The sequence below is a fragment of the Phacochoerus africanus genome, chromosome 5 (assembly GCF_016906955.1).
Source record: "Phacochoerus africanus isolate WHEZ1 chromosome 5, ROS_Pafr_v1, whole genome shotgun sequence".
In the NCBI taxonomy this organism is placed as follows: Eukaryota; Metazoa; Chordata; class Mammalia; order Artiodactyla; family Suidae; genus Phacochoerus; species Phacochoerus africanus.
This window is the reverse complement of record NC_062548.1, coordinates 33,913,400-34,201,757: the sequence shown is the minus strand read 5'-3', so window position 1 is coordinate 34,201,757 and position 288,358 is coordinate 33,913,400. Positions and strand designations below refer to the sequence as shown.

Below are 288,358 nucleotides of genomic sequence, written 5' to 3'. Positions count from 1 at the left end.
TTGAGGAGTAGGTTCCGGCATCAGGTCTGGCTGGATTCAGGTTCAGATGACGTCAGCAGGATCTGTTCTTCAGCTCTGCTTTTGTTCAGTGCTGTCTTCATTCTCAGCCAGGCTTCCCTGGAAGAGTAGGATGGCTGTGGCCCTTCTCGAGGCTGCCCGTCTCCAGAGGAAAATGCAAGGCATCTTCATCCTAGCCTTCCCAGCGGAAGTCCTGAGATTCATTGTGATTTGACCTGACCTAGGTCTCATGTTGGCGGGGAGTTATGGGCTTGGCACCAGGCAGTATTACCAATAGCTACACATACTCCAAGTACTCAGTTTCTACCGCAGGAGACCAGGCTCTGGAGCTCAAGTGCCTGACTTCCAATCCCGTCTTACCAGCTGTGTGACCTGGAGCAAAGATCTGTAATCTCTTCATCCATAGAACAGAGATACTAATGGTCCCTACCTTGTAGGGATTGTAGAGAGATTAAATGAGTTTTTACAAAGCACTTAGAATAGTGTCTGGAATGATCTGGCCAAGTGCCGAATCCATGGTGGTGCTTATTGTTACTATGGTGATTTGACTTTGTCTCATTGCTTGATGTTTATTCACAGTTATTCCAGATCTTCCCATCCCCACTGGTCCACCTTTCAAGCATCATCCCCACCACCACCACCACCACCACGAGTGCACTTCAGTGCAAAGCCCCACCAACCCTGGAACACATGATCCCCATCATAAAGCCATCCATGCAGAGAGAGGGTCCTCTGAAGTCATGGCTCGGGGTCTGAGACCCTGGGCATCCCTGTGCTTGGCAAAATGGGGGAAACCAAGAAGAGATCCCGGCACTCAGTCCCTTTCCTCAGGGAGTGTGCAGTCTCAAAGAGCAGAACACTCTGTCAAATACAGCCTGAACCAGGACCCATTCCCCGAGGGAACTGCCAAGCTCCCAGCCAGGGTGCTTATAGAGCCCCATCCTTCCTCTGCAACTTCTCCTGGGTTATGATGTGAAGGAGCGTTGAGAAAAAGCGATGAAGAAGACAGAATCAGGCCGAATCCCAATATCTGACTCATCTGCTTCCCCCGCAGCCCCGGACCACACTGACAAAGAAAGAGGGCAACCCTTCCCTGCGTAGTACCAGCAGGGTAACTCGAGAACACCCATTTAAGCGCGTCTGTCCCTGTGAAAAGGACCTTTCAGTGACACTGAGCTGAGCGTATCCCGCTCTATTTATAGGCACTGTTTGTTTAATTTGAGTCCAGTCTCTAAGAATAAATAATGAACTCATCCTGGGGGCAAGCCAGAGCCTACAACTCTGAGACAACCGTAAATCCCTTTCCCTTTCCTCCTGGTTCTGGAAGGGATTCTGTAGTTCAAAGGTGAGCCATTTTTGCTTGCTGGGTTGGGGTGGGCTGGAGACCCAGGCGTGCCTGGAAGTTTGGATTTACGGCGGTTGTTCATAAGGGTTCAGAGGTGTTTTTTTTGATGTTTGATTTTGGATTGGCGACTGGAGAACAGGTCTTGGACCTCTCTCTTGCCCTCAAAGCGGGGACCAAAACCAAATAGTCGAGCCGTTGGTGAGTTAAACTTCAGATACAAAGAGACGCATTTGGATTCAGATAGCCCTCAGGAAGGAAGATGTGATGATGCTGAGGAAAAATCCCTCTCTGTATCCTCCTAACCCAATAGCGGAGACTGAGGCCCGGCTCTCTCTAAGGTACAGTACCATTCCTGGGTTGGGGTTATTTTTTTCAGAGTGTGTGATGACAACCAGGAGCCATAACTTCAAGTATATAACCGCGAAGCGTAGTGCCCAACAGTCCCAAGGAGCACAGTCCTCAAGAAAACTCATTTCGTTTGCAATCCAAGCTGACCCCATGCTGACCTGTTGGTTTAGCGACTCCTGGAAACAGACCCACTGGGTCCAAAGGGGGACCCTGGGTTCTGGATCAGGATGTTTGCATATTGTACCATCCCCCCATATCCCCTTTCCAGGAATTTATCCTAAGACAGTAACCAAGCTTCTCCGGGAAGTGTCCATTCATGTGTGTATTCTCCCAATATCTGTGGAGCCTCCTCTCTGTGCCAGATACTATTCTAGGCACAGGAGACGCCTTGATGAAGATGACAAGGCAGTCAGGTGATGATAAGGTCGGATTTACATTGGGAAAAAAAAAAAATGCAACCTCTTTGCTCTCTTGCAGCTGAGTCAGGCTGGCTGGGAGGTGTCTTCCCAGCAGACAACTGAGCGCCATTCATTTATCCCTTCTTCCATTCAAAAAGTATGTGTGAGGCATGCGCTCCATGTTAGAATGCCTAGACACGGTAGTGAGCCAAAGAGATCTATCCTTGCGCTTAAGAAGTCTGGGCTCTGGGGGGAAAATAGATCTTTATCAAATAATCACCTAAATGTAGATATTGTTACCAATGTTGGTGAGTTCTATAGAGCCACATTCAGAGTGCCATGTGCGAGCCTAAGAGTGAGACCAACCTGGCTGGCTGAACAGAGAATCAGCAATGGCTAAGAATCCCTGAGCTGCCCACTCAGTAACAAAAGGACTGATGTCTCCCTGCAGGAGGTGTGTTTTTGGGTTTCCGTGAGTGGCGTTGGGTCGCTTGGCTGTCTTGAGGACCATCATAGGGCAGTAGGTCTCAGTAGCCTTGGGGAGAGTTTGTGTCCAGGGAGAGCATGGGCGTTCCTTCTGAGTCATCAGCTCACTGAGTGTTGACATTGACTTATGGGTCTGCAATGGACGTGGTGCAATATTTTTCTCATAGGACACTCTTCTCAGTCTGCCTTGTTGGGTCAAGGAGTAAACAATACCATCGTGACATGTTGTTTTCATGCTTTTACTTGCGAATGGTAGTCTCGCCACCGTATTCAGAGATCTGAATAGAAAGGTGACCCCAGGTCCCCCTCTGCAGTTTCATGCCTTCAAATGCTCACGTACACTGGCTTTGGAAAGGGAATTCCTCAAAGAAGCAGTCAATGCTCCCAGGTATCTTTCTGGACTAGTTTGGGTGCAATTTTGAGCAAATCCTTTCATCAGAGAGTTCTTTATTTGAAAAAAAATATTGTTGTATGTCATCACTTTTATGCCCAGTGCTTTGGTAGGTACCAAGTTAAAACCAAGAAAAAAAACAAAACAAACACTTCCTGCCCTGTGGAAGTTTCCAAAGCCATTCAGAAAAGAATTTTCATTCATTGAGCCAAAAATATTTCTTGAGTACCTTCCAATGTGCCAGACCCAAAAGGTACATACATCTGGAGTTCCCGCTATGGCTCAGGGGTAATGAACCTGACTAGTATTCATGAGGATGCAGGTTCCATCCCTGACCCTGCTCAGTGGTTTAAGTATTCAGTGTTGCTGTGAGCTGCAGTGTAGGTCGCAGACGTGGCTCAGATCTGGCATTGCTGTGGCTGTGGTGTAGGCTGGCAGTTGCAGCTCCAATTCAACCGCTAGCCTGGGAACTTCCCTATTCCACAGGGTACAGCCCTAAACAAGAAAAAAGAAAGAAGAAAGAAGGTATACACATCAACAGGACTGGCCAGCTCTGGCTTTGTGGTGCTTACAGTCCAGTGAAGGGAGAGAGATACTTAAAACACCAAGGAACAGGAGAGTTTCCAATGGTTTTACATGCAAGGCTGGTCAGAGAAGACCTCTCAGGAGGTGTGGCATTTGATTAGAGCCCAGAATGGTGGGACAGAGTCAACTGTGAAAAGATCTTCCAGATGGAGGGAAAGAACCAACAGGAAGGCTCTGCCACTCAAGGGTGATGGCTTTGTTTAAGGATATGGCTGAAGGTGTGTCAGGGGGGTGAGGGATGGGTAAGCCAGGGTGTAGAGGGTGAGTTTTACTTTGAATGCAGAGGGAGCATTCAGCAGGTAAACCCATGCATTTCAGCCTGTACTCACCTGTCCACCCGGGGGAGATTCTGTTGCCTCAGTGAAATTGTTAAAGTGACAGACGTGGAAATCTTAGAGCTCGGAACCCCAGATAAATCTATAGATGGAAAGAGAAGAAATTAATTTTGGCCTATTATTTCTGGATAAGAAAGAACAATCACCCCTAATCTTCAAGGCTTTCCGGGATATAGGAGAGAATGAAAATATAAAGTGAATAAACCACGAAACTGTCCCTCTTGTTGTTCAGCATCCATACCATCACTCTGCGGGGCAAAATGCCTGAAATCTCCTTTGGGACATTATTGCTTTCCCGTTCCTGGCGATCTGGTTTCACTCAATCTAATCAGTGCATTTTTCACATCCTGCTCCCACACCCAAGTGATTGGCTCTGGATGAGCACAGAACCCAGACAGAGCCTACAAAACACAAGAAGACATTTTTTGGGATCTTCTGGCAAAAAGACATTTCCTCTCTCTTCCTTGGGAGCACCAGTTTGTGGATGTGAGGTCTAGACCACTCTGACCCCAGAAGAAGACTCTGGAATTGCTACAGAGGTTGTGGAGGTGCACAGAATGGTGACTAAGGAGGAAGCCAACACCACGGAAGGTAGAGGCAAGAGGAGAGAACTGAGCCTTTGTGATGGCATTGAGCCCCTGGATCAAGCCTCACCTGAAGCCTGAACTATTGCTGGACTTTTTAGTGGCCTAAGCCAAATAGATGTTCTTTATTATATAACCCATTTTAAATAAGGATTTCTGCTTCTTGCAACATAAAGAGCTCATATGATGCAAACCTTAGAATAGATACCCAACAGTGCCAAGGGCCTCCTCTGCACCCCGGGCCTCTAGGAGGAAGTGGGCCTGTTCCAGAACCCAAATAAAAGGCCTCACCTCCCACTTCTCTATTTCAGGGTTTCCATGCCTCCCGTCGCCATAGCACTGTGACTCTCTTGGAGAGGCAGAGGAACAGAGGGGGAGAAGGGGCCTGTTTCTAGGCTGTGCTGCCACGTTTAATGGCTGGGGAGGGTGGGGGGCTGGGGAGAGGGGTGGCTCCACGCTTGACATTTTCGGATAGAGATAACAGGGTAAAAATAAACCCCCAAGCGCCTGTAGCAGCGCTCGCTTCTCTGCTTCACAGTTCTTATCTCTCCCTGCTTTGGGGACAGAAAGGTTCCTTTCAGGTCACCACAGGGCTCACCTCCCTCCAGCCCTGCGTGGGGAGGAGGAAGTGTAGGTGGTTGGCTTGCATCTGTCCACGCCTGCCCATCCACCTCTGGTCAGTCTAGCCATTCCCTTCTTCCTGCAGCCTCGCTTTTTATTTGGCAAATAATCTTTCACATCTTTGCCCACATGTGAAATGCCTGCTGGGGGGGGGGGGGTCGGGGAGGGGGGATGAGGGAGGCTGGGGACCCCCGATCTCCATTTTCCGGGTGAGAAAAACAGTGAGGCTGGGAAAGACGAAATGCCCAAAGTCACCCAGCTTATGAGTAAAGGGGTTCTGATCAAAAGCCAGGGACTCTTCTGCCTGTCAGCGACCAGTACGGCCACATCAGCTGGGTACCACATGAGCAAGAGCATTCACATCCCTGTGACATCAGCATCATCAAGTGCTGCCCGATGGCACCACCCCCTCGGTCCCCTCCCAGTCACATGTTCTCAAAGTTTTGTACCTTCCAGTGAGCGGTCTCCTGTTTACTGTGGAGGGGTGGCTGGGACCACAGTTTTGAGGACTAAGCCTCGACTTGCCGCTAAGGGTCACAGAAGCTCCCCAAGCCTCAAGCTTATTATCTATAAAATGGTGATAAAAGCATTTGTTTGCACTCGGACTGTTAAATCAGCCACTGCATGCAATATCCTCAGCCTGGGTCATCTACACAATGATCTGAAATTTGGAGCTTCTTGGTACAATGACAGCTTTTCCCATGCCGGTGTTTGTGTATAGTGACAATGCCACTCACCCACGTCAGTAGAACAGGTCATTTGAGTTCTTATTCTCTCAGTGGCCAAGGATTGCACGAGCCATTTCATCAGTTAAGACTCTTGTGGTTGCAAGTGACCGAAACTCTGATCCTAACCCAATTACATGAAAGGGGAATTTATTGGCTCAGCGGGGAGCTCCAAAGGCGGCCAAGGGTAGAGGCTAGCTTCAGGCACAGCTGGATCCAGGGATGGAAACGATATCATCAGGATCAGGTTTCTTCTTCTTTTCCAGTTGCTCTTCTCTGCTCCCTCGCTGTTTGCTCCCTCCTCGTGGTGGCAGAAATGGCTGTAAGCGCTCCCCTCTCATCTCAGGATGAAGGCCAGCAGGAAGGAACTAGCCCCAGCATTCATAGTAAAAATCTCTATGTATCTCACTGCTCATCTCTGAACTCATCCATCATTGTGCCCAGAGAAGTGAATTGCCCAGACTCAGGCCCTGTTAGCATGCCAGCCCAGAGCCAGGAGTGAGTCTACTCCTCTCAAACCCCAGCTCTGAGAGGACAGGGAAGTGGCCTCCAAAGGGGAATCAGGTGCCTGGCAACCGCCCACACTTTACAGCCCAAAGTGGACACTGATGAGTGGACGTCTGTAATCCCAGGGAGCAAAACAGACCACAGCGGGGCTGCAAAGCCAGGCTGACTGGCTCCAACCAAAATTAAAAGCTCTCATCGGAGGCTCTCTCAGTGCCAGCTGCCTGCCCAACTGGACCAGCCTGACCTCAAACAGGATCCTTCCCTGAGCCCAACCCGCAACCTGCCTGCCAGGCGCAAAGCCAGCAGCATCCTAGAAGGAAGGCTGACAGCCCTGGGGCCTTTCCAAAGGCCTCCATCATTAAGGCACTGGATCCTTGTTCCACCTTGATTGTGATGTACTGTTTATTTGTTTTTCCTCTAAACAGGAACCAGTCATAAATGCAAAGCCCCCTTGATGGTACCCCCCAAATAAACACAATGAAAAGTGACACTGTTATTAAACTGCAGCCAGGTTGCTCTCCTGAGCGGAAGCTTTAGGCCTGCTGTTGAAAGGAAGGTTAGCAAGTGTCAGGAGGCACTAAGGACCCGGGCAGCACCAATTTGAGACTTAACGAAATTAAGACAATTAAATCAGAAAGGAAATCACTTTCCACCAGGTGATTTCAGGGCGCTCTTCATCTTCCTTGCCTTGCACCTCAAACTCTCACTTTGGAAGGTAGGGTGAATATGGGTCAGTCTGCATCCCAAAGGCACAGAAGAGTCCCCTCTCTCCCACCCCCCACCCCCACCCCTGCAGCAGAGATGGAAAGAAATGGATGAGAGGGAGAACAATTGTAAAAAAAATATAATGGTGGTCATTATGTATGCATTTCCAGTGGGAGATTCTGGGAATTATTCCTAAAAGTCTGGAAAGAATTTCTTCTTTTGATCTTGACTCTGAGCCAGAGAAAATCAAATTAAGAGAAAAAAGCAACAAAGAATTCTCTGGGGGGGTGGGTAAGAGCAGGATTGGGGCTGTCCATAGGGCCCTGGGGAAAAGAAAGGCGGGGGCGGTCCCCAGACACCTTCCTGTCCCGCTGTTGGCAGCCAAGGAGGAGGAGCAGCTGGGAGGAGAAGGAGGCGGTGTCTCCACACCTTCCAGAGAGCTGGAGAATGTTCCCCAGTCTCCGTGGCTTTTCCCACTGCGCACGTGGCCGCCAGCTCTCCCCGTGGCCCTGACTTTCAGATCCCGACTCTCAGAGCCGCCACAACAGACCAGCCAGTGTGGGCGTGTGGGGGAGGTTTTAAAAAAAAAAAAAAAAAAATCCTCCCTTAGAGGCAGCGGGAGAAAAGCTCCTGCCACTTCCCTAAATCTTCCGCGGTTGCTAAGCAGCCCGCCTCCGCCCCTCTCCACCTCCGCCGACTCTGCGCCTTTGTCTCGCCCCACCCTCCACCCCCAAAGCGGCGCGGTAGCAGGCTGTTCTCCGCCTCCCTGCCCCGCTCGGAAATGAGACCACAGCCCCTGAGCGTCCCCTGGCTCCGAGGGCCACGGCCGCGGACGGCGCGCAGCCTGCGTCCGACCTCCTCTGCAGGTTGTGCTGTTAAAGCCGGGCCAGAAAGACCACGATGGCCCCTCCCCTTTCCCGCCCCCCCCCTCCTTGTCCCTCCCTCCCTCACGCCTGCCTTCCTTTCTCCCTTCCATCCCTTCTTTTTCTCTTTTCCCTCCTGCCCTTCCTCACTCCCTTCCTCTTTCCAACACCATGTGTCATGGTCCCACAAGGAGCTTGGCGGGGGACAAAGACACCGGCAGCTGGAACCAGCGGGAAACACTTGGAGTCTATCAAGCGACCCCGTGGGCAGCTTCAGGCATCCATCAGCGGTGGGCCCCCTGAAAGCATCTCTTTGCCTCCACACGTTGGTCAGGGCTGTAGGGTTTTCCCGAGGCTGTCACTGGAGCAGCCAAAGAGGGAACTGGCAGCAGCCTCTCCCGACATCCCTTGCACGCTCTTCTCCCGGAGACCTTCTGCCTCCGCCCGGCCCTCTCTCTCGGATCCTCTTCCGACCGCCTGCCTCCCTCCTCCGGCTCCTGCTCTCACGCCCTGACGCCCACATCCTCGCGCCCCTCTCCCCTGTCTGGTTTTGTGCCTTGCGGGGTATTGCTCTTCTGGTTTGTGCCTTCAAACTTGCAGGAAGTTTCATCCACTCCTTCCCATACTCATACCGCCACCCCGGCTCAGGAAAGGGCCGTCCAATATGCCAGACCCAGCCCAGTGTGTGTGTGCAGTTTGTGTGTGTGCGCGCAGGCGCAAAACAACACTCCAATATCTTTTGGGCTTGGTTAAAGTAATAAAGACACACAAATGGTAACCCTCAATTTTAATAAATTAGCAGTTCCCCCTGATGGGGAGTGGGGGGGGTATGATTTTGAGGAAGGGGTATACACGGAGGTGGGGGTAGAGGAGGGCTGCACCAGGGTGACCTATCCTGGTTTGCCCAGGACTGAGGGGGTCCCAGGACTCAGAACTTTGAGGGCTAAAACCAGGAAAATCTGGGCAGGTGGGGATAACTTAGGCACTCTAGGCTCTGCTGCATCTATAATGCTTTATCTTTTAAGGATGAGTGGTCAGGGAGTTCCCATCGTGGCTCAGTGGTTAATGAATCCAACTAGGAACCATGAGGTTGCAGGTTCAGTCCCTGGCCTTGCTCAGTGGGTTAAGAATCTGGCGTTGCCGTGAGCTGTGGTGTGGGTCGCAGACACAGCTTGGATCCCGCGTTGCTAGGGCTGTGGTGTAGGCAGATGGCTCCAGCTCTGATTAGACCCCAGCCTGGGAATCTCCATATGCCGCGAGTGCGGCCCTAGAAAAGGTAAAAAGACCAAAAAAAAAGAAAAGAAAAGGATGAGTGGTCGGTACCCAGAACTTTGCTATATTATTACTGTACCTTTTTGTAAACTTAGACCATCTCACTGGGGAGAGAGAGAGAGCGAGAGGATCATGTCTCCAGAGAAATATGTGTCTGGAAGCATCCGAGAAAGTGACTGATTGCATGGGGAGATCAGAAGAGACTTGAAAGAGGTACTAGTCAAATTAAAGTTGGAAATAAAAGTGAGAATTTCAGGGAGTTCCCATTGTGGCTCAGCAGTAACAAACCGACTCGTATCCATGAGGACACAGGTTTGATCCCTGACCTCACTCAGTGGCATTGCTGTGAGCTGTGGTGTAGATCACAGACGTGGCTTGGATCCCACATTGCGGTGGCTGTGGTGTAGACAGGCAGCGACAGCTCCAGTTGGAGCTGGGAACTTCCCTATGCCATGGGTGCGGCCCTAAAAAGTGCGCGCGTGTGCGCACGCGCGCGCGCGCGCACGCACGCACGCACGCACGCACACACACACACAAGTGACACTTCCTCCTGCACTTACTGCATAGTTTGGAGTTCTTGTCCGGCCCCTCTGACTACCTTGCTGAATTGCAGGCTCCAGGAGAGCAGGAATTGGATGTGATGGCTAATTTTATATGTCAACTTGCCTGGGCCATGGGGTGCCCAGACATCCAGTCAAACCCCTTGGGGTGTGTCTGTGCGGATGTTTCTAGATGAGGTTAACTTTGGCATCAGGAGACGGAATAAAGCAGATTACCCTCCCCAGGGTGGGAGGGCCTCATGCTATCCATTGAAGCCTCGAATGGAATAAAAGGGTTAAGAAAGAATCCTTTCCTCCCTTCCTAAATGTCCTGGAGCTGGGGCATCCGTCTTCTCTTGGCCTGACTCAGACGTGAACTTACACCTTCAGCTCTCCTGGCCTCCAGCTTGCTGATGGCAGATCTTGAACTTCTCAGCCTCCAACATTGCATGAGCCAGTTCCCTATGATAAGTCTCCGACTTTCTAGCCTCTTAGTTCTCTTCACTCCGAATTTTTCTGGAGAACCCAGGCTAATACACTGGGTCTCGTTATCTTTCTACCCTAGTACCTGGCCCAGATCCATGGTGCACGGTAGGTGCTCTGTATATACCTGCTGAATGAGGCTGCAGAGGCGCAGATGGTGGAAGCTGCATGGGGAGTGGACCTGTGTTGGTACCTGGCTTGTCTAGTGAGCAGAGAGATTGGTGTGGCCAGTGGAGGGGGGGGGGCTGAGGGGAGGAAGGAAATGGGGCGGGGGGAGCAGGCAAGCAGTCAGGTCATGTCACCTCGTGCCCTGAAGCCTTTCCCTGGAGACTAGTGGGGGACACTCAAGACCATGCAGGTACCAGGCAGGTAGTGAGATGAGGAAGGAGGCTGGCTGGACGACAGTAGGGAATGATGGCGGCTGTTCCCAAGGATCACCTGCCTGGGGAAGTGCTGTGCTGAGCTCCCGACAGCTCTACTTATGCAGGAATTTGGACTTGATGTCTCAGGAAAAGCTGCAAAAGCCAGCTTTTCATGCAAAACTTCCAAATTTAAAAGAAAGAAAGAAAGAAAGAAAGAAAGAAAGAAAGAAAGAAAGAAAGAAAGAAAGAAAGAAAGAAGAAGAGGAAGGAAGGAAGGAAGGAAGGAAGGAAGGAAGGAAGGAAGGAAGGAAGGAAGGAAGAAAGGAAATGAAAAAGAAAGAAACACTCAGTGCAGGCCAAGCAAAAACGCTTCTGGAGGCCCCCAGTCATGGAGGGAGCCAGGCAGGGCTTTTAAGGCAGGCCTGTGACACAGCCCCCTTCGTGTTATAGGTAGATGGCTTTGGCCGCTGGGTGGAATTTGGACAGGAGGAAGGCCATGGCTGTGAGCAACTCCCAAGAGACATACGTAAAAGGCTTGGTGGCAGCCCTGGCCCTTGGCTTCTGGAAGGCCTGCACCTGGGTGGGAGAACAGCCCAGCTGGACCCCAGGAAAATGACCGCGGGTGGGGAGAATGAATTGTCACTTTTCCCTCATTTCCCAAAGCCACCCATCCCCTTCCATCCTGGCTGGCTGTCGGCCAGGAAGACCAGAGGTTAATAAGGGTCAGTCACTGGACAGATGAGCTCCCAAAGGAGAAGCTACAGCCATGCAGCATTTTTCCAGCTAAGTCGTGACCCCAGGGAGTCACAGTGGGGTGATCGCAGGTCAGCCGGAAGGCAAGCAACAGGGCCTGTGCTCTGACCAGTGTGGGTGCTGTTTGGAGGGTGACCAGGGCACCACCCACTGGGCCCCCACGGGATCCTGCCACCCTGCTCTCCGCATCAGCCACAGACCTTGGATGGTGTAGAGACCCAAGCCAGGCACAGAGGCTTCAGCCTTCCCCAAACCAACCAGCCCAGTCCCAGGGCTCAAGGGAATGGCCCCCTGCCAGGACTCTGCCCTGGTTTGAAGTGCCCCAAGGTCTGAGACGGCACTTCCCAGGTTCAGTTCAGTGACCAGAATTACCTCCATGGGAGCATGTCCCTGTCAACTCCCATACGAAGCCAGAGTGAGCGGCCAGCCTCGTCAGCCCCCAGCACAGGCCCTGTCCCATCCATCCGCCTGGCTCTCAGGCCCCCTTTCTAAGGCCCCACTGTCCCCTCAGGGCCTGGGCTGCCTCTGCTGGGGGTAGGGGGAGGCTGAGAAGCTTGGATTTTACCTGCCAAGGGTCTGAACCAAGAAGAGCTGAGAGAGCCCACCCAGCCAGGTGGGGGAAGGTTCCAGACAGATACATACACACCATTGTCCCTTCCCTCAGCCCCCAGGGCCTGGCCCTGCTCTGGGAGTTTCCAGGAGAGGGTGCACAACAGTTGGGATTACAGAGAGAATGACAGCGAATGGAGAATGACAGAGCCGGCTTATTTACATGCTTTTTCGTATCATTAAGAGCAGTGCAGGGAACTCTCTTCGCAGGTCTTTGCGAAGCTGAAGCCATGAGGAGGAGAGAAAGGAAGCATGGCTCCCCTACAGTTTGTTTGTTTTTGCTGTTTAGGGCCGCATCTGTGGCATGTGGAAGTTGCCAGGTTAGGGGTCGGAATCAGAGCTGCAGCTGCCGCCCTACACCACAGCCCCAGCAACACCAGATCCGAGCCACATCTGTGACCTACACCAAAGCTCCCAGCAACGCCATATTCTTAACCTACTGAGTGAGGCCAGGGATGGAACCTGCATCCTCATGGATACTAGTCGGATTCCTAACCTGCTTCGCCAGCTTTGAGGAGTAGCTGGTATTTTTCCTATTTGGCAGATGGGGAAGTTAAGCTCAGAGAGGTTAAGTAATTGGCTAAGGTCGGCAGAGTGGAGATTCAAACCAGGGGCTAACTGGCCACAAGGTCCAGCTCTTTCCTGCAGAACTCCAGCCAGGAAGCTCCAGAGATGGTACCCTGTTTGACTCTATTCAGGATACAGCTACTGCGTGGAAGGAACCCCCAGGGACCCAGCTCTTTTTGGTCCAGTCCCATGCTCCCCTAGTCTGGGACTCCAGAGGCCAGCCTCCCTGCCTCCCTGCCTTGAACACACATGGCCATCTTCCAAAATGCTGGACAATGTCTATGAAAAATGTGCACAAACCACTGAAGCAAACAGAAAAGATGTATGGAAAAATACCCATAAGGGGGAGTTCTCATTGTAGCTCAGTGAGTTAAGAACCCGACTAGTATCCATGGGGATGAGGCCTCGATCAGTGGGTTAAGGGTCTGGCATTGCTGTGAGCTGTGGTGAGGGTAACACTCTCAGCTGGGATCCCGCGTTGTTGTGGCTGTGGTGTAGGCCAGAGGCTATAGCTCTGATTCGACCCCTAGCCTGGGAATTTCCATATTCGGCTCTAAACAAACAAACAAACAAACACCAGAAGGCCCAATTGCCAAGCTTAAGAAGTCAGTGTCACAAATAGAACTGAAATACCCTATGTCTCCCTCCATACCCACTACCCATCCCCTCCCTGGCTTGCAACTGCCATCCATTTGTGTGTTTCTCATTCATGCTGTCCTTTGTTTTCGCTGCATTTGCACATGTTCCTAAAGAAAGAGTGTTGTTTGCATGTGCCTGTGTTTTTATAAATAAATGATAGCATGTTACATGTCTCCATCTGCAACTCTGCTTTTGTAAACAGCTCTATTGATACCATACATCTCTTCCATTTATGAGTGCAATTCAATGTGTTCATGTACAGACTTTTTCGTATATTCACAGGTTGTGTGTCCATCACCACAATCAATATTAGAACATTTTCATTGTCTCAAAAACAAAACAGTGCCACCCTCTTAACACTCACCTCCGTCTCCGCCCACCCCCCCCCCCGCCCCCGCAGACCTTGGCAACCCCTTATCTCCTTTCTGTCTCTGTAGATTTGCCCTTTCTGGACATTCCGTATATGGAATAGCGTAAGTGAAATCACTGGCCTTTTGCGGCTGACCTCTTTCCCTTCACCTAATGTTTTCAAGTCTCCTCTACATTGTAGCATGAATCAGTGCTTCATGGTTGAGAAATCATATTCCGTTGGATGGATATGCCACATTTTATTGATTCATCTATCAGCGGAGGGACCGTTGGGTGGTTCCACCATTTGGGTGACTATTAGGAATACTTTTGCTAGGAACATTCATGTATATATTTTTGTGTGGACATGTTTTCATTTCTCTTCCATCCGTCTAGGAGTGGAATTGCTGAGTCATGTGGTAACTCTATGCCTAACATTTTGAGAAAGTTCCAAATTGTTTTCAAAAGGTGCTGAATCCCTTTGCATTCCCATCAGCAATGGATGAGCTTTCCAGTTTCTCTATATCCTCACCAGCACTTGTTGTCATTTTTTTATTAAAGTCATCCTTGTGGATGTGAGGTGGCATCTCATTGTGCTTTTTCATGTATTTGGCTTTTTAGGGCATCTGAAAGTTTCCAGGCTAGGGGTTGAATCAGAGCTATAGCTGCCAGCCTACGCCACAGCCACAGCAACGCAGGATCTAAGCTGCATCTGTGACCTACACCACAGCTCACAGCAACACCAGATCCTTAACCCCACTGAGGGAGGCCAGGGATCAAACCTGCGTCCTCATGGATGCTAGTCAGATTCCTTAAGCACTGAGCCACACCGGGAACTCCTCATTGTGCTTTTGATTTGCATGTCCTTGGTATCGACCGATATTGTGCATCTTTCCATATGTTTACTGGCCATTTGTTTACCTTCTTGGGAGAAATATCTCTTCAGATCCTTTGACCAATTTGTATATTGGCTTTCTTGTCTTTTAACTATTGAGTTGTAATAGTTCTCTATATATTCATTAGATACACAATTTACAAAAACTTTCTCCCATTCTTTGGATTGTCTTTACTTTTTTTCGAATTATTTATTTATTTATTTAAAACGAAAATATATTTGATCTACGATGTTGTGCTAATTTCTGCTGTACAGCAAAGTGACCCAGTCATACATACATATACAGTTCCTTTCTTATATTATCTGCCATCGAACTCTATCCCAAGAGACTAGATATGCTTTCCTGTGCTATGCAGTTGGATCTGATTGTTCATCCATTCTTTTTTTTTTTTTTAGGACTGTACTTGTGGCATATGGAGGTTCCCAGGCTAGGGGTCAACTCAGAGCTGTAGCTGCCAGCCTATACCACAGCTACAGCAACACGGGATCCGAGCCGTGTCTGCAACCTACACCACAGCTCACGGCAATGCCAGATCCGTAACCCACTGAGCGAGGCCAGGGATTGAGGCCGCAACTTCATGGATGCTAGTCAGATTCATTAACCACTAAGCCACAATGAGAACTCCCTGCTTATCCATTCTTAATGTAATAGTTTGCACCTACTAACCCCAAACTCCCCATCCATCCCACTCCCTCCCTCCTCCCCTTTGGCAACCACAAGTGTGTTCTCTAGGTCTGTGAGTCTGTTTCTATTTTGTAGATTGGTTCATTTATGCCACGTTTTATTTTGTTTTATTTTGTGGCCACCCCAAGGCATATGGAGCTCCCAGGCCAAGGTTCAGATCCCAACCACCACCACAAACTAAGCTGCAGCTGCGGTAATGTGGGATCCTCAACCTGCTGTTTCAGGCCAGGGAGCAAACCTGCTTCCCAGCGCTCCCAAGACACTGCCGATCCTGTTGCATCACAGCAGGAGCCCCTGTGCCATGTTTTAGATTCCACACACAGATGATATCATATGGTATTTGTCATTCTCTTTATACCTTACTTCAGTTAGTATGAGAATCTCCAGTTGCTTCCATGTTGCTGCAAATAACATGATTTAGTTCTTTTTTATGGCTGAGAAGTATTCCATTGTATATATATGTACCACATCCTCTTAATCCATTCATCTGTCAATGGATATTTTGGTTGTTTCCATGTCTTGGCTATTATGAACGGTGCTGCTCTGAACATAGGGGTGTGTGTATCTTTTTGAATTACAGTTTTGTCTAGATATGTATCCAGGAGTGGGATTGCTGGATCATACGGTAGTTTCTATATTCAGTTTTCTGAAGAACCACCACACTGTTCTCCACTGTGGTTGTACCAATCTACATTCCCACCAACAGTATAGGAGGGTTCCCTTTTCTCCACTCCCTCTCCAGCATTTGATATTTGTAGATTTATTAATGATGGCTATTCTGACCGGTGTGAAGTGGTAGTTTTAATTTGCATTTTTCTAATAATTAATGATGTTGAGCCTTTTCTCATGTGCCTACTGGCCATCCATATGTCTTCTTTGGAGAAATATCTATTTAGGTCTTCTGTCCATTTTTTGATTGGGTCGTTTTGTTGTTGTTGAACTGTAAGAGTTGTTTGTATGTTTTGGAGATTAAGCCCTGGTTGGTCATATAACTATTTTCTCCCATTCTGTAGGTTGTCTTTTCATGTTTTTGTTTTTGTTTTTATAGTTTTCTTGGCTGTGCAAATGCTTTTACATTTGATTAGATCCCATTTGTTTATTTTTGTTTTTGTTTCTATTGCCTTGGGAGACTGACCTAAGAGAACATTTGTGCAGTTTATGCATCTTGACAAGATTAAATCTTGCAATCTATGAATGTGGAATGTCTTTCCACTTATTTAGGTTTTCTTTAATTTTTTTTTTTTTTGGAGTTTTTCAGTTCAAAAGTCTTGTGCTTCCTTGGTTAAATTTATTCCTAAGTACTTATTCTTTTTTATGCTATCATAGATAAAACTGCTTTCCCTTAATTTCATTCTCAGTTTGCTCATTGTCAACATATAGAAGGAATAGAACTACTTTTTGTCTATTGCTCTTTTATCCCATAACCCCACTGAACTTATCTAGTGATCCAAATAGTTTGGGTTTTTTGTTTGTTTGTTTTGCTTTTTGCTTTTGGTGGATCCCTCCGGCTCTTCTATGTGCAAGATTATGTCATCTGTAAATAAAGATAGTTTTACTTCTCCCTTTCCAATCTGGATGCTTTTTTTTTTCCCCCTTTCTTTCCTGAATAATTGTCCTGGCTAGTAATTCCAGTACAATGTTGAGGGGAAGAGGCAAGAGCAGGCAGCTTTGTCTTGTTCCTGATCTTAGGGGGAAGTATTCAGCTTGTCACTCTTAAATGTGATGTTAGCTCTGGGTTTTTCTGCAGATGCCCTTTGTCTGGCTGAGGAAGTTCCCATCAATTCCTATTTTATTGAGTGTTTTTATTGCAAAGCATGTCATTTGCTTTTCTCTCTCAATATTGTTGGCGAAATGTATACCATAGTTTGTAATGCCTACTTTTGCTAAGGATTTTGTGGAGGCGTACATGTCACTCACCTCCCTTAATTACTTCTTCCTTATCTCTCTCACCCCTACCCCAGCACCCCTGCCACACCTCATTCCCCCCAGGCAAACTCTCTCATTCTTACCCACTTAATCATCAACGAGCTTTCAGAAACAAAACCCGAAATTCTTCTCGTTCTCATCCATCCGCAGACAAGTATAGGAAATGGGGGCGTTCCAGAGAAGAATCTCTTCCTCTGCTTGATGACAGAAGAGTACATCACCAGAGTAAATCCTCCCTGAAGGAGGATGCATTTGAGCCTACCTTAGAAGGATGGGTAGGACAATGCCAAGGAATACGTTTGCGCAAAGTTGTCCCAGGTTGTACCCTGCCATAAATGAAACTGAATGTTGGAGTTCCCACTGTGGCACAGTGGAAATGATTTCGACTAGGAACCATGAGGTTGCAGGTTCCATCCCTGGCCTCCCTCAGTGGGTTAAGGATCTGGTGTTGCCACGAGCTGTGGTGTAGGTGGCAGACAAGGCTCAGACCCTGCATTGCTATAGCTCTAATTTTACAGCCCAAAAAAATAAAAAAAGAAGAAGAAACTGAATGTTACCCCTAATAATGTCCAGGTAGTTTAGACTTAGTTTTTATGGCCAAGATCTTCTACTCGTATGAAAATTGCATGGATTGAGTCTATAGACTCACTATGATTTCTGGTCTTCGGAGTTGTCCTGCTCAATATGGTACCCACCAGCCAACATGACTATTTTAGTGTAAGTTAATTAAAATTAAATAGCGTTATAAGTTCAGTTCCATGTGTGCACTAGGTCTCTTTCAGGTGAGCAATAGCCACATGTAGTTCGAGGTTATCAGAATGGACAGCACAGCTATGGGACATTTCCGTCATCATTTCAGGAAGGTCTTTTGGACAGTATTGCTCTAGTCCTGGAGAGGGAGAAGATGGCCTAGGAGCTTGAGCCAGACATGTGAGCCCTGGGTGTAAGGTAAAGGCAGCCAGGCTTGGACGTCAGTATGCTGGGTGCCAGTCCTGGCTCTGCCACTTCCCAATTCTTTGGAAAAATCACTTCTCCTCTATGGTTTTTCCATTGCCAAAAAAATGAAATTGTTGGCCAATGTAGTCCTAGGAGCCCATCCAATGATTTATAGATTCTGTGGTTGTTTAGCCAGAAAGAGATCTACGAAGCTGTTTCTTCCAGATGTGGAGAAAAGAGCCTTGACCCTGGAGAGAAAGTAGCTGGTTCTGGTGCTACTCAGCTGTCCCGTCAGGGGCAAGTCACCTACCCTGCCTGAACCCCACTGCTGCATCTGGGAAGAGGGGGTACCGTGGAGAGAATGAATGGAGAGAATGTAAAGGAAGGCACTTGGAGAAAATACCAGGCATCACAGGATGCCACTAGGCCAGATACAGCGGAAAAGTTACCATAAACAGCACTACATGAGTTTATTGGCTGCAAGATTCCTTTAATATTCTTATGTGCACTGGGAATCTCTAAGCATTTCCCAAATTGGTAGGGCCACAGATTTCCATTCGGTTTTTTTAATTTTCCCAAGAAATGCTCACAGGCATGAGTTCTGATTACACAGAACACACTTGGGAATCAGCCCTCAGAGGGATGGAGTGCTTTCAGGGGCCGCAGCTTGTCCTGATGGACCCAGAGCGGTCCTTGAACAGTGTAGGACCTAAGGAAGAATTTGAAAGATCAGGGTAGAGATTGCTTAGAGTGGGAGCAGCCACAGAAGAAAGCCAGAGAAGGGAGAGAAGAGGGCAGATCCGCAGGGAAGGTGCAGAGCGGCCCAGAGACGCTGGGGTTACTGAACGCAGATGCAAACCACAAGCCAGCCACTGACCTTGACATTGTCATATGCATCATCGCCCATCCTCAGAGAGGCAGGTGGTGTCATGCCCATTTCATAGATTAGAACATGAGGAAGTTCAGAGAGGTGAAGAAGCAATTTATACGCGTTTCAACACGTAGTCAGTAGGCAGCAGAGCTGGAATGTGAACCCAGGGTTATCTGAGTCCAAAGCCCCACACCCTAACCCTTCTGCCTCAGGGAGCCTAAAGTGTCACGGCCCTGGAGCCTTAATCCTGTAGCAAATGGGGTGCAATCTGCCTGCCCATTTGTAAACCTAGTATTGTCATCGTCTGGCTTTTCCCTTTTGAGGGCACTTCTTTACATGCAATGAGCTCAATGCATTCTCTTTCCCCAAGTCTCTCCAGCCTTCAAAGATGATTCAAGAGGCCCCCAAAGCAGAGCTAAAATCAGCCTTTCCTCCCTGTCACCTCCCACTCCTCACGCCCCTGGGAATTGCCAGCCTTCACGAGGCCAGCGTGAAGCCTGAGATGTTGGGAACGGTTTCTGAGAGCCCTTCGCCCGTATTCAGAGCCCTCTGAGGGAAGCCCAGAGGCACCAGCTGGTAGGGTGGGGGACTGGGCTCTCAGCCAGGGTGAGGGGGCGGGGAGGGGAGCAGTAATTCTGAGAATGGAGTCTGCCTGTTGGCGGACTGTGCAGTCTCCATCTTGGGGACTGGATATTGATCAATGGTGATCAGAAGCCATTGTACCAATTCGGGTTTTTTTGGGTTTTTTTTCACAGATTGAATTACTTAAGGGCACTGAAGCTTTGTCTGTGTGGTAATCAAGCCAAAAGAGCCAACAGAAACGCTCAGGGCATGTTGGCATTTAAAAACAGGATGGCAGGTTGGGGCCTTACAAAGACAAAAAGGGAAAACATTGTAACTACTGCGTCCTTGTGACTGTTTTTTGGCTGAACTTGAAAACAGGCGTCTTGGTTTGCAGTGAATTAGATTAACTCAGCTGCGATTACAGATGGGATCCCTTGCTCCAGCAATATCCAGCGTTGGCTGGCCATGTGTTGCAATCTTTGCCTTTAAATACAACCACATGTATGACATATTTTGTTTTCTCTTGGCCATTGGACTGGAAAACTATTAAGACAACATCTGCTTTGCTTTCCAATTGAATCAGGGGCAAAGAGCAGGCCTCGCTAGTGTCCTTGAGATTATGCCTGAGATATCGAGTTACAGCCGCTAACCACTTTCCCACTGCCTAAGAATCTGGTCCTGAACATGAGTTTTCCCCTGGAAACTCAGCTCTCCCTCGTCAAGGACCAAACTGCCTTCCCGTCTTGGCTCCGATTTGAAGCCCTCCCTCCCACCTCCCGTGCCTCTCCAATGCAAACAGATCTGTTTGTTTGGTTGGCTGGTGGTATTCAACTCAGTTTGAAATTGTTTTATTTGTTGTGTCCTCGTTTGTCTCCTCCACGAAAATATTCCCTTCCCTGTGTCTCTTCCTCTCACATCCCTGTTCCACTGGGGCCAAGAACTCTCAGCGGATAACTTGATAAATATTTGGTAAATAAGGAGTTCCTGCTGTGACGCAGCTGGTTAAGGAGCAGGCGTTGCCGCAGCTGTGGCATAGGTCACAGCTGTGGCTCAGACTTGATCCCTGGCCTGGGAACTTCCATATGCCACGAGTGTGGCTGGGAAAATAATAACAATAATAATAATAATAATAATACTGTTAAATAAATCATGGTGTTCCCCAGTCTAGGTGGAGAATGCTGTAAGAGTGAACTATTTTGTGAGAAAGCTATCGCCTTCAAAATCGTCATAGTCCCGCTGCTAACATCAAGAATCGAATTTAGGAGTTCCCTTCATGGCTCAGTGGAAACAAATCTGACTAGGATCCATGACAGGTTCAGTTCCTGGCCTTGCTCAGCAGGTTGAGAATCTGGCATTGCCGTGAGCTGTGGTGTAGGTGGAAGAGGCAGCTCAGATCCCGAATTGCTGTGGCTGTGGTGTAGACCGGCAGCTGCAGCTCTGATTTGACCCCTAGCCTGGGAACCTCCATATGCCAAGGGTGCGACCCTAAAAAAAGCAGAAAAAAGAATCGAATTTAGTGTTAATGTGGCTCTAACATCTCTTTTCTTCTTGCCGTCTCCCTCCCACCCACCCTACCATGCCCCCTGCCATACTGTATACCCACCCTGTTTTTATTTGACCAGAAAGAATATCTCTGGGTTCAGCACTAAAGACAGTTACCAAGATCATCTAGGATTTAATCACATTGGTTTTCTGAATGTTTCTTTTCTTTTTTCCCCCCTGAAATTGTAGTCCTGGCTCTTGATTTAGAGTAGGGATAGAAAATTTCCTTTTAAAAGAAATTTAAGCTTGAGGGTATTGTTTTAGAGAAAAATGTTTTAGAGAGAAAGTGCAGGTGGAATGAAGCCGAAGTTTTGAAGATGGTACCTGCGCGATCGCCGTTTGGGAATGAATGGAAGCGCAGATGCGTGAACACAGCCTGGGGGTGGGTCACCCGTGGGAACAGCCACTCGGGGTTCTGTCTGGCCAGGCCCCTGTGAAAGGCAGGTCGGCAAAGAGCATTTTATTTTCCTCACTTCCCAACCGTGTAGGTCTATGCCATTAAATCCCACCTCCTAACCTCCTCCCCTTCTTTTCCCAAGGCTTCCTTTGTTGTCCAGAAAGGGACCAGGAAAATAGGGGAGCTGGGACATTAGGCCGGAGAGGGGACAACCCTAGCCACTCCGGGTACTGGGAGGAAACAGCTAGAGCTATGATCTTAGCTGAATCCTGATGTGCAGGCAAATCATGTGCTTTTCTAGGAAGAAAGTTGCCATCATTCACCAGATTCGGTTTTTTGTTTTTGTTTTTGTTTTTTTTTTTTGGTCTTTTGTCTTTTTAGGGCTGCACCTGTGGCATGTGGAGGTTTCCAGGATAGAGGTCGAATCTGCCTACGCCACAGCCACAGCCACAGCCACTAACTCTGGTTCTGAGCCACGTTTGCAACCTACACCACTCATGGCAACGCTGGATCCTCAACCCAATGAGCGAGGCCAGGGATCGAACCTGCGTCCTCATGGAGGCTAGTCAGGCTCGTTAACCACTGAGCCACGATGGGAACTCCTTCATCAGGTTCTTCATGTGCCCCGAAAAGGTCTCAGACTATCATTCCAGAGGACCCACCAGGAATGAATCGTTGCTGGGGAGTCCTGACCCTTGGTTTTCTGCCACACACAGCTGGTCAGTTAATAATGCAGCAAGTTAATAATTAAAATGGGGATTACGTGATCCTAGAAGATGCAGACTTGCTCGTTCCCATCTGCATTTGCAGAACGCTGTCGCCATCAAAATCGGCTGGATTTCCCAGAGGGCTCTGTACTTACCTGTGTCCGAAGCACAGGGTCTGCTTCTTTGTCTGTGTCCACCCCAGTCTTTGAGCTTATGTGTTCAGGGACCAAGTTTGTCTGGTTCACCTTCCGCTTTCAGAATCCTTCGTATTCAGATGCCGCTAGTCCTGCTTCTCCCCTCTCCAATTGTTCCTATAATATTTCTTGTAAGCCACAGGGATCAGAGTGGGTAGACCCGCTGCTTCATTTATAAGCCAGGAGGCAAGAAATCTAGGGGGCTGTGTGATGTTAAGCAAGTTACTTCACTTCTCTGACTCATAGGAGTGTTGTTAAATTTAGATCAAATAAAGCAACAGATGTAAGAGCTCTATAGAAAGTTAGAAGAGTTAGAAGATGTAAAAGATCAACTTAGAGACCAGGATACAGGTCACCCTCATGACCAACAACCACTAGAAGTCCCTGGATTAAGGCTCCTCTCAAGTCAGAAGTCAGATGTAGAAATTGCAGTGTTTGCATTTTTTTTAAGGGCCACACCCACAGCACATGGAAGTTCCCAGGCTGGGGGTTGAATTGGAACTACAGTTGATGGTCTACACCACAGCCACAGCAATGCAGGATCTGAGCTGCATATGCAACCTACACCACAGCTCATGGCAACACAGGATCCTTCACCCACTGAGCAAGGCCAGGGATCGAACCCACATCCTCATGGATACTAGTTAGGTTCATTTCCACTGAGCCACAACAGGAACCCATTTTTCTAAGCATAGTAAATACCCTCTGCTGGGAACGATCCATGGTGGGTATGTGCGGTGGTTTTAACACTCCTTTTATATATGTAAACCACACTGCCCCCATTCCTAGTCCATGTGAGCAAAGTGGTATCGACTGGCTCCAGATGTGGTCATATGACTCAGAGTGGACCAATTAGATCCTTACATTCCCCCCCACCACCACCCCCGTGGTAAGCTCATGGTTCAGGTATGAGTATGTCATTTAGTTTGGACCAATGAGATGTAAATTCTTACAAAGGCTTTTGTAAGAATTTCTGAAATGCCACCATGCTCCTTTCAAATAGATTAAAACCTAACTCTACATGGGACTGAAGCTGCTGCAGACCTCTTGTTGGCAGGAAGAGAGAATTTGTCTGAAGATGGCCAGCTAGAAATGGAACAAGAGATAGAGAGGGACAGAGTTGTGATTTTATTACTTGAGTCCTTGAATCCAACTGCGCCTAAATCATTAAGCATCCATTTTTGATGACATGAGATGTAAGTTGTATTTTTTTTGTTTGAAGCCACTTGGGACTGAGATAATATCCTTGCCAAGAGCTGTTCCTCTCTTGATGTTGACTGTTTCCAACCTGTGGCCTCAAGTCCCATCTGAACCCGCTGACCCACTGAAAAGACTAATCTTCATTTTCATTTGTTTTGGCATGTTTTAGCACCACAAAAATGGTGAGAACCATCTATCGCATTTATTCATCAGTTTACAGTTTACGGAGGGTCTTCACAGGTGCTCTGCCATATAACTCTGTATTATCCACTTTATAGATAAGAAAACTTGAGGATCAGAGAAGTGAAGTGATTTTATGCCCAAGGCCACACAATTAATAGGTTGTATGTCATCTCCGGCCCAGGACTTCTGGTTCTCAAGAGTGTGTTCTTTCATATATACCCCTGGCAGATGATTAATGGATTCGAGGAGATGTGGGTAGTAACCCAATCATGAACAAGATGCTCTGTTCACTGTACCCTACATGCCCCTTCCTGCAGGTCCCCACAGCTCTAATCTTCTGTTTGTGATAGCAGATGCCTATAAGGACTGTCAGGAATAGCAAAGCAAACTTAGTGTTTCTTTGTCCCCAAGCTCAAGATACTCCCCTCTCAGACTCTGGGAAAACTGGCATCCTCAGCTGTTATGTTCTCTTTACTGTATCCTATTTTTCACCGCTGTGCATAGGTTCCTTTCCTGCTTCCTTTCCCACCTTTTCCCTGTATTTACTTAATCATCCTTCTTGTATTTGTCAGAGTTCTTGGTTGCAAACAACAGAATTTGGAGTTCCCATTGTGGTTCAGCAGGTTAAGAATCCAAAATAGTGTCCATGAGGATGCGGGTTCAAACCCTGGCCTCACTCAGTGGGTTAATGATCGGGTGTTGCCACAGGTTGCAGATGTGGCTCAAATCTGGTGTGGCTGTGGCTCTGGTGAAAGCCAGCAGCTGTACCTCCGATTTGACCCCTAGCCCGGGAACTTCCATATGCCGCAGGTGCAGCAGTAAAAAGAAAAAAGAAAAACAGAATTCATTTTAGCTACTTTGAAAAGAAGGGGAAATGTTAGATTGCAGTATGTAACTCACAGCCTCTTCAAGGAGACCAGATAATGGGGCTCGGAGCATATGTACATCTTAGTTTCATAGGAGTCTCGGAAAGGGGGTTTCTGGCTTGCGCTTTTAGAAGAGAATCTTGAGTTGGGAATTTTCCCAAACCTAGGAATTGTGTGTAAGAGGTCCAGCCCAAAGCACAAGAAATGGTACACTCCACTTCCTTCTTCTGCTAAGGTGTCACCATGACCCCTCCTCACAGTTAGGTGCTACTTCTGTGTTCCCACCGGACCTGCATCTACAGCTCTGATGGCACAGGGTTCTCACTGGTCACCTTCCCCAGGTCAAGGGCACCCTTTCTTCACACATTGATGCCATGCAGTTCACTCTGCCTGCACTGCCCTTCCACTCCTGGCCTCCGCCCTTCCACCTTTACACCTTGTTAACTCTGAGTTCTTCGCATCTCACCTCAAAAATGATATCCTCAGAAAAACGAATGCTCATTTCCATCCTGCGTTATACACCCCCTCAGTCCATTCACGCTACCACAGCAAAAATACCGTAGACTGTGTGGCTTAAACAACGCACATTTATTTCTCACCATCCTGAAGGCTGGGAAGTCCAAGTTCAAGGTGCCCACAGACGTGGTGTCTGGGAACCCACTTCCTGGTTTGTTGACGGCTGCCTTCTCACGGTGGCAGAAGAGGGTGAAGGAGCCCTCTGGGGTCACTGCGATAAGGGCACTAATCCCATTCACAAGAGCTCCACCCTCATGACCGAATCACCTCCCCCAAAGCTCTACCTCCTAATACCAGAACATTGGGGATGAGGTTTCAACATACGAATTTTGTGGGGATGCAGTCATCCCACAGCCTACTTTCATAGGATCTTGTCCTAGTAAATTTACTGCCTACTGATCATAGTTTGTGTGTTGTAGAAATTCTCTCCCCTACTGGACTCTAAATTCCAGAAGGGCAGAAAAACCCGGTGGTTTTGCTCATCTGCAGCCGCTCGCCTGGTGCGGGCACCCTGTAAATGGCTTGGATAGAATAACGAACAGGTGGGTGCCGTCGTCCTCAGTTAATGTCAGGATGTACTTCAGATTTCTGCCCAACAACAAATGATCACACAGTGCTTTCCTCTTAGAAGTGGTGCTAGTATATTGTTGAAATGAAATGAATCTGAGTGATAATGACGCCAGAAGAGCAGAGCATGTGCAAGTGGGATGGGGAGGCTGCCTTTCTTGCAGAAATGCAAAGAGGCAGTTACTTTTCCCCAGGCCTGGAAAGAAGCAGGAGCTGGCTGGTGGTGTAAGACACATACACCAGCGGGTCCTCTGGGGGGCACTGACCTCAGCTTTGCAGCATGAGGGGCTGCTGGCAGAGCCTCACGGGAGAGCTGAAAGGGGTGGGCAGGTGGGAGGTGGGGAAAGCTCTCCAGCTTTCCTCTCAGTGGTGGGGGGGGTGGGTACAGAGACTAGAAGGGAAGCTACTCCCCCTTTCTGAAACCCTGTTTTGGTTCAGCCCAACCAGGCTCCTTGGGATGCTCAAGCTTGGCTTTTTTGCAGAGTGTCTTCATTTGTGAGAACCGTAAATCCTTCCGTCTCTCCTTCTCCTCCCGCCCCCCCTTCCCAGCAGACAGGATGCCCAGGCCTCCTTTATCTTATGGATCTTCCTTTACCTTCCCTCTCCCTTTACCGCCAATGTTCTAGAAAGGGCCCACACCTGCCATCCACAGCCGACGCTCTCTTCAACCCCTGGCCATCCAGCTTCTGAGCCTTAGTCTGTGGAACTGTGACTCTGGCCCAGAATTACACAGAATCCTACATCAGTCACTCTTGCCTTTTTGGGTCCCTTTGGGAACTTGATGAAAGCTGTGACTTCCTTTCTCGTGAAAACACACTCTTGTATCCACATATAAATTTGTAAATAATCTCAGGAGTTCATGTACCTTCAAAACCCCACCCTTGATCTCTAGGATAATAATCTATTATTGAGCATGAAACCCAGAGGATTTTTTTTTCTTGCTCTTTCTTTCCTTTCTTTCCTTTCTTCTTTCTTTCTTTCTTTCTTTCTTTGGCCATGCCCTGTGGCATGCAAAACTTCCCAGACCATGGATTTAACCCATTGCCACAGCAGTGACAATGCCAGATCCTTAAACACTAGGCCACCAGGGAACTCCCAGAGGTGTTGTGTTTTGTTTTTTTTTTTCTTTTAAACCAGCTTTGGGGTTGAAGAACCCGGGTTCTAGAGTCAGACGGCTTGTTGTCGATCCCGGCTCCACCCTTTGCGGCTATGGGAACATGAGCCTCGCTGAGCCTCAGTTTCTCAATGATAAGATGGGGATAATAATATCTCCCTTTACAGGGTTGTGGTGAAACTTAAATGAGTTCTTTCAGTTCAGACGTTTAAAATAGTACTTGGTGCATATTAAATAGTCTCACGTTCATCATCATCAGGTTGCATCATTGTTTATTATTCTCACTGACCTCGTTAATTCCGGACCAAACATGGTTCCATAGCTGACTCACAGATATACCTTGCAGGCTCTACATTAATCTTTAAAAAGTGAATTCGGAGTTCCTGTCATGGCTCAGCAGAAATAAATCCGACTAGGAACCATGAGGTTTTGGGTTCGATCCCTGGCCTCACTCAATGGATTAAGGATCCGGCGTTGCCATGAGCTGTGGTGTAGGTCACAGACACAGCTTGGATCTGGTGTTGATGTGGCTCTGGCGTAGGCCGGTGGCTACAGCTCCAATTAGACCCCTAACCTGGGAACCTCCATATGCTGCGGGTGCGGTCCTCAAAAGACAAAAAGACAAAAAAGTAATAATAATAAAAATAAGAATTCATTGACAACATTCAGAAATTAAGAATTTACACAAAAATCTGATTTTTTTTTTTTTTGGCTTCTCTTAGAAAGTCAGATCTGACAATCCTAGGTCCCCATTCCCCCCTGGCATCGTGGACTGGAGCCGAGTATCTGCAGGAGTTCTTCAGTTTTCCACACTCCCCACCCATCCCCAGCCCTGAACCCAAGACTCCAGAGCCCAGGATCATTGCACACACAGAGTCGTATTCCTTACGCTCAAGAAATCCTTCCTGTACCCAGGAAATTGAAAACCAGACCAAGGAAGTGGCGTGTTTTTTGAAAAGAAAGCATAAATCAATCTCTGTAAGCAAAGACAATCCTTAGGAGTTTTATGCTGAAAACACCCGCACTCACTTGCTGAACCGCCCAGCCCGGCGGGCATTTGCATTTTCCATCCCTGGTCCATGAGATGTGTCCCCACTGGCCATTGTTTCCTTCCTGTTCATGTTCTGTCCCCCACCAGCTTCCTTGTCACAGCCCCAAAGCACTTCTCTTTCCTCTCCTTCCCCGTGTGTGGGAATGACATAGGTTTTAGAGTGGAATAAACCTGGTTCAATCCTAACGCTTCTGAGCTTCCGGTTTGCGTCTATGGAAAGGGTACGGTATCAGGTTGCCTTATCGGGTGGTTTGAGAATTAACCAAGAGCATGTACATCCAGTCCTTGGCACGACGCCTGGCAAAGAGTGGTTGCTCAATAGTGCTAGTTCCTTTCCTCTGGTTAAAGGGGGAGCCTCTTCAAGGTTCTGTCCAGTCCTCCGGGTGTAGCAGTTACTGAACCAGATGAGGAAGTGACCTTGAACTGCACAAGTAGACCCCACTCGACCCAGACCACATGTATCTCCAACTCAACTTCCCTCAGCGAGATCCAAGAAAACCCACAGAAATTCCGGCCTCCCCACCCCAAGAGGACGTGAGATGAGCGCGGTGGAAGGAAGGAGACATTGGTCTCGACGGATTGCAGTCAAACTCTCACATTCTGGCAAAGTTTATCCACAGGAATAACCATGCGAGCTCCTTGCTAGGACCTCAGACGTGCCCGTGCAAGTGATGAACCCTGAAGCTTAACCTTAACGACCTTGATGACAGAGTCACCTCTGTCCATACCCGCTTCGATCTGGCCAAACGGGATTGACACCCACTGCCAAGACCCTGCTTGTGTTGGTCCATCATCCTGTCAAACACCCGTCTGCCATGAACACATCCTAATGTTTTTCAATGAATTCTCTTCCATCCTCTTCTATACCCTTAAAGAATCTCACCTTTTATGTCTCTTATTGATTATGGCAGAGGCGACTTTGTGTTTTAGTCTTCTGTTCATTCAGCACACGTTTGTTGAATGCCCATCATGTTTCAGCTATTGTTTGGACACTAGGGATACCCCCAAAGAAGCCAAGTCCTAGCATCCTTGGAGCTGATAGCCTAGTTGGGGTATACCTTATAAGCACCTTAAAATGCAAACAAAATCGTTTCAGAGAGTGATAGGGCCTTGGAGAGCCTGGCCATGGAATGACCAGGGGAAAGGAATGCTGCTTTAGCTGGATGGTATGAGAGGCCCCCCCCCTTTTTTTTTTATCTTATTTTAGGGCCACACCTTTTTTTTTGTTTGTTTGTTTGTTTTAATTGTAGGGCCACATCTGCGGCATATGGAAGTTCCCAGGCTAGGGGTCAAATTGGAGCTGTAGTTGCCGGCCTAGATCACAGCCACAGCAACGCAGGATCTGAGCCATGTCTGCAATCTACACCACAGCTCATGGCAACGCCAGATCCTCAACCCACTGAGCGAGGCCAGGGATCAAACCTGCGTCCTCATGGATGCTAATCAGATTCATTTCCGCTGAGCCACAATGGGAACTCCATGAGAGGCCTTTTTGATGAGCTGACCCTGGATAATGAGAGGAAGCCTGCCCCAAGAAGAGCTGAGGGAAAGGCATTCTGGGCCTAAGGAACAGCAAGCGCAAAGGCAACAAGGTAGAATACTGGCTCTGGATAAATTATATTGGGGGGCATTCTCATTCCTGTCTCCAATGAGCCTTTAGTCCCTGCACAGCATACAGGATCCCCCAACTTTTGTCTCCTACCTAGATCTTTCCTTCAGAGCAGGATCCTTTTCTGTTTGGAAGTTCTGGACTCTGCTTCAAAACATGCCTCTTTTGCAATTCCTGTTGCTGCTCAGCGGGTTAAGAACCCAACATAGTGTCCATGAGGATGTGGGTTCAGTCCCTGGCCTCATTCAGTGGGTTAAGGATCCAGGGTTGCCACAAGCTGTGGCAAAGGTTGCAGATGGAGCGTCTGTGTTGCTGTGGCCCGAGCATAGGTGGCAGCTGCATCTCCGATCTGACCCCTAGCCCAGGAACTTTCATATGCCATGCGTGTGGCCTTAAAAGAAAAAAAAAAATGCATGTTTCATGTTCTGGAGCAGGAAAAGCCTCTGGTTGCGTGTTAATTAGTGATAGGCTGCTAATGTATTACTTCATCTCAGATTGTGTCTGTGCTTCTCAACAAAACTTCGGATGGAAAACAAATGCCTTGATTTCAAAATGTGCCTCTGACAGCAGGTATGTCGGTCAATGTGGCAGGTCAGTAGAAGAGATATTTTTAGACATGGGTGAGTGCTCAGGCCCTGCAAACCACCTGAGGTGTGGTGACACCAATATTGGTGTGTTATTTTTCTGTTGCTCCTCTAACATATTTCGAAGATTTTAGTTGCTTAAAACAACATCTATTGGAATTTCTATTGTGGCTCAGCAGTAATTAACTGGACTAGTGGCCATGAGGATGTGGGTTTGATCCCTGGCCTCAGTCAGTGGGTTAAGGATCCGGCGATGCTGTGCGCTGTGGTGTAGTTTGCAGACCTGGCTTGGAGCTAGCATTGCTATGGCTGTGGCATAGCCAGCAGCTACAGCTCCGATTGGACTCCTAGCCTGGGAACCTCCATATGCCACCATGGGTGCAGCCCTAAAAAAAAGTCTATGTATTATGCCATGGTTCCAAGTATAGAGTGACTCAGTGTGTCTTTTGCTTAGAGTCTCACCAAGGTGTCAGCAGGACTGGATTCCTCTCTGGGATGAATCCATTCTAGTTCATTCAGCTTGTTTGCTGAATTCAGTTCCCCAATGGTTGTGGGACTGAGGTTCCTATCTCCAGCTGGGGGTTGTTCTTTGCAACTGGAGGCTGCCAGTGTGTGTTCCTTTCCAGGTGGCCCCCTCAAGCCACAGTGGGATGACCCCCTCTCATGCTTTGAATCTCCACAACTTCTTCTGCTGCATCTCTTTGCCTCCAACCAGAGAAAATTCTCTGCATCTAGGGACTTTTAAAGTCATGTAGTTATATTGGGCCCCTTGGGAAAATCCAGACTCTTCTCCCTATTTCAAGGTCTATAACCTTAGTCACAGCTGCAAAGTCCCTTTGGGCATGTAGTGGAAACTCGTCGTAAGTTCCAGGGGTTATGTTGTGGACATCTTTGGGGGCCATACTGTCCCCCACGCTGGGCAAGGAGGCAGAGGAGTGGGATTTGCACCCTGGCTCTGACACTGACTGTGGCTCTGAGCACACCTGTTCATCCCCCGAGTTCCAGCTTCTACCTCTGTAGGGAAGGGATGAGAGCCAAGGCTTAACCCTATCCTCCTCCCATTTTACTGTTTCAGTTTAAAGAAAACTACACGCGCAAAAGCACTTCATCACCGCAGCATACATTTATGAGTTGTTGTTATTATGGTTCCTATATTGCGTGGCACTATGGTGGCTCTGATGCGTGCTCTCTGCCACCTCCAGTAGTTCTCCAGCAGGATGGAGCAGCTTCAACAGAGGGGGTTAACCATCTGGGCTCTGGAGCCATCTTGCTTGTACTTAAATCCTGGTCCCTATTTACCCCATGCACCTGCCTCTTTGGTGTAGGGTGGAGCCGTGGCTGTGCCCTGTACCACAGCTCACCCCACGAACCCGGCCAAGTTTTTTTTTTTTTTTTGGTCTTTTTGTCTTTTTTTTTGTCTTTTGTCTTTTGTTGTTGTTGTTGTTGTTGCTATTTCTTGGGCCGCTCCCACGGCATATGGAGGTTCCCAGGCTAGGGGTTGAATCAGAGCTGTAGCCACCGGCCTACGCCAGAGCCACAGCAACGCGGGATCCGAGCCGTGTCTGCAACCTACACCACAGCTCACGGCAACGCCGGATCGTTAACCCACTGAGCAAGGGCAGGGACCGAACCCGCAACCCCATGGTTCCTAGTCGGATTCGTTAACCACTGCGCCATGACGGGAACTCCCCGGCCAAGTTTTTAAGCTGCATGCTTTGGTTTCACCACCTGTAAAACGGAGAAAGAGTAACATCTGCCCCATGTGGTAATTAAAACAAAGAAATGAGTTCATAGATACAAAGTGCTTGGAACAGGGCCCGACACAGTGGCCGCCGCTGTCATCACCATCATCAGCAACCACATCCCCACATCCTTCACAGCTTTTGTACCATTTGCAAGCATCATCTTTGTCTGTGTGGTTGCTCAGTGTATATTACTCACACTGGATTTAAGATCCATAAGTGCTATTATGTTGAGGGGAGTTGATCCTGCAGGATTTTTAGTTACGTAAGTCATCCAGAATGCGTTTCGTACACAAGTGGAAACAGTGAGGATAAAGCGAGTGTCTCCTTTGAAAAATATATGTCTTCCTGGTCCCTTCTGTCCTCCCCAGAGAGAGGTGGCCCAAAGTCTGACAGTATCAAATGTTGCTGTGGGTGTGAAAAATGGCAATGCCCAGACATTGTAAATTGATATAGTCGCTGTGGAGGGTAGCCTGGCAGTGGGCATTAAAATTAAAAATGAACATTTCTCATGCCTCAGCAGTTTCACTTCTCAGAAGACACCTTAGAGCCGCATTGGCACATACACCAAGGGAGCCCCAGAGAAGGATGCTCATGGCTGCATCCTTCCTAATAGCCAAACTGGGACAACCTAGGCCTTCATCAAAAGAGGAATGGTGAGGAGCTCCCCTCGTGGCACAGTGGAAACGAATCCAAGTAGGAACCACCAGGTTGTGGGTTTGATCCCTGGTCCCGCTAAGCCGGTTAAGGATCTGGCGTTGCTGTGAGCTGTGGTGTAGGTCGCAGATGAGGCTCGGATCCCACGTTGCTGTGGCTGTGGCTGTGGTGTAGGCCGGCAGCTGCAGCTCCAACTAGACCCCTAGCCTGGGAACCTCCATATGCCATGGGTTCAGCCCTAAAAAGACAGAAAGATTTAAAAAAAGGGGGGGGGGAATGGTGAAATAAAACAGCATCTTCTGAGAGGTGGTGCAAGAAATAAATGCAGAACTTCGAACTCTCTATTATCAAATTTCATATTTTTATTTGTACTTTACTTTTTTTTTCTATTTATGGCCACGCCTGAGGCATATGGAAGGTCCCAGGCTAGGGGTTGAATTGGAGCTTCTGCTGCCAGCCTACACCACAGCCATGGCGAAATGGATACAAAACACATCTGTGACATACACCTTAGCTTGCGACAATGCCTGATCCTTAACCCACTGAGCAGGGATCAAACCTGCATTCTCACAGACACTACGTCAAGTTCTTAACCGACCGAGCCACAAAGGAACTCCTGTACTTTACATATTTTAATAATAACAAACTTGCTATGAGTCAATCTTATTTACTCATTTAATTTTCACAACTTTATGAGGTGGGTACTATTATTATCTCTATTTTATAAATGAGGAAAGTGACACGCACAGAAATTAAGTAACTCCGCCAAGGTTGCCCAGTGGACCTAAAATTTGAATCCAGGCATCTGACTCCCAAATAAGTGGGGTTAATCACTATGCTAAACAGCTTTTCTTTTTTGTAGCATATATAATATATTGACATAATAACTCATGTCTTAATGCGTAAAAAAAAAAAAGCAACATGCAGCAACTGAGGATTGTTTAAAGTTCAAAACTTTCTGGGTTCTTGATCACAGAACTTTCAAGATAGCTATAGAAGAGTATATAGCCATGAAAAGGACAAAGTAGGTCTTTATGGTCTAGTTTTGTCTCTCACTCTGTGTGTGTGTGTGTGTGTGTGTGTGTGTGTGTCTTTTTAGGGCCACATCCATGGCATATGGAGGTTCCCAGGCTAGGGGTCAAATCAGAGCTACATCTGCCAGCCTACACCACAGCCACAGCAACATGTGATCTGAGCCACGTCTGCCACCTACACCGCAGCTCATGGCAACACCAGATCCTTAACCCACTGAGCAAGGCCGGGGATCAAACCCGCATCCTCATGGATGCTAGTCAGGTTTGCTATCCCTGAGCCATGATGGGAACTCCCAGTTTTGTCTTGTTTGCGTGCACTTCTCTGGTGCTTACCAAGGTGTCTTAACATGGTAAGAACTGGTCAGGTACCAGGGAATGAAGGATTCGGCTTCGTGCCGTGTCTGTCCTAGCCTGACTCCGAAGGTGGGGAAGGGGAGCCCAGACCTAGGTCTTTGTATTCCTTGCTCCCTGTCCCCAGGCCTGTGTCCCCAGGTCCTCGCTGGACAGGTGCAGGGAGGCTCAGGTTTCTTGGAGCATGGAGACAAGATCTTCAAGGCGAAGTGACAGAGCAGGGGAGTCCTGGGACAGCAATAAGGTACTTAAAAAAAAACTTCTAGATCAACTAATTGAGCACAACAAGGTTACCGAATGTAAGGTCAACACACAGAAAGACATGTATGAGTCTCTTACTAGCAATGACAGCAATGAACCATTTGAGTCCAAAATTTAAAATACAGTGCCTTTTACAATTGCTCCAAAAGATCAAATAATAAAACACATTGTTATAAACCCCCAAAATGTACAGAAATTGTGTGCTAATAGTTTTTAAATAGTGATGAAAGACATGCAGAAAGACCTAAATAAATGGAGAGATATAACCTGTTCATGGATTGAAAGACTCAGCATAGCATGGATGTCAGTTCTCCCCAAATTGATGTATAGGTTGAAAACATGTCTTATCAGAATCCCAGCAGTGTTTTTCCTAGATATAGACAATATGATTCTAAAATTTACATGGAAAGGCAAAGGAACCAGACTAGCAATATTCGAGAAGACTCTAAAACAACATTGAAAAAGGAGGAGAAAGTGGGAGGTTATGGGCTTACTCTGATGTCAGGGCTTATATAAACTAATTGAAATTATGTGGTATCAGCAGGGAAGAGACATAAGGATAAAAGAATCGGAACAGAGAACTAAGACGTAGACCCAAACAAGAACCAGCTGATTTTTGACCAAGATGCCAAAACAGTTGGCCATCCAGGAGTTCCCGCTGAGGTGCAGTGGTTTAAGGACTTTGTGTTGCTTCGGCTATGGCATAGTTTGCAGCTGCGGCTCAGATTGGATCCCTGGTCTGGGAACTTCCACATGCCATGAGTGGAACCAAACAACAACAACAAACAATTGGCCATCCAGAAGTAAAACATGATCTTCCATCCAAGTTCCCTATCTTGTAAAAAATTAACTCAAAACGGACCCTCGGTTTAAATATAAAGCAGGAAACTATAACACTTGCAAGAAAATATAGGAGAAAATCTTCATGATCTAGGGTTAGCCAAAGAGTTCCATACGTATTAAGAGAGAAAATATTAAGTTGGACCTTATCAAATTTGAAACTTCATTTTATGAAAGAACCAGTTATGAAAATGAAAACAGTCACAGATGGTGAGAAAATATTTGCCAATTTTTGGATCCAGAATGGATAAAGGACTTGGACTCAGAATAGATGGAAGACTTGGATCCAGATTATATAAGAAACTTTAACGACTCAACAGCAAAAAAAAAAAGAGAGAGAGACAGAAAAATTCAATTAGAAAATGGGCAAAAGATGTGAAGAGACATTTCACTAAAGAGGAAATATAGATGGCAAATAATCACATAAAAAGATGAAAAATATGCAGCCATTAGAGAAATGCAAAGTAAAGCTACAGTGAAATATAACTACACACCTATTAGAAAGGCTCAAGTTAAAGAAAAATTGACATACCAAGTGCTGATGATAATGTGGAGCCCTGGCTCTCTCCCCCTTTGCTGGTAGGAATGTAAAATCTAAAATGGTATGATGGGAGTTCCCGTAATGGTTCAGTGGTTAACATATCCTACTAGGAACCATGACGTTGCGGGTTCGATCCCTGGCTTCACTCAGTGGGTTAATGATCTGGCGTTGCCGTAAGCTCTGGTGTAGGTCACAGACGTGTGTTTCTGTGGCTCTGGCCATAGGCTGGTGGCTACAGCTCTGATTAGACCCCTAGCCTGCAAAATAAAAAAATAAATAAAATAAATAAAATGGTATGATGACTCTAAAAAAAGAGTTTGGAAGGAGTTCCCTTTGGGGCTCAGCAATTAACAAACCCAAATAGGATCCATGAGGATGTGGATTTGATTCCTGGCCTCAATCAGTAGGTTGAGTATCTGCCATTGCCATGAGCTGTGGTGTAGGTCGAAGACGCGGCTCAGGTCCTGCGTTGCTGTGGCCGTGATGAAGGCCTGCAGCTGTAGCTGTGATCTGACCCCTAGCGTGGGAACTTCCATGTGCTGCAAGTGGGGCCCTAAAAAGCCCCTCCCCCCAAAAAAATCTGGCAATTTCTTAGAGTTAAACATGTACTTAGCATAGGACTCAGCAATTGCACTTCCACACATTTAAAACATAAGAACCACACAAAAACCTGTACATGACTGTTCACAGCAACTTTTGAAAAAAATTTTGACATATAGTTGATTGACAATGTTGTGTTAATTTCTACTGCCCAATAAGGTGACTCATATATATATATATATATATATATATATATATATATATATGCACACACATATATATGTGTATATAAATATGCTTTTCTTATTCTTTTCCATTGTGGTTTATCATAGGATTTTGAATATAGTCCCTTGTGCTCTGGGTGGGACCTTGTTGTTTCTCCATCCTGTATATAAAAGCTTGTCTCCGCTAATCCCAAACTCTCAATCCCTCCCTCCCCCAGCCCCTTTCCCCTTGGCAGCTACAAGTCTGTTCCCTGCATCTGTGAGTTGTTTTTGTTTCATGGGTATGTTGATTTGTGTCGTATTTTATTTTATTTATTTTTGTCTTTTTGTCTTTTTAGGGCTGCACCCACGGCATATGGAGGTTCCCAGGCTAGGGGTCAAATGGGAGCTGTAGCTGCCAGCCTACACCACAGCCACAGCAACGAGGGATCTGAGACGCGTCTGTGACCTACACCACAGCTCATGGCAACACCAGATCATTAACTCACTGAGCGAAGCCAGGGATCGAACCTGCAACCTCATGGTTATTAGTTGGGTTTGTTAACCACTGAGCCACAATGGGAACTCCCCTGTGTTGTATTTTAGATTCCACATACAAGTGATATCATGTGGTATTTGTTTTTCTCTTTCTGATGGACTTAGTATGATAATCTCTAGTCGAATCCATGTTGCTGCAGATGGCATTATTTTAATTCTTCTTTAGGGCTGAGTAGTATTCCATTGTGTGTGTGTGTGTGTGTGTGTGTGTGTGTGTGTGTGTGTGTGTATCACATCTTTATCCATTTAAGTTGTTTCCAGGTGCTGGCTATTGTAAATAATGCTGTGTTCATAGCAGCTCTATTTGTAATTACCCCGAATAGAAACAACCCAATGTCCTTCAACAAGCAAATGGATCAGCCAAGCACTACTCAGCCACAACAGCGAATTCATTATGGATTCATCCAACAATTTGGGTGGATCTCAAGGGTGTTATGTGGAGGGAAAAAACAGACCAGTTTCAAAAGGTTACATACCATGTGATTCCATACAAACGATATCTTGAAATGACAACTTGATAGAGACGGAGAACAGATCAGTGGTTGCCGGAGTTTAGGGTTGGGGAGAGTCTAACTGTAAAGGGGCCGCAAAACAGAGTTTCTTTGTGGTGACTGAACAATTCTTTATCCTGACTGTGGTGGTGGTTACATAAAGCTATAAATGTGTTAAAATTTATACTAAAAATTTTTTAATGAACGATGACCTGCAGAAATCTGTTACGTCCCGTAGTTTAGTTTCCCATTTCATTTCATAAGTTTCTGTAGTTTACTGTTGTGCCATTGTCAGGTTCTGGGTTTTGAAAATGTACCCTGGTTATGTAAGGTGTTAAGCCCTGGAGAAAGCAGGGGGAAGGTATATGAGAACTCTGCATTATTTTTGTAGCTTCGTTGGAATCTAAAATTATTTCTAAGTTAAAAACTTAAAAAAAAACATTAAAGGGGCTTATTTATAAAAGTCTGGGCAGTATACAGCCGTAAAAAACAACAAAGTACCTTTATGGAGCCTTCCTGGCTTATCTACAGTCATCTCCCCAGCGCGTACCACAATGCATAGCAAATCGCGAGCAACGAGGGACTGGGGAGTAAATGCACACTCTCCGTGCCATGTCTGTCCTCATCTGACTCTGAAGGTAGGAGAAAGGAGCCCAGACCTTCATGCTCTATACTTCCCCTCCCCCAGGTCCCGGGATCCTGGCTGGGCAGGTGCAGGGAGGCTCGGGTTTCCTGGAGCCCGAGATGGGTGTCTGTGAGGCTGAGTGGCAGAGCTGGGGATTCTTGGAAACGCCACAAGCAGATGGGCAGAGGGCACCAGGGCCGAACCAGGTTTCGGGCAGAACCCCATCTTCCCAGGGTTCCTTTCTGGCCATTTGCTTGGGCGGATGGCCCCGGACAGAAGGAGCCCCTTTTCTGGCCTAAGATTGGGCTTTGGGCTGCTCTGAACGGCCTGCCTGCAGCTCTGTGAATTGTACTGCTCTGCTTGGAGCCTCTTAGGCTTGGGTTTCAATCCCCAATGCAGCTTCCTAGTTGGGTCATCTTTTTTTTTTTTTCTTTTTCTTTTTCTTTTTAGGGCCACACCTGCAGCCCTACCTGGAAGTTCCCAGGCTAGGGGTCAAATCAGAGCTTCAGCTGCCAGCCTGCACCACAGCCACAGCAACACTGGCTCCGAGCCGCATTTGTGACCTACACCACAGCTCAAGGCAACACCAGATCCTTAACCCACTCACTGAGCAAGGCCAGGGATTGAACCTGCATCTTCATGGACACTGTGTTGGGTTCTTAATCCCATGAGCCACAACAGGAACTCCTACTTGGATGATCTTGAAACGGGTCACCATCTCATTGAGCCTCAGTATTGCCATCTGTAAACCAGAAATAATATCCCCTTACCTTGCCAAACCCTTGCGTGGGTATCAAGATTGTTCAGGTCAGGGACTGAGAGCTGGGTAGGTTATCCGTGTTCAAGGGAGATGATGCCTTCACCTTCTTCTTTGTAAGGTGCATCGGCGCCAACGGAGAGGGTGGGTACTCCTGCATTCTAGGTGGGTTTCTGGGAAGGTTTGTTTTTCCCACTGATCCACTGCACTGACTTCTCTCCGTACCTGGCTTCAGGTAAGTTAAACCAAACATATAGGGCAACCTCAAAGGGATGAAGGAGCCTTTCAGGGCAGGGGTGTGGACAGGGCTTTGGTGAAGGTGCCAGGATGCTGTTTGCAGGGGATGGATCAGGCTCCTTGGATTCATATCCCAGCTCTACTCTTTATCGACCTTCAGGCACCATATTTAAGGTCATAGAATCTCAGTTTCCCCATTTGAACATCAGGACAAAGGCCCCCAACTCAGAGGTTTGCGTGAGCATTACAGATTTTAAAAGAGGAGTTCCTGTGGTGGCACAGCAGGTGAAGAATCTGACATAGAATCCAGGAGGATGCAGGTTCAATCCCTGACCTCACTCAGTGGGTTAAGGATCCAGCATTGCCACAAGCTGCAGCATAGTTTGCAGATTTGGCTCAGATGCAGTATTGCCAGGGCTGTGGTATAGGCCAGCAGCTGTAGCTCTGAAGCTCTGATTTGACCCCAAGCCCAGGGAATTCCCATATGCAGGTGTGGCCCTAAAAAGAAATAAGAATAAGAATTTTCAAATAAGCAAAAAAAAAAAGGGAGAGGGGAGCTCCCATTGTGGCTTAGTGGTTACGAAACCCAGCTAGCATCCATGAGGATGCACGTTTGATCCCTGGCCTCACTCAGTGGGTTAAGGATCAAGCGTGGCCGTGAGCTGCGGTGTAAGTTGCAGACACAGCTTGTATCTCGCATTGCTGTGGCTGTGGTGTAGGCCAGCAGCTATAGCTCTGATTCGACCCCTAGCCTGGGAACTTCCATATGCCACAGGTGTGGCCCTAAAAAGCAAAACAAAACAAAACAAAACAAAAAAACTAAGAAAAATAAAATAATAAATAAATATTTTAAAAGAAAAAAATACTGGATGCAAAGCACTTAGCACCATGCCCTGCAGCTGAGGGTTCTCAGTAAGTGACAAGGATGATCATGGCTGATCGTCTCCTTTGTCCGCATTCTTACTGCTCACGCTCATGCAGGGAAAGCCGTTACAGAAGTTGCAGATGCCTGGAGCTATTGAATTGCATCCTTTTCCACCCCTGTGGCTGTCACGAGGAGTCAATGTCTAGCCATCGCTCCAGAGCCAAGGCCACTGCCCCCGTGTCCTGTCCCCTAAGCAGCCTCCTAGGGGACAGGAGGCTATTATCTGGGTTACCTGCAGCCTCACCCAACTCACTCCCCGGAAACTGGGCCCCAGCGTTCTGGGCCAGATAACATCCCCTGTGTCCTCAGATGCCCTGAGCATCAGTGAGTAGACGCCTGGGCCTGGGAGGGGAGGGCCAGTAGTGAAAGCCCGCCTGTGATTGGTCAGCAGGCTCTCAGCGGGCACACTGAGGAGGGGAACTCATTGTTCTGGGGGGCAGGCTTCTGCTGCCCTTTGCAGGGCTGCTGATGTCCCCTCTGGCCTCGCTGGCTGGCCCTCCCAAAAGATACGGGTCTTAGGAGACGGCAGAGCTTCAGAAAGAATTCAGTCCATGGAGTCCCCATCATGGCTCAGCAGTTAGCGAACCAGACTAGCATCCATGAGGACATGGGTTTGATCCCTGGCCTTGCTCAGTGGGTTAAGGATCTGGCGTTGCCATGAGCTGTGGTGCAGGTCGAAGATTCAGCTCGGATCCCACACTGCTGTTGTTCTGGTGTAGGCAGGCGGCTAAAGCTCCGATTGGACCCCTAGCCTAGGAACTTCCTTATGACATGGGTGTGGCCCTAAAATGACAAAAAAAAAAAAAAAGCAAGAAAGGAAGGAAGGAAGGAGGAAGAAAGGAAGAAAAGAGAAAGAAAGAAAGAAAGAAAGAAAGAAAGAAAGAAAGAAAGAAAGAAAGAAAGAAAGAAAGAAAGGAAGGAAGGAAGGAAGGAAGGAAGGAAGGAAGGAAGGAAGGAAGGAAGGAAGGAAGGAAGGAAGGAAGGAAGGAAGGAAGGAAGGAGGAAAGAAAAGAGAAAGCCTTCAGTCCAAAGCTCTTATTTTCTCATGAGGGAACTGAGGTCCATAGAGGGCGGATGACGTCCAGCACAGGCAGGAGAAAAAAGCTCCCAAAACCTGGTTTCCCAGCTCACGGCTAGAGCTCTCCCCACTCCCCAGGTTGCTACAGAGTCAGAGACAACAGGGTTCAGCCCCAGACTCCCCCGCTTGTTCACTGGGAAAGGCAAAGCTGCTGTGGACATCACTCTGTGCCTTCGTATTACCACCTGTGAAATGGGATCGTAACATGAACCTCACAGGATGGCTTTGAGGATGAAAGAGGATGGGAAAGACACATGGCTAGAGCATGGTAGTCAGTGAATGCATGTGGATATTAAGTTGACCTCTGTTGCTTTCCGTGTGCCAGACACTGTTCAGATGCCATGCACGTATCCGCTCACTTCATCCTCCCGACAGGCAGGTGCTGGTTCAATGTCACCCTACAGCAGAGGAAGTGGAGGCACCGACTCACCGAGGAACTCCCATGCCACTGGGGATTCGAGCTGATTACTTAGGTTATAGCATAGTGTGCAGCCGACCTTGGCTCTTCAGTAAAAGGGTGAGACTTAGAGGCTGGGCATCGTGGTGGTAGAACCAGGAACCAGACCATTTTGACCAGGAGACTCCCCAGGCATGGTTCTCAATGAAGGGCCTTGGGAATAGGTGTGTGGGGTCTGGTTGCCATGACAACAGAGCCTGCAACAGGAGGGGCCCAGAGATTGGAAATGTCCAGCAGGAAAGAGGCAAAGGATTGTCCTGCTCCAAATGCCAGTACTTCCCCAAAGGAGAGACCTGTTGATGTTACTCAAAACATCCAGGCTGTCTTTGAGGACAGACCCCAGGGCAAGCCTTCGATGAGGCGAGTCACTTGAGGTGGGGCATCTAAGGGGCCTGCAGGATGGGGCAAGGCACCTGGGGCCCTGGGCCTCTCTCTGGGTCACCTAGGGAAAAAAATACAACGAAGAAAGATCAGGTTTAGATGAAGTCAGTGCTTCCCAATCTTTTGTATATGGAACAACATTCATTGCTTCAATAGTTACATTTTTTTTTTATGGTCCCTTTAGTGCCACAACCACAGCATATGGAAGTTCCCAAGCTAGGGGTCGAATAGGAGCAGCAGCTGCTGGCCTGCACCACATCCTCAGCAATGCTGGATCTGAGCCATGTCTGCAACCTACACTGCAGCTCCGGGCAGCGCCAGACCCTTAACCCAACTGAGCAGGGCCAGGGACTGAACCCGAGTCCTCATGGATACTAGTCAGGTTCGTTACTGCCAAGCCATGACAGGAACTCCCATTAGTTACATCTTTTAACACGTACTAGAAAAATAACGGGCACATCAGATTCACAATTCAATGGATGTTATATTTACGATGAGTGTAAAGGAAGTAGTTAAGTTTGTTTTGAAGCAGATAGAAAATGTTCAGTAACAAGGCCAGCGTGGGTTTGCAAAAATCAGGAAGGTTATTGGAGAATGATGGACAATAGGGAACCTCTGGACCCGGGGTGCCCCCCAGCAGCCATTGCGTTCCTAAAATGGGCATCAAAAACCATGATGGGGCACAAAGTGATTAAAAAGGGAAATTCACTGCTACTGAAGTGACAGATGAGGGGATGGAGGAGAGGGTGCCCCATATCCCCTTTCTCTGTTGTGCGGCTGTGAGCTCAGGTCTGTGTTGGTATCAGCAGGGGGTCCTACCCTCGCCCCCTCCCCACCAGAACCTGCCAGGGAGAGAGGGACCAGGCCTGGGCCCTGCCACTGCTCTTTGTCATTCAGGCCATATTATCTTAGTTTCTAAGGGCTGCTGTGGCAAAGTGCCACCAGCTGGGTAACTTCAACAACAGAAATTTGCGGTCTCACTATCTGGAGGCTGTAAATCCAAGGCCAAGGTGGTGGCAGGCTTGCTTCCTTCTGATCCTGGGAGGGGCAGCTGTCCCAGGCCTCTCTCCACGTCTGGTCTACATCCTCAGCTTGTAGAGGGTGCTCTTCCTGCGTCTTCACATCGTCCCCTCTCCATGTGTGTCTGTCTCTGTGTCCAAATTCCCGCTTTTCGTGAGGACACCAGTGTCAGCAGATTCAGGTCCTCTGTAATCAGGGTCGACCGCATCTCACCTTGACCATCAGCAAAGACTGTTTCCAAACAGTCACCTTCACAGGTCCTGGGGTGAGGAACTCAATGTCTTTGGAAGCGAATCAATTTGACCCGTACCTAATCTGTTTCAAGGAGGGGAAGGGAGGTTCCCCACCAACCCAAGCCTCCCTGCCCTGGCTCCAGGCCCTCTGCAGTCTCTGTGCGGTCTGCCCTGCCTTGGCTTCCAGGAAGGGTAGGTTCCCTCCATCAGTGGAGACAGAAGTACGGTCCCAGGGTTTGCTCTCCCAAACCCCAGAGGAGTCAAAACTGCCGGAGGATGTTCCATTATACCCCAAACAGCTGTGGCAGCCCCTGCATTGAACTTGACCTCGCAGAGAACACGTTCAAGTGTGCTTCTCCCCAGCCTGCGTGATATTCCCCTTCCTAGAAACCGGCTTGAGGTACTGAGGAGCTATGTCACCGCAAGCGGGACACAGTCAGCAGGTGGCAGGTCCCCAGGTAGGAATCTTCTGATCCCCAAATCTGCTTTCACGCCAACTAATTTGTCCACAGCATCCTTTCTGCCTTTTTCTCTTGGGAATTCAGTGACCACCCCCCCCCCTTTTTTTTTTTTTGCTCTTTTTAGGGCTGCATCCGCAGCATATGGAAGTTCCCAGGCTAGGGGTAGAATCCGAGCTGCAGCTGCTGGCCTATACCACAGCTACAGCAATGCCAGATCCAAGCCATTTCTGCAACCTACGGATTGTCCGGCAACACTGGATCCTTAACCCACTGAGCAAGGCCAGGGATCGAACCCACAACGTCATGGGTCCTAGTTGGATTTGTTTCCTCTGCACCACGATGGGAACTCCCTCAATGACTTTTTAAAGAGGCATTTTATATAATCTTGGTGCAAAATGCAGCACTGCCTCCTGCCTCTTGAGGGCTGTGGAGCAGTAGTCATGCTGCTGTAACTATTATTACCGCACTAATATGCTTAGATCAGGTTACTGAAATGTACAGCAGACACTTTTCTAAATGTTCATCATATATTAAAGCTCAGCGACTCCATGACACAGGCACTATCACTTCCCCACTTTCCTGATGAGAAAACTGAGGCTCTATGATAATCGCCTGAGGACACACAGCACTGGAATCTGGACTCATGGACTGCACCCTCCTCTCCTTGTCACAGCCTCCCACATAAGTGCCTGTTGACAGAAGGGCCTAAATGCGTTTGCTTACCACCCAGTCTTTTGCTATCATCATACTGCTATGAATTTCCTCGTACTTGTGTGATTTCTGCATGCAGGTGAATATATCTTTTAGAGAAATGCCTCAGAGTGGAATTGGTGGGTCCCAGGGTCTATGTATGTATTTATTTTATTTTTACTCTGATTCTGTGCCTCTCCTATTAGTGAGCAGAGAAGCAGCCAGGCTATAAACTAACTCTGCCTTGATCACTGATTCTTCGTTTGTTTTTTTTTTAGGGCCGCACCCGCAGCATATGGAATTTCCCAGACTAGGGGTCTGATGGGAGCTGTAGCCGCCGGCCTATACCACAGCCGCAGCAATATGGGATCTGAACCACATCTGCGACCTACACCACAGCTCATGGCATCGACGGATCCTTAACCCACTGAGCAAGGCTAGGGATCGAGCCCCCAACCTCATGGTTCCTAGTCGGATTCGTTTCTGCCGCACCACGATAACTCCATGATCACCGCTTCTTATTCAAGGTGATATAACAAATATGTATTGTACCATTCCTGGGCAGAGAAAGGATGGGTCCTTTTTTTTTCTCTTTTCTTTTAATGGTCACACCGGTGGCACATGGAAGTGCCTGAGCCACGGATTGAATTTGAGTCACAGCTTCAGTTGCGGCAATGCTGGATCCTTTAACTGATTGCGCCGGGCCATGGATTGAACCCACACCTCTGCAGCCACTGCAGTTGGATTCTTAACCCACTATGCCATGGCAGGAACTCCAAAAGGATGAGTCTTGAATGCTATCCTCACAGTCTAGCAGGGGTCACAGACCAATCCTTAGGTAACTGGTTCCTGCACTACCTACATCTGTCATAGTCCAGGGTTTCACAGGTCTGGGTCAGAGTCTGGCCTGGGATGGAACCCCAGTTCCACTGTGCATGCTCCTGAAACATGAGGACTTTATAATACACCTTCACCACTGCTAGCACCCTGACACTCGGGGCCAGCCCCCACCCCAACCTCCAAACACTCTCTAGTCTGAGTAGCAGCTGCCTCCTTTTTATTATCCCTGCCGAGCCCAGAGACGTTAACAATTTTGTCAAGGTTACGATGCCAGATTGTCTCTCGCTCTCTCTTTTTTTTTCCTGGAGACTCCAGAAATCTGGCTTTTTTATATGAAGTGTTCTGACTTTTTAATGTTAGCAACTAATTAGGATTAAAAACAAAAAAGCAACAAAAACCCACTGTTGAGGCCAAATTAAACCCATCTGCAGACCAGATGTGGCTGGTGGGCCACCCGTTTGCTTTGGAGTCAGGCAGGCATGGCCTTGCGTCCCAGCTCTGCCACTCAGGAGATCCGTGACCACATCATCATTGGAAGCCTGGGCGTCCTCCTCTGCCAAAGGACATAATAATCCCCACTTAGCGTGATGGAGTTTGAGTGATGGATGATCCGGGTAAGGAACCTGACTCATCACTGGCTCCCCATAGGTGGTAGATCATTGCTATCATGAGGGCAATGACCTTAAATGAAGTCAGGGCGGTGGTAGGTGGAGATGCTCAAGGGAAGCTAATCCCATGTTGAGCTTGTCAGGTTTTGGCTGCTGGGGAGACACCCAGATGGAGTTGTCCAGAGGCAACTGGAAATGTGTACAGAGGAGGGAGATTTTCGTGCGTGGGAGGGGTTCTTCTCTTAAGAGTGTCTCTTTCCATTGAGGTGAGACCTTCTTTTTTTTACTCTTTATAATTGTGTGAAATCTGAAAGTTCCCAGCCTTCTGGTCACCACCTTCATGTTGGATGCTTTGAAGGCTTGTCGTCATCGTTTCCTGGAAAATAACACAACCCTTTGTCTGGTTGCTCTTCTTTTCTATTTGTTTAGAGAGGGTTGGTTGGTTGGTTGTTTTTTGTTTGTTTGTTTGTTTGGCCACGCCTACAGCATGGAGAAGTTACTGGACTGGGGATCGAACCTGCGCCATAGCATGGTAATGCAAGATCTTTCACCACTAGGTCCCAAGGGAACTCCAACCGCCTGCTCTTCTGATGGGAGTTGAACCTGGGAGGAGAAAGTCAAACCAGGGCTGGTTCTTAGAGGGAAATGGCAGCACATGAGGCAGAGGCACTAGCATGGTTGGGTTCTGGTGAGAGCTCTCTTTGGCTTGTGGGTGCCCATCATGTGTCTTCACGTGGTTGTTTCTCTGTGTGCTTTGGTGTCCTAACCTTCTTATAAAGACACCACTCATATTGGATGGGGGCCCACCCTAATGACCTCATCTTAACTTCATTACCTCCTTAAAAACCCCATCACATGTGGTCACTTGCTGAGGTGTTGAGGGTGAGGACTTCAGTACATGAATTTGTGGAGGGGGCCCAATCCAGCCTATAACAGACTAGATCAGTGCTTCCCAAAGTATGGCCTCCTGCTGCTGGTGGAACTGACTTCACATCAAAAGCAGAAATAAGCCTTAAAGAACAATCAGTTCTTAAAGAAAATGTGGTACATATATATGATAGAATACTACTCAGCCATAAAAAAGAACGAAATAATGCATTTGCAGCAAATGGGTGCAACTGAAGATTATCATATTAAGTGAAATAAGCCAGAATGACAAATACCATATGATCTCACTTGTATGTGGAACCTAAAATAGGACACAATTGAACCTATCTATGAACAGAAACAGACTCGTAGACATCGAGAGCACACTTGTGGTTGCCAAGGGGGAGGGGTTGGGAGAGGGAAGGAGTGAGCGGTTGGAATCAGCAGATGTAAACTATTATACATAGAATGTATAAACAATAAGGTCCAACTGTCTAGCACAGGAACTATATTCAGTCTCCTATGATAAACCGTAATGGAAAAAAATATTTTTAAAAATAACGTATATATGTGTAACTGAGTCACTTAGCTAATAGCAGAAATTAGCACATTGTAAATCAGCTATAATTCAATTTAAAAAAAAAGGACAATCAATCCTTTTGATTACTTGAGGAAGGAGGTTCAGCACTAATGTGCCTTGAATACCTTTTTGACACTAAGCAGAGCACATGGAAAGCAGGTCTCAGGCACAGAGCCATGGGCAGGCAACTCTATCTGTCTTAGTTGCCTATAGCTGTGTAACAAACTACCCTGAAACTTCTTGGGTTGAAACAATTCACATGTAGTGCACCACAGTTTCTATGTGTCGGGAATTCAGAAACAACCTCGGTGGGTAGTTCTGGTTCAAAGTTTCTCATGAGGTGCTGTCATCCAAAGGGGTGCCTGGGACTGTGGATATACATCTTGAAGGTGCATCAACTTAGTGCTGGTTGTTGGAGGGAAACCTCAGTTCCTCGTCATGTGGCTGCTTGATCCTCCTCATATCGCGGCAGCTGGCATCCTCCAGGATGAGCGATGGAGAAAACGAGAGGGCAAGGAGGAATTCACAGTGTCCTCTATGTTCTAGCTTCAGAAGTCATGCACTGTCATTCCCACAGTCTCCTATGGAGAGATGGTGGAATGAACAGGGCACAGGCCAACCCTATTCATTTAGGAAGAAACCACACCAGGGCAGTTACACGAGGTAAGGATCCCTGAGGGCCAGCTCAGAGACTGACGCAATAGAAACTAGTAAGAGTTTTATTTTCTGGGTAACCGTTTTTCCGGTTCCCTCATCTGTATTTGTACACAGAGAAAATATATATTAATATGCATACTCATTGAATTTACATGACTGATATTCTATATTTAAATATATAATCTACTTTTTTCCCCATTCAAGTCTATGTTTTTGAGATCCATCTATGTGGCTCTAAATGGATCTGGTTCAGAGTTCCCGTTGTGGCTCAGCAGGGTAAGCACCTGACATAGTATCCATGAGGATGCACGTTCTAGCCCTGACCTTGCTCAGTGAGATAAGGATCTGGCATTGCAGCAAGCTGTGGCGTAAGTCATAGCTACGACTCGGATCCAGTGTTGCCTTGGCTGTGGCATAGGCCTTTAGCTACAGCTCCAATTCGACCCCTAGCCTGGGAACTTCCATATGCAACAGGTGCAGCTGTTTAAAAAAAAAAAAAAAAGATCTGGTTCATGCCATTAAATTATCTGGTGCCTTTTTTATTTATCCACCCCCCCCACACACACACAGATTTCAATGGCCATTTAGATTATTTCCAATTTTCTGCTTTTATAACAACAATGACTGAAACATCTTCATTTATGTCCTAGGAAAGATCGCAAGAAGAGAAATTGCTGAGGTATAGAATACATGTATTTTATTTATTTTATTTATTTTTTTATTTTTTGTCTTTTTGTCTTTTCAGGGCCACACCTGCGGCATATGGAGGTTCCCAGGCTAGAGGTCAAGTCGGAGCTGTTGCTGCCGGCCTAAACCACAGCCACAGCCACGCCAGATCCTAGCCTCATCTGTGACCCACACCACAGCTCACGGCAAGGCCGGATCCTTAACCCACTGAGCAAGGCCAGGGATTGAACCCACAACCTCATGGTTCCTAGTCGGGTTCGTTTCCGCTGTGCCACGACGGGAACTCCTATTTCATTTTTTAAAATGATAGTTGATTTACAATGTTGCGCCAATTTCTTTTTTATTTTTATATAAAGAAAGTATAGTTGAGAATATGAGTATTTTATATTTTGCTGACTGAGGCCAATTGCCCTTTGTAATAGTTATCCTATTCACACTCCCCCACAAAATAGTACCCATTTCTCCACTATATCAGTAACCCTTGATGTTGTCAGACATTTACCTTTTTGCCAACCTGATGGGTAGAGAAATGGTTATCTCAATGTTTTAACTGCGATAGGAAACACATACCATAAAAGTTACTATCTTAAGGAGTTCCCGTCATGGCTCCATGTTTACAAGGCCGACCAGTATCCATGAGGATGCAGGTTCAATCCCTGGCCTCGCTCAGTGGGTTAAGGATCCAGCGTTGCTGTGAGCTGTGGTGTAGTTTGCAGAAACACACCGCGTTGGTCTTTTGTGATTGACTTATTCACTTAGCAAAAGTTCTCACGTTTTACCCATGTTGCAGCATGGGACAGGTTTTCCTTCTTTTTCGAGGCTAATATTCCACTGTATGAGATATACTCATTTTTCTTTATCCATGCATCTGAAGATGGATATTTGGGTGGCTTCCACCTCTTGGCTATTGTGAATATGCTTCTGTGAACACGAGTGTACACATACCTCCTTTTTAATTCTTTCAGACACATACCCAGAAGTGGGATTGCTGGATCTTGTGGCAATTTTATTTGTCATTTTTGGAGGAGCCTCCGTTCTCTTCCCCAGAGTGGGCCACGCTGCTTTCCATTCCCACCAGCAGTGCACAAGCATTCTGACTTCTCCCCAGCTTCACCCATACATGTTATTTTTCTGTGTTTTGTTTGGGTTTTTTTTTTTTGGATGGTGACCATTCAACATTTTAATCTTTTACCTCCTTGAGCAGAGAGAGGTTGGACAATTTACATAATTGCACTTGAACAATGAGACGTTGCAGAGATTGAGTCACTTGCCATAAAGCGCAGGGCTGGTCAGGGGGGCCGACGAGCCAGCACCCAGCACCCAGCACCCAGGGTCGTGTGGCCCACACTCCCGCATGCTTTCCGCTGCGTGACCCGGCCTTTAAACTTGCAGTGCTTCTTTAAGAAAAGAGAGGAGCAGGGCAGAGCAGTGCTCGCTTCTGCATGCCTGCCTGTTAGGCCTCTGACAAGTGGGGCATCCACAGAGCGGTATTGTTCTTGGATCCGCAGGCCAAGCGGCGTTCCCTGCAGCCAGGAGGAAGCGGTTCTAAGCTAATACCCTGGACGGGAAGTGTGTGCCCAGAAGATTAGCTCCATTGTGTGCAGCTGGACCCTTTCCACCGACTTTGTTTATGGGACAGATTGTTTTGGTGAAGTTGTTTGCTCCGGTGAGGCTCTAAGCTCCTGAGGCCCGCTGGCCGCACAGAGGCCACATTTACCGGTAGCCCGGAGCGTGGCCCGGAAAGGCCCAGAAAGGTACGGGTCCCCTGGGGCACTGCTGGAGTCTGTCTGGGGCTTCCTTGAAAAGTAAAAATGTGGCCCTGTTTTATCTTATTTTATGTTCATTTATTTTATTTTCATTGATCTTCCTTTTAAAATTGTGCTTATTTTATTTTACTTTATCTTTTTATTTTGCCTATTTTATTTCACTTTATCTTTTATCTTACTTATTTTATTTCACTTTATCTTACTTTTATTTCACTTATTTTATTTCACTTTATCTTACTTATATTTTGCTTATTTTACTCTCTTTTTACTTTTATTTTACTCATTTTATTTACTTTGTTTCACTTTACTTTTATTTATTTTACTTTCTTTTATTTTAGTTATTTTACTTATTTTGTTTCGCTGTATGTTTTATTTATTTTACTTTCTTTTAGTTTGCTTATTTTATTTCACTTTATCTTCCTTTGATTTTACTTATTTGATTTTGCTTTATTTGCTTTATTTTATTTATTTCATTCCATATTCTTTTAAACACTGGCTGTGTAACAGGGTGGTGGACTTTTCTTCCCTCTTGGCTCATGTTTTATGTCCCTGTCTGCCTCCCGTGTCAGCTCACCTCTGCACACTTCCACATGTGTTGGGATTTTGAGGATTTGTTCCCCCCACTTCTTTCTGCCAGAAGCATCACGCACCTAATAGCCCACGCTCCCTTGCACCCATTTGTTCCAAATCAGGGAGCAGATGGCGCCGTGGGGTGCGTGGTTCACACTCCTTGCTGAGGCCACTCGGCAGCTTTCCTCGGGTGGTCTGAGAGCACACAGGGGGTCTGGCATGTGGTGCAGATGCCAGCTGCTAACATGTGCTCCCTCTTCATTGTTCCATCTTCCAACCCACCCAGCCAGCCACCCACCGAGCCAGACGTGGGCGGGGGGGGATGGGAGAATTACCCCGAGCTTCCCTTCTGTTCCCAGACCTCAAGCATTTAGGCCAGGCACCCTGGCAGAGAAGGATGCGGAAATAAGGAGGAGATAGAAAGCTTCTTAGCTTCCCCAAGCCTCAACTGTCTTATCTGAAAAATGGCATGACGTGGCCACCCTGGCTCCCAAGGTTATTGAGAGTCAAGGACATGGGCAGCTAAAGCACCTAGTTCTTTGTAGGTACTTGGGAGACACTCAATAAATGGTTCCTGTTATTTCCTGAGTGCCCGCTTTGGGCCAGACCCTGTGCTGGGGACACGGGAAGATGGAACGAGTCAGAACCTCGTCTCTAAGAACTCACCTTCAAGGGGGAGAACCACAGGAAACAGACTAGTACATACGGTTCAGTGACAGAGAGGAGCACAGATTAGGCACCTCAGCCAGGCTAGGGCTATCAGGGAAGTCTTCCTGGAGGAGGTAACATCTAAACAGACTGAAGAGTGACTCCCTCTGCTATTTAGGGGATCCTGCCAAAGTGCGCCAGAGCCTCATATGATATCAGCTGATGGCCATGTCCAGTGGAAGGCCTTTCCTGTCATTCTAGGACTGGCTGATCTCCCCTCTGTGTGTGTGGGTTTTGTTTTTGTTTTTGTTTTTGTTTTTTTTTTTAGGGCTACATCCAAGGCATATGGAAGTTCCCAGGCTAGGGGTCAAATCAGAGCTGCAGCTGCCGGCCTACACCACGGGCACAGCAATGTGGGATCCAAGCCACATGTGTGACAATACCACCGCTCACAGAAATGCTAGATCCTTAACCCACTGATTGAGGCCAGGGATCGAACCCATGACCTCATGGATATTAGTCAGGTTAATTACTGCTGAGACACAACGGGAACGCCCTGACCTCCTCTCTTGAACTCCCTCAATTCTGAGCTGGAAAAGGAAATGTACTCTTAACTATTTCTTCTCTCCTATGCACATGAATGAATGTCCCCACTCTTTAACAGAAAGGTTTCCATGACTCCCAGTCTCCAGCAAAAACTTTAATCATCCTTCACTCATTCATTTGTTCAGCTAATCAAACTACTAAGTCTCAGTCAACACCAGTTGGTGACAAGATGAGGAACTCAGGTCCAGGTCCATTCAAATGTCTGTTACTGTCTGTTCCTTCCCTGTCACTGAGCTGCCATCCAGGTCCCAGAAGCTCCACGCCCCACTCCTGGCAGCATCCATGGCAGGACAAGGGATGGAAGGGCGGGTGAGTGTTGACGTCCCGTGTCTGGAGTGTGACCCTTGTCATACTCCTTCCTGGCTCTGACCCTCATTTTATCCTCATCCTTCTGGGAAGTGGCATCTTATTCCCATCCCCCTGATCACTGTTCCAGAAGGTCGTGATTGTTGGGTTTATCACTGGTGGATTCCTACCTAGATGGTTGGCGGTTGGCTCGGACCACTGACAGCACCTGGCCAGCCCTACCTCAGCTCTGCCTGGTGCAGAATTTCCCTCTAGGGCCTGGCTGCCACACCCATGTGCCCCTGGTCATCTCTAGTCTCCTCGTATCTCTTGGTCTCAGAGCCTTTTCACCCCTCCCACAGCAACTCCTACGAATCTCACCCACAAGAAGGGTCAGCTCTTTTCTTAATCCCTCTACGGGGTATGTGGAACCATCTTCCTCTGCGTAACCATAGTGTATACGGTTGGTTTTGGTTTTTTTTGGTTTTTTTTCTTTTTTTTTTTTTGCTTTTTAGGGCCACACCTGCAGCATATGGAAGTTCCCAGGCTGGGGGTTGAATCAGAGCTACAGCTGCTGGCCTACACCACAGCTCACGGCAACACCAGATCCTTAATGCACTGAGTGAGGCCAGGGATCGAACACACATCCTCATGGATACTAGTCGGATTCATTTCCACTGCATCACAATGGGAATTCCTGTACCAATTTTATTTTAATATTGTCTCTTCTCAGAATCCCAGGCAGGAAATGGGAAATGGTGCAAAACTTCTCTGCTTTTGGCTTGTCTCACACCCTCTCTGACAATCCTCTCCTAGGTGTCCTGCCTAGATGGACACCCCAACATAGCTGGCTGCTTCCCCGCCTCTCTCCCCCTTCTATATGCTCCACTCCACTGGGCTGGAAGGGGTTAACCCTAGGAGTGGGGAGGAAGGTGGGTTGAGAAAGGAAGCCAGCTGACAGCTTAGGGAAGTTATGTAGGCAGCTATTTGAAAATCTCACCTGTTGTGCTACCTGCCGAGAATCTTGGGAGGATTAAATGGAAGATGTGTGTATGTGCTCTCCGTACACCTGGAAATGGATTTTTAAAAAAATACAGAGTGTAGGAGTTCCCCTTGGGGCTCAGCGGGTCAAGAACCCAACATAGTGTCCAGGCCTATGTTGGGTTTGATTCAGGTTTGATCCCTGGCCTCACTCAGTGGGTTAAGGATCCAGCGTAGCCACAAGCTCCGGCATAGGTCACAGATGTGGCTTGGATCCAACATTGCTGTGGCTGTGGCGTGAGCTGGCAACTGTAGCTCTGATGCAACCCCTAGCCTGGGAATATGCCACAGGTGCAGCTGTAAAAAGAAAAAAAAAATACAGAGTGTATAGATTCTAGAATAAAAATGTCGGGTTAACATTCTGCCTCCACCAGCTAGAAGCTGAGTAACATTTGGCAAATCTTTTAAACTCTTGGAACCTCAGTTTGCTCAACTGTAAAATGGGGCTCCCATTAACTTCTACCTCACTGACTTGTGAGAAGTAAATGAAAGAATGCCCTGTGTTTGTTAGGATGTGTCTTTGAGTGCTAATAAAAATTGGGTGCCAGAGTTCCCTGGTGGCCTGTCGATTAAGGATGGGGCATTGTCACTGCTGTGCCTCAGGCCACTCCTGCGGCACAACTCACTACTGTGGCATGGCATGGGTTCGATCCCTGGCCTGGGAACTTCTGCTTGCTGTGGGCACAGCCAAAATATATTGGGTGCGCATTTTAATTAGGTAGATGTGCCCTTGGGTGCCACCCTGAATAAGAAGGAGTGTTTTTGTTGATAAAGTCGAAGGAAATGGATGTTGGGTAGGTTCCTAGCAAATGACCTTGGCTGTGGTTAGTATTCCAGTATAGTGCCTAGTACGTATGTGGAAATGCTAATTAGTGGCAGTGATATTGGTCATGAACTACATCCATGGGATCCGATCAGGACTGGCAACTCCATGCATACAAGACAATTAGGGAAGAAAGACTGAGGTGTCCTTTGGACTCACTCAATTGTCACCGTTGCAGAGAAGGCACTGTTCATCCTTCCGCTGACACATCCCTCTATGCATGGCACAGAGTAGGTGTTTCATTGTTATTTCGTTGAGTTCAAGAATGGATGAATGAACCTCTTTGACGTGCCCTCCCCAACGCATGTTGAATCTCTGTCCCCATAACCTCCAACTGATCTCTGAGTGGCTTTAGTTGAACACCCGTGGCAAAGCCCAGCTCTGTTCTTCCCACGGTGCACAGCAGCAAAATCTCATATTAGATTTCATTTCCAGTATTTCTTGGCCTGAACGTTGGAATATGCCAGGCTTTATGCACCCTACCCCTTTGTGTGCCAGTGTCTATCTCCCTCGCCACCCCTTAAAGGTGCTAATCCAGCAGCTCATCGTAAATGGTGTGAGTTTCTTCCAACTGCCACGGTCATGTTTCTTAATCAATAGCCCAACTTGTCAGCACCAAGTAAACACAGCTTTGATTTGAAGAGGAGGATGCTACAGACACTACTGCAAAAGCACACGGAGAAGGAATCCTTTCTTCCAGATACTAATTAGTGCATTAAGTCAACAAATACTAGGACTACGTTGAGCAGTGACTGTGTGCCAGGTGCTGCTCTAAGCATGATACATGTAGGGACTCATTTAACCCTTCCAATCTTTCCAGCCATTGTGACTGTTCTTATTTTATATGTGAGGAAACTAGGGAGCCTCTGTTAATAGTTCTTTAAATGGATCCTGACTCAGGCACCCTGCCTAGGAGCTGAAGATGCAGCAATGAAGAGGAACAGACATGAATTCCTACTTAGAGTCTAGTAGAAGGATATGGACAAAAAAGAACACACCCCAGCGGAAACAGTAATTTCAAACACCATGTTTCCACTGGGGTGCTTTTGGCTTGCAAGTACCAAATAACCCAACACAGTGGTATAAACCTTAGGGGGTTATTTTTCTTCCTGGAAAAGATGGTTAGTGGATGCTGGTGCTGGTTCTATGGCTGAAGAACCCACTATTTGCATGGTCTTCCCCTCTTGGCGGAACAGCTCCAATTCCTGCCCCTGCGATGCAGCAGGAAGGTGGTGGTGGGGAAGTGCCTGCATCTCTCATTGGTCAGATCTGGGTCCCATGGCCACGTCCACCTGCAAGGTCACTAAGGAGAAGGATGTCGATGGTGAGAGTCAGGTCCTCCGACCAACAGTGTCTGACACAGAATGTGCTATGAAAGAAACCAACTGGGATCCTGGGGGAGGGGGCTTCTAGTCGGGGGAGGGGGCACCTGAACAGACATGACAAGGGGCCAGCCCTACCAAGATCTGAGGAAGTGGCAAAGCAGAGAGCCTCATTTGGAAATGAGTAGGGTGAGAGAGACATCCAGAATGGCTGGGACATGAGAATCTTGGGGAGTGAGACAAAACAGAAGGTGACAGGAAGACAGGCGTCAAGATCACGGGGATCTCCTAGGTCCTCTAAGGAGTTTGGATCTTACTCTGTGGGCGGTGGGAAGTTATTGGAGGCTTTGAATCAGGGAAGTGAAATGATCTGATTCATGTCTTTGGAAGAATTATTGGAGGAAGAACCGTGGTGAGAGTCATGAGGCTTAAGGAGACAATTCTAAAAGGTATAGATCCTTCTTGGGTTTACTCTCCCTGCCTCTTGGACCTCCTCCGCTCCCTTTTTATTCCACAGCAGCAGCTGGAGAGCTGGATTGTGTCCCCTCTGTGCCCCCCAGAACCTGGGTCAAGGCCATGAATGTGGCAGCCCTTGGCCAACCTCACTGGAGCTGAACTGGATGGAGGTGAGCTCCTCCCTCCAGGGTTCCCAAACTTTGGCCACTTGCACTCCACTCTTGTAATTTTTTGCTGGATTGGTGGCTCTTAACCAACTGAGTTTGCCTTCCAGGGGGCATGTGGCAATGTCTGGAGATAGTTTGGAGTGTCACAACCAGAAGAAGTGTGGGATTTGCTTCTGGTATCAAGTGGTCAAGAGACCAAGGATGCTGCTGAACTTTCTACACTGCACGGGTCAGCCCCCACATCGCAGCATGATCTGTCCCAAGTGCCTACAGTGCTGAGGTTGAGGAAACCTGGGCTAGATCTACATACCTAGTCCATTATTTTCTTAATCTTTCCCTTTACATTGGTCCACTTTTTTTTTACTTTCATAATGATTTTTGTTTTTCTCCATTATAGCTGGTTTACAGTGTTCTGTCAGTTTTCCACTGTACAGTAAGGTGACCCAGTTACACATACATGTATACATTCTTTCTTCTCACATTATCATGCTCCATCATAAGTGACTAGACATACTTCCCAGTACTACACAGCAGGATCTCATTACTAATCCACTCCAAAGGCAAAAGACTGCATCTATTAACCCCAAGCTCCCAGTCCATCCCACTCCCTCCCCCTCCCCCTTGGCAACCACAAGTCTGTTCTCCAAGTCCATGAGTTTCTTTTCTGTGGAAAGGTTCATTTGTGCCATATATTAGATTCCAGATATAAGTGATATCATATTATTTGTCTTTCTCTTTCTGACTTACTTCACTTAGTATGAGAGTCTCTAGTTCCATTCATGTTGCTGCAAATGACATTATTTTGTTCTTTTTTATGGCTGAGTAGTATTCCATTGTGTACCTATACCACATCTTCTTAATCCAATTATCTGTTGATGGACATTTAGGTTGTTTCCATGTCTTGGCTACTGTGAATAGTGCTGTAATGAACATGTGGGTGCATGTGTCTTTTTCAAGGAAAGTTTTGTCCAGATATATGCCCAAGAGTGGGATTGCTGGGTCATATGGTAGTTCTGTGCACAGTGTTCTAAGGTACCTCCATACTGTTTTCCACAGTGGTTGTACCAATTTACATTCCCATAAATTGGTTCACTTTTTAATTTTAAAAACTTTAGAGAAACCAGGTATAACTAGCATAAGTAAGAAGCAGTGTCACTTGCCATAAATAGAAGATAACTGGAAAGATGAATTCTCAAAAAACAAATATCGATTACATCCTAGCTAGACGTTTTTATTAGTCAAGGCTCTGAGTTTCCTTTTGTTAAAAAGGGAGTTTGGGGAGTTCCCATCATGGCTCAGTGATAACAAACCCAACTAGTACCATGAGGCTATGGGTTTGATCCCTGACCTCCCTCACTAGGTTAAGGATCCGGCGTTGCCATGAGCTGTGGTGTAGGTCACAGATGCAGCTTGGATTTGGTGTTGCTGTGATTGTGGCACAGGCTGGTCGGGCGGCTGCTCCGATTCGACCCCTAGCCTGAGAACCTCCATGTGCCAGGGGTGCAGCCTGAAAAGACAAAAAAAGGGGGGGGAGTTTTGCCAGGAGTTCCCACTGTGGGTTAGTGGGTTAAGAACCTGATGTAGTCTCCTCGAGGATATGGGTTCAATCCCTGGCCCTGCTCAGTGGGTTAAAGATCCAGCGTTACCATGAGCTGTGGTGTAGGTTGCAAAAGCGGCTTGAATCTGATGTTGGTGTGGCTGTGGGGTAGACCTCAGCTGCAACTCCGATTCAACCCCTAGACCGGGAACTTGCATACACCACAGGTGCGGCTATGAAAAGGAAAAAAAAAAGTGGGGAGTTTGCTCATTGTCATGAAAGTCTAAGAAAGACTGAGAAACTGTTTCAGATTAAATGAAAGTTTAGAGAAATAACAGATAAATGCATATAATCCTGGACTGAAGCGTGGATCTGAAAATCAAAATTACTGAAGTGATTTTATTGGGACAATTCACAAACTTTGAATATGGACCACATATTAGATACTGGCTTAGTGTAAATATTACATTTCCTGGATTTGGTAACTCTACTGGGACTATGTAAAGGAAAGGTGTTCTTAGGAGGTACACGAAATATTTAGGAAGATCATAATATTGGCAACTTATTCTCAAATGCTTTTTTCAAAAGTGTGTGTATGTGCATGATTGTATATATACATATCCACATATGTATGGATATATGTGCGTATGTATTTTGTAGGTTTGTGCGCACACACATACATACACACAGAGAGAATGCAGAAATGGCACAAAGGTAAGCAGTTGGTGAATCTGGATAAAGAGTATAAGAGAGTCTTTGCACTGTTCTTGCAACTTTTCTGTAGGTTTGGATTTTTGCAAAATTAAAATTAAAAGCCAGAAAACAAATGAAAAAATCTCTTCCAAGTGTCCCTCCAATATCAAAAAGCTCTCAAATTTTTTAAAAGTTCAGGAAGGCTTCAGTGTTGGTTGAACACTTCTATTTTTTTTTTTTTTACAAACTATTTAACAACGGTTACAATGTCTATCAAATGCGAAGAATGACATGTCCCATGCCGTCATATTTGTGTTGATGAGACAGCTGAACTGAGGTTAGGACGATGCTAGAATTGCTTTGTGTGGGCGTCCTAATGTTGTGATATTCGGTGTCTGTGGAGAGGTGGTTATTTATACAGAGCTTTGAGAGTCCGGTCCGGTCCATGGGCCTGAGGTCCAGATGCTCTTAGGATGTGCGGACTGGTAATAAAGAAAAAACATTGTCTTTCGAAAGGGATTAGCAGGTGTTAGCCAGGTGTTAACGACAGACGAATACCAGCAAGAGACCTTCTCAGCAGAAAGACTGACAACCAATTGGGAGAGAAGTGACTTTCTCACTCTGTGATTCAGGGTTTCAGCCCAGGGTCAGCCACCCCGTGGCCTCGGAGGCCCAGGCCCCCGTGCTTCCCTTGCGTGTTTCTCCCCATCCCGTGCAAGCCCAAGCTGTGAGACTGTTTTCTCAGCTGCAGAGTGGAGATAACACACTACAAGCCAGGTGCCAATTTGCGAGGGTCGCCCTGCCTGCTGAGGTCTCTAGACAATACTGACTTGACTCGCCACCCCCACGCACAGTCCAAGTCCTGGGGAGACACCAATGTCCTTGCAAAGATGTCATCGGATTCCTGGGCCCTTACACTCTCATTGTCACCTGCGCCTCCACTGCCTCCTGTCTCAGCAGACTTTTGCGGTCTTGTGGCAATTCCTTTGTCTTCACTCTGCAAGTGTTCAGTTCCCTGTTGTGATTTCCAGGGCACGCACACACACACACAAACATACCCAGACACAGACAGACACAAACATATACAGCTAGAGGTACACACACTCAGGAAGAAAGGCACATAAAAACAGACACATCCAAGCATAGACAGACACAACGATACACACAAACAAATGTTCACACACAGATGCACATCCAGACACTCACACCCAGACGCACACAGATGCATGCCCTCCCCCAACAGACAGGTCCACAGACATATACAAACTCACATGCAGACACACACCCAGACATTCATAGAGGCGCAGCCAGACACACATGCCTAGACACACCCAGGGCACACACAGATGCTCACCCCCACACACGCAGATAGACACACAGTCTCACACCCAGACATACACAGAGGCACTCCCAGACACACAGATGCACACAGATGCACTAGATCTGAGTGTGTGGTAGACTTTACAAGGGTTTTGGGGTCTGGAAGGAGTTTGCAATACAGACAACCGATAAATGAGTTTCAGGGTCATCCTTCCATGTCCTGGAAACATCCTTCTCTTTTTTTTCTTTTACCACCCCCTCCCCCCCTGCCAATATTCTTCTCCGCTTTAACCTTTTCAGAAAAAAGGTTATTGAAGTAGAGTTGATTTGCCATGTTGTGTTCATTTCTGCTGTACAGCAAAGTGATTCAATTTTATAGATTCTTTGGCACATACTCTCTTCCGTTATGGTTTATCACAGGCTATTGAATATAGTTCCCTGTGCCAGACAGTAGGACCCTGGTATTTATCCATCCTCTATATAGTAGTTTGCAACTGCTAACCCCAAACTCCCAGTCCTTCTCTCCTCATTCCCCCACCCCTGGCAACCCAAGTCGGTTCTCTGTGTCTGTGAGTCTGTTTCTGTCTTACAGATAGGTTCTTTGGGGTCATGTTTTAGCTTCCACATATAAGTGGATATCATATATGTCTTTATCTGACTTAATCCACTAAGTAGTATGGTAATTTCCCAGTTCATTCATGCTGCTGCAAATGGCATTATTTCATTTTTGATGACCAGGTAGTATTCCGTTGTGTATACATGTACCGCATCTTCTTATCCATTCATCGGCCTAGGGACATTTAGATTGTTTCCATGGCTTGGATATTGCAAATTCCACCTTTTCTTAAAAGAACAACTCTTTTCTTCTCAACTTCCCCATTTCAAGCTCTGCTCTGGACAGTCCCTCCCAAGTTTCTTCTCTCACAAACATGCTCTGCTGACGAAGAGGCCTTCCAATCTGGCCTCTTCCTCTCATATCAGGTTTCGTGAAGGAAAAGAGCAGCAAGGAGATTGATTTCCTCACTGACGTGAATTATGCCACATGTCCTCACACGACCAAAAACACCGGCATGGTGTCTTGGTCCCTCCTGGCTGCTATAACAACAATGCCATAAACTGGGTGATACATACACATTTAGTGCTCACCATTCCAAAGGCTGGTGGTCCAGGGATGATTCACCGGCAGATTCAGTGTCTGGTGACAGTCCACTTCCGGATTCATAGACACCGACTTCTAACCATGTCCTCACATACTGAGGGGCAAGGGAACACAAAGGGACCTCTATTCTAAGGGCACTAAGGGCACTAATCCCCTTCACAGGGGCTCCACCTCATCTCCAAAGGCCTCCACCTCCTAATATCATCATGTTGAGGATTAGGTTTCAACAGAAGAATTTGGGGGAGTGCATAAACGCTTAGAGCACAGCATATGATTACGCTCTGTCTGTTATTAAATTTATGGAGGTTCTGGCCTGGTGGTAGTGGTGATTTCATTTACCGCTGCTGCTGGTAGGGCCGTTGGCAGGACCACGTGAAACGCAGTGGTGGTTGTGGTGGTGACTGTGGGTTTAGGATTCTTTTCTTTTTTTTTTTGGTTGGCCACACTCAGGGCATATGGAAGTTTCCTGGCCAGGGACTGAATCTGAGCTGCCGCTGCAGCCTGCATCACAGTTGCAGCAATGCCAGATCCTTAACCCACAGTGCCAGGTGTGAACTCCTAGGATTCTTTTCTAAGTCAAATTAGAGCCTAATGTTCCTGGTAATTGGTGCCTCATCTCCTCAAACACAGCAAGCTCCCTTCTGGCTCAGGGTTTTGTCCACATTGTTCCCTCTGTTCTTCTCCATTTTTGATGCGTTTCTCTCCTTTTCATTCCTCGGGTCTTGGTGTCATCACCTTAGAAATGTTTTCCCATGATTTCCCTCATGCTCTTTATCACGGCTCACAGTTATCCTCATTTTCTTCTGTACTTTATGTCTGGTCTGTTCTCCTCCCCTAGAAAGTAAGCTCTCTGAGGCTGAGAACCATGTCCGAAGTTCGTCATGACATCCCCAGAGCCAGCATAGCACTTAGTATGCATGGGTGATTGCATGAAACACCCTACCTCAAACCTCCCCCAAGAAATGGATAACTCTTAAGGGCCTTACTTTTTTTTTTTAATTTAAAAAAATTTTTAAATTAACATATATTTGATTTACAGTGTTGTGCCAATTTCTGCTGTAAAACAGAATGACCCAAAGATATACATACACATTCCATTTCTTATATGATCTTCCATCATGGTCTATCCCAAGAGACTGGATATGGTTCCCTGTGCTACACAGCAGGACCTCATTGCTTATTGCATCTACTAACCCCAAACTCCCAGTCCACCCCACTCCCTTCCCCCTCCCCCTCAGCAACCACAGTCCATTCTCTATGTCTGTGAGTCTGTTTCGGCTTTGTAGGGAGGTTCATTTGTGCCATTTTAGTTTCCACATATAAGTGATATCACATGGTATTTGTCTTTTTCTTTCTGACTTACTTCACTTAATATGAGAATCTCTAGTTACATCTATGTTGCTGCAAATGGCATTATTTCATTTTTTTAATTATGGCATAGTAGTATTCCATTGTGTATATACCACACCTTCTTAATCCATTCATCTGTCGATGGACATTTAGGCTGTTTCCCTATCTTAGCTATTGCGAATAGTGCTGCAGTGAACAGAGGAGTGCATGTATCTGCCTGGATATATGAAGGGCCTTACTTCTTATATCAGGTTTTTGTTTGTTTGTTTGTTTGGTCTTTTGCCATTTCTTGGGCCGTTCTCATGGCATATGGAGGTTCCCAGGCTAGGGGTTGAATTGGAGCTGTAGCCACCGGCCTACGCCAGAGCCACAGCAACAGGGGATCTGAGCCACGTCTGCGACCTACACAACAGCTCCCGGCAATGCCAGATTGTTAATCCACTGAGCAAGACCAGGGATCGAACCCGCACCTCATGGTTCCTAGTCGAATTCGTTAACCACTGAGCCACAGCAGGAAACTTCCTTATATCGGTTTTAGAATGGACTGTTACAGGTTTGCTTCTAGAAAACCCTATCAGTAATAACTAGGTAAATTCAGCACCTCGTTTTTACAAACGTTTTCTTTAGACTTACAAAAAAAGTTGCAAACACAGCAAATAGTCCCTTACAACCCTTCACCCAGGCTCTCCTGATGTTAGCATCTTTTATAAGTATAGTACAGTTGTGGAAACTAAAAAAATTAACCTCGGTACAATATAATTAACCCATAGGCTTTGTTCAGATTTCACCAGTTTTTCCTTCTAACATAATTTTTCTGTCCAGGGTCTCACATTGCATTTGGTCATCACGTCTCCTCGATGTCCTCCAACCTGTGACATTCCTCAGTCTTTCCTTGTCTCTTATGCCTTTGATATTTAAAAAAAAAATTAGAAAAAATTGATCAAGTATTTTGTAGAATCCCTCAATTTGGGGTGTGTGTGTGTGTGTGTGTGTGATCAAGTATTTTGAATCAAGTAAATTGATCAAGTATTTTGTAGAATCCCTCAATTTGGGGGGGGGGGTGTGTATCTTCTCCTAATGTAACAGGTGCTATGGGTTCTAAGGAAGGATACACAGAGGGAAGTGTCCTTCTCATCAAATCGTGTCAGAAATCCATAAAAACCATGACTTATTACTAGTGACGTCACTCTCAACTACTTGATTACTGTGGTGGCTGCTGGCTTTCTTCATGGTCAAGGTACTTCTTTTTCCTTCATCATTAATACATATTTTGGGGGATAAACTTTGAGACCATTCTGTTATTCCTCACACTTTTGCCCACCTCAATTTTAATGTCCATCTGTGAATTTTACCTGAGGCAGTTCTTACTGTGGTGTTCCAATGGTGACTTTTTATTTCTCTCATTCCTTCTACATTTATTAATTAGAATTCTTTTTTAAGGTAAGACTCCATTCCTTCTTCTTTCCTTCCTTGCATCAACATGGACTCATGGGTATTTATTTTATTCTACGGCTTATAATCTAATACTATTATTATTTTGTTGCTCTATTTGTTCCAGCTTTGACCATTGGGAGATATTTTAGTTGACTTCTATATCCTTTCAGTAAGCCCCCAAACTTTTTGGAGTAATTTCCTATTTTCTGGCACTACATGGTGTTCCAGGCTTATCTTGTGTTTTCCATGCCCCAACTTTGGAATCAACCACCTTCTCCAAGGAGCCCTGGTTCCTTTTATTGAAGATGGTTGTTTAGAAACCAAGATCTGAGTGGTAAGTGTGCTCATTGCCACTGGGGAATTCTTGCTTCTAGGTTTTCTCAGGGTTCAGACCTTGGAAATATATTATATATAATCCATGCATATACACATTTTTCTATATCTATCTACCTATTTATCTTTTTTTAAAATTTTAGTTCATATAGATGCTACTGATTTCAGTTTCATTGCTGTAAGCTGAATAAAAGCTTCCCTCTTTATTTGTAATTCTCCTGATTGTAACTTAATTTGTTTTTTAATTGGAGAGCTTGATAAATTGTGAAAAATGTTCCCTTCTCATCCCTGCCCTTTTCCTTTCTCTCCTGGAAGTGGCTGACATAAGAGTGCAACATTGATTTCTAGATGTTGCCATCATAAGCTAAACAAAAGAGAACCTAATAACATTCACGGTCCTTCTTAGTGCCAAAAAAGCACTAACTACAGACTTTATCAGCAATGGGGTGCATGAGGGTCAGCTCCGACTCTGGAATGTGAGCTCATTGTTCCTGCCAATGAGTCAGTAGAGATGGGAACGCAAATTTATTCAAGCAGTCGTGTATCAAAATGGTTCTGAAAAAAAAAAAAGTTTTGCCTTTTTTCTGCTCCAGCTCTCTGGAGAAAACTCTTACCCGGATCACTGCTCTTGCTCCTAGAAGCACCTTGCCTCTGACTGGCTGCCTTCTTACAGCTTCTTGGATTTCTGCCCTCAGCCCCTCCGAACACACATGCTGTCCTCTTTCCCTCTGACTTCCCATCTTTATTTCCATTTTCACAGACGTTTTGAATTTTCACCTAAAAGCAAATCCCAGCAGAAAGCATTCATGCCTGGGTCTTCAGAACCTTCTCCATCAGAGAAGCCAACTTTACATTTTTAAGATTTTGTTGTCTGAGGTTTGGTTTTCCTCTTCCGTTCCCTGTTCCTGTAACACTTAGGGTGTGGGGGAATGTTCTGTTTTTCCGTCCTTTCATAACAGCTTGGAGTTGTTCAGCATAAAACCTCAAGGAATTCTTGCAGAAAGCCCATGTTTTTGCCCTCCACCCTTCAAATATGTGGAAGATAAGTAAGGAAGAGCAAAAGTGGCTCATTCTGATGGCATATGGAGAACTTTTTATTTGAAACTCAAAAGCCTGACTCTTTTAGCTCCCTTGAAAAGAAAAAAAAAATAAGCCTGTTGGAGGTATGATTCCTTTTGGTGCTATTACCAACAATTCCAGTAGCCTAGAGGCCTATTGCAGCCCTAAGAAGAAAAAAGGAAAAAAAAAAAAATGAACCCAGAATGAACCCAGAGGGGCAATGATGTCAAGTCAGCGAGCGAGGGAGCTTGGGAGAGCCCATGTTTTCTTAGCTGTATTCAGGAAGCCCAGATGGAAAGGTCTTTTGCAGCCACAACTTCCTGGGGTAGCTTCCTGGGGGTACCAGGGAAGCTAAATCATCATAGGCACTGAACCATCAATGAGACAATGAAGAAATGCTTTTGAGAATTCCAGGAATACCATCCGTTCTTGGAAGGAATGCTTAGGAAAGTCACTTAGGGCTGGCGGGAAGGGAGGAGGACATGGTGAGTAATAATATTAACAATAATAGCCATGGGGGTATGCTAAGCCATCGTAATAGTAATAAGAAGGGGATGATGGCAACAGTGATAAGAGCGCGAGATTGGCTGGAATTTAATTCAGTTCTTCCTTATGAGCCAAGCGCTATGCATCCATTTATTGTGCACATTTTACCCCATTGAATTCTCACAACTGTGTGAGGCAGGTACTGTCACTGATCCCGTTTTTCATCTAAGAAACTGAGGCTCGCAGGGTGTTAGGCATGGGGCTTGCAGTCACAGAGCTACAAAGTGGCAGAGGCTGGATTAGCGTCCCCGAAACTGCTTTCTGAAATACTTCACTATGTGGTCTTCTTGGGAGAGTCCACCTTGTACTCTGAAGGACGTTGGTTTTGCTGAGTGAGGTGTACAGGTGGCTGTGGCTGATGCTTTAGCACCAGCGCCCATGATGCTAGTTAGGTGGCCTAGGGAAAGGAAGCAAAGGGCCCTCCCTTCACAGGCAGCACTCTAATGGTCCATTGGTGGGACCACACTGTTGGGGGTGGCCAAGGACCATCCAGAGAGGGGCTCATCAAACTGTGTATCCCAAGATTTGGCCAGTGTTTGGAGGCAGTGCGGCAGGAAGGGAAGAAAGTGTACCAGGCAGAGGGACCAGCAGGAGCTAAATCATGGAGGCGTGAAATCACACAGTGTGGGCTGAGAACCACAAGGAGTTTGGTGTGCCTAGAAGCGAGAGTTCTTGGTAGAAGGGGAGACAAGAAGGAGCCTTGCATGAACCAGCTACCCCCAGGGTTTTATTTTTTTTATTTCTATATTTTTTGTTTTTTTATTATTTTTTTTAGGGCCTCACCCATGGCATATGGGGGTTCCCAGGCTAGGGACCGAATCAGGAGCTGTAGCCACCCGCCTATGCCACAGCCACAGCAATGCCAGATCTGAGCCAATCTGCCATCGACACCTCGGCTCATGGCAACACAGGATCTTTAACCCACTGAGCAAGGCCAGGGATCGAACCTGCATCCTCATGGATGCTAATCAGATTTGTTGCTGCTCAGCCATGACAGGAACACCTAACCCAGTGCTTTAAAAAGCAGGCTTTAGAAACAGGAGAACCTGGGCATGAACTCCAGTTCAGCCGTGTACTAGCTGTGTGACCATAGGCGATGTTTTAGAACTTTTCTGAGTTTCAATTTTCATACTTGGAAAAGAGTCAGATAAAGCCATATATGTTAGGATCAGCAAGGGGAGAGCCCAAATGCTGATCTTGGATTCCACCATTGATGAATGGATTTGCCAGGATGCACATCTACTTTCTGTTACACATACAGCTTAATGGTTCAGAAAACTGCTCCATGGTCTTACTTAATCACACAGATTTCAGGTCACTAAACCATATTTGCATTGTGATTTTTCTCTCTGCACATGTCATCCCCAGGCTATGGGGCCCTCCAGGGTAAGGACCTGTCCCTCTCTATCATCATATGGTGGGTCAATAGTAATGCAAGGGTCTCAGGTTTGCCGAGGCATCAGAATCACTGGGGAGTCCCGGGAAGCTGCAGGGGGCTGCACCCCATCTCAGCACATTGCACCAGAATCTAAAGGACTGCTGCCTGAGCTTGCTCTTTTGTCTGTCTGGGGTTTGACCATAGCAGAAAAGTGTTTCTTGAGTGAGTAAATGAGTAAATGACCATACTGTCTGTATGACTCAGGATGGGCTGATACATACAATGATACCCATCAACTCCCAACAATAAAGGGTTGGTTCTCACTCACGTTATATGTCCATGATGGATTCTCTGCTCTATAGAGCAGCAACCAGAAGTGACACATACTCCCTCCATTCACACTCCTTTGCTGGGAGTAGTCACGTGACCCCACCCACGTGGCCCAGAAAGTGGGTTCCAGCGTGTGCCCAGAAGGTGGGGAACCAGAGGTCATGGGTGAACCAGAGATGACTGCCAGATTCTGTGAAGCTGGTATCCTTAACTTCATTTCAAAGTGCGACTTAAGAAGCTTGGTCAAGACCAGATAGCAAATACGGAGTTGGACTTGAGCTCTTTTCCTATTTTTTTTTTTTTTCCTGGCTCAAAGCCATATATATTTTTTCTTTTTTCTTTTTTAATGTAATGAGGCTGGTTGGTGCCTGGCATTAAACTTAGTGGTTAAAAGCCTGAGCTCTGGATTGCCTCCAGACCTTCAACTCTGCCACTTACCAGATGTGTGAGCTGGGCAAGTCACATCACCACTTTGCACCCATCAAGGAGACAGTCAAGGATGGGAAGCGCAACGAAAGGATGTGTTTTCAAATGAAGTGTTTGGGACCAGGTGGGGCTTACCTGAGTGGGATTGATATTGGGTGGGGGTGAAGGAGGTTGGTGTCAAAGGTTGCCTAGGATTTGGGGCGGCTCCTGACACACCCAGGAAAGATGCATGCCTGTTCCCCATAAGTTGCTTCTTCCCTCCCTGTACCAGTGCGCTTGTTTGGACTGCAAAGAACAGAGAAGCCGGCTCAAGCTGATTTAAACCACGTGCATTAGCTTGGAGAAGGGGATGGCCAGGGCCATGTAAGTCTGGGGACAGTCTAGCGGCTTGGTGATGTAGTCAAGGACCCCAAATCTTTTGGTTCTCCACTTTGCTGCACAGACCCTACCTTATCCCACAGTTATGGAAGAAACCATGGATGGCAGAAAGTTCCCCTCGACGCTGCCCCCCAGTAAGTTTCTCCCCAGTCTCATTGGCTCCAACTGGCTTTGGCCTGTGGGAGGTCAGCATTCTGGGTAGAAATGCTACCTGATTTATGCTGAAAGGGGAGCGTGATACAAGATGTTAGGGATTCCACAGAATCATTGGGAAGGCTGGAGAGAAGAAAATGAGGCTAAGCTTCTAGGAAAAATGCCCTAAACCACACTGCAGGCCTGGCCCCATCAGCTAACCACCACCCTGCCTGAGTTTGCTGTCACCACAACCACCGCTGCCGTCAGCATCCGTGCGGTTTCTCCATCAGGAGCTCAAGCCTGCAACTGCCATCCCAAAGCTGGTCACTTGAGCCACTGGTCACATCCACAGAACTGAGGTTCACAACTGGATTCAGTCTCATGCAGCACATCTGGCTGGCAAAGCCCAAATCATACCCCTTGTCCTAGTCGCAAGGGAAGCAGGAGATTTGCAACCTGATTTCTGCACTGGGGTGATGGGACGTATAATGTGAGATTTCCTCAAAGACAGATTGGCTAGAGGTACGACAGCTGTGTCATGACAGCCTGCCCATCCTTGACCAAGCACTGGTGGGGCAGAGGGGGCAGGAGTCCATAATGAGCGTGGATGGGACAATGGGGAAGGATAGGTATGTGGAGACCAATTGCATTGTCTCATCTGCCTCCAGCAGGGTTCCCTCCCCTCCACGGTCCCCACCTGCTCAGGGTGTGTACATGCCTGAGAATTTTTTTATTTAATGTCCCCAGTCCACTATGCTCTCCCACCTTCCTACTCTCACCAATTCCTTGCTGATCCACCCTGGCCCTATCTTCCCAGGGCTCTCCACCCTCCTCCTTGCCCAGTTCACGCCACCAGTACATCCTCCAGAGCTCAAGTTCAAGGCAAGTTCTTTCCTACCTTCCAGCTAGCTTTTTTTTTTTCTTTGTCAGTTGCTCTTTCTCTTCCTCCCCCTCTTCTCCTCTTCCCTCTCCTCTCTTTTTCTCCTCCTCCCCCTCCCGTTTTTCTCCTCCTCCTCTTCCTCCCCCTCCTCCTCCTTCTTCCCCTCCTCCCCCTTCTCCTCCTTTGCCACATCTGTGGCACGTGGAAGTTCCTGGGCCGGGGATTGAACCCTAGCCACTGCAGTGACAACACCTGATTCTTAACCTGCTGAGCCACAGGAGCACCCCTGTTTTCCTTTTTCATTCCATTTATCACATTTTAAACATTTATTGGTTCAATTACTTCATTTACACCTCTTTTCTAGGCCATCATGTGATAAGAGCATGGACTCTGTCTTCCTCACAGCTACTAACACAGTAATTGACACTTAAGGGCTTAAGTTTTTATTGAATCAAAGAGCATTAAACAAATCCCATTATACGTATTTATAAAATTCCTCTCCGATCAAAGATTTTAATAGTACTTTTTGGAAACCACAAGTTAAATCCTTAGAGGTGTACCTATTAGAATCACCCTGATTTTTGGGTCCATCTATAATGCTCTTAGTGGATCCTGTTATATCACCCCTGCCCTGTAAGGATCACTACTACCACAGTGAGCTGTTGCCATTGGTGGGAACATGTGACATGCCTTTTATCAGGGTAGGAACTAACTTGGGGGTACCATGGCCTGAGTGTGGTGGCAGCTTCAGTTCTTATGAAAACTTTCCCTGTGACGTCACAGTAATTATATTCACCCCGACCTCACCAAAATTCTCTTAACAGGTTTCAGCTTAGTTAAAAATTTTTTTTCTTTTAGTTTTTTGCCAACAACTTAAAAATATTCGGGTGGTTTTTTCCTATATAAGAGGAACCTATTATAAAACCTTTCTATTCCTGCCAATCTGCCAGGAAACTGGGAAGAGAGAGCACATTAGAGCTTCAGGAGAGTCTGGTGTCTTTCTCTGCTCAGAAGCAAGTGCAGGGGTTTTGTCCACTAAAGAGCAGTGGATTGAGGAGTTCCCGTCGTGACTCAGCAGGTTATGAACCACCTAGAGGATGTGGGTTCAATTCCTGGCCTCGCTCAATGCCTTAAGGGTCTGGCATAGCTGTAAGCTTCAGCATGGGTCACAGATGCGGCTCGGATCCTGTGTCTCTGTAGCTGTGGTGTAGGCTCCAGCTGCAGCTCTGATTCGACCCCTAGCCTGGCAACTTCCATGTGCTGCAGGTGTGGCCCTCAAAAAAAACAAAACAAAACAAAACAAAAAACAGTAGATTGTTTCCAGTGCACTAGGAACTAATTTTATTTTCCACACCTGAGCAGATAAGGTCACAACCTCCACGTCGATTTGGAATTGATATTGGGAGATGGAGAGAAAATCAAAGAACTCAGACGTGTCACCAGTATAATAATAGCTATAATTTACTAAGAGCTTCGTCTGTACAAGGCACTTTTCTCCATGCTTCACATAGTGTTACTGGGTTCATCCTCCCAATAACCTATGTATATCCTTATTTTATTTTATTTTATTTTATTGCTTTTTTAGGGCTGCACCCACAGTATACAGAGGTTCCCAGGCTAGGAGTCGAGTCAGAGCTATAGCTGCCGTCCTACACCACAGCCACAGCAACGCCAGACCTGAACTGCCTCTGCATCCTACCCCACAGCTCACAGCAATGCCAGATCCTCAACCCAGTGGGCAATGCCAGGAATCAAACCCACGTCCTCATAGATACTCGTCAGATTTGTTTCTGCCATGCCAGGGAACTCCTGTATATCCTTATTTTAGATGAGACCATCAAGGCACAGTCCACCCAGAGAAGATATGGTATCCTAGAGTCTTGACCTCAGGCGATTTCTAGGTTTTCTGCTTCATGAAGACACAGGCTTTTGAGGCAGGCCTTTCTGTCACTGAGGCCAACGTTTGTAGGTCTGGAACAGACTGACCTGGTGGGACCCCAGCCCTCTCACTTACCACCTATGTGTACCCTTGGCTGGGCAACTTCTTTCCCCTCTTAAGCCCTTGGGTTCCCCATCTGCAAAGTGGGAACAACCATACCTCCTCCCAAGAGGATTATTGGGAGGAGTAAATAAGCTAATGAATGGACAGCACCTGGAGCAGAGCTTGATACCTTGGACCTGCCCATCAAATGTAATTTCCCCTCCTCTCTCACTTCCTCCATTGGGGGGGTTAGGTGATGTTTGCACTTGCAGGGCACCCATAACCCCTGGCCCGTAGGAAGTGGCATTATTTCTGGAGAGAGTGGACAGGCTTGCAGGGTAGGCAGGCCAACGTTTGCTGAGATGGATGTGACTGTCACGTGGGTTGGGCAAGCCCAGGCAGACTCTGATGCAAGATAAAGGAATAGCTAGAATCCCTCAAGGCTTTCGATTTCACAGCAGCTGGTTGGCCCAGAGATGCTGGCTCATGGGACTTGAGTGCAAGGCAGTACTGGGATCTGGGCTCACACCCAGGTTCAAACCCATCTTACTGTGGAGACTTAGGCCAATTTCTTCATCTCCTTGAATCTCTATTTTCCTATGACTTAACTTCGAAGAATATTGGTAGCGACCTTGAAATAAATGCTAGCCCCTCTTTATTATTAAAAAAAAAAGTAATTATATGTTAAGATTTTACCCCTAGCAAGAAGTCTCATCTTGCTCTGTGCCCCCTAATATAACGTACCTTCTGGATCTATGTCCTGTATCCCATGCCACCATGCTCTCTACCATCAAAATGCCACCAGTCTAAAGAGGAGACAAACGAAAATAAATAGATCGTTTTCCGGGCCTTGTGCAGGTCTGGCACATGGAGGCCTTAGGAAGTTCCCGTCATGAGGGAGAAGCATGTTCCTGACAGCCCTTTTAGCAGCGCCTCCTCTTACCTGGTGGAATCTCGGGAGGAAAGCAAAGAAGGGCTGAGATTTAGCGCCCTCAGCGGAAGAAGGAACAGGGACAGGGCCTGGGGATTGTCGTGGAGGCAGGAAAGCTGGGCTTTGGCTTGGTCGTCAGACAACCTTGGATGCCAATTCCAGGCTATGTGACCTGGAGGTAATTCCTAACCTGGCCAAGCCTCTATTTTATTCTCTATGGAATGAAGAGGATGGTAATACCAACTTCTTGAGGGCTCTTGTGAGGACTCAGGAGTTGTAAACGTACTGGGCACCCAGGAAGCCCTCCGATACTGGCTGCTAGGATTATTGTTGTCACAGCGGTCAGAGCCTTTGGAAAGGCTCGCAGGTCCAGGGCACCGGGCGCGCGCATGCGCAAGCTCACCAGGCCGGCCAGGTGAGAGGAAGGCGGCCGACCCGCACCTGCTGTTAACCCTTCGCCGTCACGGCGGTGGGCGGAACGGTTACAAGGATTGGAGCTCAGGGTCGCGGGGTCGGATAGGCCTAACGCTGAGGCAAGAGGGTAGCTTCTGGGAGCGCGCCGAACCGGTTCTAGGCCGGGGTCCGCGCGCGCTGAGGAGAGGGCGGGGAAGCGCGGAGGGGAGCGAAGTCTCGCGAGATCGCGCGCGGCGGCTGTAGCGGCGGCGGTGGCGGCGGCGGCGGCCCGGGAGGTGAGCTGCGGGCAGCGGCGGCGGCGGCGGCGGCGGCGGCTGCTGTTGGGGGTTGAGGAGTGGGCGAGAGCGGCGGAGGCCGAGGACCGGGCGGGGGAGCCAGCCGGGAGGGCGGCCCCGCGTCCTGGACGGCCGCCCCAGCCTGCCCCGCGGCTGCAGCGGAGCCGCCCGGTCCGCGCCGTCCCGGGACTCGCGCGGGCGGGGCGGGGCGGCCGGGTCGGGGCCGCGGGGCCGCCGGGGCCAGTCCCGCTCGCAGCCAGTCTCCGCACGCGGCTGGGACTGCGGGTCGCGCTTCGGTGTCCCCCGGCGGCGGGTTGGCGCCGAGGACGCGGTGCTGCTAGCCGGGGCAACACCGTGTATTGAGCCTTAACCGTCTGCCCTCACTTAACTTAGGTGGTTCTGCTCCGTGGCTGCACGGAGAGTTGAAGCGCCCAGCCCAGAGTGCAGAATCGGGGTCCAAACCCAGGCACACCGACTTCACCGCCCCGCCCGGTCCTTGCCTCCCATCCTCCCCACCCCCACTCGCAGGGTTTTAGGGCTCGAGTTCTCCTCGGGTCCCTATTCGGCTGCAGAGGGCGTGTCTGGGTACCCCCTCCCCCCCCCCCCCAGTTGAATGCAGCACGGTATAAGAATTTATTGGGAGAGAGTCCTTGGCTTTTGTCGATTTCGCAAAAGGTCCCTGCTCCCGAAATTGTCAAGAACTTTTGTTTGGCCGAGCGTGGGGGCAGAAGTGGGCTTGGAGCAGTGGTGTGTGCTGGGAATGGGGTGTCAGAGCGAATTAAAGTGCAATATTGGAGCCCAGGGCTTGCTTGAGGCAGAGGAAACTTTTTTAGCTTGTTTTTTGTTAAGCACGTGATTCCATTTTTTGGAGCAGTGGTGGTCAACTTTGTCAGAACCAAGGCCTCTCCCTTTGCAGCAAGCGTTTGTAAAGCCCCCTATACAGCTCTGAAATGAAATTCATCTGTACTGTAACCTACCTCCCTACCTAATTGAAAATCAGTGTGCTGCTCCAATTTAAATGTAAGGGAGGAATTAAAGGAGAACAATATGACGTGCCTTGTCTATGCCCATCTCATTAGTATGCACTGCTGTGCTTGAAGACAGTGTGGACTGGGGTGGTTGTACCTGCTTCTAATGAAAAAGTTTGCATTGAAGAGGTAAAAAATATCGAAGAGCCACACCATATAGGAAAAGGAAAGATCAGAGATACAGATATGGGGCTGGAGGACACCTGAGTGTTGGGATAACCTATTTGTGATCAGGAAGAGCGAACCAGGCCTAGGTTGAATTAGGAATAACATGCCAAGGTAAAGTACAGACTGTCTCAATCAACCTATAAATAATATTACTATAACCCCGCCATGAATGCTGTATTTGATGCCAGGCTACCTTGTAGGGAGTCTTTGGTGCCACAAGCCCTGAGGTATTGCTGCTTGGAGGCACCACTCTGGATTCCTACCACTTATCCCTTATAACAATGAATAAAATATTAGCTAGATTAAAGTTTTTTTGATTCGGTGCTGGTGTCTTCATCGTTTAGATATGTTCAGCATTATGGCCCTGCAGTACATGGTGTGAGGTAATAGTCACTCATTTTCAGACATTTGATATCATTCAGTCTCAACTTCCCTCACTTTAGGTACCTTCTCCTGAACTACTGGGTTTTGTTCATAATTTCTTGTAAAAACTATTCAGTATTATGTTCTAAAATAATGCCAGTTGATGGTGATTAATCTGGCCGGGCATTCACAAGATTCTCAGGACCAGGACAAATCTTTGCCCATCTAGCCCGTGCATTGTGAGGTCAAGCATCCTGACCCTCAAACACTAAATACCAGTGGTGTCCCCCAGTCACTTTGATAACTAAACGCATCTTTTAGAGTACAGGTCTAGCTCCCTAGAGATCCACTCTAAAGACGTCTCTGTGGTCTACTCAGTTATAACTGGGCAAAAGGAGGGGCAGAATTTAACTGACACAGTTTTTGTTGGAAAAAATTTTCCCTCTTCTTTCTTTCTGATAACTATATTAGAGAAGTTGGTTAGTGCATATTTTACAAAGATGAAAATTAAAATGACCTATAATCACACAATCCTCAGTCCTCCTGATACTCATTAGAAATTCTTGTCATGTGAAACTCTTTTAGTCTGGCTGCAATGGGAAAAATGCAAATTGAGTTAAGAAAATTCATCCAGGACTATTATATAGCTACGGTGTAACATTATCAATTTCTTCAACTCTTGTTAAATCTACCAAGGAAGTTTATTTTTCCTTTTTGTTAAATAGTTTCTTTGCTCTAAGATGTTTATTTATTGTTCACTGCTTGTTACTTTTGAAAGGTGCTATGGAAACAAACATTTAAGTAAAGGCTGTTGTCAAAATAGAAGGATATATTTTATACTGCCTAGAGATAAATACATGGAATACTTTTGGATTGGAAAATTATCTAAATTAAGAGTGATTGAGGAGTTCCGTGAAAACCTGACTAGTATCCTTGAGGACACAGGTTTGATCCCTGGCCCTGCTCAGTGGGTTAAGGATCTGGTGTTGCCATGAGCTGTGGTGTAGGTCATAGACTCTGCTCAGATCCTGCGTTGCTGTGGCTGTGGTGTAGGTCGGCAGCTACAGCTGCAATTCAACCCCTAGCCTGCCTCGGGCCACTGCCATAAAAAGACAAAAGACCAAAAAAAAAAAAAAAGAGTGATTGATTTTTATTACTTGGAGCAAGCAGTATCATGTTCCAGGTTAGAAGGAGGTCACTCCTTTTCCTTCCTTTTTAAATCACTGCTTTTTTAAAAAATTCACTTGTACAAAAGTGAACCAAGTGATATTGTGTGGATGTTGAAACTGTTCCAGGGTTTAGGTGTGGGGACAGATTGTGGATGGACATGCATAATTATGCATATATCTCTGAGATTTATAATTAAGCGGTTTCACTGATTTTTAAGATTCATATCTGAGGTGGAATTGTATCTTAAAATTGACATGTCATGGTTTCATTGGCAACTTTTCTTTCTTAGTGGTACATAAAATAAGAGAGTCTGAAAATGATGGCATCTTAGATGCAGTGAAATAGGGATATGGAGAAATTTCAGCACATTGATTAATGTTTAACACCAAAAACTTCATCCAAAGGATGACTTGCAAAATGAAGATACAGGCCAGGCCCTTCCATCTAAACTAGTTTCTTTACTTGGAAGATTCCTATAAAGACTTTTCCCCCGGAGTTCCCTTCATGGCTCGGTGGAAATGAATCTGACTGGTATTTCTGAGGATGCGGGTTCAATCCCTTGCCTTGCTGAGTGGGTTAAGGATCCGGCGTTGCCGTGAGCTGTGGTATAGGTTGCAGACGTGGCTTGAATCCCCAGTTGCTGTGGCTGTTTCCTAGGCCAGTGGCTACAGCTCTGATTCGATCCCTAGCCTGGGAAACTCCATATGCTGTGGATGGGGGGCCCTAAAAAGACGACAGTGCCAACAACAAGACTTTTCTCCTATGTAAAACGAATGGAGAATCAGTGTTTGTAAATATTAAGAACCATTTAAAAAAAACATTTAGAAAGAAACAAACTGCTTGGTGATTTTTCATGGAGAGCAGATGGTGTCATTAACGTGTTTGAAATAAAGTTAATCAGAAAGTATAACCAGGCAGATGTATGAATATGTTTTCTTTTTCTTTTTTTTTTTTCCTATTCTGGAAGGCTCATAGGTCCACTTATAAATGAAACTTGTCTCAAATGGGACATCCTTAAGTTGAATTTCAATGTTTCACTGATATTTGATAAAAAATATGTTCGAAAATGTTTATTCCGTGTTAAAGACAGAATTTATGTGTCAGGCTATATTGTGTATCTCAGCCAAGAAACTGGGAAGACTCGCTGCTACTAAGGACAGTTTTCATAGGAAGCTCAACCGCATGAAGACTGCAAACCCTCTTCTCCAGGCGGATTTGAGCTTTCTTTCTCAAAGTGCAGTCCCCAAATCAGCAACTCCCCAGCAGCCTCCTGGAGCTTGGTTGAAATGGATGTGCTGGGGCCCACCTCAGACCTACTGTGCCAGAATCTGCCCTTGTGTGTGTGTGTGTGTGTGTGTGTGTGTGTGTTTAGGGCTGCACCTGAGGCATATGGAGGTTCCCAGGCTAGGGGTCAGATTGGAGCTGTAGCCGCCAGCCTGCACCATTGCCACAGCAGCTCAGGATCCGAGCTGCGACTGTAACCTATACCACAACTCACAGCAATGCCGGATCCTTAACCTGCTGAGTGAGGCCAGGGATCAAACCTGCATCCTCATGGATACTAATCAGATTCATTTCTGCTGAGCTATGATGGGAACTCTCAGAATCTGCTTTTAAGGAGATTCTCCTCCAACTGGAGCTCGAGGACAAGTAAGAAGCCCTGGGCCTGTTCACTGGCTGTTGGTCTTGAGTGTGTATTATAGGAATTGCTCCCTATCACTCTCCAAGGTTCTGGTTCAGTAGGCTTGGGTTGGGGCTTGAGAATTTGTATTTTTATCAGGTCCTCAGGTGATGCTGATTCTACTGGTCTGGGGACCATACGGTGAGAACCATTAGGCTAAAGCATCCTTCTTGGTGCACTTGCCCATTCTCTCTCCTTGATTCCTTGTCCCCTATGTAGCCTTCTTATAGATTATTACAATCATGTGCTTTAGCTTGAAGAAAAAATTACCTTGTCTTCTATGAGTTTTAGTGGTGGCCACACTAAACTTGTTAATATCCAATTTCAGGGAAAAATTCTTTTATTTTTAAAAATTGAAGTACGGTTGATTTACAGTGTTTCAGGTGTACAGCAAAGTGATTCAGTTATTTATATATATATATGTGTGTGTATGTATTCCTTTTCAGATTCTTTTCCATTATAGCTTATTACAAGATATTGAATATAGTTCCCTGTACTATACAGTTGGTCCTTGTCGTTTTTTATATATATATATATATATTCTATATATATGTATATTCTCTCTATATATATTTTCTCTCTATACTCTATATATTCTCTCTCTAAATAGAGAATATATATAGAGAGAATATATATACATATTCTCTCTCTCTATACATAGAATATATATATATTCTATCTATCTATAGCAGTGTGTATCCCAAATTCCTAGTTTAGGAAAAAATTCTTCTTTAATGTATGTCAGATTTTTGACTCCAGGTGATAAATAGTTTTCTTTTTCTTCATCTTGTGAGTTATACTTCCTAACACTTTAAAATTATTTTTGTATATGTAAAATATTCATATGGTTCAAAACCTAAAATGGCATATTTTGAGGAGTCTTAATTCCCAACTCTGTCCTGGTCTAACCTGCCCCCTCACCCATAGATAATTTTTTGTGTTTCCTGTAGATATCTATGTGTCTTTGTGCAGGTATAAGCAAATAGCCATTGCTCTATATACCCCCTCCTTTTTAGATGAAATTAAGTAAGCTCTGTAACTTTTTCTGAGCCCAACTTTTCTTCAGTTAGTGTATGTTTGGTATCTTTCCACACTAGTATATAGAAAACATTTATTTAACAGATGCAGAAGAGACCATTGTGTAGCCTGTGCCATAGTTTGCTGAAGTAGCCCCCAGTGATGGATGCTTGAGTGTTTTCCAGTCTCTTGCAGTCATGGCCTGTGGTGAATAACCTGGTACACATGTCATTTCATATATGTGAGGTGTATCTGAGGGATATCTTTCCACAAGTAGGTTTGCTGGGTCGGTCAGGAATGCATTTATAGTTTTGATAAATGCTTCCGTCCTTCAGGGTTATACCATTTTGAATTCCTGCAAGTAGTGCATTAGAGTACCTGCTTCTTTATAGCGTCTCCCAGTAGACTGTTTACCAATCTTTGGGTTTGTGTCAGTGTGATAGGTAAGAAATAACTCATTGTAGTTATTTGCTATGGCTCAGCGGTAAGGAATCCGACCAGCATCCATGAGGACTTGGATTTGATCCTGGTCAGTGGGTTAAGGATCTGGCGTTGCCGTGGGCTGCAGATGCAGCTTGGATCTGGCATGGCTGTGGTGTAGGCTGGCAGCTGCAGCTCCAGTTGGACCCCTAGCCTGGGAACTTCCTTATGCTGTGGGCGTGGCCCTAAAAAAGACAAAAAACAAAACAAGCAAAAACCCCAAAACATTGTAGCTTTAACGTGCATTACTTTGTGAGTGAGGCTGAGCATCTTAGGGTTAAAGGTTATTTCTGTTTCTTTTTCTGTGACCTGCTTATGACCTCTGCACAGTTTTCTTTGGGATTGCTTTTTTCTTGTCAATTTCTAGGAATTTATAAATTAGATTAGCCCTTTGTGATGTGAGTTGCAGTTTCCTCAAGTTTGTCATTTGTTGTTGTTGTTTTTTTAATTTACTGTCATGTACTTTGGTATAGAGAAGGCTTTAAAGTTTTATCTTTAAGTTTTAATTAATATTTTACAGGGATTTTGAGTCACAGAAAAGCCTTCAAGAATTAGGAATTTGCCCTTTTTTTTTTTTTTTTTGTATCGTAGGGCTGCACGCATGGCATATGGAGGTTCCCAGGCTAGGGGTCTAATAAGAGCTGTAGTTGCTGGCTTACACCACAGCTCACGGCAGCGCCGAATCCTTAACCCACTGAGCAAGGCCAGGGATTGAATCCGCAACCTCATGCTTCCTAGTCGGATTCGTTTCCGCTGAGCTATGACAGGATCTTCTCTTTTAGTACTTTTATGTTTTCATTTTTACACTGAAATCTTTGATCCATTGAGAATTTATTTCAGTGTTCAGGGATGATATATAAATTTAACTTTTTTCATTTGGCTACCAGTTATCTTTACTCGTTTCAGAATAAAGTATACCTTTGTTATATTCTGAGTCTCTAGGTGTGTTGGGGTGCATCTCTGGACTTTGTTCTGTTCCATTAAGTCTCTCTATTCCTGCACAAGTACACATTATTGGTTTTATAAAATGTCTTAATGCCTTGTAAAACTAGTTTCTCCTGTTGTCCTTCATTTTCCTGGCAATTCTTGCTTGTTTATTTTTCCATGTGAACTTTAGAATCATTTGTCAGTTCCAGAAAAAAACACTTACATTGAGATCATGTTAAATTTATAAACTAACATAGGGAGAATTGATATCCTTCTGATATTGAATTGCCTATCCCAGGCCATTGTGTATTTTTTCCTTTGTTTGGTTTTATTCCTGAATCCTTCTGGAGCATTTTCAAGTTTTTCTCATATAGGTTTTGCTCATTTCTTTTAAAATGTACATTTTACAACCAGTAAAAACAAACAAGCAAAAACAAAACATCCTGGCTTTGTAAGAATGTCAGGAGAATTAGAATGTGAAAGTCATCACTTAGTGCTGTTTCTACCACCATCACTCCCAGCACCCACATGGATTGAGGTTGCTGTTCTCTTTTTCTTTCCCCTCCTACTATAAAAGAGAAGAAAAAGAAACCATGAAGAAAAATAATAAACGATATCAGAGTTGATGTTAAGAAGAGTAAGCCGTGATTCACCCGGAGCAGGATAATCAATGCACTTGAGAAGACAGAACAGTGTTACCTGTTCGAGGCCCCTCCTGCCTTACTTTCTACACTGCTCACGGCCCTGTGGGGGGCACTCCAACCATGGAGCTACTCAGCATCCCCCAGAGGCCGTGTATTTCCTGTAACACCATCCCTTCCACCCAGAATATTCTGCTCCCTAATTATGCCAGTTCAGATACGCACTGCCCCGCGCCCAGGTGGAAACAGTATCCGTCTCCTCTGTCGCTTGTCTGTCCTGTAGCTTGGACCCCGATAGACTCCACATTGTGAGGAGGGAAACTGTTGGTCACGTCCGCCAAAGAGTGCAAACTACCTGGCAAAGAATAGACACTCAGTTTCAAATACACGAATGAATAATTGACTTTGATCTTTCTTTTGCCTTATAAGTCTGGGTAATTCTTCGGTCACCTAGCACGTTGTAAGCCCCTGGAAGATAAGGATTATGCAATAGTCATGGTGGGGATGAGGGTGGTGGTGGTGAGAGCCAAATGGATTTATTGTGTAAGAGCATGTTAGTAATAAATGAAATCTTGACATTCGTCAAACATTTATTATGTTCCAGGAACTGGTTTAAAGTCCCCCATTGTGGATTATCTCACATAATGCTCAGCCATCCTGTGACTTGGATCCTGCTGTGATGCACACAGATGTAGGGATTTGCTCAGGATCAGACAAGTTAGGACGTGGTATTGCTGGGACTCATGCAGATGTTCTGAGTCTAGCAACCTAGTTTTTCATCTGCTGCAGTGTGGAATAGTCATGTGTAGGTGCTCAGACAATTTAGGAAAAGTTAAGTAATTACACATGCAACTGCCCGTTTTCCTTTCCAGTCGTCCCATTTTAACGACTTCTATTTTATTCTTTTTGATTGTTCTTAGGCTTCATATTCTCCAGGAGGCTTTCTCTGACTACTCCTCCTGGCATGTAGGAAATGTTCAGTAAAAAGTAACTGTAACTTTTTTTTCCCTCCCAGGTTCACAGTAAAGGTGCTAAGCCAGAGAATGTGAGACAGCAAAAAAATTAAATATTTTTACTAAGGTAAGTTTTATATGATTTAATTCTTTACAGAAAATGTCTCTTAAAAAAAAACAAAACCAAAAACCTCTTCCTAGCGTGCTTTTTTAGGATGTAAGAGGGAGATTGTTTTTGGAGTGTTTAAGTTCATACAACCTGGGGTTTTTAAGGGTTTTTAAGCTAGGAATGTGGGTTATTTGAACACAGTTATTTGGCTTCCTTACATTTTTGATGCTAATTGTTAAACTCCCCTTATTTCATTGTTTTAAAGCATGGTGCTGAGCAGCAGATACCACAGGTGAAAAACCACAAGCCGTTGGGTGGTTATGTAGGCTTGCACCATTCAGTGAAAATTTTGTTTTTAAAGTAGGGAGTTGAAGGGATTTGAGGCTACTTTGGGTGAGATTGTTAACACTTCATTTCCTTAAATGAAAATGTGTTGGTTTGTTTTCTTATTGTAAGAGTGAGAAATTTCCATCAGTATAGAACAGCTTAATGACAAAAGTAAACACCTAATTCCTGCCACCCAGAAATGACTGCCATTAATACTTTGGTGAACATACTTTTAGAAATTTATCTATGGATATAGCAGTGTTGACATAGAAATCTTGAAACAAATTAGTTTATACTATATATCTGGTGCTCTCTTTTTTGGCTTTTTAGGGCTGCACCCACGGCATATGGAAGTTCCCAGGCCAGGGGTCTAGTCAGAGCTGCAGCTGCCAGCCTACACCACAGCCACAGCAACCCAGGATCCGAGCCATGTCTGCGACCTACACCACAGCTCACGGGAATGCCGGATCCTTAACCCACTGATCGAGGCCAGGGATTGAACCTGCAACCTCATGGTTCCTAGTCGGATTGTCTCTGCTGCGCCATAACGGGAACTCCTGGTGGTCTTTTTTGAATGTAGTGTTTTGTAGATCTCTACACATGAATTGGAAAAGACCTGCATCATGGTACCTGCTCATTTGACTGACTCTAAAATAGTCTGTTGTTTAGAGGCGCCACACTGTATTGGGTCATTCCTTGGATGACCATTTAGGTTGCTTCCATTGGTTAATGATGCATTCATTGTTTATAATCAACCTTGTACTTACTGTATACGTGTTCATTTATCTTCTCACAAGTATAACTACCGGGTCAAAATGATATGTATTTTAAATGTTGATCCTTATGGCTAAACTGTCCCCTGTAAAGACCCCCTCCTCCACCAAAGTCCTTAAGAGTCCTGTTTTCCAAAGCTGTACCCACAGGGGTTTTTTTGTTTTTTGTTTTTGTTTTTGTTTTTTTCAGATAGGCAAGAAGTAGATTTATTAATATAGGAGGCTTGTGAGGGACATAAGCAGGCAGGCAAAGGGGCTTCCCCCATAGAGTTTTTTAGTCTTTGCCAATCTAATAGAAGAAAAAATGGTATCTTTTTCAAATAGCCGTTTTTGACTGGAGTAAACGTTTTATGTTTTAAAGACCTTTCCCTTTCCCATTCTTACCTGAGGAATGTCCGTATTGAGAACATACCTGTGTTTCTTGTGCGTGAGACATACTCTTGGACTTTAAATGTGATGAAAATATTAAACTCTGTGGAGTTTGTTTTTAGGTCTGTTGACCTGATTCACTCATTATGAATGTTTTAAAATTATTGGTAACTATCTTCAGTAGTGAAAGTTTTCCCTTATAGAAAGCAATACCTTTTTTTTGTCTTTTTTTTTTTTGCCATTTCTAGGGCTGCTCCCTTGGCACATGGAGGTTCCCAGGCTAGGGGTCTAATCGGAGCTGTAGCTGCCAGCCTACACCAGAGCCACAGCAACGTGGGATCCGAGCCACGTCTGCGACCTACACCACAGTTCACGCAACACCGGATCCTTAACCCACTGAACAAGGCCAGGGATGGAACCCACAACCTCACGGTTCCTAGTCAGTTAACCACTGAGCCACAACGGGAACTCCCAAAAGCAATACCTTTGTTTTTTTATTGTTGTGGAGCTTAGAGAAGCTTTCAAAACTAACTTAACATCTTTCAAACAGGAGCCCACTTGCAGAATAGCATACAGAATGTGATTTACACCCGTGGGTGATAATGCAGTATTAGTGACTTCTGTGAATATGCCTTCACATGTAAACCTGGGACTATTGATGTTAGTTAGGTCTCATCTGGCTGAAGGATTTTGCCAATTTCTGATATGAATGTGAGCTCTAATTTTATGTTTGTTTTATATTTTATTTCAGTTAAATAAGAGTTCCTTAAGGAAGGTCTCACATGAAACAGACACCAACTTAGTCGTTGACTTACTGTTTGTTCTTTGACTTAGTAAAAAAAATAAAAAAACAATTAAAATTCATCTCTTTTTCCTTGATATAAAATGCCGCCTCTTACAGCATAGATCGCCTTTCATGTGGGTACTTTTCTTTTCACTCCAAGTTAACATTGTCGAGCCTGGGACCGAGTGTTTTACTTACCAGCTTGTATCCAGCAACAGATAGGATATCTGGTGCAGACATGGCAGATGCCGACATCATTTTTGAAGGAATTAATGATGGGCAAATATCATCATTGTTCAGTTAGGATTAAGATGTAAATGAGAAGTGCCTTACATTTTCATTAAGAAATTTAATTTCTTGGAGAAGAAAACTGTAGTGACACTTGCTACCAGAATATTTTGTGATTTTTTTTTTTGGACTGTTGCTTGGGACTCTGTCCTGTTTCTTTTCAGAATCACATATACCACTGTGTTTTAAATCTGTGCTTTTGTTTATTTGTTTTTTGTTATTGCTGTAAAAGGCAAAGGAAGTGTCTGAAGTAGGTGAGGTACAAGATCTTACTAAAGAATCCTATTTATGTTTCATATTATAGGCATGGGAATACTTTTCCATTATGTTATTTGAGGACAAGGATAAATGCCCCCAAATACATTTCAAATTATATTGAATTATATTTTAATTTTATGTTTTAGCAGTTATTAAAAATAAAAGTAGAATAATAGATTGCCAGCAGTTAAGAAGAATGTATAAGTCTTTGCCCAGTATCCTGCCTATTAAGCTTTTCTGGCTCCTAACCGGTTTTTCACAGCCAAAATAAACAGAGAGGATGGAACAATTATCTAATAGATTCAAGCAATGTTGTGGACTCTTTCTTCATACATTTTGTTTCCACTGGAATATGGAATTCTAAAGAATGCATGAGCTAGTTTAAAATGGTATTTTAACAGCAGTTACTTGCTTGTAAAAATTTTTAAATGTGTTAAATAATCCTCTAGCAATTTTTATTTGTACTTTAATTTTCTTAGCACCTTTAATAAATAGCCTAAAGTTAAATCCATGCAGACATGAAAGGAAATTACTGAATTTTCTTTAGTAGGGTCTATTAGATTTCCTGGCCTTTACCCTCTGATATGTTATTGTGGCTAATGGTATGATCTTGTATTTGTTTTCTAAAACAACCACAGTTCTAAGTTCTTGTGCCTCTTTTCTGCAGTATATAGGACTTTGCCTCTATGGTAGCTTTCATTTCACGATGAGTCAATTTCTTTAATTGTGTGCTTTTAAACTCAAATTCTAAAAATACTCCTGGAAAGTGAGGGATTGCTAGTAGTAGTTTAAACTGGAGACCTAATTAAAATTAAGATTTTATCATTTATTTCTCCTCTTAACTGCATTTGTAAAAAAATTTTATACTGTATTTAAACAGACTTTAAGACATTCTTATGTATTTAATGGGTTGGATTTTGTACATTTGCAACAGTTTCTTCCTATTTTAGGCATAAAGCTTAAAAGTGTAGACTGCCAGTGTAAGTGGTTATTTGATTGGAAAGTTGGAGAGAGGAGAAGGTCTGTCTTCATATACAGGATTGGTGGTGGTAGAGTATTTAGATGAAGCTGGGTTCTGGTTTGGGGGGAGTGCAGAACTGCAGTAGGAGGGCAAAAAAATGTTAAGTGCTTATACGTGGTATGGCTAACAGCTCCCTAGCAAAGCCAGCACTCCAACCCTGCTTCTGTAGTATCCGTAATGAGTTGGTCTCTAAGAGCTTAAGGGGAGAGTTTTGGAAAGAGAGGTAGCAAACTGTAGCTTTGGGCCGTAATTTCCATCATAACTGTGGTGCTTAGTGAAACCCCTGGGGATAGATAGCAGCAGCCTCTGAATGTCCCATCCCCCTTGAGACTTTCCCTTCCTTGCTGACCCTGGAAGCTCTGCAGGTGTTGTGGCATGATGCAACTCTGTGAGGAGTTGGGCCGGGGGAGTCTGTCTGTCTGCTCCTGCAGAGTCTAGATGCGCTCCTTAATAGACTTCCGACAGGGGAGCGCAGCTTATTGCTGTGTACTGACAAGTAGGGAGTTCCTAGCAGGCTTTACCTTTGTGCCAGTTTGTTCAGAGAGGATGCCTAGTTCATGGTGAGGGTTATGTTTGTGTCTGTTAAACCCAGTAAGTTTTAAGCAGATTTGTCTATTCTAATGGAACAAAGTTTTCCAGTCTGAATGTTCTAGCAGCCGTCACTCAAACGTTAATTGCTGTCAGTGGGAAAGGATATCCTCCTACACCTTTTCTGGAGCACTTGAAACCATCCCACTTCCTTTTTTCTTTTGCCTTAAGAACTGATTACTGACACTAGGGAATTAGAATCAGATTGCATCAATCTTTATGGAAAGGTTACCAATTACTGTGCTGAAAATAGCATTTGTCTCTAATAGTAAGTGTTTCTCTTGGTGTGTCTTTCTCAGTTCATTGCTCTTAAATACCTCCTAGGTGAATGAATGCTTTGTGTCGAGCCCTGACTTAATACATTTAAGACAGACTTTAGTGATGGCTTTCTTGCTTTGGGTTCTGTGGGAGGGGGAGTAATTCACATGGAATCTTCGTAGGATCTTTTGGTTCCTTGAATGTCCCTGGGATAGAAAAAAGAATGGCTCATGTCAAGTACTTACACTATGCTGCAAGCTCCAGAATGAGTATTTGCATTGAAGAGTTGAGAGCAGGGAGGATTTTTATGGGGGGGGGATGTACATTTTGAGCACCAGGCTCTACCTTGAGGTTCTCTCATCTGGTTCTTGTGGCGACTCTGTGAGCCTAGATAAAGTCACCCCAGTTTTGGAGACGAGAAGGCCTCAGTTGGGAGATGTGTCCTTGGGCCCTCAGTTAGTATGTTAAAAAAGAAAGCCCCTAAACAATGACTTGAATCCAGATCTCTCCTTCTTGTGTACACCAGAGAGCCTTGCGGTTGTAAGAATGTTTCCATTACTGTGGGCAAGTGAAATGTGGGGTGGAATGAAGACACAGCTGCTTTATACCACCATCACCATCGTTCTTAAGCATCTTCTTTATTTCTAATGTTCTTCAACATTAACTGGTGAAGTTTCGGAGCCTGCCAGGGTGTCTGGCTCATTGTGTTCAATACAACATAGGCTTGTTTAATTTAGCAGCGCTCTGAGATGAAAGGTTCATGACGGCCAAGTACAAACAGACCTGCTGTGGGATGTTAATTCTGTTATACGGAGAGAATGCTTGTGTTTCCTTGCTCTCCGCTAATAAAGAAGCTGGCGCATTTTCTCATTAGTTAAGAAGGACTTTGACTTGTTTAAATCTGTGTAATCAGAGGGAAGTGAGCAGTTCTGATAAACATTTTTTCTTTGTGCAGTCTTTGGTTAGTTCCATTTCATACCTGCCAGCGAATTACAGTTTGTGGGCTCTCTTGTTCTTTCCTCTTTTTACTTTGGATTTGATTTATGGTTGGTTGCTATAGGGATTTGGTGGTAGGAAAACAAATCATTTTCCTTTGAAGAGACTGTGTTTTTTTTAAGACAGGTTATTTTGTAGCTGGCCAAGTGATTCAGTCAGCCCCACCCCCACCCCCTGCACAGAGGTGTCACTCTATGATTTTGTGCAGTCATTTTTTTCCCATAATAGCTCTATTGAGGTGTAATTCACATGCCATAAAGTTCACCTGATGAAGCATACAATTCTGTGGATTTTCGTATACTCACAGAATTGTGCACCGCTCCCCCCTGTCTAATTCCAGAACCCTTTCATCACTCCAAAGAGAATTCCCATCCCCAATAGCAGTCGCTTTCCATTATTCCCTCTCTTTAGCCCCTAGCAACCACCATTCTGCTTTCTATGTCTATGCATTTATTCACAGAAATGGAATCCTACCATATGTGTGATCTTTTGCATCTGAGTCCTTTCACTTAGCCTGTTTTTGAGGTTCAGTCATGTTGTAGCATGTGTTAGAATTCCTTCTTTTTTATTGCCAAATAATGCTCTATTGAGTGGACATACCACATTTTGTTTATTCATCCACCGAGGGCCATTTGGTTGCTTTCCCTGTTGGGGCTATTAAATGAATAGTGCTGCTGTGAACATTTATGCACAGGGTTTTGGGTGGACATCTGCTGTCACGTCCATGGATATATACCTAGAGTAGAATTGCTGGGTCTCATGGTGATGCTATATTTAGCTTGTTGAGGGACTGCCAAACTGTTTTCCCAAGTGGCTGTACTATTTTGCATTACCATCAGCAAGTTAGAGGATTCCACTTTCTTCACATCTTTGCCAGCATGTGTAATTACCCTGTTTTGTTTTGCTTTTCATAGTAGCCATTGCAGTGGGTGTAAAGGGTATCTCACGGTAGTTTTGATTTGCATTTCCCTCATGGCTAATGATGTTGAACATGGGTTTCTTGGCCATTCGTATATCTTTTTTAGAGAAATGTCTATTCAAATTCTTTCCTCATTTAAAAAATTGGATTGCCTTTTTATTGTTGAGTTATAATATTTCTTGTATATTCTAGATACACACACATGAGCACCCCCTCACATATATCCTTGTCAGATAATATGAATTGTAGAGTTTTTTTCCCCATTCTGTGGTTTGTCCATATTGATGCTGGAGCCACTGTCCAGCAGGGGGAGGGTGATGTGGCTCTTCTGGCCACTGTATTACGAATGCTGGATGTCAGGGCCAAGCCCGGAGACAGAGACTCATTAGGCTGCTCCCCTAGTCCAGTAAGAGTTGACGAGGACCTGAGCTGGGGCACTTGTGGCAGAGTTGGATAAGACAGGCCGGAGACGTGTAGGAGCTATTTGTCAGGAATCCTGGCTACAAGTAGCAAACTCCTTCTCAAAATAGCTTAAATTATAAGGGGATTCACTGGAAGGTTCCTGGAGAAGTTCATGAAAGGTATGAAATGCGGCACAAACCAGGGCAACCCCGGGCACTCCCGGGGTTAGAAGAGGTCGCTCATCACAGGGACTCTGGCTCCCATCGCTGGCCCCTCAGGCTTCCCCACAGGGCAGGGGCTGTCTTCATGCTCTGCAGCCAAGAGGAGGAAGGAGGTGCTCTCTCCCAGCTTCAGTTTTTAAGGTCCCAGGGGCTCTCTTGGCCTTAGGTTTTGTGCCTTCCCCAGGCACTGGGGTCACCATCACACTGGGAGTTCCCAGAAGAAGTGGGGGAAGGTGGTTCTGGGCGGAGCCAACCATGCACATCTACTCTGGGAACAGTGACTTTGAGAAGACTGAGGAGGACGGGGGGGGGATTAAGAATGCCTCCGCATTCGTGACGCTGGCGACCTGTGACGGCACTGTTTCCACCCAAGAATAGGGGTTCGGGGCCTAGCAGAGTGGAGGGCAGTGAGTAAACTGAGTTTAGTTTTGACCAGATGAGACATAGAACTAATCACAGTTTGTGTGTTGCATGTTTTTATGATCCTGTGATGGGTTTGGCTTTCTTCACAATTAGAAGAAACAGATGCTGTCTTGTTTTCTTTACTCTGAACCCTCCGGAGCCCAGCATACTATACTTGGCACATAGTAGGTAATCAGGAAATAGCTGCTTGAGTGCGTTCAGGCGAACATGAGTGCGGCAGCCGGATGGACAATTTGGATCTCAGGTGAAGGCAGGAAATAAGGATTTGGGAGTTAGTGGTACAAGGCTCCATAGTAGACAGGCTTTGTGAGGTGACCTTACTGGCAGAGGAACTGTTGTGAGCATTCACATGTTGTATAGACCCAGAGTTTTCATGTCCAGGTAAGAAAATTATGCCTTTTCCTTTTTTTTTTTTAAACCATTGCCCTACTTAGTTATTTAATGACAGTCCTGCTAATTATTTTTTAAAAATTTGCGATTAGAATTACATTTGCGTTAAGTAGGGAAATAAAGGTGATAAAAACAGAGATTCTGTTTCCTTTAAGAATAACTGACTCATAGGATGAAACCTTGGATATGATTTCAGATCCCTCCTGTAAACCCTCACAAAAGATGTTTATAAAACACTTGGAACAATACAGATTGTACTAAGAAAATGTGCTTTGATCAACTCTGGAGATACAAAGCAGGGAACTTAATAAATCAAGTCCTATTTGTGAATGGAAAGGACTGGAAGTTCACCTTAAAAGTAAGAATTCAGTTCATGTCACAACTTAAATTTTGTATTCTGAATAGCAGATGTTAATGTAGTTTCATTTTTTATATAAAAAATACAGTGAATTTCAGATTTCAGATGTTGGCATCTTGAAATCTGACTCCTGATTCCTATCTCTTAATAGCTATTGGAACACTAATCTAGAAATGGAATTTGACTTTGGTTTTTTACCCTTTAATTTTGAAGTGAGTGTGCTTCCAGGTCTCTTTTCCCTCTGTATTCAAGAAAACCAAACCACTGGTAGCTTGGACATGGCATCATTTTTATTATTTAAATATTAGAAAAATAGAGTTGTGTTTATCTGAAGCAATAGTATGTTGACACTTGGGAGAGGTGGTTTCTTTGGCTTTTGTGCTTCTTTCCTTCATTTTAAGGCATAAATACAAATGTATAACTTTTGTGGGCTAAACTCGCTCATCCTACCCCCCTTGCTATATGACAAAATGTTATAGTAAGTTGCATGTGTTTTAAATGCCTTTTTTGTTTATTGCCCATATTCTTTTCTTTTCTCCCTGCAGTAGAGATGTGAGCCATTTTAATTAATTTAATTTTTTTTTTTTTATCAAAGAACTTTCACTAAATTTGCTAGACTCCCAATGCAGGCAAGATGGCTTTCAGCAAATTGTAATTTAAAGGAGCACATCCAAGAATTCAAATTGAGTAGATTATAGAATCTCAGCTTTATAAATTAACTAAATTAATTAATATGTGTATTTAAAGTATAACATAGATAATTTTCTTTTGGTTTATAGATAAATGCTTGTTCTTTCAAATAGAGCTTTAACAAATGCCTAATAGCCTTTGTTGGCATCTTGTAGGAATCAGGACTCCTGATTCCTATCTCCTAATAGCCATTTAAGCCATCTCTTCATTCTGAATTTTACCGAAGCTGCTCAAAGACTGGGGAGGAGAGTGCATTTCAGATTTTAATGATAAGGTCAAAATTATGGGTTTGATTCCTGTAAAAATTAGTTAAGTAATACATGGAAAAATATCTGGCATGAGACCCCAGAACCCTGCAAATTGTATCCCTTTTGAAATAAGTTACAGAGCTGGAATTAAAGGATGTTAATTTCTGGAGGTACCCCCCCCCCCCCTTATCAGATCCTGGGAAAAAATAATTAAAATGCCTCTGATATAGTTTAGCTTATTCTGTATTTTGAGATGATCTTATTCTTCAAAAGGTAGTTAGCTTCCTTCTTTACTAATTAATTCTTTAGAGGTAGCATCATTCATGGATTTTTTTTTTTCTTGTTCCTTTTTAGAGCCACACCTGTGGCGCATGAAAGTTTCTAGGGTAGGGGTCCAATTGGAGTTGCAGCTGCTGGCCTACACCACAGCCACAGCAACGCCAGATCTCAGCCGCTTACTGCAACATACAGCACAGCTCACAGCAATGCTGGATCCTTTAACCTACTGAGTGAGGCCAGGGATCGAACTTGCATCTTCATGAATATCGGTTGGGTTCATTACCACTGAGCCACAGCAAGAACTCCGGTAGCATCAAATATGCAAGTTCACAGCCTTGATGTTAGAGCAGGAGTAAGCAGCTCTTATAGGTGGTGGGGAACAGTGGCCCAGGAGAAGGAAGCCTGAATCCCTATGTGTCTGGGCTCAGGCCTTGTCAGGGTCACTCACCCACCTAGAATGATAAGACTGTCCACATACACAGTATTTTCATGCACTAATTTTTGAATTTTTTTGATGACTGATACAGTTCATTAAGGAGCATTAAATAATGGTGTGGGGGGAAATACAAATATTTTATCTCTACCCAGATTTAGTCTAGTTAGGGAATTTTTTCTTTTCTTTTTTTTTTTTTTTTTTTTTTTTGTCCTTTAGGGCCCTACCTGTGACATATGGAGGTTCCCAGGCTAGGGGGTGAATTGGAGCTGTAGTCGCCAGCCTAGGCCACAGCCACAGCAACGCCAGATCTGACTGCGCCGGAACCTTAACCTGCTGAGTGAGGCCAGGGTTCAAACCGACAACTTCATGGTTCCTAGTCAGATTCATTTCTGCTGTGCCCTGACGGGAACTCCTAATTAGGAAAGATTTTGTCTGAGTTATGCAAAGTATAAAACAATTGAGGAGTTCCCATTGGGGCGCAGCGGAAATGAATCCAACTAGGAACTACGAGGTTGCAGGTTCAATCTCTGGCTTCGCTCATCTGGTGTTGCCATGAGCTGTGGTGTAGGACACAGACTCGGCTCGAATCTGGTGTTGCTGAGCCCCTGTCGTAGGCCGGCAGCAACAGCTCTGATTGGACCCCTAGCCTGGGAACCTCCATGTGCAATGGGTGCGGCTCTAAAAATACAAAAGACAAAAAAAAAAAACCCAAAAAACAAAAAACCCACAACAATTGAAACACACCTCTGATTAAGTGTGTGTAGAATTTGAGGCTAATGTATTATTGCCTAGCAGTTGTGAAGAATCTGTTAAGCGGTTCTAAGTAACACTCTGTTAAGCGGTTCTAAGTAACACGTAAGTATTCTGTATGTAAATAGACCGTTCTAAAGTGCTTCAACTGTGGTTTCTATAGTTTAAGTAGCTGACAAATCTTGAATAGTCTTTTTAATAGAAGAGAATGCAGAAGCTCTGCAACCAGTTTTTGCTGCTATGTTAGTAATGCCTGAATTTAAGTAAGTTTTATTCTCCACCTCAAAGATAGCAAAATGATGTGCAGAAATCCTATAAGGGTGGAAGCGTGTGGTTTGTTGGCTTCTTTTACAACTGTGTTACCTATGAAACCCCAGTGTATAAAACAGCCTAGCTTCAGAGGGCGGTGAAAGGCTGGGCTGGCTCCCCACAGGGGCTCCAGGAGCGCCAACTGAAGCCACTGTTCCAGGCTGTCATGAATGAAATGTCCAGTTTGGGGAGGAATGAATGATAAATTACTCATTTTTGTTTACTGTTTATTATAAATTTATACTGTATTATTTGCTTATATAAAAAAACTGATACGACTTTAAATCAGAATTGTCTTAAATGTGTAACACCGCTTTATGCCTGGTCAGAAGTACTCATTGCACTGCCAGCTGCTCTAAGGCAGCAGTCTTGTCTTACGACCGACCTTGCCTGACTTACCATAACAAAGGATACCCACAAGCCAGCCAGTGGGAGATAAATTGTCGAATGCACCTGGTCCTGTACATCTTAATAGGTTTCTCTTCCCCATTAAGATGTACAGTCTGATTAAAGTGAGTTCGAGAATATGAACACACCGAGAATAAACAAACTCCAAGTGCTCATGGTTGTGACAGTCCACGTTCTCAGACCTCGTGGTCCCATTTGGGGTCTGGCTTGGGAGACTTCATCCTTAAGGAGTTTAAGATTTCCTGTCTGTCGTTAGTCACGGGGAATAGCTCTGTGACCTTGGGCAGGTTCTTAAGGTCATCGTTACCACTCTACCTAGCTCTGAAATACCGCATCACAGGATTGTTGTGAAGGCGAGTAGAAATGTTGCTTCTGAAGCATTTAGCATGGAGCCCGGCATGTTAGGAATTCCCAGTAGATGTCAGGTGATGGAACAGTGCTTTCCTGCAGAAGGAGCTGTCGTAGGAGGTCAGCAATTGGCAGTGTGTGCATTGTGAAGAAACACAGATTGGGTCCTCAGCTTGAATGGAACTCCAACTGCAGCAGGTGTCATGTCACCATTTTAACTGAATCCTGGAGGCGAGATGGCAACGTTCCGAGAGGGGAACTTTATGTTAATGAACTATCAGCTGTCCAATGTCTCTACTTTCTGGACGCTTTCCCTACCTTTTTCCTAAGACAAAACCATTTTTATTTTTAAAAATCTGAAAAACAAAACCCAGAAGTTCACATGGCTGAATACTGTGATTTGGTTTTCATCTTTTGTTCTAGTGGTTAGTGCTTCTCTGTGGGAAGGAGAGTAGTCACAAACTGTGCTCGCAGAACCTGTGGTCTGGAATGCTGTGGTTAGTGAATATTTAGGAGATTAGCTGTGTTTAATGTGGATGTGAATTTGGGTGTGATGTTTTTGGAACGTGTGGCAGGAGATTTATGTCAGAATTCACTAAAAGCTTATCGTTTGGTAGAATTATTCCTTTGAGAACAGAAAACGTGACAGTTCAAAGGCAGCCTGAGAATTTTAGGAAAGGAATAACAATTTCTGGGGGAATCTGAAGCACAATATCATCAGCAGTTTTCCCTAACAAGGGATATTTATTGACTTTTTTGGTCCATGGTAATGAGTTCATTGGATTCTCTCATAGAAGAATCCTAAAAGAGAAGTATCATTGCAAGGGGAGAAAAATAGTATAGGTTTTCAAATAGATACCCATGTTAAGCTATAAAATATACTATGTACTGGTTGTGAGAGGCATACACCTATTCAGTTTTATTTGGGATGAGTAAAGAGTTTCAGCCCTTGGTCCAGTGAGCATGGGATTCTGTACAATCAACAATAGCGAGTGTGCTCTGATACCAACACGGAATTTACATAAAGCTGCCTGGTTGCTATTTTGTTATCAATCAGTCAGTCATTTCAGTCCACCCTTTTGAATCTGTCTACCTAAGTTTTTCACAACTTTTTATACCTCCAAGCTGGTAGGACCTCTTGGGGTGGACAGGCTCCGCTCTTTGGCTGTGTATGGAAGTACTTTTTTTTTTCTTTTTACATTTGTCCTGAATCCATGTAGCTTTCAAGTGATAACTTTGTTCTGGAACTTTAAGCCGCCAGTGTGCAGTCTTTAATCATCTTATCACTGGCATTTATTATTTTAACTTTGTATTAGAAGAATCATCCTATTTCCATTGATATTCTTTGGTTGTATTTTTTAAATGCAACAACTAAAACCTTACAAATTATTCTGAGACTCGATGCAGAAAGGCTTTGTTATTTGGTGCTGACCGTTCTGCATGAGATCCAACATGTACAGCAGTGCCAGACAGCGTACATGTGCAATAAATGTTTATTAGAATTAATGAATTGCCCTAGGGTGGCTTGTGGTTATAATATTTTCAATATTGAGTGACCAAGCATTCAATACTGGTAGTTTAGCTAAACATTTGGGCTTTGTTTGAGGCCAGTAAACAGACCACTGTGGAATCCAGGGAGACCAGTCTGTTCACTTTTCCATCCAGTAGTAATTTACTTTTACAGTTGTGTTTATATAGAGTAAAGGTCAAAAGAAAAGGTGTATTTGAGTCAGTTACATCAATTGCTTCACTCGTGAAAGATTTTCAGTATGTTAATGAAAAAAAGAAGGACAATTAAAAATGGTTATTTTAGGAGTTTTTGCCATGGCACAGTGGGTTAGGTCACCATGACTGCAGCAGCTCAGGTCACCGTGGAGGTGTGGGTTTGATCCCAGCCTGGCACAGTGGATTAAAGGATCTGGCTTTGCTACAAAGATGGCACAGGTGGCAGCTATGGCTCGGATTCAGTCCCTGGCCTAGAAATTTCCATATGTCATGGGTGCAGCCATAACATTAAAAAAAAAAAGGATATTATAAAATATAGGCAGTTGTTTTTTCCCCAGCTTTATTGAAGCATAATTGACCTGCAGTAAATGATACCTGCTTAAATTGTACAATTTAATCTGTTCTGACAAATGTATAGACCCTTAAAACCATTACCACAATAAGGATAATGAAAATGTCCCCCCTCCAAAGTTTCTTTGTACCCTTTGGTTAATCCTACCCTCATGCCTCTCCACCCCATCTCCAGGTAGCCACCCATCTGCTTTCTGTTGCTATGTATTAGTTTGCCTGTTCCACAGTTTTATAAGTGGATTTATATAGTATGTACTCTTTTTTTGGCTTGGCTTCTTTCATTCAGCACAGCTATTGTGAGATTCATCCATGTTGAGTGTGTCAATAGTTTATTCCTTTTTATTCCTGAGAAATATGGATACTCTACAATTTTTGTATATATTCACTGTTGATGGCTCTTTGGGTGTTTCCAGTACTGACTATTATAAATAAAACTGAACTGAACATTTATGCACAAGCCTCTGCATGGACATATGCTTTCTTTTCTCTTAGGCAAATACCTAGGAGTGGGATGGCTGGATCATATGGTAGGTGTATATTTAACTTTTTAAAAAGTGCCGAATTATCTTTCAAGTTGTGTGTCCTTTTGCATTTCTCACCGGCAGAGCATGAGAGTTCCAGTTGCTCCACATCTCTGTCAGCAGTCGGTATGGTCAGTCTTTTTAATTCTAGCCATTCTAATAAATGCATAGTGATGTCTCATTGTGCTTTTAATTTGCATTTTCCTAATGACTAATGTGTTGAGCATATTTTCATGTGCTTATTTGCCTTTTTTTCTGTGAAATATCAGCTCTTTTCCATTTTTCATTGTATTTTTGTTATTACTGAGTTTTGAGAGTTCTTTATATATTCTAGATATAGATTCTTTATCAGATGTATGATCTGCACATATTTTCTCCCAGTCCGACTTGTCTTTTAATTCTCCTAACAATTATCTTTCAAAGAGTAGAAATTCTTAATTTTGATGGAGTTCAATTTATCAGTTTGTCCTTTTATGCTTTGGGTATCATATTTGAGAAATCTTTACCTAATCCTAGGTCATAGAGATGATCTGTGTTTTCTTCTAGTAGATTCATAGTTTTAGGCTTTGCATTTAGGTATATGATCCATTTTGACTAAATTTTTGCATGTGATACAAGTTACGATCAGTGTCCATAATTTTTGCATATGTATATCTAGTTTTTCTAGCACCATTTGCTGAAATGCAGTGAAATGCCTTTGCACCATTGTAAAAAATCAGTTGTCCATATATGTGGGCATTTTTTGGTGTTTGTTTTGTTCCACTTATCGTTTGTCTATCTTTATGCTGCTACCATGCTGTTTTAATTACTGTAGCCTTAGACCAAGTCTTGCAATTTGGTAGTGTTAGTCCTCCAACTTTGTTCTTTTTTTTTCAAAATTGCTTTGGGTGTTCCAGGTCCTTTGCATATCCATATGAAGTTTACAATCAGCCTATCAATTTATACAAAACAGATTTTGTTTGGGGTTATATTGAATCTGTATATCAGTTTGTAGGAAATTGACTTCTGATAACATATTGAGTCTTCCAACCCATGAACATGTTTCACTTAGCAATGTTTTAAAGTACAATGTTTTAAAGATCTTGCACATCTTTTGCCAGATTTAGCCCTATTTCTTTTTTTTTTGGCCTCATTATAAGTGGTATTTTAAACAATTTCAATATAAATTGTTCATTACAATTTAGAAATACAGCTTTGTATATAGATATTATACCTTGCAACTTTGCTAAAACTCACTTATTCTAGTAACTTTATTTTTATAGAGTCAGTCAGATTTTCTATATAAATAATTTGGTCGTTTTGAATAAAAAACAATTTCATGTATTCCTTTCTAATCTAGATGCCTTATTTCTTTTTCTTATCCTTTTGCACTGAGCACAACCTTTAGTATAATATTGGATAGAAGTGGTGGGAGTGGATATCCTTGTTCCTCTTCTTAGAGGGAAATCATTTCAGTCTTTCACCATTAAGTGTGATGTTAGCTGTAGATTTTTTGTGGATTTACTTATCAGATTGAGGAAATTCTCTTCTAATTTTAGTTTGCTCAGAGTTTTTTTTTTTTTTTAAATTAGGAATGGATTTTGCTAGATATGTTTCTTCATTTATTGGGATGATCCTAGGCTTTTTATTTATTAGTTAATCTGCTAAATTACATTAAATATATTTCAAATGGTAAATTAGCCTTTGCATTCCTGGTTGTGATATATTACCCTATTTATATATCTTTGGATTTGATTGCTAAAATTTTGTTTGGAATTTTTGCATCTGTGTTCATGAGGGCCATAAAACCTTACAGTGTCTTTCTTTGCCTAACTCCAGGTATCAGGTTAATGCCAGCTTCATAGGATAAACTGGGAAGTATTTCCTCCTGTTCAATTTTCTGAAAGAATTGGTAATATTTTTACCTTAAATGTTGGTTAGAATTCACTAGTAAAGCCGTCTGAATCCAGAGTTTTCTTTAAGGGAAGATTTTTAACTACAAGTTTAATTTTTAAAATAGTCTAGGGCCAGGTTATCTGTTTTTTTTGAGTGGGTTTTGGTATTTTACATTTTTCAAAGAATTATCCATTTTATCTAAGTTGTTGAATTTATTGCCATAAAGTTTTTCATAATGGTACTTAATTATCTCATATCTGTAGAATATGTGGTGATATCACATATGTCACTCCATATATTGGTATGTAATGTGTCTGCTTGCTTTTTTTCCTGATTAGTCCATTTGGCGGTTTATCAAATTTATTTATTTTCTCACAGAACCAGCTTCTGGTGTCATTAATTTTTCTCTCTTTTAAAAAATTTCATTGATTTTCTGCTTTGATCCTCATTATTTTTTTCTTCTCCTTACTGTGTGTGTAGTATAATTTTAATTATTTTTCCTTCTGCTAATTTTTTCTAATTGTATACAACATAGTTCTTCTAAGGTCTTGATTTAAACCATTTCCTGGAGTTCCCCTTGTGGCTCAGCGGAAATGAATCTGGCTAGTATCCATGAAGATGCGGGTTTGATTTCCTGGCCTCACTCAGTGGGTTAAGGATCTGGCATTGCCATGAGCTGTGGTATAGATCGCTAGACATGGCTCAGATCTGCTGTGGCTGTGGTGTAGACCAGCAGCTGTAGCTCTGATTTGACCCCTAGCCTGGGGACTTCCATATGTCACCAGTGTGGCCCTAAAAAGCAAAAACAAAACAAAACAAAAAACCGAAAACACCCAAACTGTTTCCTACCCAAGATAAATGAGAATATTGAGGCTCAGCGAAGTTGAGACAACAGTTAAAATGCATAGCCCTATATCCATTTTCTTAGTGTCATAAATGCTGTGATAGCGACAAGGAAGAGTGCAGCATGACCATAAGAAGGGGGTTAGCCTGTAAAGAGTGGGTCACAGGACCTCTTTGCAGAATGTCATGTCTGAGGGATCTTATTCTGTTGAGGTCCAGGATAAATCCAGGAGGCCAAAACCAAAGTATGAGTTCCTAAAGTTTATTTTGCTTTGGTTGCGGATTTCCCCCTTGGTTGCTGTATTCTGAAAAATAAGTTAGAATATTCCACGAGTAACTGCATACAGCTAATGTTCCCTTGGGCTTAATTGGCAGATCTGCTTTTTATTTCTATGAAGACTGTTTGCGGTGGTCATGGTAACTGTGGTGGCAGGTGTTGCTGACAAGAGTGTGTTGAATAGGAGGAAAATCTGGGGGCGGAATATGAGGAGATGGTTACAAAGATTTATATCAGTATCTGACTGCAAACTTAGTTCATTTAGTAACAGGTATTTCTCTAACAAACTATTCCTTGTTTAACACATCGTAACTTCTTAAAGAGTATTTTTTTATCCTTAAAAAGCCTTAATTCCATAATTATTTTACAAATGGTGTGAGACCGGCACAATGTAATAACATCTCAGGGCCCATATTAGAAGGTTGAGTTCCTCTCCAATCTGAATCAAGGTGCTATATTTAGGGATTTTGAAAAATACATAACAGCTGTTTGCTGGGAGGCACTGGTAGGGCTTGGTGGTCAATTGTAGGGAAGAAACAAAAGGGAAAAAAGTAGAGGAGTTATTTTCAAACAGCCATGAGGGCCAAGAATTACGTGTATTATTTTATTTTCTCTTAAAAAAAAGGCAACATCAACCTGAGCCTTTTAAAAAAATTTTATGCTTGAAAGAGCAAACTACTTCTTTAACTGTTTGCTTTTCAAAATTACAAAAAATTCTCATGCCTTAATTTTGTAGAGAAGAAAATAGCAATGGGATTAATAAGCAGCTAGTCTGTCATAGTGTCAGGACCAGAACCCGGACTCCTGCATCAGGAAATCCAGCCCCTCCTTTACACTCTGTGTAACTGTGAGTTTAGCTTAATGATACTTTTCTTCTGGTTGTGGTTGAAATGAGAAAATGGGTGCATTATCATTGAAATGTTTAATACTGTTTTGGGTAAGGGAACCATTTTCCTCTTCTCAAGGACTCAAGGAAATAATTCAGGGTTACATGCAGATAAAAAGCTACTTAGAGTTTTTGTTTCCTGAAGTGATGCCACCTAATCCATTCCATCTACTTGGAGAAGGATCATTTTCTAATTGGACACATGCAACTGAATGTCCATGCGTTGGTAATTGCCCAAAGACCATCAGCTCTTTCAGAGTCAGAGATAGGCTTTTCAGTTTTGTTTGACCTCAGGCTTTGCAGCGACACGATCAGCGAACAATATATGCTAAACCAAGTGTTGCTCTCTCTTGCGTTCCAGATCTTGAAGTTTATATAATGTTCGCGTAGTTGGGGGGCATGGGTGCTCTCTCTTTCCTTCTCAGGACAGGCACTTTGGAATGTGCCTTTTCTTCTATTTGAGGACTTCCCGTTGAGTAAGAAGTCTTGGTGTAGAGGGATTATTTGCAAATCAGCTCCCCCTGCCTGGAATTCCCCTTCCTGCTCGCCTTCCTGTCCTTTCTCTGTCTTACTCTTGAAGATTTAGCTCCACTCCTTAGCTCCTCTCCATCCCTTTGCTGATCCTTCTGCCCAGTTGTGTTAAAGCTCCTCCCTCCCATGCTCCCTGCACACCTGCTCCCATCTAACCTCTTTACCACGCAGTGTTGGGATTGTTCTGCTTTCTTTTCTCTCCTTAACAAACCTTAAAGGCAGGGAATTGGTCCTGTCCCTGTCCCAGCACCCAGCCAAAGGCCTGATTAAAGGTGCTCGGGGAAGTTTTGTTGTATAGAAAGCCTTGAGTTTGGTGCATTACATTCTGAGAATGATAAGGCTATACTGTTTATCTAACAGAGGTATTTATTTCTTCGTCCGTATTCCAGTCTCTTCTTGTTTTTAGTTGGTTGGTTAGTTTGGGTTTTATTTTTTTGTTTTTTGGGTGTTTTGTTACTGTTTTTTTACTAAGGAAACATTTGAGCTACAAGAATGAGCTCAGGGGTTTTCTGAGTGTCATTGACACCCTAGTGCTCCATGCTTTTTAGATCCAGGGACTTTAGTGGAACCCTGGGATACATCCATGAATTCCCATTTCCACTGCTCCAGTTAGGAGAACGGAGTCTTAGAGTATGACGTAGCTGTGCTTTTACGCTGGGCACATACATAGGCCAGCTGGCTGCAGACACAGACTGCTTGTAATACCTTCACAAAGCCAATCCAGCAAAGCTGCAATAGATTAGGTGCTGAAATTGAAATTATTGAGGTTGAAAATAGTAGTAATTGGAAAGAGCCACTGGCTCTGCTTTCTTCTGTCCTGTGTGTGGAATAGTAGAGAGAATGAAGTGCTGCTGCCACTGATGGGGACGCTTAACTTCCCTGCAGAAATTCTCTCTGGTTTCCGAATGCTGAGGCCCAGAAGCCATGATGATTATTGGAAGAAAAAACAATGAAATCACATGATGATGTGACATATGTATTCATTTATAACCCAGGTAGTTGATGGGTGACAGTTTCTTTTAAAGGGTGTTCTTGAACCAGAGTCATTTGTCGGGGTGGGGGTGGGGATTACAGAAGGCAAATTACAAATGAATTTTGATATAGAACAGAGAGCTCTTGAACCAAAGTTGAGCCAGAAGGACTGAATATTGCTTGTTTTTGTTCGGTTGGGTTTTTTTTAAAAAAACTTACTTTATTGAATGAAAGATTCTTAAACTTTATAGTTTCTTTACAATTTTCAGAGGTTTTACCCACATTCAACATAATCCCATAATAGCCCTTTTTTCAGTCCCCTCCCTTCCCCCTTCCCTCTCTCCATTGGTAACCACTAGTTTGGTCTCTATAGCTGTGAGTCTGTTTCTGTTTTGTTTTATTCACTAGTTTGCTGTATTTTTAGTTCTACAAATAAGTGATATCATAAAGTATTTGTCTTTTTCTCTGTGACTTAGTTGACATAGCATAATGCCTCCCAAGTCCGTCCATGTTGCTGCAATGGCAAAATTTCATTCTTTTTTTTTTTTTTTGACTGGGCAGTATTCACTTGTGTGTGTGTGTATGTGTGTGTGTGTATACCACATCTTTATCCATTCATCTGGTGATGGATACTGAATATGGTCAGTTATTCAGAATGGAAGAAACCTATAAAGGCCTAATTTGTTTGAATTATCTGGGGCGAGGACATTTTCTCATTCTTTCCCTTTTCACCATTTCTCCGAGTTTCTAATAGAGACTTCAGAGAGCTCTGTGACATAGTCTCCTAACTTATTCCCGAAATTCATGTTCATCAGATGCAGCAGCACCCTGATGAGTGAGTGTGATGCGTGAAGCTCACAGAGTGGATTGATGTCTGTATTTTTCACTTGGCAGGACAGCATAATGAAGTTCTGTTAGTCTATTCAACTAGCTGAATTTTAGCTTTTAAATGTATCAGTAAATCTCAGAGTTCCTTGAAGTCTTCATTAAGTTATTGGCTTTGACACTTCTAAACCAAAGAGTATCCTATTTGTTGTAAATAATTAAAACTCATGTAAGTATTATTTTTGTTAATACATAAATATTTTGGGCAGTGAAGTTGGAGAAAGACAGGTTTTTAAATGTAAGCTTTGAGCGACTTAGGACATTTCAGTGAGATCTTTTCCTTTAAGATTTACTTAACACACGGATTTAGGCACCACAGTCCATTTTCCCTGGGTGGCCAACCCATTCACTGGGTAGCTTTCCCAGATGGGATGGGTGTTCACTGTCTATAGTCCATGGCTTCCATGTTGCAAAAGTTACAGCTGAGTGTAGTCAACCTAGCCTTGAGCGGAGGTGTGTTTACATTTCTACTTCGTTATCTTTTTAAGGACTTAGGTGGCTCAGTGGGTTAAGGATCTGGCATTGTCGCTGATGTGGCTCTGGTTACTGCTGTGGTGAGGGTTCAGCTCCTGGCCTGGCCTGGGACTTAGGGCTGTCAAGGTAGCAGCAGTGTTTTTTATTGATCATATCTCTAGGAGTGGAGGGAGCCCCTGGGAGGAAAGAGACCATCCTTTTTTTTTTTTTTTTTTTTTTTTAAGGGCTGCACCCGAGTAAATGGAGGTTCCCAGGCTAGGGGTCTCATCAGAGCTGTAGCTGCTGGCCTACACCACAGCCACAGACATAGCAATGCTAGATTCCAGCCGCTTCTGCGACTACACCACAGCTCACGTCAACGCTGGATCCTTAACCCACTGAGCAAGGCCAGGGATCAAACCTCATCCTCATGGATGCTAGTCAGATTAGTTAACTGCTGAGCCATGAGGGGAACTCCTATTTTTTTTTTTTTTTTAAGTAAGATGTGAACAAATGCCCAGACATTGAAATTTAATATTATGGAAATCAGCAAACTTTCAGAAAGTAAGCAGTGTGATTAAGAATGAAAAGTCAAAACAGTTTTTCTCCTTTGGGTTAAAATGACTGAGCTGGCAGAGGCCTGATGATTTAGGCCATGTTTTAATAGAGACCTTCAAATATATAAAATTGTCCACGATGTATTTTATAAAAAAGTCAGTTGTCAGAAAGGAGTGGTGTTCATTTCTTTAAAGATAAAATGTCACAATTTATATCTCTTGGTCTGTGGGAGTCTGAATACAGCTATGGCCTGATTAGATGTATTGTTCTTGATAGGTATTTTAGATTTGTGAAGTAATAAGATTCTTTCCTTTTGTTACTGGAAGTTGTAGTCTAGTTATGTTTGAAAAAATAAGTTTTGATTTATTTTTAGAGGTAAAGTTGGAGTGTTCTTAAGGAGAAAGGAAGTTACAGGGAGCTAAATGCTGTCATTCTGTCTCTTCATACTAAGAACAAAGGCAAATGATTTTGAAGTGTTTCAGTGAGTTGAACCTTAAGTTAGAGCTTGCCTTTCCCAGGATTATAAGAAGCACTTTGCCCAGTTGCTATGGAAACACATTTAAATTACTGAGTTGAAATGTATGATGTAGCTCTCTATACACATCTGCTATGAAAGGTGGATGTTGCAAACTAAGAATGTTAATGCTACTCCTACAACTATTTTGAGAACAAATATTGAGCATGCACTTGCTATGTGGAAGGTACTATGCAAGAGGCCTGGACTCTGGCTTCCCACATATGGAAAGACAAGATTCTCAACTTCTGGTAGCTCCGGTTCAGTGGAGAACTAGTCAACAGCCACATGGACCAGAGCAGCACCGTTGCTAGAATGCCGGTGTGTGTAAGGTGCAGCGGGAGGATTGTGGAAGGGAATGTTTGAGGTGACTTTAATGCTGGGTGGACTTTCCTGATAAGACAGGGAGGTGAGCCAAAGATGATGCTCCCACCAAAGGAACTGCCTGGATAGGGGCTAAGAGGTGGAGTTATTTTAAGAGTTTTTACAAAATCACCTATATAGGCCGGCCTGTGTATTTGCTTGTGTGGCCCAGTTACTTTTCAGGGGCGTCTAGACATAGCAACCAGAGAGAGAACAGAGGGTGCAGATAGCACGTAGACAGAACCAAAGATGCTTATCACTCAGGGAAAAAAACAAAAACTTTTCTGTGCGGTGGATCTGCCGGACACAAAAGGGGATGGTTGTGCATCCAGGGCTGCCACCTGGCTTCTCCTGTTTGCATCCAGGCAATTGAAATGTCATCATTTTGCAGGGCCACTGAAGAGCTCAACCACATATCTGTCATTTTTCTTTCAGGATGAAGGGATTTATTATATCCTTTCCTGATGGTAGTTTTTGATCAGATACAGGAATGAGCATTAAGCATAGACTAGGAGGTAGTGTAGTTGGGGAGCGGGGTGAACTTCGCAGAACACAGACGTCATGTTGGTCTCTAACTGCTCTCCAACAAAAAGTTCAAGAGCAAACTTTCTTGCACCATCTGTTCTGCTGGCAATGAGGGGTAAACACAGAGAGGAAAAGATGAGCAGCTTCTCACCTCACTGACCTTAGAGTCTTCTGGGCAGGTGAACAGACAAAGCTAAATGGATAAAGGTGGTGCCCATGGGGTGGCAGTTCCTGGAGAGGAAGGTGCAGAAAGGTGTGTGGCAAAGTGCATCAAGGAGAGGGCACAGAGGGGGACATTGGGAACTCCACAAGACACATGTCCTTTTGTTGTCTTCTCCAATTGTCTGATTCCAGGTAGGGACAGAGTTCACTGAGCTCTCCTTCCTAACATCTGCCACCACCGCCTCCAGCAGGTGCCTCTTTACTTCATGGGGTCCAGGCCACAGCAGTGAACTGCAGTGTTTTTCAGGTTGGAGCTCGCAGTGACTCCCGCTGCTCTGCCCTTGGCTTTCATCTCCTAGTTCAAGGCCGTTGCTTCTCTGAGTGCTGGTTTGGAAACAGGTGCTGTGAAGGGGAAGGACTGGGGTAGGTTAAAGAACATCCAGGGAACTCTAGTATCTATAGTGTTGCATGTCTGTTGCTGCTTCCCCCACAGTCCACGTGTCTGGCATTCTCTAACGCATCTGAGTCTTGAATGCTTGAAGTAAGACGGGACTATTCAGGAAGGAATACTGTGCGAATGGAAGGCTGAATGTCCTAATAAGCTTCAGTTCTTTTCACAGCCCTTGATAGGCAGTTCCTGAGAGCAGAATAGTAACATACTGACTTATGCCCGAGGAGGGGGGTGTCCTCTGAGCTGCTGAGCCGTGTACATATAGCTGTAGAAATCCGTGTGTGAGAGAGACAGCCATGGGAGCAAGTCCCCATGGGCGACCTAGCCACTTTCTAGACGTTTGGGAGATGACATTTAAGGCTTTATCCTGAGGAGCTTACTTCTTTCTCCCCGGATTCAAAATTCTGAACGGATTTTATTGTTATTTTTAAAGAGAATACTCTGTTATCTTTAGTTCAGTTAGAGTCTCAGAAGCTGTGTTTAATAACAAACTTGGTGTGTATATGTATGTGTGTTCATGTGTTTCAGTCGGAATAGTTTCACAATAGCAGTAGCATCAACTGTACCAACAAAGCAAACCTTCGTCCCATCATCTCTACCAGATGCTACAGGAGCTTGATATTTGGGACTTTTAAAGCCAAAAGTCTTAATATCTGTTGTTTACCACAGAAAGTGGGAACTCCTTATGGTAATCTGAAATATGTATAATCCACTTTAAACTTTGGACCACATCACTCTTTTATTAGTTTCTTTTTCTGTTCCTGGCTTGGCTTAAATATCAAAATTATTGGAAGAAATTGTTTTTAAAAGATTTGAAGGTTAACTGTCTAAAGGCTTAAATATAATTTCTTCATTGTTTCTTAGCAATTTCTATAAAAAATACAATATTATTTTCATACAGGAAGCTGAAAAAGCAGGCTGTTCTAAAGGAAGCTGTTGTGTAGTTCCTTCCTTTCTAAAATTTAAGCCGAATGCTTTTCCTCACTCCAAGTTCAAGGGCTTCGTTTACGTGCATGAAAATAAACTGAACAGCACCTGCTGCTTAGTCACAAAAGGAATATCTTGAAGCTGCTAAGCAAACAGATGTACTCAGTTTAAGCTTTTGAGATGCTCAAAGAGTGTGGCAAAAAAAATAAATTTCAAAATGCACAGTATGAGAAAATAAAGTTAGAAGAAAACATAAACCAAAGGGTCAAATTTGATACCTTGTGTACACTTTAATTGCACAACTGTCATCACTGCAGGGACTGGTACTTTGAAAATCTGTACTGGAAAACACAAAATTGTCAATATTTTCCCAAAGAATGACTTGGCAAATTTTATAGGTTTTTTGGTTTTTTTTAAGATTTGTTGTTGCAACTCTTTGGAATAGCCAGGGGAGAAGAAGCACACAATAAATCCTTCTGCTATAAAATTATTTAGCATTATCTGTTGATTTCAGTTAGTTCAAGAGAATTCACTCTAAATGTTGTTTTCACATGGACAGGTTGCTGAAGTCTGTTAGCTTATTAAAGTTCTTGACACCAAAAAAGAAATGAGAAAGCCAAGTTGTCCACATTTATTCAGTGTAAATAGTGCTTGGTTTCCATTAAACACTGGAAGCTCTGTTCATGCTAACTTCTGTCAAGGCTCAAAGTTCACTAGCAAATTACCTAGAAACTCCTATTTTACTAATTGCCTGAAAAAATATGTAGAAGGCTTGCTGGAAATATTATAGCAGCATTCTCTGAGCTGACTGTATGAAGAATACCAAACACAAATTCCAGTCTTCGCCAAGAAATCCTTCACGATTTCCACCACAGATGAGGCAAACAGCATCTGAAGTCCTGTCAGAGTTGGAGTAGGAGGGGAAGAGTCAATAGGGTTTGCCCTTTAATCTTAAAATCATTTTAATGATCCTTGGAGTAGGATTTGTGTCTTAGTTACAGTGCTGCCCTGAGACTTACTAGAAACTTCAAAACACGCCTGAGCTGGGCTCTCCTTATCTTCAGGAAGGTCCTGGGTGGAGGCAGTCCAGCAGCTTTGAAGCTCTGTTCCTTACGAGCTAGCTTTCCCGGACCAGTTGTGCAGAGGCCAAAACCGGGTGGCTGGTTCCACAGCACAGTTCTTGTCAGTGGAGGTGTGGCACCGAGGGCCTCAGTGGACAGATAGCAAGGGCTGTGGAAGAGGCAGCAGGGTGTCGTGGACGGAGCTCTGAAGGCAGAGAGGAGACAGGGGTCCAGGCCCAACTCTCTCCACGACTAGCTTTGCGACTTTGAACACGTCACTTCTTGGGGCCTCTGCTTCCTCATTTATAGAGCGAGGAAGCTCAATCCCATGATCTCAGAGGTCCCGATCACTTCCAGCCTCCAAGAAGGTCACCCGTGTAGCACCCTGTCTTCCATCTTGTGACAGTCACACCACCCCCTCCTCGAATTTAGGTTGAAATTGTTCTACAGTGTGTTGCCATGCACAAGGTTCTGTCATGTCCCTCCGGGAAATGTCTTCTTTCGTTTCCTTTCTGCTGCCTTAGTACCTCCACAGCTGACCAGGTTCCACCACACTGGCCTGTCTCCCTCCAGTCCCCATCTGCTTCCCCTTGCAAGGGCAAATCCCTCCTTTCCCACCCCACCCCACCCCATGCTGTGAGGCTTCATCTCTCTTCATTCCTACTTTCATCGTGAGCATTTTTCTTGTTCAGAAATCATCAACCTGACATTTTGGGGTAAGATACTCTGTAATCTTGTCCCACTCTATCCATCTAACTTTATTTTCTCACTTGCCAACACACCCTGCTGTGTAATGAGACCAGTGTTAGCATTGTTTTCATAAGCATACCCTTTCCTGCTTCTATAACTTGTTGCTTTTGTTTCTTTCATCTGGAATACTTTTTTCTCTTTATAACTTACATATTTAACAAGTTCAAGGGGCGGGAAAGGTGGGATATCTGAATAAAGCTTTGTAGATTGAGGATGGGTGTGGCACAGGGAGAGGTGAGTTAGCCACAGCACAAGGAAAGAACATTTGGGAGCCAGAAGGGAAGCACAAGTGGATGTAAATCACGCACAGATTTTGAGCCTTAGAGAAAGGAAGTTTTAAAGAAGCTCGCTCCCAGCAAGTGGCCTTTGCCCTCAATAAAATAGAAGCCAAGTTCATCTGCTCAGAGTGGTGGTGGGGAATGACGCTAGGGACTTGAAGAAAGTAGAAACCCACCACTTGCTGTGCATTACCGGAGGTGAATAAAAGGATTCACCGGGAAACCTTGAGAATCCAGTTGAAATGAATTAGCATGTGTGTATGAGGTGGGCTCATTTCAGTTTTTCTGAATTTGTTTGCAGTGCTTGGCTTTAGGGATCTAGACAGGAAGCCCCTGAGTAGGGCATTTAGGCGGAAGTGGCTGTATCCTTCCACCAGCAAGTGAGGGCCCCGGGGTGGGGGTGGGGGTGAGGGTCTCCCAGAGAAGAGCTCGGGGCCGCGTCGTGCATGTTCTCCGTCTGTCTGCTGTCCTCTCCTTCTTAGGCCTCTAAAACCCCTTTCCTCGCCTCCCACTCGCTTGAAGGCCTCCCTCCCATTCACTAGGCAGCAGCTGGAAGAGAAGGTCCTTGAGCTCTTCGGCTGCCCCGCTCCCTGCTTAGAAGTGTGACCCCCCGAGGAGGTTCTGGCTCAGGTCTGTGGGATGCCATCCTCTCACCTGCCTGAGCGCTCTGCTCGGTTGGCTCTTGGCGCCCCAACCCCCGTCCCCCTTTCGGTTTCCCCTGCTCAGGGGCAGGTGTGGCGTGGGGGTGGCGTGAGATTCCCCAGCGTTGAGTCTGCTGAGCAGGCACAAAGCGGAGGACAGAGCCGAGAGGGGAGACCGTCGCGGAACGAGGGGCCCTACAAAGGTGGTGGGGTCAGCGGTGTGGGGAGCTCAGGCGGTGAACAGATTGTTGGACCTAGAATTTGAAAGAAAGCGAGCTGGAAAGGTAGGAGGCGGTGGTGGGTGGGTAACTGCACTGCCGGAGGCTGCGTCCTGGTTTGGGACTCGGGGGCGGGGGGGGGGGGGGAGGCGAGGGGCTGGAGAAGGGGGGGCGTTGTTGGGTGACAGCCGCAGTAGTCGTGGCCGAGCCTTCTGGTAGGACCTTCAAACCCGAGGGACTCGCGGAGGAGAGAGAAGGAAGCCACAGGGACGGGCAGGGTGCTGCCTACCTCACCTCCAAGCCCAGCAGCACGAGGGTTGTGGGAGGGAGAAAGAGCACCGCGCCAAAGAGCCGCAGGGAAACCAGGTCTCCCGCTTCTGCTCTGAACCCCGCAGAGCTTCTTCGCTTAGCGTCGAAGCCTGCTGCTCTCTTCCCGTCTCACTCAGCGCGCTCTTGGTCTTTGGGTTCTCACCTCCGTCAGCGTTAGGTCAGTCGGGGTCTATCTCCTCCTCTGGGCGCTTCTGACACCCAGTTTGCCGTGGTGTCCTCTTGCCAAGCACTCGCACCCCTTTCTGTTTTCTCTACGGCATTTAGCACTATTGGGCAGTGCCTTTTTCACTTATTTGTATATTCCACGATGGCAGATATTTCTATATGGGGTATTGTATTTTATTTTTTAATACCGTTTTTTCCTCTGTACCTAGAACAACTTGGCAAAAGGCAGATCATTGGCGAAGAGTAGTTCAGTTTGTAGAATGGATGGATGGAGGGGTGATGCGACAGGTACAGGAAGCATGCCAAAGGAGGAAACGGATGTATTTATTCATAGGAGTTTGTTTCAGAACTCAGGTTCTGGGATGGATCTGGAATGTGATTGGTCTGGTGGGAGGCTGGAGAGAATGGAAGGTTCCCGCTGTTGAGGAAATGGAGTTGGGGGCCACTGGACATGATGGCAGAGATGACATAGAAAGGAGAACTACGAGCCAGGCCCAGTCCCTGAGGAATGCAGCAATGTCTGTGTGGTCAGTAGATGACTCCGAAAAGTTGGGGAGGATGTAGTTTTTTTTTAAAAAAGCATATCCATGAAGGTACTAAGTAGCAGTTGTGAAGTATTGTTGCCTTCTCTTCCATCAAGCTAGAGTCCCCCCCCACCCAGTTCTTGTGGATGCATGTCATCAAATGTGAGGTACTCTTGAAATTTTTTAAACCTCTTGAAATTTTTTTTTTTTTTAGGATAAAAAATATTACCCAGATAGTACTAAAAAGTGCTAACACTAGTTTTTCAAAGTCTCTTCCTCTGGCATGGGATAACAAGAGTCTATCAATAAAAATAGCTACTGTGGCTCATTCCTTTAGATCTTTGGGGGTCGAGTACTAGCATTTGCTTTTCAAACTGTCATAGGTTCAAAATATAGCATATGATTTATACTGATGTATTTGTGGTTGGAAACTTAGTGTTGCCAAAGTCTTCTCAGTTGACATCTGAATATCTCAATTATGTTTCTGGTAAATTTATTATTTTGAAATACCCTGCCAGACCTTAGTGCTTTACAAAGTTGGCAGCACATTGCCGATGACCTAATTTATTATTCAGACTCATTGTAAGTGTTCTAAATGTTTCAGTATAAACAGCTATTCAATTTATCCATTTGGAGTGCATTTTAGGTGTACTTTATTACATAGAAGCATTGTTTTCCTGTAGTCTAAATAAGCATAAAATAAATGTTTAAGTATTTTAGACCCCACTTCCCACATTTATTCTATTTTTAGGTGCAAAATACCTTCCAGAACATCAGAAAGTGTAGACCAGCATTCAGTAGGATTCTTCAGAGCAATAGCTTCTTTTGAGCCTACCCTTGAGGCTGCAGTCTGCCCTGCTGCCGCCGGCCCTGAGCTTCGCTGAGTTTTGCCTCCCACCCTCAGCTTTCAACCATTATTTCCTCCTATTCTCTGCTTTTCTCCACTTTGCTGGTTTGTTTCAGTTCAGTTTCTCTTTTTCTTTCTAAGTCTCTTAGATCAGTAATTTTTCATTATCCTTTAGGTCTTAGTGTCAGTGTCACTTGCTCAGAGAGGTCTTTCTAGGGTCTTCCTGCTACATGTGGTCCCTCTGCTGTGTATTGTCATCATGCTTTCCCATGATAACTTTTTACAGCTGATTGTAGTTACATGCTTCATGGCCGTGTGCCCTGGTAAAACCCATAACCTCTGAGGGGCCACGTCTGTCCCACAAACGCTGTTATCCCCAGCACCTAGAAGAGACCTATGTGCCGGGCTCGCAGAAACCTCTTCACAGGCCTGTGTGGAATGAGTGAATGAGGGTGATTTCCTCCTTGCCACTGCAGCTGTGGCCCGTGACCACTTGACACAACTATTTTCAGTACTGGACACAAGTGCAAAACAGCCAGGTCTCCGTCACCAAGAAAACGTCAGTCAGGTTTCTGATGTGTTCGTGGCTCTGCTAAGGGCAATTAGGAAGGTGACCTCACATTGCTTTCAACTCCTAGCTGACTTGACTTGGCATTCCTGCTAAGATGAGGATTTGGTTCTTGGTCCTTCTCTCTCTTCTGTGGCAATCCCAGGAGGAGGAATTAGGAAGTAAATAAATTTCTGTGACATATTTTTTTTAAGTTCTTTCCCCAAATCCCATTGCTGTGAGTCTGCTAGGATCACATTGCCAAGTTTCTAGGTTTTTTAAGGCAAAGTTCCATGAAATGAATCTTGTATATGTTATATATGTGGTATCTGGAAGTTTTATACTGTTGTTAGAAAAGTACTCTGAACAAGTAATAATTCAGTAACTCACTTTGCCTAATTTCATGTGCTTTGACAAAAGTTTTTTCAGTATCTTGTATAGGTCCACCAGACAGGTCCCTTATCTTAAACCCTTGGACCCAGCTGCATTTTGGAATACAGACTTCTTTGAATTTTAAAAAGTTGCTATTAAAAAAAGCATATTTAAAAATATGCTACCCGGTGAGGTCTGGGGCAGCATCTGGCAATCAAACATTAATCCTCTGCCTTGAAACATTCACATTAAATAGGATAAATGTACTATAAATAGCCTCAAGTCAGTTCAGGTTTTGGTTTTGCTGCCACATAATTTTGGTTAGGTTGGGCCACAGATGAATTACAGAAAATTTTAGCTGTTGGAATTGGAGGGCTTTGGAATTATTAGTTAGAGAACTGTCATAGATACACATCACAGCCTGTATGAGTATCTCTTGGATGCCTCCCTCCGTGCTCAGAACCACCCTGAGATTAAGCCAGGGCTCTGACCCCTGGGTCACAACAGCTCGCTCCTGCCCAGTTACCTCGCGGTTCATTCTCCGGGGTAATTGTCCTGAAACAAGTTTTGTTCATACCGCTCCTCTCTGTAAACCCTTTCAGTGGCTTCTTACTGCCCTAAAGATCAAGTTTGCATTTCATAACCCATCACACAGGCTCCAGGTGGTCTGGGCCCGTTACCTCCCCAGCCCTTTCATAGCCACTCCCTGTTTTTCCATCAAACATATATATATATATATATATATATATATATATATATTTTTTTTTTTTTTTTTCCTTCCATTCCATGGTCCCTTGCTTACTGGCTGTGCTTCTGTCTGGAAGCTCCTTTATCCTGCCTCCATCCTTCCATTCTGTACTAACTCATCTGTTTTCAGGTTTGGAATTAAATATCGCTTCCAAGGAAATCTTTCTGCCCCTGGTCCTAGATGAGATGCCTCCTCACCTTTGTGTGGAACACTGTGTGCTCCTGCTGCAGTGTGATGTAATTACATCGCTAATTTTCTGGAGCAGGTTTCTCAACATTTATTTTATTTTTGTAGTACATCTGTCTAAGACCTGATGTTTAATACTAGGCCTCTGACACTCCACCTGCTTGGCCTCTGGCCATCGTCCTTTGACATTTGTCCTGCTTTAGTAGTCAACTTCTAGACATGGTTCTAAGTACTTATACCAGGTTTCTCAACCTCGGCCGGATAATTCTTTGCTGGGGGCAGGGGGGCGCTGTCCTTGTAAGCATCATGTGGGATGTTTCGCATCATCCCTGGACTCTACCCACTAGCTACCAGTAGCACACCCTCTCCCCTCTGTCCCATTGTGACAGCCAAAAAATGTCTCCAGACATTGTTAAATGTCCCTTGGAGGACACAGTCACCTCCATTTGACCCACTGATTAGAAGGAAAGCTCATTGAGGCAGAGGCTGTGCCTGTGTGGGTCTTCATAACCTAGCTTGGCACACATAGGTCCACTTCTGTGTTGAATGGACTAAATGGGGATGCAGGAAGGGGATAGTTGGATGGAAGGACAAAGAGAACGGTGCGCTCTTTCATGGCAGGGGGTGCGAGGATATATAGCAACTCTGAGCTCCTGCAGAGCAGGCTGACTCTGTTCTGCCTCTTTGAATGACGACTTCTTTTGCCTTTTGGGCCATCCTCCAGGCATGTCTTTCCTGACTTAGAGCCATAGGCACAGATGTCCCGATGGCCCAGAAGCTTCTTGGAATCAGCCACGGAGCATTTATTAAAGCACTGTGAAAGTAGTGGGCACAGGCATGGGGGAGAAGCAGTCCCTGCCCTCAGTGCTTCAGGCTTGTGGGAAGCACACTGGGGCGGGGAGGTGGGGGGGTTGTCTCTGTCCAGAGGTCCTTCCACCCTGCCTGTCCTGGCATTTTCCTGTTGCTTCTACCCATTGTAGATTATATTAGGCCTTTCTATTATGTGGTTCTATGATAGCTATTCTTTCCCTTCTTAGTATTTCTCGCAATTTTTAATTATATAGGTTTTTTCCTATGTTTGTTTATATTTCTCTTTTTGAGACGAAACTCTATGGAGAAAGGAACAGCATATGTTTTGTTCATTTACGTTTCTGTAGCTCCTGGCACAGTAACTGGCACAGTGTAGGGATTCAGTACATAATTTAGTTAAAAATGAGAGTGTGTGTGGTAGGCCTTCCAAGAACTCTTATTCCATTGGAGGAGACAGTGTGTACTACAATGCCAGGTTCCTCACCAGAGGAGTGAGAAAGTATAGCGTTGGTTTGCGGGATAAGATGGGAGAATAAATTGGACTAGAAGTATCTGGGTTGACTTTATGGGAAAAAAATTAGAAAATATAGAAGACCAGGAAGGAAAGAAGAAAAGTTATCCATAGCCAGAGGCTCAATATTGGGAAGCAAGCATTTTGGTAAATTTCAGCCTCCGCTTTCTTTTTTCTCTTCTTTAAAATACAGGTTACTTCACACTTGGAAATATTTCATGAATACAGAAAAATATAGAGAACAAGATTATCTCTACACAGCTTAGTCACATCTAAACATTTGACTACCTTTGCTTTACATCAAAAGGTTAAAATGGTATAAAATAAAACATTGCACGTATATCTGTTGCTCTGTGTGTAGCCTCTCCAGTGCCACCTCCCCATCTTCCTTCTGCAGAAGAACCAGCATCCTGAAGTCAGTGTGTATCATTCCTGCTTCTATTACATGAATATTTATTAATAAACGGTGTATTAAGTTTATACAATATAGTATCATACAGTGTATATATTTCTGCAACTTGCTTTTTCACATAACATGATGTGTGAGATATATCCACCTAGACATGTGTAGCAGTAATTCTTCATTGTTGCCATCTTTCTAGGATTCTGCTATAGTTTATTGATTCTCTGTCAATGGAAGTTGTGGTTATTTTCATGCTTTGCTATTAAACAGTGTTGCTGTGAACGTGTCTTGTTGGGCATATGTAAGAGCTTCTCTAGAGCTGGTACCTAGAGGTAGACTTGCTGGGACATAGGTTGTGTCCCTCCTTGACCTGACTAGATGTTGTCAGGTCAGTCTCCAGAGTAGATGTACAAAGTTCCGCCCCTAACAGCACTGTCTGAGAGTTACTGTTGCTTTATATCCTTGCCAAGCTTTGGTACTGCCAGACTTAGAATTTTTTGCTGATTTGAAATAGTGCAGTACTTTGATTTCTGTTGTGTTTGAGCATCCTTTCTTATGTTTATTTCTTTGTTTCAGTTGCCTCTTGTGCGACTTGTGTGTTTCTCTTATGTATGTTTTTCTGTTGAGTTCCCCTCCCCCTTATATATTTTTAGTTCTTTATATATTCTGGCTGTTCATCTTTGTTGATATTTTTGCATTTCAAATATGTTCTCCCAGTGGCTTATCATTCCACTTTGTTTATGGTGTTCTTTGTCGTGTACAGGTTTTACATTTTTATCAAGTCATTTATTAGTCTGTTCATTTATGGTTGGTACTTTTTACACCATGTTTAGTAAATCCCTGTGTACTCTGAACACTTTGGGGGTCATAAAGAGATCCTGCCATAATTTTTCTTCTAAAAGTTTGTGTTCTCTTCAGCATGCACCTCATCCACATGGAATTTATGTGTGTGTGGGTGTGAGATAGGGAACAGTTTTCCATGTGAATAAACTCGTTGCACAAGCCAACATCTCTGATTGCATAGCCCATCTTCTCTCCCACGGATTTGTATTGCCCCTTGGTGTTATGTTCAGACTGCTCAGTGTGCACAGGCTCTGCTGCACCGGTCTAGAGGATATTCCTTGTCACCTCTACACTGTCTCAATTACTCTGCCTTTTTGTATTTGTTTATTGCCCATGGCCCTGTGGTCAGAACCTTGACTAGATGACTATGACTGGAATTTAGGATCTGGTGATAGAGCAGTGGGTGGTTGCACTAGGAAAGTAGGCGCATGTAATGCTGCAGAGGGTTTGAGGAGAACTTTCAGGGCACAGGCTAGATCTGCCTTGGGATCCCATGGGTCCCTGGGTACTGCCCGGGGGAACCTCAGTAGGGACGGGGACGGCCATCCTCCAGGAGCAGTCAGTGCTTTTTCACAGGGGGCTGAGGGTCTCAAAATGGTTTTATTTGTGCATTCTTCGCTGACTTGTAATCATGTTGTATGTTTTTTTCTGGAGACCTTTCTATTAACTGTTTTTTAAAATGTTACCTTCTTCAAACCTCACCAGATGCTTCAGACTTCTATTACATGAGAAAGCTTCAGGGAACTGGTTTTGTGACCATTCACTGCTTTGGTGTTACAGCCTTCATGTGAAAACTGGCTCTAGTATTGCCATTTTCTTTTTCAATTAAAGTAGCCTTTTTTTTTTTTTTTGAGCTTTCAGCTTTTTTTTTTCCCCCTTCTCTACTTTGTGCTGAATTGCATCAGAAAAAAGTGAATACTATTTTTAAATGCTCTTCTTTTGAAGAAAAGCTTCAATTTAAAATGTTTCTCAAAACTGCAGAGGGTGTCTGTCAACTGTGCTTGCTTCTACTAAAATGAGTACATGACCTTTTTTAGATTTTAGAGGACGAGAGCAATGTCATGATGCTCCAAATGTATGTTGCTGTAGTCCTTCTTTTGGTGACATTTGAACCCTTGTTAAGTAGAACTGAATTAGTAAGAATCAAACAGTTTAGAGAAAATTGGCAGAATAAAGGTCATTAAGCCCTTATGAAACCTCTGGTGCTTCTGTGATATTTGAAAAATAACTATTAAAAGAGATACAGAATGAGAAAAAAACCCAAAAACCCAAACCTGATTTTTTTTCCAAATTAGAAGAATCTTTATTTTCTTTGCAGACCGTAAAAGTACAACACAATCACTATAAAACATGCACACAACACCAAAGGGTGTAGAAAAGCCCTGCGCGGTTGAACTTTGTGCGATGATGGGAAGGTCGTGTTCTCTGCTGCCAGGACAGCAGCTGTGAATCACTTATGGCTCTTGAGCACTTGAACTGTGACTGGTGTGGACTGCAGAACTGAATTTTTAATTTTATTGAATTTTAACTAAATTTAAACACACACGTGGCGAGTGGCTACTGTGTGGAACACTCGGGCAATAGCCAGCTTGCATGTATTCTTCCTTGTCTGTCACCGAGTGCGCACTCTGCCCAGCCCTTCCAGAAAGACCATCTTTGCTTCATGGTCAGAATTCCTTTGGGGATAAATACATGGGGTGCCAGGTCCTTCTGGAATTCGAAAGGAAATCCTCATTCCTACTCGAAGCCAGTTTGCGTGTATTCTTTGCGCCCATGTATCTCTTGGTTTCCCTCTATCTGCCCCCTACCGATTTCTTCTCTGTCTTTGTCTCCTGCCCCATGTTTTCCTCTCAGCTTCTCTGTTTCTTTGGCACTCGGCCTGCCTTGCACACACACTCTCCCTGACACCCCTGGGCTGCAGGCTACATGCCACTCTCCTTACCCACCCCATTGTTTCTCTTGCTTGCGCTGTGTACACGTTACATATGCACACGATTGAATCTGTTCAGTAGCCACATTTTCCTACTTGATGTATATCACGGAGATTTCCCCTTTGCAGTTCATGTAGAGCTCTATGTGGTTATTTTCAGGTATAGTATAATCGCAGTGAAATGAGTGTACCAGTATTTATTTAACCTACTTAACTGATGGGCCATAGATTATTTTCAGTCTTTCTCTATAAAGATTTTAAAATGACTGCACTTCTCCTTGTTATATTTTTTCTTGTGTATTCTTTGAGTATTTGGCTGGTGTGCACGGGGTTGGGTTGTTCAAAACTGAGACAGCGGCCTTTTGCTTTGTGTTTTCGTCCCTGTTGGAATCCCATTAGCGGTTCGGATAAGGACCCTTCTCAAGCTGCTTGCTGCAGCCTCAGGGACCACTTGAGGCGGACAGTCCTCAGCAGCGCAGCGCGCTGAGGAGGAAGAGACTGGGGTCGTGTGTGGGGAGGCTCTGCGCGCTGCTCTCTGCCTCGAGAGTTGAGAGGTCGGCGGGGCAGCTGCCTGGCCCTGACCTCGGCGACGGCTGGGGAGCGGCAGCGCGGAGCGCACGCTCTGCCCAGCCCTTCCAGAAAGACCGTCTTTGCTTCATGGGCCGGGTTCCTTTGGGGATAAATACTTGGGGTTCCAGGTCCTTCTGGAATTCGAAAGGAAGTCTTAACTCCTTCTCGAAGTTCAGTGCCTGGCGAAGAGGACGGTTCGGTCGGTCCCCAGGGGCAGCTTGGAGGGGGCACCTCCAGAGTGGAGAGTCGAGGGCGGGGGAAGCGGACTCCCCCTGGCTAACACCGTGCGCTTCTCTCCAGTTGGCCCGGTTTTACCGCCTCTCCCAGAATTTTCGAAAAATACTCTGTTCCTCCTCATCTGAGTGAAACTCTTAAAATCTTTCTCTTCTTAGAATTATTCGATTAATGAAATTCCACACAGTCATTGCTTTTCTTCTTTGGCAAATGGATCTTGATGCACTAAATCTGTTTTAAGAGGTTTATAATGTGCTGAGGTCATTTCCAAGTGATGTTCCAAGGGATGATTAAAGATTTTTAATCTTTATCTGAAAAATATTTTTCTTAAGGACAATGATGTATTTATAGGAAATAATTAAAATAATGCTGCTTGACAAACAAAGGGCTTGCGGAACACAGAAATCTGAGCTCCTTCCCCTTGGTTAGTTTAGGTCACTTCCAGTACAGAAATTTTAACCCTAAATAATCACTTTCAAGGGCTAACTGAAAAATCCTAAACTTTTCCGGCTACTTTAGGAGAAAACTAAAGAGATAACCATGTTATAAGGGATGAAAAGTATGTAGACAGCTTTTATTTACTGATTATAAGAACTTCCCAAAGTTTTTTTTTAAATATAATCATTGAGATTAGTTTTGTTTTTCTTTTCAGAAAAAATTTGCGTGTGCGCGTGTGTATGTATATTGCCATGTTATATTGCCAAATAACTGGACAGCCAAAGCCTTTTAAATCTCAGATGTTAAGAGATTTAACAGTACTGTTAGAGAAATCAGTACAAAATGTGAATATTGATTTCAGCCTCTGTTACTTTTAGAGCTAGTCTGTGTTATGCCTTTGTTAGGGAAATTTAAAAACCCTGTTATCATTTACTCAGCAGAATTTGTGTGTGTGTGTGTCAGAACAGTTGGTAGGAATAAACTTTTTATTTGGAAGTATCATTAGAAAGTCAAGACAAGCTAGAAATGAGGTTTAGCATGAGGTTTTTACAAAATTCAGATAATAATTGCCACACTTCTTAGGTTATTTCACATAATGGGGGAACCAGGAACGTAGTAGACAAAATAATGATACCAATTGCTAATATTTATTGATGCTTATTATGTGCTCAGAGCTCTGCTCTGCACCACAAATCCACTCGCTTCTCTCCCTTTAATCCTGTGAAATGAGTACCTTTTTTACTCCAATTTTTAAGTAAAAAGTCTTAACAGCTTTGAAAACTTAAGTGGTTTCTCCAACAGCTGGAAAATTGCAGAGCCAGAATTTGAACCCAGGCAGCCTGACAACCAGGAGAAAGCTTTCACCACCCCAAGTCTGTGACAGGGTCTCTCATGAAATAGAGGCTGAATGCTCTGACAGTTAGGTGACTACATCAGCCAGGAAGCAGCTGGAACTAAAAACGAAAGCCAGTGGACAGTTATTGAACGCCTGCTCGGTGCCATGCAGGATTCCTCGCACTTGGCATGTATTGTCTCATTTAATTTGTACTCTGCAAGGGAGATGTCTACACCCATTTTACAAAGAGGTTTAGGGGAGTTAAATAACTCACCCATAGTTGTGCTTCATGTAACTCATAAAGTTGGGATAGTGTAGCGTAATGGATTAACATCAATTTAAGAAAAGATTTTTGTTAGTTGATGGCAAGGATTCCCTTTGTTCTCTTTAGTTCAATATTTTAATTGACTAAGATGACTATTCAAAAGGCAAACAAATTTCAGGTGACACAAAGTTGAGAGTATATATATATAGGAGGATGAGAGTTGAAGGATGGACCAATATTCAAAGAATTCTTTTTTTCATTTGTTTCCTTTTTACATTAATGTGTTCAAAGATTATAATTAGACAATACTAAAATCCGCTCCCACCTCTGCCAGCAGCCACTTCATTGCACCACCCCACTCACATTCACTCACGTTTGAAAGCAGCTCTACTGCTTTCTTATGTCTCATTCAGAGTTTCATTTTAGCAAAAATGAATATGTTTATAGTCTTCCTTTTTCTGCCTCACTGTTTCATTGACCAGTAAATTAGGTATCTTTCCATATCAGTATTACCTGGAGAGCTCCCTCGTTCTTAAATCTGTGTAGTATCATGTTGTATGAATGTACAATAATTTATTTAACCTATTTCCTACTGATCATGACTGGAATTGTTGCTATTAAAAATAGTTGGTTGCTATTAAAAATCATATTGCAACAAAATAAATGCTGGAGAGGGTGTGGAGAAAAGGGGAACCCTCCTGCACTGTTGGCTGAAGTGTAAGCTGGTACAACCACTATGAAGAACAGTATGGAGGTACCTTAGAAAACTATGCATAGAACTACCATATGATCCAGCAATCCCACTCTTGGGCATATATCCGGACAAAACTTTCCTTGAAAAAGACACATGCACCCGCATGTTCATTGCAGCACTATTCACAGTAGCCAAGACATAGAAACAACCCAAATGTCCATCAACAGATGATTGGATTAGGAAGATGTGGTATAGATACACAATGGAATACTCCTCAGCAGTAAAAAAGAATGAAATAATTGGAGTTCCCTTCATGGCTCAGTGGTTAAAAAATCCGACTAAGAACCACGAGGTTGAGGGTTCGATCCCTGACCTTGCTCAGTGGGTTAGGGATCTGGCGTTGCCGTGAGCTGTGGTGTAGGTTACAGATGCAGCTCGGATCCCGCGTTGCTGTGGCTCTGGTGTAGGCCAGCAGCTACAGCTCCGATTCGACCCCTAGCCTGGGAACCTCCATATGCTGTGGGAGCTGCCCAAGAAATGGCAACAAGACAAAAAAAAAAGAGAGAATGAAATAATGCCATTTGCAGCCATATGAATGGGACTAGAGACTCTCATAGTGAGTGAAGTAAGTCAGAAAGAGAAAGACAAATAATATGATATCACTTATATCTGGAATCTAATATATGGCACAAATGAATCTTTCCACAGAAAAGAAACTCATGGACTTGGAGAACAGACTTGTGGTTGCCAAGGGGGAGGGGGAGGGAGTGGGATGGACTGGGAGCTTGGGGTTAATAGATGCAGTCTTTTGCCTTTGGAGTGGATTAGTAATGAGATCCTGCTGTGTAGTACCGGGAGGTATGTCTAGTCACTTATGATGGAGCATGATAATGTGAGAAAAAAGAATGTATACATGTATGTGTAACTGGGTCACCTTACTGTACAGTGGAAAACTGACAGAACACTGTAAACCAGCTATAGTGGAAACAAATAAAAATAATTATATGTATATAAAATCATATCGCAACAAATCTTAAAATCATTGTTTTAAATTTATTTTTAATATATACATGGTAACAGGCACTGTTTTTGACCCACAGTTCTGATTTTTGACAAATATGTAGGGTTGTGTAACCACAATCATGATATAGAACAGTTCCACTCCCCCAAAACTCCCTTGGCTTCCCCTTTGTATCAGCCCCACTCCTGGCAGCCACTGATTTGTTCTCTGTACCTGTAGCCTTGGGTTTCCCACAGCATCCATGTACTGGATGGCTTCCAGCCCTTAGCTCAATGGATTTGAGATTCAGCCTTGTTGGTGCAGGTATTAGCACATCACCCCCTGTATTGCTCAGCATTCTATCAGAGGATGCACCCCGGGTTTTTTACTCCATTCAAACTGAAGGACATTTGGGTTATTTCCTGTTTTTGACAATTATGAATAAAGCTCCTATAAACACACACAGATTACAATACTTTTTGAAAAGCAACCTTTTTGAGGTTTTCACTTACATACTCTAAGATTCACTCAACTAAAAGTGTAAAATTTAATGGTTTTTGATAAGTTTACAGTTAGGCAACCATCACTACAATCACTTTTGCATTTCATCACGCCAAGAAGAAACCTCTTGCCCAGTTACAGTTAAGCTCTATTCCCACTTCCAACCCCAGAAAACCACTGATCTATTTTCTACCTCTACAGATTTGCTTTTTCTGGAAATTTCACATAAATGGAATCATACAGTATGTATTCTTTGGCAGCTGACTTCATTCACTTAGCATGTTGTTTTTCAGTTTTGTTCATGCTGTGTCAGTGTTTCTTTACCAAATGTGTTTCAGTGGCCAAATAATATTCCACTGGGATATACCACTAAATTAATTCAGTCACTAATTAATGGACATTCAAGTTGTTTATAGTGTTGAGCTATTGTGAATAATGCTGCTATGAACATTTGTTTGCAAATCTTTGTACGGATTTATGTTTTCATTTCTCTTGGCTAGATAATTAGAAGTGGAATTGCTGGATGAAGGTAAAATTATATTTAACACTTTAATACCAAATGGTTTTTCAAAGTAGGGATCTCATTTTATAGTCTCACCAGCAGTGTGTGAAGGTTCCTGTTTCTCCACATCCTTGCCAACACTTTTTAATGTCTTTCTTTTCTTTTTCTTTCTTTTTTTTTTTTTGATAGGCAAGAAACAGATTCAGACGCTTGTGAGAGATGCAAGTGGGCAGGCAAGGAGGCTCTGCTGTCTCTTTTTTTTTTTTTACCACAGCCAGTCTAGTGAGTGTAAAGTGGTATCTCGTGATTTTAATTGCATTTCCCTGGTGACTGATGATGAGCCTCTTTTTATGTGTTTGTCAGGCATTGTATATCTTCTTTCATGAAATGCTTATTTAGATCTTTCACTTGTTTTTAAATGTTTTTGTCCTTTTTTTAAAATTTTTTATTATGATTGATTTACAATGTTCTGTCAATTTCTGCTATACAGCGAAGTGACCCAGTCATACATATATATGTATATTCTTTTTCTCACATTATCTTCCAGTATGTTCCATCACAGGTGATTAGATATATACTTCCCTTTGCTATACAGCAGGATCTCATTGCTCATCCACTCCACATGCAACAGTTTTCATCTACTAACCCCAGACTCCCAATCCATCCCAATCCCTCCTCCTCCCCTGCCAAACATGAGTCTGTCCTACATGTCCATGATCTTTCCTATTTTGTTGATAGATCATTTGTGCCATATTTTAGACTCCATGTTTAAGTGATATCATATGGTGTCTGTCTTTCTCTTTCTGACTTCACTCAGTTTCTAGTTCCATCCATGTTGCTACAAATGGCATTATTTTGTTCTTTTTTATGGCTGAGTAATATTCCATTATACATGTATGTATGTACCACATCTTCTTAATCCATTCATCTGTCAATGTGCATTTAGGTTGTTTCCATGTCTTGGCTACTGTGAGTAGTGCTGCTATGAACATACAGGTGCATGCATCTTTTTCAATGAAAGTTTTGTCCAGATAGATGCCCAGGAGTGGGATTTCTGGGTCATATGGTAGTTGTATATTTAGTTTTCTGAGGTATTTCCATACTGTTTTCCATAGTAGTTGTACCAAGTTACATTCCCACCAAGAGTGTAGGAGGGGTCCCTTTTCTCCACACCCTGTCCAGCATTTGTTATTTGTTGACTCATTAATGATGGCTATTCTAACTGGTGTGAGGTGGTACCTCATGGTAGTTTTGCTTTGCATTTCTCTAATAATTAGTCATGTTGAGCATTTCTTCATGTGCCTGCTGGTCATCTGTATGTCTTCTTTGGAGAAATGTCTATTTAGGTCTTCTGCCCATTTTTAGTTGGATTGTTTGTTTTTTTTTGTTGTTGAGTTGTTCTTATATTTTGGAGATTAAACCTTTGTTGGTTGAGTCATTTGCAAAAATTTTCTCCCATTCTGTGGGTTATCTTTTTGTTAAATCACAGCAATATCTTGTTTGATCCACCCCCTAGAATAAAGACAGTAAAGATATAAGTAAACCAATGGGACCTAATTAAACTCAAAAGCTTCTGCATAGCAAAGGAAACCATTTTAAAAAATGAAAATGTCTTTTATTTTGAATTGTAAGCATCCTTTAAATTCTGGATATAAGCAGTTCCTTACCAGGTGTATGTTTTCCAAAATCCCATAGAATCTTTTTTTTTTTTTTTTTTAAAGCAATGTTGAGTAGTTTTTTTTAGTGAGTAAATGGTTCCCCTTTTGCTATATCCCTTTGGTCAATTTCTGGAGTTTTGAAAAAGTTATTTTTGGCAATTTTGTCATGTTTTATCATTGCCTTTGGGAAAGGATTTTCCGAGTTCTTTTCACTGCCCTTCTGGAAGTCCCACCTGCGGTTTCATTTTGGACGTGTAAATTCCCAGAAGATAAATTGCTAGGTCAAAGGGCTAGTGCATTTGTAAATTTAATAGATGTTGACAAATTTTTATCCATAAAAGTTGTACAGTTTTGTATTCCTTTAATTTATGAGTTAAGGTCCAGTCTTGCCAGTCTGTACTGTTAAACTTTGGGAATTCTGCCAATCAAAGTGCAAATGGTTTCTCTTGGTAGTTTTAATATTTTTTTCTTCATGAGGAGGATTGAGCATCTCACCATATTTTAAAGAACATTCCTTTTCTGTGAGCTTTATTTATATCTTTTGCTCATTTGAACTTTTTGATTATTGACCTTTTCCTTTTATGTTTATAGGAGCTTATTCCTTTGTATTATAAGTTGCAAATACAGATTTCCTGGTATCTCACTTTTGGACTTTATTTTCTTGGCAGGTAGAAGTTTATATGAATATACATATCAATCCATATGCATATATAACTATATCCATCTTTTTTTTTTCATGGCTTCAGGAGTTGAAGTGATAGAAAGGTCTTCCCCACTCCAAGGCTATGGAGGACCTCCTGTATTTTCTTACATAATCTTTATAGCCTCATGTTTTAACATTTTAAACCTCTGATTCATGAGTGATTTATCCTGGTGAACTGTGTTAAGTTTGGCTCTTTTTTATCCTCCCCAGTGGCTCCTCATTTATCTCAGTACCTTTCTTCAAAAAGTCCACCTTTCCAGCTCTAATTTGCAATTACAATGTTATTATATACTAATTTTCCATGCAGATGTATGTTATTTTTAGACATTCTCATCTGTGTCATTTGTCTTTCTCTCATTTCATGTACTAATACCATACTGAGTTATTGAGGTTTCGTAATGTATTTTAATATAGGCTAGGGCTAGTATAGCACTCTCCTCTTTTTCAGTGGTTTTCTAAACAACTTTTGCACGTTTTTTTTTTCCTTTTTTATAAGAGCTTTAGAATTAGCTTGTCCAGTTTCCCCACCCCACTTCCAAAGGGAAAATAATCCTTTCTGCATTTTTATTTCAGTTATTTCAGTTTTATAAGTTGAATTATGCAAAATAGACTTCATTATGACATTGAATCTTCCTCTCCAAGAATGACATACTCTTGTTCTTCAGGTTCTTTGGAGGTCTTCAGTAATGTTGTAACATTTTCCTTATAAAGATTTTATACATCCCTAGTTACATTTATTTCTAGATATTTTATCTTTTTGTTGCTATTGTTAATATATGTTTTTTTCTTTCATTGCCCTTCTGTTAATGATTGTTTAATAGATGATAAGTGAAGAGTTCCCATCGTGGCTCAGTGGTTAACGAATCTGACTAGGAACCATGAGGTTGCAGGTTTGATCCCTGGCCACACTCAGTGGGTTAAGGATCCAGCGTCGCCGTGAGCTATGGTGTAGGTCATAGATGTGGCTCAGATCTGGCGCTGCTGTGGCTGTGGTACAGACCAGCGGCTACAGCTCCGATTCAACCCCTAGCCTGGGAACCTCCATATGCCACGAGTGTGGCCCTAGAAAAGGCAGAGACAAAAAAAAAAAAAAAAAAAAAGATAAGTGAATGAAGCAATGGGCTGTATATAGCAAGATCTACTTTAATAGAGATAAACGTGAGGCCTTGACCTTGGATCAAAACAAAAAATCAGTTCAACAGGAAGAGGATGAGGAACATTGTAGTTAGAGGAACTGTTACAATAGTAGCTACTTGTATGCTTGCATTTAACCTTTACCATAATCCCATGAGTTGGGTACTGTGATCCCGGTTTATAAATGGAGAATTAAGCATTACTGAGGATGTACACTTTGCTCAGGGTCGTGTAACTTCTTAGTAATAATGCTGAATTTTGCCTCCATATCTGTCTAATTCTAAAACCTTCACTCGGAACTGATATCCTGTACAAAACCATTCCCCTGTGGAAAGGGATTTTATTCAAAGTTCACATGTATAAACTCATGGCAAATTAATAAAAGCCTCACCAGTGAGTGAAATCATCTTCCTGCATTTCTCAGCAGTTAGTTCACATACGCCTTCATTGGAGGACTGGACTCAGTTCTGGGTCTCATAATTAAGAAAGCATAGATAAACTGTCTTTTAACTAATACAAGCTAGCATGACCAGAATTGTGAAAAGTGAAACTATGGTTTAAAATAACATCGTCAAATGATGATAAGCTCACAGAAGACTGAGAATCCACTGTGTTTTTTTTTTTTTTTTTTTTTTTTTTTTTTTAGTATTTCCAGCCTTGGAAAATTAATTGGACTAACTCTTCATGATCCCAAGCATGGACTCTGGAATTTTAAGGAGTACATGTTGCCTAGAATAAATGTTTCAGTTACTATTGTTGTGTAGCACCTCACTCTAGAACTTAGTGGCTGCAACCCACAGCAGTTACTTATTATTTTCTATGACTTCTGTGGGTCAGGGATTTGAGGTGGGTTTGGCTGGGCAGTTCTGGTTGGTCTCTTGCTTGGTTGCACTCAGACACTGGCTGAAACTGCAGGGGCAAGGGCAGGTGGCTAAGGTAGTTGGGGGCTAGCCGTGCAGCTCTCTGTTGCTTCACATCATCTTGGGGCCTCTCCAGGTGTTCTTCATAGGCTAGTTTTGGCTTCCTCACAGTATAGCAGCCTGAGGGGTAGTCAGGTGGCTCACATGGCAGCTCGGCAGCCCCAAAGATGAATATCCCAAGAGACTTAGGCAGACTTATTATGACCTAATCTTGAAAGTCATGTAACTTCCCTTATGCTGTAGCACAGATGCCCAAATGCAAGCAGAGGAGGCTTAGAGCATCCCATCTTTTGATGAGAGTAATGCCAAAGTCACATTGTAAGGACATGCAGGATTGGAAATAGTGTCATGCCTTCCTTCTGAAAATCCAACCTACTGCACTGATGGTTTCCTTTCAGTGCAGGGAAGGGCCATGTGGTAGAATTCTCTGAGATGAAAAGGACCACCTGTGGAAGAGTGATCTGTTTGCATCGTTGGGTATGTTCAGAAAAAGGCTAAATGTCTGGAAGGTGTAGCGGTTCTGATATCTGAAGTGCTTTTGGTCCTCTTATACTCCAGTGTTGTAGAAATGGTCCCAGGAATGTTTAAGGTTAACTAATTTAAACATCATAATAAGTGTTTTTTGAAATTTATGAATACCACACATTGTAAGAATAATGTAGATACGGTGCATTAAAGTGTATGTTATCACTTTGTGAAAAATTTGTAACTTTAGGAATATTTATCCAAAGATCTTAAATCGGTAATTTCCACCTAAATAAAACTGAAAAAGAAGAACAAACTAAACCCAAGGCAAGCAGAAGGAAGGAAATAATGAAGATAAGAGCAGAAGTAAATAATACAGAAAATAAACAGTTGAGAAAAATCAATGAAACCAGAGGTTGATTCTTCGAATAGATCAAAAAAAGGACAAACTTTTAGCTAGACTAAGAAAAAAGAGAAAAGACTCAAATTATCAAAATTAGGAATGAAAGTGGGGACATTACTACTGACCTGACAGAAATAAAAAGAATTATAAAGGGATATTCTGAACAGTTACATGTCAACAAATTAGATAATATGAAATGAACCAATTTCTAGAATGATGCAAACTACCTAAACTGACTCAAGAAGAATTAGAAAATCTTAGTAGACCTATAGCAAATAAAGAAATAGAGTTAGTAATGATACAACATTCCAAAAAGAAAAGCCCAGGACCAGATGGCTTCACTGGTTTAAAGAAGAATTAACTCCAGTTCTTCACAAACTCTTCCGGAAAGTAGAAGACAAGGGAAAATTTAACTCATTCTTTGAGGCCAGTGTCACATTGATGCCAAAGCCAAACAACACATGAAAACCAGACTATATCACTTGTAAGGGAGTTCCCCGGTGGTCTGATGGTTAGGACTTGCACTTTCACTGCTGCAGCCCAGATTCAGTCCCTGGTCTGGCAATGGAGATCCCACATGAAGCCGCTGCAGGCTGCGTCCAAAAAATAAAAGCTATATCCCTTGTAAATAGAATGTAAAAATCCTAAACAAGATACTAGCAAACCAAATCTGGCAGCTTATAAAAAGGATCATATACCATGACCAAGTGGAATTCATCACAAGAACTCAAAATTGATTTAACATCCAAAAAAAAATCAATTAATGCAGTACACTATATTAACATAATAAAGACAGGGAACCCACTGATGTCTCAATAGATAAAGAAAAAAACGTTTGACAAAGTCCAGCACCTTCTCATGATAAAAACTCCTAACACACTAGGAATAAAAGAGAACTTTCCCAGCCTGGTAAAGGGGCACCTGCCAAACACCTACAGTCTGTGCCACCCTAATGGGTAATGGCTGAAAGCTTTTCCACTTGGATTAGTAACAAGAAAGGATATCCACTCTCGCCACTTCTCTTCCGCATTGTTCAGAGTGTCTAGCCAGAGACATTAGGCAAGAAAAGAAAGAAAAGACATCTAGATTAGAAAGGAAGTAAAACTGTTTTTTTAAAAAATGCCTGGAATAGGCAAATACATAGAAATGAGAAAGTAAACTAGTGGTACCAAGGGCTGGTGGGGGGGAGAGGGGAATGGGAAAGGACTCCTGATGGGGGTGGGATTTCTTTTAAATATGATGGAAATGTTCTGGAATTAGTGATGGTTGCACCCCTCATGACTCTATTAAAAATCACTGAATTGGGCACATTAAAATGGTAATTTTATGGTGTGTGAATTATATCTCAACAACAAATACTTATCCACAACTATTATAAAACTAATAAAAATTTCACAGCTGATTGAAATGGTGGTTCTATGATACATGCCAAAGTGCGTTTAATGGACAGAAGAATTCACAAATGTTTTGAAAGGACTGATACAATGAGGATTGATTGTTTCATATTTAATGACATCTAATTGTACTGTCTGCTACAGTGCTGTTAAAAAACTCTGCACACGAACTTTTATTTGGTATGTACTCTGACCTGTTGTCTCCAAGGACAGTGCCAACTCATTTTGCATAGAGTTAGTAATGAAGTAATTTCTAAGAAGTGATTCGTATTAATAGTATCCAGAGACCTTAAAGAGACCAAGGGCATTTGGGATGCCCTTGGCATCAGCATCCATTTTAAAATGTTTTGCGGTGGAACCTGTCTATCCACACTCCACTTGTCTGGCTTGCTGGTTCACCAGTCTTCTCCAGTCCCTTTGTCCCAGGACATACCGAATGGGCTTGGCTGGGAGGTGACACGGAAGTCTGGTAACGTTTCTGTTCTCACTAGTTAAGTTGTGTGCTAACCAGAAGTCAGCTGTGTTTGTTCCTAAGTGTGTTTATGCCAGTAGTAGTGGTAAGCCTAAGTATATAGTTTAAATATTGCGTAAACTGATAAATATGAATGCAAAAATGTTTAATGTGTGGAACCCCAATATCATGCTACTTAATACCATTGACTTGGGTGTAGGTGAGAAGCGGAAAAAAATTGTGTTCAAAATTGTAAAAATATAGACATTTCGTGCTCAAAATCCTATCCATCTTTGCTCCACTTTAAAGACACAGAAGCTGGACATCATAGACGGTGGTGGTTTGTGCCAAAGAGCCAACACATGCCCACAGAGAAGACCCTGACCTCGCGACAGGAGACGGGCAAGCAACTGACTGTGCGCTCTAACTTAACAGAAAGTGTCTTAGATTGGTGCCTGTCAGTTTTCGTGACTCCTCTATTTGAGTTTTTCAGTTTACCACCTGACTATCTGGCGTGGTCGCCTCAGAAAAGAGCATTTCTCTTCTGGTTAATTAAGTACCGAAGAACTCGGTTCTAAACTTGGGGGACTTGTGTAGAGGAGGACTCGGGGTCCCTGCTCTGTTGCTTAACTGGTCCGGATATCCTGGACAAGTAAATTCAACTTCATTTCTTTTCATGAGTTTTGCAATACTTTGCTTGATATCTTTGTTTAAATTTAAATTCTACTGATTTCTATTATCAAGAAGAGTAAAGAGCTAGAAAACAGCGAGACTGCCCTCCTTTTAGTGGCCCTCTCTCCATTTTCCCCTTCCCCTCTTCTCCCTTTTCCCTTTCACCTCCCCTTCCTGCCCTAGAGAACTTAGAGATAGGAGTACAGTATGTTTTTTATCTGTTAAATAAAACATTGGTTTAATCTGTTTATAAATATTTACTTCTTGGCATTTAAATCAAATGCTAATTTATGGCTCAGCAAGATTAGAGTTTGCTTTTACCCCAGTGTTTGATAAATATGGAAATCATCTCAGCTTAAAATTATTCCTCCAATCAATTTTTATTCTCTGAGAATCACATTTCGAATACACTTGGAAAATGCAATTGTTGAAGCTAAAAAGATTTGGGCTTTGGCAATTTTACTTGGGGAACAAATACAATTTTCTAGTTCTTTTTGTATAACAATGCAAAAAGCCACATGTGTTCTAAGCCTTTGCTAATTCAAAATTTTAGATGGACTGCAATGAATATTTCAGGAACCCTCTTTACTTAAATGTTAGCTGCAGTACTTCAGAATGCATCGCTTTGGAGACTGTTCAGTATGCATTTTGCTCCATGCTATGTTCATTTGAAACAAGTCTGCAGTAAACAAGTTAAAAAAAATAAATCGTCACATTGGCATTTTTAGAGCTATAAGAGCCGCTTTAGGCATAGAAGAGCAGTTATGTAACTTCTTCTATACAGTGTATTATCAGTATGTGGTATATTTATAGTACACTTTGCTATGTATTTAACGTCTACACATAAATCCAACTGGTGCAAATAAAAACTCATTATTTGAAAGAATTATGACCTAACGTCAAAAACATATCCTGTTTATGTGCAGCACATCTACAACGTAAGATTTCATTTTCTTCCGGTCTGGAGTTTAATTCCAGCTACTCCCTCAGTGTTTGCTAAAGTGAGCAGTAAAAGAAGGTGGTTTCCTTCATTTGCCCTGGAGCAGGTGTGTTGTGCTGGTCTCATTCAGCACGACTGTTGTGTCATAATTGCCTGATCAACAAGGTCCTTCCATCCAGGAGAGCAGGGGTTGTGAATGAGTCCTTGTGGAACCCCCAGTGCCCAGGGCAGTGCCCGATGCACTTGACCTACAGTGTGTGTGTAAAGAATTGTGCCGATGGAGCTTTCCACAGCTCCCTCTTCCGCACCGCTTCCTCCTCGCCCAACATCATCTGTCTCTCCCAATTATTTGCTCCAACTTTACTTGCGTTTTGGCACATATGTGTCATGTTATTGTAGAAGGAATATGAGCCCTGAAGTTGGAATCCTGACTTTGAGGCTAATCTCTCAATTTTATTTAATCTTTCCAAGCCTTGGTTTTCTCATCTGTAAAAGGGAAGTAATACTTAACCCACAGAGAGGTCATTAGAGCAAAATTAAGGAAGGCATGGAGTAAGCTTAGTGCCACATGGAGTGGTAATGTAATAGACTTTCCCTTTTCTTTCTTTTTCTTTTCTAAACTTTATTGGGGTATAGTTGACTTATGAAGTTGTGTTAGTTTCACGTGTACAGCAAAGTAAATCAGTTATACCTATATCTGTTCCTTTTCAGAATTTTTTCCTATGTAAGTTATTACATAATATTGAGTAGATTTCCCTGTGTTGTACAACAGGTCCTTGTTACTTATCTTTTTTATATATAGTCATGTGTATATGTCAGTCCCAACCTCCTAATTTATTCCCCTTGCCCTCTCTACGTTTCCCCTTGGTAACCATAAATTTGGTTTTGAAGTCTTTGAGTCTGTTTCTGTTTGTAAGTTCTTTTGTATCATTTTAAAAATTGGATTCCACATACTAGTGGTCTCCTGTGGTATTTGTCTTTCTCTTTATGACTTACCTCACTTAATGACTTGCTACACTTAATGTGATAATTCCTGGGTCCATCCATGTTACTGCAAATGGCATTATTCTTTTTTATGGCTGAATAATATTCCATGGAATATATATACCACATCTTCTTTACCCAGTCCTCTCTTGATGGACATTTAGGTTGCTTCCATGTTAAATAGTGCTGCAGTGAACATTGAGGTGCATGTATCTTTTTGAATTATGGTTTTCTCTGGATGTGTGCCCAGGAGTGGGATTGCTGGATCATATGGTAGTTCTCTTTTTAGTTTTTTAAGGAACCTTCATACTGTTCTCCATAGTGGTTGTACCATTTTACCTTCCCACCAACAGTGTAGGAGTGTTCCCTTTTCTCCATACCCTCTCCAGCATTTATTGTCTGGAGACTTTGTGATGCATCACTTTGCATTCTGACTCTGTGAAGTGATACCTCATTGTAGTTGTGATTTGCATTTTGGTGATAATTAGTGATGTTGAGAATCTTTTCATGGGCTTTTTGGCTGTCTGTCTTCTTTGGTTAGATCTTCTGACCATTTATTTATTTATTTATTTATTTATTTGATATAAAGGTGTGTAAGATGTTTGTGTATTTTGAAGGTTAATCCCTTGTCGACCACTTTATTTGCAAATATTCTCTCCCATTCTGTGGATTGTTTTTTCATTTTGTTTATGGTTTCCTTTATTGTGTGAAAGCTTTGAGGTTTGATTAGGTCTCATTTGTTTGTTTATTCTTATTAGGAAGTGGATCAGAACAGATTTTTACTGCAGTTTATGTCAAAGAGTGTCTGCCTATGTTTTCCTCTAGGAGATTTTTAGTATCCAGTCTTACATTTAGGTCTTTAATCCATTTTGAGTTTATTTTTACATATGATGTTGGAGAGTGTTTTTATTTTTATTTATTTTTTATTTTTTGTCTTTTTGCCATTTCTTGGGCAGCTTCTGCAGCATATGGAGATTCCCAGGCTAGGGGTCCAATTGGAGCTGTAGCCACCAGCCTATGCCAGAGCCACAGCAACGTGGGATCCGAGCCGCGTCTGCGACCTACACCACAGCTCACGGCAACGCCGCATCATTAACCCACTGAGCAAGGGCAGGGATGGAACCCACAACCTCATGGTTCCTAGTCAGATTCGTTAACCACTGTGCCACGACGGGAACTCCGAGACTGTTTTCAAATTTCATTCTTTCGCATGTGTCCAGTTTTCTACACACTGCTTATTGAAAAGCCTTTTTTTTTTTTCCCATTGTATATTCTTGCCTTTTTTGTCATAGATTGAGTATATGTGTGTGGATTTATTTCTGGGCTTTCTGTGCTGTTCCACTGATCTATATTTCTGTTTTTGTGCCAGTACCATATTGTTTTGATGATTTTAGCTTTGTAGTATAATCTGAACTCAGGGAGCTTGATTCCTTCACTTTTCTTTCTCAAGATTGCTTTGGCTAAAAGCAATCCTGAGGATACAAAACCAAGCAGGAGGCATAACTCTCCCAGACTTAGGACAGTACTACAGAGTTACAGTAATCAAGACAGTGTGATTCTGGTACAGAAGCAGACATACAGACAAATGGAACAGAATTGAGAGCCCAGAAATAAACCCAAATAAAACTTATGGTCAATCAATCTTTGACAAAGGAGGCAAGAAAAAAAATGGGAAAGTTTCTTCATCAAATGGTGCTGGGAAAATTGAAGAGAGGCATGAATATCAGTGAAACTAAAACACACCCTCACACCATCCACACAAATAAACTCAAAATGGCTCTGGGGTTCCTGTCATGGCTTGGCAGTTAGCAAACCTGAGTGGCATCCATGAGGATGTGGGTTCGATCCCTGACCTTGCTCAGTGGATTGGGGATCTGTCGTTGCTGTGAGCTGTGGTGTAAGTGGTAGATGCGGCTTGATCCCATGTTGCTGTGGCTCTGGTGTGGGCTGATGGCTGCAGCACTGATTTGACCCCTAGCCTGGGAACCTCCTTATGCCTCGGGTATGCCCCCACCTGCAAAAAAAAGACCAAAAAAAAAAAAAAGGCTCAAAGACTTAAACATAAGGCAAGACACCATAAAACTCCTAGAAGCGAACATAGGCAAAACATTCTCTGACATCAACAGTACAAGTATTTTCTTAGGTCAGTCTCCCAAGGCAATGGAAATAAAAACAAAAATAAACCGATGGGTCCTAATCAAACTTATAGGCTTTTGCACAGCAAAGGAAACCTTAAAAAAAAAAAATGAAAATTCAACCTAAGGAGTAGGAGGAAATAGTTGCAACTGAAGGAGGAAATGGAAATAGGGCTTAATCTCCAAGATATGCAAACAGCCCATACAGCTCAACAAGAAAAAACAACCCAAATGAAAAAGGGACAGAAGACCTAGTTAGACATTTCTCCAAAGAAGACATACACATGGCCAACAGGCACATGAAAAAATGCTCATATCACTAATTGGTAAGGAAATGCAAATCAAAACTGCAATGAGGTACCTCCTCACACCAGTCAGAATGGCCATCATTAATAAGACTATAGGAGTTCCCATTCTGCTCAGCAGTAACAAACCTGACTAGTATCCATGAGGACTTGGTTTGATCCCTAGCCCCGCTCAGTGGGTTAAGGATCTGGCATTGCCATGGGCTTTGGTGTAGGTTGTAGATGCAGCTTAGACCTGATGTTGCTGTGGCTATGGCATAGGATGGCAGCTGCAGCTCTGATTTGACCCCTAGCCTGGGAACTTCCACATGCTGTAGGGGCAGCCCTAAAAAGACCCCGCCGCTCCCCTCCAAAAAGACCGCAAATAGCAAATGCTGGAGAAAAGGGAACCTCCCTGCACTGTTGGTGGGAATGTAAATTATTGGTGCAACCACTATGGAAAACAGTATAGAGGTTTCTCAGGAAACTAAATATGCCAGGAATGCTACCAGGAGCAATCCCACTCCTGGGCATATATTCAGTCAAAACTTTCGTTCAAAAAGATAGATGTACTGCTATGTTCATTGCAGCGCTATTCACAACAGCCAAGACATGGAAACAATGAATGAGAACCTTGCTGGATAGAGTATTCTTAGTTGTAGATTCTTCCCTTTCCTTACCCTAAATATATCTTGCCACTCCCTTCTGGCTTGCAGAATTTCTGCTGAAAAATCAGGTGATATCCTTATGGGGGTTTCCTTGTATGTGGTTTGTTGCTTTTTTTCTTATTGCTTTTAATATTTTTTCTGTGTATGTAATTTTTGCCCCTTTGGTTAGTATGTGTCTTGCCATGTTTCTCCTTGGGTTTGTCCTCTATTGGATCTCTGTATTTCAACCTGAGTGAGTGTTTGCTTTCCCTTGTTTGAGAAGTATGGGCTGTAATCTCTTCAAACACTTTCTCTGGCCTTTTTTCTCTCTCTTCTCATTCTAGGACCCCTATGATGCAAATGTTGGTACATTTAATATTGTCGCAGAGGTATCTTATACTCGCCTCAATTCTTGTCATTCTTTTTTCTTTATTTTTTCTGTGATTTCTACCACTCTGTCTTCTACCTCGCTTATTTGTTCTTCTGCCTAAATTATCCTGCTTTAGATTCCTTCTAGTGTATTTTTCATTTTAGATGCTATGTTATTCATATTTGTTTGCTTGTTCTTTAATCTTCAATGTTGGTTATTCAGCGTGAGAATTTTTTTTTTTTTTAATGGCTGCACCCATGGCATATGAAAGTTCTCAGGCCAGGGACTGAATCCGAGAGCCATAGCTGTACCAACGCTGGCTCCTTTAACTCACTGCACCAAGACAGGGGTTGAACCCACATCTTGCAGCAACCCAAGTCATTGCAGTTGGATTCTTAACCCATGGCACCATAGCAGGAACTCTTCAGCATGAGATTTGTATCAGTAACATACCTTTGCCAGAATGATCTCTGTAAAATACAAATCTGATAATATCACTGTTTCTTAGGGTACACGTTTCTTCACGGTTGTGGTTTAACTCACTGTACAGCCTTGTCTTGCTTCTCCATGTCCAGTGTCTCTTTCTACACTGGCCTCATCAAACTTTTTGCTATTAGATGGTAGTTGTTGCTGCCACTCTACTGTTACTAATAAGAAAAACTTCTGTTCCTGTAAATTCCTATTCATTTTGGGAGACTTCCCTAACCTAAATACAATTAGACATTTAATTCCTTTAATTTCCACAGCATTTTGTATCTACTTATATGCTATTGTTTGTCACACATCCTGCAATAATTTGCTTCTGATCTCTCTTCCCCCTCATTGGGCAAATGATATGTCCTCTCTATAAAATGAGGGGGTTCCACTAGGTCAGTGATTCTCAACACTGGCTACATTAGAATCATTCAATCTGAGACAGTTTTGTTGAAAATCTCAGGGCAGCCTCCCTTGTACCCTCACTCATTAGGGATTTTTTTTTTTTAAGTTCTCTAAATGATTATCATATTGTGAGGTGGGTAGAGAAGCACATGCACTCTTAGATATAGATTCTAAGATTCCTTTCAGCTAAAATGTCCTGTTATTCTACCAACTTTGATAGTCTTTAAAAATATAAGCACATTCAAGCAATCAAAACAAAAATTACAAAAAATAGTGGAACAAAAATATTTTCTTGAATAAAAACATTGTCGTGAAATAATATTTGTGTAGAAACTTGCTTTTAGAACTCTTTTTTTTTTTTTTTTGGTTCTATCCTACTTATTAAGAGTGAATATGGACAGATTAGATAAAGTGTTCCTTTTAGCAGTTCTTTGCCCCCCAAATTATAAAACTGAGAAGTGAATGTTACTTATATAAAAATGTAAACAGACATGATCCTGAATTCTTCATGCCATTAAAAGATTTAGTTTAGAACATAATACAGATGCAGAAATAAAATATTTAGAAAATATTTTTGCAAGTGTAGTTGACAGCAATTTGTTTTTACATTCATACATAAATTTTGAGCTCTAATATTGTATGTTTAACAAATTGCCACCAAGAGCTTTGAAGGAGAATTGATAATGTAAAATAATCCAGGGTTTATACCACTAATTTACCCAACACAGTGACACAAAATTCTCTTTCTCAAAAGTGTATTTGGTATGAAAATTTCAATTTGTTTGATCATAGGACTTAATTAACAGTAAATACTTTTCTAATGTAGATGATTACTTTTTGTGTGTGGTCTACTGTGTCTTTGAACTTGAACTTCTTGATTCAGGTTTTTATCTTGTTTGAATTTAGAAATGTATTTTTACTGGCTACTAGCCAGCTGTTTTCGTCATGTCTGTAATTCAGGGAAGCTTTAAAGGGCAGGGAAAATAGTTTTGCTATTGCTAAAACGTTTTTCGTTGAGGCTATTTGGATATTCTACCTGTCTGCCTTTGGCTGACTAATAAGCTTCTGAAGTTTGACATTGATGTTCTTTGAACTCTTTTATTATTTAGAATTTTTATATAGCAGTGATTTTATACTGCTTTCTTTACGAATATTTCATGTGAATTAGTCATTATGAACAGTAAGGTACAGTGGAATGAGGTTTGACTTTGGACTTCACTTGGCTCAGAACAAATGTTAGACTAATATGGGCACCACTTTAGCCCAGTAGCCCAGCATCTTTTTATTTTACATTATTTTGTTTTGTTTTGTCTTGTTCTTTTGGTGCACCTGCAGCTTGCAGAGGTTCCCAGGTCAGGGATTGAACCCGTGCCACACTAGCAACCCAAGCCACAGCTCTGACGATGTCAGATCCTTAACTTGCTGGGTCAGCAGGGGATTCCCCCAGCATCTTTTTTTCTTTTTGGTTTTTAGGGCCGCACCCGTGGCACGTGGAGGTTCCCAGGCTAGCGGTTGAATCAGAGCTGTAGCCTCTGGCCTACGCCACAGCCACAGCAACACAGGATCCAAGCCCACGGCAATGCTGGATCCTTAACCCACTGAGCAAGGCCAGGGATCCAGCCTGCGTCCTCATGGATTTAGTCAGATCTCTTAACTGCTGAGCCACAACGGGAAGCCCCACAGCATTTTTTTAAAATATAAGCTCTTTATTGGTGTTATCTTGACTCTATTCAGAAAAAAAGATACGAGTGAATCAATAGACCAAATAACCTCGTTTCTTTCCATTTATTTTTTCTGTCTCTGGTGTAGTATATAACAATGAAATGGTTGGATTTTTGGGAGCAGGTGCCATATCCAAGGTTGCTCTTACTGGTGTTGTGCTGTGCTTTGACCTAGTGCTGGATAAATGTTGGATTAGTTTAATTTTGGAATGAAGTTATGTTACTGGGATGTGTCAGATATTAATTCCATATCCATTTGTTCTGTCAGTTCTAGACAGATTAATATTTTATCACAGTTTGTCTTATGAAAGCTGAATGATTGCTTGACTTCCATAGGTTATGACCCAATGAAAAAATTCATTACAGTACCATTTCTTTAATAACATCTCAATTAGAGACTATTGGACAGAGAGTGTTTATGTTTGATGTTGAATTTCAGTTTCAAAAGAAAATTATCAAGCGTTTCAGTAGATATTAGGTGACAGCTTGCAAATTTGATAGTAGAATTTCAGAATAGAAAGAGCCTGTACTCCATCAAAAATGTTCATGAATATTAAGTTAAAAAATTTTGAATACTTATCCTTTTCCTTTTGATACATTTTATAAAGAGTTTCTTAACTTATAATTTTCTTAATTTGGAGGAATGTGTGGGAGTTTAAGGTGAGCTTAATGTCAAGGAATAATAGGTTGAAAAAAAATTCTTCAATATGAAAAGCAGATAATAGCGCAGGAAAATATTTTAAAATCTTATGCCTAAAGGATCTTCCAAATCATTAGCACTAATGTTCAGAGTTTGTACATCTTGCCATTGTAAGGGCCTTATGGTACTTATCTTAGTATTAATTTGCTATGAACAGATTTTATTTTGTATTAATAAATGATTTGAAATGAAAATTCATAATTTTGAGAAAAAATCTAGGAATCATTTTAATATTCCATTGCAAAATAAGTCACTTTACATACAAATTCACCCGCCTAATGCATACATAGGTCTATTTTAATTGATGTTAATGTAGTCATTCTTGCCTTCCTGGGTGTCTTACATGACTTGTCTTCTTCTATCCATTTACTTCTGTCCTATTTATGTCTTCATGTTTAAAGCATGTTATCCATAGACATACATTTTTGGACTTTGGAAGAGCTCTATCAATCTCTTTCTTTTAATCATAGTGTTTAGTCCATTTACACTTAATATCATTATTGATAAGATTGGTTTTAGGTCTGCTATTTTACTGTTCATGTTTGTTTGTCCTATCTCTTTTTATATTTCTCTGTTCCTTCTTTTTAGGTTAATTGAGTATTTTTTGAATTCCTTTTTAGTATCCCTATTGGATTTTTAGCTAAAACCATGGTTTTTTTTTTTAATTGTTGTTCTAAGAATTATAAGATACAACCTTAACTTATCAATCTACTTCAAAATAAAATTGTACAACTTCCTTATAATACGTAGAAATATAAGTATATAAGAATATGATTACCCTTCCCTTATCCTTTATGCTGTAATTGTCATCTTACATCTACATACATTATAAGCCTCATAACACCGTTACCATTTTTAACTCTGAATGGTAATATTAAAGAAATCAAGAGGAAAATCTAATCTTTGGTATTTATCTGCATATTTACAATTTCTGATGCTTTTCATTCATAAGATCCAAGTTTTATGGGGTACCACTGCCCTTCAGCCTGAGGAAATTTTTTAGCATTTCTTGTAGTGTGTGTCTGCTGGCGATGATTTTGCTTTCATTATTAAAGGGTATTTTTGTCGGATATGAATAGTTGTGGAGACTCTGGATTCTGTAAAGTTCCCTCTTAAGAGTAATTTTTTTTATTTTAGCAGTTAACTCTGCTGAGCTCACTTCTGCAAACTGTCTTCCCATTCTTTTTGACTTAGCTGAGCTGTTGGGAGTCTGTCCTACATGTGTATAATTCAGGGTCAGCCAGAAACTTGGGCAGAGTTTATGCACAAAATTTAGATGCTCCTCCTTTGTGATTCTTTCCCTTCTGGGAACTGTAGAAAGAGTCAAGAAATAGACCCACATATACATGGTCAGTGGCTTGCAACAAAGGTACAAAGACAATTTAGTGGAGAAAAGATAACCTTTTCAACAAATGGTGCTGGAACAATCAGATATCCTTAAGCCAAAACCAAAAAACTTTGATTTGTAATCTCACAGCAGATACAAAAATTAACTCAAAGTGGATCACAGACTTAAATGTAAAACATTAAACTGTAAAATATCTAGAAGAAAACATAGGAGACCATCTTTGTGACTTTTGGTTAATCAAAGACTTCTTAGCTATAACACTAGCAACATGATCCATAAAAGAAAAAAACTGATAAAGTTAAAAACATCTTCTCTTTATAAAACATTATTAAGAACATAAAAAGATAAGCCAGAGACTGGGAGAAAATATAGGCATACCAAAAAGATATTGCAGGTTTGGTTTCAGACCACTGCCGTAAAGCAAATATTGCAATAAAGCAAGTCACACGGATTTTCTGGTTTCTCAGTGCATGTAGAAGATATGTTTACACCATACTGTAGGTCATTAGGTATGCGGTAGCATATGCCAAAAAGTAAAATTGCTAACCATCATCTGAGTCTTCAGTGAGTCACAATCTTTTTGTTGGTGGATGGTCTTGCCTTGATGTTAACAGCTGCTAACTGATCAGGGTGGTGGTTGCTGAAAGTTGGTGTGGATGTGGCAGTTTCTTAAAATAACACTGAAGTTAGCTGCATCAAATGACTCTTCCTTTCACGAACAGTTTCTCTGTAGTATACAATATTGTTTGGTAGCATTTTACTCTCCTCTCCGTAGAACATCTTTCAAAATTGGATTCAATCCTCTCAAACTCGGCCACTGCTTTATCGACTAATGTATGTAATATTCTAAATTTTCTGTTGTCATTTCAACAATTTTCACAACATTGTCACCAGGATTAAATTCCATGTCAAGAAACCATTCAAAAGAAACCACTTGGTTATCACAATATTGCAGCAATTCGGTTCCATCTTCAGGCTTCACTTCCAATTCTAGTTCTCTTGCTGTTTGCACCACATCTGCAATTACTTCTTCTGCTAAAGTCTTGAACCCCTCAAAGTCATTCATGAGGGTTGGAATTAACTTCTCTCACAGCTCTTTGTTTTTTGGGTTTTTTTTTTTTTTTTTTAAGTGTCATTATCTATGACATATGGAAGTTACCAGGCTAGGGGTTGAATTGGAGCTGCAATTGCCAGCCTACACCACAGCCACAGCAATACCAGATCCTTAACCCCTTGAGTAAGGCCAGGTATTGAACCCGCATCCTCATGGATGCTAGTCAGGTTCCTAACCTGCTGAGCCAAAATGGGATCTCCTTCCACAGTCCTCTGAATATTGATGTTTTGACCTCTTCTCATGAATCACAGATGTTGTTAATGGCATCTAAAGTAGTGAATCCTTTTTAAAATTATTTTTTTAATATAGTTGATTTTACAATGTTCTGTCAATTTCTGCTATACAGCAAAGTGACCCAGTCATATGTATGTATGTATGTGTGTATATATATATATATATATATATATATATATATATATGACTTCAATGCAATAGTTTTCTCTACTAACCCCAGACTTCCAGTCCATCCCACTCCCTCCCCATTCCCCTTGGCAATCACAAGTCTGTTCTCCATGTCCAAGAGTTTATTTTTTTTTTTCTGTAGACAGGTTCGTTTGTGCCATATATTAGATTCCAGATATAGGTGATATCATATGGTATTTGTCTTTTATCTTTCTGACTTATTTCACTTAGTGTGAGTCTCTAGTTCCATCCATGTTGCCGCAGATGGCTTTATTTTGTTCTTGTTTATGGCTGAGTAGTATTCCATTGTGTATATGTACCACATCTTCTTAATCCATTCATCAGTTGATGTGCATTTAGGTTGTTTCTATGTCTTGGCTATTGTGAATAGCGCTACAATGAAAATGGGGTGCATGTGTCTTTTTCAGTGAAAATTTTTGTGGGGTTCCCATTGTGGCTTGGTGGGTTGAGAACCTTTCTTTGAGCATCCATGAGGATTGTAGGTTCGCTCCTTGACAAGCTGCAGTGTAGGCTACAGATGTGGCTTGGATCCAGTGTTGCTGTAGCTGTTGTGTAGGCCTGTAGCTGCAGCTCAGATTTGACCCCTAGCCCAGGAACTTCTGTGTGCTGCAGATGCAACTATAAAAAGAAAAAAAAAAGTATTACCAAAATATGACACAGAGCCACAAAGTGAGCAAATGCTGTTGGGAAAATGGTGCTGATAGACTTGCCCTATGCAGGGTTGCCACAAGCCTTCAATTTTAAAGAAAATTCAATATCTGCAAAGTACAGTAAAATGAAGCACCAATAAAACAAATATAGGGATGCCATATTTGCAGATCATGTATCTGATAAAGAACTTTCATTCAGAATATATTGAGACCTCTCGAAACAATAATGAGAAAAAAAACAAACTAATTTTAAAAATCAACAAAAAGATTTGATCAGATACTTAACCGAGGATGATACATAAATAGCAACTAAGTGCATTAAAATATGCTCAACATCATTAGAGAAATACAAATTAAAACCACAAGGTACCATTGTACACCCATTAAAATAGCTAAAAACATTTAAATTGACCCTAATTAGCTATCAACAAGGATGTACAACAGCTAGAATTCTCATTCACTTTTGTAAGACTACCAAATGGTGCAGCCGCTTTGGAAGATAGTTTGTCAGTTTCTTTAAAATTTATACATGCAGCAGCTATATGATTCAATCATTTCATGCCTAGGTATTTAACCCAGAGAAGTGAAAGCATATATCCGTATAAATACTTGTATGAGAATGTTCATGGCATCTTTATTTGCAATAGTCAAAAACTAGAAACAACTCAAATGTCCATCAGTAGGCGAACGGATAAACAGTGATGTGGGATGCCACGAAGCAGGCGACATGGCAGGTGCGGTGCTGTTGCCTAATACAGACCATTGATCTTTGAGCTTAAAGCGTCCCCTAACAGTTTTCTTGTTGCCTGCTGCTTGGCCCCTAAGCCAGTGTCACGTATTTAGGGTTTTTATTGTGTCTTTGATACTTTTGTTACCAATTTCTGTATCAGTTAGAATGGGATAGGTTATGCTGTTACAATAAACAACCCCACATCTCAGTGGCTTAAAATAAAGTTTTGTCTCTTTGTCATGAACTATGTATCCATTGTGTGTTGGCTGAGAGTTATTCTCTGTTGGCACTCCCAGACCCAGGCTGATGGAGGAATCATTATCTAAAATACTGCTGTTTGCTGAGAATATTGACTTAATGTAAAAGTCATTTGATTTGTAGAAGTTGAGATTGATTTTCAAGCCAGATAGCTTTTTTATTTTCATCAGCATTAGTCTCATTTTAGGATGCATTAAAATCTTTTAAGTAGTGACACCAGTAACTAGCTTTCTTTCATCTATAGTATAAAAAATTACGCAAACTCTTTCAACTTTCATTTACCTAGTAAGCACTTTTTTAGTTGAGAGATATATTATTCCTGTGTACTGGACAAAGACTCTGAATCCACAGAGGGTAAATAAATTGGCAGTTGCCACACAGCAGTGAAACTGAACTAGAACCTGGGGTTTCTATTTTAATACTTTTGTGCAAATCAGAGAAAAATGTATGTACCACCTATTTACCCATTCTTTGTTTTGACAGTCTCTTTGACAGGCCACATCTAAGAGGTGTCTCGAACGCCCTGTTGCTGGTGACTGGAGCACAATGGATCACACAGGGGCGCTAGACGCAGAGGACGAACTGGGGCCTCTAGCCCATCTTGCTCCAAGTCCTCAAAGTGAAGCCGTTGCCCACGAACTGCAGGAGCTCTCCCTGCAGTCCAGTCAGCACCTGCCTCCTCTGAACGAAAGGAAGAATGGTGAGTTCTTCGCCTTAAAGACGTAGCTCTTGTGAGCCAAATGTATCCCTCTTTGATAGTAATTTTTTTTTTTGGTCGGTTCCATTGGGCTGTCTGGAGAGAACTTCAGAGGGGTGCTTGCTGGTTTTGAGTAACAGAACTTCACTTTCCACTCAATTTTTTCATTATTTCCCGAGAAAGTATCTTTGGTAGCAACGTTGTCTTTGGAAATAAGCATTAGGTTCAGCCATTTTAGCACAAGCAGAGATTTCATGCTAGGGTGGCATTGGAAAGTAGCTTCCAATTCTGATTCCAGGGAAGAGAGACAGTGGATTCAACTAGACTCTCCTCCCATGTTCCCCACCCCCAGTGTGTTGCACCTTAATTTCAGAATTGGCAAGGTCTGAGCTAGCTTAAGGACCTCTAAGAAAGCAAGGATTTCTTGTCTGAGTGTTTTTTATATTCATGAGTATAGGATATGGCCATATTCTCAGTAGTCTTCAGCGGGCTCATGCTTGTATACCACATGGATACTTTCTGTTCATTTGTTATCTGTTCAGGAGAACAGCATCTGTTCCTGATTAATCATAGAGGCATCCCAGAGTCTCTGGAAAACACAATACTATCAGTTTTTCACAAAAATGAATAGCAGTAGATGATTATGCTTATTTTTAATACTCAAAATATCAAAATTAACAAAGTGCTAAAACTTATACACACACCAAGCATACACAGTAAAGGTGCAGAATTAAGAATTTCAACTGGATTTGCGATGCTTTTCCACTCATGCTTTATGGTGAGTCTTACAGTCACAAACAAATCTAGTTTTTAAATTTGTTTTAAAAACCAAAAGAAATAAAACTTTTTCTGTGGAGCACTTCCTTTGTATCATGTTACTTAGATTTCTGGATTCTGTTTCCTGAGCTTTTTCAAATAATAGCCTTATCTTATTCCAGAAAGTGGATTGAGGACTTCTGCTCCTGTTCTCAGTTCTTTAGTATCCGTCTTTGGAGAGTGTCGTTGTTCTCCCTTCAAACAAAATAGCTGATACCTGTCCGGTGCTTGTTAGGCATGACCCTTGTCCAATTTGATTAGTATAAAGCAACATCTTGCTGGGGGCTGTCACAGCCTTCAGAAAGCTGTGGTTGGCTGGTGATGGCTTTAGAACCATCTGTCAATGACGAACCCAGCTTTATCTCAAACAGTGGCTGAGAGAGTATAACCACACGTATTAAACCATAACTGCGCTGATCAGATTTACACAGTGCTCTTGGACCAGTATAATATTCAAAGTATTACCCTCAAAAAAAAAAAAGTTGAACTGGTATAAAATTGCAATAATATACAGTTGCTCAAGGAAATGATCTTGAGCAGAGAAGGTCATATGTACTGGGAAAATTTATACTTTGTGGCAATTTTACTTGATATTGCTTGCAAGGATGTTCTTAGAGCTTGAAAGAATGTTCTCTTGAATATGAATGCCTGAACATAAAGTAAGCTCAAATACGAGGTAGTCTTCCCCTTATAAACTTGTAGAGGGAGGTAGATGAAATGGTAAACATTTTAATATTAATTACATGTACACAATTAAAATCATATACTGTGAAGCAATGCAATAATAGAGAAGGATTGTTTTATCCACACTCATATTTCATTAAACCATCTTGCCCAGACTCTTGCCTGTGAATCTCGGTGGTGTTTTATCATTAGCAGAGCCTCTCTCCTTTATCCATATAGCTCCCAAATCCAGGGCATATCTTCATTTCTGTCTTTCTTATTTGAATTACAGCAGTATTTGAGTACATGCATGATCTGACACTAAAGATTTTACGTCAAAACCACAAGTACCATTTGCAAAATAGTGAAGTTATTTTTTTTATTTTTATTTTTTTTAAGTATGTCTTATAATGTTACATTCGTAATCACTCATGTTTGGTTTGTGATTGGTTATAATGTTTTATGAAACTGTAATTTCTATTGTAGGATTTAACTTTTTTTTTTCTTTTTTTTTAGTAGGTGATGCATTTATCTGGCTTAAAATGTCAAGGGTACAAATGGGTGCACAGTGAAAAGTAGGTCACCCTCCCAGTCCTGTACCTTAGCTGCCTAGTTACCTCCCCAGAATTAACAACTCCTACTTGTGTCCTTTCTGAGAGAATAGTATTTTTTTCTTTCTTTTTTTCTTTTGTCTTTTTAGGGCCACACCCCCAGCATATGGAGGTTCCCAGGCTAGGGGTCAAATCAGAACTGCAGCTGCCGGTCTACACCACAGTTACAGTAACGCCAGATCCGAGCCACATCTGCACCTACACCACAGCTCAAAGCAGTGCCAGATCCTTAACCTCTTGAGCGAGACCATGGATCAAACCTACATCCTCATGGATGCTGTTTGGGTTCATTACTGCTGAGCCACGACAGGAACTCTTAGAATAGTATTTTTTTTGAAAGCAGTGTTTGTAAGTCTTCTTTGTCACAGCATCCAACACTTTTAAGGTATTATCTGGGAATAATTAATGTGTGTGGTCGTTTGCAAGGACGATAGCGTGCTGGTTGGAGAACTTAAGCTCTTGGGTCATTGCCCGCATTATCACAGAGTACACCAGCAAGATGCAGTAGATCCCCCTTTTATAAAACAGTTTAGAATTTTCATGCTTCTTTGCACATCTCTGAAGATTCGGCTTAATCATGTTTCCGTGACCACAGACGTAGCACAGGCCAGCCGTGAGTGGTACCCGGGAGGTGGAAAACAAGTATCTGCCATCTTGCTTCCCCTCTGGTAGCAGGCCTGTTTTATTTACTGGTAAATAGTCAGTGTGTTTTAGGCCCCTGTAAAGAGGACAGACGTGTTTGTTATTCCTTTTAAACGTTGATATCCTTAGTTACTGCAGTTTTTAGGTTCTTGAGCTTATAGTCCCATCATAAAAATTTTTTTTAGATTTTCCATCCCTTAAATGGATCACACGGAGTAGTCTGAGACATCTCTTGTTCTGTTCCAGTTGATCACTTACTAGAAAGAAAATAATTTATTTCTAAGTTTGTTACACACTAGAGACTACAAGGTGGCTCTTTGCATTGGATTCAGTACAGGTGCTAATACACTTGCAAACAGTCAGGTGAACTTTCCCTTGCTGTGGAACCCAGCCGAAGAAAACTGCTTGCCTTGTACCATAGAAAATAAGTGATATTTGTTCACAGCTGGTCTTTTCTCTGGGTTTTACTTTGAAAACATCACCACATGCCTCATTAGCCCGTTAGACTCGCTGTCGGTCCAGGCGTTTGTAAGCACACAAAGGTGTTGAGCATTTGTCTGGAGTCAAACCCTGTTCCTTAAAATGTGCCCGAGCTGGGATGGACTAATAAAATTGGTGAGAGAAAGAGCGGATATTTCTTTTTTTCTCTGGAGCAAAGAGCCAGACATAAAATTCTCACAGTGTCATAAATGGGAAAGAAAAAAATAAATGCTAAATAACCAAGAAAGACATGGAAGTGTGGGATTCTTGCTTTCACTCTCTCTAACTGGAGGTGATGGAAATGAATAACTTGGTGTAAAATCGTCTTGTCATTGCTGTATTGTTACCATGTTTAGGATATTGAATAATTAAAATAATTCTCAAAGTTATTAATTAACATTCTGATACATTTAGATAATTTCCTTTCCCACTTTCAGGTGTTACTGAAGAGTACTTTGAGAAGAGAAACATGTACTCCTCGAATATAATTTTCCTTAGTCAATTTCTAATATATTTTTTAAATTAGGCTCTAGGACTTATACTGCACACAATTAAATGTTTAAAAGTGAGCCGTGAACTTCCTGGCAGCTGCAGATGAAATTCTTGATTAATTGTGGCAGCTCTCATACATTTTGTTTGTGACAATTTCTTGAACCCTTCAAAATGAAAAAGAAACCGTATAAGCAGCTTAAGGGTGAGGTACTCTCTTTCGCAATGGACTTTATAAAGTCTCTTTTTGAATAGCATGTTTTGTTTCACAGTGTCAGCAAGCACCTGTAATCCTGTCTGCCTTCTTTCTTCTACTAGGGGTTTCTTATTTAGATAGTTCTGCTGTTCCTGAGAATTTAGTTTGCTTCAGTGCATTGCTGAACCACACCCGGTGTGTGTGTGGAGGGAGGGAGAGGGCTGGGCTTTCATTTACAGCCTCCCATTCGCAGCTGGTAGTGTCAGCACACTGACTGAAAAGAGTGCTTCAGTTATCACCGAGGGGGTGGATGAAGCTTACGGTTGCAAAAGTGTATCAGTAAGACCACAGGCCCCAGGTATAGCACCCCTGAAGGCTCATTTGGAGTTATTTATGCAATCTTTAAGTTGTGTCCTCTGGGAAAAATGCCCTTGGAGTGTCTGTCACCAGTTAACATCTCTGCTAAAAGTAAGCTTTAAAACATAGTCGTAATTAGCAGCGTAATCCATCATGAGACTTCATTAAACTTACAAAATGTTTACCTAAACCTTTTACAAGACTTTTCGAGAGTTATTAGAGTCGTAGAAGTACATTATTTCTTAAATAGATTGAGATAATTTTCATAAAACTAGAGTCCACCATGCAGTGTTTATTAGCACTGGACCAGTGAATAAACTGAAACTAATTTATTAAGAAAGAGACTTTCCTGTCTCTCAGCAGTTTTTTTAAAAAATAACATATTTAATATAAATGATTAGTTCATAAATATTACTCAACTATAACTGCCTAGCTACTTAGACCTTTTAAGGCTACTTGGAATTGAATAGTCCATTTATAATCAGACCTTATGCTGGGCGGAGAGACTTTGTTAAAATTAAGTCAGGGCTCTTTTTACTTATGTCTGCCACCTAACCCAAACACTGTGACCTCTTCTAGCTTAAAAGGAAGAGAAAGGATAGGTATGGGATGCCGGCTTTCTACCATAACTCTAAAAGGACCTGATAAATTACAGGGAGTGGACTGAAAAAAAGTGATCCATGATTTTTTTCCTTTTTTTATTTTAAGATATGAGTGATAAAGTACTATTGTGAACAAAAAGCAACAGGACAAATACGCTGGAATAACAAATGTACTGGAATTTTCTTTTTGGCTTATAGTTAAGAATTGCCTAGACTAAGTAGCAAATACTATACCCACTGTTTTTCTAACTCCTTTTAAATCCATCCCTACCGCTGGCTTCCTCACCTGCTGCCCTCACTAGTATTAACAGGACTCCAGTCGTCTCTGCTGACTCAGTCTGTGAGCTGGGGTAAGTCTCAGAAGCTCTCTGTGTCGCGGTTTGCCCATCGTACTCTCCGTATGGTAGCTTTCCGCCCATGTGTCTTTCTCTGGCTGCCCTTCCTCATCACATCGTGTGTTCTTATTCCTCATTGTCACTTTTGCCTTGCGCTATTCATTGGGCAGCAGAAACAGAAAGAATGGAAGATGACTTCCATCTCAGCTAACTGATGGAATTTTCCATAGATATGAATTAGTAATGTCGCTGTTTAACGCGTTCCTCACAGATGTATTATTAAACATACATGCCAGCTCGCTTCATTAGTCAGATGCTCCCTCCCCCATTTTTAAAAGGAAAGAGAAATTGACTCATTTTGTATTTCTAATATATCTAATTTAGAATATGCAGTATCTTTCTATTCATGGTTTTCAAGGGTTGGCAGGTATGTGTTAACATTTTTATAATTGGCAGATAAAAGACAATATTTTAGCTTTTTTTTTTTTTTTTTTTTGTAAGCCCAAATTATTCTTGTCCTTTTATGGTTGTTTATGCTGTTGTTTTCATTATCAAAAATGCTGATAGTTGGGTATCTGTTTCACCCAACTTAAATTTTTGATGTATGACCTCTATGTTTAGTAAAGCTATAATGAGAAAAGCAAAAAGTCTGATTCACAACTTGCTTTTGGTTCTTGTAGGCTAAGTTTTGAAACTGACAAATGTTGGAATTTGTCAGCCCTCCCTGCAGCTTTGAGGTTCATAGCTGCAAAACAGGAGAGGCTCTTTGACAGAATCCTTGTTCCCGACATAGCATTTAAGGATATCGATTAGAACGCCTGATCCAACAGCCGTCTCGTGTTAGATAAAAGTAAAGTTTGCCACATCGGAATGCTTAGCTTTCTCAAAGCATTGAAAGAAATCAGTATTACAAGAGTGGAAATGGGTGTACTTTTTGTTATTAGAAAACATTTATTAAATAATCATTGTATCTCCTACCCTAAATATTTCTTAGATTTATGTGTCTGGTACATTGATGGTAATTCAAAATGTAATCTGTTCTCATAAAATTGTTAGATACACAGATCTTTGAAAGTGATTCCTCAACTAAAGAAAATTAGTTTGGAAATGATTTGCCCAAATAACTGGGAGGAAGAAGAACCTGATTTTTAAGAAAGAGGGTGCAGAGTGAAGGCCTGAGCCCACTCCGCTGCCCTGGATGTGTGGTGTGAGGCCACACAGCCCGTGTCTTTCATCTCTAAGTAGGAGTCATGGACCTCTGAGGTTATTGGGTGCCTTAAATGAAATAAAGCCCTGATAGGAGCTACGTGTACATGACACAGCCTCAGTCCTCAGCACGTGCTGTAGGCACCCAGCATTGCGTGCTTGCTATAAAATACCACGGAAGAGGCGCAGGGGTTGGGCCTGCACAGTGGTTAAGGGCACACTCGAGCTGTCCTGGCGGGTTCCCCCATTGGGAGCTATGTGAACTTAGACAAATGAGTTATCCTCTCTTTGCCTCAGTTTCCTCCTCTGCAAAATGGGGGTCACACTAGAACCTGTTTTATAAGGTTGCTGTAGGGTTAAATGAATTAATCCAAGTCAGGTGCTTAGAACAATGTGGGCATATAATTAACCCTTTATAACTATTTGTTATTATCGTGTATATTTTGAGAATGCAATGTTTAAATTCGTACTAAGTGAATACAGTTTTTCAGGGTTCCGCCGTGGTGTTTTATACTTAGTGTTTCTTTCAGTAGTCCCAGTAATTTTTGCCCCCTCTTCCACAAGCATTTCTTTTTAAAAATGTCAGAATGACAAGCAGTTTTTTTAATGCCTGGCCGTGTTGCCTACGTGATATTCACGGAACACTTAGCGTAAGGGAGCTGCGAGGGCAGATGGAGTAGGCATGGGGTTCCCATGAAGTTTGTCCCTCTTGCGGGTACTGCCAGTTCCCACAATCCTAGCATTCCCTGGGCATCAGTCAGTGTCTACAAGGAATGATTTTCAAATATTAAAGCATGTGAAAAGACAAACAGGCCAAAACTCAGAGCTCTCTAGGGACTATGACCTCCAAAACAGACTCTGTTCTGACATTTTCACAGGCTGCTTGAAGGAATTCCAGCAGGGTCATTCCATTTGGTCAACTCCTAAACAAACCCTCTGTCATCAAGGACTGATTTATAGATTTTTCCTCCTTCTTATGTACTTGTTCTGAAGAGATTAAGATAGTAGATGCGGTTGCTGAGACTCTTTGGAGGCATCTGATGTGTATGATAAGTACTGTACAGAAGACTTGGTATTTTGAAGTATTAAAACATTTTGTTATGTTTAAAGAGATCTCTTGCTCTGAGTCGTCTTTTAAATTTTTCTTCTTTTTTGGTTTGATCCCAGGAAATCTATGTCACAATCACATGTCTAAATTAAAATTCTTTCATTTATGAACCCAATTATTTAACAAAGTGTTTGATTAAAATCAAGCGATCTTTTAAAAAACAAACATATATATTAAACATATAAATGTGTATATGATGACTTGTTTCATAGTGACCTTTGGAATATGTGAAAACAGAAACAGATCTAGTGTTGTAGACTATGAACTCTTGGTGTGATAGCAGTTGTTGAGATGATGCTCTCAGGTCATGGGGTGGGAGAACAGATCTATAAATTGTTTTTTTCAACTAATCTGAGCTCTCTTAAAATATTTTGTGTATTATTATACATTTATTTGTTAAAAAAAGAATATGGTGCCAAAAATAAATGAGAAGGGCAGAGCCCAAGAGAATTGGAGGCTGGACGACTCAAGGAAATGGGTAATTAGGATAATGGGGTTTAGAGTTGGCTTTAAAGGCTACAGCGGCATGGTTGTCCCAGTCTGAAGTCTGAGGGTGGCGTGTATGAAGTTCCGAGGTGAACAGCAGTCCACCTTTGAAGGATCAGGTTTGTTGGGCGATTCTGTGTGGTTTGTTTCCTTCTGCACATGTTTCTTTTCAGTAAGTTAATCTTTTGGATGAAGGTACAAAGTTTCAACTATTAAATAAAAGAGTCTTAACATCAACACATTTCTTATGATTTGATGTCTGATTCCGTCGTAGGCTTGTAATATGTTTTGCACAAATTTTAAAATAGGACACAGGAGATAAATTGATAGATGATCTCAACCAGGCCTCTTAAAATGAGCAGTAAAAAGAAAGCTCATTTTTATCATGTCCTAATAACCTGTCGGAAACCCAGGATGCTGTAGAGGTCTCCTTAGTAAAATGCAAATGAAAGTGAAGTAAAAAGTTGCTTCGTAATGGATCACAAATAGTTTTGAATGTACTAAAGAATTGCGTGGCTCTTTATTGAGGCGTAAAAAATATATGTGATGATAAGATACATATGTTTATAACATAATATTATATATATAATATATATACATATTTATATTATGTTTTCCTCAAGCCAAGAATTAAAAAGTGATCTTCTTAACTAGGCATGCTCTTAGAAAGTTTTGCTTTTCTAGTACATTTTTCTAATGTAGATTTTTCTCTCTCTCACTATTTTTGCTAGATAGTCTCTTTTTCAAAGAAATGAAATCTGGGTACATAACTTGCTAAGTAGTGGAAATCCCTAGTTGCATAATTGTGTGCTTGTTTATTTGTGCATAGAAGTGGAGTAGGTGCTTGCTTGGTTGCTGGACACTTTCTCAGCCCTCAGCAAACAGGTGCTGTATTACACCTTCAAAAATTTGAAGATTTTTATTGGGACGTCCACATATTTTAATTTTGGAGGATTTTCCAAATAAAGGAATTTTAACTCACACCGGTGAGATAAAGCTAGGTTTGAAAAGTTGAAATTTAATGGAATCTAAGAACTTAGTTTGAGTCCAGTGGCTTTAGACAGTACTTTGGTTTTTGTTTTCCTCACCTGTTACACTTAAAGTATTTAAAGTATACTCTCATAAAAATGTATACATTTCTTAAATGACCGTGAAGATTTTCTGTACCCTTGGTGGTGTCATGTTATATAAATTAGGTTAGGTCCACTTGGTTTTTTAGGATTGTTCCAGTCTTACGTAGCCCATGGTTTTCTTTTTAGTTGTTCGAGCAAATACTCAGAAAGATATACTGAAAACCCCAGCTACGATTGTGGATTTGTTTATGTCTCTTTTCAGTATTGTTTTTACTACATGTATTTTAGGGGCTCGTGATGAATTCACTTCTTTATGTTGGGAAATATCCTTCCATTCTTGGTAATGAACATTGCATGGTATATCCTTTCCTAGCTTTTACCTTTAACCCATCTGTACCTTTATATTTAAAGTACTTTTCTCATAGAGAACGTAGAGCTGGATTTTTCTTTTTTAGTCTAAGTCTCTGTCTTTCAGTTGCAATGTTTAGATTGTTTACATTTAAAGTAATTATTGATATACTTGGTAAATTAGTTTACCTTTTGCCATGTAACAAACTGCTTCACACCGTAGCATCTTAATACAGGACAGCCTTATTAACTGGGTACCTCTGCCTGTCAAGCCTGCAGTTGGGTATCAGGCAAGGCTCAGGTTTCATGGGGGAGGTTGAGCTGGGGAATGATCCACTTCTGACCATCAGTTGTTGTTGGCAAGATTTATGCCAAGATACCTTGAGGGCTGTTGGGCTGAGGGCCTCAGTTCCTTGCCACATGGGACTGTTCTTCATGGCAGCTTACTATGTCAAAGCCAGTGAAAGAAGAATGCCAGCAAGAAAAAGGTGATCATTTTTGGCAACATTCCCTCAGCACGGTCATATTCAATTGATTAGGAGCAAATTGCTGGAGTTCCCATCATGGCTTAGCGGTAATGAACCTGCCTAGTATCCATGAGGACGCGGGTTTAATCCCTGGCCTCACTCAGTGGGTCAAGGATCTGGCATTGCTCTGAGCTGTGGTGTAGGTCGCAGACATGGCTCAGATCCCACGTTGCCATGGCTGTGGTGCAGGCTGGCAGCTGCAGCTCAAATCAACCTCTAGCCTGGGAATCTCCATATGGCACAGGTGCAGCCCTAAAAAGCAAAAAAAAAAAAAAAAAAAGGCAAATTACTCAAGGGGAAAGGATTATACAAGCATAAACACCAGAAGTCTGGGATGATTGGTGGCTGTCTTAGAGGCAACCTGCCACAACTGAGTTTAAATCTAATATTTTGTTGTATGTTGTATTTGTCCAATCTGTTCTCTGATCCTTTATTCTTCTTTTCTTGCCTATTTATTTCAATTCTTTTCGTATTTTTCATTATTGTTTTTACATCTTATTAGCCATGCTTCATTTTTAGGGTGTTTACTGATCTTTTCTAATGCAGGTGTAATATGTTGCTAATTCTATCCAATAAAATGTTTAATTTAGTTTTTTTATCTTCAGAGCCTCCTTTTTGCATTGTCCGTTTCTCTTTTCATGATATTCACATTTTCCGTTAAATACTTGCATATAGTTATAATTGCTGTTAATACTTCTCTTTTTCCTGTCATTTCTGGGTTGTATTTTTTTTTTTTTAGGGACGTACACGCAGCATATGGAGGTTCCCAGGCTAGGGGTCTAATCGAAGCTACAGCTGCCAGCCTCCGCCAGGGCCACAGCAGTGCCAGATCCGAGCCGCGTCTGTGACCTACACCGCAGCTCACAGCAGCGCTGGATCCTTAACCCACTGAGCGAGGTCAGGGATTGGACCCACAACCTCATGGTTCCTAGTCGGATTCGTTTCCCCTGCACCACGACGGGAACTCCAGGGTTGTATTTTTATTGACACATCGTTCTCCTTTTATGAGACATTTTCCTGCCTCTTGGCAAGTAGTCTCATAATTTTTTATTGGATGTAACATCGTGGGTGTTACATTGCCGAGTTGGCCATGTTTCGCCTTTGCTTTCTTCGTCTAAAGAGTGTTGGGCTTTGGTTTGGGAAGAGTGTTGGATTTTTGGATCACCCACAAGGCCTTTTTAAAGCTTTGCTAGGAAAATCTGGTGCCTTAACTGCCAGGGCTTTGACCCTTTTGGAATTGGGCTGACACCCCACGAAGTGCACCGGGAGGACTTTGCAGGCAGGCTGCTTGGAGGTCATACATTCCCAACCTTGTGTGCGCTCTGGGGACTGTTCAGTTACAGTTTCCTGGTCGTTTCTTGCCCGGCCTTATGAAATTTTCTTTTGTAGACATGTAGCTTAGAACTCAGCGAAGACTCAGAGGCACTCTTACGCAAATTTCTGGAGCTCTTTGTCAGAAATCTGCACTGCAGCATCTGGCTGCCTCAGCTTCCCCAGGCTCTCGCCTGTCTCCGTTTAGCAAGCCTCACCAGCTCTGTTTGAGTTACTCCCATTCTAGAAGTTGCCTTCAGACAGAAAGCTAGGGCGTCATGGGGCTCCTCTCATTTATTCCCCTTCTCTCAGGGGTTACAGTCCTGTGTTGCCTGCTTCCCAGTGTAGGAAAGCAATTGTTTCATGTATTCTGCCCAGTCTTCTAGTTTCTTGTGGCAAGAGGTTGAGCATAGTCCTGCTGTTATTCCATGAGCACGGAAAACAGGAGTCTGGAGCTGGGATTTTAGCACAGGGGTCAGGGCTTTACCACTGCAACCCCTTTCCTCTCTGAGATCCGGTCACTTAGTTTCTGACTGGATTACAGCAGCAGTGTCCTTGAACTCTTGCATCTGCCCGAACACTCAGGCTTTGCTGAGAACACCAAGTTGCTCCCAGCCAGTTGGTCAGTGAATGAGTGAAATCAAACCTTTGGTTAAAGACAGATGGGTATGTTTGGTTCTCCTGGTAAGTGGCTTTCCAGCTTCTGCTCTTGTACAGAATGGTCGGCAAGATTGTCATAAAAGATAACTTGTTAGAACTTCTTAGGTCACTTGAAGCCAGTGACATAGTTATTTATTTGGTTCAAGAAATCATCTTTTTACACGCATCCCAGTGGTCATAGCAGCATTATTTACAATAGCCAGAATATGAGTTCCCTTGTGGCTCAGTGGGATAAGAATCTGGCATTGTCACTGCTGTGGCTCGGGTCATAGCTGTGGCACAGGTTTGATCCCTGGCCTGGGAACTTCCACATGCCATGGCTGTGGCAAAAAAAAAAAAAAAAAAAAAAAGCCAGAATATGGAAGCATCCTAAGTGCCCATCAGTAGATAAATGGATAAAGAAGATATGGGGGGGGGGGGTGAATACTACTCTGCTACAAAAAAGAGGAAATTTTGTCATTTGCAACAACATGGATACACCTGGAGGAGTGTATTATGCTTTAGTGAAATAAGTCAGAGAAGGACAGATCCTGTGTTATCACTTATATATGGAATCTAAAAGATAAAACCAACTAGTGAATATAACAAAAAAAGAAACAGACTCACAGATACATAGAACCAATTAGCAGTTGCCAGTGGGGAAAACGGAAGGGAGCAGGGGCAAGATAGGGGTAGGAGAGTAATACTGTGTATAAAATAAATAAGCTACAAGGGTATATTGTACATCATAGAGAATATAGCCAATATTTTATAATAACTATAAATGCAGTATAATCTATAAAAATTTTGAGTCACTATATTGTACACCTGAAACTAATATGATATTGTAAATCAACTACCTCAATTAAAAAAAATAGGTCATCGTTTTATTTTTTGGAGCCTCAAGGAGGAAAGGTTTCGCTGGTCAGCACAACTGATTTTATATTATTTTCTCTTTATAATATTAAAATGAAGGAAAATTCTTTTTGCCTCAGTATTTGAATTTGATTCAGTTTGGCAAGAGAATCTAGAAGAGATAGCTAAAAGTTCTATTTTTCTTCTCATGTATTAATGGGAATTTTCTTGTCAAGAATATCTAGGTTATATTAAGTGAAAAAGCAAAGAATAAAATTGCAGATTTGTCATGGACGCAGCTGGCCATTCTCTTTACATCCTCCCATCTTTCCTCTTCCTTCCAGAAAAGAAAACCCACACATAGGGGGAAAATGCTCTGGAATGAATTACATCAGCTTCACTTCCTTTCATTTCTACAGTTTGTGTTTTTCATAATGTACATATAATACTGTTATATCAATGAAGAAAAAAAAAGCCCTTATTTTAAAAAAAATGCTGTATAATGGGGACTATCAGAGTGATTTGGTAGCTTGTGATTATGTAAATATCGGAGGGATTCTACTTAGAGCCACCCAGACGTCCACTTGCATCTTTACAACACATCACAGATCCTCCTCCTTTGTTGACGAACAGAGCCTTAAAGAGAATTTATGTTGATCAAGAGTTTTATCATGGTGGTAAGTGGTGTGATAGAAAGAAAGTATAATATCACGGAGGTCATCTAGCGATCGTAGAAACACAATTTGATCAAAATCTCTGCAGTCTGGCTCCCCGAGGTCTGTCCTTCCTGCTTTACCCTTGGGCCCCCCTTGGGTCATACCGCCACCCTTGCTGCCCATCTGTGCCCTCGTGTGGCTGCCTCACAGTCACTGAGAAGCCACAGTGAGTTAGGGGACAAAGAACAGATGGGAGTCACTAGTGGTGGGCAGAGCGAATGAGGCGTCTGTGTCCAGGCTGGCCCCAGAGATCCAGAGGAGCCAGGCCTGGGGCAGGGGTGCAGCCCCAGTGAAGCGCTGTCAGGTTCTCACTCTTATTTGGCCCAGGCAACCTGTTGACAATAACAGGTAGAAACCAAGTAAATAAGATCATCCTGGATAAATGAAAGATAAAAACACTGTGTGTGTAACAATTAGAATCATCGATATAGACTCATATTGTGTACTTTAGAATGTATTTTTTATTGAATAAGTTTCATACATCCAATTCCATTTTTTTTGTCCAGAATGTTTGAAAACATAATTATTTGAATTAATGTGTTACATTGTTTAAATACAGAATCTTTTCCAATAGAACTTTTATTTTAAGCCAGACATTTTTTATAAGATGCTTTTCCCCACCTTTGCTCTTTAAGAATATAACGGTTTAAATTATTTTACACTTAAAATCTGACCTTCTTAGTACCCTGTGTCTTCTCAGTAAAACAAAATACTTTTTTTCTCACTCTCTTCTATGATATAACCAGTCCGTATACATATTTTTAATCCACCTGCAGCAAGACCTCTGTGCATTCTTCCATGTGTTTCTACACATCACTGGTCTTCCAGGACCATACATGGGCCTGGACCCCAAAATGGTAAACAGCCAAGTTAAAGTGCTAAATTCTGCCAGTAAAGAGAGGTTTTCTTCCCTAAATAGGTATAGACATTTACCTTATTAGGTAGGTTGTAATGATTCCCATTTTATGAGACTTTTAAACTGAGGGTCGGGGGATTAAATAATGCAAAGACAAGCATCTATTTCTAAAAAAAGAAAGTTGTAAAGATGGGGTTGGCTATAAGGTCTAGGGTTCTATAAAGTAATTTTTTTTTTGTCTTTTTGCTATTTTTTGGGCCGCTCCCGCGGCATATGGAGGTTCCCAGGCTAGGGGTTGAATCGGAGCTGTAGCCTACGCCAGAGCCACAGCAACGCGGGATCCGAGCCGCGTCTGCAACCTACACCACAGCTCACGGCAACGCCGGATCGTTAACCCACTGAGCAAGGGCAGGGACCGAACCCGCAACCTCATGGTTCCTAGTCGGATTCGTTAACCACTGCGCCACAACGGGAACTCCAAAATTTTTTTTATAAGGTAATCTTTTTTTTTTTTTTTTTTTTTTAGGTCTAGGGTTCTAAAGAGCAGTATTACAATAGGAAAGATAAGTTTTCTGTGGAGGATAGTTAAAAATAAAGGTATTTTGAATATAAACTATTGCTTTTTACCTTTTATATAGTTATAAAAAGTATACACATAACCACATATACAGCTAAAATTTTACATGTTAATGTTTTACTTGGGCAGAATAGTTTTACCCAAAGTGTTTGTTGAGTTAGAGACATTGTACAGTCGCCATCAAGCTTGTCAAATCTGTCAGGATTGCTTCCAGTTTGAACGTACCCAGCATGTACAGTCGATGCTGTATGAAGTTTGTTCATGTGGACATTCAAACAGGTAAAGAAAAACTCATGGGCCTGTTCAGTGCTCCCTTCTCCTGTCATGTTTCACTTTATCCTCTTCTCAGATGCTGCCAGGCAGGCTTGTGTCTCTCTTCATTCTAGCTTTAGAGTACCTTTGAGGGTACTCAGCTAAATGAATGAGGAAATTTAAAAAATTCTTCAAGTGGAAAATATCCACAGAGTCATTTTGTCCTTTGTCATATTTTAAACAAATGTATTTTAAGATTTGCTGGTAAAATTGAGAACCTAATAATAGATCATCCTCTTAGGGGCGATTTTTTTTTCATAATAAAGTGTCTGACATTTAAAGACTAAAATAAAAATCTTGTTCTGTGAATCATTTGTGTCTTTTCTATGGAAAAATATAAATGGACATTTTCTCTTCTGATTTCCTATAATATGGTAGCAATCTTTTTATGTATTCCTTTTAACTCCGAAACTTAGAGAAGTTTATTAACTTTTTATTTAAGAGCCATTGACTAGTAAGTTGTAGGCATGTCAAAACATGGCAGCATGCATCTTCTAAAAATAAATGCATTCTCCTTTATACCAAAAAAGTTTCCACCTTCACAAAAATTAATGGTGATAAGGTAGTATATAATATTCCACTGTCTAAATATACCAGTTTCTTTACCCATTCGCCTGTGTACAGACATCTCAGTTCCTTCCAAGTTTTGTTTGTTATGGAAAAACCTGCTTTAAACATTTGTGTGTAGGTTTTTGTGTGGATGTAAATTTTCAGCTCCTCTGGGCAAATACCAAGGAGCATGATTGCTGGATTATGTGGTAAGAGCATGTTTAGTTGTGTAAGAAACTATCCTCTAAAGTGGCTGTAGTATTTAATTTAATTTTATTTTAATTATTTTATTTTATTTTTCACAGCCACAGATGCAGCATGTGAACGTTCCTAGGGTAGGGGTCGAGTCAGAGCTGCAGCTGCTGGCCTACGCCACAACCACAACCACAGCCATGTCAGATATGAGCATCTCTGCAACCTACACCACCCCTTGCAGCAATGGCAGATCCTTAACATACTGAGCAGGGCCAGGGATTGAACCCACGCCCTCATGGATGCTAGTCAGCTTCATTTCTGCCGAGCCACAATGGGAACTCCATGGCTGTACTATTTTGTATTCACAGCCACTTCCTTTAAAAAACATCTTTCATGATTTTACATTTTTCTTATTTTGCAAAATAACCTTCGATTTGGATTTGTGCGTTTCGATCTTTGTGATCAGTCCAGATTAAACATTTTGGTGGGAGTGTTACACCGGTGGCATGGTGTCCTCGGTGAATTACATCAGGACGTGTGTGACCGTTTGTTCCATTATTGGTGATATCAGTTTGATCCCTTGGTTAAGGCGGTGTTTCCCCTCACCCCCTATTTCTCCTGTGTCCTCTTTGTAATTAATAAGTAACTCCTGTATACTTAATTGCAAAGTAACGGGGGGTGATGGCGTTTTGAGACTGGCTGTTACATTTCCCACCCATCTTTCACCCATGGTTTTAATGGTGATTCTTGCCTGAATAAATTATTACAAAGATAGTTAAAATTGATGTTTCTCCAATTTAAAAATTCCTTCTCTTTATTAGCTGGCATTCATTCTTCTGAAAAGAAGAACCTTCTTTTTTAGGAGACATATCACTTTGGACGCATAGGTTTATTTTTTTAAAAAAATCAGAAAAGTTCTATCCATTACTGTCATCATTTTTGATAGCCAAAGCTTTTAGGGTCTGAGAAGTTACTGGTTTCCTAATGCTGGCTGCATGGGTGTGTTCAGTTTATAAATACTCAGCAAATTGTACGTTACAATAGGTGCACTTTGTTGTATGTATGTTACATTAAAATTAAAAGTTAATAAAAATCTCAAATGTACTTCCAGTCTAATACCATAGGCTTTTTCCTCTCCTTCCTCCATTTTTTATGTATTTTTTTTTCTCCAAAATGAAAACCTTGATCCTGAAATAATCAGTCTACTTCCTCATTAACTCAGTCCTACAATACACAGACTATCTCAGGATTACACTCCCAATACTGCTGCTAACAACAAGCCTATTAAATTCAAAATTGCTCTGGAGTTTTGTCCGGAGACTGTCTTGCATTGAGGGTGTACAGTCCTGACTGCACTTAAGGATGTCTTGGATTCATTCCTTTCTTTGTTTTGTGATGTTACCAGTTTGACATATATAATTAGGTTCATTTGTTTCTGCTTGTATTCATTTTTAATGTGTTCCCAGTCCTCACTGATTTAGTTTCACTTTTTAAAATACGTGAAAAATTACCATGGTCCAAAGAACTATATAAAGAAGGATACTCAGAAAACAACTCATTCCCTTCTATTCTTCTCTCCTACTCACACTTATCCTTTTGCTTTTTTTATTATTATTCCTTGCATATTATTATTTATTGTTATTGAAGCAGGTAACAGATTCATAGTATACTGTTTTTTTATACTTTTGTATCATTTGGATAGATTTTCTTGAGACTGATCAGGCATGACCATTTTGAAAAGACTTCTTTTTTTTTTTTTTTTTCTTTTTTTCCGCTTTTTAGGGCTGTACCCACGGCACATGGAGGTTCCCAGGCTAGGGGGTCTAATTGGAGCTACAGCTGCCAGCCACAGCAACACCAGATCCCACCTGCATCTGCGACCTGCACCACAGCTCATGGCAACACCGGATCCCCAACCCACTGAGCGAGGCCAGGGGTCAAACCTGCAACCTCATGGTTCCTAGTCGGATTCGTTTCTGCTGCGCCACGACAGGAACTCCCTTGAAAAGACTTTATAAACAAGCTGCATGTTTACTTAATGAGCATATTTACTTTTCAGTAATTTTGTTTATTGAGGGGTAAAGACCATTTGAAAACCATTTTCCAAAGAGGTCACACATATTTATATTGTTCTTGGGGTGGGGGGTGGGGAACCTTTATCCTCTTTTCTCTTAGTTATTTTTGCTAGAAACCATAGGTAAGAAGGAGAAGGGACTGGGCACACGTGTTTTCCAATGGCTTCTTATGGTGCGTGCAGTGCACTTGGCGTGTTACTTGCATTTCCTTATTTAATCCTCCCAGCACTTGTGCCCGTTGGGCAAGAGTTGTCACTCCTGGTTTATATGTGAGGAACCTACCTCATTATTACCTTCTTCTTTGGAGGCTTCCCCCACGTTGCATGGCTAGAAATGGCAGATTGGGGTTTGTCTGAACCCAGATCTTTCTGACGCCAATGCAGGTACTGAGTTATAAACCTCTTTCCTGTTCTTAGGGTTAAATCATTATTAATTGAGATTTAGGATTGACTCCGTATGAAAAAGAAGAAAGCAGAAAAACTGAAGACAAAGAAAAATGGTATTTCCAATAATGTCTTCCTTTCTCTTTAAGTTTCATGTTTGAGATTTTAGCTCTTTTTTGCCGGCTAAAAAAGATCAGACTGATGCATGGTCTCTTGGTTTGAAACGTAATTTTCATGATGAATTACTGATCTTTTCTCCCAACACTGCGTTTCCTTTAAGAAAAGGTGTATCTACTATTAAGTAAGTTGCACGTTTCAATAATTTAAGTGCTTGACATGTGGCTCTAAAGTCTAGGCAGCACTGCCAGTTGAGGATAGGTCACATTACCGTGTATAAGGATTAATATAAGGTTTTTCCGAGAAACCACAGGAAAATGACTTCTGGTCTGTCCTACCTCCTCTGTCTTTGCTGCCCTGGGGAGTTGCAACAACCTGCTCATTGTCCCTGCTCCCTCCACACAGCTGCCGGCCGTCTTTCTCCTTCTTATGTGTAGGTGTAACAGCCTCACCCACCACTGAGTGACCCCACCTTGCCTCCAGGATAAAGTCCAGACACCGAATGGACCTTTCCGTCCTTCCATGGCCTAAACCGTGCCTCGCTCTCCAGTCTTCACTTGGGCTCCTGCGTGCGGACCGCCAGCCTTGCTGAGCCTCTAGCTCTTTCCTCTACGTCATGCACTCTTGGGACTCTGTTTTTGCACGTGTGCTTCATCTGCCTTCTTGTCACTGTCCTTGCCTTTCCCCTTGTCACCCCCCACAGCCCTGTTTGTGTGGCACCATCACAACACTCCTTCTTCTTGTACTGATGGCACCATAAAATGGCTTTCATCCCACTGGATGATTCAGAGGCAGCCGTGGTTAGTCACCGTGAACCACGAAACGGTTAACAGTCTTTCCCTTGAGTGTTAAACCTGAATTTGTGCGTCTTCTCAGTTCGGGTCCACTTTGTTATAGAAAACATTCAGTGTTCCCTGTTTTTTAGGTACTGTTTTGTCAATCTTCTCTGAATGTTTTGCTTGAAATGACATGAGGCATAGTTTTTGTGCAATTAGAGCCATGTGTTTCTATTTCTCCTTCCCCATAGTTGAAAGTAAAAAATAGAACATAATAACTTTGAAGGAAGAAATTGTGATAATATTTGCTTTCTCTGCAACACAGAGCAGCTGTTTCCAAGTGTGCATTTCAGTCTTATCACTTAAAAGTTAACAAGAATAGGATGACATGTTATTCTCTGATGGCAGAAATTAAAGGATACCTGGGGAGTTCCCATCGTGGCGCAGTGGTTAATGAATCCAACTAGGAACCATGAGGTTGCGGGTTCGATCCCTGGCCTTGCCTGGTGAGTTAAGGATCTGGCATTGCCGTGAGTTGTGGTGTAGGTTGCAGATGTGGCTCGGATCCCGTGTTGCTGTGGCTGTGGTGTAGGCCGGCGGCTACAGCTCTGACTTGACCCCTAGCCTGGGAACCTCCATATGCCATGGAGCGGCCCAAGAAATGGCAAAAAGACCCCCCCCCCCAAAAAAAAACCCTAAAAAATAAAAAAAATAAAGGACACCCTGGTTTTTTTTTGGGGGGGGGCAACATTTACTTTGAAAAAATTTAATGGTACTGAAAAGTCGAAAGAATTATACACAAAATGCCCACATAATAAATACCTACGTTCCATAATTAACATTTTTTGGCATTCCTGTTGTGGCACAGCGGAAACAAATCTGACTAGGAACCATGAGGATGCAGGTTCAATCCCTGGCCTCAGTCAGTGGGTTAAGGATCTGTTGTTGCCGTGAGCTGTGGTATAGGTCACAGACGTGGCTTGGATCCCGCACTGCTGTGGTGTAGGCCAGTGGCTATAGCTCCGATTAGACCCCTAGCCTGGGAACCTCCATATGCTGTGGGTGCAGCCCTAAAAAGACAAAAAAAAAAAAAAAAAGAAAGAAACATTTTTCTGCACTTGATTATAGATATATCCTCTATTCAGTTATCAATCGATCAAAATTTTCAAGTACGTAAAAAAAAAAAGTTGTGAACATGAGTATACTTCACCTCCAAACACTTCAGAGTGAGCATCGTTATGGAAGGTTCAGTAGTGGTTTATGTTTTCTAAGGCAAAATCCATGTACATGTGTGGGTGTAATAAAAAATACAAACCTAAAAGGTACACGAAGCAGATGCATTTTTGCAATTGGTCTTCACCTCAGCCCCTCAGAGACAAGAACTGACCTGGTTTAGTTCACCACCAATTACGTTTATCTTTTGGGGAGTTCTATATAAAAGGAATCGTACAGTCTGTGCTCTTTTGTGAAAGGCTTCTTGCACTTAGGAGTCACGGCGTGTATCATTACTCCATTCTCTTTTATTGCTTAGTAGCATACTGATGTGTGCCACCAGAGCTGTTCATCTCTCTTCCTTTGAGTGGACACCTGAGCTGTTTCCAGTTTGGGGCTATTATGATAAAGCTTCTGTGAATATTCTTGTACACATAATTCATTTCTTTAGTTATGTATGTGGCAGAGGAATTGCTGGATAGTTGTTTCGTTTATAAAAAGCTGCAGACTTTGCTCAAAAGTGGCTGTACATTTTGCATCCCCAAAGTGTGTGAGAGTTTTAATTGGGCCACATCCTCACCAACACTTGGCAAAGTTAGTCTTTTTTTTTTTTCTTCTTCTTCTGCTACCCTGTGGTACGTGGAGTTCCCAATCTGAGGCACAGCTGCAACCTCCGATGCAGCTGCAGCAATGCCAGAACCTTAACTTACGGGAGGCAGGCCAGGGATTGAACCTGCTTCGCAGGGCTCCAGAGATGCTGCCAGTCCCATTCCGTCACAGCAGGGACTCCAAATACTGGGGTTTTTGTTTTTGTTTTTGTTTTTTTGGTTTTTGGTTTTTGGGTTGGGTTTTTTTTTTTTTTTTTTGTCTTTTTAATGGCTGCATCTTCAGCATACGGAAGTTCCCAGGCTCAGGGTCTAATCAGAGCTGTAGCTGAGGCCTACACCACAACCACAGCAACACCGGATCGACGCTCCATCTGAGACCTGCACCAAAGCTTGTGGCAACGCCAGATCCTTAACCCACTGAGCGAGACCAGGGGATCCCCATGGAGACTAGTTGTTCTCTTAAGCCACTGTGCCACAATGGGAACTCCTCAAATACATGTTTTGCAAACATATTCTTCCAGTCTGTGGCTTACTTCTTCATTTAAATTGTCTTTTGATGAGCAAAAGTTTTAATTTTTGATGGAGTCTAATTTATTGTTTGGTTTTTTTTAATGATACTGCTTTCTGTGACCTAAGAAATCTTCGCCTACCCCCAAACCATGGAAGTATGCTCCTCTGTGTTCTTCTAAAGGCTTTACCATTTTGATTTTACAGTTTCATCTGCAGTGCACTTCAAATTGACTTTTGTGTCTGGTATGAAGTAGGGATTGAGATGCATATTTTTCCAGTGGATTTCTGGTTGTTTCAACAACGTTTGTTGGGAACTCTCCCTCTTCCACATTGGGAAGCTCTGGCATCTTTGTCTAAAATCCAGTGGTTGTTTAAGTGTGGATCTGTGCCTGGGCTCTCCATTCTGTACCACTGATCTGTTTCTTAATCCTTATGCCAGAAACACTGTCCTGATTACCATAGCTTTACAGTCAGTCTTGAAATTAGGTAAGGTAAATCCTCCAACTTTGTTCTCCTTTTCCAGTATTGCTCTGGATAGTCTTGTTCCTTTGCATTTCCATTTTTCTTTATTTGCGGGGGGGCGGGGTTGCGGGGGCTGCATCCATAGCATGTGCAAGTTCCTGGGCCAGGGATTGAACCCAAGCCACTGCAGTGACAACACTGGGCCCTGCTGGGCCACAAGAGAACCTCTCCATTTCTATTTTAGAATCAGCTTGTTTTTTTTAAAAACAAACAAACAAACAAAAAAAACCTAGCGGGAAGCATGATTGAGATTGTGTTGAATCTATAGATTAATTTGGGGTTAATTCCAGTCCGTCAGTATGATATCTCTCCATTTATAGAGACCTTCCTTTCTTTCAGCAAAATTTTTTTCATTTTTAGTGTCGAGTATAAATTTCTTTTTAACCATGTTGCCAATGAAATTGTTTCTCAAATTTCATTGTAGATACTCTGACTTTGTGACCTGAATATTGCTTTCTTTTCTCCTTTGCAGATGATTTTGTAGACTTCTAATAATCCTTTCTTACTTAACTAATTGCCATTGATACAGGAAGTCTGTATTAATTTATGTTTCTGTGAGGCATAAGTTGAGAAATCTCTTTGAAAGACTTCATTCTGCATCAGTTCAGATAAGAATTTATTTTGCCAAAACTGCTAGAAACTTCTAAGAGTAAGCTTTTTTGTGCCTTTATTTTGTGATCCCATACATGTGTGTGGATAATGAGATAATGAATATTTTAAAGAAAACAGCAATAAATAGGTGTCACTTTCCCTCGCTGTCAGTGGATGTATTTTGATCTAACTGGTTTTGTGGTTATCATCTCTTGATGTCGCGTATAATAAGTGTTGGACTGTGTCCTACGTACTTGGGCTGCAAAGGCGTAAAGCTATAGTCTCTTCTCTTAAGGAACAGTCCAACACTTAGTTCATTCCACAACCATCGGTAAGTGTTACTGGGTTGCGTTTGCAGTGGAAACAGATCAACCAAATATAAAGCAAACCAAGAAAGTTCCCCCCGCTCTGACTCATAACACTAGTACCAGGTTCTGGAAGTGAAGAGTCCTGCCTTGAGCCCCGGGGGATACTCATCTGTTGAGGCTCTGTGATGCTCAGGAAGTGCCCCGCTGCAGGAAATGTTCTGAAGGGTAACGAATCTTATTTTGAAAAGAACCGATGTGGGTGACTTTAATGTTATATTCTATGTTGCGTTTATTTAGTTGTACACAATTTGGTGTTTTATAGATCTCTATGTTCAAGAATTTGCCCTTTTATTTTGAGATTATTTCTAGAATATTCTGGTTCCTTAGTCTTTTTTTTCTTGGTTCGTTTGAAAATTGTGTGTAGCCTAATAAAAACAGTAGGAATGTACTTTATCAAGTTATTTTCCAAGGTTTCTTATCCTTCCTTATTAAATATTTTTATTATATGTGTGTATATAAAACATTTGTAATACATCTAGTAATCCCACTTCTCTCTTTATTTTTTGTTTATATTTGTATTCTGTTTATAAATAGTCTCTAATATTGGGACTTAAGAAATGTTTCTCCTTGACAATGCTTTAGGGAAATTCGCCCTGCTGTTTCCTATTTTTTTTCCTGTTTATCTTCCTTATTAGAAGTTCTCACACTTCTCTTTGAAACTTCCTAACTCCTCTTAACAAATAAGTAATGTTTTCTAAGGTTAAAAATATCTTCATGTTTCCAGAAATAGTATTTAAGGGAAAAATTTAAACCACAATGAACACCATACTCTGGAAGAGAAACCATGTGACCATCCATAAAAAAAAGCTGATATCAATTTTTATGAGAAGTGTTCTTTCTCATTGTTAGTCATGGTTTGTACTTCTCACTCTTGGTTTTGCATTTTCTTTGTTTTTATTTGGTGCAGCTTAGCTACTTAGCTTATTAGTAGCTCTTTTAAAAGATGGTCTGGGGATAGAGTTCCCATTGTGGCTCAGTGGTAAAAAACCCAACTAGTATCCATGAGGATGCAGGTTCCATCCCTGGCCTTGCTCAGTGGGTTAAGGATCAGGCATTGCTCTGAGCTGTGATGCAGGTCACAGATGCAGCTCAGATCAGGCATTGGTATAGGCTGGAAGCTGCAGCTCCGATTTGACCCCTAGCCTGGGAACTTCCATATGCTGCAGGTGCAGCCCTAAAAAAAGAAAAAAAAAAAAAGTCTGGGAAGTTCCTGTTGTGGCTCAGTGGGTTACGAACCCGACAAGTACCCATGAGGATGCAGGTTTGATCCCAGGCCTTGCTCAGTGGGTTACAGATCCAGCATTGCCATGACCCGCAGTGGAGGTTGCAAGCACAGCTGGGATCCCATGCTGCTGTGGCTGTGGCTGTGGCAGGCAGCTGCAGCTCTGATTTAAGCCCTAACCTGGGAACTTCCATATGCTGCACATGTGGCCCTAAAAAACAAAAGTTTGGTTATTTGTTCTAATAATGTCAGTAGTGTATACTTAGGGCAAATTTGTAAGAAAGAAGAGAAATAAAAATGTTAATACGGGAGTTCCCATCGTGGCGCAGCGGAAACAAATCCGACTAGGAACCATGAGGTTATGGGATCGATCCCTGGCCTCACTCAGTGGGTTAAGGATCTGGCGTTGCTGTGAGCTGTGGTGTAGGTTGCAGATGCGGCTTAGATCTGGCATTGCTGTGGCTCTGGTGTAGGCTTGTGGCTGTAGCTCTGATTCGACCCCTAGCCTGGGAATCTCCATATGCTACTAGTGTGGCCCTAAAAAAAAAAAAAAGAGACCAAAAAAAAAAGTTAATACCCTATTCCCACTACTGAGCTAGTCACTGTTAAATTTTTTAGTATCTCCTTCATCTTTCTGTGTAGGCTGTTTTGGTTTTAAAATGTTATTTCTATAAACATTTGTTGCACTTTTTTAAAAAATAATTTTTAATACTTTGTTTTATAAGCATCAACTTAATCATTGCATCTCTGCTTAAGTGACTGCATCAGTATAGTTCAGTTAACCAAGTCCTTACTCTTGGATACTTAAATTATTTTGGTTTTGGGGGGGGGGTTTGGGTCATAGATTAGAATTTTGTATGTAGTAATACACTACCACTTTTTGAAGTTGTTAAAATATATTTTAATTCCATTTAATAAAGTAGTATTTAGTTAGCTCATGTAACGTCTTCAGATGTATCTTGGCTGAGAGCGTGGAATGTGGGCATAGACAGCACTGAGTTTACGGATCCCAGCCATGTTTTGGCTTCTTTCCTCTATAAACTGGGATGGAAGTAGTATGGATGTACTTCTCTCTTAGGGTTGTTGAGGGAGTAAAATGAAGTGAAAATTTTTAGCATGGTGTCTTATGTACTCAGTAACTATCTATAGTAATTATTATTATTATTGAACTATCTCTATTTTATGCAAATAAGGAGTTAAAATGAAATTTAGTCACATTTATATATTATGCCTAAACTGTCATCTCTATTTGAGTGGCTTATCAAAATGCTTACATAGTAAATGAGAGAATTGCAATTTGTGAGATGATAAAAATCCTCTTGTAAATTAATTTTTTGCGATTAGAAATTCTGGAGTGCTTGTTCTTATATCACAGTCTCCTCATTAAAATGTTTTTACTCTAATTTCTCTTACTGGACTGCCTTACTGATACGTGACTTCGGGGTGGTGGCATAGTGTGTCGTCTGACTTTCCCTCAGACATTCAGACTGGGTGGAATTTGTGATATGTAGAAACTTTAAAAAAAAAAATCTTGTTAATTCTTTTCAAATGGCTTCATAATGTTTAAAAGAAATGTCAGGCATAACTTACTTGCCCCAAACACGGAGAATGACGATAGTGTGTGGTATATCAGAGTCATTTCCTAGAACAATATCAGAATCATATGAGGTAAGGAAATACCTCTTTTGCAAAGAGAATATAATGATTTGTTGCCAGGTCTGATGAAATAAATACTCATTTCTTTTCTATTTTAAATCTGTAGAAATGCTATAAGATTGTAATAAGTATTTTCTCAATGGTTGTCTTCTTTTTATAGAGATATGTATTTGCTTATCTAGAATTACAATACCTTAAAGTTTGAGTATCTGAATTACAGGCTGTTATAATGAAGAAACAATGTGGATTACCAATTCAAGATATTTTATTTTATTTTTATTTTTTTTTTGTCTTTTTGTTGTTGTTGTTGTTATTGTTGTTGCTATTTCTTGGGCCGCTCCTGCGGCATATGGAGGTTCCCAGGCTAGGGGTTGAATTGGAGCTGTAGCCACCGGCCTACGGCAGAGCCACAGCAACGCGGGATCCAAGCCGCGTCTGCAACCTACACCACAGCTCACGGCAACGCTGGATCGTTAACCCACTGAGCAAGGGCAGGGACCGAACCCGCAATCTCATGGTTCCTAGTCGGATTCGTTAACCACTGCGCCACGACGGGAACTCCCTCAAGATATTTTAATATAAAAAAAAATCTTGTTATGGTTTAGCTTTTTTCATCATAAATATAGTGCATAATAATTTTAGATCATTTTTTAAATTTGGAAGGATGAAAAGCAGAACATGTAAATAAACAATGAGTCCTACCACTCAGAGTATTTTGCTCTAATCTTTTTTAAAATTCACATCATTTTTAGAGAAACAAAATGGGGACTATGCTGAGCATACATTTTTATGGCCTCCTATTCTCCCCTCACCCTCATAGTGAACATTTTTCCATATTATTAAATATTCTCTGAAAATGAGATCATTTGCTACTTCTTTGGCTCACTATAAAAAGCCAATACATTTTTTAAAAAATTTGAAGCCATTATTTCAGTAGCTGTGCAATGTTTTCAGTATATATTTGCCATAATTTACTCACCCCTTGTCATTGAACATTTAAGATCATTTCCTGGGCTTTGCTGCTATGGTTAATGCTGAGATGAATAGCGTTGCACATAAGTCATTTTATTTCTATCCATATTCCAGAATATTTCTTTAGAATAAAGTCATAGATATTGAATTACAGGGTCAAAGTGTTTAGAACTCTTTCTGTGTATTCTAACATATTTCCAGGCACTTTCTAGAAATATGATACCAATTTATACATTTGTTGGCAGTGTTTGACAGTATTCAGAGCATTCTTATCTATTTGAAAAAACTTCGTCATGAAAATTTTTTAAAGTACAGTCACTGAAATGTACAGCTCTAAAACGTACAGTTGGATGAGTTTTCCTAAAACTCCATTATGAAATAATTTCTGACTTATAGGAAAGTTATAAAAAAAATAGTACAAATATTTCTGTATATCCTCCATCCGGATTCCCCAAATGTTAATGTCTTAGTTAAACTTGTCTTTTTTTTTTTGGTCTTTTTGTCTTTTTAGGGCCGTACCAGCGGCACATGGAGATTCCCAGGCTAGGGGTCAAATTGAAGCTGTAGCCGCCAGCCCATACCACAGGCACAGCAACACCAGATCCAAGCCACATCTGTACCTACACCACAGCTCACAACACCACCAGATCCTTAACCCACTGAGCAAGGCTAGAGATCAAATCTGCATCCTTGAGGATACTAATCAGATTCATTTCAGCTGAGCTACGATGGGAACTCCAGTTAAATTTGCTTTAGCGTGTACTTTCCATATCTATACATAATGGTTTTTTTCCTTGAACCTTTGAGAGTAAGTTGCAGACATGATGCCTTTTACCTCTAAACAGATGTATTTCCTAAAAATACGGATATTCTCTTATTTAACGATTATTTAATTCAGTAATTAACATTGATATAGCACAATTGACCAATCCCAGACCTTCAAATCATGCCATTAGTCCTAGTAGTATCCTTTATAGCAAAAGAAATAAAATGTTTTCCCTGTTTCATGATCCAGTCTAGGATCACATGTTGCAATTAACTGTCTGGGCTCAGTCTCCTTTAAAATGGAGTCTTTTCTGGAGTTCTCTTCCTGGCTCAGCGGAAACGAATCTGACTAGTAACGATGAGGTTGCGGGTTCGATCCCTGGCCTTGCTCAGTGGGTTAAGGATCCGGCGTTGCCATGAGCTATGGTGTAGGTTACAGATGCATCTTGGATCTGGTGTTGCTGTAGCCGTGGTGTAGGCTGGCAGCTACAGTTCCAATTCAACCCATAGCCTGGGAATTTCTATATGCTTCGGGTGGGGTCCTAAAAAAGGCAAAAAATAGAAATAAAATGGAGTATTTTCTGTATGTATACTCTTTCTTTTTTCATGTTTTATGACATTTTTGAGGAGTATAAGTCAATTATTATGGGAATAACACTCAGCTTGGGTTCATCTCTGGGCTCATCACCTTAGACCAGGTAGATCCCCTTTGGCAGGAAGATCACAGAAGTGATGTTGTGTCTTCTCAGCGGCACAGGCATCACCTGCAGTCCTAGTGCTGTCAGCCTCCGCACGCGATTGAGGCGCTGTCTTCCTTTTTTGTTTCACTGTGAAGTTACTCTTTTCCTCTTATTTTGTAATTGATAAGTACGTTATAAGATTTTTTGACATTATACAGTCTCTCATCAAACTCTCACCTGTACTAAACAGTTTTAGTATCCATTTCTAATTCTTGCCTAAAACAACTATTATGCTGGTAATTGCCAAGTGATTTTCTAATTTCATCATTCCTTACGTTTATTAGACAACATTCTGCTATAAAGACATCTCATGGATACAAAAGTTTTCCTTGTCGCGAGAACACTTAGGATTTACTCTCTGAACAGCTTTTATGTGTGTAACAGTCAGCAGTCACGTCGAGCATTGCATCCCGGTGCTTATTTGTCCTGCAGCTGAAGTTTGCTCCTCTAGGCTGCCTTCCTCCAGGCCCCCTGCCCCGCCGCACCCCATGCCTGAGGAGGCCCGTCCAAACTTTTTCTAAAAAGTTTGTTCGTTTCGGAAGTCTAATTGACCTAACAGTACTGTGTTAATTTCGGGTGCACAGCGTAGGGATAATCGTCTGTGGGCATACAGAGATGGCACGCAGTTCCTGACTCTGTTCCCCACTCGGCACAGTGCCGCCTCTGCCACCCATTTATTTGTGATGGGGACATTCTCCACCTTAATCTCCCTCACCTGTTTCTCTCATTCCCCACCCCCAACCCCTCTGGCACTTGTTCGCTCTCTGTATCTATGACTATGTTTCTGTTTTGTTGTATTGTGTTCATTTGTGTTGTCTTTCAGATTCCACAGATAATGAAGCCCTATAATATTTGTCTTTCTCTGACTAATTTCACTTAGCATAATACCCTCTAGGCCCATCCAAAATGCACAACTTCATTCTTTTATTGCTGAGTAATATTCCATTGTGTGTGTGTGTCTGCCTGTCTATTGATGGGCATTTAACTCGCTTCCATATCGTCATTTGTGTAAAGCTGCATTGAACCTAGGGGTGCATATATCTTTTTGAATTAGTGTTTTCATTTTCTTTGAAAAATACACAGGAGTGGAATTGCTGCATCGTATGGTAATTCTGTTTTTAAGTTTTTGAGGAGCCTCCATACCGTTTTCTGTAGTGGCTGCCCCAGTTTACATTTCCACCAGTCATGCGTAAGGGTTCCCTTTTCTTCCTGTTCTCACTAGCACTTGTTACTTGTTAGCTTTTTGATAATAGCCCTTCTGACAGATGTGAGGTGATATCTCATTGTGGTTTTGATTTGCATTTCCCTGATGTTAGCGATGTTGAATATCTTTTCATGTGTCTCTTGGGCACTGTATGTGTACTTTGGAAAAATGTCTGTTGAGCCCCTCCGCCCATTTTCAAATTAGATTATTTGTTTTTATGTTGAGTTGTATGAATTCTTTGTATTCTTGGACATTAACGCCTTATCAGATACATCATTTGCAAGAATCTTCTTCCATTCCGTAGGCAGCCTTTTCATTTTGTTGAAAGCTCCATTTTTTGTGTAAAAGCTTTTAGTTTGATGTAGTCCCATTTGTTTACTTTTGATCTTGTTGCCCTTGCCTGAGGAGACATCTCCAAAATATTGGTAAAACCCGTGTCAAAGAGTGGACTGCCTATGTTTTCTTCCAAAAGCTTTGTGATTTCAGATCTTAACATTTAAGTCTTTAATCCGTTTTAAGTTTATTTTTGCATATGGTATAAAAAGTAATCAAGTTTGATCATTTTGCGTGTAGCTTTCTTGTTTCCCCAGTACCTTTTTTTTCTTTTCTTTTCTTTTTTTTTTTTTTTGGTCTTTTTGGGGCCGCACCTGCGACATATGTAGGTTCCCAGGCTAGGGATGGAATCGGAGCTGTAGCCGCCGGCCTCCACCATAGCCACAGCAATGCCAGATTCAAGGTGTGTCTGCAACCTACACCACAGCTCACAGCAATGCTGAATCCTTAACCCACTGAGCAAGGTCAGGAATCAGACCTGCATCCTCATGGATGCTAGTCAGATTCATTCCCACTGAGTCACGACGGGAACTCCCCCAATACCATTTATTGAAGAGACGGTCTTTTCCCCATTCTATATTCTTGTCTCCTTTGTGGTAGCTTAATTGACCATATAAATGTGATTTGATTTCTAGGCTCTCTATTCTGTTCCATTGATTTATGTGTTGTTTTTGTGCCTGTACCATATTCTTTTGATTACTGTAATTTTTTAGTAGAGTTTGAAATCAGGGAGCATGATTCCTTTGCTTGTGTCTTTCTTTAAGATTGTTTTGTCCCTTCAAGTTGTGTTTCCATACAAATTTTAAAATTATTTGTTATAGTTCTGTGAAAAATGCCATTTTTATTTTGATAGGCATCACATTGAATCCATAGATTGCCTTGATAGTGTAGTCACTTCAACAATATTGATTTTTCTGTGAGTTCCCATTGTGGCTCAGTGGAAATGAATCTGACTCTAGTATCCATGACGAAGCAAGTTAGATCCCTGGCCTTTCTCAGTGGATTAAGGATTCAGCATTGCCGTGAGCTATGGTGTAGGTTGCTGATGTGGCTCAGATCTGGCATTGCTGTGGCTGTGGTGTAGGTTGACGGCTACAACTCGGATTCGACCCCTAGCCTGGGAACCTCCATATCCTGTGGGTGTGGCCCTAAAAAGCAAAAAAAACAAAAAAAAAAACCATTATTTTTTTAGTTCACAAGCATGGTACATCTATCTCTTTGTGTCATCTTCAGTTTCTTTCATTATCTTTCTGATTTTGTTATGTGTTCCTTCTATAGCCACTTTGTTGAGTTTTTGTCATGAATGAATGTTGAGTTTCGTCAGCGGGTATTTTTCTGCATCTGTTGAAATGATCATATGCTTTTTATTTTTCGTTCGTTAATGTGGTGTATCACAGTGATTTGTGAATATTGAACCATCTTTGCATCCCTGGGATAAATCCCACTTACTTGGTATATGATCCTTTTAATGTATTGTTAAATTCAGTTTGCTAATAATTTGTTGAGGATTTTTGCATCTATGTTCATCAATATTAGCCTGTAATTAATTCTGTGTGTGTGTTAGCTTTGTCTGGTTTTGGTATTGGGCTGATGCTGAACTGGTACAGTGAGTTCAGATGAATTCCTTCCTCTGTGATTTTTTTTTTTTTTTTTTGTAATAGCTTGGAGAGAATAGTTATTAACTCCTCTTTAAATGTTTGGTGGAATTCACCAGTGAAACCATCTGGTTCTGGGCTTCTGTTTTGGGGAGTTTATTACTACTGATTCTTTCCATTCCTGATAATTGGTTTCTTCATATTTTCCTTTACTTCCAGATTCAGTCTTGGGAGATTGTATATTTATAGGAATATACACATTTCTTCTAGGTTTTCCTTCTTATTGGCATATAGTAATCTCTTACGATCCTTTGTATATCTGTGGTGTCAGTTATAATTTCTCCTTTTTCATTTCTGATTTATATTGATTTGTGTCCTCTCTTCCTTCAAATGAACTAGATAAAGGTTTATCAATTTTGTCAATTTTGTTTATCTTTTCTAAGAACCAGCTCCTAGCTTCACTAACTTTTTTTTCCATTGATTTAGGTTTGGGTTTCTTTTTTTTTTTTTTTTTTTGTCATTTATTTCTGCTCTGATCTTTATGATTTCTTCTACTCACTTTGTGTTTTGTTTGTTCTTCTTTCTTCTGGTTCCTTTAGGTGTAAGGTTTGGATGTGTATTTGAGATTTTTCTTGTTTTCTCAGGCAGGTTTGTATTACTATAAAATTCCCTCCAGGAACTGCTTTTGCTGCATCCTGCAGATTTTGGATTGTTGTGTTTTCATTCATTTCCAGGTATTATTTTATTTCCTCTTTATTGATCTAGTGACCCACTAGTTGTTTAGTAGCATATTGTTTAGCTTTCATGTATTTGTGTTTTTATAGTCTCTTAATGGTCGATTTCTAATCTCACAGTGTTGTGGTCATAAAAGATACTTGATATTATTTCAATTTTCTTAAATTTAACAGGTCTTGTTTTTGTGCCCTCGGATGTGATCTATCCTGGAGAATGTACCATGTACACCTGAAAAGAATGTGTATTCTACTGCTTTTGGATGAAATGTTCTATATATATCTATTAAGTCCATTTGTCTAATGTGTCTTTTAGGCCAGTGTTTCTTTATTGATATTTTGTCTTATGATCTTTCCATTGATGTAAGTGAGGTATTAAAGTCTCCTACTATTACTGTGTTACTGTCAGTTTCTCCCTTTATCTTTGCTAATATTTGTCTTACGTATTTGGGCGCTCCTATTTTGGGTGCATATAATTTTACAATTGTTACGTATTCTTGGATTGATCCTTTGATCATTATGTAACGTCCTTTTTTATCTCTCATTGGCATCTTTGTTTCAAAGTCTAAATTTTTCTGATATAAGTATTGCTACTCTAACTGTATTTTCATTTCCATTTCCATGGAATACTTTTTTCCATCCCCTTACTTTCAGTCTGTGTGTGTCTTTAGATCTGTATTTTTACAAAATACACTTGGGTTCATTTATTGTGTTTGTATTCAATTTTGGGTGTTGCATATTTCTTTATTTTTGAGTATATGATACATTAACAAGCTTCTAAAAGTCAAAACTATACCAGAAATGATGTTCTCAGTAAAGTGTTGCTGCCTGCCTCTCTTCCCATCTCCTTCCAGTCTGCTACTCCTTTCCACCCTATTTCCATACCCACTGAAGTCAATTCATCTCATTAGTTTCTAGTTTACTCTTCTTCAACCCCTCCGCCACTGAAGCAGTTGTAAGTGTATTTTATTGTTCCTGCTTCTCTTTTACACAAGAAGTAACATTGATACTGTTCTGTAGTTTGCTTCCCCCCCACCTCCTCACCTAATGTATTCTGAAGACCTTCTCCAGTCAGTTCATGGAGTTATTCCTTAGTCCTTTTTACAGCTGTGAAGTATTCTGTGGTGTGGATGTGCCATAGTTTTTCAAACAGTCTCCTGTGTGTGGGCATTTAAGTCGTTTCAAGTATTTTGCAGTAACACACAGTGCTGTAGTAAATAACTCTGGGCATATACCATTTTATCATTTTGGAGGTGTATCCTTCCAGTGAATTCCTGGATGTGGAATTGCTGGGTCAAGAGGTAATTGCATTTGTAGTTTTGTTAGATTTTGCCAAATTCCTCTTTCAAAGGGCTGTTGCAGGGTGCGTTTCAATTAGCGTTGTATAAGAATGTTTGTTTCCCCCACAAGCACACCACCAGAATATATTGTCAAACTTTTTTCCCTGTTGGTATTTTGATGTAATTTTAATTGCATATCTATAATTATGATTAAGGTTGAACATCTTTTCATAAGTGTAAAGGCCATTTCAGAATCTGTTTTTTGGAGGAGAGTGTGAATTATTTATTCATTCTCTGTCAGGATTTTAAACTTTTAAATTTTTTTTAAAGAGTTATTTATGAATTGAGGAGATGAGCCCTTCCCATCAGAGTTTTTGTTTTGTTTTTAATGCACCCAAAATTTATCATTCTTTTTTTTTTATTGCATTTGGGTATAGGATCATAGTTAGAAAACTTTATGACCATGGATTCCATCAATACTAGAGTCCTCATATAATTTGATTATTTTTAAATGATTTTATCCCTGATGTACTTGGAGTTTATTTTTATCTATTAAGGCTCTTTCTCCCTCCCTGTATGGCACTTTTTTTCGTATGTTTTCTGGTTTACCTTGGGTGTTATTTTTTCCGTATGAACTTAAGTATCAACTTATTTAACTCCATTAAGAAGCCTCTTGAGGAGTTCCCGTCGTGGCTCAGTGGTAATGGACCCGACTATTATCCATGAGGATGCAGGTTCGATCCCTGGCATTGCTCAGTGGGTTAAGGATCCAGCATTGTCGTGAGCTGTGGTATAGGTTACAGATGCAACTTGGACCTGGTGTTGCTGTGGCTGTGGTATAGGCCAGTGGCTGCAGCTCCAAATGGACCTCCAGCCTGGGAACTTCCATATGCCATGGGTGCAGCCCTAAAAAGACACACACACAAAAAAAACCCTGTTGAAATTTTTATTGAAATTGCATTAAATCTGTACATTAACTTAGAGAAAATCAGCACTTTTTATGATGTGCTATTATCCTATCCAAGAATAAGTACTATCTTTCTATCAAGCCTGTTTTGTGTTTTTTTTAGGAGTTTTGCACATATCTTGTTTACTCTTTTTTTTTTTTTTTGTCTTTTTGCCATTTCTTGGGCCGCTGCTGCAGCATATGGAAGTTCCCAGGCTAGGGGTCTAATCAGAGCTGTAGCCACCAGCCTACACCAGAGCCATAGCAACGCAGTGTCCGAGCGGAATCTGCAACCTTCACCACAGCTCATGGCAATGCCGGATCCTTAACCCAATGAGCAAGGCCAGGGATCGAACCCACAACCTCATGGTTCTAGTTGGATTCGTTAACCACTGAGCCACGACAGGAACTCCTAAGTTTACTTTTAAGTTTCTGTCTTTTTGCTTTTTTTCATGGAGTTTTCTCTGCTATTATAGTCTTTAACTGCTTATTTGTGTATTTAAAAGCTATTTGTTTCTGTATGTATTTGATTTATCCTGCTTAAAATTTGTCAGGTTTCCTAAATCAGTAAATATATGTATTTCATCAGATTGGGGGAATTTTCAGGCATTCTCTTTGCAAAGATGTTTTCAGCCTTGTTCTGTCTCTGCCCTCCTGGAACTCTAGCTACACATAGCCTTATGATGTATGTCATCCTATGGGCCCACTAGGGCTCTGTTATTGGGTTGTTTTTTTTTTTTAATCTTTTTTCTTAGGCACATAGTTTATTTTCATTCTTTCATTTTTGTTGATATAATGGTTTATGGACTTGAATTTTTCTCAGATCATCGCTTTAAATATATGCCATAGATTCTGATTATACCCCAAAACACTCTTTTTTAAAAAAATTCTTTTATTTCAGTTTGTATTTTTCTTTTCTTCTGTGAGTTAATAGATGTTATTAATTTCCACGTAGACAAGCCTTTTTAGTTTTTTATTTTATTAGTAATTTCTAGTGTTAGTTTTTTATTTTATTAGTAATTTCTAGTGTTACATTACATTGATATCAGTGTGTTTATAATATTTTTTATTTTATTAAATTCACTGGAGTTTTCTTTGTGACCTAATATGATTGTTTGTTGCATAAGCCGTGTTTTTTGAGACAGCGTCTTCTGTCTCAGGGTGTGAAGGTCACTATAGAGCAATAGGTCTCATTGATCGTGCCGTTTTGGTTTTACGTATCCTTACTTATTTTTTTGTCTGCCCATCCGTCTTGCACTGAGAGTGGCATTTACAGTCTCCTGTTATTTGTGTGCTTCGGTCTACGCCACTGTGCTTCTCCTGGCCTGTTTGTTTTCTAAGGGTAGTTCTGTTGTTTTGTCCATAGTCACAAACTGTCATATCCTCATCCATCACGGCTTTTCGCATTAAGCATGTCCTTCTTTGTCGCATGAAATGTTTTTTGCTGGCATTTTTTTTTTTTTTCCCTGTTCAGGGTCACTACCCCCTTCACGGGCCTCATCTGTAGCACACACCAGTCCACCAGAGTCCTACAGACCCTCTGCCACCACTCGCATCATACCAGCACACACATGAGAAGTCACTCTGTTATTACATATGGCCCCGTTTTATTTTATTTATTTTAATGGGATTTGGGGGGTTTTGTTTTTGTTTTAAGAGTCTTTAGATCAGTTCTGCTGCTCAGTTGTTTTCAGAGTTTAGATGCCGAGGTACATAATCTTCTGTGACATTAAAGTTTTGTAAATAGTAGAGACTCTTTCAAGTTACCATATCACATCAAACAATTTGTCTGTTTCCAAAAGTGCCATTGTCTTTTTTTTTAAAGCAACAAAAGGAAATTTTTCATTAGAAGTTATTGAAGTATAACTGAAGTATGTACAATAAATTGCACATATTTAAGGTATTCAACCTAAAGAATTGTGATAGCACCATAATCAAAATAACATTTTCATCACCCTGAAAAATTTCCTCGTGGCCCTTTGTAATCATTCTTCTTTCCGCCACACAGTCTCCAGGCAACCACTGATCTGCTTTTTGTCACTCTAGATTAGTTTGCATTTTCTAGAATTCTTTATAAATGGAATCACACATACATGTTCCCTTTTTTTTTGTCTGGCATCTTTTATTCAGCATAATTATTTTGAGATTTATCCATGTTATAGTATGTTATTACTTTTTATTGCTGATTAGTATTCCATTTTATGGATACACCAAAACTTATTCATTTACCTGTGTATAGATGGTTATTTGCAGTTTCTAGCTGTTAAAAATAAAGCTGCCGATAAAGTTCTATTCGTGAAACCATAGTTTCTTCAAAAGATAAGCATCACCTCCTATATGACCAAGCCTTTATTCAAAAGGAGTGTAACTGTCTATGTAAAGATTTATACAAAAATGTTCACGACAGAACGATTCATAGTAGCTCAAAACTGAAATGGGAAGGAGCCAACTAGTGTTATGTGCAGCCACATGGATCACTCGCAGAATCATTCTGCTTAGTGAGTGAATTCAGACACAAAAGACTCCATATTGTATGATTTCATTGACTTGCAATTTTGGGAAAGGCCAACTATTCTGTAGTGATAGAAAGCAGATCGGGGATTACCTGAGGCTGAGGATGTCCTGCAAAGCAGCAGGAAACTCTCGGGAATGATGAAAATGTTGTGGACCTCAAGTGGGGCCGTGGTCTCACAGGTGTCTACCTCCATCCAAACTCCCCAAATTGTACACTCTGAGCGAATGTACCTTACTGTCTTTATACCTCAGTAATCTTGATTTTTAAATGTCTGTCAGACCCTATGATGACAACAAAAAAGTAGCAGGTCGTTTCCTGTAAGGAAGATGCTTACCATCTACTGTGGACTACGAATGTAAGAACTTCATTACAGATGAAGGAAATGCAGGTCCAGCTTTTGAAAATTGTAATTGAATAAGATGGGGAAGGGATATCAGGAGTGTGAAGAATATCCACACGAGTTGAGAGAAAGCAGAGGAGCTGTGAAAGGCACCCCTTTCCGCGGTGGAGTGCCCTCTGCGTCTTCCAAGCAGAGATGCTTACGTAAAGATGCTCGTTGTTCATGAATACACTTGACTGTCAAGGACTGCAACCTATGCAATATTTTTTTACTTTTCTAATATGAAAGAAAGTTTGCTTTAAAAAAAGTCTTTCCCAGATTATATATATGCATATGTATGACTGGGTCAGCTTGTTGTCCAGCAGAAATTGGCACAACATTGTAAATCAGCTATAATTAAATGAATAAATAAATATTAAAAATAATCTAGAGACTAGGTCACAGATTTTAAAAAAGCACTTTCAACCAAGATTCTGTGAGAAAATTAATCCTTACAAATGTGATTAGAGTGACTGTTTTTTTCAATCATTCCAAGGATGGCATAGCTAAGAGCAGTTTAGACGCACAGGAGAAAAGTTAATTCGTTCTGTACCATGGATGCCTTTGGGCATGAGGGCTTATTCTCTCACAGAACCCACTGCGAAAGGCTAGTGTCCCTGCACCTGTACCGCCTCGGTTACAAGTCTTTCTTCTGCTCCTTAGAAGTTGTGTTGCTGGACAAGTTATTTACCCCTTGGTGCCCTGATGCAAAAGGAGAGAGTAGTAGATAGAGTTATCAAGGAGAGTAAATGGAGCAGGCACGTGTGATGTACCCGGCACTGTGCACACATGCAGTGCGTCAGTGCACAGCTCGGGACATGCAGCCATTGGTGACCTGCACCATCATCTTAGTAGTCACAGAATGCTGAGTCCTCCTGTGACAGGTGCTCTGAGTGTTCAGACCTGTCTCTTTGGGGATGTTGAGCGACATCCTGGAAAGCTTCTGGAAGAGATTGATACTGGACCTAGTTCTTGCTTGGGTACAGTTTCCATGGGCAGAGGTCAGAAATAAGAGAATTTCAGGCAGAAGAGAAAACTTGAGCAAAGAAAGACAAGGAAAACTCAGTGTATTAGGGCATAAAGCAGCTTGATTGAGCTGAAGCCTAGGGAACACATTGCAGGTTAATAACGCTCCTCAGGAGAGTGGAGACAAAGCATTGATCACTTCGAATGCCAAGCTAGGAAATGTGGGCAGAATTAGGTTGGTAGGGAGAGGCCGGGGTGCATGTGGGTCATTTGAGTGACATTCATTTATTTATACCAGCAGCATTCATTGAGCAGGCGTAAGGACTATAAGCATGAATAAGACAGCATGGATTGGTTTTGAAGTGCATTGTCTAGAGCTGGACCAAACTGAGGTCTAGGCTAGCCCATTGCTTGTCTTTAAAAAACAAAAAAACAGAAGAAACAAACAAATGAAAAACAACTTTGTTTTTCCAGTAAAGTCAAGTAAAGCCTGTCTTATGAAATTAGAGATGAATTAGTGCTGAGTATAGCATATAATCTTAAAATCAAGGGCATTTTAACTGCAGAAGGAAAATGCATTTAGAAATTGCCATTTAGGGAGTTCACATCATGGCTCAGCAGAAACGAATCTGACTAGCATCCATGAGGACACAGGTTCAATCCCTGGCCTCGCTCAGTGGGTTAAAGAATCCGGCGTTGCTGTGAGCTGTGGTGTAGGTCACAGACGTGGCTTGGATCCCGAGTTGCTGTGGCTGTGGCACAGGCTGGCAGACACAACTCCAATTTGCCTCCTAATCCCACAGGTGTAGCCCTAAAAAGACAAAAGAAAAGAAATTGCCATTTAGAAAGCAACAAGTGCAGGAATCCGAGGTAGGGTATATGTGTTTCTGTGTTCGTTGGGGTGTCGAGAGTTGATGCCAGTGCCGTCTCAGTGGGCACAAAGGATCCTAGAGGAGAAGTGGGATTCGCTGATCACTGTTTTGTAAGCAGGTGGAAGGAAACTACAGTCCTAAACAGAGTGTCAGGCTTCCCCTTGACAAGAAAAAAAGATGACTTTTTCCTCAAAGACAGGAGGTAGGACGAGAGCGAGAAAGCGAAATGGAGTTTATGTCTGAAGACTTCAGTATTCATAAATCTCACAGGGCCCGTTACCTGCAGAAAAACGTACTGGAACAGTGGTGCCGGTCATTCTAAGTGAGTCAGTGAATGATAAAGGAAACATTTGGGAGCATGTGTGAGGGCACGGCAGGATTTTATATTGAACCTGGAACATCGTCGTGCTCCCTTAATTTCTCAAGCCATGCTTGGTGTTATCTCTGCCTTTTGTCATGACTCCCAAGATCGCAAAATAGGATATCCAGTCATACGAGCTAAACAAAGGCCAATGCTTAAAGCTCATCTCAGGATAAGGTTGTGGAAGCCCAGCAGCAAAGTTAAACAGGCCCCTTCTCCCCATTTGTGTCATACAGTGAAGGTAGCGGTTCCTAAACTTAAGAAATGTACTGACCCTTTAAGAACAAGTAGGTGACTTAATTTTTATTAGTATAATGTTGCAGAATTAGGTACAACTCTAAAAGAAGTGTAAACTCCTTGTGCTCAGTAGCACTTACACAACTGTAAAGCAAGAACACTTTTTTGTACATTATTTACAAAAATCTACAAAGCTAATGAAATTCTAGTCAATGTTAATTTACCGTGACAGATACATTTTTTGCATAAGTGTGGCTGCAGCCGATCAGCTGACCGGTGCTCCTGGCTCCAGCACCAGCTCAGCCCCTGTGCTGCACCTGCCATGATGACGCGTTTCTCCCATCTTCTCTTTTCAAACCCCTACAGGCTGCAAACACTTTGTCTTCTCCAGGCTTGAATATGTCAGCATCGCAATATCCAGCTCTCTTTACTCTTCATTCTTACATGGCAACACTTGGCTTTTTTTTCTTCAAGGTTAACAACATGAAAACACAATTTTTTTTTTGTCTTTTTGCCTTTTCTTGGGCCGCTCCCTCGGCATATGGAGGTTCCCCAGGCTGGGGGTCCAATCGGAGCTGTAGCCACCAGCCTACATCAGAGCCACAGCAACTCAGGATCTGAGCCGAGTCTGCAGCCTACACCACAGCTCACGGCAACGCCAGATCTTTAACCTACTGAGCAAGGCCAGGGATCAAACCCACAACCTCATGGTTCCTAGTTGGATTCATTAACCACTGAGCCACAACAGGAACTCTGAAAACACAAAATTTTTAAATTTTCCATAAAGAACTCATCCAAGAATACATCCTTGGGTCCCTGAAATTATGTCCTATGGTTTGTTCTGTCCAGTTCTCAGAGCCCATGGCTGACTATTGGGCTGTAATTAGTACCCTGGGGCAGTTTTTCTATTTCATTGTTCCCGTCAAGTGAAAAAGTATCAGCAAGGTTCTCTGCAAGTATAAATTTCACATTTGATCTAGTAAATGAAATCTCAAGTCGCAGAAAGCCGTCGGAAGGTATTAAGGGCCCAACCAAAAAATGATAAACTTTACGTGCACCCACGGCAGCCTCAGCGGGTGGGGCCGGGCATCAGAATGTGTGTGGCGGCCTGGTTCGAGCGCTGGTCCTGCACTGATGCCTGCGTCTGTATGTCTTGCCAGAGAAACCCCAAACCTAGCAGACATGCAGCCTTGGAGGATAACCAAGGAGGTAATTTCAGAAATGAGCCCCAACAGATTCCACCATTTGGGGAGTGCCTGTTGGTCCTGTCCTAGGAATTTTATATGCATTTTCCCCCAATTTTTATAATCACAGGAAACAACTACTGCTGTTATTGTTGATGTACTTCTATGGATGAGGCAGCCACAGCACAAGGATGTGGCCACTTTTCCAAGATCTCAGAGATTTTTCAGCCAACTTATGTTTGAAGTCATGTTCCTTCCACAAAACCATCCTGCCTCTAATATTCATAAATCCATCTTAGATGTTATCACCACCCTCTCCAAAATTAAATTCCCAACTTTCCCTAATATATGCCACTGAAAATCACATGTAAATTTAGTAAAAAGAAAAAGCAAACAAGCAGGCTTTTGGTGACAAGAATGTCGGGGTGAGAAAACCAGGACTAAGGACATGTGTTCACCGGGAGATCCTGCTGTGGCACTGTGGGTTAAAGATCCAGCATTGTCTCTGCGGCGATGTGGGTTCAGTCCCTGGCCAGTCCAGTGGGTTAAGGAGCCAACATTGCTGCAGTTGAGGCACAGGTTGCAGTTGTGTCTTGGATCTGATCCCTGGCTGTGAATATTATATGGAAATAGTCCTCGGGTGCAACCAGAAAAGAAAAAACCTATGCCTTCACTGGAAGAGTGACTTAAAAACACTCATTCCTTATCTGAATTGCACTTTTTTCTTTTTTTTTTTAAAGGGCTGTACTTGCATCATGTGGAAGTTCCCCAGGCTACAGGTTGAATCTGAGCCACAGCCACAGCAACGCAGGATCTGAGCCGCGTCTGCAACCTACACCACAGCTTATGGCAATGCCGGGTCCTTTAACCCACTGAGCAAGGCTAGGGATCGAACCCGCATCCTCATATACTAGTCAGGTTCATTACTGCTGAGCTACAGCGGGAACTCCTGAACTGCACTTTAAAAAACAACAGCAAATATCAATACATGTTTCCCTCAGAGCTGTTGAGGGTCAGAAAGATCCTCAAGAATCCACCAGATTTTCTTGTGATCAAAAAACCATTATCACAGATGGTGAGCATTTGTTGTTTTCTCATTGAGGGTTTCCTACACACAGTTCATTCTTATTATTGTACTATTTTTCCTCAACAAAGAAGTACTGGCTTTCCCTCTTGCAGATGAAGCATTCTTAGCAGGAGTGAAAATTGATGCTTGGGGAATGGGCAAAAAATCCTTTTTTAATGTATAATGTGCAGCTATACATACAGCATATAAACAGGTATACAGTAAGTCTGTGGTATTAAAGTTGCATGGAAAGCGATTTGAAAGAAGTTATATTAAAAAGGATCAGTATCTAGGCGGTAAAAAAAAGAAAAAAAAAGGTCAAGAAACCCTACGGTAGACAGTTCCTTGTTGCTACAAGTGCTGACCTCAGCATCACACTGGTCATCACTTCACGATGTGCCTTCTGGTCCCCACTAGGAGTTGATCCTCTTACCCCGTCACCCCTCCCTTCTATCCACGCTAAACCCTCCGAGATGTAGTCATCCCTTTCTCCCTTGTGTTCCATACCTCAGAGTTCCAGCAAGGCCACTTGGAAGGTGCAGAATCTTTGTTGTCCATCTTCCAGCCAGTTGTCTGTATTTATGTGTTTATAAGGCTTATCAGGCTTAGAAACAGAGAAAGGATTTGGATGACTTTCTTAGAACTGACAAAGCGCCCTCTGTCATCTCTTGATTCTCCACAAAACTAAAGGTTTGGGCAGGAGACAGAGGGCACCAGTCACTTAACTGCCGTCAGGACGCTGCGATGGGCTGGTGCCGCTGTGGTGTGAGATCTGCCCAAGAGGAGCTAGGAAACGTGTCCTCTGCCGCACGGGAAGTTCTCTTCCCTCAGTGGAAGCAGGGTTAATCGGCAGGGCGCGTGTGGTCCAGTTCCAATCCTGAGAAACCTTGCCAGGGTTGCCGTTCACATCCTCAGAGAGGATGAAGCCCACACGAGAGGCCGTATTCTCAGATGAAAGGTTATCATAAACACAGATGACAGACCTAATATTGGATTCTTTTGCCCAGTTGTAGTATCAGTTATGCTACAGTACTTACTTGCTCAAAATCATTGATATTCTTCCAAAATCTTACGATCTTAGACGTGTCAGAAAAATGAACCCCTCCCCATGAAACCGTCTGTCGTTTCTGTAATCTCTCTATATCTGCAGTCTTACTCAGTATCCGTGTATCTGAACAGTGGTTCACATGGAGGACTTGGAAGACGCACTGTCTGAGTGCCCAGACAGCACTTTGTGAATATCCTTGTTTCAAAAAAATATATATATATTTTCAGTTACCAGGATTATCAAGTTGGGCCAAATAATTATCGAATTATTGGGATTTACCATAACCCTTTAGTAGTTGTCAAGAGGTATAATATTTTATCGTGGTGTTTATAATGTTAAGAGAAAATTAAAGCTCAAATAGATATTTTACTGAAAATATGACACCCTTAGAAAAAATACTTATGTGTCATCTGAATTGAAATTTTTCTCCCTAAATGCATCCCACCTGACCAACCACCTCTCCATAAACTTTGTGGTACTGCGTTCAGACTGTGAGAAGGAAGCTCCTGTGAACCAGGGAGCGGCCCCCAGAGGACCTGTTACAAAGAAGCACCAAGAGGCGGAGGCGACAAGGGCGTCTTCCTCGTCTCGGGCGAGAACCCTGCAGCCATACGCGCAATGCTTAGCCATCTCTTTCCATTCTGCTACTGATTGTTCATTCATTATTTTTGAGTGTTTTTACGTTGGTGGAACATTGCCCAGTTGGTAGCACTCTCAGGTTTTTCCTTATTGAAGCATATCTTCATCAGAGCGATGGTCTTTTTTGTCAGCAGTTTTGTAAGCATATATTGATTCTGCCAAGTTTTTGTGTAGGTCCCTTGAGCCGTGTTTGTTTCTGTTCCGACTCCCTGAAGCCTTTCTTGGATTGTTCCTAGTCTCCAAGCCATACGCTTTTTCTCACGCTTATTAAATATCTGTGCTTGGGGTAGTGGGAAAATTGACCAGATTTATGGTATTCTCTTTGATACTAAAACAGCTCTTTTGAGTGTAGACGCAAACACCATGGAAGCAGATTTATCATAACCAAAGTGAATTTAATCACCTATCATCTGACATTAAATGTCCCTCATGACAATAGAGCCAAATGACCCTGTGGATGATGTAGCACATTGAGTAAGCAGTTCACGTGTCACCTGCGGGCTGCTTTTACCAGGAGAGAATGCTAGTCTCCTTCTTCCCTCCAGCCCTGATTCTGTCCAAAAGACATTGGGGCTGAGCAAGGCAGCTGTCCTGTGGGAGTGCAGGCTTCAGAGCCCCTCTGGGGCAAGGAGACATCTACACAGGGATTGGCTTCTGCAATGACAGTAATGGGGTGAACAGGGCATCCATGAGTGGAGTGGCTGAGACAAGGTTCTCACTACAGGGGAGGGAGGTTACAAATACAGAAAAGAAAGAAACTGAGCATAAACCTGTGGGGTTATTGGAGTTGGAGGCACTGGGCTGAACTCATGGCTTTTTAATATACATATATATATGTACATACTTAAATATAGGTCTGTGTTTACATCTGTTAATAGACATAAACTCACAGGAGTTCCCGCTGTGGCACAGCGCAATTGGTGGCATCTCTGCAGCACCAGGACACAGGTTTGATCTCTGGCCCAGCACAGTGGGTTAAAGGATCTGCTATTGCCACAGCTGTGGCATAGGGCTGCAACTGTGCCTGGGATCTGACCCCTGGCCTGGGAAGTCCACATGCTGAAGGGCGGCCAAAAATAAATAAATAAAATAAACTCACAGACATATTCCCTACCTATGACTGCAGAAAAGGCCTGGGAACAGTGACCCTCAAATAGCATTGAGCACACCGTGGTTTCTCAGCAGAGCAGGAAAAGTGAATCGTAAGCCTCGACCATCCCATCGTGTGCCAAGAAGTAAGAAAGTGCTCAAATGATGAGGTCAAAACAGTAAGGAGCAGAAGCCAGCTCAAAGGGATTCCCACTGACCAGTTCTGGAATCATTTGAGCCTTGAAATGATAATGTCAGAGCATGTTACAACCCTTTGAATGACATAGGAATCCCTGAGACCACACTGATACGAATAGATAAGCCAAATAAAGAGAAGGTTTTTTCCTTACATTAGGGTGTGCCACTATGAAATGTAGAAGGAATGATGGGATTTTTAAAATCACCATTTGGCAGTCATCCTAGAAATAAATAACTCAGCCCCACAAAATAATTATAAAGAGAAATTAACTTTGCAGTGAAGAAACCTGGCCAATACGACTTTAATAAATTAATAAAAATAAACATCATCAGCTGTGAGACAGATTGAATTTGTGCACCACCTGATGGGATGCAGAGAACACATCTTTGTTTCCGTGGCATTGCTGGCAGAAATACTCCTGCCATGACTTATATTTAATCTTGAAGACACATCAAGTGAATTCAAACCGAGGGTAATTCTCCAAGGTGACTCGCCTGTAATCTTCAAAAGTCAAGGAAAGAAATTTCAGGAAAGACTGAGAAACTGTTTTAAGATGAAAAAAACTAAAGAGACTTGGAATTCAAACCGAGGGTAATTCTACAAGGTAACTAGCCTATAATCTTCAAAAGTCAAGGAAAGAAATATCAGGAAAGACTGAGAAACTGTTTAAGATGAAAAAACTAAAGAGACTTGGAAACTCAGTGCCATATGTAATTTTGCTCAAAAGGATGTTGTTGGAACAGCAAGTGGAGCTGGAATGGAGTCTGAATTAGACGGCAGTCATATATCAGGGTTAATTTCCAATACTGGTGGTCATACTGTGCACGGGGAGAATATCCTTGTTTGTAGGACTTACACAGCAGAGCACTTAAAGAGGTGGGGTACCAGAGCCTTCTCTCAGATGGTTCAGGAAAATGCTCTGTGGATGTGGAATTATTGCAGATGTTTTCAAATAGCTAAGTAGGGAGTTCCTCCTCTGTGGCTCAGCGGGTTAAGGACCAGATGTCTCTGAGAGGACGCGGGTTCGATCCCTGGCCTCCCTCAGTGGGTTAAGGATCCAGCATTGATGCAAGCCGCAACGTAGGTCATAGGTGAGGCTCAGATTTGGTGTTGCTGTGGCAGTGGTGTAGGCCACAACTGCAGCTCTGATTTGACCCCTGGCTCAGGAACTTCCATATGCCTCAGGTGCAGCCATAAAAGGGGTGGGGAGCAAATTAAGTGTTCTTTTAGGCATATTCACTATTAGAGAAATCATTATTCCCTTTCAGAATTACAGAGGCAAAACTTGTAATATAAACTTACAACAAGAAAATGTTTCCTTATTGCGTTTTTTTTTTTTTAATATTTATTGGAAACAAAAACAATAAGCTTACAGAGGATCCTTAAAAGAGAACTGTTTTACTTTTAAACATACTAAACACACACACACATACACAGAGCCAATAAAGGATTTTTAAATGGCTGGTGTAGCTCTGTATCTACTCAGGTTTCTACACTTGCAGTTAAAAAGCAGTTGGGCACAATTTAAAAAGCAGCATCCTAAAAAGGAGAACGTTGGGGTTTATCCTTTTTGTTCTGTTTGCAAAGTAATTAAGAATGTAGGCCCTGGAATCAAGCTGGCCACCGCTTATGAGATATGTGACCTCTGACAAAATATTTGATTTTTTTCTAAGCCTCAGTTTTCTCATCTATAAATTCAGATAACAACATTGAATTCACAGGTCTGTCAACAGAATAAATGAGATACTATATGAAGAGTACTTAGACTGAGGCTCATTGTAAACACTAAAGTTGGCTGCTGTTATTGTTTCAGGAAAAATTAAATTGCTTTCATAAAAGCCTTCTAGTATGATTATGTTGGCTTCCTTCGCCCTCACTAGGAATAGAATTACTAGAAGGCCATAAAAGTTATGGTCTCTGCTGTTAAACATGTCCCAAGATCAAACTAAAATATGCTGGAAATGGAGCATATTTCAGAGGGTAGCAGGCACTGCATTGCCATAGAAAAAAAGACATGGGCTTTGAAGAACGAATAAGACTTTGGTTAAATTCCAGGCCTGCCACTTTCAAGCTTTGTGACTTTGGCCTCGGTCTGTAAAATGTCTATAATGTATGAATAATCATAGAATCGCACGGGGGTATTGGGGGTTAAATGAGATAAACTTTATAAAACTTCTAATAAAGTGACCGACCGAAAGAATGTCTGCAAATAATGATGTTTATTTTTCTTACTCCTTAAAGGAGTGTAAGAACACTCTCTTAAAGGTGTAGGAACAGTTAATTTCAACAAAGCCTTAGGATCAGAAATAACAGCAGAGCATTCAAGGGTGTTTTTGAGAAGTGTGTTAAGTTTGTCCGCTGCTTGTTCCTGCAGGGGTTTAGACCAGCAATGATGGCTTTAAACTGCCTCAGAAGGAATTTCAGTTGACAAGATGCATGTCATGTGTTGTGTAATCTCATTCTCGAGAGATGCTGGAGAAGAGTAGATAACTATCTTTCTAGAACAGCACAGGTTTAGTGCACCCCAGCCTTGGAACCAGGGACAAAGGAAAGAGTCTTCTTCTAGTCCGTATCTCTGTTAATTGACGAAAATATTGATTTTTCTGTCTGTAAAATGAGCCTTTCTTTATCCCACAGAAGGACCATGTCAGATGCACATAGAAAGTGTATCTGTGTATTTTCTTTTAAAGAGAAAAAAATGGGCTTTCTTTAAAGAACATGCATGCAGTTGTTCACCTTAAATTAGTGACGCTGAGTATTATCAAAAGAAGAGCTCTCAGTATTTTGCTTTAATTCATTCACTCAGTCATGCAACAAGTATTTATTGACAACTCTCCAGCATTCCAGACACTGCTAAATATTGATTATTTTTTTAAGAAAAGTGAACAGACCTCTCATGGAGGAGGACTCAGTCTACTGCTCTCACAACCTCTGAGGGGTTTTATGGGAGCTCTTTGCAAATGAACATACTTGGAACCATTGAAATAAGATTTTATTTATTTTTTGGCGACGGCTGTAGATAGATGCACCGTTTGGGGTGTATGCAAATAGACTTGTTTCCGCTTTGCCTGGAGTTGCCTTACCTAGAGATCTTCCTCATGCAGCATCTCTGTCTAGAGGACAGCACCGTGACTTGGGGAAGAGGTGCCCACTGATAGCTCAGGTGAACTTCAACTTGGCTGGTCGCTGGATTAGTCTGTTAGGAGCTAGAAGCTCTCGGTGTCTGCTTTTCGCAGCGGGGGAAAAGGATTTTTCCTTAGCACAATCATGGCGATGTTAACTCTCTCGGCCGACTAGTGGCACAAAGGAAAATTGCCGCCCAGGTCTGCATTGGCGGAGGCGGAAAGCCGCAGTTGGGGCACTTCCCTGTGACAGCGCCGGCTGAGCCGGGGCGGGGAGAGCCGGGCGCAGCAGAGGCACGCCACGAGAGTGCTGTGAGGTGGCATGCCTCTGTTTTTATCCAGATATGCCAGTAGCATGTTTATTCAGTGTGGTGCCTCTGCTGAGATAAGACCCTCTTCCTCTAGATGCCCTAGATCGCCGTCTGTTTAGCCGGAGAACTTAATGAGTAATGAATGTGCTTGGCCGGCTGATAGAAAGTATTTCCACGGTCCGCGGCTGTGTTTATAGAGAGCCGGAGAGAGACCACAGGCAGCAATTTGTCTTCTTAGGTATCAGCAAAGTCTTCTCTTTTTAACAACTAGGGGATTTATTTTTAACTGCTTGAGTCAGTGTTTGTCAGATGATTCGGACCATCAAACTGCAGCTCGAAGTCCCCGGTGCGGGGGAAGCTGGCATGGCAGGGGGAAGGGGGCTGGCTGGGAAAAGGGGTGGGCTCTCAGCATCGTGCCTCCGGGGCTCTGCCTCCCGACGACGTGGGAGAGTTTAGGGCTTCCAGCAGCCCAAGTGGATTTGCAGGTCAAGCTGGAAACTAAGGGGTAGCGTCTGCCTTCCGTGGCTTAAAAGACAGAATTGCCTGGTGGTTGGGTATTGTGAGGAGCACCCAGGAGCCAGGGACCAGGGGATTCTGAGCGCTGGCCTCTGCCGTTGGTTCGGCAAATTGAGCTTTTCTCCTGCTTGATGCTGCCTGTCTGCAGAAGCCTCTCACCATGATCGATAGCTCCAAGAAGCAGCAACAGGGCTTCCCGGAGATTTTAACTGCTGGCGATTTTGAGCCGCTCAGAGAAAAGGAATGCCTTGAAGGGAGCAACCAGAAAAAGTCTCAAGGAAGGTCAGTCTGTCTGTGGCCAGGGGCAAAACTGCCAAATTCATATTCCTGTCAGCCGGGCCCAGCGTGTGTCTGCTTCCCATGCTGTGTGTCTGTCTGCTCTCTCCGTCCAGTGTGTACCGGGTCCAAGTTCTCTGAAAGGAAAGCTTACTGCTGTTCCTGGTAGCTCTTTCTCAAGATTGCTGAACTGATAGAACTCTAGAGATTTGGCAGCAATTGATACAGTGGAGAGGGCTTAGGAAGCCAGTCGTCATTTCAGTAAAATCCTTCCAGGTTCATTTTGTCTATTTTCTCATGTTCTCCAATCTTGGGGGGCCCCCACCCCCACTTGCGGAGAGGCCATTTCCTTTTCAGTGTTTTTCAGAACACTGCTTCTTTTAGATTTACAAGCACATAATTCCAGGAAAATGATTTTTTTTTCTAATTAGCATGTTTATGGTTTGTATTGTTTAAAACCAAGAAGGTAGCTAGCTCTTAATTATATCTTTAAATGTTTGGTTTAATTGGTTATCATGCACATTGCACCATCATTTTGTTTTGTTTTGTTTTCTTAAGCACATTACATAGTTTTGTGGGTTTTTGTTTTTGTTTTTTTTTTTAACAAAGCAAGAAAGCTTAAGAATACTCTCAAATATTGTTAGTGGCTACTGCACAGGTATGGCACTGATTGATTTAAGAAAAATGTCCAAAGGTCTGGGCATTACCGTCCTGTGTTCTGGCACACCCAAGTGTGCAAGACCTGTGCATGACATGCTCTGTTGTAGCCGTTGGAGACCAGAGACCACTGAGTACAAAATTTGGAATGTTCAAAGAATAAGTTTTTCCTGAATTTGAGATTTGAAAGTCACCTTTCTCATGCCTGTTTACTTTGAATTTGATTTTCTGGTGTTCTTTGGGAGAAACCCCACCGCACCCCCACCCAGTCACCTCTTTTCATTTTCTCTGCTTTCAGCTCCTGCCCTCAGCCCCCTCCGCTCTCCACCCGATCTTCCTCACCTTTAGAGACCCAGACATTAAACGTAGTTATCTGCCGGACAGCATCTGTGCTTCTCCAAAACAATATGCCTCCTTGATTTTTTGCATACATTTAGAATATGAGAATGTGATGACAGACTATTGCATTTTTAGAAGATAGTACTTTTGCCTACTGGTAGAAAAAACAAACGTCTAGATGGAAACAAACACACAATGCAGTATAAATAGCTGTTGCCAGGAACCAGACAATAGGGTTGCCTCTGCCTGTGTACAGCAAGTCTTCTTACAGAGTCTCATAAAATCAGTATCAGAAGAGTTTTGAGGGCACGGTCTCCTGACTCCCTGCGAGGAACTTCGAATTTTTAAATCATTAACTTAAAACAGGGATTATCTCTGAGTGTCAGTTAAGTCAAGCTTTAGCATTAATGAAGTATTAATACTATATATTTTACACAATTTTTGTGCTTCTTGAAAAACTGGGAAAGTAGAGGAAAATGAAATTAGGGAAATAAAAATATGTTACAATGGCAGTATGATAAGGAGCATGGAGAGCAAGAATTAAAAATGTAAGAAAACAGGGTAGGAGTATCAACAGGAACAGCAAAGCGGCCTTGAGATGATTACATAATGTATCAATTCTTTCCCTAACGACTGTGACCGTGCTTTGAATTTATACATGTGCAACACTATCATGTCTCAAGAGCAAGAGCATGGCCCCTGAAGTGAGAGATACTTAGGATCAATTCCCATTTTCTAGCTCTGTGACCCAGGGCAAGTTCTCTGCTCTGAGCCTTCATTTCCTCAATTGTACAATGAAGATAAACAGAACCCACTTCATAGTGTTTTTATGAGATGCCCAGTTTAATGCCAGTTTGCCAGCTCTCTTCTTACTTTTTTAACCCTTTGTTACTTTTCCCTTCTGTTTAAAATTTAATTTTAAAAATCCCATGTATATTGGCAAAGTAGAGAAGTGTCTTTATATCTACCTGTTACTGTCATGTAAATTCATCAGTATAAAGAGGTATACGGGGAGAGCACTTTTGTATTTTAAAACACTCCACAGAAGTGATCGGATGATAAAATTCATCTGTCTCACCACAGTTGCATTAAACTAGGCTTTGCTTTATATCTCAACAGGCTGTATTTCTACTTCTTTTCTACTCCAGATGGGACTCAGGGAAAAAAAAAAAAAACACAAAAAACACACAGAATTACCAAAGGTGATCTGTATGTTACCTCAGAGGGAGTGACTCAGAAAGATTAGACTTGAATTGAATTAGAACGGAAAAAAATAGGATAAATTTTGCAGAAAGCTGCATTTTAACTTGTCATTGTATAAAAATAATTAGGTTCCTGTGCAGGATTGAGATCCTGGAATTCAGGATGTCACAGTCACTGTCTGCAATAGAGCACCAGCGGTCAGCTTATCAAACTCATGGGATCGACCACCGGGACAGGCCCCTGCTGAGCTTCATCTGCTTCTAGCTCCTGGTGATACGTTAGTTGTATTAATCCACGAAAGCTGACTGATACAGCAGCAGTGAGTGTTCAAACACCAATATGCCCCGGAGTCTAATCAGATCCTAAGCTGTCTTGTCAAAGACACATGTCTGACTTTTTGTCACGTGTGTGGTTTAGGCCTCATGTTAAGGGATCCTAGTTTAAAATATTTATTATCTTTCACATGAACAGTACTTGGTATTCCACTCATTTTCGGCAAAGTTGGGTTTTGTATGTGTCTGAAAGAACAACCTCTGGGATTTTATTTATTTATTTATTTTTTAATGTCTGAATCTAAAGTTTTCAGACGATGAGGGAAGGCTAGGTTGTTGTCCATTGAGCTCTAGTCCGTAGACACAGCTTGGCCCCTGGGGTTTCCCGTGGGTATTCACCGTGAGGGTGGGAAGTGTGTGCTGCTTCTCAAGCAGGTGCTCCAGCTCTTGCTTATTTGGGGACATTTTAGAATTCCTGTTACTGTTGACAGCACTAACTAACTAAAGTTATTAGGGGGGAAAACCGACTTTGTAAGCACATAATCATAGGTTTCAAAGTTGATGTGACACCTTAAGAAGGAAACTGAGTAACTGTTGCAAGTTGAAGAGAAGAATGTTCCAGGTATCAAGTGCCTGTGAATAGTTGTCACCATATACCAGAGAAGTGTCTCAGTAATGAAGCACATCTCCATACAGTTTTGTTGATGCTTATGTAAACTTTCTGATAAATGCCAACCCATGTGTATAGTTGGAGAATTTAATTATTTTCTGCTTTAGGTGAGAATAGCAGTAAATGTCATAAATTCTGATCAAATTCAAAATAGGGTACTGGAGTTCCCATAGTGGTGCAATGGTTAATGAATCCGATTAGGAACCATGAGGTTGTGGGTTCGATCTCTGGCCTTGCTCAGCAGATTAAGGATCCGGCGTTGCCGTGAGCTGTGGTGTAGGTTGCAGACTCAACTCGGATCCCACGTTGCTGTGGCTCTGGCGTAGGCCTGTGGCTACAGCTCCGATGAGGCCCCTAGCCTGGGAACCTCCATATGCCATGGGAGCGGGAGCGGCCCAAGAAATGGCAAAAAGACAAAAAAAAAAAAAAAAAAGGCTACTTTCTTTAGATGAGTGTCTTTTGTCAAAGCAGCTGGACGGAATCTCAACTTTTGACTTATCCGCAAAAGAACATTCCTAGTAGTGCTCAGCACGAATGAGATTTAAACTTAATTTCTGTTTCTAACAACTAAAGAAGGATATTACAAATCACTGCCTTGACCACCTACAAATTAATGATAACAAAACTTAAGGGAAAATCAAATAAATGAAAATGATTTAGTTCACATAAGTGGTTTGATATGAAACATTACTGAGACTATGAGTTACAATGCCGATGCTACCAGCTAGTTATATCCCATATTTATCAAAGACAAAAATGGTAGCAGGTAGATTTAAAGAGGAAAAAATTGATGTTCAGTACACAGAGCTGTCTCATGGTAGAATGAAATACCAAAGAAAATTGGGTTGTGTATTAATTACTTTGACTAAATGGACTGGACTGCTCTAACAACCCCCAAACTCAATCGTTTTAACCAAGCAAGGTGCATTTCTTGCTCAGAACATCGTCCCGGGTGGGTTGGACAGCTGTTCTAGTCAGCTCTTTCTCCAAGAAGTGACTCAGGGATCTGGGCTCCTTTTATGGTGTGGCTCAACAGTGTGAGTTGGGGGGAGTTACAGATCTGGGGGGGCCACATGCCTAGTTACGTCCCAGTCTGGTTACTAAGAGTTGAGATAACGTATGTGAAAGTTTGTGTTGGATTGCATTGTGGAGAGTGGAGTAGGTTAACCTAGTGTCCAGGGGCATAACTATAGATCTTTGTATGGGAAAAATGCAGTTTGCCTGAGATATTCTGAGTAATTCAACCCCAAAAAAATAACTACCTTTATCAAGCAGCAGAACTTTTCGAAATAACAGAAATCATCTCATACATACTCTACCTGCACTGTCCATTAGCATCAGATGGCTGTTTAAATTTACATTGAAAGTCCTTACAAGGAAGTAAACGTTTCTCAGCTGTAGCTCCTCCATCACAGTATACACTGTTCAACTACCTGCTCACTACGTGTGGTTAGTGGCTACTGTACAGAACTGTGCAGATTTTAAAGCGTTTCCGTCGCTGCTGGAAGTTCGGTGGGACAGCAGCTCGCTCCATATTTCCCTCCTCCTTTGCTCACAGTGTTCCTCTCACCCCAGCTTTGCATGTCCAGAGTTTCTTAAAACCCAAACCCTGGGCAATTTCCTAAAGAAAGTCGCCTGATCCTGTCAGTAAAAATATTTTCGTCTCTATCATATATTCCCAATAACTTGATCTGCATCTTTTTATCACCTGTCCCCTTTTGCCAATGTGATATAAATCTGTATTATCTTCGCTATTGAACCAGAATATTTCATGAAGATAGAGTCATTGTTTGAATGATATTTTTTTTTTCTTTTTAGGGCCACACCTTTGGCCTATGGAAGTACCCAGGCCAGGGGTTGAATTGGATGAGCTGCAGCTGCCAGCCTATACCACAGCAACACCGGATCCTAGCCACATCTGTGACCTATGCCACATCTCGTGGCAGCGCTAGATCCTTAACCCCACATTAAGGAAGCCAGGAATCAAACCCGCATCCTCACAGAGACAGCGCTGGATCCTTAACCAACTGCCACAACAGGACTCTTACTTGGATGATGTTTATACCTCACCCCCAGTGTCCTGCATCTCATACATACATTATTTTTATGCAACAAGTATTTAAAGAATATTAGATCACCCTCTACTTTCTTAATGTAGTGTGAGCTATTACTTTCCTATGTAATCTATAATTCAATTGTAAATTACAAATTAGTGTCTAACCCAAAATGTTGGTGCCTTAAGGCATTGTTGAGGTGTATAAAACCATTTGCCTATGCACAGAATGAACTAGATCATTACTAGATTATTAAAATCATTATTATTTGATTTTTGTCATCTGCCACCTTCAGCTGCTTTTCCCTTTCTGATTTGCGGCTTCTAATCTTTAAATTAAGCAGCAAATAAACACAATGTAATAGTAGAATCCTGATTCTGTTGTTGATCCAACTAAAATTTATTGAGGATAGTTCCTGTCTTGGTGCAGCGGAAACGAATCCAACTAGGAACCATGAGGTTGTGGATTCGATCTCTGGCCTCGCTCACTAGGTTAAGGATCCGGAATTGCCATGAGCTGTGGTGTAGGTCGCAAACGCGGCTCAGATCTGGCGTTGCTGTGGCTCTGGCATAGGCTGTCAGCAACAGCTCCAATTTGACCCCTAGCCTGGGAACCTCCATATGTGGTGGATGCGACCCTAAAAAGACAAAAGACAAAAAAAAAATCAAACCATAGTTGGAGAAGCAGACACATAGGCAGTTGAAATAGAAAATGCTGCCAAGCCTTCTTCTATAAGTAAAGTACATGAACTTTGCAACATCAGTGTTTATTTCTTTGGGAACTTTTTCTTTGTTCTCTGCCAGTGTTCTACATAATTGAAAGTATTGTATAAATGAGTTCTTGCTAAATTAAATTTTTTAAATAAATTTGAAGTGTAAGATAGGGTCCTTAAATTCAAATAATATACATGTATGAAGAAAAAGGTAAAAGATTCCTCTTCCAAGACATAGGTGAATGTTTTTAAGAATGGGTATGTTGGAGTTCCCGTCGTGGCGCAGTGGTTAACGAATCCGACTAGGAACCATGAGGTTGCGGGTTCGGTCCCTGCCCTTGCTCAGTGGGTTAACGATCCGGCGTTGCCGTGAGCTGTGGTGTAGGTTGCAGACGCGGCTCGGATCCCACGTTGCTGTGGCTGTGGTGTAGGCCGGTGGCTACAGCTCCGATTCAACCCCTGGCCTGGGAACCTCCATATGCCGCGGGAGCGGCCCAAGAAATAGCAACAACAACAACAACAAAAAAGACAAAAAAAAAAAAAGAATGGGTATGTGCTACTTTTGAGATGAAATTATATAATTGAAGTTTTAATGGGAAATCATGTTACGTGGCTGAGATTGGAGTGCTGGCCCATAGCATCACGCCAGAGGTGGTCAACCTCTCTGAGCAATGGCCTTCAAGGAGCTCATAGCCTGAGAAGTGGGAAACTGAATGATAATCTCGGAGTCCGGATATACACACAAAAACACACAAAAGAGATATGAAACCCTGATGTGCTGTGGGTGAGGATCACAGACTGTGAGGGCCAGACCTGCACCGTCATCCACCCCTAATGTCCCCAGGGGTCCCTCACTTCTTCCCATGAAATCACCCCTCCAGGATTTCCTGTCTCAGTTTATGGCACCTCCATCCACCCACTGGCTCACGGCAGGAACCTGGAGGGCCATGGTCCCCAGTGCCTTCCTTACGCCTCAGAACCCGTCGCCAGATCTGTCCGTTCTGCCTCAAAAATCACTTATCCGTAGCACAGTTTCCCCACAGCCCCCATCCCTGCCCAGGTCCCCTTCCTCAGACAGGATCTCAACGGAGCCGCCCCGCCACCTCTCCCCACGCCCTCCCACCCCTTCATCAGGGAGGTCCTGCCTCTGGGGGTCTCTCTCTCCCAGAGCTCGTCCTTCCCAGAGGGCCTCCCCCTGCCCACCCCCACCCCCCACTAGGATTGCACACCAGGCCGGATGCTGCTCCATGCTCTTGTGTTGCTGTGGACACACTGGCACATGCGTGTGTGTATCCAGTTGACCCTTGAACACCACGGGAGTTACGGGCACTGACACACCCACATGGTCGGAAATCCAGGTCCTGCTCTTTCTGCCTCCAAAACAAAGGAAATGATAAATGACTTAACCAAGGGCAGGAAGCTGAAGCCGTTTGGGTAGAATTAGGACTCACACCCTAGCTCTTTTGATTGCATGTATTGCGATCTCTAATCAGACACAAGCTTTTCTCTACAGTTAGTTGATTAAAGGTCTGTGAAATGAAAAGACAGGTACTGTATTTTTTGGACAAAATCCATATATAAGTGGACCCACACAGCTCAACCCTGTGGTGTTCAAAGGTGTGTATGTGAGAGAGGGAATCCACAAAATGGGGAGAAAAACCGAGATATGAGCCAGGATCAAATGACCTCAAGAGAGTAGCATGTGCTTACTATTCTGGGGGCAAACTGGAGGTAAATAATATTCTGGCATTTTCCTGTTTCATTGTTAATCATCCTTTTATTCAGAGAGGCTGCCTTAGGAATTTACATTAAGGCATTTCAGAATCTTTTATATATTTTCCTATTTTAGAGGGAATAGGAAATAGCTTTGAGCTGTAGCACCCCTACCTATGGCTGTACATGGAAATTCTTTTTTTTTTTTTTTTCTTTTAAGGCCACACCTATGGTATATGGAAGTTCGAAAGCTAGGGGTCGAATCGGAGCTGCTACAGCCATAGCAATGCCAGATCCAAGCCACATCCAAGACGTACACCACAGCTCACGGCAACGCCCGATCCTTAACCCACGGAGCAAGGCCAAGGATTGAACCCGCATCCTCATGAAGACTGTGTCAGGCTCTTAACCCACTGAGCCACAATGAGAAAGAACTCCCACACTGAAATTCTAAGGCATCAGTGAAATGTAGAATTTTTTATTACCTCCAAAATAAGAAAAATAAATATTATCTTCTTTTGGAACCATGGAGGGTAAGGAATCTAGACATTCGGGTGTAGGAACAGCATATTCCTACAGATTAACATGAATCGAGAGTTCCTGTTGTGACTCAGCGGTAACAACCCAATTAGTATCCATGAGGACTCAGGTTCAACCCCTGGCCCTGCTCAGTGGGGTAAGAATCCGGCGTTGCAGGGATACGGCTTGAATTTGGTGTTGCTGTCTGTCACATAAGCCAGCACCGATTTGACCCCTAGCCTGAGAACTTACATATACTGAGAGTGCGGCCTTAAAAAAAAAAATCATCTGAAAAATCAAATCAAGGTGTTTTTTTAAAGCCCCTTTACATTGTTGGTAATCAGGCAATTAAGTGGATGGTTTTGAAGTGCCTACTCTGTGTTACACTTCCATTTATCCCACTGCGTAATTTATTTCCACTACTTTTAATCAAGTGAGAGTTTTTAAGAGTCTCATGCTCTACCGGGCGACCAAGTGAGATTTTTTAAATGCACATGGGGAATTCCCATCGTGGTGCAGTGGTTAAGGGACCCAACTAGTATCCATGAGGTTTCAGGTTGGGTCCCTGGCTTCGCTCAGTGGGTTAAGGATCCAGCATTGCTCTGAGCTATGGTGTAGGTCACAGACGAGGCTTGGATCTGGCATTGCTGTGACTGTGATGTAGGCTAGCAGCTGCAGCTCCGATTTGACCCTTAGCTTGGGAACCTCCATATGCTACTGGTATGGCCCTAAAAAAAAAAAGACAAAAGACCAAAAAAATAAAATAAAAATAAAAATAAAATAATAAAATGCTCATAGATATAGTACCTTTCTATATGCCCGCCACAAGCTAATGCTGTCCCTGCCATTCTGTACCAGGTCCCCTGGCATGACATCACATCACCACAACACAAGAAGCAAATTTTAAATTCATTCCAACTTTTGACAAAAAGGAGAAGGGAATTGTGTGAAGGTATGATCAGTTTAAAGAAACATGCCCCATTTTTAGCAGTCTGTTTCCATGGAAACAGAAGCAGCAGCCAACCACAGAGTTATCAAAGTGCCTGTAAATTTCCAAGACTGAGTGTTGAAAACATTGTCTTCCTGACCTCATGCTGCAGATTAATGCAGGAAACCTACAGTATGTTAGCCTGGATTGCTAGCATGTTTAGTTTTCATTTCATTTTCGTTCTTTAATTCCTAATAAAGGGTAAATGCTGCATTCTAGACTGTGACCAACCTCAAGGTCGCAGTAGACTTTCTGATACTATAACGAAAGGCAGTATTTCCTATGTAGTCAGAGGCCTAACTTTGAAACACTAATTTGCACAAGTTTTTTTTTTTTTTTAATTTTGTCTCTCCTTTTTTTCTAAATGGAAAATAATCACAGTATAAAAATTCCTGGTGAAAATGCTGTTTGCACTTGGTAGTGTCAGAGGCTTAGATTTATGTGCAAACCGTGTAACTCCTTCAGGCCTGATGTGGAAATGGAAATTTGCTTAATCAGTGCAGGTAGCATGACTTACAGGACAAACCACCATTTTATTTTTAATATTCTTTGCATTCCATTATCTTCAGTTACTTTAAGAAGAACCTTATTTATAACTGGCAAATTAGACCCCTGAAAAGAGAACCAAAGGTCCGTAATCTTTGGTTGCTACTTTTTGCCGCCTATGAGAATACTTAAGTGCTTTTCTTTACTCTTCTATAATGCAGCCTGAATTTCACATTAATTGTAAATGGAGGTGAAAAGAAGTTATTGTCTACTAGTTTTTTATACTCTTTACTCCTTTGCCCTTAGCCTTCCCTTCCTTAGTCTTCTTTTACTCTTCAAAACAAAATAATTAGATTCCACCTTCTGTTCTACCACCCACATCAATTCAAAAATACCCCAAACCTCACATTCATACAACTAAGTGAGATGGTCTTGGTTCTGTCTCATAATAATCACTTACCCGTAAATAATCCTTTTGGTGACTTGTTCTTAAATTTGGGTAGAATTCTCTTTCCTTAGAAAATAGTAACACAGTTATATACTCAAGTATATATGCAAAATTAAGCAGCACACATTTATTAAGGCTTCTGTATGGTGTGTATTGTAGAAGGTGCTAGACTACAAGGATGAGGTCTGGAAGGGAAATTAGAGACCAAAGAAATGAACAAACCTAGAATTCAGTTTGACAGGGACTGTGATAATATGATATGTAGCTGTTATTGTAGTTATCACATCATTAAAAGATGAGGTCACCGTTGGTGGTTAATGGAATTATGGTGGTGATGGGGGCTAACTAGGAGTGGGTGGGAAACAAGAAATTTGATTATTGAGTAATTAGTTTCCAGCCACTTCTGCGACTACACCACAGCTCACGGCAACACCGGATCCCCGACCCACTGAGCAAGGCCAGGGATTGAGCCTGTGTCTTCATGGATACTAGTCATATTTGTTTCCACTGCACCACAACAGGAACTCCTCTTGTGTATCTTTTTGAAATATCATTTTTACTTTTTCTGGATATATACCCAGGAGTGGAATTGCTAGATCATATGGTAGTCCTATTTTTAGTTTTTTAAGGAACCTCCCTACTGTTTTCCATAGTGGCTGCAGCAGTTTACATCCCCACCAACAGTATACAAGGGTTCCCTTTTCTCCTCCCCCTCTCCAGCAGTTATTGTTTGTAGACTTTTTGATGATAGTCATTCTGACCAGTGTGAGGTCCTTGTGGTTTCAATTTGCTTTTCTCTAATAATTACTGATGCCGAACATCTTTTCATATGCCTCTTAGCTATCAGTATGTCTTCTTTGGAGAAATGGCTATTTAGGTTGGTCCACTTTCTGATTGGATTTTTTTGATATTGAGTTGTATGGGCTGTTTGTATATTTTGGATATTGTTGGTTACATCATTTGTAAATATTTCCTCTCATTCTATAGGCTGTTTTCTCATTTCGTTGATGGTTTCCTTTGCTGTGCAGAAGCTTTTAAGTTTAATTAGGTCCCATTTATTATTTTTGCTTTTGTTTCTTTCACCTAGGGAGACTGATCTAAGAAAATATCTTTCACTTTTTTTAATGTACATGCATCACTTTATTTTAATAAATAAATAGAAAAATCCCTACAAAACATGATTTTTAAATAGAGGCATTAGTGGCATATCTCTGAGTCCTAGGCTCAGAAGGAAAGCCTTCCGGATGTGACTGCTTACCCTGTGACTAAAAAATACTCATTCAGGAGTTCCCGCTGTGGTGCAGTGGGATTTATGGAGTTTCTGGAGCTCTGGAGGTTGGATCCCTGGCCTGGCACAGTGGTTTAAGGATCCAGCGTCTCCACAGCTGCACTCTAGGTCACTACTGTGGCTTAAATCTGATCCCTGGCCTGGGAATTCCACATGCAACAGGGTGGCAAAACAAAAACAAAAAAACATTTACAGCAAAGAAGTATATTTTGTGAATCTTTATGGAATTGTGTGTGTTTTTTTGTTTTTTAATCCTGTTGATAATGGCGGAAGCTCTTCATGTTAGTGGGTGAAGAGTGTATGGGGATTCTCGGTACCTCCCTGTCGATTTTGTTGGAAACCTTAAACTGCTCTAAAAAAACTGAATGAAGTCTTTTTAAATCCTTCTTTTTTTTTCCCTTGGGAAGAAAGGGGTTCTCTTCACCAGTCGTCCGAATAATAGTAGAAACATAACAATAACCACCTTCTTAAACATTTATTTTTGAGGAACAGGAAAAATTGTTCATCAGTCTTTTGTTCTTTTGATATAAACTCTTTCAAGATTTCATTTGCCTCTACCTGATTAAACAAATGCAGTTGTTTTAGGTTGTGATAATGGTTGTACAACTGTAAATATAATAAAATGCATTGGATTATTAAAACAACCACCACCATATGCAGTTGTAAACTTTATTGCTGAATTGCTGCTTAATAAAACCCTGAAGCCAGGAGTTCCCCTCGTGGCTCAGCGGAAATGAATCTGACTAGTATCCATGCGGATGTGGGTTCGATCCCTGGCCTCGCTCAGTGGGTTAAGGATCCAGCGTTGCTCTGAGCTGTGGTGTAGGTCGCAGACGCAGCTCAGATCCCAAGTTGCTGTTGGCTGTGATGTAGGCTGGCAGCCGTAACTCCAATTCAACCCCTAGCTTGGGAACTTCCACATGCCGCAGGTATGGCCCTAAAAAAGCAAAATAGAAATTAAAAATTAAGAATAGACTTGTGGTTGCCGGGGGGGGAGGGGAGTGGGTTGGTTGGGGAGCTTGGTGTTAATATAAACTATTGCCTTTGGAATGGATGAGCAATGAGATCCTGCTGTGTAACACTGGGAACTATCTCTAGTCACTTATGATGGAGCATGATAATGTGTGAAAATAGAATGTGTACATGTATGTGTAACTGGGTCACCGTGCTGTACAGTAGAAAAAAATTGTATTGGGGAAATAACTATTAAAAAATAAATAAATAAAAACAATAAACACTTAAGCCAGGATTGAATGGGGCTCTCAAATGAATTGTTTTAAGGTATTGCTTAGGGGCCAGTTAATCCCTCCAGTATCTAAGTTCAGAGGATAATATTAGGATGTTGGCTTTTCTAAATTGGTTTTCTTTTTTTTTTTTTTTTTTAACAATTTAGGACTAGGCCCCTAAATTTAAACTATTTAACTACTTAAACAACACATAATAAATTTTTGCCAAACTCCAACTATTTCATTGTCTTTTAACTACTCAAATATCTTTTAAAATTTTTTAAAAACCCAAACGAAGTTCTGTTTTTCACCTAATATTAACTTCAGGGTCAATACGTAGCCAATTCTAGAATATTCTTTAGTTTTCCATCTTTGCTTTTGCCCAGTGGTTTACCCATCCTTCACTTGACTGGCTCAGGGCTTGGGGATTTTTTTTTCCCTCCCCCATGATTCTGCAGTTGATTCTGTTCCTTGTCCTGTAACTAAGTAATGTACATTGGATCCTCTCTCTGACCTGCAGATAGCTGCTCATCTCCCCCCACCCTCCTCAGACCCCACAGTGAAACTAGCTGCTCATAAAGAATTTCTAAGACTGTGGCTGCCTGCCACACTGCTTCCTAGAAAGTGTCATTTCTGCCTTGTTTTTATAATATATAGCCCTGAGATATCCCCTTGCAAATCCCCTGGCCCCAAAAGATGCTTTGTTTTGGCTTGTTCAACTCATGCTATACTGCTGTATGTTTTTAAAATGCTACATAATGTAGGTTTTTTCTTTAGAGTGAAAGGCACTTTATGTCGTATTATGAAAACACTTTAAACATACCACTTACAGAAACAAAAGAGAATTGACGTACCACCTTGGTTCAAAAAGCAGCTAAAAATTTTAAAGTGGGGTATAAGTATTATGTGAAAGACATTATTATATTTTAAGGTTTTTTTAATATTGAAAACTAATTCTAAAATTTTGTTCTAAAAGCACTTTAATCCATTTAAGATTCAGGGGAAAGGAACTAAAAGATGAGACTTTTAATATCTAAACTATTTCTGATAACAAATAACAATGATATTTCCTCTTTGCCCTTAGATAAGCTACCTTTCATTTTTTGGAATTTTTACTTTTATGTATTAAAGGAAGAGCAAGTTGAAAACGCTTATATTGACACAATACTGTTTTTGTTGGTTGTAACAAGGAATAACACTAGAATTTTCAAAATCATAACCATTTTTCTCTTTGTTGAAACACAATAGGAAACATGAATGTTAGTCCTAAGAGGTAACAAGACACATCACCTTGGAAAAATTCAAAAGTTAATTAACATTTTTTTCTCTAAATGCAACAGATATAAAATATACATGTTCTCACACATCTACTGTAATTTCAAAGATGATAGTTTGTACACAAATTAGTCTCATTACTTTACAGCCATGCCTTATACGGACCACATAGGGGTATTACTCCTTTTAAGAATTAAGGAAGTAACTAGAAGTAAGGAATAAACTTCATACACAAAAAATTCACCAGAGGAGTTCCTATCGTGATGCAGCAGAAACGAATCTGACTAGGAACCGTGAGGTTACAGGTTCGATCCTTGGCCTCGCTCAATGGGTTAAGGATCAGGCATTGCTGTGAGCTGTGGTATAGGTTGCAGAGGCGGCTCAGATCTGGCGTTGCCGTGGCTCTGGTGTAGGCCGGCAGCAACAGCTCCGATTGGACCCCTGGCCTGGGAACCTCTGTATACCGCCGGTGCAGCCCTTAAAAAAAAAGGGGGTGGGGGGGGTGGACAAAAGCCAAAAAAAAAAAAAAAAATCCACCAAAGCATTAGTTATAGTACTGGCAAAAATTGGAAACAACCTAAGTGATAAATAAGAAGGGGATGTTTAGAAAGATATGTGTGTCTATCAACAGAATATTTTATGTAGCCACTGAAGTAAGATTGCTTATCATTGTACATACAATGAGATCATAGTATGTAGAAGCAGAGAGTCAAAAATATGCTTAGCTGAGAGACAAAGGAAGTACACCAGTAAGGTAACAGTAGTTGTGTGTCTCTCCGGGGTGATGATATTATTGATGGTTTTTCTTTTTGGTTTCTTCCTCTCCTTTTTTATATGTCCTTATTTTGTGTAATGAAATATATTCTTTTAGTATTTGAAGAGTTTTTGTTTTTGTTTTTAATAAAAAGACTTGTACTCAGACTAGTTAAAAAAGCAGATGGCTCTATAACTTCATCTTCTGTGAATGGGAGGGCCCCTGCTGTACCTCTTGTGAGTTTTGTCATCAGGAAATACAGAGCTGTTACAGGAGTTCCCATGGTGGCTCAGTGGTAACAGATCTGACTAGTATCCAGGAACATGCGGGTTCAATCCCTGGCCTCGCTCAGTGGATCAAGGATCTGGTGTTGCTGGGAGCTGTGGTGCAGGTCACAGGTGCAGCTCAGAACCTGAGTTGCTGTGGCTGTGATGTAGGCCGGCAGCTCTAGTTCCAATTCGACCCCTAGCCTGGGAACTTACATATGTCGCTGACGCGACCCTAAAAAGACACACGCACGCACGCATACATGCATGCACGCACTCGCAAAAAGGAAATACAGAGCCGATTCGTTACAGGATTCTCAACTTGTGGTAACTGTTTTTGCACAGAGAATACAATGCTAGCTGTATAATGAGATACATTTTTTTAAAACCTCTGTGCCCCCCCCCCACACACACCCTTTTTGAGAAAAACAAACAGGTTAACCCCAACCATCTTAAATTTAAGAACTTCTGGAGTTCCCATTGTGACTCAGTGGAAACGAATCAGATTGGCATCCATGAGGACACAGGTTTGATCCCTGGCCTTGCTCGGTGTGTTAGCGATCCAGTGTTGCCATGAGCTCTGATGTAGGTCACAGTCGGGGCTTGGATCTGGTGATGCTCTGGCTGTGGTGTAGGTCAGTGTCTGCAGCTCTGATTCAACTCCTAGCCTGGGAACCTCCATGTGCTGTGGGTAAGGCCCTAAAAAGACAAAAAATAGATAAATTTAAGAACTTCTTAGAACTGTGTATCAGATTATTTTCACTTCTACATTTTTCCAAGATAAAGGCATTTGTTGAAAATGCTCAAATGTGAGAAATTGTAACATGAATTCTATTTGAACTCAGTTGTTAGTGTGTCATTTGTTTCTGAAAGATGTAACTATTCACTCACTCTTTGGAACTGTTTTTCCTCCCTCCAGTGTTCTATAGCAAGATGGCCTTGGAGTTACTGAATTTTAGTCAGTTTCCTAGTAGGTTAGAAGCAGTGATATCAGCCCAGTAGTACAGTTTATCAAGTCAGCAAGGTACCCATGGTGGGGGTGGGGGGAGGAATGCTCTGGAGTTAGTTTTCAGACACAGGCCATTGCCCCCAAGATTGGCTTTGGGGCAGCCCCCCGCACCCCACCACTACCGCCATAGGAAAGCAGTGCTGGACCAGCATCTGTTCTTTGGTGTATGGCTACAGGAGAGCAGTCTTGTGAACAAAAGTATGTCATTTCCAGAGATCAGCCAGCCTGTCGGTTTATCCACCGGTCTTAAGAACTGCAAGTGTTCATCAGCCCAGTAGCGTCCAGTGACCTGGGCCTTTCCTCCCTCCACGCAGATGATGAGTGTGGAGGCTGCAAAGGGAGGAAGACGGTCTCCAAGCTTAACCTGGTAAAGCATCTCAAGATGAGCACATATGCACAACTGTGAATGTTACCTGGTCTTTAAGAGTCGGGTCCTCTTATTCCCGAGTTTCTTGCCCCTTCAGAGTCTGGATGGGCACTGCCAAAGGCTGCCCAACTCTAGTTTTCTAGTGTTCCAGGACAATTAGGCTGTTCACATCATGCAAGCTTTGTCCCAGCCTGGATGGTCTGCCTTTAAGGTGAAGTTGTTGCTTGTCATTTATTTTGTTAAGTTTTTGTTCATCTGATGAGTGGAAAGTAGTTAAAGGAAGTTCGATGTTGTCAAATTATGAGCCTTACCTATTTGATTGGTACTTTTGTAACCACTAGTTGTTCACAGAAGAGTGTCCATCAAGTTGTCAGTGACTGGGTTATATTTGATTTGAACCAATACTATAATTGTGTTTTATAGTTTTTTTTTTGGGGGGGGGGGGTGTCTTTTAGAGGGCCTTACCCACAGGATATGGAAGTTCCCAGGCTAGGGGACAAATCAGCCACAGCAACATAGGATCCAAACCATGTCTGCGACCTACACCACAGCTCACAGCAACACTGGATCCTTAACCCACTGAGGGAGGGCCAGGGATTGAACCCAAGTCCTCATGGGTACTAGTTGAGTTCGTTACCCACCAAGTCATGATGGGAACTCCTATAATTGTGTTTTAATGTTAACCAAAAGTGGCCAGTCTTTTGATGGGGCGTTGTGCCTTTTATTTAGCATGATGTTTCGTGTTGCCCCCCTATTGGATGCAGGTAAAAACTAAATCAAACTGGGTAATCCACAGCCCTAACACCATGACTAGTTATTTGCCTCTTTCTCCTTTCATGTTCTTTGTAATGTCTTTGCTTAGAAACAGACCCTCTGTTCACAGCTGCTGCTGCTCTTTCCCGTGAATCCCAGGCACACGCCCTGCAGGGCACTAATCGACACCTAATAGGCTTTAATGAATGAACATACCTGCAGAAGGCTGCCTGCAACCCCTCCTTGGAGTACTTGTAGTGTGAGGATATTGCTTCTTGGGAAAATTAATAGGCAATGATGCAAGCATTGATTAGGAAGACTATTCTCCTGTCTTTGAGCAGTGTGAAATTAGTAGGCTTAATTGCTATGCCATGAAGAAAACTGGATGGAAAACACAGTGGCTTTGTTTTATTTAAGAGCTGGCAATTAGTGACATGTACTCATTTTGCATTTTACCGTCATGGTAGCAGATACCCTCACACGACAGCATGAAAATGCAATTTCTAGTGAAAGACAGTACAGCTGATAGGGCTGCTCTCCACGTGCCTGAGGGCAGCTGACCCGTGTACAGTGGGGAGATGCTTCAAGGCCAACAAGCTGTTGTCATCAAGTTGTTGCAAACGTGATCTGTCATTCCAAGATGGCATTCGCCTAAAAATACGTATTGTGTGTGGTACATTTGTCTCACTGGTATGGTGCTTTGTTTGTTTGTTTGTTTGTTACCCAAAAGGGGGGGGCTGCTGATGTTTTTGTCTCCCTTTCTTTGAAGATTCCTTTGGGAGGAGGGAAAGCTAACTGCTCTATGGCTGTTGGAGATTCTCCAACAGCCATGGTCACCCTGTTCCAGAAGTGTCAGCCTTTGAACCAGAGATTGTTCTGACCCTTTTCTTCCTCCATATTCCTTTTCTTGGGATTCTGCCTCTTGAAGATGACCACCCTAAATTCAGACAAGCGTTAACTTCAGTGTTCATAGAAGAATGTCGGAGTATGCCGGCATTTGGGTGCTATCGGATGCACAGGTCGTCCCCTTGTTGTATTTGTTCCTAGGAAAGTACAGTGGGAACGTACCATGCCCAGTAAACTGTAAGGTATCAGGGCAAAGATCTTTGTGTTAGAGCATAATTGATTCAAAGGATCACAAAACATTTTAATGTGAGAAACGTGCATATGGTTTTTTTTTTTTTTTGACTCCTTAAGTTTTTCTTTTGCTTTGTGTGGTAGAGTCTTGTCGGCTGCTTCAGTTCTAAATGGGATGTCAATAAGCTTTGGGATCCTGTGGCACCCAAAAGAAGATAAAAGAAGTTTTTTCAGTGTTTAATAAGTATGAAAAGAATATGCCATGAATATGCAATGAACACGAAAATATATTTAAAGGCATTTTATAGTCTAGACTTTTTTTGAAGTGTATCTAAGACTGTGCTCTGCTCTGCAGTCAGCACAAGGGCCAGCAAAAAGCAAAGGTTCCGAGGGCCACAGGCCCTGCATCTTCAGGTCTCAGGGTTCATTGCAAATAGGAGCTGTTATGTCCCATCACATCTGAACCTGGTCCAAGCCAGCCTCATCACTCTCTTGCTAAAAAATTGTCTTCCTTCCCTACCGTTTAAGGAATACACATGGGTGATTTTTTGTTTTTGTTTTTGTTTTTGTTTTTTGCATATTGACAACCTTTAAGCAAACCCTTAAAAATCCTAATCTTTGTTTTCATCCATGGTATGAAATAAAAATTTTAAGTGGAAATTTAAAATTGAATATAAGATAAACCAAGGAAAACATTTTTGAGTTATTTCATGTATTACTCTTTTTTGAAAACGGCTCGTTTTCCAGGCAAAAACATGGAGATGCTACGAAAGGAATTTGCTTGAGAAATCTAGGGGAATTTTTTTTTTTTTTTTAGTTAAGCTTGGCAAACTGGATTTCCACATTTTGTGATGTATGCCTTGTTCTCTACAAGTTTAAAGATGTATTTACTCTTTTAATTAAAATGATTAGGTATCAGTTGGCTTGCGGCTTTCTAAGAACTTAGAATGATATATAGTGTTAGGTTTCTGTGAAGATTAGACTTTAAGATCTTAATTCAGAAATTTTCCTTTTGGGTCATTAGTAATATCTCATAGGTTTAATTTTTATTATGAAGTTGGCCTTCATTAAAGCTATTTAAAATTTGTTCCAGATGGAGTAAGTTCTTCCAGATACATCAGGCTTTCCTTAATATACATTTTTTGCTATTAACTTAAAAAAAAACAACAAAGGAACGTCAAGTAACTGCCTATTCCTATTTTATGAATAAGACACTGTGTAAGCCAACTGTTTTTATTTGCCGAGTCCTGTGTGATTATATTTAAACAACAAATATTTAGCTTTAATCATCAAATTAAAATTACTAACTGACTACACAGAAAAGCTGAGAGAACTTCAGAGTTCACCAAACAGGCAGAAGTCACAAACTGATTTTTTTTGTTGTTGTTACAGGTTAAATGGTGCCAGGTAGTAGTATCCTTATTCAATGATGAAATAGAAGGGTTTTAATACAGCTTAGTTGTACCTCCTCTGGAACTTGCTGGGTTGGGTCCTGCAGTCGCCCGTCATCTCTAACGGTGCTTATTTCCTATTCACAGTGCTCCAGCTGAGGCTGCAGCAGAGGAGGACGAGAGAACAACTAGTGGACCAGGGCATCATGCCACGTAAGACAGAAGTGTCGTCGTCATTTCTAACGTGATGTAACAGAATGGGCATGTCTAAGGAGCAGCTAAATCACACTCTCCTTTCAGTTTTGTCCATTTACTCCAGTTATGATTATTAAATGAGTTTATAAGGAAAAGCCAGGCCTCGGCCTTGCTAACCTTTTAATGGAATCATTTAAAATGCATTTTGGAAACTAGATGCAGCTTAAAAGATGGACTTGAATTTTATATTATCGCAGCAGGCCTTTAAAACTCTGTAATTAAGCTATCAGTTCTTACTCAAACTTCAACATTAGTATTGTTTTTTAAGACCTGAGGTAATCACTCTAGATAATGAATCCAGTGGTGCTTAGGCTTGCAAAAGTAACATGATACATTAATTCCAAACCTGTTTCTACTTAAACTCAAATTAATTCTCTGATGCTGTAGTATGGCCTGTATAATTCAGTGTATCTCAACTACAGGACTAATAAACATTCTATTTGTAATTAATAAAATATTTCTTGCCAAAGTACAGGTCTTTCCCAAGTCACTGTAGGCTTCATTCCTTCATTTTTGAGAGTTGATTAATTTTAGAATATTTGTCCAAGTTGTTTTGTTTACCTTTCATTAGCAAGTGTGGAGGTGGTTTTATATATTAGAGAAGAGTGGCGTTTTGTATAGGCTATTAGGATTTACTTTTGGATTTCCCCAAGAAGCAAATTACTTGGCTTCAAAAAACTAGAAAGAAATTACAAAATACGTTTATGCCTCCCAGTCTTCAGAATCATTGCTGTTAGCTTTTTTGGTTTGTGATAAGGAACAATTTTTCTCTGCAGGAGATATTTTTCCCAGTGAAACTTTTTTTCCTGGGCTGTTCTTAATGTTCTTAATTGCGTATCTAAGTATTTTAAATCCAGCATTGTGATAAAACCAGCTATCAGAAGCTGATTTGATAATCTGCCAGATTTCCCCACCACTACATTCCTGATATGAACCAATCAAACCGGATCAAAGTATGATGCTTCAAAACCCTGCTGCTAAGCCAGCTGTAGTCTGCTTTTAGGAGTTGGTCCCTAGCCAAACCTGCTTCAGCTGGCCTTAGTACCAGAGTTGAAAAGAATGTTACTAAGAGCTGACTGGTCAAGTTTGGGAGGTGCCAGCCCAAGTATCCTAGTCCTGTGTCCCACCCACAGCATCTGACTGCCCATGGTTCTAAGTGCAGGGGGTCATCAGACAGTGGTGGCCATGCATGCAAGAGATTTTGCAAAGATACTCATAGAAATACTGTAATGAGTGATATTTTAATAATACTACTGCCTACCCCCCTCTCTGGGATTCTGGAATGTTTAATGCACTAGCAGTTAACATGTTAAAGAACCAGTGTCTTTAGAATGAGTTCCATGTGGTATGGTAGAAAGAGCATATGAACCTTCCAAATTCAAAATTCTAGATTTAAATCCCACTTCAGCCACCATCTCGCTATAGAACTTCAAGAATCGTTTAGCCTCTTGGAGCCTGTCATCTGTCTTGGGGCTTATATGTACCTCGCAACAGCAGTCTAACTGTGATTGACCACTGAGCAGCGGGCTAAGCCCATTGTGGGGTTTTAGTGAGTGATAGCTCTAATCTGTTAGACTTGGAGAGCAGCGAGTCCTCATACTCAAGGCTCGATCACGCCAAGGTTAAATGCCTTGAGGACATGTGGGCATTTTCCAGTAGCTTACATGGCCATTAAGAACAAAGACCTGCTAAGGAAGCGTGTGACAGTTCCCTTGGTAATGGTAATTTGCCCCAGCCGTGGGCTGCAACCAGCCTGATCTGATCTTTCAGTTGTCATTATATACAGCTGCATTTTAAATATTCGCTGGTTTTATTTGTGGAAAGACACGATTTTAATTCTGAAACATTTAAGGTTTCAATTTTGCTGATCTCCTAAAGGAACTAGTGAGTAAATGGAACTGTAGTGCACACTAATGAGATTAAGAGGAAACATGGACATGATACACTGTAACATTTGACTGAAGAATTAACTCCTCTATTTATACCTCAGAGATGATTTCTTTTCCTCTCACAGCTCTGAAGAGCCCAGCGGCATTCCATGAGCAGATAAAAAGCTTGGAACGAGCCAGAGTAAGAAATTTCAGTTTAAAATGTTCCCCTTCTCTCTTTCATATGAAAACACCTGTGGACACGTAACAGTCTTGCTCCTAAATATGTCAATAGAGAAAATGTAGTGAATTTTCAGGATACATGGCATGTAAAGTAATATATCCTGGGGTAGTTTTATCTTGGAGGTTTATGGAAAATACAGAACATTCAAATTTTGTTCTTTTAAAACCAGTAACTAGTTTTGTACATACTTTCTTGCTTTGGGAGCGTAACAACAGCTTTTAGAATAATAGTGGAGTGGGTCTGCACTCTGTTACCCCTGCAGACACATTGCCCAAATCATGTACTGACACCAGATCTTTCCTTGCGTGGTTTCCCTACTGGGTTTATGTTAACTGAACATTTATTTGACCAAAGGAGGGAGAATTTGGCTGAACGAGTAATGCTTCTATAAGTTCAGCTCTCTTTTGTTCTTTGAGATGATTCCACCGTAGTTGCACATCGAATTGATGTTTCTTATTTTTCTTTAAAAGTGCCATTATTTGTTCTTTTTGTTTTAGGGGAAACATCTATCGTGTGGTATGAAAATAAGCATATTCAAAAAATTCCTTAAGAGTTTTCCCAGGATGCAGTAATGATCTCTTAGAGTCTTATAAAATACAAAACCCATTTTAAAGCCCCACTGTTTAGAATTGAGTACAGTTCTGAATAAGAAATTATGGTTAAGGATATGAACTCATCCAAGAAAACACATGAGGGTTTTTAGGAAACGTGTTGATTCTCTAGGTGGATTTTTATGTCACCCAAAGTGTAGATTTTATTGATTTTGATATTTAAGTGATCAAAATCATCTCTCTGTTCAAAAATCACCTTCAAAATTATGAGCCTTTGCCTTTTCCAAGTTTAAAAGTCTATAAGTGCTCTCTTTATACCGGCATACCCTGTACAGTTTTGAAGGCTGCAATTTAAATCACATATTGGATAATAGTTTCTCAAAATACTAATTTCTACTCTTTTCTTTTTCTCAAAATCATGACCAAAAGGGTATACAATTTATTTAAAAGGAGTACCTTGAAGGAAAAAAAAAAAAATACAAAACCACAGTAAGTCATGAGCAATTTATGGTAAGACTTTCTGTCTGTCTTTTTTTTTTTTTTTTTTAAGACTGAAAACTTTTTGAAGCACAAGATTCGGAGCCGACCAGATCGTTCTGAACTTGTCAGGATGCACATTTTAGAAGGTAAAAGTTTTATTTCTGCTTGTTACAATTTCTCAAGGAAAAAAGTGAGACTTCCACCATTTCTTGTGTTCACTCCCATTTTAACAACTGTCACCCCACAGGCTGACGTTCTCCAAACTGAACAGCAACAGGAAGGCCCAAAGCTAAACACGCTCCGCTAGATTCATGGGGAGGGTTTGCTTCTCCAAATAACCAGTTGCAGGGCTGACTCTTCTCTCCCATATACTGTTCTGGAAAAACATTGCCCATCCAAAGGATTTCTTCATCGGCGAAGGATATGCGCCTACTCCTTATGTCATTAAGGGTAGGACTGCCTCAAGTCTAACCCTGGATTTTCAACTACTTGGACCCTGTTTTGTCCACTTGGGCCAAGGGCCATTCTCTTTGTTGCTTCTTACCCACAACAAGCCAGCTTGATCTGACCACTATCACAGGCAGACTCCTCACGGCCCACTGCATTTTCTTGATGCCCCAGCCTCATCACTTATGAAGCTGGTGAGGATTGTTCCATGCCGTCTTTGGTGAGATGTGTGGCCTGGGCCTTGATGTCTTTCTCTCTAAAGACAGAGCACCCTTGAAAGCTGGTTATCTCCACCGTAAATTCCCAACTTTCATTTTCTTTCCTTGTTCTCACTAATTTGTTGACAAAACCAGGAGCTTGACCCTATGATAGTCTTGAGAGTGTTAGGCCTTGAGAAGATAGAGAAAGATTCAGAGAACTTCTCAAATATTTAGAGACAGTTATTAGGCAGAAGGAAGATTAGATTTGTCCTCTCTGGCCTGATGATGGGGTTAGTATTAGGATTAGGTTAACATTACATAGTATTAGATTATAATTCAACATAAGGAATAATACCCCGAAGGTCATTCAGCTATGTCCAAACTAAAATCTTCGGGAAGTGGTATGGTTACCATTATTTGGGGAGGTGGGGGGGGGGGTGTTCATTGGCCAGGCAGCTAGACACCAGAGACTCAAGTGAGCCAGATGGACACCCCACTTCGGGGAACTTAAATTCTAGTGTCAGAGACAGATAATAAACAGGCCAAAGAAATAAATTACAGATCATGAAAAGTACTCTATAAGAAACAGACAGACTGCTGCGATAGGGCGTAAACACAGACCGACACCACGTTAAAGACATAAAGAAGTCCCATTGTAGCTCAGCAGGTTAGGAACCTCAGTCTCCATGAGGATGTAGGTTCAATCCCTGCCCTCACTCAGTGGGTTAAGGATCAGCCTTGCCACAAGCTGTGGCCTATAGATCACAGATGCAGCTCAGATCCCACGTTGCTCTGGCTGTGTTGTAACCCAGCAGCTGCAGCTCCGGTTTATTGCCTACCCTGGGAACTTCCATATGCCAATTGCGGCCCTTAAAAGGAGTCCCAAGTATGAAGCTGGTCTCCATAGTCCCAAGTAGGGTCTCTTCTAATCCAAATAATCTATGATTATGTGACTTCCCTATCTGGAGTGGGAGGTGAGAGGTAGATTCCTTTCCCTACCTTGGGTTGTGTTCTCGAAGTCTACTGGACTGAAAAAGCTTTTCCAAAACTCCAATGGGGGTAGCTTTTCCAAAACTCCAATGATAGGGTAGGCGCAACCACCAGCTGTCAGGGATAAGTGAATCTGCAGATAAGCAAGTTTGCTGGTAAGTAACTTGGGCTGCTTCTGTGCCTGAAAATATCTTGACCCATAAGGGACATATTTATAGAAATAATGCTGTCTATTTCAGTTGCCTTCTCATTGTAAGAGGCTTTATTAATATAATTAAAACTAAGGCAAATGTATTTAACTACCACAGGGAGTCATATTTGCTTTTTCTCAGAGAGGACTACCCAACACTTAAAAACCTAACCATGTATAGAAATGAACCATGAGTGATGTTTTTAGGACATCTATTCTCAGGTTGAGATTTTTGAAGTAGGAAAGAATGCCTCATCTGTAATTTTTTAAATACCTTAAAACCACCCCCACCTTATTTAACATTAGTCCAGTTTTGATTGAATTAGACGTTTGGCAGGCCAAAATCTAAATTATTTCCTGTTGTTTAGTAGCCGAAATACAGCCTCTGCCTCCTGGAGATAAAGAAGCAGTGAAACTAGGAACAGAAAGACACCAAAACATCAGCCTGTAATTGTTTACATTTGGAATATTTTCTTGCCAAACGTATTCCTGACACCACCTTGGATAGGGTCAGTGGGAGAGGAAAAGGCGGAAAACTGTGCTGCCTCGATCTTAATGGAAGCGTTTAAGCCTCAGCCTAAGCATGATTTGCATGATCTGCCTCTCCCCACTTGTCGTCTTCCTGGGTGGTTAGACGTGTTTTATTAACAAGATTGGGGCCGTAGTTATTTACATGAGAAAATTATAAAAATGAGGTGGGCACACATGTTATTTTAACTTTGAGAAACGGGCATTTACTTGCCAGTATTCCAGCTTAGGGCTGGGACCTTCAAGGCTTTAATGAACGGAGTTCATATGTTTCTTGTGTAAAGCGAAGCCATTGTACACCATCTGCAATTTCCACTCCTGGTGGAACAAAACTTAAAAGACACATGAAAAGCAACCGGAGTTTAAAAATCCTAGATTTTATCATTTTTCCCCACATCTTTTACAGTTGTTAGTTACCCTAAGTAATGTGACGGTGATTTCGTTCCTCCCAAAAAACTTTTGAGTCATTTCAAAGAATTTAACTCAGGTTTCCAAGAAATAATCATTTTAAGTTTGAAGTTTACAATGTTTCCCGTAACAGTTAAATTATGTATTGACAATAGCAATCACAATAGTTCTGAACGAGTATGTGGACAATCAGGATTGACTCTTGGGGAGGACCCGGCTCAGCTTGGTGAGAAGAGAAGGGCTCAGATGTGCTGGAGGAGCGTTTATCGGACACTTTGGCCCTCCGCCAGGACCTCAAACCCACACAATGAAGAACATGAGATAATGCTGAGGTTACCTATGGGGAATGTCATTAAAAGACCTTAAACTGAATAATTTAAGGGACAAGCACCTTTCAGTTCAATATAGGGTTAACACCTCATCCTTATATTTAATCACTCATAAACATTTTTTAGAACAATGTAATAAAATGTTCATGAGAGTTACCAGAAACACAAACAATTGACAGAATTTTGCAGATAAAGGAGTTAGGATATTTATAGCAGTTTCACATCTGTTCTGTGACTTTATGCATTTGTGGGTAGATGAGTTGATGTTTTTCTACATGGCATTGACCACTGTGTAACTGACCGTCCCGCCACCGTGACGTCTTCAGAGACACACCCACATTCTTAGCTGTGGCAAAGGACTCTGAGGGTAAACGCACAGGGATCAGCCTCCGGGTGTGATTTGTAGCTCTTCCCACTGACTCCCGCAGAGAAGTTTACATCCTGGGATTCAGCGTCTCCTCATCTAGGAATTGACTTTCTGATGAAGCCACATCTGAAACTGCAAACCTCTTGAGCCATGGACCACATCTCTCTTGTCATCCTCTGTATCCCCAATACCTAATAAATGTTAATTTGACCTTCCTGCCATAAATGAGCAACAGCAGTACCCCAGTTTGGCTTGAGTTCCTGTTAATTGGAGTCTGAGGACATTCACATTGTGTAGACAAGATAAAGCTAGCCAGGACTGAAAAGGTAAATTGTAATACAGGAGCTTTCTTAAGCCGTCACTGCCTCTCCACAAATATGTTAGGAACACATACATATGTTTATACCAGTTTAAATTAAGTTAGCTGGCCCGAAACAACTTCGTGGACTAGAGATAATAATTCAAATAAGGGTTAAAACTATGTTTCTTCTTTTAGAAACATTTGCAGAGCCATCCCTGCAGGCCACTCAGATGAAGTTGAAAAGAGCTCGACTAGCTGATGATCTGAATGAAAAAGATTGCTCAGCGACCTGGTCCTATGGAGCTGGTAGAGAAAAACATCCTTCCCGTGGACTCCAGTGTGAAGGAAGCAATTATAGGCAAGACTCCAAAATTTTACTCTCTTCTGGGAGAAAAAAGTAGCTTGGAAGATTTAGATAAAATAAATTTAAAAAGCCAGCACTGGCTCCATAGCTTAGTGGTTAGAGCACTGGTCCTATAAAAAGCCATCACCAATCACAAGTATTGTTTTCTGGGTGAATGAGAAATTGATTAACATGGGCACTGACTCCCATTATTGCTGTTACTGTTTTTATATTATTTAAGACTAGCATCTCTTACCCGTTAACTCAGAGATTCCACTTACTACATCTGAGGTTTAAGTTCTGATTTTTCTGTTACATTTTCTAAGTTAAATTTATTATTATAATGTTTCGTTTCTGTTGTTTTAAGATTTTTACAGACTTTTCATTATTTTAGTTCTGTTTACGTCTAGGAAAGATAAATAGTTCTGCATTAGTTCAGTAAGGTGACTAGCAAATGCATATAGATGTATTCATTAAGAATGGTAAAATCTGGAGTTCCCTTGGTGACACAGCAGGTTACAGATCAGGCGTGGTCACTGCTGTGACTCAGGTTGTAGCTGTGGTACGGGTTCAGTCCCTGGCCCCAGAACTTCTCCATGTCACTGATGTAGCCAAAAAAAAAGTAGAATCTGTCCATTTTATCCTAGTCTTATCATAGCAGTTACTAATGTTTACCCTTTTTTTCTGGCATAAACTTTAGCAGAAAAAGACTTTTTTTTTTCCTGGAGTAACACCACTTATTCTTCAATTTTGAAAAGTTAATATCCTACTTTAAAAACTAATGTAGTTCCCATTACTCTTGGGGCCGTTGTATTTTGCATTAGTAGGAGTTTAGTCTCAGGCAGTCTGTAGTCAGTAATTCTCAGTAGTGCAGTCAACTACGATAACATTCATTCCCAAAGAAATGGGCCCCAAAAGGTAAGGTAAGGTAGGTACAGCAGGGCTTCTCCATGAGCTGGGACTTATCAACAGATACCCAGTCATAGCCCCATTTTCTGTGTTACCTTATATTGTTTTTTAGTAGCTAGATTCCAAATCAGGATCCAAACAAGGTCTGCACTTTGCCTTTGGCTGACACATCTCTTCAGTCTTAATCTCCTGGGTGGCTCTTCCTCCTTTCTCTTACTTTTTTTTTTTTGTTGATGGACAAGCTGGTTTTGTCCTCTAGCATCTCTGCATTTTGGATTTTTCTGAATGCATTTGCATCCTCATGTGTCATTAAAAACTTTCTTGGAGTTCCCATCGTGGCTCAGCAGAAACGAATCTGGCTAGCATCCATGAGGACGTAGGTTCAATCCCTGGCCTCACTCAGTGGGTTAAGGATCTGGCGTTGCTGTGAGCTGTGGTGCAGATCTCGGACACAGCTTGCATCCCTAATCGCTGTGGCTGTGGTATAGGCCGGCAACTATAGCTCCAGTTTGCCCCCTAGCCTGGGAACCTCCATATCCCAAGGGTGTGACCCTAAAAAGACCAAAAAAAAAAAAAAAAAAAAAACCTCTCTTGTCTCCTATACTTCCAGTAACTAGTAGTTGGATCCAAAGACTTGATCTGATTCAAGTTGGGTTTCCCCCCAAGTAGTCATCACAGCTAATGGTGTGTTCTTCCGTTGGGAAGTACAGTATATTCAATTTTGTTTTTAACCAGCTTCCTAAATCCTTATAAACCATATTTCTCCTTTTTTGTTTTAACCTTGGTATCCTAAGGCAGGCTAAGTTAAAAGTCATTTCTTTGTTTAGGCGTTGGGAAGGAGGACTATCCCCAAACTCAGGGCGATTTCTCATTTGACGAGGACAGCAGTGATGCTTTGTCTCCAGACCAGCCAGCCAGCCAGGAGTCTCAGGGCTCAGCCGCATCCCCAAGTGAGCCAAAAGTTAGTGAATCGCCATCGCCTGTGACTGCAAACACTCCAGCCCAGGTACCACCTTTCTCGTTTCTACCCCCAAGCAGAGAAAATGCCCTGTTTTTTTTATAAATCATTTTCACCAGAAGAAAAGTCTGAAAGTGCAGAAAAATAGAGGTTTTCACTTGTACTTCAACCACTGTTAACATCTTCAATAGATTTTTACATTTTATTCCTGTTCTGTGTACACATTTTTTATGTTACAGTTTTTTAACTCTCCTTAAGACTTTTTCATGCAGCATTTTTGGAGGTAGAACTCACATGTCATAAAGCCCATCCTTTGTTCCTTTAACCGTCTTTAACCGCTTTAAATGCATAGTTGCGTGGTGTTCCGTGCATTCACCTTGTCGAGCAGCATATCTCCAGACCTTTTTTGTTTTGTGAAGCTGTAACTAAATCCATTAAACAACAACTCCCCATTCCCCTAGGGCTGGCAAGCCCTGTTCTGTTTCTGTCTCTATGAAGTTGACTAAGTTAGATCTCATGTAAATGGAATCGTACAGTGTGTGTCTCTTTGTGATGGCTTCTGTCACCTAACACAGTGTCCTCGGGGTTCGTCCATGTGTAGCGTGTGACAGGATCGCTTTCAGTTTTAAGGCTGAATGATACTCCATTGACTAGATGTAGCACATGTTGTCTCTCCATTCTTCAGTGGACACTGGGTTGCTTCTGCGCTTGGCTGTCATGAATAATGATGCTCTCTCTGTACGTGAGTGTGGAAATGTCTCTTCAAGACCTGTTTTTCATTCTTTGGGGCAGATACCCAGAAGTGGGATAGTTGGATCATATGGTAGCTCTATTTTTAATTTGTAAGGAACTCCATGCTCTTCTCCTAGGTGTTTGCACCACTTCACACTCCTACCGGTTGTACACAATGGTTCCACTTTCCATATCCTTGCAAGCACTTGCTAATTTCTATTCTTTTGATAGGAGCTATTCCAATGGTGTGAAGCCACATCTCACTGTGTTTTGTTTTTGTTTTTATTGAAGTCGTTAATTTACAATGTTGTATTAGTTTGAAGTATACAGCGAAGTGATTCATATATATGTATATGAATATGTATGTGTTCTTTTTCAGATTCTTTTCCATTATAAGTTACTACATGATCTTGAATATACTCTCTGTGGTCTTGATTTCATTTCTCTAATCATTAGGGATGTCGAGCACCTTTTCATATGGTTGTTGGTCATTGTCTATCATCTTGGAGAAATATCTCTTCAAATCCTTTGCCCCTTTATTTGTGTTTGTTTTTCTGTTATTGAGCTATATGAATTCTTTATATGTTATAGATATTAACCCCTTACCAGATATATGATTCGGAAATATTGTCTCCCATTCCATGTGTCACCTTTTCACTCTTTTGATAGTATCCTTCGATGAACAGAAGTTTTAAATTAATTTTTTAGTTATAGTTAATTTACACTTTTTTTTTGTCTTTTGTCTTTTTAAGGTCACACCGGCGGCACATGGAGGTTCCCAGGCTAGGGGTCCAATCGGAGCTGTTGCTGCCAGCCTACGCCAGAGCCACAGCAACGCCAGATCCCAGCCGCATCTGCGACCTACACCACAGCTCACGGCAACACCGGATCCTTAACCCACTGAGTGAGGCCAGGGATCAAACCCACGACCTCATGGTTCCTAGTCGGATTCATTTCTGCTGCGCCAAGACGAGAACTCCTAATTTCCACTTTAATCAGTTTTAATTTTTGTATATGGTATAAGGAGCCAGCTTCATTCTTTTGCACATGGACATCTGGTTTTCCCAACACTGTTGAAAAGACTGTCCTTTTTCCACTGAATGATCTTGGCACTCTTATCAAAGATCATTTAATCATATACATAAGTTTTTATTTATGGGCTATTCTGTGGCCTGTATGTCTGTCTTTATGCCAGTACCACATTGTTTTGATTATTGTAGCTTCATCGTAACTTTTGAAATCAGAAAGTGAGAGATCTCTAACCTTGTTTTTTTTTTTTTTTCAAGATTGTCTTGGCTACTTGGGATCCCTTGAGATTCCATATTAATGTTAGGATGGATTTTTTTTATTTCTGTACGAAAATAGCTTTGTGAAAACTCATCCTTTTAAAGTGTATAATTCAAAAGTTATTAGTATATTCACAGACTTGTGCAGCTCTTACCACTGTCTGATTCCAGAATACTTTCATCTTCCCAAAAAGAAGCCCCAGCCCACTAGCAGGTACTCCCTGTTGCCTCCTCCACTCAGCCCTAAGCAACCATTAGTCCACTTTCTGGCTCTGGATTAACCTATTCTGGACATTTTATATAAATTGAATCATACAGTATGTGGCCTTGTATGACTGGCTTCTTTCTCTTAGTGTAGTGTTTTTAAGATCCATCCATGTTGTAGCATGCATCAGTGCATCATTCCTTGTCATGGCTGAATAATATTCCATTGTTACTCCATATTCTGTTTAATCAGTCAGTGGACATTTGCTATTATGAATAATGGTGCTGTGAACATATGTGAACAAGTTTCTATGCTTTATACCTTATGAATATTCATAATAGTGTTCCTTGTCAATGAATATGCATTTATATCATTTTAATGGCCACATAGTATTCAGCTGAACTGGTGTGCTATATCCCTTTTAACCAGATCCCTATTGTTGGTTACCTAGAGTTGTTTCCTATTTTTCATTCTGTTGTTGTTGTTGTTGTTGCTATTTCTTGGGCCGCTCCTGCGGCATATGGAGGTTCCCAGGCCAGGGGTTGAATCGGAGCTGTAGCCACCGGCCTACGGCAGAGCCACAGCAACGCGGGATCCGAGCCACGTCTGCAATCTACACCACAGCTCACGGCAACGCCGGATCGTTAACCCACTGAGCAAGGGCAGGGACCGAACCCACAACCTCATGGTTCCCAGTCAGATTCGTTAACCACTGCGCCACGACGGGAACTCCCCTATTTTTCATTCTTATACACACAATATGTGCCCCTGTTGTATTTTCATATACTTGCTACATCCTGGTTTTTCATACAAACATCATTGGGCACTTGTCTGATAATTTCTTTGAGTAATTGCTAGAGGCTGAAATGGATTTTGACCTTTTTTTAGGCAAAAGGTAGGCACTGTAACTGCCTTCCAGAAAAGTAATACAGATTTCCACAATCACTGTCTTTTAAAGACAATTTTCTGGAAGTATAGTTGATTTACAGTGTTGTGTTAATTTCTGCTGTACATCAGAGTGACTCAGTTATTCTTTTTCATGTTTTCCACTATGGTTTTTCACAGGATATTGAATAGAGTTCCCTGTGCTGTGCAGCAGGACCTTGGTGTTTATCCACTCTACATATGATAGTTTGTGTCTGCTAATCCCAAACTCCCAACCCTTCCCTCCCCTGCCCACCTCTCCCCTGGCAACCACATGTCTGTTCTCTATGTCTGTGAGTCTGTTTTTGTTTCATAGATATGTTGATTTGTGTCGTATTTCAGATTCCACATATGTGTGATATCATTTGGTATTTGTCTTTTTGTATAGTCACTGTGTCTTTACTCCAGGTAGGTCAATATCACTACTTTAAACCTTGCACAACTGGAGATTTGAATGTTTTAATTGGCCCCTTGATTTTGGTTAGATTGAATTCATTTGTTCAACAAATATTTATCAAGCATCTATCATATATCAGATTATATAGGGAACGTAGAATCTAGTGCATGCAGAGGAATCTAATAAATATTTTTGATATCTACATTGGAAATTCACATTTCTGGGAGTTCCCATCGGGGCGCAGTGGTTAACGAATCTGACTAGGAACCATGAGGTTGCGGGTTCGATCCCTGGCCTTGCTCAGTGGGTTAAGGATCTGGCGTTGCCAGGAGCTGTGGTGTAGGTCGCAGACGCGGTTCGGATCCCGCGTTGCTGTGGCTCTGGTGTAGACTGGCAGCTACAGCTCCTATTCGACCCCTAGCCTGGGAACCTCCATATGCTGCAAGAGTGGCCCAAGAAATGACAAAGACAAAAGAAAAACATTTACATTTCTTATTTTAAAGTGGTTATTCTTGCTGCTTTTGGTTTTATAAGAACTCTTAAGCTACACATAACATGTTTTTTTTTCTCTCTCCTTATGGTATTTTTGCCTCACTGAAATTTTAATGATATTTAGCTATTTTAAAGTCAGAACTATTGAACTACTTAATGAGATTGGTCAAGGTCAGTAGAAAATGTTCTTGTTAAAGCCAAGCATCGTAGAATTTTTGAAGGAAAGGAATTCAGCAGTTGTCTGCCTTAACTCTTTCACTGGGGGAGGCCTGGGTCCAGAGAAATGTGCAAGTTTGGGCATTAAAATGTTTACATATTTTTATGCAGCATTTCCTCTCATTTGTGACTATCTGTTTTTGTCAGGGGCTATGTCTTTCAGCATTATCTTCTTCATTGTCCCATCACCGTGATCTGAAATGTGTGTGTGTGTGTGTGTGTGTGTGTGTGTACCTTAAGCCTCTCACCCAGGGCCTGGTACGGAAAAAGTGCTCAGGGATGGTTGAGTTCAGCACCGCAAGCGCTGACCGACACAGCCTTTAGAAGCAGCACTGGTGCTCTCCTATTTGAGAGTGGCATCTCTTCCGCTTGGAGTCATCAGAAGCCCTATGGGGGGGCCACACTTCATATTCTCCCGTCAGTTTACAGGGCGAGGGTGGCTGGCCCCTCAGCTTCATGGGAACCTGGCCTGGAAGAAGGACGAGGGTCAGTGACCAGCCCATGGTCTGAGGGCTAAGCAGGTAGAAAAGGAGAGAAGGGAGACTAGCGCCTATCGTTGTCACATTTCTGCTGCACCCTGGTTTTGAGCTTTAAAAACAGGGCTGAAAAGAATGGCACACATGCAAGTAAATATCATTTGAAAACAGTTCTACTTATCCGTTTGGGTTGCTTGTTCTCCACTTCTGTCCAAGGAGGTCAGGACATCAGACAGCTGTTAGCATGGCCTTAGCTTTTAGAAATACAGAATTTTTGTCACCTCAGCCATCTGCCTGGTAATGGCTTCATGACAGTGCCCCCGTCTGAGAGAGGATCAGAGTCCTCTTTCCCGCATGGCATGTACCAGTAGGTTTTTTTATTTTATTTTATTTTATTTTTTTTTTTGCCTTTTCTAGGGCCGCCCCAGTGGCATATGGAGGTTCCCAGGTTAGGGGTCTAATCAGAGCTGTAACCGCCGACCTACACCAGAGCCACAGCAACGCAGGATCCGAGCCGTGTCTGTGACTTACACCACAGTTCGTGGCAATGCCGGATCCTTAACCCACTGAGCGAGGTCAGGGATCGAACCCGAAACCTCATGGTTCCTAGTTGGATTCATTAACCACTGCACCATGACAGGAACTCCTATAACACTCTTTAGTGCTGCTGCAACGCTAATTCCACCTGCTGCATGCAGCCCATTAACAGTCTGCTTTTCATATGTCAGCTGGTGCCTAGGAGAAAAGACCCGCTTAGAGAAGGGTACCCTCCCTGCTCACATGTTTAAGTAAAAGAACCTAGAATCAAGGTTGGCTCACTGTGCCTTTACCCTGTACATAATTTCTGTACCACATACCCTAAAACGTCCTTAAATTGTGTCCCTTCATAAAAGTTCCCTTTGATGAAATGTTTTAGTATTTACAAGTAAGGACTCTGACAAAGATTCTCACTATCGTACTTTTATTCACGCCATTAAAGAAGTGCATCCATGTTAATGATGCTATATTGATGTCAAAGAAAAATAATCCTTAAGTAGGATTGTACGTATGTTATAGGTTCTTGTTTTATTTATTATTTTTTTAAATCAACTACGAAGGCAAACTTTATGATGCCTCTAAAGTCTTTGGGATTTTTGTATCATCTAGAAGTGATCATTAGGTTTTGTTTGTGCAAACTTTGTGCCTTAATTGTGAAAAGCACTGTTATATAGAGTTTGTTTATAGAATTTGTCGAGGCGGCTAACGTGATATATATGTTAAGTATAGTTATCTCCCTAGATAGAACTCCTTTCACATTTATAGTTTAAGGGGAAAGTATCTAAAAACATTGCTTCTCATTAGACAGCAAGTTTCCAGGGAGCAAGGATGGCCCCACATTTTAAAAAAGCAATGTAAACATCTTGTGTTTCGGGTATTAAGATTCTTAATTCTGAATCTTTAAAATGGAAATTCAATGTAAGAGTTTGGTGTTGAATTTAGTTTCTATTGACCAGTGGGCCTCAAAATTGCCTATAGTGAAGAACCAGTATGTTTGTGTTTTATATAGTTTGTTTAATTTACAATGCATTGTGGACTAATCCTCTTGTAAAACACAATAAAAGTGGTGAAGTGGCATCAAATTTGCTAAGACTTCCCGACTTGTCACAGGCAGGTAACTGAGGGCCACGGACTACACTTTGAGTGGCTCTGATGTAGATTTCCCTTTGCTTCTTGTTCTCCTGAATCAGTTTTTTCATGTGGTGATTAGTCATCATTTTATGCTGCACATTTAATCCTGTGGCTTAAATACATTTTTCTAATTCTCTCCTGTTCAGTTTTGTTTTTTGTTTTTTTGTTTTTTCCCACTCTGGCCTAACATAAAGCTCAAGACCAGTTCAGGGAATTTCACTTAGGTTCTTTGAAAGTTATATTTATAGATAATTAGTTGGAAGAAAATTAGGCTTACAATTTCTATATGCCTTGCTTTATAGCAAAATGTCTTATGCCGTAGTCTCCTTAATTCTTCCTCACAACACACAGATAGGTACCAGAGGATTAAGTCCCATAGGAAAGTACTCAAATAAAAGAAACATTCCCTGCCAAAAAAAAAAAAAAAATGAACATTTAACGCATAATATCTAGGCAAAGGATAGATTTTTTAGACACTCCTCTTACAATCGTAGTGCTGAAAAGCTAATGACCTCACAGTGAGAACAGTATAATACACTACCATGTCCTTCCTCCCAACTGTAAATTCTTTGAAGTACATGTTTCTGTGTGGTCTGTAAGAGACCAAAACTGCTTTTTCTTGGACTTTTCCCTTGTATTTTCAATTCCAATCAAAGTACAGCTAGAAAGGAATTTGCCAAAATATTAATGAAATACACATCACATATTGGAGCTCAGTTTATTTTATGCTGAAGCAAACTCTTGAACAACGGAAAGCTGTAGCAAATTAAGAATAGCGCACCACATTTGGGTACCAGGAGCTGTGACACTGGTCCTTTTAATCTGAAGACTTTTTTCTCTCAGCAATTTCTGAAGTCATTTAATTAATCATTTATTACAAACACCCAGATGTTTAGCTGAAAGTGTGCTCTGACAGGATCTGTGTTCATTTTCAAATTTCAAATTCAGAGTGATACTGAAAGGAGCCTTGGTGATCACTTGCTTTGTGTATTTTCAGGAAGACAAGCCTAAGAGAATTTGGTAAACTTTTTTCTCCATTGCTTCAGGGAACTTTCAAGTAGATGACCTTTTGCCAAATAACATAAAAAGTTTAAGCTAACAAAGAGAATGAGTAAAGTCTAACAGGCTGTGTACACATATACTAAATAATCAAAATTATACTTTTATTACAGATACTTATCAATAAAGGCCTGAAGAGGACATCAAGGATTTTGACTATCATTTCTATTATTAACCCTTTTAATTTTGTTTTTTATAACTTACTTATCGAAAGAACTGCAACTATTATGGATTTTTAAATTGGTTTCCCACAGTAACTGTGAAGTTATGTTCCATCCCAGTTCTTAACTCATTTCTCCTGTGACCAATAGAAAAGTGCCTGAAGTAGTGCATTGTGCAAAATAGGCCTTTCCTATTTATTGATAAATAAATACATTTTATTGAATATAATTGAGATGATAAAAAAATAATTGCCAACATTTGCCAAGCACTTCCTTGGGCCAGGCACTGAACAACTCACTTTACATGGATTATCTGGGCCAGATGTCATGAGAAAAGTATCTGTCTGGCCTGCATGGGATCTGAACTAATGACTTTGTTCTTATCAGGCCAACAGATTATTCCCCAGCACATCATCCTATTATGACTCATAGTGACAGCTATTATTGGTATTAACTAAAACATACAGACATTGTTTTCTCTGCAGTCTACTCAAGTATCATAACTCAGCTACCAAAAATGAATAACAGTAGTTTTATGAAAATTAACTTAAAATGGACAAATACCGGAGTTCCCGTCGTGGCGCAGTGATTAACGAATCCGACTAGGAACCATGAGGTTGCAGGTTCGGTCCCTGCCCTTGCTCAGTGGGTTAAGGATCCGGCGTTGCCGTGAGCTGTGGTGTAGGTTGCAGACACGGCTCGGATCCTGCGTTGCTGTGGCTCTGGCATAGGCCAGTGGCTACAGCTCCGATTCAACCCCTAGCCTGGGAACCTCCATATGCCGTGGGAGCGGCCCAAGAAATAGCAACAATAACAACAACAACAATAACAACAACAACAAAAATAAAAAAAAATTTAAAAAAAGGACAAATACCTAAACATAAGACCTAAACTTTAAAACTTTTAGGGAAAAAACATAGGAGGCCTTATGACATTGGCTTTGGCAATAATTTATTGCTTGGTATCATATCCAACAAGAGGAAAAGTAGATAATTAGTCTTCATCAAAATTAAAAACTCTGGATCAAAGCACACTGTGAATATAAGGAAAAAGCACCCCACAGAATGGGAGAAAATATTTGCAAATAGCATATCTGATAAAGAGCTAATAATGCCCAGAATATACAAAGAACTCCCACAAATCAACAACAAAAAACAATTGCATTTTTAAATGCGCAAAGGACTCGGATAGACATTTCTTCAAAGAGGATATATGAAGGCCAATAAGCACGTGAAAAGATGCCCAACATCATTACTCACTAGAGAAATGCAAATCAAACCACATTACCACCTCACATCATTTGAATAGCAAGTATCAAAAGAACAGAAATTAAGTTGTCAGCAAGGATGTGGAACAACTGGAACCCTTGTGTGCTGTTGATGGAATTATGAAATGGTATGTCCACTGTAGAAGGTGGTATAGCAGCAGTTCCCTCCTGGCTCAGCAGATTAAGGATCCAGCATTGTCACTGCCGTGGCTCTGGTTACAGCTGTGTTGCTGATTCAGTCCCTGGCCCAGGAACTTCCACATGCCATGGGTGTGGCAAAAAAAAAAAAAAAAAAAAGGAAGAAAAGAAAATGGTATGGCAGTTCCTCAAAAGTTAACAATAGAATTGCTGTATGATCCAGTAATTCCACTTGGGGGTATGTGGCCAAAAGAACTGAAAGCAGGGACTTGAACAGTAATTTGTACACCTATATTCATAGCAGCATTATTTACTATTTGGCATAGGCTAAAGGTGAAATTAACCTATGTATCCATCAATAAATGAACGGATAAGCAAAATGTGGTATATCTATACAGTGGAAATTTTATTTTATTTATTTATTTTTTTTTTGGTCTTTTTGCCTTTTCTAGGGCTGCTCCTGCAACATATGGAGGTTCCCAGGCTAGGGGTCCAATCAGAGCTGTAGCCTCCAGCCTACGCCAGAGCCACAGCAACATAGGATCTGAGCTGCGTCTGCAACCTATACCACAGCTCACGGCAACGCCGGATCCTGAGCAAGGCCAGGGATCGAACCCGCCACCTCATGGTTCCTAGTCAGATTCGTTAACCACTGAGCCACGATGGGAGCTCCCCATACAGTGGAATATTAATTAGCCTTAAAAAGAAAGAAATTCTAACACAAGCTACAGAACCCTGAGGATGTTGTGCTGAGTGAAATGAGCCAGCCACAAAAAGGAAAATGTATGATTTCGCTTATTTGAGATACCTAGAATAGTCAGTGTCATACAAAGAGAAAGTAGAGGTGGTTGCCAAGGACTGGGGGAGGGGAAAATGGGATATTGTTGGTTAATGAACATAGAGTTTCACTTTGGGGTGATGACAAAGTTCTAGAAATGGATACTAGTGATGGTTGCAGAACAGCACGGATGTACTTAATGCCATAGAATGATATACTTTAAAATGGTTTAAATGGTAAATTTTATTAGGTGTATTTTACCACAGTTTTTAAAAATAACAAGATTTTTTTCAAGGAGGGATACATGCAGATCCTCACTACTAATCGGGTATTTGAATACCAACTAGATGTCCACTAGCAGTTGCGCCAATGGATTTTAATGTTCAATGATTTTTTTTTTTTTTGTCTTTTCAGATCCACACCCACGGCATATGGAGTTTCCCAGGCTAGGGTTCTAATCGGAGCTGCAGCTGCCAGCCTACACCACAGCCACAGAAATACAGGATCCAAGCCGCATCTGCGACCTACACCACAGCTCACGGCAATGCTGGATCCTTAACCCACTGAAGAAAGCCAGGGATTGAACCTGCATCCTCATGGATACCAGTCGAAATTGTTACCACTGAGCCACGATGGGAACTCCTGTTCAGTGATTTTTAATGTAAGCATTTCTAAAATTGAAATGCTTAAACTTATAACTGTATGTGTATTACAGAAACAGATGGTCAGTGCTAGATAATATATTTTAACAGAGTTAGAGTTTTACGTATCCATCTACTAAATATACAAAGCATATGTTTTTGATTTGTATTCAACTCATTCATTTTATTTGAGGACTGGAGTATGGAAATATCGAAAGAATAATTGCATTTTTTTTTTTTAGGTCTTTTCTAGGGCCGCTCCTGCAGCATATGGAGGTTCCCAGGCTAGGGGTCGAATAGGAGCTGTAGCCACTGGCCTGCGCCAGGGCCACAGCAACACAGGATCTGAGCCCCGTCTGCAACCTACACCACAGCTCACGGCAATGCCAGATCCTTAACCCACTGAGCAAGGCCAGGGATCAAACCTGCAACCTCATGGTTCCTAGTCGGATTCGTTAACCATTGCGCCACGACGGGAACTCCTGCACTTTGAATTTATTTGCATATTGCTGTCTTAAGACTTCTGCTGCATCCCGGAGTTCCCATCATGGCAAAGCGGAAATGAATTGGACTAGGAACCATGAGGTTGTGGGTTGGATCCCCGGCCTTGCTCAGTGGTTGAGGATCTGGCATTGCTGTGAGCTGTGGTGTAGATCGCAGATGTGGCTCGGATCCTGTGTTGCTGTGGCTGTGGTGTAGGCCAGCAGCTGTAGCTCCGATTTGACCCCTAGCCTGGGAACCTCCATATGCCATGGGTGCAGCCGTAAAAAGACAAAAGACAAAAAAAGACCTCTGCTGCATCCTAAGTTAAAAACACATGTATAGATTTAAAATCTATAGCACAGAAATGTTTCATTTTTAAATATCTAGTTTCTGTCCCTCTATATGCATAAAAACATTCTAATAAAAAAGGAACTTAGCAGAGAAGAATAATTGGTCTTTGGCGAGTGTGTCATCTTTTCAGAAAGGAGCCAGTGCAGATATATCTGAGGTCTCGTACAGCTCTGTCTACTCAGCTTACACAGTTGCTCCGACGTCTTTTTTCTTTTATAGTTGAACTTTTCCATACTAATTTCTAATAAGAGAAAAAAGATTCAGTCATTAATATTTGAGGTGCTTTCTTTTGCGTTTTATTGAAAGCGTAAATGTCCTCCGTTAAACAGTGTTTTCTGGCATTTCCTTTCACGGTGTTATGAAAGAACCGTTGTCGAGACCTGTAAGTTGTGATGAGAACAGTGTATCAGATCCAGCAAAAACAAAATTTTCCACTTTTTGGTTTCTTTAGAGAAAAGATTCTGAATCATTTTGAGATTAAATTTTGATAGTCTCTAAGGTAAATTTAGTTCTCAGTGTCCATTTAAACATATTTAAAGCATTCTTTTTAAGATTTTTAACATACTGCTCAGTTTACGGTGGAACCAAGTAAGTGTAGTAGCCTCTTTGCCTTGGATATTCTTTTAGTCCTTTCTGGGATACTGTCGTCTCAAAAATATTAACAGTCGCTGGACTTTGGGGGTAACTCTAGCCACTAGAATCCTCACATCTAGACATGATCTAAGATGGGAAAAGGGTTCTTTGTAAGACACATTTAAAAGACAGCAAAATGTGAAGCGCTGAGCTATTTTTCCCTTTCTAACCAGACTTACCTTCATATTAGGTAAAGTTAACGACCAGTGTGTCTTGGTTGAGGTGTTCTGGTATCGTACTGCAGTCTGGTTTTCTGGGTAGCAGAGCCACACTGAAGTACCAAAAAAGCTACTCAGATGGAAGTATTAGTGATCAAGGCGGACATCAGGCAAGATCTAGAATATAGGCCGAAGATGTTCATAAGTATTACAGTTGACACCACGTTCGTGCTCCTGGGTTATTTTTTCAGATCATTAACGCTGCTCTCAAATAGGTTACTATCATAGCAGTCAGTGGGGGCTGGACTGTAAAACAACCTGCCAGGTTCGTAGAATTTATCTGCAAGGAAATGCATATATCTATGGATATATGTATATTTCAAAATTCAGTTATCTGCTTCTGCTCCGTATGCCAGTAATTTAATAGCCAAAGAATGTTTTTCCCCTATGTGCAAACTGGCCCAGAGATAAGTATCCTCATTTCCAAAAAAAGTACAAAGTGAAAGGAAAACAAATGACATAAAACCACATCCCTTAAAGCAGTGATCAGCTGGCCACCATCACTCACTGCAGGTCAGCAGCTCGGCGAGGAGCCAGCTATCTCAGGGCTGCTTGGGGGCAAAAGTCCCCCTGGAGCAGAGGTGCCAAGACTCATGGAGAAGTCTTTGAAATGAGGTTGAGTATGGCCTCCTATGTTGTCAGCACTTACTGTTGCTAATAGTTACTCAGAAACTGAAATCAATGGCAAAGCCCAGGGAGAGAGGCGACATGGGCGTGGACAACCAACTGCCGCCCCCCATCTCACAGGCTCAGCGGGGCTGGAGAGTGTGACCCAGTGTGAGTAACGCCACAAGGAATTTCCATTCACCCATTAAACAGATATTTATTGAGTAACTAGTATGTGCCAAGCTTCATATTTCTTGCTGGTAATGGCCCTCTGAGTTTTCAGGTCATTTATTTTAAGGAGGGAAAATACAGTTTGCTATTTTTAAACCCGAATACTTCAGCAAGAGAACTGATTTTGATTGTTGTAATGAATTTGAGAGTTGTTCTGGGAAGTGGGAGTGAGAAAGGAAGATGTTTTTCCTTAAGCTCAGGCTAGTGGCACGCGTAGTCATCGATATGCAACATTAAACTGATTTAATGGTCATTATCTCTTTCCAGTAAATGAATGCTTAAAATCTCCTTCACGAAGATTGTTCGTGAGAACACTTTGTTGGGGCATTGATAAAAACCTAGCAAAGTTAGCTTCCTTTATTAATGTATGCCCCCAGCTTGCGATTCAGTAATTGCTTCCTTTGGCTTTGTAACAAAATAGCTTCTTGCTTTGGTGCGAGGGGACTGTCAAGGCGCAGGTCAGTCCTACCAGATTCTATTCTTCAGCTTTTTCTCCCGTTGCGGGAAATGGGGTGGGGGTGTGGGACAAGAGTCCTGACCAGGGGGACGGATGGGGGTTGGGAGATTGAAACTCTGTCTGTCAAGCGAGCACACAAGGAGCCGTGCGTGGAGCGGGCCTCCAGCAGGTGAGGCTGTCTTACCAGGGCTGCCTGACTGTGGACCTGGGCGTGGTGGGGCCACGTGTCAGGCTGTAAGCAAGTCCGAATGTCACTCACGTTTGAATTAGCCCCGATTAGTATGGCCTACGTGGCAAGAAAACCTTTTGAGTACCATATACTGTTTTGAGCATTTTTACAGGAGTCTTGGACTTTTTTTTCTGCCCAAAAAGGGCAGTTCTGGCCATTTCTCTGAGAAAACCCTGGAGGTTTTTTGGGTCAATCCAGCCTTGTTTAGCTTTAACTTTTCACTGGCTGGACAGAGGAAAAGAGTGTCATTCCACCATCTGGGCCTCAGACATAACACTATAGTTTTCTTTTGTTTCTTTTCTAGTGGACTTTTTTTAAAACAAGGTCATTCCCTTATAATTTTGGTTCTCTGTCCTTACCATCTCATCGATTTCACAGACTCTCTCCTTTCTGCCTTTTCCACCAGTTTACTTCCGTGTCCCCAGCAGTTCCTGAATTCTTGAAAAGTCCTACTACGGATCAGCCCCCCACGCGGTCCACGGCGCCCGTCCTCCCCAACACCGTGTCCTCAGCAAAGCCCGGGCCAGCGCTGGTGAAGGTGGGTGCCCCGAGCACAGAAGGCGAAAGCCATGTCCACGTTGCTCGGCCTGTCTTTTAGCCTGAAGTCTTGAAAGCAAAAGCCTGGGAGGACTTGCTTGCTTTAGTCATTAAAGCCGCCACCTTCAACAAGTGACCTGTCGTTCTGTGGTCACAGAGCAGCACAAAATTCAGTCTGTATAAGCCAACTGCAGCAGTGCAGAAAGACTAGCCATCATTTTATCAGTGGTTCCGAGTTCCGCTTCCACCCTGGCCACTAAGATGAAACAAGGGGAAAAGAGAGTAAGGGAGAGTGACTTTAGCACAGCACGTGGGATTCATGACCCTCACAAACAGATGTCTTCAGCGGTAACGTGATTTTGAACTTTATACCCAAGGTCACACTCAGTGGTACTGCAGACATATTGCATGACAGGTTAAAGGTTTTAGAGAAGCAAATAGGTTTTTTTGATTTAGCAGATTTGGCCTGATGGAGCTGGGTTTGTTCTTCAGATAAGCTGCAGGTTCGTGGCACTGTTCCCTACGTTTTACTTGGTCAAAACAACTCAGAAGAAGTCCCGAGGAAGATTAAAATTTTCAATATATAGTACATTTAAAAAAAATTTTTTTAAGTGTTTCTAGAACTACTAAATCAGGGATTTTAAACTTGAGGAATCATTTAATCATTTCAGGTGTAACATTTGCCAGAACTAGCACAACACAGATCGCAAACTTGAGAATGAAAAAAGAACCTTAGAGACCAAGCTAAGCCTCCCACCATCTTTCAGATGAGGAGACCGAGGCCCAGAGCAGTGAGGAAGGTAGTGACAGGGCAGAAGGACCCCCATCCCCAAACCCCAGCCTTGCCTTCTCCCTTCCTCTTCAGTTACCCACTGCAGCGCTCCGCGGAGGCGGCGGCAGTCCGGGCATATTCCTCACCTCCATCTGTCCCGGAGACCTGTCATTGTCCTTGACCTTCCTGGAGAGAAGGCGCTCTCTGTCCACCTTGCTCATCAGTGCGGCCAGGTCCCCGCGGCTTCAGGGCACGTCAGTGTATTTCACCATCTTCCATCGCTTAGGATGGGAGCCAGAGGTGGCAGGTGGCAACGGTGCCAATGCAGTCAGCTCTTACCTCCGCTTCTTACAACCCCAAGCATGTCCCACTGACAGCACACAAAGGGTTTGAATGCCAACCCATCTTTCCCTACAAATACTAAGAATTTGTCCTGCCTGGTTTCTGAATTTCTGCTCCTCGCTAGCGTCTGTCTTTAAGGAAGCTTTGGTTCTACAGCAAGAGGCACTGTTTAAGAATGTGAGATTCAGGGGTTGAGCAGACTCTCCTAGGAACTCTGCTCATGAGGAAAGGGCAGGTACATGTTAGGAAACAGCAATTCTTCTGGGTTTTTCTATGAGGAAAACTGTTTCTCAGCCTTACTCAAGAGAATAGATATGTGCAGGCTAAGAGGTAATAAGGGATTAGTCTGAGGAATGCTGGTTTTTACCTTCATGTCCCCCCTCTCTTCAACAGGTTCCTTCTTGACGGTAGCTGGGTCAGTTGTCTTTTTTTTTTTTTTTTTTTAAGGGGCCGCACTTGTGGCACATGGAGGCTAGGGGTCTAATTGCTGGCCTACACCACAGCCACAGCTACACCAGATCCTAGCCCTGTCTGCAACCTACACCACAGCTTGCGGCGATGCTGATCCTTTAACCCACTGAGCAAGGCCAAGGATCAAACCCGCATCCTCATGGATACTAGTTGGGTTCTTAACCCACTGAGCCACAACGGGAACTCCTGTTGTCTTATCATTAAGTAACCGTTATAGTCAAACTCCCCATTCGTTTCGTCAGAATTATTAGAAATGAAATTTTAAAGATTAGAAGAGACTAGAAATAAAATTTATTATTTATTGTTGATAAAGTAAGCAGATGACACTGAATTGATTAATATTGTGAGATTGCAGGAGGCTGTTTTAGCAGCAAGGATCTTTTCTAACGTTGTATGTTAAGTGCCTAATAATTCCAGTGGTTTCTAATGAACCTACCCATGGCATCATTCATTTATTCAGCATATATTTATCAAGCCCCCTCTGTGTGTGAGGCATTGTCGTGGGTATGAGGAGTAGACAAAGCAATGAAGAAAAACATCACACATCACCCCCCTGGGTTAGGAGCCGGAGTAAACAGACGTGAAACACAGAGTGTGCTGGGTGGTGAATAAAGCCAGGACCGGCGATGCTGGGGAGACAAGGGGGGGGGGGGGGCATTTCTGTTGTAAATAGAATGCTCTGGTCAAGCAAGCAGAGGACATCTGGGCAGAGATGAAAAAGAGGTGAGGGAGTAGCCACGAGCACATCTGTGGGGAGAACACTGGAAATCTTTGAACAAGGAAGCCAGTTGGACTGAGAGAGGTGGCCAATGGGTAAAAAGTAAATAGTAATAGTGAATGATTTCTGGTGTACCGAATATGGTGACTTTTTTTGGTTTGTTTTCTGGGTTTTTTTGCAATTTCCTAAATCTTTAAATATGAACTTCTAAAACATGATCACACCAATAGCTATATTTAATTTAGTACTTCTCAAAGTGTTCTTATTGACTATTTTATCTAAAAGAGCTTAAGAATAATTTCCTATGCCTTGTTGTTTTGTTTTGTTGGTGGACTTTCTTTTTTTCAAATGAAGGAATCTTACAATTTAAATATGGAAAGTGACCTGATAACTCATAAATGGAGGAGATGAGAGAAGTTCAGAAAAGTCATCTGATTCTAAACCAGAAGATGGGGTCTCACAACCCATTTTCAAAATAAAAATGTAATGTTTTTGGAAAAAAATTAAATTCATATTACTTAGCATTTTGTATACTTTTCACAGAAAATGCATAGCTTTATATTCTGGTTTATTCTCATTAGAAGCATTTTTCTGCTTTTACTTACTGTAGAATTTTTTAATGACTATAAAATATGACATAGATACGGTGAAATATACATCATCTTTCCCTTTTGTATATTTAGTGTGAGACCTGTTTTTCGCCAGGAGATAAGGTATTAAGCACTAGGCAATGCATCTGCACAGGAGACCCGAAGTAGATGTTTGTTAAACTTGAATAGATAAGGCTGAGCTGAGCATCTTGCCCTTAGTCCGAAGGAACAAGGCAGCAGGAGTTCTTAGGAGCAAGATTTCTTGGTCAAAGGGAGTGTGGGAATGTTCTCGTGACTCTTAAAACCTATGTGGTGTATTGCTTCCCAGAGCGGCACTACCAGCTTCTCAGGTGCGTTGCTTTTTGTTTTCAGATCATTTGGGTGCACAGTAGCATAGATGGCATGTGGGGGCATCTCTTAAAATGTTATCTTCTTTTTCTCGAAAATAGCAAAGCCATCCCAAGAATCCAAACGACAAACACCGTAGCAAAAAGTGCAAAGATCCCAAGCCCCGGGTAAAGAAGCTCAAGTACCACCAGTACATTCCACCAGATCAGAAAGGGGAGAAGAACGAGCCGCAGATGGACTCCAACTACGCCCGGCTACTCCAGCAGCAGCAGCTGTTCCTGCAGCTCCAGATCCTGAGCCAGCAGCAGCAGCACTACAACTACCAGACCATCCTGCCTGCACCACTCAAGTACGGGCGGGGGTCAGGGCTGGCTGCGGAAAGCGGATCTTACTGTGGCTTTTTAGGAGCAACCATTAGTTGCTAGAGGTTGGATGTGTAATTTATTTGTGCTCAGTGATTAGTTTCACGTTATTGTCATCAAAGCTCATTCAGTGTCTGAAGTCAACACAGTGAGAATAGCCCACATTCCAGTCCATTTTTTGTCCTCCCAAGCAGGTTCTGAACTTTTCAAGTTAGAAATGACTTTGCACAGTTACTCATCCAGGAAAGATTTGCCTGCTATTTACTTGAATAGTCTTAGTTAGGTGCTATGAGAAAAACATAAGTATAAACCTGGATAAATAGTTTAAAAAAAAAAAAAAGATGAGCATAAAAGTTGGAGTGGTCAAGGAAAGCTTTACGAAAAGGGTAGGATATTTAAATAGGAAACAGCCTGAAACTTGAGGAGGACCAGAGTGCCTGTTGTGGCTCATCAGAAACTAATCTGGGAGTTCCCGTCGTGGCACAGTGGTTAACGAATCTGACTAGGAACCATGAGGTTGTGGGTTCGGTCCCTGCCCTTGCTCAGTGGGTTAAGGGTCCGGCGTTGCCGTGAGCTATGGTGTAGGTCACAGACGCGGCTCAGATCCCATGTTGCTGTGGCTCTGGTGTAGGCCAGTGGCTACAGCTCCAATTAGACCCCTAGCCTGGGAATCTCCATATGCCACGAGAGCGGCCGAAGAAACAGCAAAAAGACAAAAAAAAAAAAAAAAAACTAATCTGACTGGTATCCATGAGGACTCGGATTCTATCCCTGGCCTCGCTCAGTGGGTTAAGGATCTGGCATTGCCGTGAGCTGTGGTGTAGGTCACAGACAAGTCTCGGATCTGGTGTTGCTGTGGTGTAGGCCAGTGGCTACAGCTCCAATTTGACCCTTAGCCTGGAAACCTCCATATGCTGTGGGTGTGGCCCTAAAAAGACAAGCAAAACTTGGGGCGGACCCTCGCAAGCAAAGGGGAATGATCTCGGTACGAGTACAGAGGAGGGTAGAGTAAACAATGCCTGTTTATCGGATGGTGAGGAAAATGGTCTGAAAAAAACGTGATTCATTTTTAGGAAGAATGGAAGACATTTGAGCAGAGCCAATGTTGAGAGAAACGTGAAGTTAGGAAAACTTTAATCTTCATGTGGTAGGTGTTTCAGAGGGCCATAGTGACATGGTAAAATCGAAATTCAAAAAAGAATAGTTTGGCACCAGTCTGGAAGGTGGGTCTGGAAATAGGAAAACTAGACTTAGAAGCTTTGTGATGAAGTAGATGCAAGAAGATGAACGGGCACTGATAATGGAAAGGAAGGCATAGGTGATAGAAGCTTCAGAAGATCATAAAAGGTCTCGGCGACCAGCAACCACGGGGAAGGAACACGTTCCCCAGTTCTGAGCCCAGTCAGGAGGGACAGAAGGGAGTGGGTTCTGACACATCCCAAGACTGAATTCATAGCAGGACATCTTACTTTATTGAAATAGTAAAGGAAATTTCTAGATATACATCCTCAGTACCTTTTTCTGGGAAACAAAGATAAAAATGCAAAGGTTCTGTCCTTTGTTTCATTCATTTTTCAGGAAAAAAGCATCCTTACCTTGGAGAAAAGAAACTCTAGAAAACAATCCAAAATCTCATTCCAAGGAAAAATTATACTCTGTGATCCATCCACTGAGTTTATGATGGGTAGAAACCTTCCTTTTGTTTTCTACACGTAGGCCAAGCATTCCTCCCTGGAGAGCCCCTATTTTCTAAGAGTAGAAATGGATTAAGACTTCCTGAAAAGCTTCTCTCCACGAAATATACCCTCATATGCTTATAATTATCGATTCACTTTTTTCTTTTTAAGATCCAAATATCTCAAGGAAGATTAGACCTATTAGTCATTCAGACCTTCCTGTGAAGTACTTAAATCTAAAACATCAGGGCACAGAGATGAAGAAAGAAAGAATTTTTGTAGTATGTTATTATTTTAAGAGCAAGCAGGCCTGAGAGGGCTGTTGACGTTGGAAGGGACCCAGGGAAGGCCAGAGCGCTGGACGAGTATCAAAGGCAGACCACCGCTGCTTCCAGCCTCGTCCGGGACCCAGGGAGGCAGCCCTCTCGCCACCCCCTCCCCGGCCCCCGCTGGGCCCCAGTGAGGAGACCCACAGTGGGGTTCATGTGTAGGTGCCACTCGTGGCACCCCAAGTGTGTGCTCATCCTCCTCTTCACAGCGACTCTAGGACGAGCCGCTGTTATTGACCCCATTTCCAGATAAGGAAACTTCGAACTCAACATCTCACCAAGGATTTTTTGGTGGTGTCTGTCTGTCTATGGAAGTCTTTTCTGTCATGCAAGAAACTGTTTGTGTGAGGCTGGCTTGTAAATAGGCAGGAAACATCTGAGGTATAAGGTACCCAGACTCGAAGGTTCCTTGTCTTTCCATCATAAGGCTCCAATTCCCTGGCCCCCTCAAACATTGCCACCACTGAAGTGACCGGGCCAGCTGGCCCCGGAAAGCACTGTACAAAAAGACTCAAGAACTAGGAAGGGAGATCACTCTTTTTTATGTCATGTCACCACACGAAGGTGGAACGTCAGTTTTGTTTAAATTCCAGGTCCTAAAAATGGAGCTGTTTCAAACATGTTGTTTCTTTTTTCACACTTCAATACAAAAAACTGAGTGTGTGAGAGTCCTGGAATTTGACTGATAAGAAAGCCCTCGGACATCTCAGAAGGAGCAAAAGCCCGCAGAGCTGGAGCTTCCATCCCAGCGTGGTCACGCACGGGCGGCAGGAGGGTCCCAGCGGGTCCCTGGACCGGGGAATCCTCATCTGCCTTCATCAGGCGCTTGCCTCCTGTGTTTTCTCTGTAGATGGGGGGGAGGGCGGGGGGGAATAGATCAGCTTATTTCTGGTATTTTAAAAGTTGAAATTAAACACTGTAGCGTTAATCATAGCAACAAACAGAATCGTGCAGAATCTCAACTAAAAAGACAGCATGAACAGAGTAATTGTGCATTCTCAAGAAGAGAGTATCATTCACAAGGGTGCAAAAGGTGATTGAGGGGAATTTTACACTTTCTAAATCCCCCCCAATTTTTTGGCCGCACCCATGATCCCACGGAAATTCCTGGGCCAGGGATCGAATCCAAGCCAGAGCTGAGACCCACACTACAGCTGCAGCAATACTGGATCATTAACTCACTGCACCACAGTGGGAACTCCTACATTTTTTATTTAATGAAGTGCAGGCATATGTATAGTACCTAGATATGCAATAACCTATGGCATTAACATTTCATAGAGTGATTAGGAAAAAAACTGTCTTAAAAGGCTTCTTGGGATTATAATAAATACAAGGATGAGAGACTATGATTAAAATGTTTTCATAATTCTGAAGTAAGACTTGGAGTTCCCGTTGTGGCTCAGCAGGTTAAGAACCTGACGTAGTCTCCATGAGGATGTGGGTTTGATCCTTGGCCTCGCTCAGTGGATTAAGGATCCAGCATCACTGCAAGCTGCGGCATTGGTCGCAGATTCGGCTTGGATCTCGTGTGGCTGTGGCGGTGGCATAGGCTGGCACCTGCAGCTGTGGCTATTCCTCCTGGCCTGGGAACTTCCGTATGTGGCAGGTGCAGCTGAAGACTTGAATTTTTAGAAAGGAAAATAGTGATGCATTTTAAAATATTTTTCCTTTCATCCGAACTTCAAGAAACTTCATTTTAAATACTTCAAGTATTTAATTTCAGTTAAACTCAGGCAGTTTTTAAAAGACTCAAATGCACATCAAGAGTTAGCTGTTGACAGGGCCAGAAATGGCTTCAAACACAGGCTTCCCAGGGAAAGCTCATCCAGCCACAGACCTCGACCCATAGGCACCATCACCTGAGACCCCTGTTTCAGAACATGGGATTCGTAGTGGCTTTGGCTGCAGTGGAATTGGCTGTACAGTATCAAACACCCAGAAAAGGGAATGCCATTGTGGCCAAGACTATTACCATCAGAAGACATTGGCAGCACCTGGCTTCAGTGTGGAAAGGAGTTTAGGGAAATTAATAAAAACACAGATTCGCCAACATTTTGAAAGTAAACTTTTAAAAATGTAGTATAAGTCAAAGAAGTCTATAAATCATAAGTGAAAATTGATGCCAAAGTGACCGTACCACCCCCCCCACCCCACCCCCGTCACCGCCAAAATCAAGAAATGGAACTCTCGGGTCCATCCTCACTACTTTGCATCCTTGCTCAGTGATTATCCCAACTTCTGCCCTTTAGTTTAGTTCCGGCCAGCAGTATGTTTGTCTTTGTTGGGGCAGACGGCAGCAGTTGGTTTTCATTGTGGTCTAGTGTCCTGTAATGCATCCACCCATCACACCCTCGACGGGCATTTGGTTCCTTCCGGTTGGGGCTGTGATAAAAGATGCCGTGGTAACATCTTCTACCCTGCAAGTCTCTGTCAGGTGTTGATCTAGAAGCGGAATCATTGTATCAGAGGATGGACGTGGGTGTTTCTGTCGTAGATGCCACACACTTCTCCATCATGGTCGTACCTCCTTGCGCATCAGCGAGCTGCGCGTGAGCTGGGGCTGCGCCGGGTGCTCGTTGGTGTCGGTCTCACGCGTTACAGCAGCACTTCTGCCGGGTGTGCAGAGCTCTTTGGTGGTGGTTTTCATTTTTGTTTTCCTCACACCTGGTGAGGTTAAGGATTTGGTCACATAGTTTTTAACCATCTGGATATACTTTCTTGTGACTGGCTTGTTCATGATTTCCCCATTGGGTTTTTATTTTTCTTACTAGTTTGCAAAAGCTTTCGTGTACATTCTGGACGAGGCTTTTGTCAGAGATAAGTGTTACCAGTACCCTCTCCGGGAGCTTGACGTTTCACCCTCTGAAAGGTATCATTTTTTAGTGAATGATTTTTGTTTGTCTGTCTTCTTAGGGCCGCACCCACGGCATATGGAGGTTCCCAGGCTAGGGGTCTAATTGGAGCTGCAGCTGCCGGTCTACACCACAGCCACAGCAATTCAGGATCCGAGCCACATCTGTGACCTACACCACAGCTCACAGATCCTTAACCCACTGAGCAGGGCCAGGGATTGAACCCACATCGTCATGGATTCATTACCACTGAACTACTGTGGGAACTCCTAGTGAGTGATTTTTGTGCCTGTTTAAGAAATCTTTGCTTATCAAAGGCTGTAAAGATATTAGCCTGAGTTTTCTCCTGAGTTTGTTTTCAGTGCACACTTAGGTTTTGGGGTGGTGTGACATAGGGTTGGTCAAGAGCCCTGTTCTCTGTGTGACTATCCAGTTTGGCCGTGATCACTTATGGGAGGGACCCCCTTTCCCCATACACTGCAGTGGCACCGTCGTGCTAACTCAAGGGCCCTTGTGTGGGGAGTCTGTTTCTGGCTTCTCTCACCTCTCCTATTTGGCTGTTGTCCTGTCCTGGCACTAGCACTGCACCCTCGTAATGTCTGCCTCTGTAATACATTTTGGTACCTGGTGGTTTGGTGCTTCCAGCTTGGCTTTTCTTCTTCAAAGATGCCGTGGCTGTTCTTGGTCCTTTGGATTTCCACACAAAGCTTCGAATCACATTCTAAATTTCTATGAAGCAAGCAAGCAAACAATCCCTGCAGGGATTTTTACTGGGGTCTAATCTGATCGACCTCTTTATCATATTGAGTCTTCCAAACCATGACCAGGAATTTTTCTCTTCGTAAGTTAACAGATTGTCAGCAGAAGCATTGTCAACTCCAGAAATTATTTTAATCTCTAATTTTCTTTTTCTTTTGAAGGCCACTCAATGACAAGAATAACAACAGTGGGAATCCAGCTTTGAACAATACCACCCCTAACACACCAAGACAGAATACATCTGCTCCTGTGAGAAAGCCAGGGCCTCTGCCTTCTAGCTTGGATGACTTAAAGGTGATAATTGCAGGCGGGGTACATTTACCCACAAGTGTCACAGAAACGTAAATCATTTGCCAGATTTGTCTGGCAGATGCAGGTGGTTTCTAATAGACATTCAGCTTTACGAGCAGTAGGATAACCTGTATAGAGGTGCGTTCTCTTTTAACATCCATTAAGTCTCTCTTAAAATGATCAGCCGTAAATCTCCACTTCTTCAGCACATGGCATGTGCAAGCCCCACATCAGTTCCAACTACAGAGGCAGGTTTTTTTTTTCTTTCTTTCTTTTTTTCTTCCCTGTTTGTTGCCGAGTTTGGGAGAAGCAGGAAAATATAACAGCTAAGAATGTGATCTCCAGGGCATCCTTTCCGGGTCCAGCCTCTGCCCAGCCTTCTGTTAACTGCGAACTTGGACCCATGGTGCCCTCTCAGCCCCAATCTCCTCATCTGTGAAAGGGGACCAATGATTCCTACACCTCGTGTGAAGAAAGACTTCCAGCTATGTCTGGCCATGGTGGTGACGCCACAAGTGTAACTGTTATCATCAGCATCTCTGGTAGTAAATCTTTTCATATAGCAGAGGAGTTACCCTCTAATAGCCTCTGCCTGATCACTAGCCTTTCCAGTCCTTTATGTCTGTAGCTCTGTGTGTTCTCGCCCGTTTAAAAAAAGAAGAGGAAGGAGTTCTGGTCGTGGGGCAGTGGTTAACGAATCCGACTAGGAACCATGAGGATGCGGGTTTGATCCCTGGCCTCGCTCAGCAGGTTAAAGATCCGGCGTTGCCGTGAGCTGTGGTGTAGGCTGGTGGCTGCAGCTCCGATTAGACCCCTAGCCTGGGAACCTCCATATGCCCTGGGAGCGGCCCTAGAAGAGGCAAAAAGACAAAAAAAAAAAAAAAGAGGAAGAAAGTGTCCCGCTTTGGTATATGCAGTAACCCAGAGCCGTCTGGCAGATACAGGCACCTTTCCCGTCACCAAAGCGCCCAGTAGATCTGTCAGAAGGTCAGAACACCAAAAACGAGATCCGATTTGTTTGTACTTGCAGGTGTCGGAACTGAAGACAGAGCTGAAGTTAAGGGGTCTTCCCGTGTCAGGCACCAAACCGGACCTCATCGAGCGCCTGAAACCGTACCAGGAGCTGAGTGGCGGTGGCGCTGCTGCAGGTGGCATCGTGGCCGTGTCGACCTCGGCCATCGTCACCAGTAACCCAGAAGTCACCGTGGCACTACCCGTTACAACACTGCAGAACTCTGTGACCAGCTCAGGCTCCACGTTCAAGGCAGACGGGCCCCCCACGGGGACGAGCAGCGCGGCGCACCTCGAGACCGGGAGCTCCCCGCTGCCCGTCTCGCCCTCTGCCTCCGAACAGTCAAGCCTCAGCGCCGAGGACACCAGCATGGCCGACACGTTCACCGAGATCATGACCATGATGTCGCCGTCCCAGTTCCTGTGCTCATCCCCCCTGAGAGCGGCCAGCACCGAGGACAGCCTCAGCCCCACCAGCAGCTCGCTGTCCAACCTGGAGCTGGATGCGGCCGAGAAGGACCGCAAGCTGCAGGAGAAGGAGAAGCAGATCGAAGAGCTAAAGCGTAAACTGGAGCAAGAGCAGAAGCTCGTGGAAGTTCTGAAAATGCAACTGGAGGTGGAGAAACGAGGGCAGCAGCAGCAGCAGCGGCCTCTGGAGCCCCTGCCCAGCGCCCCGGCCCTTCCTGCCGCCAAGGCCGAGCAGACCCGTAGCGCCGCCGCTGCTGCCGCTCCCTCCGTCAAGGACAAGGCCCCGCTCCCCGACGGCCCTGGACCCGTCCCCGCCCCCGCCTCCGCGGGAGGCCAGAGCCTGGTTGCCAAAAAGGCGGTAGTGATCAAGCAGGAGGTCCCCGCGGCCCCCGCAGAGCCGCACAGCCTGGTCCCGCAGTTTTATGTGAGTTCCCAGGGCCCGCCGCCTGCCGGGGCCGCTGGGCCGCAGGCTTTACTGACCACGCAGACCGCGCAGCTGCTGCTCCCCGTGTCCATCCAGGGCTCCAGTGTCACTTCAGTGCAGCTCCCAGTAGGCAGCCTCAGACTCCAGGTGTGAAGCCTGTCTTCTCGCTCCTTTGCCTTACAGCCTGCGTAGACCTGAAGCCGCTGGTGGGGAATTCTGACCCAAGCCTCTTCATAAATGCAGCCAGATCAGGCCTCGCAACTCAGGGAACGTGTGCACCTACCAGGGGTTATTCAAAACGGCGCATAGCCAGCACCGTTTGGCCACAGCAAAGACCCACCAGGGCGCCTCTCCCCTTCACACACAGTGTGGGCAGCGTAGGCCTTTTTCAGTACCAGTGGCATTCTCATCCTGAGGATAGCCACTGTCACCGAGAGCTGTTTCCCTTCTAGGCATCAAGTCCTTTAAATGGCGGTGCTTCCTGTCCTTCTCCCTTCCCCTGAAGACCCAAGGGAGAAAGCCCATTTCTAGAACGGAACCCAGGCCTTCTGTCGCAGAGCCCTCACGCTGCGCCCACTCCTGTACTCCGCTCCCGGGTGTAGCTCTTGAAGGGCACCGTTAGGGTGACAAGGCCTAACCAAGGAAAATGTGACCACAAATTCAGGAGTGAGGCTGGTATAGAGAGGGACGATAAAACACGACTAGTGAGCCTGAAGTTTCCTTTTATGCCAACGTTACCTGCGTACAGACCTGCAGCTGTTTCTGGCAGTGCAGTCTTGGGAGGTTTTGTAACGAAAAGGTGACAGGCTCTTGCTGATTTTTACAGTCTTGTACCCTGGGGGCTAGGAGGCCTGACCCAAAGGCCCTTGATGTGTGCAAAAGTTCTAATTCCTCTATTAATCCATAGAATGTCTGCTCTACAATCTAGCTTTTCTAAATATCTGTTTTCCTGTCCAAATCTTCCGTGAGAGTTGCTGTTTGGGAAACAGGAACTGTGTTTCATTCCGGGCCTGGGAACCCCGGCACATGGCTGGCTGGCCCCAGAGGCTGCATGTACTGTCGCTTAAAAGCAGGAATTTGGACAGTTAGGCTCACAGATTTCCTTGCTGCTATTAAAATTTTAACATCTGACCTATTATGTGTAGAGCTGCTATAGGTTCTTTTTACTTAAGTCTTTTCTTTCCCAAATATTTTCAAAGGAAATCTCAGCCACTTAAGAAACAGAGCGCGAATATAATGGGTCTGGTGTTTAACTTTCTGATTTTGAATTAAGGTTCAAATTTATGCGCTGATGAATTGAAACGCGTTATCTATAAACTTTTTTTTCAGGCATGATCCCCAAGTTCCAGAGTTATTCCACATCTAAACCCTTCATTCTAACCTTGACTTTATAAATAATATTTTTTTATTTTTTCCCTTCCTCCTAGACGCCGCCACAGACCGGAATCCAGACTCAGCCTCAGATAGCAGCTGCCACCTTGCCCGCCGGCTTGGCCCAGACTGTACCTCAGAAACAAGACGCTTTCACGCCGCACATGCTCGGTCAGCCTCAGCAAGTCCGAAAGGTTGGTGAGCGCGCACGGGTGACAGGCTCTTGCCAATTTTTACTGTCATCCGCTTGGCACTCAGCAGGCGTTTTTACAGGCCCCTCCTCCATGGGAAGCTCCTGTTTGTTCTTTTCTGTGATCTGTCTCTCATCGAGTGAGCCTTGGGTCAGATGCCATTTGGCTGTAGAAACAGTAAAGGATTGTTTATTACTAGAAGGTAGTTCATCTTAACAGTTAAGCCCCTCTTCCAGGAAAAGCTTCAGAAGTATTTTTTCAATTCTCATATATAGAATTTTCTAGGTTTTAAACTTTCTTTTTGAAGCGATCATTGGGGTGGGGGGCAGTGCCCTGGGAAAAAAAAAGGTATATTTTTTTAAAGATAAGGAAGATATTTTCTGACATGGTTATCTTGAGTAAGATGTATTTTTAAGAGTTGGCCATCCTAGGGATTAAGGGCCAGAAGGCCCAGGTCTGGCCATCATTCAGGCTCACCGCCTCCTCTGAGTTGTGCCTCATGCAGAACTCATGTGTCTGAGTGTCCGTTTCCCCATTTTTAAAATGACGGTGTTGAGCCGGGTTCATTGTCTTCCAGGATTTCCTACACAGGAGTTCTGTTCAGCAGCCCAGAGTCACCCAGACTCCCTCTATCCAGTAGGTGGAGCTATTCACACATCTCCTGCCAGAAAAACCAAAAGCAGGTCTTGCTGTTTTAAACCTTGAGAATGATTAGACCCAGAGTTGTATGTATGTACGTGTGTATGTCTGTCTTTTTAGGGCCACACCTGTGGCATATGGAGTTTCCCAGGGTAGGGGTCGAAACGGAGCTGTAGCCACTGGCCTACACCATAGCCACAGCCACACGGGATCCAGGCCACGTCTGCGACCTACACCACAGCTCATGGCAACACCAGATTCTTAACCCACTGAGCGAGGCCAGGGATCAAACTTAGTGGAGAATTTGTATGGTTGTGGTGAATACTTGAATTTTAAGTACTGCGTAGTGTTGAGTTTGAGTGCCACTATGGATACTAGTCGGGTTCCTTACCGCTGAGCCATGATGGGAACTCCCTAAAACCAGAGTTTTAATCCTCAGCACCTGTATTTACGCCCCAAGGTGGTGCGACCTCTCTGGGCCAGGACAGCATGAGGAGCAGACCAAAAGGACCTCTTGGTGCAGCAACATTCATGCTAATGCACAAGCTCTCTCGGAGAGTGCAGTGAGCAAGGAGTTAGCATTGGGCCCAAAATAACGTTAAGTGGAGTGAAAAGCTTAGAGAATGTCCAAGTGTTAAAACTGCTTTCTTTGTGGGAGGAGAGAGAAAAACAGCAGACAGGATAAGTAAGAAGAGTCTAGTTATAGAACTCATCACCTGGGAAGTTGTATTGTTTGGAAGGACACACACACACACACAAACTTTCATGCTTAAGAAACACTCAGAGTTCCCATTGTTGCTCAGCAGTTTAAGAACCCACCTGTCGGTGAGGATGTGGGTTTGATCCCTGGCCTCGCTCAGTGGGTTAAGGATCTGGCATTGTGTGAGCTGTGGTGTAGGTCGCAGACATGGCTCAGATCCCGCATTGCTGTGGCTGCGGCTGTGGTGTAGGCTGGCACCTGAAGCTCTGATTTGACCCCTCGCCTGGGAACCTCCATATGCCACAAGTGTGGCCCTAAAAGGGAAAAAGAAATACTCATGCATTTTTATAATAAAAATACAGAGGGGAGGCTTTTCCTCTTTCAGAATGCTAGAAGTATAAAGTATATTGAAATTTTTATGAGCAAGCAAGTTCTCTGAAAAACAGTTATAGAATGAAGAGTATGGCCAGACATTTGCAAAAGGCCCCACAACCTTTGGCTCTTGATGAGAGCCGAACAACCCACTCTGCTGTTCCAAGGAAGAAATTGTCACCTCTGGCTAACAGCAGAAGACAGCTTCTCTGAAGGGGGCAGATTTTCAATGAGGCCTTACTTTTAAGGATTTGGAGAAATTTTCAAGAAGCCAGAAAATTGAATGTGGTCACAGCACGTGTGGCCCTTCAGTTAGGATGGGAAAGGGACCAGCTTTACCTGACAGCCAAAGATGAGGATTTTACCCCAGGGCGGGATAGCCCATGAGTGCAGGAGGGACTCGACCACGCCTGCATGTGTCAAGGCTGTCACTGTGGCGGAAGGCTAACAGGCAGGGAGGCACAGCAGTGTTCCAGTATTGGGTGACAAGGACCCAGATTAGGCCAGCAGACTGCAGGGCCCGACCCAGAATGCACATCTGAGATGTGTGAGAGCTGAGGGCAAAAAGCAGGGCAGACTGAGGGCTCCACTCACCTAAGTGTCAAAAATAAATAGAGGCAAAACCAAGACTTATTTTCCCTCAGAGGCCAGGGGCAGTGGGAGGAGAGGGGAAAGTGTGATTTGGAACATATTATATTTGAGATGTCCCAAATTTATGTTTGTAAATGGCTTTGGCACATGGGAGCAGGGATGGAAGAGAGTGGTGGGCTTGGGGGTTATGAGGGCAGATGAAGATAACACCGAGCAAATGCTGCTTTCCTGCAACATGCTGTCCCCTCTGCCATCAAGGGCAGAGGCCACTGAGGGTCCAAAGCTGGGGTCCACACACCACGACCCGTGGGCCACATGCAGCCCCGCCTGTGTCTGGAGATAAAGGTGTCCTGCGCCCCCCCACGCCTCCGTGCCATCTGCTCTCGGCTGCATCTGTGCTACAGCGGCGCCCGGGGAGCAGTTATAGCAGGGACCTCACAGCCAGCAAACCCTTGACCCCTTCCCTGTGTGGCCTTCACAGAAGAAATTTGCCAGCCTTTGTCCTAAAATATAATTTTCCTTCCTAGAAGAGCAGAAGGCCAAGTTGATGAGCAACTATTTCTTCATGACAGGTGTTCACAAACTCAGCCTCCAATTCGGTTCTTCCGTATCAGACACCACCGGCCCCCGCGGCCCAGCAGCCCTTTCTTAGCAAGGCGAGCAACGGCGTCCTGCCGTCCAGAAGCACCGCCCTTCCGCCGCCGCTGCAGAACGGCCCCAACCCTCCCAGCAAGGTAACCCTGCCCGGCTGGGCAGATGGGGGGCGCGGGCAGCTTCCTCCCGGAGCCCCGGGGCCTGGCGCGAGCCTGGGGCGGGGAGAATCACAGGAGGGATGCCTCTCGGGGGCAGCGCCCGGCCCGCGCTGTCAGCCCCCCGGGCGGGCGGGCGGCCCGAGCTGAGCGCGCTCCTCCTCTGTCCGCCGCAGCCCGCCTCGCCCCCTCCGCCCCAGCAGTTTGTGGTCCCGCACTCTCTGTTCGGGAGCCCGGTCCCCAAGGCGAAGGACCCGCCCCGCTACGAGGAAGCCATCAAGCAGACGCGCAGCGCCCAGTCGTCCCTCCCCGAGGTAAGCCGGCCCCCTCGCCTCCGAGCCCCGGTCTGGACGCAGAGGCGCAGATGTCATCACGAGGAGCCTCGTTTGCCTTTGAGGTGCTATTTAAAATTAAAATACTTATGTTGCAGACTCCCGATGGTTTTCAGCAGCAATATAGCCTGCAATTCCTCTTAGTGAGAATTTCACTGTTGGTATTGAACTTTTTCTTGGTGGGGGGGGGGGGGTCCTGTTAGGGGCTGATGGATGTGTGACCTGCACACATAGTTTGTTTATACAGGTCCCTTTTCTAAAGCCTCCATTCATCAGGCCAGCCGGCCTTCCCGCCGAACTGGCCTTCATGACCAACCCGCGCCTGCGCCTGCTCTGTCCTGCAGCAGCTCCCTCTCTCCCCAGCAGGCCAGCCCACTCGAGCCAGCTTTGCTCAGATCTTGAGCAGACGCCCTTGGAAGGGACAGAAGCCCCCCTGGCTTGGCCATGTACAAATACCCACCCCCCACCCCTTCCAGGGATGGGAAAAGTTAGGGCTTTTGTTTGTAAAAGCAGCTGGCCTCTGGTGAGTGCCCATCAGTGACAGCCTTGTCATAGCTAACCCTGAATACGCCTCCCAGTCTCTCTACCTATCTAAAGCTTCCTGAAAAAAAATAAATAAGTAAAAGAATAAAAGAAAAAGTGGCTGTGGCATAGGCCGGCAGCTGTAGCTGTGATTAGACCCCTAGCCTGGGAACTTCCATATGCCGTGGTGTGGCCCTAAAAAGCAAAAAAAAAAAAAAAAAATTTAATGTAAAAATAATAAAGCTTCCTGACTTTTGAGGAAAAACCCTGGCCTCGTAAGATGACATGGAGTGACCCTGTCACTGCTGCGTGGTTGCTGAGAGGCATGCTGCTCAGAACAAGACTCGGCTGTCACGGCCACAGCAGGTGCATCAGCAGGGTCATGTTGCTGCCCCTTGGCCCACAGCCCCTGCGCAATTCTGTGGGGCCTCTGCATGGGGTAAGGTATGCAGGGACAAGGACTTGGTACTTTTTGCAGCAGCCATGCTGAGGTCACCTTGACCAAATTACCCCAGCGAGCAGCTGCAGACATTGCTGGGTACCAGCAACAGTGCACAGTCTGGCACACTCAGAGGGCATGCAGGGTGCCCAGGGTGGACTGGCTCCCTGAGGGAGCAGACAATGCCACATGCTTCTTTGTATACCTTTAGTGTGGAAGGAAGTTCACTTTTCTAGTTGTAAAATGTTCTTTTTGTTCCAGACTCAGCAAGGGCTCTTATGTGTGAGGGGGAAAGCCAAATTTCAGGACTCTGTTTAGATATTTGCAAAAAAAACAGAAACAAATAGTGCTGGACTAGATCGTTCTCCCCTTGGCCCATCCAGAAGGGACATCTGTTCTCTTCACAGGGAGCAAAGGTAGAATGAAAGAGCTTAACTGCCATTTTTAAGAAAAGCTTTCAAACCTGGTTCTCATGTGCAGGTTACTCTGTACCATTTGCTTGACTGATGTACCAACAACAGTCATCCTCTTACCTTAATCTGAGAGAGCTGATTGGATTGTCTGTCCCTGGTTCTTGCATATAGACTGAAGGAGTCAGGTTCAGATGAGTAGCCCTCGGTAGCACCTCTTGATACACGACTGAGCATCAAAATCCAGGAACTCCGAGGTTTCTGAAATAGATTTACTCAGACTTCCAATTCCATTATTAGCCAACAGCTAAGGCCCTACAAGTTCAATCTTCCCACAGTTAACAGCCATGAGGCCTGGTCCTAAAACAAAAGCAACGCTGTGGAGTCGGTGAAGAAGGAACCGAACAAGTCCTACTCTGATGAGGAGTCTGCACTGAGAGGAGAGGCATTACATGGCACAGGGGCCCTCTTTTTGCTGCTCTTGCTCTAGGTCAGGTTAAGGGGTGGGGTTACCGATAAAGAAACTCCAGCCCTCATGCCTTGAGAACCCAGAGGACTAGTTCTTTCCCTTCTGGGGTTGCTTCAACTCAGAGAGGAGATCCCCAAATTCGGCCTGCCCACACCTCTGGCTAATCCCTAAGCCATACAGTCAAAGCAAATCTACTAAAAACAAAAGATCTGACCTGAGACTGGAAATTCTGCATGAGGAACATTTTGTGGTTCAAGTCCAAAACAAGTCAATTGCCTACTAAAACAAACCATTCATCTGAGAAGAATAACAAGATACAGAGTCTCCATGATTTGATGTCCATGACAGCGGTACATAACATGGCAATGTACAAAGCATCAAGAAAATGTGACCCTTTTTCAAGGGAAAAAGGCAGTCAGCTAAGACCAACCCCCAGCTGATTTAAATGTTAGAATTTGCACACGAGGATTTTAAAGCAACTATTACAGAGTTCCTGCTGTGGCGCAGTGGGTTAATGATCCAGTTTGTCTCTGTGGCGGTGCTGGTTTGATCCCTAGCCTGGTGTAGTGGGTTAAGGATCCAGTGTTGCTGAGGCTGTGGTGTAGGCCATAGCTCTGGCTTGGATCCAAAACCTGGCCTGGGAACTTCCATGTGCTATGGGTGCAGCCAGAAAAAAAAAAAGCAACTATTCTGAATAATCTAAAAGAAAATATATTTGTAACGAAGAAAAAAATAAGGAATGTAAGCAGATATAGAAGTGATTTTTTAAATAAAATGAAAGTTCTTTATTAAAATGTAAAAAAAATAAAAATTTTTTAAATAAAAGTGGTTTTTTGTTTTTTTGGTTTTTTGGTTTTTGTTTTGTCTTTTGTTAGGGCTGTGGCACATGGAGGTTCTCAGGCTAGGGGTCTGTCGGAGCTGTAGCCACTGGCCTATGCCACAGCCACAGTTCGGTCAGGAACTCTGAAAAAATGAAAGTTCTAAAAGTAAAAATTACAGTGTCTGAAACAAAAAAATTAGAGATGATCTTAACAGAATAGAGATGGCAGAGATTAAAAAAATGAACTTGAAGATAGATCAAGAGGGGTTCCTGTTGTGGTACAGTAGAAACGAATCCAACTAGTATCCATGAGGACACAAGTTCAATCCCTGGACTTGCTCAGTGAGTTAAGGATCCAGCATTGGTGAGCTGTGGTATGGGTCGCAGATGCAGCTCAGATCTGGCATTGCCGTGGCTGTGGTGTAGGCCAGCAGCTATAGCTCCCATTTGATCTCTAGCCTGGGAACTTCCATATGCCATAGGTGTGGCCCTGAAAAAAAAAAAGGCAAAATAAATAATAAGATCAGTAGAACTTATACAATCTGAATAACAAAGGAAAAAAAGATTTTAAAAAAGGTTAACAGAGCTTCAGAGACCTGTTATTTAATATCAAACAGTATAACATGGGTGTGGGAGGAGTCCCAGGAAAAGAGGAAAAGAAAATATTTTAAGAAATACTGAGGAGTTCCCATTGTGGTGCAGCAGAAACAAATCTGACTAGGAACTATAAGGTTGCAGGTTGGATCTCTGGCCTTGCTCAGTGGGTTAAGGATCTGGCGTTGCCGTGAGCTGTGGTGTAGGTCAGAGCTGTGGTGTAGGTTGCAGATGCAGCTCGGATCTGGTGTTGCCATGGCTCTGGCATAGGCTGGCGGCAACAGCTCTGATTAGACCCCTAGCCTAGGAACCTCTATATTCTGTGGGTGCAGGCCTAAAAAGACAAAACAAAACAAAAACCACTGGTCAGAATTTGCACAAATACGACAAAAGAGAAGTTTACCGCTTTGAGATGCTCAGTGAACACCAAGCAGGATAAATAGAAGGCCTAGTCATATAATAGTCAAATTACTGAAAGCTAAATAAAGAGCAAATCTTGAAACATCAAAAACAAAGCAATACAACACACACAACTACAGGTGACCCTTGAACAACAGAGGTTTGAGCTACATGAGTCAAGTACATGGATTTTTTTCTAATACATACATACTACAGTACTACCCAATTCATGGTTGGTTGGAACCATGGATATGGAGGGCCATCTGTAAAGTTATATGTGAATATTCAACTCCCCAGGGGAGGGGGAGTGTGCCCCGAGTCCCATGTTGTTCAAGGGTCAACTGTATTTGATTTTACAGTTGACTTCCCATCAGAAACTATGGAGGCGTGAAAAAATAGAACAACATCTTTAAAATTCTTGTGGGGGGGGTGGGGATGGTGGTTGGCTGTCAAACCAGAATTCCGTATCAAGTAAAAATATCCTTTAAGAATGAAAGTGAACTAGAGATAATTTTAGATAAGGGAAAATTAAGGATTCAGCACCAGAAAATCTGCACTATAAAAAATGACACTATCTTAAAACCACATGGTCATCTCAATAGATGCAGAAAAATCATTTGATAAAATGCAATATCCATGATAAAATATGGATGCATATTCATATTGCATAGATGCAATGTTTTATCACAGATGCAATATTCATGATAAAATCTCTTACAAAAGTGAGTATAGAGGGAACATATCTTAAGAAAAGGTATTTATGACAAACGCACAGCCAATATAGCACTCAACAGTGAAGAGCTGAATGCTGTCCCACTGAAATCTGAAACTAAACAAGGATAGCCACTCTCACCACTTCTATTCAACACAGTATTGGAAGTCCTAGCCACAGCAATTAGACAAGAAAAAAAGGAAGAAAATGTATCCAAATTGGAAGGGAAGAGGTATAATTGTCATCATATGCAGATGACATAATACTGTGTATAGAAAACCCTAAAGTCTCCATACAAAAACTATTAGAACTGATTATTTCAGGATAGCAAGTTACAACATTAACAAACACAAATCTGTCACATTTCTTTACACAAATGATGAAATGTTAGAAGGGGAGTTAAAAAAAAAAAACCAGAAAACTTGCAAATAAACCTAAGGAGGTCAAAGACTTACATGCTGAGAATGATAAAGCATTCATAAAGGAAACTGAACATGATGAAAGAAGTGGAAAGAAAGATAAACCATGCTCTTGGATTGGAAGAATTAAGATTGTAAAATTGGCCGCACTACCCAAAGCAATCTGCAGATTTAACGTGATCCCTATCAAATTACCCATGACGTTTTTTCACGGAACTAGATCAGATAATCCTAAAACTTATATGGAACCATAAAAGACCCAGAATTGCCAAAGCAATGCTGAGGTAAAAGAACAAAGCTGCAGGCATAAATTTCCTAGACTTTAGACTGTACTGCCAAGCTACAGTAATCAAAACTGTTGTATTTGGCACAAAAAAAACAGACACATGGATCAATGGAACCGAATAAAGAGCCAAGAAATAAACCCACACACCTATGGTCAATTCATCTATGACAGAGGAGACATGAATATACAGTGGAGATAAGAGTCTCCTCAGCAAGTGGTGTTGGGAGAGCTGGACACTTGCATGCGAGTCAGTAAAATCAGAACACACCCTCACACCATGCACAAAAATAAACTCAGAACTGCTTCAAGACTTTCACACATGACACCATAAAATTCCTAAAAAAAGAACATAGGCAAAACATTCTCTGACATAAATTGTAGCAATTTCTTAGGCCAGTCTCCCAAAGCAATAGAAATAAAAGCAAAAATAAGCAAATGAGACCTAATAAAACTTACAAGCTTTTGTACAGCAAAGGAAATCATAAACAAAATGAAAAGACAACCTATGCAATGGGAGAATGTATTTGCAAATAATGCCGATGATGAGAGCTTAATTTTCAAAATATATAAACAGGTCATACAACTCAGTAATAAAACAAAAACCTAAAAAATGGGCAGAAGAGCTAAATGGCTATTTCTCCAAAGAAGACATACAGATGGCCAAAGGCACATGAAAAGATGCTCATCATCGCCAACCATGAGAAAAATGCAAATCAAAACTACAATGAAGTATCACCTCCCAGCAGCCAGAATGGCTAATGGCCATCATTAAGAAAGAATATATCTCAATCACTTTGCTGTACAGAAGGAACTAATACAGCATTGTAAATCGGCTATTCTGAAATAATTTTTTTAAAAAGACACTATCTTAAAGGGTTTATAAAATATATAGCTATAATACTTAATAAAGGATGGAGGAAATAAATGGGTCTTTATGTTTACTGAGATTTTATAGGGAATGGTACGTTGAGGAGCCTGTAAAAATTTGAGGATGTAAATTGTATACCTACAGTAATAACTAAGGAAGTAGTACTTTTAAAAAGTAGAAAAATTAAGTTAGACTCCCCCCTCCCCCACACTTCCTTCTGCTAACTTTAGGTTGTTTGCTCTTTTTCTAATTCTTTTAGGTGGTAAGTTACGTTGTTGATTCACGATTTCTTTTCTTTTCTTTTTATGTCTTTTTAGTGCCATACCTGCAGCATATGGAAGTTCCCAGGCAGGGGTTGAATTGGAACTGCAGCTTGCCACCCTACACCACAGCCACAGCAACTAGGGATCTGAGCCGCATCTGTGACCTACACCACAGCTCACGGCAACACTGGATCCTTAACCCACTGAGCGAGGCCAGGGATCGAACCTGCATCCTCATGGATGCTAGTCAGATTCGTTTCCACTGAGCCACATGGGAACTCTTGAGTTATTTTTTGAGGAAGGCCTGTATCACTATGAACTTCCCTCTAAGAATGGCTTTTGCAGTATCCCATAGATTTTGAATGGTTGTGTTTTCATTGTCACTTGTCTCAAGGTATTTTTTGATTTCCTTGTTGACCTATTGGTTTTTTAGTAGCGTGTTGTTTAGTCTCCAGGTTGTCAGGTTTTTCACTCCCCCCCCACCCCAGTTGATTTCTAGTTTCATGGCCTTGTGGTCAGAGAAGATGCTTGAAATAATTTCTGTGCCCTTAAATTTGTTGAGGTTAGTTTTTTGTGCCCTAGTACGTGGTCAGTCCTAGAGAATGTTCCTTGTGCACTTGAAAAGAATGTATATTCTGTTTTTTTTGGATGTAATGTCCCCAAAATACCAATAAAGTAACCGTTCTCTTGGGTCCTTTAAGATCTGTGTTGCATTACCGATTTTCTGTCTAGAGGATCTATCCACTATTGTGTGCAGGGTGTTAAAGCCTCCTATTACTCTATTGCCATCAATTTCTCCTTTTATGTCTCCTTTTATGTCTGGTTCCTCAGACATAAAATACAATATTTGTTGTATATATTTGGGTGCTCCTATATATTAGGGGGATATGTATTGGTGAGTATAATATCCTCTTCTTGAATTAACCCTTTTATTATCACCTAGTGTCCTCCTTTATCTTTCTTCATGGCCTTTGTTTTAAAGTCTATTTTATCTGATAGGAGTATCGCAACTCCTACTTCCCTGTCATTTCCATTTGCATGAAATAATCTTTTTCCATCCCCTCACTTTCCATTTGTATCTGCCCCTTGCCCTAAGGTGAGTCTCCTGTAGACAGCATTTTGTATGTAGGCTCTTGTTTTTTATCCAGTCTGCCACTCTGTCTTTTGATTGGAGCATTCAGTCCATTCACATTTCAGGTAATTATTGATAAGTATTTATCTATTGCCATTTTAGACCTTGATTTCCAGTTGATTCTATGTTTCTCCTTCATTCCTTTTTTTTTTTTTTGGTTTGATGATTTTCTTTTATGTTACGCCTGTGTCCTCTTCTTTCGCATTTTTGTGAATATGATGTTTGATTTGTGGTTGCCCTGTTTTTCAAGTGTGTCGATCCCTTCCTATGTCTGCTTGCTTTATTTAGCCTGATAGTCATACAGGCTCAAACACATTCTAAAAAGAAGAGTCTAGACTTTCTTACTTTCCTTCCCCACATGTGATGATTTTGATATCCTTTTTTATATCTTCAGGTTTATCCTTTTACTGTCCCTTGTATTTATCATTGCTTTTACAAATAGTTTTTTTTTTTTTCTTTTTGATCTGTATACTGGCTTATTTAAGTGGTTACTTTCCAATGGAAAAGTGTATGGAGGTTCCTCAGAAAATTAATATAGAACTACCATATGATCCAGCAATCCCACTCCTGGGTATCTATCTGGACACAACTCATTCATACAGACACATGCACCCCTATATTTATTGCAGCACTTTCACAATAGCCAAGACATGGAAACAACCTAAATGCCCATCAACAGATGAATGGATTAAGAAGATGTTGTGGAGTTCCTGTCGTGGCGCAGTGGTTAACAAATCCGACTAGGAACCATGAGGTGGCGGGTTCAGTCCCTGCCCTTGCTCAGTGGGTTAAGGATCCGGCATTGCCGTGAGCTGTGGTGTAGGTTGCAGATGTGGCTCGGATCCTGAGTTGCTGTGGCTCTGGTGTAGGCCGGTGGCTACAGCTCCAATTGACCCCTAGCCTAGGAACCTCCATATGCCACGGGAGTGGCCCAAAGAAATAGCAAAAAGACAAACAAACAAACAAAAAAGATGTTGTACATGTGCACAATGGAATACTACTCAGCCATAAAAACAAAATAATGCCATTTGCAGCAACATGGATGCAACTAGGGATACTGTACTAAGTGAAGTCAGAAAGGGGAATGATAAATACCACATGATCTCAGTTACATGTGGACTCTGAAACACGGCACAAATGAACCTATCTTCAGAACAGAAACAGACTCACAGACCCGAAGAACAGATGTGGTTGCTGAGGGAGCAGGGGAAGGGAAGGGAGTGACCCAGACTGGGAGTTTGGGGTGAGTAGATGCAAACTATTACATTTAATGGATGAGCAGTGAGGTCCTGCTGTAGAGCACAGGGAACTGTATCCAGTCATATGTGACAGAACATGACAGAAGATAATATGAGAAAAAGAATGTATATACGTGTATGACTGGGTCACTTTGCTGTACAGCAGAAATTGACAACACTGTAAATCAACTATACTTTAATAAAAAATTTTCAAAAAGGAACAAAAAAAAATAGGGCAGGAGTTCCCATCGTGGCTCAGTGGTTAACAAATCCAACTGGGAACCATGAGGTTGAGGGTTCGATCCCTGGTCTCACTCATTGGGTTAAGGATGTGGCATTGCCATGAGCTGTGGTGTAGGTTGCAGACGTGGCTCGGATCCCGAGCTGCTATGGCTGTGGTGTCGGCTGGTGGCTACAGCTCCAATCAGACTCCTAGCCTGGAAACCTCCATATGCCACAAGAGCGGCCCAAGAAGTGGCAAATAGACAAAATAAAATAATCTAGCTTTCTCTGTTATGTGAGTGTTCAGTCACATTCTCAGTGGATAATATTATTCTCATTGAGTCAACTGGCAAGATTATGAATCACAGGAAGTTGTCCATGGAGACCCAGTGAAGGGCCTGGCACCAGGGCTTTGAAATCCAACAGATTGGGGTTCCAATCCTAGCTATGTCCCTTGGCAAGTCCTGAACCCATTTAAACTGCAGAAAATACCTGCCTCACAGACTTGTTAAAACATTAAACCAACACCCATTTAAAAAAAAAAAAAAAAAAGGGCAAATGAAAATAAATAATAAAATGGTAAACCCAGACTTAGCCATATCAATGATTACACAAGACATACTAGTAAACAATAGAGTTGAAATGCAGAACGTGTCAGAATAGATAGAAAACTAGACCCAAATGCATGCTGTGTAGTGGTTTTAAGATACATCAGCAAATTTTTTGACTTTTGTCCCTGGGTTGGACTTGGTGACCTGTCTTTTTTTTTTTTTAGATAGCCACACCTGCAACATATGGAAGTTCCCAAGCCAGGGGCTGAAATGGAGCTACAGCTGCGGCCTGCACCACAGCCACAGCAATGCAGGATCCGAGCCACATCTGTGACCTACACCACAGTTCACGGCAATCCCAGATCCTTAACCCACTGAGTGAGGCCGGGGATCAAACCCGAATCCTCATGGATCCTAGTCAGGTTCATTACCGCTGAGCCGTGACAGGAGAGATGGTGTTTGGCTTCTGAAACAGAGGCATAAAAGGCACGCCACCCTGCCTGTGCTCTCATGGGTTGCTGGCTGTGGGGAGAGCCAGCTGTCACACCGTGTGGGCAGTCCAGCACTCCACAGAGGCCCACGTGAAGAGGAACTGAGGTCGCCCACTAACCACCACCAACAACCTGTCAGGAAGCAAGTCACCTTGACAAGGACATTCTCCAGCCACTCCTCAAGACGGCTGTAGCCTGGCCAGCATCTTGACTACAGCATCATGCCAGCCCTCACACCAGAACTACCCGGTTAAGTTCCCGAGCTACAGAAACTAGGAGATAATCATTGTTTAGTAGTGTCAGCCACTAAGTTTTTTGGACTAATTTGTAACACAGCAATAGATAACTGACATACACGTCTACAAGTCAGACTGTAAATACAAACAAGCGGATGGCTGGAAACACCAAGCAAACAGTATGCATAAGAAATGTGGGGAGCTCCATACCAAAAAAACAAAAACCACCCCATCAAAAAATGGGCAGAAGATCTCAACAGACAGTTCTCCAAAGAAGACATACAGATGGCCAAGAAACACATGAAAAGGTGTTCAGCATCACTCATGATTAGAGATGCAAATCAAAACCTCTATGAGGTACCACCTTACACCAGCCAGAATGGCCATCATCAAAAAGTTTACAAACAGTAAGTGCTTGGAGAGGGTGTGGAGAAAAAGGAACACTAGTACACTGTTAGTGGGACTGTAAATTGGTCCAACTACTGTGGAAAACAGTATGGAGATTCCTCAGTAAACTAAAAGTAGAACTACCATTTGACCCAGCCATCCCACTCCTGGGCATCTATCCAAAGAAAACCACGACTCGCAAAGACACATGTACTCCAATGTTCACTGCAGCACTATTTACAATAGCCAAGACATGGAAACAACCTAAATGTCCATCGACAGAGGAGTGGATCCAGAAGATGTGGTACATATACACAATGGAATATTACTCGGCCATTAAAAGGAATGAAATACCAGCATTTTTAGCAACACGGATGGACCTAGAAACTATCATGCTAAGTGAAGTCAGCCATACAATGAGACACCAACATCAAATGCTTTCACTGACATGTGGAATCTGAAAAAAGGACAGACTGAACTTTGCAGAACAGATGCTGACTCACAGACATTGAAAAACTTATGGTCTCTGGAGGAGACAGTTTGCGGGGTGGGGGGATGTGCTTGGGTTGCGGGATAGAAATCCTGTGAAATTGGATTGTTATGATCATTATATAACTACAGATGTGATAAATTCATTTGAGTAATAAAAAAATAAAAATAAATAAAAAAAGAAATGTGGGGAGGCAGATTTGAACAGACACTTCACCAAAGAAAATACACAGATAGCAAATCTGCACCTTGAAATCACAATATACACCACCATGGCTCACCTTTTAGACGTAAAGTGGGAACGAGTGACCATACCACGTGTTGATGGAATGGAGAACAACTGGAAATATCATCCATTGCTGGTGAAGTTTGGAAAACAGCCATTTCTTACAATGTGCCCATGATTTCCTGCCCTGTGATTCTGGCATTCCACTCCTCCATAAAATCCAAGAGAAAAGAAAATATATCTGTTACAAAGACTTATACACAGATGTTCACAGCAACTTGATTTGTAACAGCAAAAAAGTGGCAACAGTCCAAAAAACTCTTTTTCTATGTAATGGACCACATCTCTGTAATTAAAAGGAATGAACTATTCCTCAGCTGTACAATTTCCAATTTATTATGTTGCAAGAAGCCACCTCTACTCCCGCCCCAAAAAAGCACACACTGTATTAACTCCACGCATATAGAACTTTAGCAAATGTAAGCTCATTTGTAATCAAGGAAAGCAGACGACTGGGTTGCCCGGAGACGAAAGAAGTACCGCAAAAAAGCATGAGGAAGCTTTAGGGGAAAGGGGTGCGTTCATTACCTTGATGTTACCGATAGTTTTGTGGATGTGTCCATATGCCAGAACTTAGCAGATTATATACTGTGTCTAAGGGTAGTTCGTTATGTCAGGTAGCTGTCAGTGAAGGTGAAAAAAATAGAGAGCCCCTTGATATATGCCTCATCTTTTTACCTGAATGCTAAAGGAGGGAGGCATTTTTGAAAGACACTGTTAGAGGCCCCTCAAAACGCAGCCGGCGACAGAGGAAGAGGCGCGCACGAGTCAGCCAGCTGGGTGTTGGTCCCCTTCCCGCTGTCAGCTGAGCCGCTGTGATGCGGTGGGGACATTGCTTAATTTCAGGTGCCTCAAGTTTGCCTCCGTGTTGGCAAACTTCTCCAGTGGTGGAGTAGGCTGGTGTTCTGGAAGCTCCCTTAGTGCCCCCAGGCATATGACGCGTGCAGGCTAATGCGAAGCAGGCTAACGTGTCTTGTCCCCTGCTGTAGGTTGCCAGCGCTCACAGCCAGCAGATGGACGACCTCTTTGACATCCTCATTAAAAGTGGAGGTAGGTCACGGTCACCTCAGACCCCCTCAAGGTCTCACCACAGGTTTATGAAAGCTTTCCTCTGGAGCTCGCAGCAGATCTCAGAGTAGTGAGAAACACTCTTCTAACTCAGTTTACTCTGAACTCCGTTAACTTGAGGCTGTTAAAATGGAAGAAAAGCCACTGTTTCATTGTAACACGTAATGTTAGATTTTGCTAAAAACGGGTGCCTGCTGAAGAAGACTCTCTCAAAATAGCTCAGGAGAACCAGATTTAAATTCCACATTGAAAAATTTCAGAACTTGCTTCAAATGCATGTCGTTGTGACAGAATAAAAACATTCCAGTTTGTGTGTTAATTCCGTAAAAACCAAGTTACCCAGCTTGGGCTCTAGTAACTTTATTAAAATTGAGAGGCAAAGCACTTTCTACGTACGATTGAAAATGTTAGGTTTTTACAATCTGTCATCTTAAAAAGGGATAAGGGATGTTAACCACACACACACAAAATCAAGGGTCACTCTGCCTCAGCTTACGTATTCTTAAAAGTAAGTATAAAGTCAGTATTTCAAAAATTCAAATGCTCTTTTGGAATATTTTAAATTATTCTCAAATTGATGAAAGGAATTCAGATTATAAAACAATGACCAAAAGTTCTCCATTCATAGCAGGTTCTACTTGATTTTGAGGTTGATGATCTTGTCACAATGTTTGACATAACAGAAAATTCTTGATATTGGACTACAGGCCTGCATGTGCAAACGGCATTTTTTTTTTCTTCTGCTAAGAACTAAACTCAGGATATAGATATCTAAACTATGGAAATTAAAGAAATAGACATTCCATGGCCTGAATTTAAGGTTAAAATATATATATATAAATGAGTTCCCTGGTGGCCTAGCAGTTAAGGATCTAGTATTGTCACTGCTGAGGTGTGGGTTTGATCCGGCCTGGGAACTTCCACATGCCACCGGCACAGCAGATAGATAGGTAGATAGATAGGTGAAATGCCTTTTGCCAAATCTGGTTAAAATACTTTTTGAAATGATTAAAAAGAATAATTTTTACAACTTAAACTTTGAAATTAAAATGTCACAAAGTCATCAACCAATTGAGCTACTTTTCTAAAAGTATGATTTTTTTAAATGACAAAATATTATCTTAAAATAATGAGTGTATTATTTTATCGTATACTAAATTCCAATAATGAGAACAGAGATTTAAATAGTTGATTGTAAAACTAGTTTAGATTGTACTTTCAGTTTTCAAAACAATTCTAGGGATAATGAAAAGCAACAAAACTATCCTGAAAACACATGCAGTATACCCAGTTGACAATTCACATGTAGGAATCAGATTGTAAGTTCATTCTGTCACCTGTTTATGCATCCCAGTCATTGATTTTTTTCCCCAAATATCTTAGCAGGTTTATTTGCAACAATCAAAAATTGGAAAAATTCAAACACACTTACAAAGACAAAAGCATAAGCAGATAGTGGCACCTACCTCCATAGACTCAAAACTTCTAAGCAATATAAATCCATGTTTCTTAGTGTATCTGCTTAGAAATGAGACCGATTAAATACTTGTAAGTAAAAAAGATACTTTATTATTATTATAGTTTATTATTACTTTAAGATATACTTTATTATTAGACTTTATACTGTTTAGCCAAGTGAACGCTGGTATCTATAGCAGATGGTCCATTCATTTTCTACTTGATCTGTCAAGGAATAACACATAATTCCTGCTTATTAAGCTGTTTACTAAATCCTTATGATTTTATACAAACTCAGAACAGAGGACAAACAAGAGGAAAACAAGGTGATCTACCTCAGCTTGAAAAAGAAGGTCCAAGGAGCCATTAAGTCAGAAATGGCACAGAGGATGTTGTATCTTTTAAGAATTTTATATAGAATGTAAATAGCTTAATTGGGCACACAGTTAAACTACAGCGATTAAAAAAAAGAACAAAATTAGATCTTTCATAATATTAAGAATGGACTTTAAGTCTGCATAAACTCAAGATGCACATTTTGAGAGTTCCCTGGCGGCTCACCAGTGTTGTCACTGGTGCGGCATGGGTTCGATCCCTGGCCTGGGAATTTCCACATGCTGCAGGTGTGGCCAAAAAGGGGGAAAAAAAAAAAAAAAAGGTATACATTTTGACATTCACTTTGAGGGTCATGTGCCACTGTGACAGCAGACTCAAGGTCTAGGGTTAGACAGGAGCCCGTCTCCAGCCTAAAACGACTGAGAATAAGGACGCTCAACCTAAAACTGTCGACTCCTATCTGGTGGCAGAGAGTGCTTTTAAGGCTTAGTCTTACTAAAAAGAATTGAAACCCTTACCAGGATGTTATCAGCTTAAATGTTTATCTATTTGACTGAAGTGACCTGTCATCCTAAAGGTTATCCAGGACTGCACCCAACCAGCAGCATCCTCTTCCTAACTCTCAGATGGACAGTGTATATAAATCATCCCCCAAATACAGCAAAATAATTGCCCAGTAATTAATAAAAAAATTTTAAATAGAAGTAAATCATTGCTTACTAATTACTTCAATTATTTTGCACAGAGATTTCCCTCCCTATAAAAGAAGAACCTTCTCCTATTTCCAAAATGCGACCAGTGACAGCCAGCATCACCACCATGCCCGTCAGCACAGTGGTGTCCCGGCCGCCCCCCCAGGTCCAGATGGCACCACCCATAGCCTTAGAACCTATGGGCAGTTTATCTGCCAGCCTGGAGAACCAACTAGAAGCTTTCTTGGATGGAACTTTACCCTCAGCTAATGAAATCGCTCCGCTGCAGAGCAGCAGCGAGGACAGAGAGCCCTTCTCGCTGATCGAGGATCTCCAGAACGACCTGCTGAGCCACGCGGCCGTGCTGGACCCCTCGCACTCGCCCATGGAGACGGCCGAGGCCCAGTTTGCCGCCAGCGCTCCCTGTCTGTCGCTGGACCTTTCGGACTCGAACCTGGACAACATGGAGTGGCTGGACATCACCATGCCCGGCACGTCGGCAGCACTCACACCGCTCAGCGCCGCCGCTCCCAGCATGTTCTCTGCCGACTTCCTGGACCCGCAGGACCTACCGCTGCCGTGGGACTAAGGTCGCCGAGGTCTCGTCTCGGGAGTTCCTGACGCTGAAGCAGGGGAAGGTGATTCAAAAAGGTCCGTTTTCAGAGACAGATCCGCGGTTGCATCCCTGCAGTTATAATATGTTGTCACAGAAAGAACGGCTGGACGGTCGGGGTCCGGAAAGCACGTGTGCAGGCGTTTCATTGCGTCCTGCAGTGCGTGTCTGCAGTTGCATAGAGCACAGGGCCTGCTGTGAAGTCACACGAGGGCTCCTCTGTTGCTCCAGACTTGAGTAAAGAACGAGAGGTACCTTTAGATAAACCATGAAGAAGAGTGCCGTGCGCAGGGCGGTGGCCCAGGGGCTCTCTGGTGACGCACGACACTGGAGCCTCCCGGGGACCGTGCGCCCCAAGACGGGGCGGGCAGCTCCACCTGGTAGAAGAGGGAGGGGAGCGGTCCCTGCCCACGGCATGGCCCGGAAATGGCCGGAGCCCAGCCCAAGCCCCCGCGGGGTTAGAGGCGGGGGCAGCACCTGCCAGGCCAGTGACAGCGTCCTGCTGAAGACTTGTGGTTCCATTCAGACACCAGTGTAATTTTTTCCGTGTTGTAGTTTATTCTGTGATTTCTGGAATCTTCTTTTAGATTTCCAAATTTAAATTTCAGTGGAAGACCTTCCACCGCAACCAGACAGTGTCTACAAACTACTGTCGTAAACAATCCACTGTAAAAAGTCCAGGTGTATTGGTAACACTGAAACGCCTAAGAGCACAACCCCCTGGGTTGCTTAGGTTGAACTGTGTATATTAGACAGTCGTGTGCACCCCTGACCTTGCGGTTTGTACAGCCTGTGTTGGCCTAAGGGACTGGGCACCAGTGGTCCTACTTCTTTTAATAACTCGAATATTTCTAGAGTACTTGAGCCACACGCGTTTCCGTATTTAAGGAATTGCCGACTGACGTTCAGGTAACCAGAGCCATCTCAAAGAACCAAGAGGAGGCTTTCGCATCACCTGCCCTCCTGAGCTGGTGAGCGGCACAGAGGGGGCAGCGGGAAGGTCTGTCGTCGCGCCCCGACACGCCCAGGGCGCTCAAGGGCAGCTGGGGCTGCCAGGCCGGCCAGCAGAGCCCCGCGCTGGCTGGCCTCGGCGTCGTCTCTCAGCCCTGGTTGCCGTTCGACAGGCTCGTAACTGGATGTCACACCTGCGCTCTCACTCTGTAATCAAGCTGACGATTGAAAAACTGGAGGTTTTATTAGTAGTTTTTTATATAGAAAAATGTTATATTTGTTGAGTAGTTTCAGAATTTTCTAAAATGCCAACTACCGCAGGATTTCCAAGACTATTTCGGGCTAGTCTTTTAAGTGTATGACAAAGTGTAAATAATGGAGGGGGAGGAAAAAAAAGAAAAAAAAAACCCACCCTGAAATGCATCCCCGCGCGTGGAGCTGTTTCTCCGGGCCCACGCGCGTGCCCTCCCGGCCCCGGGTGCAGACGCTGCCGGCAGCTTCCTTCTCTGGTCAGGAAGGGCTGACGTGCCAGCAGGCAAAGCAGAAGGCGGCCTGAGCCCGCACCTGCGAGGAGCCGCAGTCCCCTCTGGGTTCGCGTTTTGCCTGAGAACCCATCTTCCTTCACGTTTTCTTTCCGTTTGTCAACTTCACCCCACGTGGGCAAAGGCCCTCCTCCCCGCGTTCAGTTGCCCAGAGCACTGGCGCTGGTGGACCGGCCGGTGCTGCTGGAGGGTTGAAGGCCCAGCCGGGCCTGCAGTGTGGGCTGGCGCAGGTACACGGCATCGTGTAGCGACGGCCCGTCCAGCCCCTGGGAGCCAGTCCTGTGAACCAGGGCGACCATTCCTTTCCAAGGGCCTGGCTCCCGGGCCAGGGCTGTTTCCTGGGGAAGGGCGGTCTGGGCCCTGGCGTTTCCTCTGCGGCTTCTCTGGTCCATATTTAGACTCTGAGCACCAGCTTCCTTGCGACTGAAGTTGAAGGCTTATTAAACGAGCACTAAACATTGCGGGACAGGAGGGGGCAGCTGAGCGGCTGGCGGGGGTCCTTTGGTGAACAGCGCCATTCCATCATCCCGGCTGTGGGCACAAACCACGGTCCAGCCTCGGCTCCCTCTGCTGCTTCTGAGAGCGACGGTAGAAACAGGCCGCGGGGGGCTGCAGCACAGGGAGCGCCCGCTCCTACGCCCTCGTTCTCTCTTTGGATGACGAGTTGCTCAGGTGCCCACTGCACATAGGGGTTCAAACCTTCCCGCAGCAGCATTTCCTTGAAAAGGCCACTCGTAGCTTCCGCCGGCCCTCCTGAACCCTGCGCAGCGCGCTGGGCACCTGTGACATCAGTGCCGCCCTCTAGGGTCTCAGCGGCTGTTCCTGCTTCGGGTGAGGCCAGGGACCGTATGCAGCATGGTACGTGACCAGAGGGGAGCAGCGTCTGTGATCACACCCCCTCCACCCCAACTCAGTGTGCACGACAGTAAGTGCGGCGGGAAAGGTGAGCATGCGCTAAAAAGGACTGGCTTTTGTCTGAGCTCCACAGCCCTTCCACACAGGTCAGGACTGAGGCGGGCGTCCCAGTGGGCAGGCGTGTGTTTAGAAGTGGTCCCGTTGTGTATAGTCTTGAAGGATATCACACCGCCAAGAAAACCGCTAACTCCTAAATGATGATCTCACGTCCAGTCTTATTTCCTAAATATTCCTGAAACACAGTAGCATCGAGCCTACCTTTGTAGTGTGTAGGGGCATCAGGTCCTGTCGTCAGGGATGGGAGGAGAGGGTCACACCGCAGCTTCTGCAGCGTCTTGGGAGTCCGGGGCTGTGTGGTTGTCTTGTACATTTCAGCAAAGCAGATACTAGGAAACCCTTAGGACAGGGTGATGGTTCAGTTCTAGTGTGTTTCCTGAAATGTGCAATCTACTGTATAGCATTTGCCACGTGTGCGTACAGAGATGTAGTCTGAGTTCACGGAACTTCTGGCTCAGATACGACTTGTATTTTCTATGAATATTTTTATAGCACTAAAGAGCTATTCAGATTTCCTTTTCACAAACTGCACGCTTCTGGGTTCCATTGAGTGCAGTTTCAGAACCGAGGCAACGGCAGCCTGGTGTCGCCCCCAAGCGGCCACCTGCAGAGGCGCCATCATGAGCCGTGATGAGGGATCAGGAACGTGTTACCCATTGTGTCACCAAAGCTGATCAGTTCCCCCACCCACCCCCGGATCATTCCAGGCCACGCAACTTTCAGGATTCCCAGGCTGAAACCAGCCACCACAGCTGACACAACAGCTGTCCCCACAAGCGCGGCAACAGTCCCTTTACTGCCCACAGACTGCTCCCACCCTCACACGCTCCTGCCCCGAGACAATGGCTGTCAGCGGCCACCCGCATTGCCACCCAGGCCCGGGGGCCAGGCTCACAGGTAACCCTCCGCGTGTTACTGTCCATCACTGCTAACATCCATCCTGATCCTGGCACCAGAGCAGGAGACCCAAGTGTCCCCTGCCCGGAGGCCACAATATCAGACCACACTATCAAAGAACACTAACTGGAAGGCCAGGGCTGTCATGGAACTCAGCTCACAAGTGCAAGGAGGTGTGTCTGGAGAGCATCCTGACTGCGTTGCGGCTCATCCTTTAAGTGGTTTCAGTCAAAACTGGAAAATAGCAATTAAGATGCAGTCGTTCTTGTTCCTGGTTCAGGCCTCCCCCTTTCTTGCAGTATTTGAGGAACTGCATCGTTGCAAAGGGTTTCCACCGGAAACCTCTGAGGCCTGTCATTAAAAAGCTGCACATGTTTACAAACGAGCTCTTCCCCTCCACGAGAACACGTTGCTCTGGGACTCCCATGGGAAAATGTCATGACTCTGTGACAAGAGGATGGCAGTCTCAGATCTGCAAGGTGCTGTCTGGACTCAGCATGTTAGTGGCGATCGTGTTTCGCAGAGCTTTGTGCCAACCACCAAGACGAAGCTTTCACCAAGTTCCCGGAATCACCGAGACGGGAAAGGTTACCTCTCCACACTGCGCCGTGAGGAAATTTGCTCATTGGGAAGGAGGAGGAAGCACTTAGGAAAGGGTTTAGTTGCTACCAAAAAATACTTAACCTCGAGTAATAGTAATACAAACTTGCTTTAAAGGAACCAAAGGCATTGCCAAGTATTTGCCAAAAGCAGGCACTTTTTATGTAAAATTTGAGACGAATGAGATCTCAAAAATCAGTCCCAAAAAGGTATTATCCACTTAAGGTTATAATTTTCACAGAGATGTAGATATTTCTCTCTTGTTTTCATGTAAAATAGTATAGATTTGTTTTGTTGGGTTAAGAATAGTACACAGTTAGCAGAAATAAAGTTTTTTTTTTCTTTTCTACGTACAAATTAGTTTTCTTGCTTGCAACAGAACTGCAACGTGATAGGTGTTTCTCTTCTTATTTTCATTGTCACATTATGTCTTAGCATCTCACTCTATGAAAAAAAGGAGAAAGATACCAATCCACAGAGCCCTGCTTCTTAAAGCACTAGTTTAATAACAAAAAATTATGGCAGTCGGGGGTCCATTCATGTATTGCCTTTATGTTGTTTTTTAAAAGAAAAACCATGATGCCTTTGTATTTGCTGTTTGCACCCCTGAAATCAATTCCATATCATGTTTGAATGCCATACATTTTGCACATGTACTGTACATAAGTAACGCATACTGTATTTTTATATGTGTGCACATTTATCATCGGATCTTTTGTACATAGTGGCTGTATTGTAGCTGATCGGGAAATGTTTGATATCTCAGCAATTTTGCATTTTTGTGTCTCAAATAAAAAACATTTTGATGTACTACAACTATTCAGAAGTGCCTTTGCAGACCTTTGGGGGGGGGGGGGGACCCTGTGGTGACACCAACCTCCAGAACAAGCCTCACAGCAGACAGACAGCACATCCAGGGGCTCATTCATCCGCTGAGGCCCCTCCCCCAAGTCCAGGACCGTGGTATTGAGACTGGAAACAGGTATTAGCTGAACTTGAACATGACAAGAGGTCCACCAACACATGGTCATTCTCCCCAAATCATCAGGAAACCCCCCAGGGGAGAGGTGGTCAGGGTTAGGGTTAGAGTTAGGCTGGGCTGGAGCCCACACGCGGGCATCAGTCTCCTGCGACAGGGATGAACAAGCCACCACCAACCTTCTTGAGAGACCAAGCTTTAAACGCAACTATTCGTAGGAGGTGTTTTTATAGACGAAGCAGGATAGTCTTTAGAATTCAGTACTCTTTCAGTAAGCTGGCGTTTGACACTCAACCCAGACGCCCGCGGTTACCAGAGCATTTTGAGAACTGCACTCTGGTTCCCTTTGCTTGGGTGAGATGCAATGGTAATGAACAAATCGGAATGACAGCTGTAACTTTCATATCAATATCTAATTATGAAAGTGGCCATCCTGTCACCCTCGGGGAGGAACGAAAGATTGCCAGTTACCTAAATACACAAAATGTTTACTCTCCCTTACGTTTAGGGACCAAGAGCAGCCGCAACAGACAAGCAAATGACGCGTCCAAGGGACTAAAACATCTGTAACATCACACGTCACCAGCCCAGATCCTGCCCTCAGGGGGAGAAAAGCAGGTCAGAGGGAGGAGCGAAAGTGCCCCAGACCTTCCGAGGAGCGAGCAAGGGACGGAGCTGGGGGCGCGGGGCAGGCTCAGGGGCAGAGGTGTGAGGGCACGAGAAGGGCGCTGCAGAGGAAGCCACCTGGGGGGGGTCGGTGTCAACAGAGACGGGCTGAGGCCCTGCTCGGGGCCGGGCCCAGGGCTGGAGGCCGGAGCTGGGCTGCCGGCCGGTCTGGTCCAGAGAAACAGAGAAAGCACGTCTGCAAGAGCAGACAGCAGAGCACGGAGGGATCCCAGACCGCAAAGGGCTAAGAATCTTCTGCAGCCCATTCTAGTTTCTCAGGGTTGGAGAGGCCTGCGAAAGCCCTTTAGGGGGTAGGCATGGCCCTCATTCAGCATCTTCATAATCCTCCACGCCACCCTTGCTCTAGGATCCAGGCGATACCAGAGCGACCGGAAACGCACTCACACCCACACACCAGCGAGTCCAGAGTCCAAGGAAGACCGGCTTCAGGCCAGATGTCAACTGCCTGTCACCACCACTTTTACATGTCACATAATCCTCAATGATTTCCCACGTCACCTAACGACCGTGCCTTCACCCTCCCTCAAGGCGCTTAGCTGCCCTCTCTGATGGATGGTAACTCCCAGAAAGAAACCTCATCTTGACATTCCGGCTATCTTTCCTGCTAATTTTATCACAAGTTATTAAAATTCAACCCACTGTGTATAATTAGACCAAAACTAAGGCCGCTCACCAACTATTTGAATGTCCCTCAAGGCTATGGCCAGTGACATACGGAGGACGGCCCGTGGGCAGTAACCCCAGTGTACCTGGAGCATCCAACACCCAAAGGATGCAGATGCAAGGCGTTGTCCTGTCCAAAGCTGAAGTCTGGTCAATGGTGACAGGAGGCTTTCATTTAGGCTGACAGTTAAGCGTTTTCCATCAGAGACTCTGCTGTTTTCTCACCGGTGGCTGAATGGAGCCCAAGTCACAGCAAGCAGAATGTCAAACCGCTGCCCGAGGTGAAGTTCTCCGAAGAGTGAGGGGTTACAGGGGTTTTGTCCCAATACATCTCTAAGCTCAAGAAAAGGTCTGCAGAGCTGCTGGAACACATAGCCTTAGAGTCTTGATTGAAATTATGTCTGTTAAGCCACTTGGAAAGCTGACCGAGACATCACGTGCATGAGAGACACGGAAGCTGCCACCGGGAAACCCAGAGAAGGTGGTCCAAGCGGATGGTGCTCACCCTTCTCCCCACGGCCCTGGTCCACAGCGCCAAGGCCCAGGAACGCAGCTGGGGACAGTTAACAGAAAGAGCAGCAAACGTATGAAATGGTGCTACACACCACTGGCAAGTGTATACACTAGGAACTAGGTTTTTTTTTTTTTTTTGGCCACCCTGTGGCATGTGACACTCCTGGGCCAGGGATCAGATCCGAGTCACAGCCACAAAGATCTGAGCCACAGCACAGCAATGCCAGATCCACTGCGCCAGGCCAGGGATTGAAGCTGTGGCCCAGTGTTCCCAAGCCGCTGCCGATCCCATTGTGCCACAGCGGGCGCTCCTGAGCTAGGAATTCTTCACCCACTGAGTCCCAACGGGAACTCCTAGGAACTCTTACTGTCCCCATTTTATACATGTGCATCTAAGGACTGAGAAGGGAAACGTCTTGCCCAAAATAACAAAGACAGTAGAGTGTGGATTTGAGTCCAAGCTTCCGACAGCCCAGCACCCAGACCGTTTGTTTCTATAGACGCCACATACAATAAACCATCTTTGTTCAGATACGTGACAGAATCAACTGATCATGGCAGACTGACTTCATATCCATCGTAAAGTTCACCCCAACGGGGTGTCTCTCGAGTCTCCTCCATGTCGCACAATGGACAGGGTAGCTACGGAGCTAGGATGGTGAACAGCACCCACAGCACAGCTTTTACTGGGTTAACTCCAACCAGAACCCGGGTCACAAGACTGGGACATCTGAAGAGAACCCCACTGAGGAGGCCATGCCCAGGGACTCATGAAGCACTGCCTACCTGGACCCGGACTTCTGCAGCCACATGAGCACATCCCCAACCCCAGGAGCCATAAAACAGTCTTACGAGATCTAGCGAAGTGAAGGAATAAACTCCATGACCCAGCAACTCAGTTTCTTGGATACACATCCTTGAGAAACACACAGGCAGTCATGTGCAAAGATGACCATAAAAGCATCATCTACAAAGCAAACACTGAAAACAGCATCGTTTTGTGAACATTTAAACATAGCAATTGGCATACATGAGTAAAATCTAATGTATCACGCTAAAAGAATCTCAAAATAAAATGCTGAGGGGAAGCAAAGTCCAGAAGGAAGCCTACATAATTCAGGGAATATTTTAAATCAATGAAGCTGTTGACGTTTTAATATATAAAATACAAAAATATGGGTAGGTAAGGATGCACATAAATAACAAGATTCAAGATACTTCTGGAAAGAAGAGGAATGAGACTGCAGAGGGTATAAAACAGGCTTCAACTAATATTGACGGTTTTATTTAATTTCTTCTATATTTTATTTCTTTAGGAAGTCTATAGCCATCTAGCAAAATATTAACATTTGTTTTCTGTCAGTCGATTCTTTATTCTCCCTCATTCCTTTCGCTAAGTTGGAAATAGTTCCTGTTTAAAAAATGATAAGCTTAAAAATAAAAAGAATTACACAGGAATACCATGAACAACTGCATGCCAATACATTACTTTAAGATAATTTAATTTTCATTTGTAGATAAAACAGATGAATTCTGGAGTTCCTGTTGTGGTGCAGCAGAAACGAATCTGACTAGTATCCGTAAGGATGCGGGTTCAATCCCTGGCCTCACTCAGTGGGTCGGGGATCTGGTGTGGCCCTGAGCCATGGTGTAGGTTGCAGGCGTGGCTTGGATCCCGAGTTGCTGTGGCTGTGGTGTAGGCCAACAGCTACAGCTCCCATTTGACCCCTTTTGACCCCTAACCTGGGAACTTCCACATGCTGCAGGTGAAACCCTAAAAAGAAAAAAAAAAAGAAAATTCCTAGTAAGACACAAACTACCAAAAATTGACTCAAAAAGAAAGTAAAGGTGAAAGCTTTTCCTTTAAGACTGAGGAACAAGACAAGGATGCCCACTCTCAGCATTTTTTTGCAACATACCATCGGAAGTTCTAGACAGAGCAATCAGAAGAAGAAAGAAAAGTCATCAAACAGGAAAGGAAAAAGCACAACTGTCACTATCTGGGTATGACATGGTATTACATAGCAAAACCCTGAAGGCTCCACCCAAAAACTGTCAGAACTAATAAACAAATTTGGTAAAACTGCATGACACAAAATTAATATACAAAAATATATTGCATATCTATACATCAATAATGAACTATCAGAAAGAGAAATTAAGAAAACAATCCTGGGAGTTCCCATCATGGCGCAGTGGTTAACGAATCCGACTAGGAACCATGAGGTTGCGGGTTCGGTCCCTGCCCTTGCTCAGTGGGTTGACGATCCGGCGTTGCCGTGAGCTGTGGTGTAGGTTGCAGACGTGGCTCGGATCCTGCATTGCTGTGGCTCTGGCGTAGGCCGGTGGCTACAGCTCCGATTCGCCCCCTAGCCTGGGAACCTCCATATGCCGCGGGAGCGGCCCAAGAAATAGCAACAACAACAACAACAACAATAACAACAAAAGACAAAAAAAAAAAAAAAATCCTGGAGTTCCCATTGTGGCACAGTGGAAACGAATCCAACTAGGAACCATGAGGTTGTGGGTTCAATCCCTAGCCTCACTCAGTGGGTTAAGGATCTGGTGTTGCTGTGAGCCACAGACGTGGCTCGGATTCTGCACTGCTGTGGCTGTGGCATAAGCCGGCAGCTGTAGCTCCAATTTGACCCCTAGCCTGAAACTTCCATATGCCTCAAGTGTGCCCTAAAAAGACAAACAAACAAACAAACAAAAAAAGAATAGATAAAGAAAATGTGACACAAACACAGGAATATTATTCACTCCTATAAAAGAAGGATGTTGTCATTTGTGACAACGTGGATGAAACGAGAACATTAGGTTAAGTGAAATCCATAGACAGAGAAAGACAGGTACTGTCGACGGTGTCACTTAGATGTGACCTCAAAAAAGGCCACACTCACAGAAACAGAGAGCAGAGCGGAACTATCGGGGGCAGGGCAGGGGGTGGAATGGGGAGCTATTGGTCCAAGGGTACCAACTTCCAGTTATAAGATGAGTATAGCTTGATGATGGTTATTCTTTCGCAATGTGTATGTCCATCAAATGTGCCTTCAACACATATAGTTGATTAGCCCTCAGTAAAGCTGGGGCGGGGGGGATGGAAAAAACGGTGAAAGGAAAAAACTGCCAACCAAAAATTCTATATACAATAAAGTGACCTTCAAGAAATGAGGAAGAAAGGAAGACATTCCTAGAGAAGCAAATGCTGAAAGAGTTCTTCACCACCGGACCTGCCCCAAGAGACATGTGCAAGGGACTCCTACACGTTGAAATGAAAGGCTGCCAGACAATTCACTCAAAGTCCTGTGAAAAATGAAGTGCTCTGGTAAAGGTACCTAGACGGACAAGTAAAAACCTGCATTCTTGTCATTTTGGATCTTCACTCCACTTTTCATTCCTTCATAGGATTTAAAAGACAAAAGCATAAAAAATAATTCCACAGTGTATCAGTGGGTACACGACATGTAATGCCGTGATTGGTGACAGCACTAATAAAGGGGACGCTGTAGAGAGGAATTTCTGTACGTGAGCAAAGTAGTTATCAGTTTAAATACAATGTTACAACATGAGAATGTTAAGTGTAGGCGCCATGTAACCTGTAAAGAAAATATACGAAGACTAAGCAAAGGAAAATGAGAGGGAAATCAAAACACATCACGGCTACAAAAATCATCTAAACATGAAGGCAGGCGGTACGGATGGGAGGGATGAAGAAGGTAGAAGATACTCAGAAAGCAAGTAAAACAGCACTAGGAAGTCCCTGTCGGTAATCAAATGCAAACGGATTCCATTCCCCCAGTAAGACAAAGATCGGCAGACCAGATGATAAGAGAGAATCCAACTAGATGCTGTCTACGAGAGACTCTTTTTTTTTTTTTTTTGTCTTTTTAGGGCCGCATCCCTATGGAGGGTCCCAGGCTAGGGGTGGAATCGGAGCTGTATCTGCCCGCCTACACCACAGGCACAGCTAAGCATTAACTAAGTATATAAGAGACTTAAGAGTGAAAGGATGGACAAAGTTATTCTGTGCAAAGAGTAAGCATAAGAGAAGTAGCTATACTAATATCATACAGAATAGACTTTATTTTATTTATTGTTTTTTGGTCATGCCTGTGGCATGTGGAAGTTCCTGAACCAGGAGTCAAACCCACCCCACAGCAGTGACCACGCCGAAGAGTTAACCTGCTGCACTACAAGGACTCCCAAAATAGACTTCAAATTTTAAAAAGACTCCTCTAAGAGAGAACAAAGGACTTTACAATGATAAAAAGGTCGGTTCACCAAGAATATGATGATTACAAACATCACAGATCCCAAATAAAACAAATGCTGACAGAATATATTAGGAATTCCTGCAACTCGACAAAAACAACCCAATTAAAAAAGTGGCCAAACAGGAGTTCTCATCGTGGCTCAGTGGTTAACAAATCTGACTGGGAACCATGAGGTTGCAGGTTTGATCCCTGGACTCACTCAGTGGGTTAAGGATCTGGCGTTGCCGTGAGCGGTGGTGTAGGTCACAGACGTGGTCCAGATCCCGCGTGGCTGTGGCTGTGGCGTGGACCGATGGCCACAGCTCCGATTGGACCCCTAGCCTGGGAACCTCCATATGCTGCGGGTGCAGCCCTAAAAAGACAAAAAAAAAAAAAGTGGCCAAACAGCTTGAACAGACATTCCTCCCAAGAAAGTATATTAATGGCCAACAAACACATGAAAATATACTCAACATCATCCATCATTAGGAAAATGCAAATCAAAATCAAATGAAACATCATTTCATACCCATTAGGATGGATACTCATAAAAATGGCAGGTATTGATGAAGATTTGGAGAAACTGGGATCTTTGCGCCATCATTGGTGGGAACATAAAATGGTGCTGCCACCATGGAAAACTCTAAGACGGTTCCTTCAAAAAAAAAAAATTAAACATAAAATGACCATGTGACCCAGCAATTCCACTCTGGGAATATACCCAAAATAAAGGAAAGCAGGGTCTTAAAGAGGTATTTATACACTCTTGTGCATAGCGTAATTATTCAAAATAGCCCAAAGGTGGAAGCAACCCCAGTGTCCACTGACAAATGAATGGATAAACCAAATGTGGCTTATCCTTTAAATGGACTATTGTTCAGCATTATTAAAAAGGAAATTCCAGCACACTTACAAAGATGAACATGGAAGACCTTATTCTAAGTGAAATAAGCCATTCACAAAAAGACAAATCCTGTATGATTCCAACACATTCTTTTTGAGTGCACAAGAAACATTCTCCAGGAAAGATCACATGTTAAACCACACACACAAAAAAAAGGCTTTGTAAATTTAGGAAAATCAAAATCATAATAATTACCTTTTCCAACCACATACTCTGTGAAACTAGAAATCAACGACAAGAAAAAAAACTGCAAAAATACTAGCACATAGAGGCTAAAAACAGTATGCTACTAAACAATCAATGGATCACTGAAGAAATCAAAGAGGAAATTTTAAAATATCCAGAGACAAATGAAAACAAAAACACAACAATCCAAAATCTATAGGAATATGAATGACAGGGACACTTTGCTGTACATCAGAAACTGACAGAACATTATAAATCAACTATACTTTAATACAAAAATTTTTTTACATCTATGGGATGCAGCAAAAGTAGCTCTAAGAGGGAAGTTTATAGCAACAGAAGCTTACCTCAGGAAACAAGAAAAATCTCAAATAACCTAAAGGTTGTTCCTTTACACCTCAAGGGACTAAAAAAAGAAGCACAAACAAAACCCAAAGTTAGTAAAAGGAAAGAAATCATAAAGTCACAGAGGAAATAAATAGAGACTGAAAAAAAAAAAAGATCAATGAAACTAAGAGTTGATTCTTTGAAAAAAATCAACAGAATTGATAAACCTTTAGCCAGACTCATCAAGAAGAGAGGACCCAATTCAACATAATCAGAAATGAGAAAAGAGAAGTTGCAACCAACATCACAAATATAAAAGATTATAAAAGGAGTTCCCATCGTGGCTCAGTGGTTAACAAATCCAACTAGGAACCATGAGGTTGTGGGTTCGATCCCTGGCCTCGCTCAGTGGGTTAAGGATCCGGCATTGCTATGAGCTGTGGTGTAGGTCGCAGACACAGCTCGGATCTTGCATTGCTGTAGCTCTGGCATTGGCAGGCAGTTGTAGCTCTGATTAGACCCCTAGCCTGGGAACCTCCATATGCCACAGGTGCAGCCCTAGAAAAAGACCAAAAAAAAAAAAAAAAGATTATAAGAGACTACTACAAGCAAGTATGGGCCAATGGAAGGGACAACCCAGAAGAAATGAACAAACCCCTAGACGTGTACAATCTTTCAAGACTGAACCAGGAAGAAATAAAACATATGAACAGACCAATTACTACCAGTAATGAAACTGAATCATTAATTTAAAAACTCCCTGCAAAGAAAAGTCCAGGGCCAGATGGCTTCACAGGTTAATTCTACCAAACTTTTAGAGAAGGGCTAACACTTATTCTTCTCAAACTCTTCCAAAAAATTGCAGAGAAAGGAAAGCTTCCAAAATCTTTCTAGAGGCAGCATCACCGGATACCAAAACCAAAGATATCACAAAAAAAGAAAATTAGAGACCAGTATGAATATACATGCAAAAATCCTCTACAAAATATTAGCAAACCAAAGCCCCTAATACAATAAAAGGACCATACACCATGACCAAGTGGAGACTTACCCCAGGAATGCAAGGATTTTTCTTTTCCTTTTTTTTTCTTTTTTTTTGCTATTTCTTGGGCCACTCCTGCGGCATATGGAGGTCCCAGGCTAGGGGTCAAATCGGAGCCATAGCCACCAGCCTACGCCAGAGCCACAGCAACGCAGGATCCAAGCCGCGTCTGCAACCTACACCACAGCTCACGGCAACGCCGGATCGTTAACCCACTGAGCAAGGGCAGGGACCGAACCCGCAACCTCATGGTTCCTAGTTGGATTCGTTAACCACTGCGCCACGATGGGAACTCCAACCATTTTTCAGTATCCACAAATCAATGTGATACACCACATTAACACACTGAAGAATAAAGTCATATGATCAGCTCAATAGATGTAGAAAAAGGTTTTGACACAATTCAACATGCATTTACGATAAAACTTCTCCAGAAAGTGAGCACAGAAGGAACATACCTCAACATAATAAAGGCCATATATGACAAACCCACAGCGAACATTATATTCAACAGGGAAAGGCTGAAAGCCTTCCTCTAAGATCCGGAACAAGACAAGGATGCCCACTCTCGCTACTTTTGTTCAGCACAGAGTTGGAAGGCCAGCCGCAGCAATCACGGAAGGAAACAAAAGGAAACTGGAAAAGAAGTAAAATTGTCACGGTTTCCAGATGACATGATCCTATGCGCAGAAAATTCAAAAGGCACCACCAGAAAACCACGACAGCTCATCAATATTCATGATAAACTTTCAGGATACAAAAGGCTTCCACGGCAGCCTGCCAGCTGCAGTGGCCGATGTGCCCACCTTGCTCTAGGAATTCTGGTCTCAAGTGCCATGCACACGGCACAATGGAAAAAAAGGTCTTCTCCAGAGATGACCCATGGATTTACCTGACAGACCTGGATAAACTTCCTCACCAGAGAAGTGGGAATGGCGTTGATGGAAGAGATACCAGAGCGCCCCGAGACAAGGAGGGAAGCCGGGGGGCCTTAATGGGTAAAATTCAAAACCAGTGGTTCTGGTGATGAAACTGTCGAACACCATCACTGGCACAGTCACCGCTTGATGACTGCGCCACCACTGCTGGATTCTTGCTGGGTGCACTGCCGTGCTGTAAGTGACTTCTCATCTTACCCTGCAACTCCATGGTACTTGCTCAAGAGTCACACTCGAGGCAGAGTATCGGCTTGGCTGAACTCGCGTAATGTGTCCCATGCCCTGTGTGGCAAAGAAAAGGGAGAAAGTATTTTCCCCATAGTGGTCCAGAGGCTGAACTAAAGTTCTCATCCTAAGACAACAGGAGGAAGCATGGACCGATGAAGCAGCCTGGAGGGATGGGTCACGCCTGGTTGAGTCCATCTGAAAAACAAGTTTTCTGAGCCGAATGAGACAAGACGGCAGAGTAGAAGGACTCGAGCTCATCCCTTCTCGTGAAAACACCAAAATTACAACAAACAAAACGACAACAAAGACACATCGAGATGACGGGAGGGCACATTCACAATACAAGCAAACCCCATACCCGCTCTGCGGGTGACACACAAACTGGAAAGTAACCCTATCACAGAGGCTTTCTCACAGGGATGAGAGTTCTGTACCCCATGTCAGGTCCCCCAGACCTGGGGGTCTGGCCCTAGGAAGAGGAGCCCCCGGAGCATTTGTCATTGAAGGCCAGTGGGGCTTGAGCACAGGAGCTCCACAGGACTGAGGGGAAAAGAGACTCCACTCTTGGCAGGTGTACACAAAGTGTCATGTGTACTGCGTACCAGAGCAAAGCAGAGACTCCCTAAGAATTTGGGCCAGACCTACTTGCGGATCATGGAGGGTCTCCTGGTGAGGAAGGAATCGGCTGCAGCTCACTGTGGGGGCCGGACACTGGAGGCAGAGGTCCCAGGGAATAACCACCAGTGTGTGCGCCCCTGGTGGCTGCCATTTTGGAAAAATCTGGCTCTATCCAACAGCCTGCAGGCACCAGTGCTGAGAAGCTCCAGGCCAAACGGGGTGGGAAAACAGACCCACCCATCAACATTTAGGCTACCTAAAGTCACATCTAGCCCCACCCCTCAACATGGCCCTGACACCAGAGGGAGAGGACCCAGCTCCCAGACCAGTGGGCAGGCGCTCGTCTCTCCCATCAGTAAGTCTACGCAAGCCCCTGGATCAATTTCACCCACCAGGGGGCAGACACTGGCAGAAAGAAGGGCTACAACCCTGCAGCCAACAGAAAGGAGACCACAAACACAAAAAGCTAGACAAAATGAAAGGGCAGAGAAAAACGCTCCAGACAAAGGAACAAGACAAAACCCCAGGACAACAACTAAGTGAAGTGGAGACAGGCAACCTCCATGAAAAACACTGTAGGAATTCCCGTCGTGGCGCAGTGGTTAACGAATCCGACTAGGAACCATGAGGTTGCGGGTTCAGTCCCTGCCCTTGCTCAGTGGGTTGACGATCCGGCGTTGCCATGAGCTGTGGTGTAGGTTGCAGACGCGGCTCGGATCCCGCATTGCTGTGGCTGTGGTGTAGGCCAGTGGCTACAGCTCCGATTAGACCCCTAGCCTGGGAACCTCCATATGCCGTGGGAGCAGCCCAAAGAAATAGCAAAAAGACAAAAAAAAAAAAACACTGTAGAGCAATGACAGTAAAGATGACCCAAGATCTCAGGGGGGAAAAAATGGAGGCAAAGAACAAGAAATGTTTAATAAAGAAATAAAACATTTAAAGAAGAAACAGATCAACAATATAATAACAGAAATGAAAAACACCCTAGGAGGAATCCATAGCAGACGGCATGAGGCGGAGGAATGAGTAAGTGAGATGGAAAACCGACTGGTGGAGGTGGAACTCAATGAAGCAGAACAGAATTAAGAAAAAAGAATGAAAAGAAATGAGGACAGTCGGAGAGACCCCTGGGACAACATTAAAAGCACCAATATTCACATTATAGATGCCCCAAAAGGAAGAGAGAGGAAAAGGGCCTGAGAAAATATGTGAGGAGATTTAATAGCCAAAAACTTCCCTAACATGAGAAAGGAAACACGAACTCATTCAAGTCCAGGAACCACACTGGGTCCCGTAGAGGATTAACCCAAGGAGGAACATCCGAGACACCATATTCGTCAAACTGACCAAAATTAAAGACAGAGAAAATGCAAAAAGCAATTAAGGAAGAGCAACACATATTATACAAGGGAACCCCCCCCCCCATAAGGTTATCGGCCGATTTTTCAGCAGAAACTCAACAGGCCAGAAGAGAGTGGCACGATATACTTAAAGTGATGATAGGGAAAAACTTAAAACCAAGAATACTCTACCCAGCAAGACTCTCATTCAGATTTGACAGAGAAATAAAAAGCTTTACAGACAAGCAAAAACTAAAAGAGTTCAGCACCACCAAACCAGCTTTATGACAAATGCTAAAGGAAGTACTCTAGGCAGAAAAGGCCACAACTAGGACCAAGAAAATTACACATGAAAAAAAAAAAAAAAAAAAAGACAAAAAAAAGGGAGTTCCCGTCATGGCGCAGTGGTTAACGAATCCGACTAGGAACCATGAGGTTGCGGGTTCGGTCCCTGCCCTTGCTCAGTGGGTTAACAATCCGGCGTTGCCATGAGCTGTGGTGTAGGTTGCAGATGCGGCTCGGATCCCACGTTGCTGTGGCTCTGGTGTAGGCCAGTGGCTACAGCTCCGATTCGACCCCTAGCCTGGGAACCTCCATATGCCGCGGGAGCGGCCCAAGAAATAGCAAAAAAAAAAAAAAGAAAAAAGAAAATTACACATGAGAAGGCTCACTGGTAAAGGCAAAAATAAAGAAAGGTAGGAAATCATCCACACACAAATATGATATTAAAACCAACAGATGTGAGAAGAGGAGAGGATGCCTGCAGCATATTGGAGAGGCATTTGAAATTAGGAGACCAGCAACTTAATCTTGTATACAGAGAGACGGCTATACCAAAACCTGTAATAGAGTACACACACAAATAAGAAAAAGCAACCCCACCACAACACTAAAGATAGTCATCAAACCACAAGAGAAGAGAACAAAGAGGAAGGAAAGACATCAACAAAAGCAAACCCTTGGAGTTCCCGTCGTGGCGCAGCGGTTAACGAATCCAACTAGGAACCATGAGGTTGCGGGTTTGGTCCCTGCCCTTGCTCAGTGGGTTAACGATCCGGCGTTGCCGTGAGCTGTGGTGTAGGTTGCAGACGCGGCTTGGATCCCGCGTTGCTGTGGCTCTGGCGTAGGCCGGTGGCTACAGCTCCGATTCGACCCCTAGCCTGGGAACCTCCATATGCCGCGGGAGCGGCCCAAGAAATAGCAACAACAACAACAACAACAAAAAGACAAAAGACCAAAAAAAAAAAAAAAGCAAACCCAAAGAATTAACAAAATGGCAATAAAAACAGACATAGCAATAATCACCATATAGGCAAATTTAATAAATGCACGACCAAAAGACATAGCCTGGCTGAATGGATACAAAACCAAGACCTGTGTATATGCCATCTACAAGAGACCCACTTCACATCTAGGGGCATGTACAGATTGAAAATGAGAGGAGAGAAAAAGCTATTCCAGGAAAATGGATATTACAAGAAAGCCAGAGTAGCAATAGACACTAAAATAGGTATTAAAGAAGGTGGAGTTCCCGTCGTGGCGCAGTGGTTAACGAATCCGACTAGCAACCATGAGGTTGCAGGTTCGGTCCCTGCCCTTGCTCAGTGGGCTAACGATCCGACGTTGCCGTGAGCTGTGGTGTAGGTTGCAGACGCGGCTTGGATCCCGAGTTGCTGTGGCTCTGGCGTAGGCCGGTGGCTACAGCTCCGATTCGACCCCTAGCCTGGGAACCTCCATATGCCGCGGGAGTGGCCCAATAAATAGCAAAAAGACCAAAAAAAAAAAAAAAAAGTAAAGAAGGCTACAGGAGACAAAGAAGGACACTCTATAATGCCCAAAGGATCCATCCAAGAAGAAGATATAACTGTTGTAAAATATATATGCACCCAACATAGGAGCACCTTAAAATACAAGGCAATGGCTAACAGCCATTAAAGGAGAAATCAACAATAACGTAATGATAGTGGGGACTTTACTACCCCACTTAGAGCAACCGACAGATCGTCTAGACAGAAATCAATAAGGAAACACAGGCCTTAAATGACACATTAGACCAGATGGACTTAGTTGATATCTATAGAACATTCCATCCGAAAGCAGCAGAATATACATTCTTCTCAGATGCACATGGAACTTTCTCAAGGACAGACCACATTCTGGGCCACAAATCAAGCTTTGGTACATTTAAGAAAATGGAAATCATATTAAGCATCTTTTCCAACCACAATGCTATGAGATCAGAAATCAACTACACGAAAAAACTGCAAAAGACACAAGCATGTGGGGATTAAGCGATATGCTATTAAACAACCAATGGATCAGGAAGAAATCAAAGAAGAAACATCACAACACCCAGAGACAAAAGAAAAAGGACACACAAGCATCCAAAACCTATGGAACACTGCAAAAGCAGTTCTAAGAGGGAAGTTTATAGTAATACAGCTTAGCACAGGAAACAAGAAAAATCTCAAACAACATAATTTTACACCTGAAGCAACTAGAGAAAGAAGAACAAATCAAACCCAAAGTTAGTAGAAGGAAAAAAAATCAGAAAGATTAGAGCAGAAATGAATGAAATTGAGATAAAGAAAACAATGGAAAAGATCAACAAAACTAAAAGCTGGTTCTTTGAAAAGATCAACAAAATTGATAAACCCTTAGCCAGACTCACCAGAAAAAGGAGGTGGGGGGGAGAGGGCTCCAATCAATACAATTAGAAATGAAAAAAGAAGTTACAACTGATACCACAGACATACAAAGGATCATAAGAGACTACAAGAAAATAGATGCCAATAAAATGGACTTCTTAGAAGAAATAAACAAACACTGACCAAGGAAGAAATAAAAACTACGAACAGACCAATCCCAAGTTACTGAAGTTCAAACTATGATTTTAAAACTTTCAAAATACAAAAGTCCAGGACCAGATGGTTTCACAGGCAAATTCTATCAAACGTTTAGAGAAGAGTTAACACCTATCCTTCTGAAACTCTTCGAAAACGGTGCAAAGGAAGGAACACTTCCAAACTCATCCTATGAGTCCACCATCACCCTGACACCAAAACCAGACAAAGATATCACAAAAAAAAAAAAAAAAGAAAAATTAAAGGCCAATATCACTGATGAATATAGATACAAAAATCCTCAACAAAACACTAGCAAACATTCCCATTGTGGTGCAGCAGAAATGAATCTGATTAGGAACCATGAGGTTGCAGGTTCGATCCCTGGCCTTGCTCAGTGGGTTGGGAGTCCGGCGTTGCCCTGAGCTGAGGTGTGGGTCGCAAACGCGGCTCAGAACCAGCACTGCTGTAGCTGTGGTGTAGGCCAGCAGCTGTAGCTCCAATTGGATGCCTAGCCTGGGAACCTCCATACGCCACAAGTGCAGCCCTCAAAAGCAAAACAAAACAAAACAAAAAAACCACTAGCAAACGAAATCCAACAATATATTAAAAGAATGATGCATCATGACCAAATGGGGTTTATCCCAGAGATGCAAGGATTTTTCTTCTTCTTCTTTTTTTTTTCTTTTTTTTTTTTAGGGCTGTAGTTGCAGCATATGGAAGTTTCCAGGCTAGGGTCCAATCGGAGCTGAAGCTGCCGGCCTACACCACAGCCACAGCAACACAGGATCCAAGTCACATCTGTGATCTGTACCACAGCTCATGGCAACACTGGATCCTTAACCCACTGAGCAAGGCTAGGGATCAAACCAGCATCCTCATGGGTACTAGTCAAGTTTGTTACTCCTGAGCCATGATGGGAACTCCACAAGAATTTTTCAATATTCACAAATCACTCAGTGTGATACACCACATTTACAAACTGAAGAATACAAACTATATGATCATCTGCAAAGATGTGGGAAAATAACAAAATTTAGCACTCATTTATTATAAAAACCCTGCAGAAAGTGGGCGTAGAGGGAAACTGCCTCAACATAATAAAGGCCATACATGACAAATCCAAAGCTAACATCATTCTCAATGGTGAAAGGCTGAAAGCATTTCCATTAAGATCAGAAACAAGGATGTCACTATTTTTATTCAACATAGTTTCGGAA

General features: G+C 42.9%; 1 protein-coding gene across 1 annotated transcript; it reads left to right on the top strand.

Moving 5' to 3' along the window:
• The first annotated feature begins 126,391 nt into the window (after nucleotides 1-126,391).
• Nucleotides 126,392-272,430, top strand: MRTFB (myocardin related transcription factor B). The gene is given in 17 exon segments (XM_047780466.1): nucleotides 126,392-126,748; nucleotides 143,323-143,539; nucleotides 212,486-212,551; nucleotides 214,608-214,663; nucleotides 215,807-215,882; nucleotides 219,692-219,768; nucleotides 219,770-219,854; nucleotides 221,576-221,754; nucleotides 235,761-235,892; nucleotides 239,234-239,481; nucleotides 245,275-245,407; nucleotides 246,435-247,454; nucleotides 248,735-248,872; nucleotides 251,744-251,905; nucleotides 252,097-252,234; nucleotides 264,475-264,535; nucleotides 267,093-272,430. Coding segments are annotated over 16 exon segments (3,261 nt in total). The 5' UTR covers nucleotides 126,392-126,748; nucleotides 143,323-143,385; the 3' UTR covers nucleotides 267,629-272,430.
• Nucleotides 272,431-288,358: the final 15,928 nt, after the last annotated feature.